At 62.7% G+C, this 257,006-nt stretch overlaps 16 protein-coding genes across 61 annotated transcripts; 9 read left to right on the top strand and 7 right to left on the bottom strand.

Moving 5' to 3' along the window:
* Nucleotides 1–1,190: 1,190 nt before the first annotated feature.
* On the top strand, nt 1,191–17,313 carry EPS8L2 (EPS8 signaling adaptor L2). Its single transcript, XM_081154198.1, has 21 exons — nt 1,191–1,268; nt 3,816–3,930; nt 4,031–4,086; nt 4,771–4,835; nt 10,232–10,393; nt 10,916–11,065; nt 11,131–11,210; nt 11,290–11,432; nt 11,516–11,589; nt 11,727–11,853; nt 11,985–12,073; nt 12,206–12,280; nt 12,489–12,637; nt 12,758–12,890; nt 13,040–13,152; nt 14,479–14,584; nt 15,217–15,336; nt 15,623–15,695; nt 15,781–15,961; nt 16,110–16,242; nt 16,328–17,313. Exons 2-21 carry the CDS (start codon nt 3,887–3,889, stop codon nt 16,397–16,399), a joined length of 2,145 nt encoding a protein of 714 aa, XP_081010324.1. The 5' UTR covers nt 1,191–1,268; nt 3,816–3,886; the 3' UTR covers nt 16,400–17,313.
* A 6,971-nt stretch (nt 17,314–24,284) lies between these two features.
* Nucleotides 24,285–30,926, top strand: TALDO1 (transaldolase 1). The gene is made up of 8 exons (XM_081152891.1): nt 24,285–24,418; nt 27,010–27,133; nt 28,239–28,346; nt 28,545–28,676; nt 29,760–29,935; nt 30,026–30,223; nt 30,435–30,580; nt 30,741–30,926. Exons 1-8 carry the CDS (start codon nt 24,322–24,324, stop codon nt 30,771–30,773), a joined length of 1,014 nt encoding a protein of 337 aa, XP_081009017.1. The 5' UTR covers nt 24,285–24,321; the 3' UTR covers nt 30,774–30,926.
* A 1,942-nt stretch (nt 30,927–32,868) lies between these two features.
* GATD1 (glutamine amidotransferase class 1 domain containing 1) lies at nt 32,869–38,483 on the bottom strand (the record flags this gene model as incomplete). 5 transcript variants are annotated; one of them, XM_081152892.1, is made up of 8 exons in its annotated part: nt 38,339–38,483; nt 37,111–37,187; nt 36,486–36,591; nt 36,059–36,166; nt 34,911–35,002; nt 34,096–34,189; nt 33,763–33,874; nt 32,869–33,638 (listed from the first exon to the last, which is right to left on the bottom strand). In XM_081152892.1, exons 1-8 carry the CDS (start codon nt 38,472–38,474, stop codon nt 33,632–33,634), a joined length of 732 nt encoding a protein of 243 aa, XP_081009018.1. In that variant the 5' UTR covers nt 38,475–38,483. The 5 variants fall into 5 exon arrangements, with proteins under 5 accessions (XP_081009018.1, XP_081009020.1, XP_081009021.1 ...); XM_081152894.1 differs by lacking the exon at nt 34,096–34,189 and having other exon boundaries at nt 38,339–38,433; XM_081152895.1 differs by lacking the exon at nt 36,059–36,166 and having other exon boundaries at nt 38,339–38,429.
* A 2,727-nt stretch (nt 38,484–41,210) lies between these two features.
* On the bottom strand, nt 41,211–44,265 carry CEND1 (cell cycle exit and neuronal differentiation 1). 4 transcript variants are annotated; one of them, XM_081154417.1, is made up of 3 exons: nt 44,076–44,164; nt 43,496–43,551; nt 41,217–42,795 (listed from the first exon to the last, which is right to left on the bottom strand). In XM_081154417.1, exon 3 carries the CDS (start codon nt 42,696–42,698, stop codon nt 42,252–42,254), a length of 447 nt encoding a protein of 148 aa, XP_081010543.1. In that variant the 5' UTR covers nt 42,699–42,795; nt 43,496–43,551; nt 44,076–44,164; the 3' UTR covers nt 41,217–42,251. The 4 variants fall into 4 exon arrangements, with proteins under 4 accessions (XP_081010542.1, XP_081010543.1, XP_081010545.1 ...); XM_081154416.1 differs by lacking the exon at nt 43,496–43,551 and having other exon boundaries at nt 41,211–42,795; nt 44,076–44,265; XM_081154419.1 differs by lacking the exon at nt 43,496–43,551 and having other exon boundaries at nt 44,104–44,191.
* Nucleotides 44,266–44,520: 255 nt separating this feature from the next.
* Nucleotides 44,521–52,098, bottom strand: SLC25A22 (solute carrier family 25 member 22). 17 transcript variants are annotated; one of them, XM_081154336.1, is made up of 12 exons: nt 52,007–52,081; nt 50,015–50,191; nt 49,312–49,383; nt 48,920–49,069; nt 48,692–48,817; nt 48,418–48,473; nt 47,581–47,671; nt 46,892–47,010; nt 46,600–46,774; nt 46,341–46,495; nt 46,168–46,243; nt 44,521–46,093 (listed from the first exon to the last, which is right to left on the bottom strand). In XM_081154336.1, the coding sequence occupies exons 4-12, from the start codon at nt 48,937–48,939 to the stop codon at nt 45,940–45,942; spliced, it is 972 nt and encodes a 323-aa protein (XP_081010462.1). In that variant the 5' UTR covers nt 48,940–49,069; nt 49,312–49,383; nt 50,015–50,191; nt 52,007–52,081; the 3' UTR covers nt 44,521–45,939. The 17 variants fall into 17 exon arrangements, with proteins under 17 accessions (XP_081010462.1, XP_081010463.1, XP_081010464.1 ...); XM_081154337.1 differs by lacking the exon at nt 52,007–52,081 and adding an exon at nt 49,630–49,808 and having other exon boundaries at nt 50,027–50,050; XM_081154338.1 differs by lacking the exon at nt 50,015–50,191 and having other exon boundaries at nt 49,300–49,383; nt 52,007–52,097.
* Nucleotides 52,099–52,995: 897 nt separating this feature from the next.
* On the bottom strand, nt 52,996–58,738 carry PIDD1 (p53-induced death domain protein 1). Of its 2 annotated transcripts, none has more exons than XR_013999998.1 (15): nt 57,735–58,738; nt 56,916–57,329; nt 56,351–56,560; nt 56,212–56,266; nt 55,839–56,040; nt 55,635–55,760; nt 55,364–55,543; nt 55,138–55,285; nt 54,891–55,026; nt 54,654–54,804; nt 54,452–54,575; nt 54,308–54,377; nt 54,069–54,182; nt 53,769–53,974; nt 52,996–53,513 (listed from the first exon to the last, which is right to left on the bottom strand). XR_013999998.1 is itself a non-coding variant. In XM_081153673.1 (15 exons), the coding sequence occupies exons 1-15, from the start codon at nt 58,036–58,038 to the stop codon at nt 53,255–53,257; spliced, it is 2,748 nt and encodes a 915-aa protein (XP_081009799.1). In that variant the 5' UTR covers nt 58,039–58,737; the 3' UTR covers nt 52,996–53,254. The 2 variants fall into 2 exon arrangements, 1 of the variants encoding a protein (XP_081009799.1); XM_081153673.1 differs by having other exon boundaries at nt 54,259–54,377; nt 57,735–58,737.
* Nucleotides 58,739–61,002: 2,264 nt separating this feature from the next.
* Nucleotides 61,003–63,618, top strand: RPLP2 (ribosomal protein lateral stalk subunit P2). Of its 2 annotated transcripts, none has more exons than XM_081155259.1 (5): nt 61,003–61,390; nt 61,584–61,707; nt 62,483–62,531; nt 63,303–63,401; nt 63,505–63,618. In XM_081155259.1, the coding sequence occupies exons 2-5, from the start codon at nt 61,585–61,587 to the stop codon at nt 63,579–63,581; spliced, it is 348 nt and encodes a 115-aa protein (XP_081011385.1). In that variant the 5' UTR covers nt 61,003–61,390; nt 61,584; the 3' UTR covers nt 63,582–63,618. The 2 variants fall into 2 exon arrangements, with proteins under 2 accessions (XP_081011385.1, XP_081011386.1); XM_081155260.1 differs by having other exon boundaries at nt 61,053–61,390; nt 63,508–63,618.
* A 2,447-nt stretch (nt 63,619–66,065) lies between these two features.
* Nucleotides 66,066–73,743, top strand: PNPLA2 (patatin like domain 2, triacylglycerol lipase). 3 transcript variants are annotated; one of them, XM_081155254.1, is made up of 11 exons: nt 66,066–66,131; nt 66,729–66,997; nt 69,293–69,525; nt 69,607–69,672; nt 70,018–70,227; nt 70,556–70,616; nt 70,701–70,847; nt 71,546–71,678; nt 71,877–71,999; nt 73,041–73,300; nt 73,582–73,743. In XM_081155254.1, exons 2-11 carry the CDS (start codon nt 66,793–66,795, stop codon nt 73,725–73,727), a joined length of 1,584 nt encoding a protein of 527 aa, XP_081011380.1. In that variant the 5' UTR covers nt 66,066–66,131; nt 66,729–66,792; the 3' UTR covers nt 73,728–73,743. The 3 variants fall into 3 exon arrangements, with proteins under 3 accessions (XP_081011380.1, XP_081011381.1, XP_081011382.1); XM_081155255.1 differs by lacking the exon at nt 66,066–66,131 and having other exon boundaries at nt 66,716–66,997; nt 73,041–73,293; nt 73,608–73,743; XM_081155256.1 differs by lacking the exon at nt 66,066–66,131 and having other exon boundaries at nt 66,716–66,997; nt 73,041–73,328.
* Nucleotides 73,744–74,693: 950 nt separating this feature from the next.
* On the top strand, nt 74,694–79,926 carry CRACR2B (calcium release activated channel regulator 2B). Of its 6 annotated transcripts, none has more exons than XM_081153571.1 (11): nt 74,694–74,786; nt 76,311–76,401; nt 76,736–76,911; nt 76,989–77,100; nt 77,490–77,664; nt 78,091–78,237; nt 78,315–78,411; nt 78,557–78,649; nt 78,839–79,005; nt 79,215–79,286; nt 79,516–79,926. In XM_081153571.1, exons 3-11 carry the CDS (start codon nt 76,762–76,764, stop codon nt 79,700–79,702), a joined length of 1,200 nt encoding a protein of 399 aa, XP_081009697.1. In that variant the 5' UTR covers nt 74,694–74,786; nt 76,311–76,401; nt 76,736–76,761; the 3' UTR covers nt 79,703–79,926. The 6 variants fall into 6 exon arrangements, with proteins under 6 accessions (XP_081009697.1, XP_081009699.1, XP_081009696.1 ...); XM_081153570.1 differs by lacking the exon at nt 74,694–74,786 and adding an exon at nt 75,389–75,516; XM_081153569.1 differs by lacking the exon at nt 74,694–74,786 and adding an exon at nt 75,689–75,900.
* Nucleotides 79,927–80,945: 1,019 nt separating this feature from the next.
* Nucleotides 80,946–85,509, top strand: CD151 (CD151 molecule (Raph blood group)). 8 transcript variants are annotated; one of them, XM_081154164.1, is made up of 10 exons: nt 80,946–81,080; nt 82,054–82,112; nt 82,216–82,299; nt 82,845–82,972; nt 83,096–83,287; nt 83,645–83,719; nt 84,041–84,145; nt 84,243–84,401; nt 84,480–84,566; nt 84,658–85,509. In XM_081154164.1, exons 4-10 carry the CDS (start codon nt 82,892–82,894, stop codon nt 84,715–84,717), a joined length of 759 nt encoding a protein of 252 aa, XP_081010290.1. In that variant the 5' UTR covers nt 80,946–81,080; nt 82,054–82,112; nt 82,216–82,299; nt 82,845–82,891; the 3' UTR covers nt 84,718–85,509. The 8 variants fall into 8 exon arrangements, with proteins under 8 accessions (XP_081010290.1, XP_081010291.1, XP_081010287.1 ...); XM_081154165.1 differs by having other exon boundaries at nt 80,960–81,080; nt 82,841–82,972; XM_081154161.1 differs by having other exon boundaries at nt 80,962–81,080; nt 82,820–82,972.
* Nucleotides 85,510–86,500: 991 nt separating this feature from the next.
* Nucleotides 86,501–88,024, bottom strand: POLR2L (RNA polymerase II, I and III subunit L). The gene is made up of 2 exons (XM_081153817.1): nt 87,866–88,024; nt 86,501–86,754 (listed from the first exon to the last, which is right to left on the bottom strand). Exons 1-2 carry the CDS (start codon nt 87,958–87,960, stop codon nt 86,646–86,648), a joined length of 204 nt encoding a protein of 67 aa, XP_081009943.1. The 5' UTR covers nt 87,961–88,024; the 3' UTR covers nt 86,501–86,645.
* A 238-nt stretch (nt 88,025–88,262) lies between these two features.
* Nucleotides 88,263–105,839, top strand: TSPAN4 (tetraspanin 4; the record flags this gene model as incomplete). Of its 5 annotated transcripts, none has more annotated exons than XM_081153815.1 (9): nt 88,263–88,342; nt 93,166–93,277; nt 94,952–95,031; nt 101,127–101,318; nt 101,854–101,928; nt 103,305–103,406; nt 103,816–103,947; nt 104,035–104,118; nt 104,878–105,837. In XM_081153815.1, 7 exons carry the CDS (start codon nt 94,969–94,971, stop codon nt 104,944–104,946), a joined length of 717 nt encoding a protein of 238 aa, XP_081009941.1. In that variant the 3' UTR covers nt 104,947–105,837. The 5 variants fall into 5 exon arrangements, with proteins under 5 accessions (XP_081009941.1, XP_081009939.1, XP_081009940.1 ...); XM_081153813.1 differs by lacking the exon at nt 88,263–88,342 and adding an exon at nt 89,498–89,605 and having other exon boundaries at nt 104,878–105,839; XM_081153814.1 differs by lacking the exon at nt 88,263–88,342 and adding an exon at nt 89,744–90,039.
* A 1,162-nt stretch (nt 105,840–107,001) lies between these two features.
* On the bottom strand, nt 107,002–120,810 carry CHID1 (chitinase domain containing 1). 2 transcript variants are annotated; one of them, XM_081153373.1, is made up of 14 exons: nt 120,735–120,810; nt 120,118–120,392; nt 117,232–117,383; nt 116,678–116,827; nt 116,313–116,445; nt 115,453–115,497; nt 114,619–114,725; nt 114,278–114,339; nt 113,538–113,630; nt 111,181–111,282; nt 110,511–110,666; nt 107,668–107,748; nt 107,396–107,438; nt 107,002–107,170 (listed from the first exon to the last, which is right to left on the bottom strand). In XM_081153373.1, the coding sequence occupies exons 3-14, from the start codon at nt 117,340–117,342 to the stop codon at nt 107,072–107,074; spliced, it is 1,182 nt and encodes a 393-aa protein (XP_081009499.1). In that variant the 5' UTR covers nt 117,343–117,383; nt 120,118–120,392; nt 120,735–120,810; the 3' UTR covers nt 107,002–107,071. The 2 variants fall into 2 exon arrangements, with proteins under 2 accessions (XP_081009499.1, XP_081009498.1); XM_081153372.1 differs by lacking the exon at nt 120,118–120,392.
* Nucleotides 120,811–130,066: 9,256 nt separating this feature from the next.
* On the top strand, nt 130,067–177,796 carry AP2A2 (adaptor related protein complex 2 subunit alpha 2). 2 transcript variants are annotated; one of them, XM_081154579.1, is made up of 22 exons: nt 130,067–130,279; nt 147,988–148,056; nt 153,485–153,627; nt 154,968–155,161; nt 156,927–157,056; nt 159,092–159,193; nt 160,290–160,398; nt 162,120–162,267; nt 163,214–163,382; nt 164,449–164,586; nt 165,205–165,387; nt 165,815–165,912; nt 166,211–166,442; nt 166,513–166,680; nt 169,080–169,240; nt 172,355–172,437; nt 174,043–174,132; nt 174,830–174,953; nt 176,021–176,137; nt 176,226–176,295; nt 176,389–176,523; nt 177,152–177,796. In XM_081154579.1, exons 1-22 carry the CDS (start codon nt 130,213–130,215, stop codon nt 177,227–177,229), a joined length of 2,808 nt encoding a protein of 935 aa, XP_081010705.1. In that variant the 5' UTR covers nt 130,067–130,212; the 3' UTR covers nt 177,230–177,796. The 2 variants fall into 2 exon arrangements, with proteins under 2 accessions (XP_081010705.1, XP_081010704.1); XM_081154578.1 differs by having other exon boundaries at nt 130,072–130,279; nt 162,117–162,267.
* A 12,802-nt stretch (nt 177,797–190,598) lies between these two features.
* Nucleotides 190,599–203,656, bottom strand: MUC6 (mucin 6, oligomeric mucus/gel-forming; the record flags this gene model as incomplete). The annotated part of the gene is made up of 30 exons (XM_081154923.1): nt 190,599–190,830; nt 191,309–191,528; nt 191,957–191,992; nt 192,470–192,532; nt 192,822–192,965; nt 193,143–193,299; nt 193,410–193,649; nt 193,731–193,916; nt 194,234–194,344; nt 194,491–194,632; nt 194,774–194,925; nt 195,376–195,485; nt 195,575–195,627; nt 195,712–195,961; nt 196,078–196,210; nt 196,310–196,404; nt 196,492–196,653; nt 196,906–197,043; nt 197,122–197,194; nt 197,350–197,454; nt 197,632–197,770; nt 197,947–198,067; nt 198,494–198,616; nt 198,759–198,966; nt 199,098–199,207; nt 199,314–199,404; nt 199,763–199,889; nt 199,972–200,215; nt 200,547–200,609; nt 203,599–203,656. The coding sequence occupies 30 exons, from the start codon at nt 203,654–203,656 to the stop codon at nt 190,599–190,601; spliced, it is 4,086 nt and encodes a 1,361-aa protein (XP_081011049.1).
* A 23,277-nt stretch (nt 203,657–226,933) lies between these two features.
* Nucleotides 226,934–253,938, top strand: MUC2 (mucin 2, oligomeric mucus/gel-forming; the record flags this gene model as incomplete). Its single annotated transcript, XM_081154922.1, has 52 exons — nt 226,934–227,009; nt 227,609–227,879; nt 228,206–228,320; nt 228,664–228,754; nt 228,837–228,946; nt 229,143–229,353; nt 229,568–229,693; nt 230,178–230,295; nt 230,373–230,511; nt 230,594–230,704; nt 230,788–230,857; nt 231,029–231,166; nt 231,283–231,447; nt 231,899–231,993; nt 232,168–232,294; nt 232,677–232,932; nt 233,139–233,197; nt 233,292–233,392; nt 233,724–233,875; nt 234,196–234,334; nt 234,641–234,751; nt 234,834–235,013; nt 235,102–235,341; nt 235,849–236,005; nt 236,143–236,274; nt 236,740–236,887; nt 237,178–237,221; nt 237,577–237,762; nt 239,037–242,497; nt 242,570–243,090; nt 243,172–243,287; nt 243,423–243,667; nt 243,740–244,229; nt 244,856–245,140; nt 245,326–245,549; nt 245,904–246,078; nt 246,528–246,775; nt 247,347–247,530; nt 247,794–248,019; nt 248,563–248,741; nt 249,112–249,181; nt 249,316–249,413; nt 249,515–249,546; nt 250,724–250,901; nt 251,162–251,266; nt 251,404–251,444; nt 251,548–251,670; nt 251,793–251,891; nt 252,805–252,933; nt 253,127–253,166; nt 253,360–253,486; nt 253,566–253,938. The coding sequence occupies 52 exons, from the start codon at nt 226,934–226,936 to the stop codon at nt 253,801–253,803; spliced, it is 11,502 nt and encodes a 3,833-aa protein (XP_081011048.1). The 3' UTR covers nt 253,804–253,938.
* Nucleotides 253,939–257,006: the final 3,068 nt, after the last annotated feature.

Here is a 257,006-nt window from a genome sequence, read left to right as displayed (position 1 = left end):
CAGGGACACTGTGGCTCCAAATGGCCAAAAACCAGGCTGACTCCAGACTCCTGACACCTACCAGCCAGTGTTGCTAATCTGAGGACAAGGCCACAGGTCTCAGAAGCTGCTCCCTTCAGGCTTGTTTCCCCCTTTGCCACACAGGCTCAGCCTCCAGGAAGGGTGAGGGCAGTCGAGTGCCTTCCCATCTGGGTGCTCAGCAGTAGGGAGACAACCAGGAAGCCAGGAGGGCTGGGCCCGAGGACGAAGGCCACTTCCTGTGCCCATTCACAGGCACACCTGTGATGCCTCGAGACCCGTCCCTGGGGTCCTGGCACCAGGAAAGTGCGGTGTGGCTGACCCTCCAGGTTGGGCGTGCCTCCCTGTCCTGGGGCTTCCCCTAGGAAGTGCTCTGTGCCAGCTGAGAGCGAACACACACCAACTGCCCTGCCCTCCTGGGATCAGGCCCTGAGACCCTCTGGTACGCTCTTCCACTCCTCCACCCCAGGAAAAATAGCTGGAGCTTTGGGGTCCCTGCCCATGGCTTGTGGTGCCCACCTCCGCCTGGGCCTGCCCTCTGCCCCTTCTCTACTTCCTTCTTGCTCAGCTGGGTGGACGGGGGCTCCTGGAGCCAGTTCAGGAGGAAGGACACCTGCCCCACGTGGGTGCAGGAGGGAGGCGCTGTCCCCAGCACTGGCCAGCGGTCCTCTGCCCTGGCACTCAGCGCAGCCCAGGCCCCACACCCCCAATCTTCCACCGACACCCCATCCCTCAGACGCCCGGGCCGGGCTGGGTGTCACAGAACAGAGCCTGGTCCTGGGTTGAGAAGGGCGCCCCCAGCCTTAGCCGCCCGCTCGGCCTGCAGCGCGGCCCGGGCTGGGGAAGAGGGGACCCTGCCCCCGCCGGCACCTGAGGCTGAGCCGCCGGAGCTGCCACCTCCCGGGCACCAGCCCTGCGCACGGGGCGCAGCCCAGGGAGGTCAGCCTCAGCCTGCGGGCCGCGGTGGGGGCCGAGCGGGCCCGCGTGGGTGTTAGGGACCCCCCGCAGGGAGCCCCGCGGGGCGGGCCCGAGCAGGGGCAGGGCGGCGGCGCCCCCGCCACGCCCCCGCCCGCGCGGGGCTCTAACCTGCCGCTCAGGTTCCTCCCGGCGGCTCCGCCCCGCGCCCGGCCCGGCCCCGCCGCGCGTCCTCCCGCGCGGGCCCCAGCGCGGACAGACGGGCGGACGGACGGGCGGACGGACGGGCGCGCGGACAGGGCACCAGCGGCGGCGCCGGGAGCCGCGAGCGGCGGGTGAGCGCCCCGGGGGTCCCGGGCCCGCGCCCCGCGGGCCTCAGCTTCCCGGGCGGCGGGTCTGCGGGCGGGCGGGGGCCAGAGCCGGCCCGGGGGCCAGGAGCCGGCCGTCCGCTCCCGGGCGCCGCCGGGCGCGGGGCTGGTTTGGGAGGCGCCTGAGTCCGGGCCCGGGGGCGGCGGGGGACCCCGGTCCTCCGTGGGAAGGGCGGCGAGGGGGTTCTCCCTGCCCCCCAAGTCCGCGCACCCCGTTCCCGGGCAGGCTGGGCCTCCGCTGGGACGAGGCCATCGCGGGGAGCCGCCCGTGGTCAGACGCCAGGAGGCATTTCCTGGGTGTCAGCGAGGAGGAAACCGGGGCCGGGGATCACCCACGGGGGTCAGGCCCTCGGTCACGGCGGGTGTGGGAGCCTCGGGGGGCGGAGGCCGGAGGCAGGCGCAGGTCCGCGGGCGCTGGCAGGGGCAGGGGGCAAACCCCTGGCGCACCCACATTCTCCCTCCCTGGGCCAGGCTGGCGGGCAGCCCCTGCGCGGGGTGCGCCTGGGGGCGCGGGGGGCAGGCTTCCCGGGGGACCACCTCTGCCCCGCCCGGGTGTGGGCTCCCAGGCAGGCCTGGCGGTGGCCCCTCCCCGACGGCGCGCACGCACACGCACACGCACACGCACTCACGCGCACACGCACTCACATACATACACGCACACACTCACATACGTGCACACACACACACACTCACACATTCACATACACACACACATACACACCCACCCACATGCAGGCACACACACACACATTCACATACACATACACACATACACACACATACATATTCACATACACTCACACACACACACACCCACATGCAGGCACACACACATACACACACTCACACACACATACACTCACACACACACACACACACACACACACACATGCAGGCACACACACATACACACACTCACACACACATACACACACACACATACACACACACACATATTCACATACACGCACACACATACACACTCACATACACGCACACGCACACACACAAGCACACACTCACCCTCTCCCAGCGCCCTGCCCAGGCCCTGCGGGTCCCAGCCCAGTGCCCCGCCTCAATGGCTCAGAGCGCCCGCTGGCCCGGCTGCGTCAGCCCACATGCCTCCATCGCCCAAGTGCACCCTGAGCATCTGCCGCCTCCCAATCCACCCTCCCTCCCACCAGGACGGGCCCTTTCCTCGCCCGCAGCTCCCAGACCTGGGCACAGCCAGAGCCTGACAGGGTCTCCCCATTTCAGGGCCCCACCTGGCTCCCCCTGGGCCTTATGCTGACTCCTCCCCAAGGTCACTGGACTACAGGGCTGGAATTTGAACCTGGAGCCGGTCCCTCCACCCTCCCTGCCCTGCCCGGGCCTCCTCCCCCTCCACTGTGTGACCAGGCACCACGTTTGGCTCTCCCTTTGCACCCGGAAAATGACCGCAGTAAAACCAAAGTGCAGACTGGACCTGGGGGCCCCTGGGGTTACAGGGCACCCCTGCCCCAGTCAGCTGAAGGAGCCTCCACTTCCCTCACTGGACCCCACGTGCTCCCCCACCCAGACGCCAGTGCCCAGACCCACCTCCCTGCTGGTGCTGATGCTCCCCACCCTGGCCCCAAGGAGCCGAAGGCCACTGGTTCCCAGCCCAGGCTCCCCAAGGGGAGGGGCCCGTGTCTCAGCCTGTGCGTGTCTGCGTGTGCCCGCAGGCCTGGGTTTCACCCAGGTGTGTGTGTACCTGGACACATGTGCCCAGTGCCCTTGGATCAGCCCGCCAGGAATCCCATTAAACAAATACTCGGGCTCACCCACTGAGGTCATGAGCATTCCGGACATTCTCGAGGCACTGATGGATGGAGGAATCTGGCCAAGCCCCCCACCCCACCCCCACCCCAGAGAGCCAGGACTCTGTGGCAGGTGGGAGTCCTCCTCCCTGCAGGTAGGACCTGGCCAGACCAGAAAGTCCTGGGCTGCCCCCTGCCCTAGATGCCAGCACCCCTGGTTTGTGACCGCTGACCGTGGCAGACCCTGACACTGAAACTACTTGCCAGTGACCTTTGACGGGAGAAGAATGTGGGCCCAGAGATCCCCACGGGGCACAGACCCAGGGGCGCCAGGCACTGCTCATGTGGGGGGGGCCCTCTGGACTTTACCAGGTCTCTGGGTCCCCAGGGCCCCCTGGCTCCAGCCTCATCCTGGTCTGCCTTTCTCCCTCCTCCCGTCTCAGGGCCTTGACAACACCATTCCCTCTGCTTAAAAGTGCTTCCTCCCCCCACCCCCCTTCAGAGCCCCCAGGACACCCTTCTCGCAGCCCCACCCCAGACAGCGTTTGGGGTGGGACTCCTCTGCTGGTCTGTCCTGGGGTCCCTGCTGGGAAGTGGGGCGGGAGTAGGTGGTCCTGGGAATCTGGACAGGAGGCCAGGGCTCCAGTCCCTGGATCTGGGGTGGGGGGAGGAGGAGACCCATGAGGCCCCCCGCCAGGCCCCCAGGAGGTGTCAGCACTGTTCTCCATCCACTCAGGTGTGAGCCAGGCACCAGGCCCTGGACTCAGGCCACCCTGAGATCCACTGCTGGCCACCCCTGAGGACGTCATGAGCCAGTCGGGGTCTATGAGCTGCTGCCCAGGTGCTGCCAAGTGAGTCCCCACCTACCCAGCTCACCCCCCCCACCCCACCACAAGCAGTCCCAGGAAGGGGTGCAGTCCGGCCCCACCCTCACCAGCCTCTCCCCTGCAGTGGCAGCCTGGGCCGGTCTGACAGTGTGGCCAAGATGAGTGCCAAGGACCTGTTTGGTGAGTGAGGTTTGAGGACGGGAGGGTCTCGCCCCTACCCCCCACCCGTAAGGCTGTGCTGGGCCCCATCAGGGAAGGTACAGGTCAGCACCGGGCACCCAAGGAGGCTCCTGGACCCCAATCAACCAGCCACTGAGGTCCCTCAGCAAAGCTCCAGGCCCCAGGAGCCCTCCCCAACCTCACGTAAGGGGAGAGGCCTTTACTAATAATTCAGGGCCATCAATATTGATTCGCCAAGCTCCTGGCTGCAACCTGATCTGATAGGAGGGGGGCTGAGTGCCAGGTGTCCGCTCCAGGAGGGTGGCCTGGCCAGCCCCCTCCCTCAGGCACACCCCAGCCCTGCCCCAGACTACCAGCTCATTTATGCCTATGGACAGGGTGCCCAGTCTGGAAAGCCAGGAGTCCAGAGAGGGCAGGGAGATGTTAGCCGGCAACCAGGGCCTGGGGATGCCCTGGCCCAACCCCTCCCCCAGGAAGGTGGGGGACAGTCGTCCTGGAGATGGAGGGAGGCCCGCCTTCTGCCAGGACCTCGAGTCCTTCCTGGTGGCCACGAGGGGCCCACAGAGCGGTATCCCTCTCCTCCACTCTGCCCTCCCTGTGGCTGGGGCCCAGGGGTCCAGTCCACTCGGACAGGAGACCCCAGGGCCTGCCCCTGGGGCGAGTGACTGGCGTCTCCCTGTTCAGAACAGAGGAAGAAGTACTCCAACTCCAACGTGATCATGCACGAGACCTCCCAGTACCATGTCCAGGTGAGGCAGCCCCCGGGGAGCACCCTACCCCTCATAGCACCCACCCTCCGTGCTCCAGCCAGGGTCCCCACTCTGGGGGAAACAGGCCCAGGGAGAAGTGGTCAGCCCAGGTTTTCTGACACCGGCAGCAGGTGACCAGAGCCAGGGATGTCCCCACACCTGTCCTGGCTCAGCCACAGTGGGGGGGCTTCCCTCCAGTTCTGGGGAGCTCATAGTCTGGGGGTCTCAGGGAGCCCTGGATCTGTGTTGGAGGAGAGAAGGTGCTGGTGGGCAACGCAGCACAGGTGAGGCCAAGCCCTGGGAGCTGTCTGGCAGCCCTCCAACGGGAAGACCCGGCGTGAAGGAAATTGTCACCTTGGCCCCAAAACAAGGAACTGAACTCGAGGGAGACGGTGGAACAGAGACGCCCTGTGTCGGGCTCCCGCAGGGAAGGCCTGACTGACCAGCTGTTCAAGGAGAGTCGAGCCTGGTTAACCACTCCCCAGGCCAGCTGCCAGCGCAGGAGGGTTTCCTCCTGGGTCAGTTCTAATTCACACTTGGGACTCAGGAAACATGTTTTTTAAATGACCTTCCTGGTCCTGGCAGCTGGCCACATTCCTGGTTCCTGGTCACTGTCCAAGTCTGCAGGACAACAGCCCTAGGAAAGGCTGAGGAGAGAGAAAGGTGGGGGGACTTTGATCAGGATGATGGGGGGCCCTAGCCTGGGAAGGTAAGTACTTCCCTCTCCATAGCACCCTCGCTGCCCACAGAGGTCAGGCAAGTAAGTCACTGCTTTCTGAGCCTCAGTTTTCTCGTCTATACAATGGGTCCTCAGAGACACTGGGAGTTCCTCGGGCTCCTGCACTGGGCCGTGTTGAGTGACCAGGCCTCCCCACCAGCCTGCGCAGGCCGGTGACAGCCGCTGACTCAGTGTCCGAGGTCAGGGCGTGAGGGTGGGCGGCTCTGCTCGGTCCCTCTCCTTCTCAGGCAGCTGTGCCACCTCTGGGGACAGGGGGACTTTGCCCTCTTTGGGAAGGAACCACCAGGGCCTCCCAGCCCATCTCCTGGACTTTGGTCCAAGCTGGCCTATGGAAGGACCCCAGCCCGGGGGGCCCCCCTCTTCTGCCCTCCCTGCCGCCAGCAAGGCTGGGGCATGGGCGCCGTTTGCCCGCTCCTCCCACATGAGGAAACTGAGGCACGGAGAGAGGGTGAGAGGTGGTGGCCAGATCAGATCCACCCTGGCAGCGAGGGGCCACTGCAACCAGGTGGGCCTTTTGGTGGTGGTTTTTCAAACTTTTCTCTAAATTAGCATCAGAAAAGTTGACATTGAGGGTGTGGGGGTGCAGTTCTGGGGTAGACGTGTGTGGCCACCACGGGGAATGGACTGTCCTGGGCACAGAGAGCTCCATCCCCCCGACACGCCTGGTGCTGACCCGGGGGGTGGCAGCCTTCCCCCCCCACCGGCGGCGGCCCCGTCACCACTGTCCTTCTGAGAATCCCCCATAAATGAAATCCTACAGCGCAGAGCTACCCTTATTTTGCTTCGTGAACTTATTTGAAGAAAACAGGAAGGCAGGGGGTGGGCAGGACTCCTTAGGGCCCAGGCCGCAGGGCTGCTTCGCGGGCCCACTTCTGCCCGCGGGCACAGGCACGCACCCCTCGCCGAAGGCAGGGTCCTGTCCACACACGGGGCGTTCGGCCGGTCGAGCGAGTCCTGCGCATCGCTGTCTCTGGATGAGCGGAGATGTTTAATTTTGATGACATCCAATCACAGCCATCTTTTTCGTTTATAGTGGTTTTTCTGTTGTTATCGCTTGGCCCGAGGCTCCGGAGATTTCTTCCCGTGTTTTCTAGATGCTTCCTACTTTAGGCTTTTACATTTAGGCCTACGAGCCGTTTTATTATTTTTTAAATATGTTTTTAGTGATTTTCTAGAGAGAGAAGAAGGGAGATGGAGAGATTAAAAACACCGATGTGACAGAGAGACACCGACCGGCTGCCTCCTGCACGCACCCCACTGGGGATCGAGCCTGAAACCCGGGCACGGGCCCTGACCGGGACTCGAACCCGTGACCTCCTGGTTCATCAGAGGTCGTTCAGCCTGCGCAGCCACACCTGCCAGGGCTGAGGGCCATGAGTCATTTTTTTTTTTCCTTCTTTTTACCTTTTTATTGATTTCAGAGAGTTCAGAAGGGAGAGGGAGAGAGAGAAACGTCGGTGATGAGAGTCCTTGACCGTCTGCAGGGCCCCTGCTGGGGATGGAGCCGGGAACTGAACCTGCGACTTCCTGGTCTATAGGTCGATGCTCAACCTCTGAGCCACGCCGGCCGGGCCGGGCTATGAGTCATTTTAACTCCACTTTCGAGGACGGTGTGAACTGCAGGTTCATTTGTGGTATGGGGCTCGAGGCCGATTCTTCCCCCTTAGTAAGATGCAATTACGCTAAGACGCTCTTTCCCCCATTGGATTGCGTTGGCGCCTTTGTCACAAACCGATGAAGGGACCCTGGCCAGGCCCCTATCCCTGGGTCCCCGTGACAGTTTCTCACTCTCTGTCCTTTCATCCGTCTTGAAATCGGGCAGCCGGAGCCCATCTCGGTTCCTTTTCTTCGAGAGTCTCCTGACGGTTCCCAGTTCTTTGGACTTGCGTTTATGTTGTAGAATCAAGTTGTCTAGTTCTGCCCCCCCCCCCCAAAAAAAGTCTGGCAGGATTCTGGTGGGCACTGAGCCAGCTCTGTGGATCGATTTCGGGAGCGTTGGCATCCTAGTGGCATTGGGGCCCTCGGGTTTCTCTCCGCGGCGCCCTGGCTTTCACGGCCGAGTGCTTGCATTTCTTTGGTTAGAATACTCCCTGGGTATTTGGGTTTTGTGTGCTGTTATAAATGGAATCCTTTTTTAAAATTTCATTTTCCGACTGTCTGTCACCAGCCTGTAGAAAAACAACTGAATTTCTGGGACGTAACCGAGTGCCCCGAGTCCTGGCTGGATTCCTTGGTTTTGTTTCCGGGGTTTTGCTTGTGGACTCCTTGGGTTTTCTGTGTACGCATCCATGGCGTCTGAGAATAAAGACGGAGCTTAATTTCTTACCGTAGACACTTAAATTTTCTTACTTGATCGCCCTGGCCAGGAACCCCCCGGACAACGCTTAACAGAACCCCGGCCCCGCGTCCGGCCTCGGCGTTTCCCGCGATGCGCGATGCGGGTTTTCACCGCTGCCCTTTGTGGACGCAGTTTCCTTCCCTTTCTCGGTGCGCTGAGACGTTGTGTCGTGATAGGTGGTTGGATTTTATCAAATGCTTTTTCTGAATCACACCGATTAGCTTTTGTAAAATATTGAACCCGCCTTGCATTTCTGGGGTACACGCCGTTCTCCCCCCACGGGTGTGCATCTCCCGAGCGCGGGGGCCCCCGGGAGACTTGCAGCCCGGGGAGCAGTGGGCAGTGGCTGCTCGTCCCAGGCTCACCGCCCGGGCCTGCCCCCAGGATCCCCGTCCTCTGCTTTTCCAGTGAACCAAAGCAGCCCCACCCGGGCGCGTTTCTTTCCTGTGACGTTTCCCGAGAGCCAGGGCGGCCCCACCTAGGCGCTCCCCCGGTGCTGCTTCTGACCCGGCCCCTTCCTTGTTTCACTGTCCCCGGCTTTCGTAAACGTCCTCTCCAAACAAATAAATAAATGAGTGGGACGTGGTCCCGCCTCTGCCTTCAGAAAGAGGTGATGAAAGATTGGTGTGACTTCCTCCTCAAATAGCTGTCGGGGTAACGGGGAGGCCCTCTGAGCACAGGGCTTTCTCTGCGGGACGGTCTCGGTTAGGAGTTTCCTTTCCTGCCTGTGAGGTCTGCGGTGATGTCCCCTCTGTCCTCATGGTCACTGATCATTTCTTTTCTTTTTTAAAAATACGTTATTGATTTCAGAGAGAGGAAGGGAGAGGGAGGGAGAGATGGAAACATCAATGATGAGAGTCATTGATCGGCTGCCCCCTGCATGCCCCCCGCTGGGGATCGAGCCCCAAACCCGGCACGTGCCCTGACCCAGAATCGAACCGCGACCTCCTGGCTCCTAGGTCGACGCTCCACCACTGAGCCAGGCCGACCGGGCTCCTGAAGATTTTCTTAATAACATTTGTTTCTCTAGCTGACTTTATTGTAGGAACACGATATAATATATATATATGTGTGTGTGTGTAACATACAAAATATGTGCTAACAGGCTGCTTGTGTTAATCAGTAAGGCTTCCAGTCAGCAGCAGGCTGTTAGTAGTGAAGTTTTGGGGGAGTCAACAGTAATACGCAGATTTTCGAGTGACCGTGTTGTTCAAGGGTCACCTGTCCTTCCGAATGCTCGTCGTGGCTTCTTTGACCCGTGGGTTATTTAGAAGAGTCTTGTTTCATTTCCAGTTGTTCGGGGGTCTTCCAGTTGCCTTTTTGTTGCTCATTTCTAATTTAATTCCGTGACGGTCAGAGAACACATCCATTTGAAATGCACCGACTGTCTTTGGGCCCAGCGGCCTGGTTGGTTTGGTTTGTTTGGTGATGCTGCGTGTTGCTAACAGAGCGGCGGCCTTATATCCCCGTGTGCGCTTCTGCCCACGTACCTCTCTCCCCGCCGACGGACACGGAGGTCGGTCCGGCCTCGGCCGTCACTGGCGGGTCTGCAGTGAGCGGCTCCTCTGCAGCGGGTCTGGCGCGTGTGCAGGCGCCGAAGCAGGACCGTGCGAGTTGGGCGGCTCTGCCCGCGCCCGACCGCTCCCCAGCGGGCTCCCCTGTCCCCACGGCTCAGCCCACAAGGGTCTGTCAGAACCAGTCCTTAAAGGAGGTAAAACACTCAGCGGTGAGCCCTGGCCAGTGTTGCTCCGTCGCTGAAGTGTCGGCCAGTGCACCCCAAGGTTGCAGGTTCGATTCCCGGTCCAGGGCACATACCTGGGCTGCAGGTGTGATCCCCGCCCTGGTCAAGGTGCGTGCAGGAGGCAACCAGTCGAAGCTTCTCGCCCTCCTTCCCTTCCAGTCTCTCTAGAAATTAATGGAAAAAATATCCTCAGGTGTGGATTTATTAAAAAAATATATTAAATAAGATAGAAGGCCGGTCAGGGGTGTGGTGACGGTGATGCCGTAGCTGGGGAGGGCCTGTCTCAGAGCTGGGGAGGGCCCGGGAGGTGGGGGGACGGAGCGGAGGCCCCGCGGTGAGCCGCCAGGAGGTGGGTGGGTGGGTGGGGATGGTTTGTGTGGGGCAGCGAAGGCTCCATCAGAGCCCGGCGTGCCCTAGACATCCACAGGGTGCAGAGAGATGCCCCAAGGGGGTCTGTGTCTCTGCAGACCCCCGGGGCAGGTGTTCCTCCCCAGACCCCTGGGCACAGCCCCTCGGCCCTGACTCTCGGCACGAGGAGGGCTCTGCCCAGAGTGACCCCCCGCCCCCCCGCCCCCCAGCACTTGGCCACATTCATCATGGACAAGAGCGAGGCCATTGTGTCTGTGGACGACGCCATCCGGAAGCTGGTGCAGCTGAGCTCCAAGGAGAAGATCTGGACCCAGGAGATGCTGCTGCAGGTCAACGACAAGTCGCTGCGGCTGCTGGACATGGAGTCGCAGGTGGGGCAGCCGCAGGGCCAGGGAGGGTTCCACCTGTCCCTCCGCCGGCAGGGGGACCAGCCGGATGTACAGCTGGGCCTCCCTGTGGGGCGGGATCAGGACGAAGGTGAAGGGCAGGCTGGCAGGGAGCTCTGCCCGGGCGGAGAGTCGCACAGGGCGGCCTCCGCCTCCACCGGGGCCTGCACGCCCGCGGTGCCGGGGGGGCCTGGCTGGGTCCGGGGGCCTGTGCGAAACATCCGCGGCCACTGCCCCTTGGGGTCCATGTCTGTGTTCACCTCTGGGCCACGTCCCTTTCCTGTGCCTGCGAGTTATGCTTGTGCCTGTCTCCGCGGCACGGGTTCCCTGTGCCGGGCCCGTAAGTCACGCCCATGCCCGAGGCGCTCTGTGTTCCTTGGGTCCAGCCCACATCCGTGGCAGGGGGCCCACGTCCGTGTCCGGGCCTGTGTTCGACGCACGTCTGGGACGCGCGCCTGCGCTGCGTGGCTGAGCTGTGCGAGCCGCGTCCAAGCCCCTGTCCCGCAGGAGGAGCTGGAGAACTTCCCGCTGCCCACGGTGCGGCACAGCCAGACGGTGCTGAACCAGCTGCGCTACCCGTCGGTGCTGCTGCTCGTGTGCCAGGACTCGGATCAGAACAAGCCCGACATCCACTTCTTCAACTGCGATGAGGTGGAGGTGAGCAGGGGCTGCCGGCGGGGCGGGCGCCCGCCCAGAGCCCGCCTGACGCCCGGTGCCCGCAGGCGGAGCTGGTGCACGAGGACATCGAGAGCGCCCTGGCCGACTGCCGCCTGGGAAAGAAGATGCGGCCCCAGACCCTGAAGTAGGCGCCGCCGGGCGGGGGCAGGGAGGGGCCGCCCCAGGAGGGCCTGGCGGGCTGAGTGGCTCTGTCCCGCCTCCAGGGGCCACCAGGAGAAGCTCCGGCAGCGGCAGTCGGTGCTGCCCCCCCGCCAGGGCCCGGCCCCCGTGCCCTTCCAGCCCTACGCCCAGAACTCCTCGCCCCCCAAGAACCGAGTAGGCCTGCCGGTGCCGCCCAGCGAGCCAGGTGGGCCGAGGGGCTGGGCTGGGGCTGCCGGGGCCGTGTGGCCCGTGGGGCCCAGTCAGCAGCAGCTCTGCTCCCCCGCCCAGGGTTCCGCTCTCAGGGGTCGCTGGATGAGGAGGCCCCGCGTGCCGTGCTGGCGCAGAAGATAGAGAAAGAGACGGTGGGTCTCGGGCCTGAGGGCGCCCCCTCCGGCCTACACCCGCCTCTCCCCCAGGCCGGGGCCGGGAGGCAGGGAGCGTGGCTGTCCCTGCCGCGGGGGTGGCGCCTGGCTGACCCCTGCCCCGGCTCTGACCGCAGCAAATCCTCAACTGCGCCCTGGACGACATTGAATGGTTCGTGGCCCGGCTGCAGAAGGCGGCTGAGGCGTTCAAGCAGCTGAACCAGCGCAAGAAGGGGAAGAGGAAGGGAAAGAAGGGGCCGGCAGGTGCTGGGGCCTGGGGCCGGGGGAGACGCGGGGGACGCGGAGGCCGTGGACTGCCCCAGACTCTGGGGAGACCCACGGGGCGCAGCGACCCACTGGGCCCGCCAGGCTCACGCCCCCGCCCCTCGTTGCAGAGGGTGTCCTCACGCTGCGGGCACGGCCCCCGTCCGAGGCCGAGTTTGTTGACTGTTTCCAGAAAATCAAGCTGGCCATCAACCTGCTTGTGAGTCCAGCAGCCCGCCCTCTGGGCTGATATTGAGGGTGGAGGGCCCCCGGTCAGTGCCCCCATTTGTCCCCAGCACGGTCCTCCGGCCGGTGTATCGGCCATTTGCTCACTGGCATCCCCCCCACCCAGGCCAAGCTGCAGAAGCACATCCAGAACCCCAGCGCGGCCGAGCTCGTGCATTTCCTCTTCGGGCCTCTGGAGCTGGTGCCTGGGGCAGGGCGGGGTGGGCAGGCGCTGGGCGGGCAGGCACGGGGTGGGCAGCTGCCAGGCAGGCCCCTGGCTGAGGGTGGGGGACGCAAGTGCCCTCTGAGCGGTGGGCGCAGTGGGCTGGCCTGTGGTGCTCCAGGGTGGGGTGGGGTGGGCGGGGCGGGGTCCGCAGGCTGTGATGCCCCTGAACTGGGTTGTGCCCCAGATCGTCAGCACCTGTGGTGGCCCGGACATCGCACGTTCCGCCATCACTCCCCTGCTCTCCCGAGACGCCGTGGGCTTCCTGCGGGGCCACCTAGTCCCCAAGGAGATGGCACTGTGGGATTTGCTGGGGGAGACCTGGACACGCCCCCGGTACGTACGGGGCAGGGAGGAGCAGGGGAGGGGGCGCAGACCAGGGTGGGTCTGGAGGTTCTGGGTGGTGCCGGTTCTGGTGGGTGGGCATGGCTCACCCCCGATCGCCCCCTCCCTCAGCTCCGAGTGGCCTCGGGAGCCACAGATGCTCCTCTATGTGCCCAAGTTCCACAGTGGCTGGGAGCCACCCCTGGACGTGCTGCAGGAGGCTCCCTGGGAAGTGGAGGGACTGGCCTCCGCCCCTGGTGACGAGGTCAGAGCCCCACCCTGTGGGACGTTGGCGGCCCCCTCGCCTCCTCAGCCCACCCCCACCCGCTACCCTCAGGGCGGCAGCTGTCCTCCCCACCCTCCGGGCCTGACCCCCTTCCCACACCAAGCCCAGGTGGCCCGTTTTCCCCGCAGCCGACCCCAGCAAACCGGCCATCCTTTCGAAACTCCCCGAGGCACAGCGTCGCGTCTGAGCCCCCGCCCCCTGGGGACGTCCTCCCCCCAGTCAGCTCCCCGCAGGCTCACAGGTAAGCCCCCCGTGAGGAGCCTCAGTCTCGAAAACAGGCTCTGGGGACGCTGCCACCAGGTGGCGGCAAACACCTGGCTGGGGGTTCAGACGCTTCCCACCTGGAACGGGGTTTCCATGCTGACCTGATGACACACAGTTTAAGGGAAAATGGCAAAAGCACCGTCTCTTCTTCGGTCTCCACGTGTGTGCTTCAGAGCCGCGGGTAGAAATCTGCCGAACCCCTGAGCTCAAGTGGTTTTACCAAAGCCCGTCACCCTGTTGGGACTGATTGAGGCCCAGTCTCAGGGCCGGAGGAGATGGAGGGTCTGGCTGGGACAGGCTCTCTCCTCCATACCCCCCCAAAAAACACACACACACCCCTCCAAAAACCACATCCCACAGACCCAGGGCCTCTTCTCACTCCTGGCCCAGGACAGGCCTGGGGAGCTTGCTACCCGGCCAGGCCCCAGGATTCGGTTTCAGGAAGGGAGGGGCCCCAAATCCGTGTTGTAACAAGTGTGCCCTCCCTTTGCCCCGCATCACCAGCCTGGTACCCATGTTCCCTGGCCCAGGCCCCCCTTTAAGAAACATTTTCATCCGTTGACCTGGTGGGTCCACCCTGGCTGATCCTAACAGCCCCTCCTCGCCCCCAAGGCTCCAAGGGGCCCTCCAGCCTCAGACCCCTCCCCTCCCTGGCGTCCTGAGGCCTGCACCTGCATGAGGCAGGGACCCTGATGGTCAGAGGCCAAGATGGACCAGGAGGGGTGGGCTGGGCTGGGCGACAGCCACAGGCCTGCTCAGTGCTGAGGTCAGGACACATCCAGCCAGAGCGCCCTCCCACCCCCGACCCACCCCACCCACCCCATGACCCTGCAGCCGCCAGGCAGTCCACCTGGTGCTCAGGCCCTGTCTGTCCTGCTCAGAGGGGCCACGGCTCTGAACATGCCCAGCCCTCCCTCCTTGGTCAGCAGCTTTCCAGGGATTGCTGTGACCTTGTCATCTCTTGGGTACATGCCTGGCTCTGGTTTTCCTAAGGGGCTGGGCCTGGAGACCCCTGAGGTGGCTTGGGCTGGGGCTGGCCTTGGGCCGGCCCAAGGCACCCGGGTCCCGCCAGCCTCCACTGCCTCCCCCTCGCCCCCACCTCTGTGTAGGGGCCCCGGCCGCTCTGGGGCTGTCACAGTTTCCATTCCCAGCTGACACGCTGAAGCTCTCTCCCTGCAACCTCAGAGAGCAGAACAGGAGGCAGCCACGCACCGGGAAGCTGCTTCCCTGCTCCCCGCATCCCAGCCCCAGGCCCAGGACACCCGGCCAAGCCCTGGGCCTCAGCCCCTCCTGTTCCACGCAGGGGCTACGAACCCACACCAGCCATGGCCAAGTACGTCAAGGTCCTCTACGACTTCACAGCCCGAAATGCCAATGAGCTGTCCGTGCTCAAGGATGAAGTCCTGGAGGTGAGTGAGGACCTGCGGGAGGGGACTGCCCAGGGGGGCAGGGGCAGGGGGAGTGGGGGGGCAGGTTCATAGCCCTGGGACCTGGCTTGTCTGCCAACCCTTTCCCCAGGGCCCTAACCCTGGGCTCTAATCTGGATCCATAGCCAGCCTGCCCCCCCCAGCAAATATTGAATGAGGGACCCCCTCCCTTGGAGGTCTCAGAGGGGGACCCTCCAAGTCAGCAGGGGCTTGTCATTCATGCTGACCCCTGGAGCCCTCTGAAGGCACCATCTGGGTTTGGTGCCAACCCCAAATCTAGGTCACCCACTTGGGGGGAAAGTGGAGCGAGCTGAGGTGGGTGATCTATATCTACAGCCAGGCTGGAGGCACCTTGCTCAGGATGCAGCTGGGGGATGGGGGTGGCCCCTGTAGGTGGGATGGAAGGTCACACAGGGCCCGGGCACCTGGAGGGGGTTGTGACGGTCCCCATAGGCCTTGGGGGGGGGCTCAGGGAGAGATGCCAGAGCTGTCTCTGGACCATCTGTACAGAGGGGCTGATGCAGTGGTCCCAGCACTCCTCTCAGGTGCCTGTGGCCAGAGGACAGGTGGGCACTTGTTGGGGGGGGGTGACCATGGGGGTGTGACATCTACAGGTGCTGGAAGATGGCCACCAGTGGTGGAAGCTTCGGAGCCGCAGCGGCCAGGCTGGCTACGTGCCCCACAACATCCTGGATGAGATCAGGCCTGAGGACGTGGGCGCCCCCCACGAGCAGGTGAGGGGAGTGAGCAGGTGAAGGGGGGCGAGGGCTCTGCTCTGTCCCACTACAGGCTGGGCGGAGCGGCAGGTGCCCCTGGTCGCAGGGAAAAACCCACCCTGAGCCTGGAGGCCTCGCTGCAGGGGCTCCCAGGCTCTGGCCCCCGGGCCAGTCGGGGGCCTGGGCAGGTCGTGGGGAGGAAATGGGGGAGGGGTCCCTCACACGCCCCCTGCGCCAGCCCTGGTGGAAGGGAAGGTGAGTGACCCTGATGGGCTGCACCCCCCGCCCCTTCCCCCACCCGCAGGCCGGCCTGAAATACTGGGGTCCTGCCAGCCCGACCCACAAGCTGCTGCCGAGCTTCGCTGGAAACAAAGACGGTGAGAGGGGAAGGGGCTGGGGGTCAGCGCCGCCTGGGGCAGGGGAGGGGAGCCGGGGCCCGGGGCTGAGCCGCTGGCCCCGCAGAGATGATCCACCACATGGACGAGGTCAACGACGAGCTCATCAAGAAGATCAGCCACATCAAGGCACAGCCGCAGCGCCACTTCCGCGTGGAGCGCAGCCAGCCCGTGAGCCTGCCGCTCACCTACGAGTCGGGCCCCCTCGAGGTCCGCGCCTGGCTGGAAGCCAAGGCCTTCAGCGCGCGGTGAGCGGCGGGCAGGGGGCCGCAGGCGTGGGCAGGCGTGGGCAGGCGTGGGCAGGTGGCCACAGGTGTGGGCAGGTGTGGGCGAGGCCGCCACGGCCCGGCCACGCCCGCCTTCACGCCCGCCCCGTCCCCACCGCCCGTCCCGCAGGATCGTGGACAACCTGGGCATCCTGACGGGCCCCCAGCTCTTCTCCCTGAACAAAGAGGAGCTGAAGAAGGTGTGCGGGGAGGAGGGCATCCGCGTGTACAGCCAGCTCACCGTGCAGAAGGCCTTCCTGGAGGTGAGCCCGCGCCCTGGGCGCCCCGCCTGCTTCCCCCACGACCTGCGGGGTCCCTAGCCTGAGGCCGCCCCGTTCCCGCCCCTAGAAGCAGCAAGGCGGGTCGGAGCTGGAGGAGCTCATGAGCAAGTTCCAGAGGCGGATGGAAGATGACAGCTAGACCCGGCTGTGCGGGCGCCGGGCACGCTGCTGGGCAGAGCACTGCGGGCGGCCCGCCCCAGGGCACGGAGTATTATTTTTGTATGTGTATGTATTTTGTACCATGGACGCGGAGGGAGTGTGGTGCTGGCCGCCGGCCCTGCACCCGGCCGGGGGCAGCTCACCTGCCTCATGGCACGTGGCCCGTCCTCAGGCTGAGCGAGGCCCCGACCCACACTCGCCCGCCCGCCCCGAGGCCCACCTCAGCCAAACTTGCCGCCTGGAGGTGCCAGCCCCTCACCCACCTGCCCCCTGAGGCCAGAGCGGAAGGACCCAGCCCAACCCCCTTCCCAGCTCCCCCCACACCTCCCCAGGCCACAGAAAGCCCCTTTCCTCTGGCCTCCTCCCCCCACACGGGGGTCCCTGCACTTGCGACTCTGCCCCTGCCCCACCCTGATGACTGCTCACCTCCACGTGCACCGGTGCCCCTCTGTAACCCCCACCCCCGGCTGGCTGTGGGCCAGAAGGGCAGCGCCCCCCCCCACCCCCCCCCGCCCAGCAACCCTGGGCTCTAAGCCGACCAGGCTGGGGAGCCTTGCCCCAGATAGTGCCCGCAGCACCCACCCTGTGCACTGCTCCCCAGGGGTGGGGTGGGGGTGCTGTACTCCCTGCACCTTTTCAAGGAGCAAGTGTGGACTGGACTCACCCAAGCACTGGCCTTGGACACCCCACCCCACCCCCACTGCCCCCCACCCCACCCCATCCCTGAAGCGGAGACGGAGACAGGAAATTTCTCTGGCCAAGTCTTGGACCAGCCTCGCCCTGCATGCTGTACAGAGGGCCTGGGGAGCCTTGGAGCCCTGCACTCTGTGGGTCACACCCCAGAGCTGAGAGGTCGCCAAGCTCAGAGGCCCTGACATTAAACCAATTGTTTCCAGCCCCGAGTCTGTCTCCCTGGGGGCGGGGATGGGGTCACTGTGGGTCCTGCGAAGCTGCACCTGTAAGAGGGAGGGGGCAGGGGCAGGCTGTGGCCAGGCCGGGCAGTGGAGGTCCCCAAATAAGGTTGCTCACCTCTGGGCCAGGCTGGGGGGCATAGGAAACCCTCCCCTTCACACCTGTCCCAGAGGGCACACAGGGACTTTCCTGGGAGGCGAGGGGCTAAGAGGGCCCTGCCCAGGCGGCCCCAAGACTGTCACCCAAGACGAATGGGAGTGGCGAGGAGCCAGGTGGGTGGGGAGGGGCCGTGAGTCAGAGAAATGAGGCCAGAACCCCATTAGGAGAGGAGGGGCAGGGGCAGGGGCAGGGAGGGGCCGGCAAGGGGGTGTGGGGCTGGCTGGACGGGCTCAGGGTCAGCTGGGGTGGCCTCGGAGCAGCAGCGGGTGTCCCTGAGCCCGCAGAGGGCTGCGCTCTGCACCTTGAGGCCCTGACCACCGGCCAGGGCCCCACCCCAGGAGGAGGCCGCTGACGCCCTCTGCTGACGACTCCATGCTTCTGCGCGTCGCTGCCCCGGGGGCGCCCCAGCACCTGTCTGGTTCCCGCGCGTCTTGACCTGCGTGGTCCCAAAGGAGCCAGTGGACCAACCCTGGGTCAGGGTGTCCAAAGCTCCCAGTCTTGGGGCCTCTGCCTGATGGGCAAGGTGACCGCAGGGAACTCGGATGCGAAGGGCAGGTTGGGCCTGGCAGGGCTGAGCTGGGAGGGCTGTCCCTTGGCTGGTGGATCATCAAGACAGGACCAGTCCCCAGGTCTGGACAGGCCACACTGGACCAAGTCTGTCCAGCAGGGCTCGGTCAAGGGGAGCTGGGGCTGTCTGGTGCCATCTGGAACTTGACCACCACAGCCCCATCTCCCCAGGAAAGAAAGGAGCCCCCCCACCACCTCCAGGCCAGAAAAAAAGTTCTGCCCTTCCTGGCCTGGGCAGGACCCTGCGGACAGGGAGATGGGCCCCCAGAGGAGAAGGGGAGGGTGGGGCAGTGTTCCTCCCCCTGGAAACCCACGGGGCCCACTAGTCCAGAACCACCAGCGGTTACAGGTGCCCCAAGCGGACCACCCCACCCGCCCTACTAGGCTGAGCTCCTCCCTCGGAGCGGGGATGGGCAGCCCTGGCTCCCCCTGCTCCCAGTGGGGCCTCTGCTGCCCAGGGATGCCCAAACTAGAACGGGAGGTTGGGGGCACGGCCCCAGTCCAGCCTCCCACCCAGCGGTACGCAGCAGGGCTCCCCGTCACCAGCATGGTCTGGGCTTTGGGGACACTGCCTCTGGCCTGGGTTGCTCAGCTCTCCCGAGCCTTAGGACCTACACCTGCCTCCCGGGTTCAGGTGCAGTTTGGCCTGATTCGCGTTCCTGCCACCCACCTCCCTGCCTCCCAGTGTGGACCGGTCGGCAGAGAAGAGGGAAGGTCCGGCGGTGCCAGCCCCAGTGGGGGCGGGGCTGCAGAGGGGCTGACCCTGGGCAGATGGGGTCCGCACCCCGGGTGAGGGTGGAGCTGCCCATCCAGTACCCACTCTGTGCCTAGCTGTGCTCAGCAAATGCCCCGGGAACAAGGCCCGTCTCTGTCTCGGGGACAGGCGTGTCTTTGTGGCCCCCACCGGCCTGGCTCTAATGCCTCCCCTCCCCTCCCCCACGGTGGCCTCGGCCCCCCGCCCACTCCGGCTGGCCCAGAGGCAACAGGGGCTGCCCACGCTGTTCAGGAAGACCTTTCCTTTTCTTCTTTTTAAAAACATTTTTCAGCCCGGCCGGGCGTGGCTCAGCGGTTGAGGGTCGAGTTTTGATTCCCGGTCAGAGCACATGCCGGGGTTCGGGGGCGCGCAGGAGGCAGCCAATCAATGACTCTCATCATTGATGTTTCTCTCTTTCTCTCCCTTCCTCTCTCCGAAATCAATAAAAACATATTTTTAAAAAAGAGAGAAACATGCTCTTTATGTGTGGAATGCTGGTCTCCAAAATGCCACCAGTGACTTGCTGCTCAAGCTACGTGGGCTCACCTCCCTTGAGGGTCTTAGAGGGGCCCGAGGGGTGGGCAGGCAAGGCTGGGTGTGCAGGGCTTTGGCGTCTGGACTCAGCAGGTCTTTGGGAGGCTGGAGTAGAGCTGGGCCAATTCCAGACAATTTGCTCAGGCTGGTGGGCACCTCAGGGTCGGAAGTGAGTTTAGTCACTGGGCCGGTTGAGCTCTCTACCCACAGGCCTTGGGCCACTTTGAGGACGGTCCGGAAACCAGAGGGCATTGGCAACCCTTCTTCCTGGAGTGTTTCCTGGTCCGTGGTCAGCGGCCAGTGGCCCGCTGTGGCGTAGGTGGCTTTGTGCAATGGCCTGTCACCGTTCTTGTAAAAGGAATGAGTGAATGTGTTTAAATGTTTGCTTTTGCACCCGGCTGGTGTGGCCCAGTGGTGGAGCGTCCACCTAGGACCCAGGAGGAGGTGACGGGTTCAATTCCCGGTCAGGGCACAGGCCTGGGTCGCAGGCTCGATCCCCAATGGGGGCATGCAGGAGGCAATGACTCTCTCATCATTGCTGTTTGTCTCCCCCTCTCTCTGAAATCTATAAAACATATTTTATAAGCAATATCAAATATTAGGAACAACATACATTCTACAAGAACTTGTGCACACGAAAGCCTTTGAGGAGTCATTTAGGTGAAGGGAAAGGATCCCAAAGGGGGTGAATAGCTAAGTCAGGAAGGGGAGAGAAGGAAATGGGTCAGGACAGGTCTGTAAACAACTGAACACTCACCCTCCAACCTATGAAACCGAGCTCCGGGACTCCTGCCCACTCCCCAAAAGCACCTGCTGCTCCGAATTTGGGGTTTATCCTTCCGACGAGCCCATTCACGTTTTACAACCTGTGTGTTTCTCCCCAGGTGCTACTCCCAGCTGCCATGTGTGTCTCTAAACAGGACGTTTTATTTCTTTATTTATGTTTAATCCCCACCGGAGGATATTGTTTCCGTTGCTTTTCAAAGAGAGTGGAAGGGAGAGAGAGAGAGAGAAACATCGATGTGAGAGAGACACATCAGTTGCTTGCCTCCCGCACGTGCCTGTCCAGGGGCTGGGGATCGAGCCCACAGCCGAGGTACCTGCCCTTGCCTGGATTCGAACACAGGACCCTTCAGTCCTTGGGCTGGTGCTCTAACCACTGGGCCACACGGGCCAGGGCTGTCCTTCCTTTCTAAGGCTGAGTGAGACTCTATTGTGTGGGCCACAACTCTGCGCCCCATTTCAATGTGTGTGGGTCTCCCCCACACCGAGTAATTCTGTGACGCCAGCTGGGTTTCCTACAATCCACCTCAACTCTGACACTGTCGGCCGACCGCGAAACAGCATCGGATCCCGCAGGTTAGGGGCCTGGTACCCGATACTGCCCCCCACCCCCACCCCCAGATGCCAATCGCAAGCCCAGGTTGTGATTGTGCTTCTGACCAACCAGCTATAAATCGGAGGTTCCCGTGACCCCCTCCTCAGTTGGATTAATTTGCTAGAACAGCTCACGGAACTCGGGAAACCAGTCTACTTACTAGATGACTGATTTGTTATTATTTACTGGAAAGGACACCTCCAACCCCGGCTGGTTTGTCTCAGTGGTTAGAGCACCGGTCAGAGGACAGAAGGGTCCCAGGTGTGATTTTGGCCAAGGGCATGTACCTCGGTTGCAGGGTCGATCCCTGGCCCCCGGTTGGGGCCTGTTCGGGAGGCAGCCAATCAATGTCTCTCACTCACATCGATGTTTCTCCCTCTCTCCTTCCCTTCCACTCTCTCTGAAAAGCAATGGAAACAATACCCTAGGGTGGGCATTAAAAAATAAACAAAAAGAAAGGCCACCTCCAAACAGACTCTCTCTGGCCCGCTGGAAGGGCCCCGCCAGGTTCTGTGGACGTGCCATGTGCTGCTGAACCCCAGGGAGCAGACTCTAGGATGTTCGTGTCACACCCCAGGAGGGCACCAAACCCCCCTGGGAGCTGCACGTGGTCTGGTGACCTGAATCTACAGCTGTCCACAGATGCAGGCGGCAGCTTTCCCAAAATGACCAGGCCAGGCCTGTATGGCCTTTTTCTTTACTATTTTTTTTGTTTTAAAACATTACAGATGTCCCTTTTTCTCCCCAGTTACCCGTTCCACCCCGTCCCATCCGCCTCCCCAGTCCCTCTCCCCACCATTGTCGTGTCCTGGGTTGTGCATCTCTGCATATTAGTTCTTTGGTTACTCTCTCCCCCTCCACCCACCCGCCCTCCTCCCTCCCTCTGACATTCGTTGAATCTATTCTGTTCATCAGCTTATTAAGTTCTTCATATTCCACGTATAAGCGAGATCATGTGATGTTTGTCTTCCTCTGCCTGGCTTATCTCACTCCGCATAATGTTCTCCAGGTCCCTCCATGCTGTCCCAAAGGGCACGAGATCCTCCTTTACAGCTGCGTAGTGTCCATGGTGTGAATGTCCCACAGCTTTTCATCCACTCATCTGCTGATGGGCACTTGGCTGTTTCCAGATCTCAGCTACTGTAAACTGTGCTGCTATGAACATATATTCTTTCTGATTACTGTTTCAGGATTTTAGGATACATTCCTAGGAGTGGGATCTCTGGGTCAAAAGGCAGCTCCATTTTTAATTTTTTGAGGACCCTCCACACTGTTTCCCACAGCGGCTGCCCCAGTCTGCATTCCCACCAGCAGTGCCCCAGGGCTCCCCTTTCCCCACACCCTCGCCAGCACATGGCGTTTGTTGATTTGTTGATGGAGCCATTCTGACAGGTGTGGGGTGAGACCTCACTGTGGTTTTAATTTGCATCTCTGATGATTAGCGACTCTGAGCATTTTCTCATGTGTCTCTTGGCCATCCGTATGTCCTCTTTGGAGAAGTGTCTATTCAGGCCCTTTGCCCGTTTCTTAACTGGGTGGTTTGTCTTCCTCTTGCTGAGTGCTATGAGTTCTTTGTACACTTTGGAAATTAGCCCCTTATCAGATGCATCCTTGGCAAATATGTTTTCCCAGACCGTGGGGTTCCTTTGTATTTTGAGGCTGTTAATATGTCTTTACTGATTTCAGAGAGAGGAAGGGAGAGGGAGAGAAACATCAATGATGAGTCACTGATCGCCTGCCTCCTGCACGCGAGACGGGATGGAGCCTGCAACCCGGGCCTGCGCCCCGACCTGGGATTGAACCAGTGACCTTTTGGTGCCCGGGGTGACGCTCAACCAGCTGAACCACACCAGCAGGGCCTGACGGAGCCTTTAAACCCACATGGTCTGTGGGCGGAGCGCAGGCTGTGGGTGGGGTTCCCACACTGGGCCCTTGGAGACCTTTGTCCTGTGCTTGTCCGCCTGACTCAACCACCCCACCCAGCACCTTCCCCAGGCGTGCTGCCCGGGCCCAGCTCCGCTCCCTGCCTCAGCTGGTGGCCTCTGTCCCGGCACCTGCCGGGGCCCAAACCCCATCACCCTTCCCACACCGGCCAGAGGAGCAGGAGGAACAGGTGGCTAAACCCACAGGCCACACCCAGTTCGGCCGAATCTCACTGGCCCTCCCCGGCCCTCCCCTGGGTGCTGGCCTCACACCCTGTCCCTCCTGCCCCCCAGTCCTCCCCTCTCAGCTCCTGGACTTGCTTCCTCAGACACCCTGAAAAAGGGGAGCGGCCAGCAGGGCCTCTGTGCCAGTCTGCCCTCCTGCCCCGTCTGTGCCCAGGTCAGCCGCTCGTCCCTGACATACTGACATCCTGGCGGGTGACAAAGGCCACCCTTGGGAGAGTGCCCTGGGCCCCAGCCCCCGTCCACCAGGGCCGGGCTGAGCCGGCCCCTCTCCTGCTGCGAGCCACAAACACTGGTCATTTCTCCCCACACCACGGCCCTGCTCCCCTCACAGTGAACCCCCAAAGTGCGGAGAAGCCTGCGCAGTCTCCCCCTCTGCCCCCCAGCTGCCCGGGGAGGCGGGCGCCGGGGTCCCACAGGCCAGCCCCAGGCCCGCGAGCCCCCCCCCTGCCCCTCCCTCGGCTCCCCGCTGACCGGGGTCAGCGGCCCCCCCACCCCCCACCCCCGGGAACGTTCTCGCCAGACGCGGACCCGGGCCCGGTGCTGCTCAGAGGGTGGGGCCCAGCACCCAGGGCGGGGGGTCCCCGTGGCTCTGGGTCCGCAGGTGACCCCGAAACCACAGGCCTGGTCTCCCGCCGCCCCGCCTTCGGGAAGTGGGGGCACGTCTGGGCCCAGGGGGCGGCCAGGCGGAGGGGAGCAGGGCGCGGGGCCCCGAGGGCGGCTCCCCCAGGGGCGGGAAGCGGGGCCCCGAGGGCGGCGGGAGACTGCGCCGGGCCGGCCGCCCGCTCTTCTCCCGGCGTCGTGCGCGCGTCTCACCCACGACCGCGCGGGGCCGGGACCCCGACCCCGAGCCGACCCCGAGCCGACCCCGAGCCGACCCCGACCCGACCCCGAGCCGACCCCGAGCCGACCCGACCCGACCCCGACCCGACCCCGACCCCGAGCCGACCCCGAGCCGACCCCGACCCCGAGCCGACCCCGAGCCGACCCGACCCGACCCGACCCCGACCCCGACCCGACCCCGAGCCGACCCCGAGCCGACCCCGACCCCGAGCCGACCCCGAGCCGACCCGACCCGACCCGACCCCGACCCCGACCCGACCCCGAGCCGACCCCGACCCCGACCCGACCCCGACCCGACCCCGAGCCGACCCCGAGCCGACCCCGACCCGACCCCGACCCGACCCCGAGCCGACCCGACCCCGACCCCGAGCCGACCCCGACCCCGAGCCCACCCCGACCCCGATCCGACCCGACCCCGAGCCGACCCCGACCCCGACCGGACCCCGCAGCAGGGCCGCCGGGCGGGGCGGGGCCTCCGGACGGGGCGGGGCTTCTCGGGGGCGTGGCCTCGCCCTCTCGGATTGGCCGGCGGCGGGGGGCGGGGCCTGCGCCCGGGGCATTGTGGGCCTCGCCGCCGCAGCCGCCGCGCCATGTCGGGCTCCCCGGTGAAGCGGCAGAGGATGGAGAGCGCGCTGGACCAGCTCAAGCGGGTCACCACCGTGGTGGCCGACACGGGCGACTTCCACGGTGCGGCGCGGGCGCGGGCGCGGGCGGGGCCGTGCGGGGCGCGGGCGCCGAGGGGGAGCCCCGCTGCCGAGCTCCGGGCCCCGCCGTCCGGCTGCCCCGCTCCCGGGGGGACACGGGGGGGACACGGGGGGGACACGGGGGCCCGGGGCGGCCGGGCCGGAGGGCGGGAGGGCGGCCGGGCGGCGGCCGGGAGCGGGGCGCAGAGCGCGAGCCCCGCCCGCCCCGAGGGCGCCCCCGCCGCCCGTGCGCGCCGCCCGCCGGTCGGGCCCTGAGGGCTCCAGGGCGGGGAGGGTCCGAGGCGGACCCGCAGCCGGTCCCGCGGCCGAGGCTGCACCGGGCGGTTCTGTCCAGCGAGTGCTGACCGCTGAGCAGGACGCGACTTGGGGCCGGGCCCAGAACGACCCGAACCCGCTCTGACGCCGCCTGTCGCGCGCCCGGCGCCCTGAGCCCTGCCCGGGGGTGGGGGTGGGGTGGGGGTGAGGGTGCGGGTGGGGGTGCGGGTGGCGGCCGCGAGACCGCCCGGGGCGGGGGCGGGGCGGGGGGCTGCGAGGCCGGAGCCGGGCGCTGACGGGGAGGCGGAGGGTCGGGGTGACGCCCCCGCTCCTGGTCCGAACCGCTCGTCGCGAGGACGGGCTCGGGGCCCGCGGTGCACCCTCAGCCCCGCCCCCGCGGGGAGAGCGGGGTTCGCGGGGGACGCCCCGCCCTTGTGCTGTCTCATGGTGACTTGAGAAACGGGCGTCGTCCTCGTTGCTGGCCGTGAGTAAGCGCGTTTGGGGAGCAGTTCGTGGCCGGCAGAGCCCTGCGGGCCGAGTAAGGCGCCTGCCCGCCCCCTGGGGGCCGGCCCGAGGCTCGCCCGGGGGGACGGCACCCCCGACGGCCGGGGCGTCCCGGCGGCGCCTGCCCCCCGCGGAGTCGGGGTCTCCTCCGCACCCCGCCCCGCAGACCTCGAGCCCCGCCTCTCCCGGGTCTGGGCTGCCTCCCGCCGCCTGGTCTGTTCCTCCGCCTGGGGAATGCTTGCCTCCCCCCACTTCCTTTTTTCTTTAGAAATATCTAAACCCAAACACTGACATTTTTTACTTTTCAATGAATATTAACTCTATAAGAATACATTAGGTGGTACTGTATACCCATAAATGCTGGTAGGCAGTTGTGGGCCTTCGGTTTTGTGGTTATTTTACTTTTATTTTTTTAGAGAGAGAGGGAGAGAGAGAAACATCGATGAGAGAGCAACATGGATTGGCGGCCTCCTGCGCAGGCCCCCAGGGATCCAGCCCGCACCCCAGGCAAGTGCCCTGCGGGGAGCTGAGCCTCCGATTTCGGTGCTGGGGAGGACGCTAACCCCTGAGCCACACCAGCCAGACTCGTCTTTTGATGAAGTGAAGGTCCTTACCTTTGGGGGGGTTGTAGGCCTCTGCAAATATAATCAAAGCCTTGGACACTCTGCCTAGAGCAGGGCCCCTCCCAATTTTGCATTTACTTTGAGGGTCCCTGGACCTGAAGCCCATCTGTTGAATCCCAGATGGGTCTTTTAATTTTGCTAAACGTCAGCTCCATCGGGGCACAACTAGGAGGAAAGGCACTGTCCCCGGTGCCTCGGCTGAGGGTGTTTGCACCTGCACAGCACCACTCCAGAGCACTTCTTCTTAACCTGCTGCTTTGAAACAGACAGGAAGTTGCAAAACCAGCCCCTTGAGCCCCGTGAGTCCTTGGCCAGCTCCCCGCAGTGGTCACATCCTAGGTGGCTGGGGTGTGATAGCAGAACCAGGAACTTGGCGCCAGCACCATAGGGTTATGTGTTCACCAGACAGTTAGGACACAGCTGCCCGTCTCCTGAGCCGCTCCTGCCTGTTCCCGCCAGCCCCTACTCTGTCCATCTCCATAGTTTTGTCATTAAGGACTCTCTGAAAATAATAATTTGCCCTCTGGCTGCTCTGCACTCCTCTGTGCTCCTTAGACGGCCCGTCAGCAAGACCCCGGGTTAAGCCCCATGGTCTCCTGGGATTCCTAGCTTGGCTACCTAGCAAGAACTTGTGTGTTGGGTAGAGAGTGGTTTAGAGACAGAAAGCATTCTTCGATCACCGTGTCCAGCCCCTGCCGCTGGCGCCGTGTGGAAGCAAGGTGCACACACCCTCTGCTGAACTCTGCCAGCTGCCTCCCTCCCACCCAACACTGGAAGTCAGCCTTCACAGGGCACCTGTCTCTGGGGCACCCTCCGTCTCTGGCACTAGGGTTTTTTTAAAAATCCTCACCCGAGGATATTTTTTCCAGTGCTTTTCAAAGAGAGAGACACATCGTGCCATTGGCCAGAATTGAACCTGGGACCCTTCAGTCCGTGGCTGACGCTCTAACCACAGAGCCAAACCAGCTAGGGCTCCGGTGTTAGTCTTGTTGGTGATTTTATCTTTGTGCAAACAGCTGCCCCGTGGCCAGCCTTCCAGGGTGGGGAGGGACGTGTGTGGGAAGTGTGGCTGTACCTCGACTCGGAAAACACTGGACTCTGCGTGTTTAGGGCTTAGAGGGGATGGGTCACAGATTTCAGGGTGGAGGCAAGCCTCCACTTACTTTCCTGCTTTCCAAAATTACCTCTCTAGCCATCGATGAGTACAAGCCACAGGATGCCACCACCAACCCCTCCCTGATCCTGGCAGCTGCGCAGATGCCCGCCTACCAGGAGCTGGTGGAGGAGGCGATCGCCTACGGCCAGAAGCTGGGCGGGTGAGTGCTGCTGGGGACACAAGGTACAGCTGCGGGCTGCAGGCTGAGGGGCATCCGTGGGCCCAGGCGAGTCCATGCGTCTCCCTCACTGAGTTAGTTCTCAGCTGTCTTGCGCTCAAGAGACATGCCTTTTAAATGTGTTTTCATCAGCTTTGCCAAAGTGGTGTTTCCACGAAGCCAGTGTGCAGCTCAGAGCCTGTGCACAGAAGCAGTCGGGGTGCAGAGCACCTGCAGCATCGAAGCTCCCCTTCCCTGCCAGGGGCCCAGCCCTGGCAGCCACTGACCTGCTTTCTGTCATTAGATGTCTTTTTTGTTGATGTCCTGTAACAGCTTTCTTGGAGTAAAAGTCATTGTCTTAGTTGCACAGTCCAGTTTCTTGGGGAGGTTTATGCTGTGGCATAGCCATTGCTGCCATCCAGTCCCAGGATGTTCCCTGCTGCCCCTGTGGTCAGTCCCTGCCCCCTCCTCCAGGCCACCACGCTGAGGCAGTCTTCATAAATTTGCCTTTCCTAGGTGTCATTTCACATTTTCAGCAGGGTCGTCATGCACAGCTGAGAACGGTGTTTTCAGGGAACTGTGGCCCCTGCTGGGACACTCGGGTGGTGTGTGGGAGTCTGCCCCGCCTTCCACCGTGCACACCCCCCCCCCCCCGTGTATCAGTGAGGCCTCGGTGCTCCTGGAGTTGGGGGTGCCTTCAGCACTCACAGGACCTCCGCCCTGGTCCAACTGCCTCACTGTTGACCATGACATGCTGGCCTGAGACCCTTCTGTGTGCACTTTACTCGTCTGCCCAGGCAGCTCCAAAGAGATGATTTTCTCACCTGCCCAAAGATGGAGGGATTGAGTTGGGGAAGGTGGCAGTTCTGGAGGGGGAGGTGGTGACGGCTGCACCGCGCTGTGAGCCAACGTGCTTAGTGCTCTGAGCTATGCAGTTAGAGGTGGTTCAGGTGGTCCATTTTCTGCTCTGTATACTTTACCATGATAAAAAACATTTTTAAGAAAGATGGAGTGAAAGGATCCTCACAAAGGAACAACAGAATTTGTTTCGTCGAGCCCTGTGCACTAACCTAACAAGTACTGACCCATTTTCCCCCTTGAATTTCAGGTCACAAGAGGAACAGATTCAAAATGCTATTGACAAACTTTATGTGCTGTTTGGAGCAGAAATACTAAAGAAGATTCCAGGCCGTGTGTCCACAGAAGTAGATGCGAGGTAAGGGTGGGGTGGGGGCGGGGCTGCTGGGCCCGCAGTCCTGGGTGAGTGCTCCTTGCTCCCTGCGTTGCAGTCTGCTCCGGCTGGGCTCAGTGAGCCCCAGGAAGGAAGGCGATCTGAGGTGGGGCTCTATGTTGCTCCAAGCCAGGGCACCCGCTGCTGGCTTGTCCCCTCACTGCAGCCCCCTGGCTCTTACAGGCTCTCCTTTGACAAGGACGCCATGGTGGCCCGAGCCAAGCACCTCATCGAGCTCTACAAGGCTGTCGGGGTCAGCAAGGACCGGATTCTGATAAAGCTGTCGTCCACCTGGGAAGGAATTCAGGCTGGAAAGTAAGTGTCTCCCCATTTCAGGGCGTGGGGCCCGTGGTCCAGGTGAACCAGCTGACAGCCACGTGTCCAGGGCCGGATCCCAAGGTCCTGCTCAGTGACCCTCAGAAACAAGTGACCCATGAGACCCACAGGCATGTCACCCGCCTGTCCTTATCAGGCATGCTCACACCCATGGGTTGTAGACAGATCATTTTATGCCAACATGCGCCCCATGTGGGAGAGCTGTGAGGACTGGAATCGGCCCTCTGTGGTCTCACCAGCAGCCCAGAGGGAACAGCTGTGTCTAGGAACCTTGTGTCTGCTCCACTCCCACCCGGTGACCACCCTCCAGTCTGTTTCTGCATGTCACTTTCTGGAAGACACAATCCAGGCGGAGCCCTACAACATGTGGCCTCCTCTCTTGGCATGTTGTCAGGGCTGCCTTCCTTTCAAGGCAAATGTTCCATTGTCCACACACTGCATTTTCTGTGTCTGTGTCCCTTCACCCTGGGTGGACACGTGACTGTCCCCACCTCTGGGGCTCTTGGGTGACGCAGTTGTGATGCTCAGGTACAAGTTTTGGTGTGGACGTTGTGTCATTTCTCATGGGCACATATCTGGGTCATCTGTTACCCACTTTGATGTGCCTTCTGCCAATGCCCAGTGTGAGTGTGGGCTCTTGACCACCCCCACATGGCCACACAATGGAGGTCCTTCTGAAACTGTCCCGTGGTGGTAATTTGTGGCAGGAGGGACCTGAGCAGAGGTTCAGCTGTCACAGCCCATGCCCCGGCCACGTGACAGGATGGCCATTGCCCTGTCAGGATTCAGCCCCAGTATGTCATGGTGGAGATGGGGCTGTTGCAGGGTGGCCTGGGAAGGGTGAGAGTGGGCAGGAGGCTGTGGCTCTAGGTGAGACAGTAGGACAGCGCTGTGGTCAGAGAGATGGCTCCGTGGTGTCCAACCCCAGGCAGTCCTGTGCTGAGGTGAGGGACTGGGGTCCCCAGTGCTGGTGTTGGCTGGAGACAAGCACTGTGTCTTGTCTCTGGGGACCGCTCTTGCCTCTGTTTGGAAATGTGGGTTTGATAAAAAAAATCTCCACAGGGAGCTAGAGGAGCGACACGGCATCCACTGCAACATGACGCTGCTCTTCTCCTTCGCCCAGGCGGTGGCCTGCGCCGAGGCGGGCGTGACACTCATCTCCCCATTTGTGGGGCGCATCCTCGACTGGCATGTGGCCAACACGGACAAGAAATCCTACGAGCCTCAGGAGGACCCTGGTGAGTAGCCCTTTGAGACACGGGGCAGGTCTGGGTGGGCAGAACAGTGGGTGGTGGGCGCCCAGTAACTGCCTGGGTCATGGCCTCCAGGAGTGAAGAGTGTCACCAAGATCTACAACTATTATAAGAAGTTTGGCTACAAGACCATTGTCATGGGCGCCTCCTTCCGCAACACGGGCGAGATTAAGGCACTGGCCGGCTGTGACTTCCTCACCATCTCACCCAAGCTCCTGGGGGAGCTGCTCAAGGACAACAGCAAGCTGGTGCCTACACTCTCAGCCAAGGCTGGTAAGGCCCCAGCGCCTGCACCTAGGTCACCAGAGGTGTGGGTGATTGGGAGGGGGGGCAGCTGCAGGGCTGAGCCAGGCTGCAGGGGCCCACCTGCACCAGGAGCCATGCGGATACAAGGGCTGGGAGGGCACAAGGCAGCTCAGTCTGGGCCTTGGGTGGGATCACGGGTGCGGGCAGATGTGGAGGGCCCTGCTACCTGTACCCCCAGCCCAGGCCAGTGACCTGGAGAAGATCCACCTGGACGAGAAGGCCTTCCGCTGGCTGCACAATGAGGACCAGATGGCCGTGGAGAAGCTTTCGGATGGGATCCGGAAGTTTGCTGCCGATGCCGTGAAGCTGGAGCGGATGCTGGCGGTGAGTGCCCTGGGGCAAGGTTGGAAGAGTGGGCACTTTCTGTGGGACCCTGGGTGTGCTGCCCCGAGAGATCCTAGGGCCCACTGAGGGCCTTGTCAGTGGCATGGACCTGCAGAGGGTAACCTGACACACCTTCCCTGGCCCCTCTGTCCATTTCTAGGACCGAATGTTCAGCACAGAGAATGGAAAATAGCCCAAGGCCGGGCCACAGATGAGTGTTGGCTTTGAATTTGGGTCTGATTACACATCTGGTGACTAATCATTTTTTACCGCTGGGAGCAGGGACAGATCATAGATTTCTGATTTTATGTAACTTTGCCTAATGCATTAAAGCAGTCATGTTTTCTCTGCTGTGCTTCATTTCTAGACTCCACCCCCTACCCCCTTGGCATCAGCTGCCCCCTCCATCTACAGCAACCTGGGCCCAGCCTAGACAGGGCTGGGTCGACCCCCAGAAGGGCCCCAGGCGGGCAACACAGGCATCTACAGCCCCACATACCCTGGCATGAGCAACATTGCCTGCCCACTGCTGGGTGGGGACCCACTTGCACTCTTCCTGTGCCCAGATCCTGTGATGGCCCCCAGACCCCTGGGCTGTGCCAGGGGTTTGGGGGTGGGGTCCTGGGCTGTGCACATGCTGCCCTGTGTGGCTACTGGGGCTGAGGCACTGGCCAGGAAGACCAGGCTCCTGTGCAGGCCAGTATCGCCACCTGGTGGGCACAGCACAGTAGCACTGGCCCATTAAACCCAGATGTCCACACCCCTGAAACCTGGAGTGGGCGTGGCACAACTTTGTGAAGACACTTAGGGCACCGCTTAGACTTTGCAGCACCACAGGCTGCTGTACTGGGAGGAGCTTGGGGTGGTGACAGGTGGACTGATGAGGTGACCCCTCCCTCCTGAATGGCCAGCCTCTGTTCCTAGAACGCAGCAGGGCAGGGTGAGAGTGCAGTGCCCAGGGAGCAGGATGAGGGGCCACATGTGTCCCACCTGCCCGTTCCAAGCCTGTGTGGGCAGAAACGTGTGTCCAGACTCACCTGTTGAGACACTGTGCTGGCTACACCTGAGGGTCAGCAGGGAACCTTGTCCTCCCCACCTGGGAGGCTTTCTCTGATAATTCATCTGGCCACCTTTTCTCCAGAGCTTCCCACAGGGACACCAGGCCCCAGCCACTGGAGGTAGGCAGGGCTGCATCCCCATTTACTCCAGTCAAAGCAGCAGGGTCCTGGTACTTCTGGAGTGGCCACCACCCTTTTCAAGGGCTCCAGGGACAGGCCCCACTGTGGGCTGTGCCACCTTGAGTGCCCTGGCTGGGCCTGGCCCAGCCCATCCAGGATGTTAAGAGGGCTACTGTGAAGCAAAGGGGTCCAGCTGGGTGTCCAAGAGTGGTGGGTGGGGGCTATGACCCCACCTCTGCTGGGTGCCTCCCAGCCCTAGGGACTACATATACGCCTGACAAGACAGTGTTAGTGCTCGGGGTGTGTGGCAACCAGCATCCAGCTTTAGAAGTCCCCCCAAGGAGACACGTCCACGGCCCCGCTCCCACCACAAACAAACCATTGGACTTTCTAGATATGCCACATAACTGGCCACACACACGGCCCTTTGGTTTTTCTCACTCAGCATGTTCTCAAGGTCTGCCTATGTGGCAGGGTGTGGCAGGACTTTGTGCTTTTATGGCCAAATGTCCACCATGTGGCAGTAATGCTGCCCGTTGACAGGATTCATTCATGGGACTGCAGTCGTGTCCACCCACTCCCGTGAACAGCGCTGCTGTGAACGTCCCTGCACTGTTGCCTGGGGTGGACGTTGGGGTCTGTTTTAAACACCCCTGGGCATGTGGGGAAATCCCAAAAGACACGGGCAGGGGAAACCAGGCTCCAAACCCACCCCTGCCTACTCCTTGGGCTTTCTCTCTCCTCCAAGCCTCCTGAGTGACCCCCAGCCCCTCACCCAGGATCGGGGACTAAACTGCAGGGAGCAGAGCCTTGACCCAGAGGCTGCCCAGGAAACAGGCTCCTAATCTGAGCATAGAGTAGCTGTGGCCAATGAGAAGCCTTTGGGAAGCCCAGGCATGAGGCTCAGTGGTTGAGTGTGGACCTATAAACCAGGAGGTCACTGGTTCGATTCCGAGTCAGGGCACAGGCCTGGGTTGCAGGCTTGATCTCCAGTAGGGGACGTGCAGGAGGCAGCTGATGAATGATTCTCTCTCATCAATGATGTTTCTATCTCCCTCGCTCTCTCTGAAATCAATAAAAACGTATTTACAAAAAAAAGCCTTCAGCAGGTGTTCTCAACTCTTTATGGGTAATACAGACACTACCCCTAAGGTGGATCTTGAGCTTCTGTGCAGCCAGCCATCACCATGTGGTGAAACCAGCAGACGGCTGATGGCCAGGCCAACATGCTTACCCGCAGGCAGGGGTTGAAACTGGGGCAAGTCTGGGGGCCCTGGAGCTGTGACCACAATAAGACGCATTCTCCTTCACCTCTGACCCAAGTCAAAAGTGCTGACAAGCTCCAGCCAGCTGGCATTCTCCACAAAGCCAACCAACACTGGAAGGGCTGGGGGACAGCAGACCAGCCTGGGCACAGCCCTCACCCCGGCCTGTCACTGCCCAGCCAGCACAATCATCCTGGCTCCCAGGGATGTTTGGCCTCTGCTCCCTGAGGTGGGTGTACAGGACAGGCAGAGGGAGACCCCCAGTGCTGGTGCAGGAAAACCAGAGGGGCCACGACTCCACCCTGGCACACCCACAGCTGATTCACTGGGTACCAGCTCTCCATGGACTGCTCAACGTGGAATCTGAGCCCCACCTGGTGGCCAGTTCAGCACCCTCAGCCTCCAACCCCGGCAAGACCTGACATCCCTCAGGGCTGACTCCTGGAGGCTTCCACACTCCCAACAGGCATGGTCGGGGTACGAAGTCACTCTCAGGAGCTGTCACAGAGGCAGGGTCCTTGGAGGCCTGAGTCCAGCTGCCTCTGGGGACACCTGGGCCGTCTGGAGGCGGGGCTTCCACTGGCAGGCTGGCTCAGTGGGGGAGCGAGTCACTTCCTGCAGGACAAGACCAGGTCAAGGCCCGGGCACCAGCACCAGCCATCACAGGAAACATGGCCCAGCAAACGGACTGACCACAAGTCAGAAGCCCGCCTAACACCCATGGCCCATGGCCCCTCACCGGCTGCCGCAGAGAAAGAGCAGGTTCTGCACAGCAGGGATGGTGGAGCTCGTGTTCTGGCCCGTGACAAGGTGGCGGTCCAGCACGACATGCACAGCGTCAGGCTCACTGGCTGCAGGAGACCCAAGAGCACAGGCTTCAGGCAGCGACACAGGCGGTCATGCCCAGACCCACCCCACCCACTCTCTTGGGGCTGTGAGCGCCAGGTGGACTGTGGTCAGCCTGCCCAGGTTTCAGAGCAGCCAGCCACCGAGGTCCACTGGGTGCTCAGCTCTAGGAGACTGTCTAGCCAATGTGGCCCCCACCCATCACCTGTAAGGCCCCCAAGCTCACCACTAAAGTTGGCGCCTGCATCCTTCACAAAGTCCTCCACAATGAGAGGCAGGTGGGCAAAGCCAGGTGCCCTGACAAGCTCATACACAGAGGGCTGTAGGGAAAGGGGGTACCACCTCGGGGTCAGGCAGGCACAAGCCCTGTGGGGCTGGGGGTGTACATCACTGCTCTATGACTTAAACCCCAGGGGAAGGCCCTTCTACTGTGGGGCTTCCAGGGGTGACCAGCCTGCAGTGGGGGGAGGGCTGTCACCCCCTCCCCCAGCATCAGGGCACATGGGTGCCCAGCACGAGCAAAGCCCTGCAGTGATGGAAAGGCCTGGAGGAGAACACAGAGCCAGCTGGCCTGTGGGGTGGGGGTCATGGCTGCCCACGCTCCTCTCCTTTCCAGTCCTCACCTGGACCTGGACCTGGGACCAGGCCAGTCGCAGCTCCCAGCCTGTGAATGCCCACCAGCCAGGCCCCTCCCTAAGTCCAGGCCCTCCACCCAGTGGAGCCCTTCCTTCCAGTCAGGCACAAAAGCAAACTGGCCCCGCACCCCGCTCTTCCCACAGCCACAGCCGGTTCAGCAAACCCAGGCTGCGAGGGTTGGGTGAGGCAGAATCTGTCCCTCACCCACAGCCTGACCAGGGCCCTCCAGAATATCAGCAGAGAGGGGAGTGAGAGAACAGCAGACAACAGACAAATGCAAGCCTGGTGCCTTCTGGACAAGTGACTCACCCCTGACAGAGGGACCGTGGACCCCCACAGGGACCCAGATGTCCCTGTGCTTCCAGGCCTGACCACTGCCTGGGACCCACCCCATGCTGCACTCACCCCGGTCAGGCTGTAGCCTTGGAACACCCAGGATCTGTCCTCGGTGGCACAGCACAGGGCGGCGACGCCGTGGCCAACAGCACAGATGGGCTCTGAAAGCAGCAGGTGAAGTAGGGCCTGAGGTCCTGGACCCAGCCTGGCCCCTCTCCCAGCACCCCCCACAGAAGAACTCCTGGAGGCCGCTGCCCCCACCTTCCCTGCCGGAAACATGGCAAGCTGCTTCACAAACAGGCTGTTTCCAGCTCAAATCTCAATTTCTGGCGCCTGAGAAACAAGTACATGAGGAGTCACGAGGGCACCGTAGGTCTACTTGCCAACCCAGGAACACTGCTCCCACTGCCCCCTGCCCCTCTCAGAACAGCCTGTCCTGCTCCAGGCCCGGACTCGACCTCTGACAGCAAACATCTCACGGCACCACCATCACTGGATGCCACCACCGTCACAGAGCGGCAGCCCACCTGGAAACGTCCCTCCTCCCAACACAGTGGGAAGGGGGCTGAGCCCTCCTTCTGTCCCCTGGCCTCCAGGGGCAGTGCCCCCGCCCTGCTGAGCGCTTGCCTTGGCTCTGGGCCTCCCACCCAGAGGCTGCCTGGCACAAGTGCGTTCCCACGGCTGAGGTGGCCAGGAACAATCACTGCCTGTCCGGTGAGGACAGGAGGCCCCGTTCTCACCGACAAAGGACACTGTGTGGAGCCTGGGTTTTTGTCTGCTGGTCCCCAATGAGCGTCCCACCCCCACCCAGCAGACATGCGCACCACAGCCCAAGGCAGACCAAGGCAGCAGGCCAGGTCTCCACAGAGCGGCCTTTCTCCCAGCCCCTGCTGGCCACAGCCCCAAGCCTGGACGCCAAGCTTTCCCACCAGGAACAAAGCCAGCATCCTGCCCGCTCACTCCCAAGGGGGCCAGGCAGAGGGCCCGCAGGGGTGCCAAACAGAGGTGGGGGAAGAGTGCCCACCCTCATGTGAGACAGCTGAGTAAACTTGACCCTCATTTGTCAGGATCACTGGGCTCTCCACATCTAAAGCGATCTGCTGTTTCCAGCTCTAAGACCTGAACCCGGCACCCCACAGCAGCTGCCACCCACACTGAGCTTCCCCTCCCTATTTGTGAAGCCCCTCCCCACACACCCAGGCCCAGGGGTCACCTACTGCTCTCCAAGCGGAAGTGCTGCAGGATGCGGGCCAGGGACCCACTGCTGGCCAGGTCAACCAGGGCCCCGGGACAGCTGGGAATCAGGAGGGCGTGGTACCGGGCACCTGGGGGAGACCACGGGCCAGTCAGTCCCCTCTGCTCCTGCCACCAGACGCCAATCTTTTCACTTTCCCTACACCACATAAGGCTCCCAAAGCTCACACACCATTCCTGCCTCCCATATCTCCAAGTGCCCACCACCTCACCCCTGGGGGAGCTGGGGAACTCTGGGCCCAGGAGGCGGGACAGGAGATAGCCATGGACAGTCACAGCACTTGGCAGCAAGGCCTGGGAGCTCCAGGAGCAGAGTGAGAGAGCATAGTGAGGGCTACAAACCCTCCTAGAACCCCACATGCCCAAACCTCCAAGGTCTTGGGCCCTCACCATCAATGGACTCGAGCTTGGCGGGGTTGGCGTAGGCCTTGAGGCGGAAGTCCTGTACCCAGCGTGCATTGCTCTCGTTCACGTCCACAAAGTCTATGGTCTTCCCCTGTCAGAGCCCCAAGGCCAAAGAGGTCAGCGCAGGACATCCCCTGCTGGCTCACAGAGATGCTCAGAAACACTGATGGGGGCTGGGAACCAATGGCAGTCCCTCGGGGACAAAGGTACGCAACAGCCCAGTCCCCTCACCAGAGCTCAACACACTCCGAGCTCCATTTCAACCCCACCCGCCCTTGCTGGTCCTGTCTCCTGCTTACAAAGCAGCTAAAGACCCACCCACCTCAGGGTGACACTGGAAACGTGCAGTGATAAACACTTATCATGTCACTGCTGGACCCGAGTCCCCTGCCGTCAAGAGTTGCAAGCCCTCCTGGCAGAAGGTCTGCACCGTCCTTGCTCTCGTGTGCAGACCTTCACCCATAATGACAATGGGGTTCTGGCCCCTCAGCCTGAGCCAGATCCCTCCGGGGTCACAGCAGCCTTGGGCTCACCACTTCTCCCAGGAGCAACAGCACTCCCCGGGCCTCCCCCAAGAAAGAGAGGTGGGAGAGGGGGTGGTTGGACTTACCCCAGGGGTGGCCACCTGCAGGTTGAAGGCCGCACTGGCCAGTGTGAAGCAGTGGAGGAAGGACTGGGCTGACACACCTGCAAGAAGGACATGCAGGGTGAGCCCTGGGCAAGACAGCCCCTCCCGCCCAAGGAGGCTGCCTAGACACCTCAGGGCTTCTCCTGGTCCCAGACCCACCCTGAGGAGCAGCCCCTTCCCCACCTCACCCCACTGCCCCGCTGGCCCCTCATCTCCGACGGTGGGCTCTCTCCCCAGCCTGGTCCTAGAGGCCCTTCCAGAAGGCAAATGCAAGTGTGTGGTTCCCGTACACTCAGCTCACCCGCTGACTAAACCAACAGGGACGGTTCCCCTGAGTTAGGGCGGGGGGGGGGGGGACACACGACTGAGCCCCACTCCCAGGGAGCAAAGGTCCTGTTCATGGAGGGGGGGCTATGGTTCCAGTCACAGGAAGGCGGGTGGAGAGGGACTGTCCAGGTGGGCGGGAGACAGATGTTCAGGCCCATCTGTGCAGCTACAGAAGTTGAGCAGACCAGGCTCCAAGACCCACCCCAGGCCCCAAGCCCGGTCCTCCCCCTGCGGCGCTATGACCTTGGGCTCATCACTCCCCCCGGTGACAGGGGGAGACAGGTGAGGCCCTGGGAAGCACTGAGGACAGTATCAGTGTCCTTACCTGCTCACTTCCACCCTGCCGGCCCTGAGTGAGCGCGCGGGCAACGCCGCACCCAGGAGCCCCACGCCGGCCTCTCCCGGCACCTCCACCGCTCGGCAGGGCGCGGGGTCCTCTGTCCCCGAGCATCTCCCGCCCCACCCGCCTGGACAGCCCCTCCCCAACGCCGCCTGGCCCCCGGTGTGCGCCAAGGGGCCGGACGCGGCGCGGGGACCGGAGAGCACGGGCCGGGCCCGCCCAGGAGGCCCATCCTCCCTCAGCCGCGGCCGCCGACCCAGGCCCGTGGGAGCCGCCGCGGCCTGGGAACGCCCGTGCCCCTCCCAGGCCCTGGACCCCGCCGTCCCGGGGGCAGGGACCCCAGGTTCCGGGCGCTGGGAGCCACCCGGAATCCCCCCGCCCGGCAGCCGCCCGAGGACAGCTCCGCGCGGCGCGTCCAGGGCAGGGCTCGGCTCCCCGAGTGGGCGGGCCTCCCGCCAGCGCGCGCTGCACGCGGCCCCTCCGCGCGGCCCCCGGCCCCCGGCGCCCGCCGCGCCCCGCCCCGCCGCGCCCGCGGAGCCTCACCCTCGGCGGCGCCGCTGGCCACGAGGAGGCAGGCGGGCCGGCTCGGCAGCCGCTCGGACGCCATGGGCTCGGCGCCGGCGGTCGGATCACGGACTGCGCGTGCGCGGAGCGTGCGTGCTGGCGAGCGTGCGTGCATGCGTGCGTGCGCGCCTGACTACGCAAACGCGGGTCACGTGCCGCGCCGGCCTGGGGGCGGGGCCGGGAGCGGCGCCGGGCGCACGCGCCGTCCTCCAGCCCCGCCCCCGCCCCGCCCGCCTCTCCTCCGTCCACGGTCCCTCCCCAGGGACGCGAACCGGGAGCCGAGACGCCTGCCCCGCGGACGAGGGTCCCTCCCTGTGGATTCAGGCATCCGACTCGCGATCCCGGAGCGCCCCCGGTGCGGCCCCAGTTTGCCCGCGGCCCCTGCGGAGCTGCAGGTGCAGGTCCTCCCGGGGGCCGCTCGGAGCCCAGCTCCTCCCCCGGGCTCGCGAAGCCGCGTCCTTTCCGCCGTCTCTGCAGCGGGACGGAGGCGGCAGCCCGGCCTGCAGCGTCCCCGCGGGGACCCAGTGCCTGCGCTCGCGGGGGGACCCTCCTGGACGCCCGGGCTCTGGCAGGGTGCCCGGCGGGTGGGCTCCCGCGTTCCTGCGTGGGCATCACCTTTGGTCTGTCTCCTGCGTGCACATGCCCCTGCCCAGGTCGGCGCGTCTGAGGGTGCCCCCGGCTCCCAGTGAGGGCGCGGTCCCACGTGGCATTCTGAGTGCTGGAGGACCTCCAGCCTCCCGGGCACCCCTGCTCCCTTCCTCGGTGATGCCCGCCTTTCCGGAGCACACCTGGGCCAAGGGATGTCCAGGTGCACCACCACCGGTCACTGGGGTGCGGGGTGCCTCTGTCTGCCCGGCCCTGGGATCAGGTGTGAGATGGGGGGGGGGTGCTGAAGACCCGGGAGTGAGAGAGGTCTGGCCTGGTAGTCAGGGTGAGGGTTAGGAGTAATGAGTCACCTGCCACCTCTGCCTCATGGAGGAAGAGGGGTTCTGAAACCACCCCCAGCCCATGCCCATATCTGGAGGAGGGTGGGATCTAAAGGCATCGGCCAGCCCTAACCCCCAGGCATACCAAGAATGCATTCGTGCGTGGGGTCCCCAACGGTGTTGCACACTCCTGGGGGTGGGAGGGGTGCTCCAGAGGAAAACAGAAAGTGGCCCCCACACATGCACCTTCTTCATCCCTGTATATGCCTGTGTCCTGTGGAGCCCACCTGTGCCGTGGTGCATCAACATGGGCACGGGGAAACCTAAGATGCTGGTGCTTGGAACGCAAAGGCTGAGAGCGGAGGTCCCCGGGGAGTCCACCTGGAGCCCTGGTGGGAGCAGGGCTGCCCTTGGACAGCGTTCCTGGAGCTGGTGCTGCCCACCTGAGCTCCCATTTCCCAGATTTCTCTGTCAGTCTGATTTGTATTTATAGTGTGCACTTTTTAGACCCTGAATCCTTTTTGTGTCTGGAATTTTGTTGACTTTAAAAGTAGCTCTGTAGTGCTCTAACCAGTTTGGGTCAGTGGTTAGAGCGTGGGCCCACAGACTGAAGGGTCCTGGGTTCGATTTCGGCCAAGGGCACATACCTCGATTGCAGGCTCAATCCCTGGCGCCAATCTGTGGCCCTGGTCACACACAAGCGGGAGGCAACCAATTGATGTGTCTCTCTCATATCGATGTTTCTCTCTCTCTCCCCCTTCCACTCTCTGAAAAGCAATGGAAAAAATATCCTCAGGTTAGGATTAAAATAATAATAATAAAGTTGCAAAAAATTTGAAACAACCTCAACACCCCGTCATAGGGAATCCTTAAACAGAAGGAAGCAGCATGGGGGTGGAATGTCACAGTGTCCAAAGGACCAACCAGACAAGATGACAGAGCCCAGCCTCCGCCACCTCAGCTCCCCACCAGGTGACATTCTAAAATGTCAGAAGGGTTGGTTGGTTTGTTTTTACGGTGCCAGCCACAGAATAGAGAATGGGAGAGGGGCCTGGACTGCAGGTGGTGCCTGGGGGGGGGGCAGCTGGAAACGAGTGGGGGTGGGCAATGCCAGGCCCCTGTGGTCAGGCTCAGGCCAGCTGGCTCAGGGTAGCAGAAGCGGGTGAGCACAGTGGTGGTCAGGAGGAGGCTGCTGCTTGGGCATGGAGTGGACCTAGGCGAGTGTGTCTGGTCTGTTTTGGACATTCACCAGGAACTTATCTGGGCCTGAGATGTGGGTGCTCTGACAGGGTATGCCGCTCTGGGAGGGCGGGTACAGGGAGGACCAGAAGGGAAAGATGTGTTCCCCAGTCACATCCTCTCAAAGAAGGCTGGGGGGAGAGGGCCAGGGTGACAAAGCCCCCACAGCAGTGTTCCTGGCACCCAGTGGGCCTTGCTCCCCCAGCCCATGTCCTGACAGCCTGTCTGCAGCTGGGGTACCAGGCAGGGGGAGTGGGCACAGGGAGCTGAGGATGGGAGGTGAAGAGAGGAGGAAATCCCCTACCTCCAGCAGCTTCCTCTGTGCCCCCCAAGGGATGGGGAGCTCACTGCAAAGAGGGGTGTAGAAAAAGGGGACCCCTGGCCGGAGAGGCCAGCCTGAGGAACAAGGCCCCCTTCCCTACCCCATGTCCTCGTTCCGCCCTGTGCAGTGTGGCCAGCAGCCCCTGGGTGTCCGTCATGGGTCAGGGCAGCAGGAAGGCCTGGCTGTGGCTGCCTGGGGTGGGGCAGGCCCAGAGGGGCTGTGAGCAGAGCCCGCCAGGATCGAAGCAATGGAAAAAAGCATGAAGGTGGTGGGGAGGGCTGGTGAGAACCTTCTCTGGAAAGCCGGGTGGTGTGGATGTGTCCCTCGACTCGCCCAGCCACGTGCAGGTGAGGACACCAGCCCAGCCTTTGGACAATAGTTTATTGTAGACTCAGCCTCCAGTCAGGCCCAGGGTTCCAGTGGCCAGCTGGCCAGGGAAGGGCTCGTCAGATTCCCACAGTGCCCACCGCCACCCTCCAGAGCCTGCCCAATGTCATGGCACCATGGGCCAAGCTGGGACCAGATGCACTAGAGAGGGGGGCCGCGCAGCATGGTGTCCCTGCAGGCACAATGGGGCAGTGGACATGGGTGACAGTCACCCACCAAGTGGTTCTACTCTACCTGTGTTATTGCATTTATACGCTTGTTAGACTCAAAGGACGCCAAGTGAGGCAAGGCAGGAGGGGCCGTCTCCAGGGGCATCTTTGGGAGCCAGGCAGACACAGCTGCAGGGCAGGTCCTTGATATCCACCCCCTCCCTGCCTGGCTCTCAGCTGCCCCCAGGATGGTCTGTCTACCCAGCTAGGGCGTAGGCGACAGGCAGAGGTGGCAGGGAAGCCTCAGGTCAGTCCCAGTGCAGTGGCCCACCCAGACAGACACCCCACCCCTCCAGCTGCAAGCAAAGAGCAGAAGAGGGGAAAGTGAAACAGCCACACCCTTTAATGTCCCCACACGGCTGGGCCCACGTCAGAGCCCATCCTGGACCCCTGTCGGCCTTGGGGCTCCCTCCTACCCTGGGGGCTCATCAGGAAGCTGCTGTCGGGAAACCCAGAGGAATACTGGGGCCCCTTGGGACAGGCTGGCACACTCAGGGTCCACCCAGTCCGTGCCCTGGCCCTGAGCCCTCTGCCCGATGTCACAGCTCCATCCCGTGCTGCTCAGTAACCCTGGAGCCTAGGCTCCTTCTGCCCGGGAGGTTGGGAGGGGGAAGAGCTGGAGGCCAGCTAAGGGGGGGTTGGCTTCCACTGCCCAGGGCCTGTCCATCTCTCCCTCTGTGTGTCTGTGGGGGTGCTTGTATATATGTTTCCTATGTATGTATGGATAGATAGCTGTGTGTGAATTCGCATGCACAAGATCCCCAAGGTCTGTACAGGGAGTGGCTGGTCCCCAACCTGGGTACCAGCCATCATTTTTTCCGGGCCAGGAAGACCACACCAAGAATCAGGGCTGCGGCTGCCACAGCCGCCCCCCCAGCCAGCAGCAGGGGGGTCAAGTTCTCGAAGGGGCAGGGACCTCGGCCCCCTGGGCCCCCACTGGGGGCCTGGTCCTCCTCAGCCCCATCTCCAGGGCCCTTGGGCTCAGGGGTTGCATTGGGGCTGCTGGGGGCTGGGGGGGATGGCTTCAGGTTGCTGTGGTTGTTGAGAAGGGCAGGGTCTGCTTTGGGGGTCTTCTTGGCAGGCGGTGGAGTGGGGGCCACCGGTGGCTCCTGCTTCTCCACTTGGGCTTCCTTCTTCCCAGGCTTGGCTGAGGGGGCTTTCCCGTCTGCAGCCGGGGGTGCTCTGACTTCAGCACCAGCCTGGGGCACCTTGGTGTCGGGCTTGGGGCTGCTGGCCGACTTCCCTCTGGACTCCATGATGACGGTGCTGGCTGGCTGTGTGGGGCGTGTGTGGACAGGCAGGTGGCTGGACCACAGCGGCTCAAGACAGCTCACCCCTGGGCATTACGTGGGCCTGGAGGGAGACACAATGAGGCCCTCCTCTCCAGCCCCCACCGCCTTGTCATAGACACACTGCTCAGTCCTCTGGACCCCCCAAAAGCCCCAGCTCAGAATCCTCCTCTTCCAGGGCCCGACCTCCACTTGTCCCCAGCCACTCCCTGAAAAACCCTCCAACCACACAGGCAGGGGCTATGGGCCCCGTATGGGCCGGGAGGAAGGGGGATGAGACCAGCCAGAGGCCACAGTTCCCTTGTCTATAAAATGATCTTGTCTGCACTCCTGCTGTGTCCATGACACTGGTCCAGGACAGGGAGGCCCTGATGGGAGTGAGAGCCCACCCAGCCCGGAGAAGGGTATGCGGTCAGGGTGGGTCTGGGCAGAATCAATCATGTATCCTTCTCAGAGAGGGACTGGGGGGGCAGGGCAGGGTGGGAACCTGGAACTGGGCTCTCTGGTGCCGGCAGGGCAGGAATAGGTCCAAGGCAACCAGGATCTGGGTGCGAAAAACCTGAGGTGTCTCCCAGGAGGCTGGAGAAGCCAGAACGGCAGTGACAGGCCATCTGCCCTGGCGCCCACCCCCAACACCAGCCTCACCTGCTCCAGCTCAAGGACAGGGTGTCCTTCCTGAGCCAGAGGCTGCACCTGCCTCCAGGGGCAGAGGAGTTCCCCAGAGTTAGCCTGGGGTGGGCACATGCCCTGTCAATCAGCCTCACCGTCTGGGCCAGGCAGAGGATGGGAGTCTGGGCTGTGGGAAAGGTCTGGTCCCATCCTTAATGCACAGGGAGAGGTGAAGGGGGTCGGGCTGGGCGCCTAGCTACCTGGGGCCTGAGTGCTCCCTCCCTGCATACCTCGAGGCCACCTGTCTGCCTCTCCGCTGGGAGGTTGAGAAACTGCCACCCCCAGGGAGAGGGGGCCATGGCAGCCCAGGTTCCTCCCCGAGGCCAGGGACACTAACCACAGGGAAGGTCGCCTGAAGGTCACAGCATGATGGGGGTGTCCCAGCTGCTGCTCCACTTTCCAGGGAGCCCCAGCAGCCCCTCACCCCCTGCCGTTCTGGAGGGGCACCCAGCTGCTGGGAGTCACGTTTGCAAAGGGCAGGTGGTCTGCTTCCCCCACCTACCCCCGGTTATTTTTAGCTCACACTGACGTCACCCTGCTGCCCCCCCTCCCCCTCCCTGGGGCTGCCGTGCCCGGGAGAGTGATGACCTTCAAGGCAGGGAACGGCCAGTTCGCCCCGGGACCGCCAGCGCCCCCTCCCGCCCCGGCCCCGGCCGCGGACCCCCCTCCGCACACCTTACGCTGCGGCTCCCGGCTCTCCCACCTCGGCGCTGGGCGCTCTCCGCGGGCCACGGCGGGCTGCGGGCGGCAGCTGCGGATGCGAGGACCGGGAGTTTCCCACAATGCAGTGCTCCGGCGCAGGAAGTGAGGGCGGGGCGCACCAGCACAGGCCCCGCCTCCCCTGCGGCCCGCGGCGCCAGGGGCCGCAGGGCACCCTGGGACCCGAACCCGGCTCTGCTTTTAATCCCAAGGGCGGTTTAGGGTCGGGCAGCGAGGGACTCAGGCTGCCCTTCCGCACCCCGAACCCAGACAGCGTGGGAGTCAGGAGGCGGTTGCCCGCAGGACCCCTCCAGGCCAATGTGCCCATCAGTGGGTGGGCACGGGGACCCGGGTCTGCAGGGGGAGCCAAATATGAGAAGAGGGGCCGACCACCGCATCCCCAAACAGTCTCAGAGAGGCATCTACTTAGAATATTTATTTATCTTCTCACATGACAAGACACAAAATGTCACTTCTTAAAACTCCTCAAAAGAAAAAAATATAAATCTGTAAGCAGCAGCAGCAGCTTCCAAGGTACAGATGTGATGGGTACAACCGTGAACTGGGGGCCAGGCCTCAGCCCCAGGTAGTGTCGCTGGGAAGGGGCCTCCTCAGAGGGGGCCTGGGTTGTAGGGGACACAGCACCAGCACATCAGGACCAATCACCAACACGATCACATGGCAGGGGGGGATAGCAGGAGCCTGCCTCAATTCACAAGGTGGACGGGTCTGGATGGACGGGTCTGGACATCAGGAGGGCAGAGCAGTAGAGGGTGGTCAGGGGCTTTATGCAGAGGCCTAGAGAGCAGGGTGGGCCCTGAAGGGGCAGCTCCTGGCCCTGACCCCTGCAAGCAGAGTAGGTGCCCCCAGGCTCCATACTGGTCATGCTTGCCCTTCCTACTGGCCAAAGTCAGACCTGGGTGCAGGTCACAGAAGAGGGGTCAGCTGCAGGTGCAGCAAGAGAGGCCAAACTGGAGGAATAATTTCTGGACAGGATCAGTGGGGGCGTAGGGTGTACACAGTATGGCGCGCGCGCACACACACACACACACACACACACACACACACACACACACACTGCCTGGCCATGTATGAAGGGCAGCGCCCCCCCCCCCCCCAAGGGGCCAGGCCAGCTGAGGGCACAACCAGTTTCTCACAGCATCCCCATGTGCACACAGACCTTACTTGCTCTGGGCCCCTAGCCTGGGGTGGGACAGAGGGGCACAGGAGGATTGCTGGGTCCCACATTTGGGGGGTGTTCCCTGGGAGTCAGAACTCGGTGTGACCCCCCCGCCTGGGATTCCTGGCTTAATGTGGGGGGGCAGGAGACCCTGATTCTCCTGCAAGGCTGGCCGAGGTGAGAGGAGCAGCAGCTGGGAGGCTGGACCGATGGACGGAGGGCTGGACAGAGCCACTTGTGCTCAGCTAGTTAATAAATAGGTTTGTGCAGGGTCCCCTTTGTGGGCTAGGGGCTGCGCCTCAGGGACAGGCTGGTAGCCTGGAGAGTAGGGCCCATCTTGCCCAGCACACACCTGGGAGCCCCCAGCTGAGAGACCAGCTCTGTCCCTGGGGGTGTTTAGGCCAGGTTGGAGCTGGGGCAGGGCTGGCTCCAGGAATGTAAATATTTCTGTGATTTCTACGTAAATAACGCATTGATCCCAGTGGTTGTGCAGGCAGGACCCCTTAGGGCCCATGTGTGTGGACCCTGCACCCCCTTCCTCTGCCTCCCCCATCCACATGGGGAGGAGCAGGAGACTTTCCCTTGCTCGGTCCTGGGCAGGCCGCCCAGCCCCAGTCCCACTCTAGTCCTGTTTGGTGTGGGCGTGGGGGGGTCCCAGGCTCAGGGCTGGGGTTGCTGCAGCAGCCCCAGCAGGGTCTCCGCGATGCCCAGGAAGTAGACCACCTGAGCGATGCCAAACAGCGGGGCAATGACCAGGGCGCGGCAGTAAGCACCCTTCAGGAAGGCTGAGGGACCCTCGTTCTGCAAGATCTTCCTGTGGAGAGAGGGGGGCTGTCAGAGCTGGTGCTGGCCTCCCACGCACCCCACCTCCTGAGGGGCCTCACCCACCTGGCGCAGTCCAGGAACCCTGAATAGGTGTCTTCATTGACCCCGCGCTGGAGTGACTGGAGCCGGGTCTTCACCACTGCAGGGAGGCGTGCACGTCAGGGAGGTCTGCTCACCTCCATCTCCACCCCCTTAGCCCCCAACCCCCAGCCTGAGGCCCAGGCCCTCATACTGACCATCACAGGGGTTGACAGCCACAGCGGCCGTACTCCCAGCCACACAGCCAGCCAGGAAGGACACGTAGAAGGGAGATTTCTCCCCGGATGCGGACTGGCCCAGTTGGTTCAGGTTGGCAAAGAGGGGAAAGTAGACGATGGAGAATGGGACGTCCCTGCAGGGGAGTGGTGGTGACTGCGAGGTGTGGGGTGGGCAGGCCTCCCTCCTCCCTCCTTCCTCCTCCCTCCTCCCTTCTCCTGCTCTCACAGACCCTCCCACCTGAGCAGTGTGGCCCCTAGGCCCTTGTAGAGGCCGGCAATGCCATGGCTCCGGAGCAGGTCACGGGTAAGCTGGGTGGCTGTGGGCCGGGGGACGGCCGGAGCCTCCACTGAGGGCTGGGCACCCCCCTGTGTTGAGAGCTGGGCCTGGGCAGCCAGTATCTTTTTCTGGGCAGCTGGGGAGAGAGAGGACGGGGGGGCTGGCTCTCCCTCCAAGTGCCAGGTGAGGGCAGGGGACTGGAGTCAGGCTCTTGCCCCCACCCTAGTTCTCCATCCCTCCCCCACACCCTCACCAATGCGTCCTGCATCCTGAAGCTGGATCTTCAGCATCTCCATGGGGGTGGTCACAATGACTTGGCAGGTGCCAGCCCCACAACCTGCCAGCATCTCCTTAAACAAGGTCAACTTCTGCCTGTAGTGAAGGAAATAAGGGCAGGGTAGAGTCAGAGGCCCCTGCCGCCCAGGCAGCTGCCCACTGCGCCTGGGTGTGAAGGCAGATGAGAGCAGTGGAGGCAGATGCCGCCCTGAGGGGGTACAGCACCCCCCCGCCTCAGACACCCCTCCAGACCCTCCAGCAAGGGCATGGAGTCTGACAAACAGATGGCCCCACAGCAGGAACTGGAAAGGGTAGCAGAGCCATTCTCAAGCAAAGACAAATGGAGAAGCTGGGGTTCTCAAGGGCCTCAAGGGGTTACCTCTGGGGACAGAGGAAAGCTGGTCAGTGCCCCCAAATCCCAGCCTACAAGGGGTGGCAGGCCGTGGCCCAGGGCCAAGGAACCCTGGTGGCTGGAGCGCCAGGCTCAGCGTCTGCTTCACTCCTCCCAGTGCAGGGGTGGGGAGGGGGGCCGAGAGGACAGAGGGCAGAGGACAGGACAGCAGAGGAGCAGCAGCAGGAAAGAGAGACCCTGCACGGTCAAGGTAAGGGGCAGCAGGAGGGCAAGCCCTTGTCCTTGGTCTGGAGGCACAGACCCCTCCCCCTCACCCGTCCTTGGAGAACTGATATCGGAAGAAGTCGTTGGCTGCCAGCTTAATGGCCTTCTCGGGGGTGACAAGGGTCAAGTTCACGGCGGCTCCTGTGGGACACGCAGCGTTGGGGAGGCTCTCAGCCAGCACTTGCTTCCCAGCTGGCAGAGCCCTGCCCCAGTCAATCCTTGGCCTCCTCCTCCTGCCCTCTCACCCACATTGGTGCCAGGCGGGACAGGGACCAGGCAGGGATAGGGGCAGTGCCTCCTACTCCAGGCCCTCTGCTCACTCTCCCCCAAACGACCCCCCTATTCCAGCCAGGTGGGCCTCCCCAAGGAACAAGCCCCCAGCGGACAGAAGGTGCTCACGATGGCGGGGGCCCTGGGTGAGTGGGCACAGGTGCACATGGCTGTGTCTAGTCTGCTGGGCAATGGCAAGCCCCTCCTGGCGGTCAGGGCTCAGGGCTGCCCAGCATCTGGGGAAATCCAGGCTTGGGGATTACCTAAGCTGCTTTGCAGGACTGCTCTACCCCCCTCCCAGTTTCCCAGCTCAGACAGGGTCCTGCCTGTCTCAGGAGGCTGCAGCCACTGTGGTAGAGACACAGTGCCCCCCCCAATGACAGTAAGTGGGGGATGGGGGGATACCCAGGAAGGGTGGGGTGCCGAGAACTGCCACTGTCCAGAGATCCCACCCGTCATTCAACTCTCCCAACTCCAGCACCCAGGGCCCGGCTGATGGCCCCCAGTGGAGGTACAGCCAGCCCCCCACAGGACGTGTCCACACTTCCACACCAAGCCAGGCCTGCTGCCCAGCCCCACCTTCCCCCCTGCCAGGCCTGCCCTGTCCAGAGCCTCACCACGGTACATGCCGAAGTAGCCCTCTGAGCGGATGGTCTTGATGAGGCAGTCAGACCTGCAGCCAAGGGACGGGGTGAGCTGGGGGAGAGCCTGGAGCCCGGCGATGGCTCCAGCCCTGCCCCAGGTAGAAGCTCCCCCAGGCCTGTCCTCTCTGCAGTTCCCCCTTTTTGTTAAACAGGGTGGGGGGGCCACGAGAGCGGAGCTCAGGAGCCCGAGCCTCACCCTGCCCCCACACACATGGCTCCAGGCCCGGTGCCCACAGGGTACACTCACATGCTGGTGTACATGCGCTGGCCATTCTGCTGGTTCTGCAGCCTCGTCTTGGCCAGGTCGATGGGGAACACACAGGTGACCCCAATCAGCCCGGCGATGCCGCCATTGATGAGCTTGGCTGGCAGGCTGTGCGGGCAGAGGGAGTGTCAGGACCTATCGGCCTCCTTGGCCACAGGGCAGGGGGCAAGGGTAGGGTAGGGCTAAGAGGAAGGCAGGTGGCATTCGGACCTGATCTGCTTATCGGCCATTTAACTGGAGGGCACCCAGGGAGGAGGAGAGGTGAAGACCAGCCGGGGGAGGTGATGCGGAGGAGGGTGGGTAGGAAGAGTGCGCAGGGTGGGCCGCCGCTTGCTGGGAACTTAAAAACCACCTTCTGTCCTAGAAGGAAGAGGGTGCTGGAATCAGCAGGGGGGGACAGACCACTCAGTCACCGCAGAGGAGAAGCTCCCCCGAGCCCCCCCACGTCTCATGAGGGGCACCAAGCACCTCCCCACCACCCAGGCTGGGACATCAACGTGTCCTGGGGGCACAGGGCTGCGGGAGGTGCTGGGCAGCAGGTTCCCCTCAAGGCCCCCCCAGCGGTGTCCTCCCAGCACCTCCTCGCTCACGCTCACGCTCACGTGCACACAGAGTGCCGTCTTTAAAGGGCCAGGCGCCGGGGTGGGGAGGGGGGAGGCAGGCAGCAGCAGAGGCTGGAAGGAAGGGGACAGTTAGCCAGCGGGGTCAGTCACCTCAACCCAGGACTGGGCTGCAGCTACCCGGCCCCCCACCCTTGAGCAGAGAAAGAGGCTGGAGTCGCCTCACAGGCTCCTACACAAGGGAACCCCAGACATCCCTTCCCCCAGAAGCACGACTCTCACCCACACTCGGCCCTGCCCCCACTCCTCTCCCCCCCTCGCCGGAACTTCAGTCCCAGGCAGACACACACAAGAACCCACCGGCCAGGACCTCTGGAAGCTTCAGGAGTGTGTGGGCAAAGGGGAGGGGCAGCTGGGAGGTGGACTGCTGACCTCCTGAGGCTCCGGATGGTTAGTCCCCACATCCACTCCGCAACGGGGGCAGAAGGGGCCCCTCTCGCTAGGGGCAGGGCTCAGGAGCCAGAGCCAGCCCCAGGGGCCTCCGGGGGGGGGGGGGGGCACAACCAACAAAACTGAGTTGTGCACCCACAGGGCTGCCACCCAGACTCACCCACCTGGCTCACACCCAGGGTCCCTCCAAGGACTGGTGACCTTCACCTTAGCTTTCCCAGGCCAGGCTGTCCCTGCCCACCCTGCAGGGCCTCCACCCCCCCACCCCCCAATCCGGTCCGCTCGGCCCGCTCACCGCTCAGCTCACCGGAGGTGCAGAACTCTCTCCTCTGAGACTACAGCCTCCGGGCTCATAGAGATCTAGCGGCTGAGGGAGGTGCCGGCCACAGGGATTGGACTCGGGGCGGGGAGGGGCAGGAAAGGGGGGCGGGGACTTTCTCTTTCATTTTGGGCACGCTGAGGTTCCCTGCAGCTGTGGGAGAAGGTATGACAGCTTCTGGAAGGCAGGGCCACGCCTCAGTGCTGCCTCAGCCCGCAGGGCGGTGGGTCTGACTTAGGCTCACCAGGCCAGGCCAGGCCAGCCGCCCACAGGGCTGCCAGCCCCCGGACACTGCACCCCAGCTGCCCTGTGGGTTCCTGTCTGCGGCTTGCAGGCTCTGTCTAGACCCTGGTTCCCTGAGGATGACTCTCTGAGCCCAGGTCCTCTGTGGGCCTCTGCTGGGGAGTGCGTGCCGTGGGGTGGAGATGGGTCTGAGCCAACTCGTGTTTGTGGGACCTGTGTGCCCACTGGGAAAGGTGGATTTCAGGGAAACCTGGCACTGGGGCACAGGGAGACACTCCTGTCCACTGGAAAGGCCAGGAAAGGAGTGGCGGGGTCTCAGAGGCCACTGGCGGGCACCCACAGGCCTGCTCACCTGGTAGGTCCAGAGGTCATGAGAACTGGCACTCCCAGAGCCCTCTGCCCTGCCAAGCCACCCCCCACTGCCAGCATACACACCCATGGCCTCAGTGCCTGGGACCTGCTTCTCTGTGCCCCAGCCCTCTGAACTTCAACCTGACCTCTCCCCATCCACCCCACCCTACCCCACCCTCCAGGTGTACACTGGCCACAGCCAGCTCTCTCTGCTGCCCCCAAACCTAGGGGGACAGGGACTGCATCCAGCTCCCAGGTCTAGCCCTGCCCTCTGGTGACTGAGTGAGCCCTGCCTCCTTAGCATCACCAGACCCTACCTACTATCTGAGCTTAGGGGCACCTAGATGATGGGGGTCCTGGAAGTCAGACAGGCTACCTAAGGTGGGGAGAGGTGGCCCCAAGGCCCAGAGGCCCCAAGCCTGAGAAGACAGCCCTGGGGTTCCATGTCACAAGCTGCAGGGTGGAGGGGGAAGAACGGTGAGAGCGGGTGGGCTCTGTCTGGGGAAAACTGGAAAGGGGTCCTCTGGACCCTGAGCCCCCCCTTTTCTGTTCTCTGTGGTTCCCAACCATTGCTTATGCTTACAAGGCAGATGTGGAAGGCCCTGCCCTATACCCCACGTTGCCATAGAAACCGGGCAGCCCCAGCCTCAAGGCCCAGGACCAGCGACCTGGACTATTCGCCTCAGTGTCCACAGCCAGGGACACTGACCAGGGCGGGCAAGCAGACCGTCCTTCTGTTTCCAGACCCCCCAGGTGGAATCTCCCACAAATGAACCCGCTGAACTCCCCCACCCCCAAGAAAAGCGACGGGGGGGGGGATCAGAGCCTGCACCGGCCACTCGTTCCCCTTCCACCTCCCGCAGTCCCTCCTCCCCGAGGAGGCGATCTCAGTCCTGCGGCTGGAGCGGCCCCACGCCGCGGACAGAGGCGGCGCGGGCCGGGGCTCGGGCTCCGCTCGGGGGCGTCTCAGCCACGGGTCCCGCTGGACAGGTCCCTCCCGGGCCCCACACGGCCGCGCTGCACCCCGCCAGGCGATGGCGACTCCAGCCACGCACGTGTCCACACACGTCCGCCGGACGCCCACGTGTGCCCCACCGCCAACCACCACGGCGCGGCCCCTGCGCCCCGGGCTGCGGTCCCAGGCAACCACCCGCGGGGACACGTGTGCGCGGGGAGCGCGCCCGTCGCCGCCCGGGGCCGAGCACGGCCTCCCACACCCGGCGGCAGCAGATCCGAGCATCCGCGGGGCAGAGCCCACCGGGGCCGCCCTGCCTGGGCAGCTGGCACCTCCCCGCGGCAACCCGGGCGCCCCCCGCCCCCGCAGCCGGGCCGCACGCGCGCGGGCTCCGCGCGGGGCGCGCGGGCGGGACTCACCGCGCTCGGCCGCCGCCGCGCTCACCTCCCCGCCGTGCGCCGCGCCCGCCCGCAGAAGTGCGTCCGCTCGGCGCCGCGCGCGCTCCGCCCCCGGCCCTCGCCGCACGCGGGCTCCGGCTCCCCCTCCCGGCCGGCGCGGCCACTGCTCCGGGTGGGCGCCAGCCCGGACCAGCGCTCACCCGGCCCACGCGTCTCCTCACCTGGCGCCCCTGCGTGGGCGGGACCCGGGAATTAGCCCGGTCCGGCCGGCGGGCGGCGGCCAGCGCTGGGACCAGGGTGCCCTGCGGAGGAGCGATCGGGGCACGCGCACACACACACACACACACACACACACGCACGCACACACATACACACACCCGTACACACACCCGTACACACATGCACACACATGCACACACATATACACACACATACACACACACACCCGTACACACATACACACACACACCCGTACACACATACACACACACATGCACACACACACATGCACACACATACACACACCCGTACACACACCCGTACACACATGCACACACATATACACATATACACATACACGCATACACACATACACACACAGTACACACACCCGTACGCACATACATACACACACATACACACACATATACACATACACACACATATACACATACACACACAGTACACACACCCGTACACACATACATACACACACATACACACACACACAGTACACACACCCGTACACACACACATACACACACATACACACACGTACACACACGTACACACACCCGTACACACATACACATACATACACACACCTGTACACACATACACACACATGCACACACGTACACACACACACACATACACACACACGGTGCTGTGTGGGGACTGGGCTGTATCAGCCAACAAGTCGGATGCACGACCCCTCACAGGGGTGACTTTGTATCCCAGGTGCTGCAGCCGTTACTTTGTAGCCGCGCCTCGTCTCCCTCCCAGAAGATCAGGACCAACAGGAGGTGCTGGGCACAGGCAAGGGGGCAGGAGCAAGGGCACGGGAGGGGCTTCTCCCCCTCCCACAGGGGCCAGGCCTCTGATCTCCATCCAACAAACAAACCAAGCTCTGAGAAAGCGGCCAGAACAGTGCACGTTTGTTACACACCAGAGGTCACTGTCCTCATACACAGGGAAGACTGGAAATCGGGGGCCTCTGAGCACTGGCCAAAGCACACATGGGGCCAGCCCAGAGTCCACAGGGTCTGCCTAGGCCTGGGCAGGCTCTGGGGACTGTGATGCGGAAGGCCCAGGGGGGGCAAGGTCCCTGGGGGCCAGGCTTGTGCGACGGATGCCGTCCTGATACTTGTGGCGGCCAAGCTCCAAGATGGCCTGCACCTCTTCGGCCACATCCCGCCGGTCACTCTGCTCCAGGGCCTGTACTAGGAGCCCCACAGCCCCCGGCTGTCCAGCCTGGCGCTCAGCCCAAGAGAATAGCATGTGACGGATCTGCCCGTCCAGGTCATCCCTGGGGACAAAGAGGCTCAGTGACTGATGGGTCCAGCCAGGACCACCCGCCACACCCAGGGGCCAGCTCACCCTCCCAAGGTGGGTTTTCTGCTCCCTGGGCCAGGTGTGGCCACACCATCCCTTTCCTGCCTGTTTGCCCTGCCGCACCTGCCCTGGAGGGAACTTCAGCCAGCCTTAGTGGGGCCCTCCAGGCAGCAGGGGCCCAGGCCTGAGGCTGGCTCAAAGCGGCAGCCAGAGGCCCAAAGGAACGCACCGGAACTCGTGCCGGATGCGCTGCAGCTCCTGGTAGGACAGACCCAGGTGCAGGGCCACAGTTGGCCAGTCAGGGCCCAGGCGCCCGGCCAGATTCAGCAGGTTGCTCTGGGTCAGGAAACCGGTCTCAGCATCACCCAGGTTCAGAGGTGCCAGGGAAAGGCCAGCACCCTGCCCCGGGCGCAGCCCCTCAGGCCTCCGCAGTCTCTGCGGGGAGAAGTGGGTGCGGTGAGCCCCAGTCTCTGCGCCCAGGCTCCACCCCTGCCCCTTCACCCTCCCATCCCCCCACCCCAGGCCACACCGGCAGCTTGATGGGCAGAGTGGCCATCCACAGGGTGTCCTTGCCCTTCCTCTGCCTGGCAGCCTCTGCCTCCTCGGGCACCTCCTCAGGCACGGCTCCCCGATAAAAGGACACCTGGGGCAGGATGAGACAGGGTTCAACGCCCCGGCCTTGGCCCAGGCAGCCTGGGGGCCCTGCCCCGTGGGCCCACCTGGCCCCTCACGGCCTGAGCCTGCCGGTCCAGCGTGGTGGTCACGTACAGCTCCTTCACGTTCTTCAGGCGCGAGTAGAACACGAAGCACACTCTGCCCTGCACGCAGTCCGGGCGGTCTGGGGGTGGGGGGGGCTCAGCAGGGAGTCTGGGGCCAGACCCCAGGGCCCGCCTCTGGGGGCAAGGGGCATACCAGCATCCACGTCGATGCCTCTCTCAAAGGCAGCAAAGAATTTCTCGCCTTCGAACATCTCCACCGTGTCTGAGGGCTCCGGGCCGCGATACCGCTCCAGTAGCCGCCGCAGGGTGGCATCCACCTGGGGGGCGCTCATCGGCTCAGAACCCAACACTCAGCACCTCCCCGCACCCCCGGCTCTCCTGGCCCAGGGCCCCACCTTGTTGTGGGGCAGGCACTGCAGCAGGACCTGCTCGGGGTCCCTGCGCCTCTGCAGCGCTATGAGGTTCACCCGGTGCAGCCGGAGCCGCTCCCAGGCCTTCCGTGCCAGGCCCCCCACGCAGGTCTTGGTGGTGTACCAGAGCCAGTACCTGGGAGGGCTGGGGTGAGGTGGGGCTGTACACACACGGGGGGGGGGGGCTGGGGAGGGGCTGAGGAAGCTGGAGGGCACACTGACCAGGAGAAGTGTGTGACCTGGAAGCGAGCATACACGTGGGTGAGCTCCAGGGCCACCTGAGCCGTGATGTCATCCCAGGCGGCTGCCGGAGGGGCCCGGTGCAGCAGGTGCAGGCGGGAGCGGTCCACGCTCAGGCCTGGGGGAGGGCGGGGGCCGCAGGCTGAGGCCTCCCCACAGGGGCTCCGTTCTGACAGCTGCTCCCACCCTCTGACCAAAAGTCCAGGTATGCCACGTGGCCGCCTCTCACCTGTGATGCCAGGGGGCAGAGGCAACTGCACCGTGACCGGCCGGAGGAAGCCGGAGGGGCCGCTCTGGGAGAGGCACAGCAGGGGACTCACGGCCGCCTCGGGCTCTTCCAGCAGGGCCCAAAGCTCCCTGCCTGCCATGCGCACCACCTGGGCAGACGGGCCGCCTGAGCACTCACCTGTGTGCTGAGGCACCGCCCGCCACCCTGGGCACCGTCCTATCCGTACCTGCATTCGGACTTGACGGGGCTCCTCGGTGGCTCCAGGGGGGAACGTGACCTTGACCCCAGGATGCCCCGAGGACCACAGCAATGTCCCCTCTGGCGGCACCAGGCAGGCGTTGGATGCAGGGCGTGAAACCACAAGGAACCACGAGAAGTGGGGGACCTGGCAGTGAGCCCAGAGCCGCTGGGCATGCGGATGGGGTCAGAGGGAACAAGGTCAGAGGGGTGTTGGGGTCAGGGGCGGACAGGGTCAGGCAGACGGAAACAGCCCTCACCTTGGGGGCTGCTTCTTCCAGGCGGGTCTCCAGGTCGCTCCAGCTGTCGTCACTCAGGGTCCTCACCACCACCTCACGGCAACGGCGGGCCCGTGGGGGCACACAGAGCAGCCACAGGTCCACCTCCTGCCAGGCAAGGGTGGTGTGAGCAGTAAGGCCACACCTGGGCCCTCCTCACCTGCCCCAGCCCCACTCTGGCCATGCCTGCTGGAAGGCCACCCCGTGGGGCTGCAGCTCCAGGACACCGCTGAGCAGGGAGTCATGGGGACCCAGGGGGACGAGGCGCGGCTCCGGCAGCCACAGGCGGTAGCGGATGGTGACAGAGGTAGTAGTGGCCCCGGCGGGGAACTGCAGGCGGACACCACAGGCCAGGGTCACAGAGCAGCCTTGGGGGGTCACGAGGAAGCTGAGCAAGGACAGGGCAGGCATCAGGTCAAAGGAAGAAGGGCCTGACTGTCTAAGCCTGGCACCCTGGGGGACTCTAGGAGACCCGGGAGCATGGGTAAGGCGTCCGGCATGGACAGGGTGGCAAGGTGGGCAGCTGTTCCTCTAGTCCCACCCTCTCCCACCTGCACACCTGTCCAGATCTGAAGTCAGGAACAGTCTGGGCATTTCCAGGACCACAGGTGTCCCTGTGGAAGGGCAGGCAGGCTGTTAGGATGGTGACTGTTCCTGTGTCCTGTCTGCGGCCTGCCCCTCTCCAGCATCAAGCCTACCTGGGGGACTGGGGGAGTCTGGCGGGGCCTCGCCCAAGGGATTCCCCTGCAGGCACACAAAGGGGGCGTCTAGCAGCTCGGGGGGCACTTCCCGGAGCTGGTTGTCCCTCAGGTCCAGCCGGGTGAGGAGCGGGAGGCGGGCCAGGCCGGCGGGCACCGAGGCCAGGAGGTTGCTGTGCAGGACAAGGAGCCGCAAGGAAGGCAGCTCCGCTGTGGGCAGGTGTCCGCTTAGATGAGCAGAGGACCCCTCAGGGCCACCCTGCCCTGGAGCACCAAGCCAGGCTGGGACGCCCCTGCGAGGGCCTCCTGAGAAGCCTTTTCAGTCACTGCCCCGTGGCTGCCATCGGACAGGCTGGGCAAGCGTGAGCAGGGAGCCTCGGAGGCCAGGGAAGTGGAGGCCAACAAGGGCTGCCTCGGAGGACTGCAGGCTCAAAGGCAGGCCAAGCCTCTGTGTGCAGGGTCCCGGCAGAGGACAAGAGGGGTCCGCAAGCGTGGAAGCTGGGCAGTGGCTGAGGGCACTCCCCAGAAGCTCCCGTGAGCCAAGGAGGGCATGGCTGGTACTCACCGAGGGAGGGCGGGAGGCTCTGCAGCCGGTTGGAGGCCAGATTGAGCTCCTCGAGGCTGCTCAGGCCTCTGATCTCAGGGGGCAGGGTGTCCAGGAGATTCTCAGAGAGATCAAGACGCTGCAGGGTGGACAGGGCTCCCAGCGCTGTGGGCAGCGTTTGTAGGTGGTTGTGGGTCACAGAAAGGAAGGTGAGGGCAGAGAGGGCCCCCAGAGCCTCAGGTAGCTCTGAGAGGTGGTTGTGAGAGAGCAGGAGGGCAGCCAGGCCACACATCTGCGGGATGCAGGCTGGCAGTGTCTCCAGGCTGTTGAAGCTGAGATCCAGGTGGACCAAGTGGGCCAGGCCACTCAGGCTGGCGGGCAGCGTGGTGAGAGAGCCCCGGAGACAGGCACCCAGTGCATCCCAGTGTTGCCCACCTGGGAAAGTGAAAGGCAGTTGTGGTCCTCAGTCCTAGGTCCCAGCTCGGGCCTGCCTGCCAGGGAAGATGCTACATGCAGGGAGGCAGACCTCCAGTTCTGCGCCACCGGGAAAAGGGCAGACAAGTGGAGATGCTGGGGAGACACCAGCAGATGGGGGGAGGCAGAGGCTGAGATTGAAGGCTCATCTTAGCTGAGAGCCGTCACCCACGACCTGGCCCAGGAAAAACATGCACAATGGAGTAGGCAGGGAGACCCCACCAGGCAGCTCCAGGGTCCAGAGGAAGAGGGCTGGGTACAGCTGTGCAGAGAATAGTGATGGAGGCTGGGACTGGTGTTCGCCTTTGAGGACCAAGAAGCAGAGGCGGGAGCTAGGGATGGGGGTGGGACAGGGCTGGGACTCACCTTTGAGGACCAGCGAGCGGAGGTTCGGCAGGCTCCTCGGCACCTGAGCCAGGGTGGTCTCCAGCAGCCGAGGGTCTTCGTGGCCACTCAGCTGCAGGAACTGCACCTCCAGCAGCTGAGGGGTCTGCCCGGCACACAGGTGCAGCAGCCGGTGGCAGCCCCCAGGGTACAGGTCCAAGCTTAGCCGATTCCCCGCCAGGAGAAGGGGTGCCCCGGGACCCGCATCCACAGTATCTGCAGCTTCTCCTGCAGCATCTTCTGCAGCGGCCACCTGGGGCTCCAGCTCCTCCTTCACGCCAGCCATCGCCCACCGGCAGGCCTCGGGGGCCAGACATGTCCCAGCTTGCCAAGCAGGCCTGCTCAGGCAGGGCCCAGAGAGGCTGCAGAGTCAGGGTGAGGAGAGGGGAGGAGTGGGGCTGGACCCTCCTTTCAGTCAGAGGAACAGGGATTCTGGCTCTGGGGAGTCCCCAGGCCAGGCCAGCTGGCCCGCAGATCCCAGAGCCTCGGCTGGACGGATCATACATGGAACGGGTCTGGAGAACGGGACCCCGGGGCTGGGAGGGCAGCAAGCAGTGTGGGCCCTGTGTGCAGAGCCTGGGAATCTGCTTGGCGCGGAGGAGGGGGGTGGGAAGTTTCCCATCCTGATTCTGGAAATTTGGACAAGGGACTCTAGAGCTGTCAGGTCATCCTGGCTGTTCCCTCTCATCTCCCAGGATGAGTCCTGGGTCCAGCCCCACCTCCAACCTTGACGCTCAACAGCGTTGACAGGAGATCCCTGACCCTCTTCTACCACGCGGGGGCGGTGTCCCAGGCAATGGGTGCTCGTGCCCAGGTATGCCAGAGAAACGAGAGGCCGGGGGTCGGGGCTCCTGCGCCCCGCTTCCTGGCCGCTGGAGGGCTCTTTCCGCCCCGTCCAGTTCATACCGTCAGCGGCGCAGAGCGGTGCAGGGCGCACTGGGGCTCAGGCAGCCTCAGGCCCGGCCCCGGCGGGGAGGGCGCCTGCCCCCCCCCCGTCCCCGCGGCGCTTACCTGCCCCCCTCCCCGCCGGCTCCGTGCGCTCCGCGCGCCCCGCTCCCGCCGGCGCGTTTCCGGGCGGGCTGGGGCTCCGGGCGCCGCCCCCTCGGGCCCCGCCCCTGGGGTCTGCGGCCGCCTCCGAGTCCCGCCCCGCCCCGCCCGCCCGCGGCGCCCCGCGGCCCCGGAGGCGCGGCCCCGGCCCAGCTGCCTCCGGCTTCCTTAGTGCGCGTCGGGATGCGCCGTCCAGCTTCCCCCACAGGGCAGCCGGCGTTGCGCGCCGCGAAACCCGCCCTTCCAGAGGGCTCGGCCCCAGGCTCGCTCTGCTCCGGGCTGTGCGGTCCAGTCCCACGGGTAAAGGCGCTGGTGCAGTCTCTGGCGGCCGGGGGCTTCGGGGACTGACCACATCTCTGCCTGACACCCACCCCTTGCTAGACGCCAGCTCAGAGTGTGTCTGTCCTTCCCCAGCCAGCCCAACCGTGTGCTCTCGGCCCTGCAGGGCGCGGGCTCCAGCTCCAGCGATCCTACTTCACGGGGACCGACCGCTCTGGACCAGGAGCCCCGGCAGCAGGCTTCCCCGCGCGCCGCCTCCCTCGGCCCCTCTCTGCATCTCACACGGGAGGAAAGTGACTCCAAGAGCTGTTTGCCCAAGGCCACCAGGCCAGGACCCTCGAACCAGAAAGCCTCCCCACCTGTGCTCATTCACCCCCACTTCTTTCACCCGAGAGTGGGTGCTCTGTGGCAGGGCAGATGAACACATCAGCTGTGCCTGGCCTGCCTCAAGTCACATTATGTGCACCCTCTTTCCTCCACCTCCCGAGCTACCAACATCCCTCCCACCAGGGTGAGCAGTTCCTGCCAGATCTACAGTGTTTCCCCCCAGCTGCCAGAAAAACCTTTTTAAAAACCAATCACACCAATATTCAGCCTTAAAAGAAGCGTGGGTAAACCTTGAGGACATTACGCTGAAATAAGACAAGCACAGAGAGACGAATGTCATTCCACTCGCATGAGGTCCCTAGAGGAGTCGGGCTCCAACAGCTGGGGGTCGAGGAAACGGAGAGTTATTGTTTAATAGGGTTCAGTTTGCGAAGATGAAAATGTTCGGGAGATGATGGTGGCGACGATTTCACAACAACGTGAATGTGCTAAATACCACTGAATTGTGTAATTAAAATGGTAAACTTCATGTATTATTTTCCACTTCAAAGAATCAATCCCGCCCTGGCCAGTTTTGCTCAGTGGTTCGAGTGTCAGCCGCGGACTGAAGGGTTCCGGGTTCAACTCTGGCCACGGGCACACAGGTCGGCTGCAGGCTCCATCCCTGGCCCTGGCAGGGGTGTGTGTGCGAGGCTACCCATCTATGTGTTTCTCACATCGATGTTTCTCTCTCTTTCACCCCCTCCTCCTCTCTCTGAAAAGCAATGGAAACAACGTCCTCCGGTGAAGATTAAAAAAAAGAAAAACCAGTCCCATCATGCCACTTTCTGTTGATGGTAACGAAGTGCCACCCTTGCCAGGATGGTTTCCCCGCTTTGCGCCAGCTGTGTGACTTTGAGCAAGAAAACCCTTCTGTGCCCGACCTCGTCTATGAAATGGGACAACGACAGCGGGGCCGCCTGGGGCGACGGTGTGGTGAGCGTGCACACACCGGCGCCTGGCGCGCTGGGCCCGTCCTCATGGGCTGGCTGCAGCCCCGCGTCCACCTCCGCGCCCCACTGCCTGGGGCTCGGCGCGGACGCGAGCGAGGCCGGCTCCTCCCCGGCTCCCAGCCCAACGTCACGGCCTCCGCCCGCAGGGTCTGGGTCGGCCGGGGCTCCTCGGTCATGCACTTGGCGCAGGCGCGGGTGGCGGCCGTCCCAGGACCCGGCCCGCCGCGGGCAGTGAACGAGCGGCACGTGCTCACGGCCGCGTGCGCACCGGCCCGTGTTGAGCGCGCACAGTCAGGGCACAGGAGCAGCCGCCGCCGCGCCCGGGCAGCTCGATGCCGCGGCGTGCGTGCGACGAGCGGCTCGTCCACCTCACTGGGTCCGGCTGGGCAAGGGCGCCACGGGCACCCCCGGGACGTAAGGCCTCGGACCCTGCGGCCGGGATCCAGCGGGAGCCGGAAGCGCAGCGGCCCAACCTGCGCAGCCTCCGTGGGACCCACGTGGGGAACCGGCAGGAAGCTGCTGACCCGCACTTCCGGTAGTAGCGGTGCATCATGGGGCTTGTAGTTTGCCGGCCGCGGTCGCCGCTTTCGCGGAGGGATGCGTCCGGGGCGTGGCGGCCGCGCTGCATGTTGGGAGTGTGTAGGCCCCGCGTGGCACTCAGGGAGCCTAGAAGGGAGAAACTCTCCAATCGGACTCGCGCCCGCGCCGCGTTCCACGGATCTCGGGGAACATGCGCCCCACGCTGCCTAAGGCGGCGGCCCCGGAACTGCCCTTCGCCTTCGCTGGGGCGGCTGCGTGACGGCGCGTTGGCTCCTCCGGCGTCCTCATTGACCGAGCGCCTCGTGACGTCACTCGGAGGCGCCCGCACGTCCCGACGCCTCGGTCGCGGAGGCTGCCGGGTAGCGGCTTACCCTCGCCCCGTGCGCCTGCGCCTTCCTCTCCCTCCCTGACGTCGCCGAGGTCGCACGCGCGAGGCCTGTCCGCCGCCGCCGAGTGAGTGTGGCGGCCGCGCCGGGCCGCTGGCGGGCGGGGGGCGGCCGGGGCAGCTGCGGGGTGGGCGGGACGCGGGGCGAGGCGCGGGGCGGCCTCGGTGGGGGCCCCGGGCCGGTCCACGCGCCGCAGCGCTCGGGCCGGGCAGGGGCGGGAGGCCTCCGGCTGACGCCACGGTTCCCTCCTCGCTGCTCAGGATGCGCTACGTCGCCTCCTACCTGCTGGCCGCCCTCGGGGGCAATGCCTCCCCCAGCGCCAAGGACATCAAGAAGATCCTGGACAGCGTGGGCATCGAGGCGGACGACGACCGGCTCAACAAGGTAGCCGGCCCGGCCCACGCGATGCTCTGCACAGAGGGGCCCCTCTCCTACCCGACCCGCGTTTTCTTCGGGAGAGTGTGGTTTGGGGGGGAGTCCTTTCCCTTTTGGGGGGCTTCTGATACAGCCCAAGGAAGCAAAAGCCGGGGTGAAGCAAAGCCCGGACCAGCATGGTTTAGAAAAAGCAAAATGCGAGCCTCGTGTAACTTAAAATTCTTTAGTGACGTCCTTATTATAAGAAATGAAATGGGGAAAGTGGTTTTTTTGGTTGTCGTTGTCTTTAAAATCTTTATTGGTCTCACAAAGGGAGAGGCAAAGATACAAACCTCTATGATGAGAGTCGCTGATAGCCGCCTCCTGCACGCCCCCTACTGGGGATGGAGCCCACAACCTGGGCATGTGCCCCGACGGGAATCCAGCCGGGATCTCCTGGATCATGGGGCGATGCTCAACCACTGAGCCAAGCCAGCTGGGCAAGGGGAAAGTGTTTTAAAGCTATTTTTTCACCCAAATTACTCACCGTGTTATTTTGAGCCGTGTTGGGTATATACACTTAGATCTTTTGCATCTCTGTGTCAGCAGTAATTTTTAGGAATGTTTAAGTGCCCATTTGTAGCGAGTCTCAGTTCAGATATCCCACGTGTGGGCAATAAGTAGTGTGCTGGACCTCAGGGCCTGGGTGTTTCCTCCTGTCCTGCTCCCAAGGCCTAGCCCTGCCCTGGCTGCAGAAGGTTCAGGTAGGGTCTCTGGTAACTGCTCGTTTTGGTTTCTACTCTAGGTCATCAGTGAGCTGAACGGAAAGAACATCGAAGATGTCATCGCCCAGGGTGAGACTGCAGGGGTCTTTCATTTCCGCGGTCCATCCTAATCCCTGTTGGTCAGCCTGTGGCCTGCCAGGGTTCGCTTGTGGACCAGAGCACCCTAGAAGCCTTGCCCGATGGAGTGAGCAGAGCTTCAATGAGCTCAAACCAGGAGCACTTCTAGACACTCTGAGGGACAGGCGCTAGGGGGCGCCCATGCTCTCCCTGGGCCTGGCTGCCCTGTCCAGTGTTTGGGAAACTGGGCCTTTGTAAACAAGTTTCTCCACATGCTGTCTGTAATGGGGTTGTTGTCAGTGGTGACCACAGGCCCCCCACTCCCTTTTGCCTGGTGGATTGTTTTCCTGTGACATCAGGCTGGGGATGATGGGACTTGTTTGGAAGTTGAGCTGTTGGGGCAACTGTTCCTGTACCTGGACATGTGACTTGCCAGGGACAGAGCCAGCTCAGCAAAAAGCCTCATCTGAGTGCACTGCTGGGAACAAGTATCTGGACACTGGGGCAGCAGACTAGGTCCCTGCCTGGTTATAAACATGTTTGTCCAACTTGACGCCAGGCCTACCTTCTTGTGGACTAATTCCTGGAAGCCAAGTTCCCAGATAGGAAGTTTGGGGGGAGGGGTGTGGCAGATCTCCTTGCCTGGGAGAGCAGGGGAGCCAGTTTCACTGGCACTTGGTGACAGGCCCCAGTACATTCACTGGGCAGGCTGTCTCCACTCCTCTGAAGTAGCCTTTAGGCTGAGCGGCTGTCTTGGTCTAACCTCCCTTTCCTGGCTTCTAGGTATTGGCAAGCTGGCCAGCGTTCCCGCTGGCGGGGCTGTGGCCGTCTCCGCCGCCCCAGGATCTGCAGCTCCTGCTGCTGGTTCTGCCCCAGTTGCAGGTAAGTGGAGGCTTGGGCGGCTGTCATGGGTGCATGGGCTATAGGGAGCCTGGCCTGCCCTGGTTGCCTCCCTAACCATGCCCCCCCCCCCCCCCCCCAACAGCAGAGGAGAAGAAAGACGAGAAGAAGGAGGAGTCTGAGGAGTCCGATGACGACATGGGATTTGGCTTGTTTGATTAGAGCCCCGTCACTCTGCAAATAAAGTCCTTTTTATGTATCTCTTGAGGGGCCTGTGTTTGTTAGAGCTTGGCCTCTGCACTCTCGCCTCAGTGGAGCATGGCTGTGGGGCTCCCAGGGAGGAGAAGCTGCTGCCCCAAGAGCTGGTGTGGAGGGTGCCGACAAGGACTGGGTCCGGTGTAAAAGAGCACCTGCAGCAGGGGGCTCTTCCTGTGGGCCTTGGGTGTTTCCAAGTCCTGGGCAGGCCCAGGAAGGGACGCAACCCTCCTTGAGTATGTTCCTGGCTCCTAAGGGTTTCACAGGGAGTGATGCCTTCAGGGACACCCTGGAAACCTTCAAAAGTAATGGCAGGGCAGCCCTGGCCGGTAGTTCAGTTAGAACAACATTCTGATACCCCAAGATTCCTGACTTGATCCCTGGCTAGGGCACATAAAAGAGTCAACCAGTGAATGTTGGTTGGGGGGGCTTCCCTCCCCTTCTTCTCTAAAATCAATTTTTAAAAAGCAACAGTGGGTGGTCTCCATTGCTCTGTGAGGTGGGCAGAGGCCAACAGTTCCCCCAAGATTGGCAGTGTTCTTGTTACACAAAGGAGACCTGGGTGTGTGGTCCCTGGGTTTCCCTGTAGGGACAGGGTCCAGTTTTTGTTCTAAGTCAGTGCCCCTGCTCCACATTCACCCTTGAGCAATTTGGGCAGTTTCTCAGCCTCAGTTTCCCCTGTCTGATGAGCCATCACCTGCTTTGCTGGGCAGATGTGGAAGTGCTTGTGAGTATACACTCTCTGAGTCCTGGGGTGGGCCCACTACCCACGGAGGGCCTGTCCTGGGCCTTCAGCCTCTGCCCACCAATACCAGGTCCTTCGGTAAACACTCTGCTTCCCCCTCAAGAGGCGATGGGTCAGCAACTGCCTGGGGTGTGTGCACAGCTGTGTGGAGGAAGGATCCTCCCCTGTGGGCTGCAGTTCTGTGGGAGAGGTAATGAGTAGAACTTAGGACAGATGGGGCCTCCCTCAGGCAGGGAGCCAAGACCTGAAGAGGCCCCAGGGCAGGAGTGAGCAAGGTGTGTGAGGGAAGGGAGGCCAGAGGAGCAGGGACTAGGGTGGGATCTGGGCCTTAGAGGGGGATGTAGAAGCCACACTTCTGGGTGGGAAGTGGGGCCAAGAGAAGTGAGGGCTGCAGAGGTCCTAGCAGCATGTGCTGTGAGGGGGCAAGTTGCATGTGGGATGGGGCCCCCTGTCTCAGGCTAGGGTAGAAGGCCCCACAGAGAAGTGGGTCTAGGGCAGAGCTCACAAGGCTACCCTCAAACCCTGAGAAGGGCCCTGTGGGCCAGAGGACACCGTGGGAGGGGGGGTGACACCCGCCTGGCACAATCATCGCACAACAGGCACCAGGGGTTCCTCCCGCCCCAGCCAGGATTCCAGGAAGGGCCGCCCTGTTCCTGGCTCCAGAGCTGATGGTCCCAGAGGCCTGGAGGGAGGGACATGTACTCAAAACAGTTCAACCCTGGTGTGGAAATGGGGGCAGAGGTATCAGCACTGGGGCAGTGCCACCCCCCAAGGCCTCACGGTCCCATAGAAGCAGGCAGGGCTAGGACCCCAGCCTCTCCTTGGAGCTGGTTGGGGGAGGACTTATTTCAGTCCCTTGCTCAGCCCGGGAGTACCCAGCTCCCCTCTTGGTCACCCTGGTGAACCCCTGAACTTCCCAGGCTGGCCTTATCTCCACTGTGCCACACCCTTTGCCTCCAGCAGCATCCCCAGGGACTCAGTCACCAGGGGCCCTGATCATCCTGACCAGGCCACACCTGCACTGTACCTGCATTCGAGGCATTGGGGGGTGGGTCCCCTCTGCGGAGAGGACCAGTCTCAGTCAGATTCATTCTGTGAGATCCCTGCTGCTCTCTCTCCCAGTGCCCAGGCTCCGGCTCTCCTCACCCCCCCCCCCCAGGGCCTTTGTACATCCTGTTGGGCAGCCTGGGCCGGTGGCCCTGTGCCCTGTCTGAGTTAACTGTACCAGCACACCCTGTCACCTCGTTTCCTCCACATTTTGAGTTTATGTAAACAGCATCTGTCCCCCCTTCCTTCCCCGGCAGGGCTGGGGCTGGCTTGACTGTTCACCGCTCTGCCCTGTGCTGGTCCCCCTGCCAGGCACGCTGTGGGTGCTGAGTGTGGGTGCCTGGGAGCAGTGGCTGAGGACTGGATAGCATGACCCCAGGTGGCCGTGTCCTGGGGAGGCCCTGCTCTGGCTTCTGGGCCTGACCCTCGGATGGCCAGGGCTGCAGCCCTGGCCCCAGCTGGGTCCTGAGCCAAGCTCCTGCCTGGGGAGCCTGTTCCCGGGGAGACTCGCACACGGCAGGGGAGGCGCGGGGTGGCTCGGGATCCCCACCAGGCGGGCCCGACGCTCGCACAGTCCAGGAGAAAAATGCGGAACCGGGGCGGGGGAGCGTGACATCACCCGGAGCTCGACCTGCCGGGCCGGATGCCGGGGCGGGGCGGGGTCCGAGCCGTCCCGTGGAGCCGGCGCAGCCTAGGAGCTGGGGTCGGACGCAGGCGGAGCGCAGGTCAGTGCCGGGGCGGAGGGGCCGCGCGGGCGGGCCGGGCGGGCGGAGGGGCGGCCCCGCGCTCCCCTGAGCTCTCCAGGTTGTTTGTGGTTGGCATCCGGCCCGGTGTTTATGGGTCAGTCTGTGGATGAGCCGTGGGCCCTGGGGGGCCCTGGCTGGGGGAGTGGGTGCCGCAGACGGACCACGAGGGAGGAGGAGGGGGCTGCCCGGGCACCAAGGCGCGCCCCTCGCGAGTGTCCGGCTCCGCGAGGCCCCCAGGCCCCCGGCCGCCGGGCGAGCGCACTGTCCCCCCCCCAGGCCCGGGCGTCCCCTCGCGCCGCCCACGCCGGGGGCAGGGGCCTGGCCGCCGACTCCGGCCGGCCGCAGGGGTGGGCAGCGCCGGGCGCCGGGGACCCCGCGGCCGCCGAGCCGGGAGGTGTTTGGGGGCCGGGGGTTGGGCTGCGGGCGGGGCGGGGCCCCAGGTCTCCCGAGGGCGCGGCCGTTCCCCGCGCGCCCCGATTGGGCCGCGTGCGCCGGCCCCGCCCCGCGCCGGCCCCGCCCACCAACCCCTAAAAACACCGACTCTGGGCCGCGAGCTCAGCGTCGCCGCCTCTACAGGCGGAGACCCGAGGACAGCGGCCGCGGCGGCGAGCAGCGCACCGGGCCCGGCCCGGCCGCCGCGATGTTCCCCAAGGAGGCGACGTTTCCCCGCGAGACGACGTGGAACATCTCGTTCGCGGGCTGCGGCTTCCTCGGCGTCTACCACATCGGCGTGGCCTCCTGCCTGCGCGAGCACGCGCCCTTCCTGGTGGCCAACGCCACCCACATCTACGGCGCCTCGGCCGGGGCGCTGACGGCCACGGCGCTGGTCACCGGGGCCTGCCTGGGTGAGCGCGGCGGGCCGCGGGGCTGGTTGCCCCGAGGGCGCGGGCCCGAGCCCGCCCGGGCGCAGCGGCGGGGGGCGGGCAGGTGCGGCGGAAGCTGTTCCATTGGGACGGGCGGCGCGCGTGGGCGGGACCCTGAGCGCGGGGCGGGGCCGAGGCTGCCGGGCCGCGGGCCAGGCGCCGGCGCGAGGTGCTAGCGGTCACCGTGTCCTGGGGCTGTGACTTTCCCGGGCCTGGCCCGGGGGCGGCCCTGGAAAGCGGCCTGGGCCCCGGGGCCCCTGAGGCTCTCCCGGGCCCCTGCTCCTGGCGCAGCTCCCGCGCGGGCCTGGGTCCCCCGCTGTGGCCCCTCGCTTGCGCCCCTTCCAGGGGGCGGCCGGTCTTCTGGGTCCCCCGCGTGGTCGGGGGCGCAGAGGGCCGAGTGTGCGGGGAAGGGCGCCTCCGCTCCCGCGCGCTCCCCGTGGGCCGGCCAGTGGTGTTTACAGCGCGCGCTTCGGAGCCCCGGGAATGCTGCCCAGCCCCCAGGGTCCCCGGGCCGCCAAGGTGACAGAGGGGACACCCAAGCCCCGCCCAGCAGGAGCCGGGCGGACGCGGGCCTCCTTCCTATGACCTTTGCCCTGAGGGGGAGGAGCCGCCTCTGCATTCTTGGGAAGGGGGACCCACCCTGGGGCCCCTCCTCCTCCCCCTCCTGGAGGCCTTCAGACCAGTGTCCTCAGTCCCCAGGTGGCCGTGCTGGCCTCAGGACCTACCTGGGTCCCTGGTACCCAACTGAGGCCGGGGCTCCACAGCCCCTCCCCACCCCACTCCCAAGAAGACTATTTCTATGTTGTTTTTATAATGAGAGATTATCAACCATAACCTTTCTCTTATTTATTTACTTATTTATTTACTTATTTATTTATTTATTTATTTTAAACGTACCTTTATTGATTTCAGAGAGAGGAAAGGAGAGGGAGCAAGAGAGATAGAAACATCAATGCTGAGAGTCATTCATCGGCTGCCTAGCCCGCAACCCGGGCCTGTGCCCTGACCGGGAATCGAACCCCAATCTCCTGGATCCTAGGTCCATGCTCAACCACTGAGCCACAGCCGGCCGGGCTCTCTCTCTTTTTTAAAATCCTCACCTGGCCCGGCCGGGCATGGCTCAGAGGTTGAGCATCGACCTGGGATCCAGGAGATCGGGGTTCGATTCCCAGTCAGGGCACAGGCCCGGATTGCGGGCTTGATCCCCAGTCGGGGGTGTGGGGGAGGCAGCCGATCAATGACTTTCCCATCCGTGATGTTTCTCTCTCTCTCTCCCTCTCCCTTCCTCTCTCTGAAATCAATAAAGATATATTTTTAAAAATAAATAAAAATAAATAAATAAATAAAACCCTCACCCGAGGGTATATTTTTATTGATTTTAGAGCAAAAGGGAGGGAGAGAAAACATCGATGTGAAAGAAACATCAATCAGTTGCCTCCTGTATGCGCCCCTACCTGGGACCGAACCCGAAACCTAGGTATGTGCCCTGATCAGGAACTGAACTCAAAACCTTTGATGTCCAGGGTGATGCTCCAACCAACTGAGCCACCTGACCAGGGCGAGAAGCCTCTTTCTCACTTGTGGTCTCGGGCAGCTGGAGCCCCCACAGTGTGGCAGGTGCCGGCCCCACGCTGCTCACTCCTGACCTGGGTGGGGGTCCTGGAGGAGGGCGTGGTCTTCAGCTCCTCAGCAAGGCATTCCTGCCCTCTGACCACTCCCGGGCCTGCTCCCACTCTGGCTCTGTCCTCACCGGCTCTCATGGCCCCCAAGAGGAGTGCGGGGGTGCTGCAGCAGGACACAGTCGTGCTTTCCAGGAGTGGTGGAACCCCACCCACTATTTCCAACCTTGTTGGTGCCACAAGGCCTGTGCGACTCCTGGGCTGCACTGGGCTTTGTGAGTCTGGGTCTGGCCAAGTGTGTAAAAGCTGAAGCTGGTCAGAGTTGAGCCTCAGCCTAACCGCTTCCCAGGCTGAGTGCCACACGAGGCCAGGCCTGGTGACTCATGGATCAAGGCGGGCTGTTGAGAAACACCGGGCAGAGGGCAGGCCCAGCCCCAGCTGGCCAGCCCCACTGTCTGTCCCCCAGGGGGGCGGGGGGAGCAGCCTGCCTCTCTCTCTTCAGGAGCAGGTGTTAAAAGTCCCAACTGTGGGCCAGGCCCCCTAGTGGGCACTGGGATTCCTCCAGGGTGGTGGGGTGCCATCAGTTGGGGTGCCCTGAGACACTGGGCATGGAGCCATAGGGGTGTGCTGCCCCCTGACCCTTGGCCTGCTGCCCCAGGTGAGGCTGGTGCCAACATCATCGAGGTGTCTAAGGAGGCCCGGAAGCGGTTCCTGGGCCCGCTGCACCCCTCCTTCAACCTAGTGAAGACCATCCGAGGCTGCCTGATGAAGACCCTGCCTGCTGACTGCCATGAGCGCGCCAGTGGGCGCCTGGGCATCTCCCTGACCCGCGTCTCGGACGGCGAGAATGTCATTATATACCACTTCAACTCCAAAGATGAGCTTATCCAGGTGGGCCCTGGCGGGGTCGCACCAGGGGCACAGTTGGACCCTGAAGCCTCCGCTTACCTCCCCTCCCTGTTTTCCACACAGGCCAATGTCTGCAGCACCTTCATCCCCGTGTACTGTGGTCTCATCCCACCCACCCTCCAGGGTGTGGTAAGTACCCCCTGGGCGCCTTTCCTGGGTGACGAGACCATCACTGTGGGCCGCGGGACAAGGGTGGAGGAGGAAGCCATCAGTGTCCCCCTCACTCCTGCGGCTGCCTGTTGCCTCACTTCCCCAAGTTACTCAAGAGCCAGGCCAGCCCCAGGCCAGGCACACTTCCTGTAGCTACCCTCCCCCTCCCATGTCTGGCTATTGCTGGGCACCCGGGAGGGCTTGTGGGCTTGTGGCCAGTGCCTAGCGGGTGAAAGGCCCAAATGAAACAGCTGTGGGGGGAGCGGCCAGCTCACTCTGCAGGCCCCTCGTCACCTCAGTGACCACGTGTCCCTCCCACCTCAGCGCTATGTGGATGGTGGCATCTCAGACAACCTGCCGCTCTACGAGCTCAAGAATACAATCACAGTGTCCCCCTTCTCGGGCGAGAGTGATATCTGCCCGCAGGACAGCTCCACCAACATCCACGAGCTCCGGGTGACCAACACTAGCATCCAGTTCAACCTGCGCAACCTTTACCGCCTCTCCAAGGCCCTGTTCCCTCCCGAGCCCATGGTGAGCGTCGTGCTGGGGCGGCCGGCCGGGGTCACACAGCCTCTCCTCGCCTGGTCCTGGGGGGGAAAGCTGCCCCTGTCACCTTTCCTGAGTGACAAGGGCAGGGTGGGGACCTGGACAACCTCTTCTGAGGCTGGGGAAGAAGTCTGTGGCCTGCACAATCTCTCCACTGGGGGGCAGCCTCTCCAGCCTCCGTCCAGCCTGACTCTTGTCCTGGGTCCTGGTTCCCGTAGCTTAGTAGTGGGGAGGGTGGGGGTTGCAGGGACACCAGGGACTAGGGGCAGAACTGGGCGTGTCTGACTCCCCTGCTCCAACTGCCCACCCTCAGGTGCTGCGGGAGATGTGTAAGCAGGGCTACAGGGATGGCCTGCGCTTCCTGCGAAGGAATGGTGCGTGGGCCCGGGCCTGTGCGGGGTGGGGTGGGGGCGGGGCCCTGCTCATGGTTGACCCTGGGTTTGGTCTTCCCCACCCAGGCCTCCTGGACAAGCCCAACCCCCTGCTGGCACTGCCCTCTGCCAAGCCCCCTACCCACCAGGAAGAGGAGGAAGCTGTGATGGCTGTGGAGAGGGCTCGAGTGGAAGATCACATCCTGGAGCATCTGCCTGCTCGGCTCAATGAGGGTGCGTGGGGTGCGGGGCTCAGTGAGGGTGCATGGGGTGCGGGGCTCAGGGTGCGGGGCTCAGTGAGGGTACATGGGGGTGCGGGGCTCAGTGAGGGTGCATATGGGGTGCGGGGCTCAGTGAGGGTGCATATGGGGTGCGAGGCTCAGTGAGGGTGCGTGGGGTGCAGGGCTCAGTGAGGATACATGGGGGTGCGGGGCTCAGTGATGGTGCATGTGGGGTGTGGGGCTCAGTGAGGGTGCGTGAGGTGTGGGGGCTCAGTGAGGGTGCATGGGGGTGTGCAGTTCAGTGAGGGTGCATGTGGGGTGTGGGGCTCAGTGAGGGTGCATGTGGGGTGCGGGGCTCAGTGAGGGTGCATGGGGGTGTGCAGTTCAGTGAGGGTGCATGTGGGGTGCGGGGCTCAGTGAGGGTGCGTGAGGTGTGGGGGCTCAGTGAGGGTGCATGGGGGTGTGCAGTTCAGTGAGGGTGCATGTGGGGTGCGGGGCTCAGTGAGGGTGCATTGGGGGTGTGCAGCTCAGTGAGGGTGCATGTGGGGTGCGGGGCTCAGTGAGGGTGCATGGGGGTGCATGGCTGAATGAGTGTGTGTGGGGTGCACAGTTCTATGAGGGTGGAGGGCCATGTGGGGGGGGTGGAGCAGAGCAGGGCTGGCCCTACCTCCCCCACGGGCAGTCAACCTCCCGCCTGTGCCCCACCCACAGCCCTGCTGGAGGCCTGTGTGGAGCCCAAGGACCTGCTGACCACACTGTCCAACATGCTGCCGGTGCGGCTGGCCACGGCTATGATGATGCCCTACACTCTGCCCCTGGAGAGCGCCGTGTCCTTCACTATCCGGTACGGGGGGGGGGCAGGAGAGGAGCCTGGACCACACTTTGGGATCATCCCTGAGTGGTGGTCAGCCCAGGGAAGAGGCAGCTGGTCGGGGGAAGGCTGTCTCCCGAGAGGTGTCAGGGCACCGGCTGGGCCACGGGCGGGGGTGTGGGCATGGGGACCGGCCCGCCACAGCCCCTGAGGCTGCCTCCCGCCCCCCAGCTTGCTGGAGTGGCTGCCCGACGTCCCCGAGGACATCCGGTGGATGAAGGAGCAGACGGGCAGCATCTGCCAGTACCTGGTGATGCGCGCCAAGAGGAAGCTGGGCAGCCACCTGCCCTCCAGGTGAGCCCTGACTGCGGCGCCCGCCTGGGGCCCAGCCTCGCCCCGACGCCCCACGAAGGGCCCCGGCGCCCGCCTGGGGCCCAGCCTCGCCCGACGCCCCACTAAGGGCCCGGGCGCCCGCCTGGGGCACAGCCTCGCCCCGACGCCCCACGAAGGGCCCGGGCGCCCGCCTGGGGCCCAGCCTCGCCCGACGCCCCACGAAGGGCCCGGGCGCCCGCCTGGGGCACAGCCTCGCCCCGACGCCCCACGAAGGGCCCCGGCGCCCGCCTGGGGCCCAGCCTCGCCCGACGCCCCACTAAGGGCCCCGGCGCCCGCCTGGGGCCCAGCCTCGCCCGACGCCCCACGAAGGGCCCCGGCGCCCGCCTGGGGCCCAGCCTCGCCCGACGCCCCACGAAGGGCCCGGGCGCCCGCCTGGGGCCCAGCCTCGCCCGACGCCCCACGAAGGGCCCGGGCGCCCGCCTGGGGCCCAGCCTCGCCCGACGCCCCACTAAGGGCCCCGGCGCCCGCCTGGGGCCCAGCCTCGCCCGACGCCCCACGAAGGGCCCGGGCGCCCGCCTGGGGCCCAGCCTCGCCCCGACGCCCCACTAAGGGCCCCGGCGCCCGCCTGGGGCCCAGCCTCGCCCGACGCCCCACTAAGGGCCCCGGCGCCCGCCTGGGGCACAGCCTCGCCCCGACACCCCACGAAGGGCCCCGGCGCCCGCCTGGGGCCCAGCCTCGCCCGACGCCCCACTAAGGGCCCGGGCGCCCGCCTGGGGCACAGCCTCGCCCCGACGCCCCACGAAGGGCCCGGGCGCCCGCCTGGGGCCCAGCCTCGCCCGACGCCCCACTAAGGGCCCCGGCGCCCGCCTGGGGCCCAGCCTCGCCCGACGCCCCACGAAGGGCCCCGGCGCCCGCCTGGGGCCCAGCCTCGCCCGACGCCCCACTAAGGGCCCGGGCGCCCGCCTGGGGCACAGCCTTGCCCCGACGCCCCACTAAGGGCCCGGGTGCCCGCCTGGGGCCCAGCCTCGCCCGACGCCGCACTCAGGCCCGTCCCGCCCGCAGGCTGGCGGAGCCGGCGGAGCTGCGCCGCGCCCAGTCGCTGCCCTCGGTGCCGCTGTCCTATGCCGCCTACTGCGAGGCCGCGCTGCCCGGCTGGATGCGCAACAACCTCTCGCTGGCGGACGCGCTGGCCAAGTGGGAGGAGTGCCAGCGCCAGCTGCTGCTGGGCCTCTTCTGCACCAACGTGGCCTTCCCGCCCGACGCCCTGCGCATGCGCGCCCCCGCCGCCCCGCACCCCGCCGCCCCGCACCCCGCGGCCCCGCGCCCGCCCGGCCTGCCCCCCTGCTGAGCGCCGCCTGCCCAGCCCCGGGCGCCCCGCGGAGGGCTGGGCCCCGCTTCCCCGCCCCGTGAGGCGGGCCCTGGGGCCGCTGCGACCCCCGCCCGCCTCCCCGGTCCCGGGGGGCGCGGAGATGGGGCCCCGCAGCTGGGAGCAGGGGCTTTGCTGTCGCCCCCGCAAACCACTCACTTGCCGCACTGAGCAGGCGGGTGTGGGTACCCCTCCCCAAGCCCGGGGGGCCTGCGTGTGCCTTGATCTCCCCTCCAGGCCGCCCTGGGGCAGGCGGGGCCCAGGCAGGGGTGGGTGCGGCCTTACCCCCCAGGAACTCGGCACCTCCCCTTCCCTCTGCATTTTTCACGTTCTGCTGGAGAATGTGTGTGGAGAATTATTTATTTTCGCTGAAGCAGATGTAATAAAGGCCACAGCTCAGCCCCTGTGTCTTCCTCGTATGTGACCCTCTCGCCGACCCTGTGGGTCCAGCTTCAGGTCGGGGCTCCCAGGGCCCCCTCTCCTCACGCCCTGCGTTCAGGCCAGGGGTCGCCTCTAGAGGCACCTGTGGGCCCCCGGGGCGGCACCCCACTGACCTGGCTGGGACACACACTCACCCCCGCTTTGCTCTGAGGCCCGCCGGCTGACCCTTGGGTACAGCTTTCCACAGGCCAGCGGAAGTATCTGAGACCGAGATCCCCGCTGAGTAAAATACAAAGAAATGTTTACAAAAGGTGGTGTCCCCGGCTCCGCTCCGCGGTGACACGGGGCGGGGGCTGCTCTCTGGGCCCTGGAGGGTAGGGTGAGGTTCCCGGGGAGCACGGGGCCTGCTCCACGAAGGGCATTTGGCCCAAGGTTTGTGTGAGGCGCTGGGCCTCCCCGAGGCATCACAAGCCTCCTAGCCAGGTGCACAGGTGTTCTTGTCCCTCTGTCCGGTCTCACCCCCAGGGCACCCAGTGTCCTGCCAATACATGAGGATGTATACAGGAGAATATTGGGGTGAGGTCTGCGCCAAAGGGGCCGGACCTTGTTCTGGGAGAGACATGGTTTCCTGAAAAGTGTCCTCTGCCCTGAGCTGTTGGAGGGAATGCAGCCGGCCCTCCTTGGTGACCAAAAGGGCCCAGGGGGTGAAGGGTGCTGGAACAGAGCCTGGCATTTGGCTAGCTTTCCAGGGCCCTTCATCCTGCCGGGTTCAGCCCCACCTGCCTCCCCCCCCCAAGACGGGCGGCTGTGTGGGCGGCTGTGGTGGCGGTGGGAGCCCCCAGCCAACAATAACGGTTGGTAGTGGGACTGCAGGACTGGGCGAGCCGGCTGGGCAGGTCCCCGGTGCTCCTGTGTGCCAGGGGCCGCCCCCCTCTCGGTCTCAAGGTCCTGTCCTATCGGCCCAACCTGTTCTAGTTCAGCAGGATCCCAGGCCCCTGGAGAGGCAGAGGCCTCCAGCCCCCAGCTCTGCCAGGGCCCCACCGTGAGGCCAGGCCCTCCAGGTGGGTGCAGGGGCCAGGCCGGGGCTGGTGGGGGTATGTGGGGAAGAGGGTGGGGTTTTCTCCCCCAGCAGGTAGGTCACCACAGGCTCCACCCAGCTCCTCCCAGCCCTGCCCCAAATCAAACCCAAGTTTTGGCTGTGCCCCAACAGTAGTGCTGGGCGCGGAGGCCTGCTGAGAGGAGGACCTCCAGCGCCCACCGGTTGCTCACCTCGCACATGCACGGGCATTTGTGCTGCTGATTTAAATGTCATTGTCTAGTATGTTAGGTGTGTATCGTTTGAAAATGGGAAAAACCGAATTGGGAAAGCTTAGGGGAGAAGGGAGAGGGCCATTGAGAATATCTGGGTGTACTTCCTGCCTCGCGTTTTCCTATAAACCCTTGTTGGCGCCTTAAATCGGGATCCTCAGGACAGTGCCCGGCTCCCCACTTCGGCCCTGCTCAGGAAGGGTCCCCAGGTGCCTGGGTCGTCCCCGCCCCACGGTGCGCGGGGTCTCGGCCGGGACAGGGACGCGGCTGGCGCGTGGGGGGGGCGAGGCGAGAGTCGGGCTGCGCCCGGAGGCGGGGACAGGGCGACAGCAGCGGCGGCGCCCCGCCCGGGGCCGGCCCACGCCGGGGTCTCGGTGCCCGCAGAGCCGCAGGAGCCGCCCCGTCCCGGGCGCCCCGCGGTGCCCGCCTTTCCGGGAGGAGAGGCCAGGTGCGCGGCAGGTGCGGCGTCGGCGCAGCTCGCAGGTAGGCGCCCCGCGGGTCCGCCGCCCCCCGCCCCTCCCGGTCCCCGCGGGGCGCGCCGACCCCCGCGCGTGGCGGTCGGGGACTCCGGGCCCCCACGGGGCGGGGCGCGGGCGGCCCTTCCTCCCTGCGCCGGGAGTCCGGCCGCAACGCAGCTTCCGCTGGACGGACCTCTGGTCCGGGGGAGCCGGCCACCCGCCCGTGGGGGGGCGCACGGCCCGCGCGAGGCGACGGCGAAGGGTGGCAGCTGCCTCCGGCCCCCGGCGCCCCCGTCGCCCTCCGTCAGACCCGCCCTCTTTGGAGATCGCGCCCCTCAGTCCCCAGGAACACGGGTGGGCGGAGAGTCACTGTCCTGAGCTGACCGGAGGGGAAGGACGTCAGACCCAGGTGTGGGGTCGCCGCGCTGGGGTCGGCGTGGGGAAACCCGGGGCGCGGCTGTGGGGAGACAGGTGGCTCTGATTAGGGGGCGAGGCGCCCCTGGGGGAGGGAGGCCCGCGGAGGCTCGAGCCATAGAGAGGGCGAGTCTGCAGGGGGCAGAGCCTCGCGCCGGGGAGGGTCTGTGAAGCCTAGGGCCGTGGCAGGCACCGGGTCCCAGGCCAGGACCCTGCACCTGCACCCCAGGGGGCCTGGCGCCCGGTGGGTGGGAGGGGCTGCGGCAGGGCGGGAGGAGCTTACCCAGCCTGCCAGCTGGCTGGAGGGCAGGGCTGCTGAGGCCCAGGCTGGATGCGGGGCGCTAGGCTGGATGGGCGGGTGCTCCCCGGGCTCCCTCAGCCCTGTCTCCGTGTCCCCAACTCCAGGATCTGTTCGGCTCCTCCCCATGACCACTCCCGCGCCCAAGCTCTCTGCCCTCAGCTGCCAGAAGCTCCCCTCCTCACTGTCCATCACAAGGTCTTCTGTGTGACCCCCTTCCCACCGGGACGGCCCCTCTCCCCAGCCAGTCCTCCCCTGGGCTCCCTCTTGGGCCGGCTGCCTCTAGCTCCCTCGCAGTCCTCACAGGCCCCGAGCCTGCAGCACCACCCTCTGGTGGCCCGGACCTCCTCCCCGGCTGCCCCTCCTCTGGACCGGCACCATGCCTTCCCCCAGTTCCTCTGCTCAACCCTGGGTCCCAGTGGCTCCAGCTTAGCCTCAGCCACCGGGCACTTCTCCCTCTCGCTGCCTCCCCTCCTCCCCCCTCGTTTCTTATGAGCTCTGCTGGGCCCCTGACTCCTCCTTGGCCTTCCAGCATCCAACGGCCAGGAGCCCACTTTCATGGCCAGCCCTGGGGAGGTGCAGGAGGAGGAAGGGGAGACAGAGGGGGGCCCCGTGGGGCCATGGGCAGCCATGCTGGCGCAGGCCCAGGAGCTGTTTCTGCTGTGTGACAAGGAGGCCAAGGGTTTCATCACCCGGCACGACCTGCAGGTGAGTCTCCAGTCCCAAGGGGCTGCCCAGCCCGGGGCTGACCTTGGCTGCTCAGCCCTGCATCTTTGTCTGGCCAGGGCCTGCAGAATGAACTGCTCCTCACGCCAGAACAGCTAGAGGCTGTGTTTGAAAGTCTGGACCAGGCCCGCACGGGTTTCCTCACTGCCCGAGAGTTCTGCCTGGGCCTGGGTGAGCCCTTCCCTTGCCCCCCCACCCTGACGCCCACCCAGTGAGCCTCCCCTGGCACGTGTGGGGACTCTGTGGAGCCCACAGGTCACATAGGCTGAAGCTTGTGCTCCACAGACAGGCCCCCCGGCTGCTGTGGCATGTGTGGAGCTGACCCCTGCTCCCCACCCTCTCCCCGGTGCCAAACCCAGGTGGGGCTGGGAGCCAGCTGTCCATTCTGGCCTGAGCCCAGCTGTCACCTCCCATTCCCAGGCCAAGAATCAATCCAAAATAAGGAAGAAAAACAGGAAACTGGGCTCAGAGGAAGGGCAGGATATGTGTGTGTGGGGGGGTGGGGGCTGAGCCAGGGTGGGACCCACAGTCCTGGTAATCTTTCCCTCCCATGCCCACAGGGAAGTTTGTGGGCGTGGAGTCGTCCCAGGGCACACTGCCCTCCCGGGCTTCTGAGGAAACCTTTGAGTCGGGCTGGTCCGAGGTGCAAGGCACGGGGGGCTCCCTGGAGGAGGCGGAGGAGGAGAGATTCACCGCTGCGCTGGAGCAGCTGGGGGTGGCCCAGGCCCTGAGCCAGTGAGTGCGCCGGTCCCACTCCCGGTCCCCTCGGCTGCGTGCTGCCCGTCTGTCTCTCCCGTGTCTGTCTGCTCTGGGCAGGGTCCCCAGGCTGGGCCTGGCCCCGCGGTTCTCTCTCAGCCGCCCCCGGGAGGGGCTGGGCGTGATTTCTCGCAGAATTTGCATTTTAGGAGGCGGCAGAAGCGGCTGCTGGGAGGGGCGGCGCCCGGCACGGGGCCTCTGACACCTGGGCCCAGCCCGGCGTAGACGTGACCCCTCGCCGGCCGCGCGCACGCACTGACCCCCCGCAGGGGTGAAAGCACCCCCCCCCAGGAGGGAGGCCCTGAATGTGGGAAATGCGCCGGCTTGTGCGGGGCTGCAGAGGTCACCTTGGGGAGGGTGCGGAGCCCCCACTTCGGCTTCAGCCCCGGTCCGCGCCTCCTCCAGGCAGCGCGCGGTGCGAAGGCTCTGGGTCCGGCTGCAGCGCGAGCGGCCCGAGCTGCTGGGATACTTCGAGGACGTCCTGATGCGTGCGTCGGCCTGCCTGGAGGAGGCGGCCCGAGAGCGAGATGGCCTGGAGCAGGCGCTGCGGCGGTGAGGGCTCGGGGCGGGCGGGGGTCCCCGAGGCGGCAGGGGCGGGCTGCAGCTGTCTCACCCCCGGCCCCCCGAAGGCGGGAGAGCGAGCACGAGAGGGAGGTGCGGTGCCTTTACGAGGAGACGGAGCAGCAGCTGCGAGAGCAGCGCCAGCGCCAGCGCCTGCGGAGCCAGGTGCGCCCGCGGCCCCGCCCCGCCCCCGCCCCGCCCAATCCCAGGCCCGCGCGTCTCCCTGGCTCCGCCTTCCCGGAATTGGTCCCGCCCCCGGCCCCTGACCCTCCACGGCCCGAGGAGGCTCAGGTGCCCCCGCGCGTCCCAGGACCTCCCCCGGGAGGAGCAGAGAGGCCGCCTGGAGCTGGAGCTACAGAGCCGCGAGCAGGAGCTGGAGCGCGCGAGCCTGCGGCTGCGGGAGGTGAGGGCCCCGCGCGCGGCGGGGGCAGGTGCAGGCCCCCCCGCCCAGGCGCCGCGCACGCCCTGGCACCCTTGAGGTCCCCTGTGCCTCAGTGTCCCCAGCTTTGGAACTGTCGGGAGTCAGAGGCACCCCAGCACCCCGGGGAAGAGGGGGTTCCTCTCCAGCCGCGATTCCCCCGCAACCCCGCAGCTGGAACGGCAGCTGCAGACCCGCGCGGCGGAGCAGCTGGAGGCGCAGGCGCAGAACGCCCAGCTGTGGCTGGCCAACGAGGCCCTGCGGACGCAGCTGGAGGCGGCGCAGGAGCAGCTGCGCCGGCTGGAGAGCGACGTGCTGGGCCGCCAGGAGCAAACCCTACGGTGCCCGGGGCGCGGGGCGCGGGCGGGCCCTCCGCGGGGGGACCGGCGGGCGCGGGGAAGCGGGGGCCAGGCTTGGGGCTCGGGCCTGGGCCGCTTCCACCCGCGTCCCGAGTCTCAGCCTGGCTCCCAGGGTCTGCCTGGCGCAGGGTCCGCGGGGCGGGGTGGCGCGGGGAGCCTCCCGCACCCCGGTCACCACCTCCCGCCCGCAGAGACGTGGTCGCTGTCTCAAGGAACATGCAGAAAGAGAAGCTCAGCCTCCTGCGGCAGCTGGAGCTACTCAGGTTCGGTCCGGCTCCGGCCGCGAGAGGGAAGGGGCTGCAAGCTCCCAACACCCCTGACCACTGCCCGGCTTACTACAAGGAAGTCCTTCCTTGCGTCTGCCCTGCCTCCCTCACGCTGCGGCCCCGGCCGGGCAGCTCTCTCCTGGTCTGAGGGGGCCGCAGGGCCCACACTCCCCGCCCTAAAGCGCTGCCTCCTGAGACCTCTGAGTCCTTGGGCTCCCTTCCCCAGGGAACTGAACACGAGGCTGCGAGACGAAAGGGACGCCTGTGAGACCAAGCAGCTGGTCAGTGGCTCCAGGAAGGCTCTGGCCTCGGCCCACCTGCCAGGGCCCACCTGCCACTGCTGCTGCTGCTGCTGCAGCAACTGGGCTCCACCCCACAGACACGGGTCAGGCCACCTTCCCAGTGCCCGATGACCGGCCCCAAGTGACTCGCTGGGCGTCACCTGGAGAAACGGCCCTTTGAAAGGGACTCGTGGGCCGCCTGGCCTGCCTGCCTACGAACATGAGGGAGCTAACGCCGGGCTGGTCAGGCTCCCCTCTGCCCCTCTTCCGGCCCTCGTCCCGTCCCATCCCGTCAAACCCATCTCTGTCCAGCAGAAAACCCCTCTCCTCCAAATAAACTCCACTGACTGCACTGCAGCCTCCTGGACCTCCTGTGTGGGGGAGCCACAGGCATCAGGTGTCCGGGGTACATGTGGGCACAGGTGCTGGGGCTGTGGGTCCTTGTTTGTGCTGTGGGCGTCCCTGCATCTCTGGGAGGACCCCAAACCCTCACAGCCCATAAAAGCTTGACGACCCATGGGCCTCTCGGTAGGAACAAGGAGACTGATGCCCGGCCACTGTCCCTCTGTCTGTCTCATCATGGAGCACCGGGCGGGGTGTCCTCCCAACCCGGACCCCACTGCCCATCTCTTTCCCCATGCCAGTACTCACACAGCTCTGGGTAACCCCCCGGAACCAGGCCAGTCCTGCCTGGAGCCTCCTGGAGCAGGCCTGGGCCACCCCCATGCCCAGGGGACCTGCCTAGGGAGCGGGGAGCTGCCAGCTCAGCCACGGGCAGGCTGGGAGGGGTGCTGCCCCGTCTGACTGTGTAGACTCAGACTCCGCCTGGGGCTGGGGCTGCGCCTGGTGGGTGGGGCGGGAGTCTCCCCTCCTTACTCCCACTCTCAGCTTCCCAGTCTAGTGGGTCAGCAGGACTTTCTCCCTCAAGCCTTCCGGCCCCTGCCAGGAGTACCTCTCACAGGGACTCTAGGCCTCCCCGCCAGGCCAGCATCTGCTGACCCCTGCAGCCTCTGGGTGTCCCTGGGTTGGGAGGAGAGAGAGGAGTTGGGTTCTGGAGGACAGTGGGGTCTTGGACAGAGTCCGGGGCCTTGCCTGGGCTGGCCGCCTCCCCCATCTCGCCCGCCCCTGGCCCAGTTCCTCCGTCTCCCGAGGGTGTGTGCCCTGGCTGGGCTCTTGGGGCCCGCAGGCTGCGGCTCGTCCGGCCCGCACAGCCCGGGTAGGGGCCTTCGGCGCGGGCACTGTTGGTGTCCCGCCCCCCCGCGCAGCCCGCGTTCAGACCTGTCGGGAGTGGGCGGGGTCTGCAGCCTGTGGGCGGGGCCGGGCCCAAGTTTTTCGACCATGGGCGGGGCCTGCGGTCAGGGGCGGGGCCTGCGGTCAGGGGCGGGGCCTGTAGCAGGGGCGGGGCTGGCCTGGGCCGGGCGGTCCGTTGCGCCTCCCCCGCAGACCTCCGGCTGGCGGCGCGTTCTCCGCGCTCGGAGCCGTGGACCCCGCCCGACTCGGACGCGCGGCGGTGAGTGCGCCGCCCGGGCTGGCCGGCCGCGGGGGCCGAGAGTCCGAAGGTCCCGCGCGGCGTGGACTCGGAAGCCCGGCCGCAGGCTTGGGAGGCCCTTTCCGGAGGGAGCCGGACGCCGGGCGGCTGGGCGGGCGGAGGGAGACGCGGGGCGGGGGCGGGGCGCCTCCCGGGTCCGCGGACGGGCCCGGCGGTCCCCTCGGGCCAGGGCCCCTCCTGCGCATCCCGCTCATTGTTCCCGGGCGCCGGTCCCCTTCCCTGCGCCTGGGGCCCGCCCACCACCCGGTGCGAGTGGGCGGGCGGGCGGCGGCGGTGACCTCAGCGGGTGACGCGGGATCCCTCGCGGGGCCGGCTGGCGCCGAGTCCCGGGTCCCCCTCGCGGGCGCGGGCCGCCGAGGGCCCGGCGGCGTTGCAGGGCCGCGGGGTGGGGCAGCCCCGCTCCCGGCCGCAGGAGCTATTTCTGGCCGGCTTTCCCTGGGGCTCACATCCGCCAGACTCCCCCGGAAAGGGGGGCCCTCCCCACGCGCGGCCCGTGTGCAGCCGCGGGGGCTGGATCTGTGTCCGGAGTCAGCGTCCCCAGAAGGCCGGGGACGTCGGGGCTGCCCCGGGCGGCTCCGCGTGGGGGGTCAGCTCCGCGTGGGGGTCAGCTCCGCGTGGGGGGTCTGCGCCTCTTTTCCTTCCCAGGCTCAGCCACTGCTGCTTCGTGCGGGAGGAGCCGCGGCGGGTCTGGCGCTAAGGCTTAGGGGCGCTTGGAGGAGGCGTGGGGTTCCTCCCAGGATCGGACTGTCCAGAAATGTCCTCTGCCCTCCCCCTCCCTGGCTCAGACCAAAATACCGCCGGCCGCTCCCTGAGCCGGGGCTGCGAGTGACGCTGCGGGCTCTGGTCCGCCGTGTGGGGCCCGCAGCCGCCGGGAGGGGGCAGGGTCCTGTCCAGTGGCCTGGAGTCTGACCTGTGACCTGTCCCCGCCCTCTAGTGGAGCCTCCCGGGGAAGTCCCGTCCACCTGCCTTTCAGGGAGCCCGGCCTGCGGCCAGGTGAGTGCCGGGTGGGGCTGCCGGAGTCCGCCTGTGGGCGTTGCAGTGTCTGGAAAAGTGGCCCCGGGCGCTGACATCAGTGTCCCGCCTGTGCCCTCCCCAGGGTAGTCATCTCGCGGCCGAGCCGGCTGGCTGTTCCCGCCCGCGGCGCCTCTGAGGACGGCCTGTAGCGGTGCTTCTTGCTGGGGTTAGTGTCACTGTCCCTCTCCGGGAATCAGGAAGCCCCAGGTCTGGGGGTGCCTGTGCCCTCCACGGTGCCCGCTCTTGCCGGGAGGAAGGCAGGTCTGCCCTTTAACAGAAGCCTGAGTGGCTTCCCTAAGGCCACTTGGCTAGTAAGGGGCAGGCCAGCCTGGCGGAGGGTAGGTTCCTGCCAGCCAGTGACTTGGGGCCTGGGGAATGCTGGGGTGGGGGGTGGGGCCTGCATGAGCTCATCACCGGTGTCTGCTGGGGCTTCCTGCCCGGCTGCCAGTGGGGGTGAGGCAGCCAGTGATGGTTAGGGGTCCTCTGTGCCCCCTGGGCCCTGGGGTCTGGTCAGGGCAGCCAGGCCCTCCTGCCTTCCAGGGCTGCATCTGCCCTGGCTGCAGTGGGGTGGGGGCTCCTGAGCTGCCCGCCTAGGAAGTGTCCTGGTTCCCATGGACGCTCTCCCAGGGCCTTGACCCAGGGCCAGTGGTTGCCTGGGCACCAGTATCCCCTCCTTTTTTCCTCAGTAGTGTCTGGCCTCCTCCCAGCCAGGTCCTGGTGCTGTGGGCTCTCCGACCACCCCTGCTCCCAGCCCCAGGATGGGCGAGTTCAACGAGAAGTCAACATGCGGCACCGTCTGCCTCAAGTACCTGCTCTTCACTTTCACCTGCTGCTTCTGGGTGAGGAGTCGGCGCCTGCCGCCCCCGACCCACCTCCTCCGCTTGTCCTCCCATCCCTGGTCCTTGAAGGGAGTCCTGGTCTGGGGCTCACATGTGGTAACCGAACCGGTGCACTGCCCACAGCTGGCTGGTCTGGCCATCATGGCCGTAGGCATCTGGACGCTGGCCCTGAAGAGTGACTACATCAGCCTGCTGGCCTCGGGCATCTACCTGGCCACAGCCTACATCCTAGTGGTGGCTGGCGTTGTTGTCATGGTGACCGGTCTCCTGGGCTGCTGTGCCACCTTCAAGGAGCGGCGGAACCTGCTGCGCCTGGTCAGCGGGGCATGGCTGGCACTGGGGGTGGGGGTGCCTGGTGGGGGGCTCCCTGTCTGGCTGTCTGGGGCTGGAGGAAGGGACCGACAGGGGTCACGTGTAACACTGCAGTGTAGCCTCTGCTGTGTTCACCTGGCAGGGGGTGTCCCTTCCACCTGCCCAGCCCTCCTGGGAACCCCCAGTGGGGGAAGACACCATCTCCGAGAGGAAGCCCTCACCTGCAGTCTGGAGCCCTCACTCTGGCCACTTGGGAGCGGAGGGTGGGGACTCTGTCGAGCCGACACTGGGAATTGCTGAGGGATAGGGTGTGTGTGCCCCTTTCCTGTCCCTGCTCACCCCCCCACCTCTCTGCCCCAGTACTTCTTCCTGCTCTTCTTCATCTTCCTGCTGGAGATCGTTGCTGGTACCCTCGCCTACGTCTACCACCAGCAGGTAGGGAGCCTGGACAGGCCACATGGAGACACGTACACGCAGACCCCCCCAAGCACCAGAGCTGACCACTGTTCCATCAGGCCCTAGAGACGGGGGCTGGGTCACTGGGGGTAGGGTGCACTGTAGGGGTTCATGGGGGAAGGCAGGTGTTCCTAGTACCTGGAGCTCTCTCCCCGCCCCCGCCCCTCCCCATGGCCACCTGGGTGACTCCCAGCCCACCTGACCCCTTTCCCTCGGAGCCCTCCCCACACCCCTCCCAGCATCTGCCCCACCTTGGAGGGTCTTAGATCATGGCTGAAGTTACCACCATCTTGCCTCCAGCTGAACGTGGAGCTCAAGGAGAACCTGAAGGACACCATGACCAAGCGGTACCACCAGCCAGGCCACGAGGGCGTGACCAGCGCAGTGGACAAGCTGCAGCAGGAGGTTGGTGGGTGGCTCAGGGAGGGGCCTTTCTGGGACCTCTGCAGGAGTCCGGCAGGGTGGGTGGGGCAGGGACTCAGCCCTGGCCGACTCCCCGCAGTTCCACTGCTGTGGCAGCAACAACTCCCAGGACTGGCAGGACAGTGAGTGGATCCGCTCTGGGGAGGCAGGTGGCCGCCTGGTCCCTGACAGCTGCTGCAAGACCGTGGTGGCTCACTGTGGTCAGCGGGACCACGCCTCCAACATCTACAAAGTGGAGGTAGGTGGGCGGGCCTGGGCTCCCTGAGGGGTGCTGGAGGACTTGCCTACCTTCAGCGCCTCACCCCTACCCTCCCAGGGCGGCTGCATCACCAAGCTGGAGACCTTCATCCAGGAGCACCTGAGGATCATCGGGGCAGTGGGCATTGGCATCGCCTGTGTGCAGGTGCGGGCCTGGGGGCAGGGTGGGCCCTGGTGGGTGCAGGGACGCAGGTGGCTGGTGGCCATGGCCCGCTCACGCCGGCTCCGTGCCACAGGTGTTCGGCATGATCTTCACGTGCTGCCTGTACAAGAGCCTGAAGCTGGAGCACTACTGACCCTGCCCACGCTGGCCGTGTGCGCCTGTGCACTGCAGCTTCTCGCGGAGACTACTGAGCTGATACTACTGACAGCCAGGGAACTGGGGTCCCTGGGTGCCTCTCCCTCCCCTCCCCCTGTGCCATCCTCCACTACCATGCCATCATCATGCCCTCTGGGGACCCCCACCCCAGACGGAGCTTCAAGTGCCTTTAGCTGCACACCAAAGTCCTGAGGCAGGGTCCCCTCCTGCAGTGGGGGAGGGGCAGCACTGCTGCCAATGGGGGGGTCCTGGTCTTGCTGGTGTGGGGGGACTGGGTTCTGACAATAAAGTGCCCCCCTCCCACAGGCCACCTCCCTTGGGGGAGTTATGACACCTCAGGGTACTCCCTGATGCCTGTGCTTAGTTGGAAACAGAGATGGGCTGGGTTGGCCCACCCTAGGGTGCTCCTAGCCCCTTGGACACACCCCACATGGTGTGGGGCAGAACTTGGAGGGGTGTTGCTGTGTGGGGTAGGTGGAGGAGGATGTTGATCAGCTGCAGGTGAGGAGCTCCACGTGCTTGCCACCAGGTCAGTGCCACCCATGTCCCCAGGGTCCCACACCTCTGCCGATCCCCCTGGTCCCAGCCACCTGCTCTGCTGAGCCTGCTTTGTCTCCCACTGCTGTCACCATCATCAAAATGGCCACAATGTTCACTGCTGTTTCCCCTTGCCCGGGGGCAGGGTCTGGGGGCTTATTCACTGCTGTATTACAGATGCCTAAAACTGCCCCAGCACATAGTAGGTGCTCAATAAATATCTGTGGGTTCACAGGTGGACTTACTGCATCATTGAGACGGTTCTGGTCCTCAGAGCCCTCACGTCTAGCAGGGTGGACAGACCCAGCTACCCACGGTCATGACTAAGGAGGGCAGGGAGCCAGGAGGGCAAATCCTAGGGGTCCAGGGCAACCAGGTGTGAGCTGAGAGCTGACAAGACTCGAGGGGGCACTGAGCAAAGGCCTTGAAGCAGAACTTCACACATTCTGGGAAGATGGTGGTGTGGCTGTGAGCCAGCTGGGAGAGGTGTGAGGCCTGGGGTCTGGCAGGATGTGTGCTGTTAATGGGAGCCAGGGCTCAGCCACTGTTCCTCTCCGCCCTGGTGGCTGCCTCCCTTCCTCTGAACTTTTCTGCACCCTGTTGGTCAGAAGGCACCAGGGCCCCCCTGACCCTTCCCAGGGTGCCAGCTCTTCTGGCTGGCCCACAGGATTAAATGCTAGTGCCCAGGGCGCTGGGAGCTCAGCCAGACCTGACAACCAGCAGAGCCTCCTCAGGGCCACCTGTGACCTGCTGTGGGGATCTTGGGGGTAGTTGTGGAGGCCAGGTGCTGCCTCTCCCTTCTGCAGGAACTTGGGCAAGGGAAGGGGCCTACTGAGCTTGGGTGGAGCCTGGAAGCTTCTGGCAGCAGAACCCTCAGAATGGGCAGCTGTGACCACAGCTGGCACTCTACTCAGAGCCCAGATCTGGTTCTTTAAGTCCTGGGAGAGAGGATGTGTAGACCTCTGTACTCAACCTAAAGAGCATCCAGAACACAGGGGTGGGGATGCCAGTGCTCCAGTACTCTCTGCCTGTGTCTTTGGGGGTCTGTAACCCCCCTCCATAGGGAGACACCTCAGGCTGAGCAACTGCCATGGGGATGACTCTCCCTCCTCCCGGGCAGTAAGGGCCCCACATTCACCCCCATGAGACCTCAGGCATGAGGCAGAACACAAGTACATGGGTGGCGGGGGTCCCATAGAACCAGACCAACTGTTAGGACCTCCTTACGGTTCTGCAAAGACCTTTACTAGATGGTTCCTTCCAGAGCAGAGAGGACAAACGTCCACACAGCTGTGGGCAGGCATTGCTTCCAGCTACCCACACCTCAGTGAAAGGAGCTCTGGCCAGATGCTGCCAGGGTCTGCACGGTCACTTCTCCAGGGGTGCATAGTTGAGTAGCTTCTCAATCAGGTCCACGTGGGCCAGCAGCATGCGGCGGCAGCAGTAGCGCTTTAGGCCCAGTGCATCCAGGGCATCCCTGCAGGCAGGAGAGAGCAGGCTGTGGTCTGTTCATCTCAGCCTCAGTTGGCTGCTGTGGGATCTCCCCTCCAGGAAGCCACCCTGCCCATTCCCCAAGCCAACAAGAGCCCCCAGTTTCCCTGCGACCCAGTCCATTCACCCTCGAGGCCTCCAGAAAATTCTCACACTGTTGGCCCCAATGTGCAGAGGTGGCGGTTGGGAAAGGGGAGACCAGGCGGGGAGGTCCTGTGCAGCCTACCAGCTGCTCCCTCACTCTGGTCACCCTAGCAGCCTCCTCAGGGTCCTAGTGCAAGCATTCAGCCCACCCATGGCTTCCCTGTTCATCCCACACCTGCACAGAGAGCCTATGGCATGCCGGCAGGCCCCACGCCCCAGGGGTTCAAATGTGACCAGGACATGGGCTGTCCACAAAGTGGCCAAGGGTAAGATGAATGCAGAAGAGACTCAGGCAGGCACGGTGGCAACCGCCTGCTAAGGGGCAAGCACAGAGAACAGACACTGCAAACGCCTCATGATGACAGCTGTGTGGTCAGGAAGCTGTCAAGTGGGGGGCTTGCAGGACATGTTGTGGCCCCAATAGCAGAGAAAAGAGGTTAGGGAGCAGGTGGACAGGGAGGAGGCTGAGGGCTTAACTGGTGGAGAGGTCAGGGGATGCCTAGAAGCCCCCAACACCAGTGGCTTGATGCCCAACTCTCCTCTTTTCCCCAAACTGGGGGGGGGGTAGGGGTGGGGGAGAGGGCAACACTCTCCAGAGAGCAAGGCTGGAAGGGACTCTGGGGCTGAACGTCTATGCAGGGTGACCTGGAATTGGGTGTGAATGCAGTGGACCGCCCTGCCTGCCGGGCAACCTGGACCACGACCCCACCTCCCCTGCCCTCCGACCTTGCCCGCAGGCCCGGACCCCTCCCCCGCCCCAACCCTGCTCCCTAGGCCGGGACCCCTCCCCCGCCCCGCCCCCTTCTCCCTAGGCCGGGACCCCTGCCCCGCCCCGACCCCTGCTCCCTAGCCCGGGATCCCTGCTCCCGAGGCCGGGACCCCTTCCCCGGCCCCAGGACGCGGCCCCACCGCACGGGAGGCCCCCGCCCGCCCCGCCCCGCCCGGTGCCTCACCCCTCGGTGTACTCGGCCTGCAGCAGCCCCAGGTAGGCCTCCCACTTGTTGCCGACGATCTTGCCGCACGTGAAGCAGCGCACGGGGATGATCATGGCGACAGCGGCTCAGCAAAGGCGCCCCCGGGTCCCGGCCGCGCTCAGGCTCCAGCGGCGCCCCGCCCCGCGCCGGGCGCACCCACGTGCGGGGGTGTCCGGCCCGCCCCACCCCGCCGCCCCCAGCCTGCCCGGCCAGCCCCCGGCGCCTCTGCGTTCCGTCCCATGGCCCGAGCTGCCCCCCGAGCGCGCGTGTGTGCGCGTGTGCGTGCGTGTGGGGGGCACGCGCGGCCGCGGCAAACCTGTCGGCGCCCCCCTCGCCCACAGCCTTGGTACGTCCCGGGCTACGGCGTCCGAGCGGGGCCGCAAGAGCTCCGCGGCGCGGTTCGCGTTTCTCGTGTACGCGTGACTGACAGCTGCGCGGCGGGCGGACGGCGCCCAGGTACAGCCCCTGCCCGCGGGGATGCGGCGGGAGTCCCGCCCGCGGCGCCGGAGCCGGACCCGAGCCAGGCCGGGCCCGAGAGCACCCGCGTGGAGTCCGCGCCCCGAGCCGAGCCGCAGCAACAAGTGGCGGGGCGACCCCGCGGCGGGCGCAGGGGGCTTCCCGCCGTCCCTCCCGGCCCCGCCCGGAACGGGGTCCCCGGCCCGAGCCCCTGCCCGCGGTGCCCGGGGGTCCCTGCGGCTGAGCTCGGGGGCCGCCCGCCCGCTCGCCCGGCCAGGTACTTACCTGCAGCCGACAGCGGAGGGCGCGGTGGGAGCGGCCGGGCGGCGGCGTTCGGCCGTCGGCTCCTCCCGCCAACTCAGGTCCACGCGCGGCGCCCGCGTCCTGCCTCCCCTCCTCCCAGGGAGGGCCGGGGCGGGGGCCGGAAGGGGTCTGCAGGCGCCCCGGGACAGGCTGTGCTGGCCCCCGCGACCCCAGGGCGTCGCAGCTCGCCGCGGAGGACGGGCGCGGGCAGAGAGGGTGGTCAAGGAGGGCGTCGTGGAAGAGGCGCCTTTTGGGTGGGACCTTGTTGAACGCGGGATTTCACTAGGGGCGCACCTGAGAGTGTGTGAACGGGGCGGAGCCTGGCAAAGGGACCCCTTGGGCCGAGGCCAGGTTTGGGCTAGGGCCAGGGTAGGTGGTGGAGCCAGAGGCGATGGGGCGGGGCCGTGGAGGATTTAAAGGGCGTGGAGGCCGCGTGTCTGGAAACGGGGTGGGCCTGGGGCTGGGGGAGGGCTTTGGGCAGGGAAGGCTCCTGCAGGAGGTGGGCTTTGGGCTGTGGGGGCTGGATGTGTGCCGAGTGGCACCTGTGACAGGGCGCCTGCCCGCTCTGGGCAGGCTCGCTGGCCTGGGACATCTGGATCTCTGGTTGGGTCCCAGGTGTTAGCTTTTTGTTCTCTGAGACTTTAGTTGGGGGGCAGGGAGGTTTTGAGGGTCCTCTGGGTCCTGGGTAGAGCTGTCCAGAGCCGCTGTCCGCCTGGAGTTTGTGCCTCCACCTTTGCCTGGGCCGGGACGCTTCCCCAATGGCATTTGCCATCCCCCACCCTGCCACGTGCAGAGCCACGAGCCAAAGCCACTTCCCTTCCCTGACACCCCTCAACCCCCCTCCCACTGACTGGACGCACATCCTGTCTCTGGCCAGATGGGCAGGATAGGGGGCCTTGAGTCACAGTGGCCTGGGGTCAGACCCAGGCTCAGCTACAGAGGCTGTCAGAGGCTGTGGAGGTGAGCGGGAGACCAGGCGGGCATCGGGGATGTCAGCTGGGTGGACCTTCGGGAATGGGTGGGGGCAGAAGGCTTCCCGGAGGAGGGCCTGTCCCACCCGGGCCTTTGCCACCAGTGCTCCTGCCCGAGCTGTTGTTTACTCGGGAGGGTGAGGGGAGCGAGCCTCCCGCCCGGTGCTGACCGGAGCCAAGTTGACATTCCTGGAATACTGAGCTGTATGTAGATTTGGGGGCGGGGGCAGCATCCTCTTGGAGAGCTCCTCCCTCCAGCTCCCAGATTTCCCAGGAGAGGCCATGGGGAGCAGAGCCGCTGCCCCGTCCCAGCCCGTGTGCACTGGCCCCAGCACACGTGTGCGCAGAGGCCCCTTGGGGCACTCGGTCCTCCCAGCTCAACTCTGCCCAGGCTGGACCACAGGACTCCGGGGGAAGCCTCAGGTCAGCCTTGCCGCCGGCCCCCTACCTGGGCCCTGAGTGGCCGTGTGTGTGTGTGTGTGTGTGTGTGTGTGTGTGTGTGTGTGTATGAGAGGGGTGGGGGGAGCAAGTTGAGGCAAAAGCCAGGCTCTCTTCCGGATGGCCCAGGGCAGGAGGGAGCCATGGAGGGGGCTCTGGTGGGGCTAGGGCTCTGCCTGCCTGCTGGGGTAGGTGAGGGCCCTTGCTTACCCTCTCGGTGTGGGGTGTCAGCACAGATGTGTCCCAGGCACAGGTTTTCCAAGAATGGGTGTCCTGCTCCCAGTAAGGGGGGGGTGCGGGCACGAGGCGGGAGAGCTGTGTGCACACGTGGTTTGGAACTCGTGAGCCATGTTTCCTGCTAGAAAGGGTCACTTGAGGGCAAGCAGGGGACCAGGGGAAATCAGAGATTGAAGTTTTAGCTTCTGGGACCTGGCCCTGAGCGTTGTCCTGGAGATAGGCCCCGCCCACTGGCCCTGCATCACAGCCTCAGTTTCCCCATGGATGGAACCAGGGTCCTGATCCTGGCTGTGCGGACATGGGGCCCAGGCTTGGCCCTTAGCTCCGCTTGCTTTGGGTAGATGTGAGCTCACACAGGATGCGCAGGGTGGGGCGGGTCCGTGAACACAAGTGCTTAGACTTCTCCCCAGAGTCAGACGGGGTCACCCATCTGCTGCACCCACACTCACCCCCTGGGCCCCGGGGACTGGGGAGTCCTCAGTAGTGGTGTTTATAGGTGTGCTTGAGCCTGAACTGCTCCTAACCTAATCACCTTCTGGGAACACCTGGGCCCATGGCAGTGACATTTGGGAACGTCACTGTCTGCCAGCCCAGCCTGGCTGATGTGGGCTTCCTGAGGGTACTTCTCAGTAGGGGTCCAGGTGGCACAGGGCATTCACTGACATAGGGTGGGCATACACTGGGCATCTGAGGCAGGGTGCTCCCAGGGCCTTGGTAGGTGGGAAGGCACCGCTCCCCCCAGGATCCTAATTGTGTCCCCTCCACCTCTACCTCTCCGTGGCCTCCAGCAGAGGAATACCTGAGGGGGAGGAATGGGGGTGGGGTGGGGGGTGGGGAGGGCCCTGAGCTTGGGTTGGCCTGGGTGGGCCCAGGAGGAGAATGGAGGCCCTTGGTGGTCTCTTCCAGGGGGACCCCTCCCTTGTAGCGGATGTCTCCCAGCCCTTGAGGCTCTGGTTTGGGTCCCAGAGATGGCCCTGTCTGGACCCTGCCTGGGCCCTGCATGTGGAGGGGGTGCCAGCCTGGTGTTTGCCTGCCCCTCCCCCAGGCCGGGGGCCTGGGTGGGCCCTGGGCCTACAGGGTTGAAGCAGCAGCAGGAAGGCCACACCGCAGGCCTGTTTGTGTTGGCCCGGCCCTCCCATCTCCTCCAAGCCGCCTCAGAGCTGCCTGGCCTTCCCTCCACCCAGAGCAGCCCTTGCTGGGCTGTGTGCTCGGGCGGCTCCCTCCGCTGCTGGGGCTCAGGGCTGGGGCTCAGGGCGGGCCAGACAATCAGTTGTCATTCTGTCCGCCCCAGGCCTCCAAGTCCATGGTGGGCATGCTCTGTTTCTGCATTTGCGCAGGTCCCTTTTGAGTGGGCCTTGGGATAGCCAGGTAGGTGCCCATGGCCTCTGTGTGGCTCACACTGCCTGGGGAGCCCCTACCTGCCCCCCACTATGGGGCTGAGCCCTGTCCCTGTTGCCTGCCATGTGTGCTGTTCTGGGGGACACGGGCCCATTGGTCCCTTCGCTTCAAGGAAGCCCAGAGTGGGGAGTAGGGCAGGGGGGCTTCCTGGAGGAGGAGGGTGGGCCTGGAGGGAGGGAGCCAGCCCTGGTCTTGTCCTGGACCTGCCCCCGTGCCCTGATGGCAGGGTTGTATCTGGGCTGCTCAGGGTGGGAGTGAGGGCTGGGAGGGCTTGAGTGGGGGCTGGGAGTGTGGGGCAGTCATCCTGTGTCGGCCACGGTCTTGATATCTGTGGGTCTAGGAGGGTTGTGGGGCCATGAAGGGTGCTGGTGGGGCCATCCTTTAGGGCCTGCCCAGGTGGCGCCCCCATGACCAGGTCTGGGGGGTGGTGACATGCAGGCCAACCTCAGGCCTGTGTGGGTAGCAGGTGTGACGCATGGTTTTTAGCTTCTGAAATGTTGCTGTGGGCTTTGGGCCCTGTGGCCCTGGGGAGGGGGTTCATAAAAAAAAGTGGGAAGGGCAGGTCCCCCATTGTCTTTGATACTTTACTGGGCCCTGAAACCCTTCCATGGTGAGTTCATCCTCAGGTGCAGCAATTGTGGAGGTGCAGGGGGGGTCCCATGACCCTTGGCCCAAGCACATCCTCTCCCCACTGTGGTGGGTGCTGTTCATAACCCTTAACTGAGGTTGGGGGTCAGCCTCAGGTTGCTCGCAGGGAGGAGCTTGGACTGACCCTCCAAGTGGCCTATGTACCCCAGAGGTGACTGGACAGTGGGCACCTGCCACGGTGTCATGTCGGGCCTTTCAGTCCCTTGTGCCCTGGGGCTGCGGGGAAGACCACCTGCACTAGTCCCCAGGCTGACGGAGCCCCTGTTCTGAAGGGGAGGTGTGGAGGGTGTGGCTAGGATGCCCGCTCCCCACAGTCCCTGGCTGGTGGGGAGGACAGGCCCCCCTGTAAGTGCTGAGGGCAGATGAAGGGCCTCATGAGTCATCACCGGCTGGCTCTGCGGAGAGTTTGAGATGAGTTTGGTGGTGTCTGGAGCCGAGAAGGGGGCAGAGTGCAGGACACCTGGGGGTAGCGGACCACATAGGCTGGTCTCACGGGTCTGGGACCTCAGAGGTGACACATGGCTAGGAGCTGAGTCTGTGTGTGAGCCCATGCATCTGAACACGCGTGTTCTCTGTGTGTGTGTGTCTCCACATGTACTCTGTGTCTGTGTGTGCAAGCCTGCCTTCCTGCCTGGGTGTCTCAGAAGGCTGAGTGACCAGAGGTTGGGGACGTAGCGCCCCTGTGCCCCAGCTCTCCTCCTCCCCTGTAGGGACCTAGTCCTGAGTGGAGGGCTTTTCCCTGTCCCGTTGGGGCCTGCCTGGGCTCTGAGAGCCCCGATGGGGTGGGAATTAGGGGCAGCCTCCATTCTGCCTGTCTTCCCTCCGCAGAGCTCCTGCCTGCCTTGGCTGTGTTGACCGCTCGCCTGCCCACTAGCCCACCCGCTGGGCCACCTTCAGGGGCACTGCCCGCCGCCTGACTTCCTTCCCGTGGCAAGCCCAGGTACGTCACCACCTTGCTGGGCAGTGGGGAGCAGGTCTGGCTGCCCCCTGGGTTCATCTACGCCTAGCCCAGGTCCTCGCAGGCTGGACACTCTCCTGGGCTTGGGGCAGGCCGGGGCTAGCCGAGACACTGCCACCTGAATGTGTTCTGCTCAGGCCCCACCTGCTGGAGGAAGGGGACTCTTGTGGGGGAGGGGCTGGACTTTGGGAACAGGGTCACTGGGAAGCCCCCCACTCCCCACAATCCTGATGCACCTGTGTCCACACTGCAGGTGACCCTAGTGTGCTGGGTTGCGTTTTCCAGTTTCATCTCAGCCAGACTCACCTGCTCACCTGGAGTGATGGGCACAGAGTTTTGTAGATGGGCGTGGGAGTGGCAGGACTTTTGGGGGACGCTGGGACGGCACTGGCTGAGTGAGATGGAGCTGAGGGCATCCTGGGTGCTGGGCCCAGTGTGGGAACCCAAGCCAACCCCCCACTGTCCGTTTCCCTTCCGATTGCCCTCGCTCACCCTGGCTCCTCTTGGGGCTTGTCTTACATCCAAGCTCTGCCTCCCTCCAGCCTCCCATTGGGTGCCCCAGGCTGACCCCACAGGTGCCCCTCCCACTCAGGCTGTCAGCTGCAGGAGCTCTGCTGGGGAGTGCCCACCCGGGAGTGCTGGGCTTGCTGGGCGCCACGCTGTACCTCGCCCTGGTCCAGAGGCTTGGGCCCCAGACCAAAGCCAGGGCCACCCCAAGTCGCCCCCAGGCAGCCACTGGGTCACTTCATTTGCATAGCGCGTCCCACATCGGGTGCGGCTGGGTCTCCAAGCCCCGCAGGCCCCGGGAAAGGCCGGGGGGCGTCGTTCCGCGGCCCAGAGCTGCCCGGGACTGGCCCCCAGCTCCCTGCGCCCAGCGCCCTGCACTGCTCCCCGGCCCCCCGCGAGCGCCGTCCCCCCCTGGCGAGCCGCGGAGGGGAGCCCGAGGGGCGCCGGCGCGGGCGGAGGGGCCGGGTGGGGCGGGGGCGTCGCCCCGCGGCGGGGATTGGCCGGCGGGCCCGGCGGCGGATTTGCCCGGCGGCGGCCGGGAGGGGAGGGGTCCGCGGGGCGGGGCGGGCGCAGATTGGCGGTGGGCGCGGGCGGGGCGGGGCTGCGGCGCTGGGGCTGCGGCGCGCGGCGGGCAGGTGTCCGGGACCCGCGCCGGGTCTGCGCCGGCGGCTCGCGGGGCTGCTGCCGCGGGGGGCGCGGGGCGGGGGGCGCGCGGGGCTGCGGCCGCGGGGGGCGCGGGGCGGGGGGCGCGCGGGGCTGCGGCCGCGGGGGGCGTGGGGCGGGGGGCGCGCGGGGCTGCCGCCGCGGGGGCCGGGGGGCGCGGGGGGCGGGATGCGGCGCGCGGGGCCGGAGGGCGCGGGGCGCTGAGCCGCGGGCACCCCGCCATGCGCCGCTCCAGCACGGACGAGTCCACCTACCGGCGCAGCCCGTCGCCGGAGGGCAAGGAGCCGGGCTTCGCGCGCGGCGGCCCCTTCCGGCGCTACAGCAGCCTCTACGGGCGCGGGGACAGCGGGGACGCGGGCGGCGCCTTCTTCGGGCTGCGCGCCGGCCCCGGGCCCGGCCCCAAGGCGGCCCGCGCGCGCTACACGTCGCCCAAGGGCACCAAGTACGTGGTCTTCTACCTGGACCTGTCCTTCATCTTCCTGCTAGAGCTGAAGCGGTGCGGCATGGCGCGCGGCTGCCTGCAGGGCGTCAAGTACCTGATGTTCGCCTTCAACCTGCTCTTCTGGGTGAGTGCGGCGCGCCGGGCCGGGGCGCGGGGGGCGCGCGGGGCGCGCGCTCTCGGGGCGCCGCTGCCGCTGGAGTGGGGGCGGGGGGGGGGGCCGGGGGCCGGGGCTGGCCGGCCAATGGGGAGGGGCTCCGGCGGGGTGCAGGGGGGGAGTCCGCCGGCCCCGCCCCGCTCCCCGGGAGGAGTCCTGCCCTCACCTGCGTGCCCGACGGGGCTGCCCGGGGCACGGAGCGGCACCTGCCCGGCGTCCAGCCCTGGTCTGTGTGCCGGGGCTGGGGCCTCCCCTCTGTCCGCTTCCCTCCCTGCCTGCACCCCGAATTCTTTCTTTACCACCCCCCCCTAAATGGACCGGTGACCTACCAGGCCCAGGGACCCTGGGCTCCAGAGGGGCTGCGGGGAGGGGCGGGCGCGCACCGAGGGCTCGGGCTGGGTGCGCCACCCTGAGTGTGCGCGGGGTGCCTCTCCAGCAGGCTGTGCGGGGCTCCCATAACTTTTGCTGAGTGGGTTGGGTTTGCTCAGACAGGACGTGCCTGTGTCCAGGTCAGAGGTGCTGGTACTTCTTCGTGGCCTCTTCCCCCAGGACGGGGACAGCTGCCACCCAGTCCCGCGCTGCGGGGAGGGCGGTGCGTTGTGGCCGAGGCAGGTGCCACACCTGACAGGTTGGAGGAAGCCGGGCCAGACCTAGGCTCCAGTGGCTGGGCAGGGGGACGCCAAGGTCACTCCTGTGCCATCACTAATTCCCGAGCCAACCTCCCTTCCACAACCGGGAGTGAGGGGGCGTGGCCTGGGCTGTGGACTCCAGAAGGAGGCTCATTTGCATGCTCATTTGCATGTGATCCAGGGAAGGCCGGATGCCTAGAAACCCAGGTCTACCTTTCTGCACCTCCCTTCCATCCTGGGCCCTGGCTTTTCTCCCCCCCCCCCATTTTGTGGGGGAGTCAGGGGTCACTGGGAGGGGCAGCTGGCCTGGGGCCAAGTGGGGGAGTGAGAGCCAAGGAGGCTCCTGCCCCAGATGCCTGCTTCCAGAGAGGGTCACCCCACGGGTTTGTGCTCTGCAAGGGGCTTCTGGGAGGGGAGGCCCAGGCCCAGAGCGGAGGTGAACTCTGGAGGCCAGGACCCCTCAGAGAGGTGGGTGCAGGTGGAGCTCTGGACAGGCACGGGAAGAGGTGGGGGCATGGACCAGCTGCAGTGGGCACCAGCGTGGTTGGCACTGATGGCTGCAGATGACAGTGTGACCGGAGCTGGCGACCGTAGATGTTGCTGTGGTGGGTAGTGTAGGTTGTGGATTGATTGCTCGGGGGGGGGGGGGGGGGGGGGGGGGGGGGGGGGGGGGAGGCAGTGGGTGTGGTGGGACAGTCCTGGGCCCCAGCTGCATCTCCCACCCTTGGCCATGGTTCCCGTCTCCAGCCTGCGGAACAGCACCGGGTTTGGTGTTTCCTCCATGGCTGCCCCGAGGATTAAGCCAGTGAGGTGCTGCCCTTTGGGGCCCTGCCTGGTGGCCGCCCCTCACTCTCCACTCCCAGGCAGCCCTGCTGTGGTCCTTGTCTCTCCCCTGCATTCCCCCCCCCCCCCCCCGGGTACTGGCCTCAGGGGGTCCTTGGTTAGTGGGGCCATTTCTAGGATGGGCCAGGGCTGTGTATGCTCATCTCTGAGCCTTGGGGTTACCTGGGGGGCTCCTAGGGTTAGGGGTGAGAGAACAGCACCAATGAGGACTTGGGGGCTCATGGTGACTAAGAAGATTAATTCCAGCCAATTGTGTAGATTTTAAGTGAACAGCGTGGAGTTGTGACCCCGGTAAAAACATTCGGCCAAGGTGGGGAAGCCCTGGCCCCTTTACCCAGTCCACCCGACCCCACTTTGGGCAGCCACAGACCTGATTTCTGACACAGCGGACAAATTCTTGAACTATGTGTAGATGGTGATCTCCACCATGCCCAGCCCCCACCCTGAGGCTGTGCCGGCTGCCAGGTGAGGGGCTTCTGGGCACAGGCTTGGCCCCTGTGGGCACCCAGCCCTCCACCCCATTCCAAGGACATGGCCTACTGCCCAGCCATCTGCCACTTTGAGCCGTGTGGCCAGAGGGGCATCGGCAGAGGGCCTGCTGGCACCTGCCCCGCATGGGCCTGGAGGTGATGGCATCACCAACCATGCCCGAGGCCAACCTGAAAAATCCACAGACAAGAAAGCTACAGCAGGAAGGGGGGTTGTAGCTGGGGATAGGTGAGGGCACGTGCTCAGGGTGCATGGGAGAGAGACAGGGAGGCTTCAGTTGATGGCAGGGCTGGGGTGGAGGACCCTCCTCTCCCAGGCTGTCCTTGGGTCAGGGCCTGCTCTTGGGTCCACCTGGGCTTCTCTCTGGCTGGGGAGTGGGTCCAGTGCCTCAGGCAGTGAGCAAGGGGCTGGGGAGGTGCAGGGTGGGACATTGGTAAGCTTGGGCGGGGTCCTGGATCCCCAGCTTTGCTGTCTTGGCCCACCTGACCTGGGAGGGGGGGACTAGAGCTCCTGGCCCCTGGGGACTTAGCTGCATTTATCCTGCGTGAGATGTTCTGTGGGTGTAACGGGGCCCATTTCCTCCTGCACTCGGAGGCTGTAATTTTCCTGCCAAAATGTTTTAAAAGCTGCACACGCAGAAACATTTCAAAATTACAGGTGATTTTATTAAGCACGGGTGTGCACTCTGTCAGTGGGCGTGTCTGTGAGAGTTTTGGTGGCTGTTCCCTGCAAATGTACTTGAACATGGAGGGACCTGGGCCCGGTGGAGGTGACGGGGCACAGGGCAGTGTGTCTGTGGCCTGTGAGGGTGTGTACGTTGTCGCAAGTGACACTGTGATGGTGAGGCATCTGTGACAACGTGGGCCCTTGACTGTGTCACAGGGTGTGTGATGGCATGTGTCTGGGTGGCAGCCAGCGGGGGTCTCTCCTGCCATCTCAGGGTGGAGGCCAGGGCATTTCTCTAAGTGTTAATTAAGGAGAGATGTGTCCACCAGGACTGGCAGTGGGGTCCACGCCTCCTGGGCCCCCCGGAACCTGGACTGCCCCTTCTTGTCATCTCTTTATTGTCCCCTATGGCCGCTCTGCCCGGCAGCATCCCTCTGCTCCCTTCCCCAAGTCCCCCCACCAGGCAGCGTGGTCTCGTTTTTCCTGCAGACAGGAGCCATCCACCTCCCTTGAAGGCAGAGCACAGGCGGTTTGGGTTTTAAAGAACAGCCCAGCACCTTCCTCTGCTCAGGGACCTGCCCCAAGAGGCAGCCCCACCCAATTGTGACCCTCTGATACCCAGAGCTATGAACCAGTTAGGGGCCAGGGGTCAGCTGACCCCAGTGGGTCACAGCCAGAGAGGGCCTGACTTCCAGCTCCCTCCACAGAGGGGTGGCTCACCCTCCCCCCTGGGTCTCTCCCCTGCCCCAGTGCGGGTCTGCATGGTGTTGTTTCTGAACACAGTGCCCCAGTGGGTGCCCCCAGCCTCAGCCTCCCTCCCGGGGTCCTTGCAGATCCCACGAGTTCCGTGGGGATGAGGTGCTGGGTGTCCCGATGGGCATGGGGACAAGGAGGGGTGCAGCCAGGCAGGCAGGTGGGAGGATTGAGTCAGTGCTCATCCCTGCTCCCTCTGTGCCCCATGATGTCACTAGCAGCCCCTCCCAGAGGCAGGCTCAGGGTGCCCAGAGGTGCTGGTGGCCCAGTCTAGCTCCCTGACCCTGGCCCTGCCTGAGGTCAGCACCATGGATAGCACCACCCCTGGCTGCTGGTGGGGGGGCCAGCCTCCATCCATCCTGCAGGTGGGGGGCACACACATCTCCCTACAGCCAGCACACCCGCCCCACCCTGGGGCTGTGCCCAAACCCGGCTCTGAGGTGTGTGTTCGCCTGGGGTGCCTGTGCCTGGGTGTGTGCTGGGGCGTGAGCGACCAGCTGCCAAGTGTGTGTGTGGGGGGGGCGCAGACACCAGGTGACGTGTCCAGTTAGAGGGTCCTGGATCTCCCATCCCGGCAGCCTCCCTGGCCTCCTGCTCCCCTGGCCTTTGGAGCCTAATCACAGCCCTGAGCTTGATCAGGAGACATGCTGAGCGGGACATGTGCCAGGCTCTAATCCTGGCCAGGGTAGAGACGCTTGTCACACATGGTGGCCCTTCTGGGAACCTCCAGGGCCAGTCAGTCAGTGCTGGGGCCGGTCAGCCTCTGTCCCAGGGGCCCTCCAACCTGGTACCTAGAAGCACAGGGCCTAGGCACTTCCTTCCCCCATCCTGCTCTGGGAGGGGTGCAGCCAGGCTCTGTGACCCCAAACCAGGGATGGAGGAGCCCCGTCTGGGGGTACCCAACACCAGGTGGCCATTCAGTAGAGCTTCCGAGGCTCTATCCTGAGCCAACAGCATCAGAAAAGGTGTTTTTTTGGTTGTCTTTTTAGAAAAGGTGTTGTTTGTAATTTTCAAACAGTCCTTGTTTTTTGGGGAAGGTGTTGGCCTTGGGCTGACTGGCCCCCCCCACTGGCGGGTGGACATTCCACTGGGGGCTTTCCTTCTGCTCAGCCTGGGCAAGGTCCAGAGGGACTCCAGACGCTGTAGGAGGCCTGGGCTGAGCTGCACCCCCACCCCGTGTAATTGTGGTCTCCTGCCAGCCAGCCGGGCTTAATGCACCATGTGCACTCCCGGGTGAGCTATGGAGACCAGCGGCACCTGCCACCCCCACCGCTGTGGCCAGGCTGACTGTGGTGGGGGAGAGGCTCAGGGCCCACAGGGCCTGCCTGAGTTGCGGGGTCCCTGTCGGGGTCGACGCCCCAGGCCTGGGGAGTGGGGTGGGGATGTGTGGCCAGCTCCTCAGGGTTGGCTGGGTGGGCGGCTCATCTCCCAGTCTCGGTTTGCTTGTCTGGGAAATGGTGTGTGAGTCTGGCTGTTGAGGCTGGGGAGGCTTTTGTGGGGTGATGTGGGGCTCTTGGGTGAGTAACACTGTGTCCTCTGGAGTCTGGTGGCCCCGCTATCCTGGGTGTGCAAGGTGAACACTCTGGGGGGCAGGACTTGTGCCCAGACTGCCCATTGGCCAAGCACATGGGGACCGAGGCCAGACTGCCAGGACGCTCCCGGGCCCTCATGGGGGCACAGGGTCCCACATCTCTGTCCAGTCCTAGAGTGGGGCAGGGCCCCCAGGGCTGCCTAGCCTTCCCCAGAGCCGTTGGCCATCGGTCCCCAGGTGCTGGTCAGCATTTGTGGGGGGGAGGGCCCCCAGCCCGCTCCCTGGAACATCCCCCGTTTCACCCTGAGCCAACCCAGAGCCCAAGGCCTCAGTGTCTGAGGGTGGGGGCTGGAGCCTCAGCCCCCTCAGCCAGTCGCGGTTGCTCCTGCTTCCCCGAGGCCGGGCGTCCCCATCACTGGACAAGGCTAAGAGCCCTCTTTGGGTTCATCACTGCCCTGCCTCTCCCGCTTCTTCCTCTTGTTTTAATTGATTTTTGTAATAATGAGCAGTTATGAAATCCAATAAGGGCTCCAGTGGTTGTGGGAGGAGGCAGCGAGGGCAGGGGGCGGGCGCTCTGCTCCACCCCTGCCCGAACTCTTAGAAGGCCCACCGGTGCTTTGGGGCTTGTGCTTACTAGGGGACAGCTGGGGACACTCAGAGGGGCCCACAAGGCGGCGGCCACGTGGGATCTGGTGTTTGGAGTCTTCGGGCCACCCGCTGGGAAGCCAGATTTTTAGGAAGAGTGAGCGTTTAGGGTCCTGCTGAGGCCTCGAAGGTGGGGTCTCCCTGGGCTGCTCAGGTCCAGAGCGGCTGTGGGGCTGGACCCATGGAGCAGGCAGCATGGATGGGCGAGGTGCAGGCCATGTTCTGGGGCAGAGGGGGACGCTTCTTGGAGGGGTAGCATTCGGGGGTGCCCTGGGGCCCCCTGCCCAGGCTGCCTCAACAGGGTGCCCCATTCATGATAGCAGATACCAAGCACCACCGCCTCCCTCCAGCCACAGCATGACCAGGTCCCAGGCGTGGGGCCCTGCCGTCTGGTTGCTGTGGCTGTGGATTGGGGGTGTTGGGAGGCCAGCAGGCGGGTGGGGGTGCATGTGGGCTTGCCCTGGACACCTGGGCTGCGGCCTCACTGCCCCTCTCCCCCCCCGTCCCAGCTGGGAGGCTGTGGCATCCTTGGCGTCGGCATCTGGCTGGCCGCCACACAGGGCAACTTCGCCACGCTGTCCTCCTCTTTCCCGTCCCTGTCGGCCGCCAACCTGCTCATTGTCACCGGCACCTTTGTCATGGCCATCGGCTTCGTGGGCTGCGTCGGGGCCATCAAGGAGAACAAGTGCCTCCTGCTCACCGTGAGGGCGGGGCGGGGCGGCGGGGCGGACGCGGGGTGGGCGCAGCGGGGTGGGCGCCCGGCTCCCACCCACAGCTCCACCCCCGGGCAGTGGGTGTCGGGGGCTGGGGCTGCTCTCAGAGGCAGTGCCGGAGCTTGGTGGGGGCCTCCCGAGACAGGACAGGGACACGTGTGCACGCGTGCCTACGGTCCTATGTGTGCACACGCGCGACAGGCAGGGCCCCTCCGGCCTGCACTGGGCCTGTTTCCCCGAGACTGCCCCTTTTGGGACCCTTCCCCAGCCCCTGTCCCCAGCCTTTTGGCCCTGGGACCCTTTGTTGAGCTGCTGCTAGCCTGGCCTTGGCCTTGGTGTGGATTCAGAGGCAGGATGTCCTCGGGATGCTCTCAGCCTTGTCCTCGGAATGTTGACCACAGACACTTCAGAAGGGAGTGGCCGGGCCCTTGGAAGGTGGAAGGCTCCAGGGTTGGGGTGGCTGACCCCTGGGGGTTGGGCAGGGTTGCTGAGGCCTGTGTCTGTCTGCCCCCCGCCCCCCCAGTTCTTCGTGCTGCTGCTGCTGGTGTTCCTGCTGGAGGCCACTGTCGCCATACTTTTCTTTGCCTACACGGACAAGGTACAGCCACCTCTGCCCGCAGCTTCGGGTGTGGGGGCTCCATCCCAGCAAGGGGCCACGGCAGGGCGGGTGTGCGGCCAACGGCCGGCTGTCGGAGACCCCGCACTCGGCTTGGGTGACAGCGGCCCCGTCGTCTGATCCATGGCACCTGGCCTGGGGTTTGGTTTTAACCACAGCCCCCGGGGTCCAGGCCTGGAGGGGACACCGGGCCAGAGGCTCCGGGAGGCTTCTGGGCTGCTCAGGTGAGCTCCGGCTCCTGCTGAAAAACACTCCGATCTCCCGCTTGTTTATTTAATTGTTTATTTCCCTCAGTAAGGGCTTCACCTGTGCTCTGTTCCTTGGGTTATCACCCAAGACTTATTTTTTGCTTATCTGTTCTACTTTGCCATGGGAGCTCTTTCAGCTGGCTCCTGGCTCCTGGGCTTGGCCCCCAAGCACTTTTTGGGGAACACTTTTTTTTTAAATCCTCACCTGAGAAGATATATATATATATTTAAATATATCTTTATTGACTTCAGAGAGAGGAGGGAAGAGGGAGAGAGAGATAGAAACATTAACAATGAGAGTCATTGATCAGCTGCCTCCTGCATGCCTCCTACTGGGGATCGAACCCACAACCCGGGCCTGTGCCCTCACCAGGAATCGAACCAAGATCTCCTGAATCCTAGGTTGGTGCTCAACTGCTGAGCCACGCTGGCCGGGCCCAAGGATATTTTTTCCATTGTTTTCAAAGAGAGTGGCAGGGAGAGAGAAGCATCGATGAGAGAGAGACACATGGATTGGTTGCCTCCTGCACGCACCCTCACCGGGGCTGGGGTCGAGCCCGCAACTGGGGTTGTGCCCTTGACCGGGACTGAACCCAGGAGCTGTCAGCCTGCAGGCCGATGCTGTAACCACTGGGCCAGACCGGCCAGGGCAGCACTTCCTTTTTGCCTTCTGATGCCAGAAGACTCTCCAGGCCCATCTCGGGTATTTTGTGCCCAGCGGGAACCAGCCATTTCTCCCGGCGCCGTGGCCGTTTAGAGGAAGGTCTTAGGCCTGAGCCCTGGGCGCTGGTGGGCTCCTCGTTCTGGGTGTCAGAGCTGCGAGCCCCTGGGCGGGCGGCACGGCCGTGTGTGTGCTGACCCGTGTGCATGGACACAGCCGGAGCGCTGTGCGCCTGTCCCTCTGGGTCTGTCTGTACGTTGGGCCGGGTCGGTGCCGCTGTGTCTGACCCTAACCCCGTGCGCAGGCACAGGTGGGCCGGGGCCTGGGAGCTGGGCGGGCGCCTGGGAAGAGGCGACCCCAGGGCGGGGAACGGAGGGCGGGGGTGCGGGGTCTGGACGGCGAGGCCCAGCCGCCAGGGAGAGGTCCCGCTGACCGCGCTGCGCCCGCAGATCGACAGGTATGCGCAGCGAGACCTGAAGAAGGGCCTGCACCTGTACGGCACCCCCGGCAACGTGGGGCTCACCAACGCCTGGAGCATCATCCAGACAGACGTGAGGGGCGGGGCCGCGGCTGGGGGCGGGGCTGACCTCCAGGGGGCGGGGCCTCACCTCCAGGGGGCGCGGCTGGGGCGGGATTCTGGGGGCGGGGCCACTGTTGGGGGCGGGGCTGATCTCCGGGGCGGGGCCTTACCTGGGGGGCGGCTGGGGCGGGGGTGCTGGGGCGGGGCCGCGGCTGGGGGCGGGGCTGACCTCCAGGGGGCGGGGCCTCACCTCCAGGGGGCGCGGCTGGGGCGGGATTCTGGGGGCGGAGCCGCGGCTGGGGGCGGGGCTGACCTCCAGGGGGCGGGGGCGGGGCCTCACCTCCAGGGGCGGGGCCGCGACTGGGGGCGGGGCCGCGGCTGGACCTCCGCGACGCGAGGCGGGGGCGCCCCAGCGAGGTCCCAGCCGCGTGTCCCCGCAGTTCCGCTGCTGCGGCGTCTCCAACTACACCGACTGGTTCGAGGTCTACAACGCCACGCGCGTGCCCGACTCCTGCTGCCTGGAGTTCAGCGAGAGCTGCGGGCTGCACGCCCCCGGCACCTGGTGGAAGGCGGTGAGCCCGCGCCCCGGATTCGGCCCCGGGCCCGGGGGTCGGCCTTGCGCCCGGGGCCCGCCCCAGTGACACCCGCTCTCCCTCCAGCCGTGTTACGAGACGGTGAAGATGTGGCTCCAGGAGAACCTGCTGGCGGTGGGCGTCTTCGGGCTGTGCACAGCGCTGGTGCAGGTATGGGGGCCGGGGCACCCCGCGTGGAGCCCACCGCCCCAGGCAGAGGTGGGGTTGTGGCAGTGGTCAGGGACACCTCCATGGAGGAACTGCCTTTGACACCCCAGCGGTAGATGGGCTGCCCTGGGCTCCTGAGAGGCGGGCGGAGGCACAGCCTGGACGCCTCTGTGCTGAGGACCCTGTGCCCCCGGCCAGCCCTGTTCTTGCAGCTCGAGCCCCAGCCCACGGGACTGCCCAGTGTGGTGAGGGTGGGCAACCCCAGCCCTGATAGGCAGGTCCAGCTGGGCCCTGCCCCCCTACCCCCTGGTCCCCTGGGGAGCTGAGCCAGGTCAGTAAACCTGGTCATCAGGGCAGCCGCCCTTCCTGAGGTTCACAGACAGATGGGAGGTGGAAGCCAGGCCAGATGGACACTCATAAGTGACGATCACAGTTGGATGAATGGGCAAGGGGCAGGATGCTGGGGCTTCGGGGCAGGTGGGGAGGGGGCAGGTGGCCCAAGACCCAGCCTGGAGCTAATGGGCCCTGAAACAGTCCCTGAAGCCATGGGCAGAGCCCAGGTGGCCATGCCAGAGGGAAAGGTGGGCCTGGGTCTGAGCCCAAGGAACCTCTCGAGCTGATGGATCTGAATTGCCAAGGGTGGGGGAAACATCCCCACAGGAGGGGCCAGGCCATCGGGACCTGTGGGGCAGGGTCCAGGCCTCTGTAGGCAGGACCTGGTTCCATGGAGTGGTTCTGCCCGGCCCCCTCATGTCCCTGCAGATCTTGGGCCTGACCTTTGCGATGACCATGTACTGCCAGGTGGTGAAGGCCGACACCTACTGTGCGTAGGCTGCCCACTGCCCGCCACCCTGCTCCGCTGCCAAAGGACGCCGCCTACCCGGGAGATGGCCTCGTCCTGCTGCAGGCCTCTGCCAGCCTGTACATGGGGGAGGGAAGGCAGCGTCCCCAGGACCTTGGCCAGGCCTCTGAGCACCATGCCAGAGGGGGCAGCTGAGCACTGGCCACATGGGGGCCTGGGAGGGCTTCTGGCATCTTAACTTCTTCATCCATGTATCTCCAGAGCAGTGTTTCCCCTGAGACCCTGTGCAGGGCAGGAGGTTGGGGCCACACACGGGCTGGGGTGGGGGCAAGGGGCCTCCTGCTGACCCTGGTGCTTGGGCAGGGCCGGAGCCCTGACATCCACATTCCACATGGGGCCTGGGCAGGCTCCCGGTGCATCTTAATAAAGCGTGTGGGCAGCAGCCCCCAGCCGTGTTTGTCGCTGCCCTGACCCCCCACGGGGGGTACCATGTCTAGGCACACCTGTGCCCATGGACCCCCCACCAATATGGGACAGGTGCCTGGAGTGGGGTTCCAGGACATACACAGGCCCAGGTGAGCTGCCCAGGCCAGGCAGAGAGGGACTTGTGTACCTCAGGACAGCCACCAAAACCTCCATTAAATTAGCTCCAAGAAATGGTGCAGAGGCCCCAGGAACTGCTGAGTCTCCCTGACCTATCCACTTGCCCCTCCCCTGACATGGGGTGGCCTCTTACCCAGGCCGGGGCCTGCCCCCCCCCCCTGCCCTGGTGTCCTCAGTGAGTGGAGTCCAGCCCCTTGCTCCCTGTTACTGATTTCTGTTTTGTTCCTGGGAACTGTGCCCCTAAGTGTTACTCTGTACAACTTGGCAAATAAAGTGGGCTGTGGGGTCCAAGCAGCGTCACGGGGCCCAGGATCAGCAGTGGGGTCTGAGCAGCGTCATGGGGCCCAGGATCAGCAGTGGGGTCTGAGCAGCATCACGGGGCCCAGGATCAGCAGTGGTCCAGCTGCATCATGCACCTCAGAGGGTGGGGCTTGCGGTGAACAGGAATGATGGCACTGAGGGGCCTGGGTCTGGCGTCCAGGTTGGGGGATGGGCTGCTCTCAGGAGCCTCATGGGCTGTGGGGCATCACCACCAAACCCCACCCATAACCTATTTCCAGCCCCCATTCCTGTCTGCTCTGCAGCCCAGCCTTGGTCACCACCTGTGTCATTGTTCTGTGGCAGGCCCACCTGGTGACACCTGCCACAGGCATGCCCCAGACCACCAGGGCGTGCAGCCCCGCCCCAATTCCTGTCTTGCCCCTATGCCCTCCTCCTGAACTAACGTGGAGGTTACATTCTGGGGACACGGTTACCACATTGACACCTTCTTACCAGCCGCAAACGAAGTGAGAACAGTCACACGTCTGCAAAGCTGTCTAACCCACTGTACCCACAGCCCTATGCCCAGCCCCCTTCAGTGCTTCTCCCCAACTACTGCATGGCTGGCCCTGGGGGTAGTTGGCTGGGCCCTGGGATCTGTCCCTGGGGCCAGGGGGCCCACTGAGATAACTTTTGGGCAGTGGGGTGGGGAGCCTCCTGCCAAGTCCTTCGGCTCCTCGCAATCCAAGTGTTTCCCATATTTCATCCCAGTCTCATCCTGAGACTGACCACAAAGCCCACGGCACCAACGGGCTCCCAGGGGTCCTGCTGCCAGCAGAGTCCAGGCCTAGTTCTCTGGAGGCAGGTCCAGCATTTCTGAGCCGTTTTTTGCAGTGGCCCCATACCCTTGCCACAGAGGGGCTTGGCAGGCTTGTTGGTAGCTTGGGGTAGCAGGTAGGCAAGTCAGTGTGGGCAGTGGGAGGCCCAGGGTGGCATGGTGGAGCCACCCCTGCCAGGTGTCCAGGTCTGGGAAAGCTGGATTGTTCTGAAGCCTCCAAACCCATTTGGAACCATGGAACAGCTGGTTTCCTGACACCCTGTGGGCGGGGACTGTTCTCAAGTGTCCCCAGGCCAGAGCTGTCTCTCCTCTTGTCACTGACAAAGGATGGGGGTCCCGGGACGCGTCTGTCCCCACCCAAGGATTGCACCGACACAGCCAGGAAGAGAGAGGAGTCTGTATTTCACAAGTCGCTCCATTGCTTAGAAAGCATGTCTGCTCTGGAGCTGGGTCTAGAGCAGGTCATAGAAGTAGTCCAGGCCCTGGCCCAGCTCCCAGATGGACAGCCCGACGCCCAGCTCCCTGGCCAGCTCCAGCCGCACCTGCAAGGACTGCAGGCAGAGGGGAACATCAGCCTCCACCTCTCGTCCCCAGGGCAGCCCTGGTGGCCCACCCACTCTGAAACACACCCAGACCTGAGCCCCTTGTCCCAGAGGGAAGCAGAACAGACCCTGCACTGACCCTTTGCCCACCTCGGCCTTACTGAGGGCAAGGGTCACTGTGGGGAGGGCTGTGCCTGCTGCCCCCAGTGCAGCATTGAGGCTGGGCCTACGTACCTTCAGCGTCGGGTAGAAGATGGTGTGCTTCCCACCTCGGCTTCTGCAAAGGATAGTAGGACCATCTGTTCCTGCCTCTGGCTCTCCCGGGCCCTCCCCTGGAAGGGGGTGCTGCCCCCCATCCTCCCTCTGGCCCAGGTATGAGGTCTGGTTGGAAAGCCCCTCAATGGGACCTCTTCCTTGGGCCAGGCCCATCTCTGGGCAGAGGTGGGGCTCGTGGCCAGGGACCCACCAGCCAGCCCTTCGGCCCAGGGCTGGTCCTGAACACTCACTTCTTGTACTCAAAGAAGTGCTCAGCTGCCTGGCTGTCCCACACGATCCGGGGCCTGTGCTCCTTCAGAGTCTGGATGTACCTGGGGAAGTCAGGGTGTGGGTGCGAGCACTCTCCCACACCCGCCCGACACCCCAGCCCACCAGGAGGCCTCGCCCACAACACCTGACACCTGGGCAGGGTGGCGGTGGCTGTGGCTGTCACAGAAGGGGGGGAGGCCGACCAAAGAAGGGAGGGACAAAGGCAAAGGGAAGAAGGGCAAGGTCCCTCCGTGGACGCATAAAGCCTATGAGAGGAGCCTGGGCCCTCAAGGCCCTGCAGCCTGAGATCACTGGGGAAGCCCGGGGTAAGAAGAGGGTCTGGGGGGACCACCCAAACCAGCACCCTCCCTAGAGGCAGATGTGACCCAGCCTGTACCGAAAGCCTCGAGCTGACCCTGCCTGCCTATCACAGGCCTGTTCTGTCCACAGGAGTCCCCTCAGCCCCGCCCCTGCAGGACCCCCAATCGCCCTTGAGACGAGTGAGCAGCCGCCTGTCAGCACTTGGCCTGCTCTGGCGGGTTATTTATTCTGGCCCCAAGGGAGGCTCTGCTGGGCCAGATGCATCTGCTCCTGCCGAGGTGAGGTGAGGCTGGGGGGGCAGCACCGGGTAGGGCTGTTCATCACTGACATGCGGCCTAGCCACACCCCTGGGCCCTGGGACCCATTCTCCACCCACCTGCTTCCCTCAGACCTGATGAAGCTGGGTGCACGCCGGCCTCCCTCCCTTGTCTATGAGGGGCACGTACGGGAGGAGACGGGAGGGGAAGTCGGCAGGGGCTGTGGCCCGGATGGGATACAGCCTTCTATCCAGGACTGGGGGGCAGCTAGAACCCCAATGCATCGGAGGGCAGCCGGTGTGCATGTGCGAACAGGTGCACACCCCCTACACGCAGGCACGTGTGCACACGCACAGATACCTTCACCATCAGGATTCCTTTCCGCAGCCCCCGGTCCCTCTTCAGAACAGCTGGGGCTGGTGGCCACTGGGGCCACACGGTGCCTTTTGTCATCTGACCCACACAAGCTGGTTAGGGCTCCAAAAACTGCACTGCAGGAGCTACTGCTGGGCCACGCTTAGTGAGTGAATTATAACTCTTCCCCTCAGACGGGGTTAGAGGTGAACTGTCCCCAAATTCCTAAGTTAGAGTCTGAGCCCCAGTCTAACATTCTGAAATGTGACTGAAGTGATTAAGGTAAAATGAGGTCACTGGAGTGGCCCTAATCCAATGCGACTGCCATCCCCAAAAGAAGAGGAGACGAGGACACAGACACGCACAGGGGGACGGCCATGTGGGGTCACGGGGAGAAGATGGCCCTCTACATGCCCAGGAGAGAGGCCTCAGGAGGAGCCAGCCCTGCTGATATCTGGATCTCAGCCTCCAGCCTCCAGGGCAGGGAGAGTAAATGTCTGTGGTTCAAGCCACCACCTGTGGTATCTGTGCAGTGGCCAGAGCTAAGGGTGGTCCCTCAAGGCCAACACCCCTTGCAGGCCAGGGATGTGGGGACAGCAGGAGTGGGGGAGAGGGGACCTTGCAGGAAGGGCTGCAATGGGGGAGGGGCAGTGCACAGGAGCACACAGCCGCCGACCAGGGTGGATGGGCAGAAATGGGCTCTGACCACGGACGTCCCCCTGTGGACAAGGACGGAGCTGCAGCAGTGTGCGCCTGGACTGCGGTCTCTGGACACTCTCCACTGACAGGAGCGGGTCCTGAGAAAAGCTGTGGCTCACATGGTTTCCTGGGAACAGGTGGGCACCTGAAACCCAGGTCGGGCACCGCCCAATGCGGCAAATGCACACCTGGCACCCAACCCAGGGCACAGGCCTGCAAAGGGCCCGTGACAGGCCCACAGAAAGGAGCCACCACCAATGGGACCCAGAAGCAACTGATGTACGTGCAGAGTCTACGAGGGACACGGAAGGTGAGAGGAGACCCCAAGCCAGCCACTGGGCCAGCGGATCAACCGCAGGAGACATGGCAGGGAACGGCCAGTGAATGTGAAGATGCGACAAACACTGAAAAGAGCACGGAAAGAAAGAGTCCCCAAAAGTACCACAAGCGTCGGGGGCTGGGACAAACCCGCCAACCTGACAGACATGCACCTGAGGGCCTGGAGGTGAGGAGAGAAAGGGAGGGGCCGGAAAATATTTGGAGAAACTGGCCAACATTTTTCTATCCCTGGTAAGAAGTGAGAACCCACAGATCCAAGCAGCTCGATGCAAACCAAGTGCAGGAAGAAAGCCGCACACAGGCCCCTCCCGATCACTGTGGCAGGTGCCGGGGCAGCCACACAGAGGGGCAGCACCACCCCACGAACCCCACTGGACACACACAGCAGGAAGGTGACAAAGCAACAACTGGAAAAACTGGGAAAAAGACGACAACCAGAATTCTACACCCAGCAAAGATCTTGCAAAAAAGAAAATAAAGCCAAACAGAACTCAACACCAGCAGAGAGGCACAGAGACCAAAAGGCGAGCAGAGGTCTGGGTCCACGTGACAAGAACCTCCAGAGAGGAGGTTTGTGGGGTCCTGCCTGAGCCGGCCCCACAGGCCACTTGAATCATGAAGGTTGTCCACCCACCTGCTGAGGGGGAAACACTATGGGTGTCCCAGCTTGGGCGGGGCTGACACAGCCCCCCATCCTGAGACTGTCTGCAGGTGCCTGGCAAGTGGTCAGATCCTCCCAGGGCTTCTCCCCTGCTCAGCCCACCACCTCTGGGAGATGTGCAGACCCCATGGAACAAAGGCCTCGAGAGGGACAGCAAAGGAGGCCACTGGGCATGACAGGGAGCCCCACTCACCTGGCCCCAATGACAGGCTCGCGGGCATCCCTGGAAGCTGAATAGTCCATGCCGTAGAAGTTGAGACCCAGGAGGATCTTGCTCCGCCACTTGGACTTGGGGTCCAGGACCTGGACACAGGCTCGCACCCAGGACAGTGGTGCGTTGGGGCCAGGCCTACAAGGCAAGGGAAGGGTGGGTTTCAGTGGCAGGCAGGGCTCTGTGTACGTGGTGGGGAGGGGGGGCAGCAGACGGTGGGACTCCCATGGCGCCTTCCTACTGGACACTCCTGTCTGCATCTGCTCCACCTGGGCCCCCGACGGGGGCAGAATGGCCCAGGTCATGGCCCAATGTGGACAGAGGCAGCAGGAGGCAGCGGTGTGACACCATCTCCTTGGCAACATGGCAGGCCCAGGGCCAGCGGCCACCACTCCCCGGAGGTGTGGCTGGACACCCAGGATGCCCACTGCCATCGGTCACACGACCCCAACATGGAATGGCTGCCTGACACATGGCCAGTTCTGGGCTTTGAAGACTACGCCAGGTCTCCACGCCCCTGGAACCCGAGGTGACCGCAGTGTGGTCCTGACAGGCCAGTGGGGAGCCAGGCCTCGCCTTTCCGAACATCCAGCCCGCAGGCGGTGAGCGCTGTGCACCCAGCCAGGGCTCGCAGGCCGGCACCCATACTCACTGCTGTGCGGTGGGGTAATCATAGGTCATGAGGCTGAATCCATCCAGCACGGGGCCCAGCTGCTCCAGCTCTTTGTGTGTGAACATGCCCAGCTGGTCGGTCCTGCACGAGACAAGTACAGCCACCAAGGCCCATCACCAGCCTGCCGGCCCCTCAGCCTTGCCCCGTCCCCCTCCACTCCAGGACCTCACACTCCCGGGAAATAACTCCGCACTCGATTATAGGGGACAGCCTGCCGTGTGCTCAGGGACACATTCCAGGAGCAAGGGTGGGGCTGCGAGGTCCACTGGGTCACCTCTAGGGCCTTGTCCACCCCCAAGACCTCCAACCCTCTACCCCTAACTGGTGACAGGTGGAAGGCAGGCCCATTATTGGGGGCCCACATCTGTTCCCCACATGCCCAGTCACCCAGGCCCCTACCAGCTGTCACCTGCCCCTCTCTGCTGCTACGCTCAGCATGAGCCCACCTGTCCCACAAGGGTCAGAGAGATCTTTGACCTGCAGGCCCCTCAGCCCTCCAGCCTGGACCTCTACCTCCCACCATACCTCCCACGTCTGTCCCACATCCACAGGTGACCTGTGCCCCCCGCCCTGGTGAGTGGGACTGGGTTTCTGTGCCAAGGGGTACCCCAGAAGAACCTTCCTGACCATGGGGTGACCGCCTGTCAGAAACCGCAGGACACCCAGGAGTGGCTAGAGATGGGGGGAGGGGAGCAGCCCACATCAAGATGGACATCTGCCCGCGGGACAGCGAGTGGGGCTGGGCTCAGCAGGGCCTGTGTTGGGGGTCAGCTCCCTGAGGCTGAGCTAGAGGAGCCATCAGGGGCCCTGGAGCTGCAGCCGCTGAAGACGAGGCTGGGCCAGCCCGTGAGGACGCCAAGCTCTAATCACACCAGTTCATTGTGCTGCGCACTGGCGTCTCCAGTGGTGCGTGAAGCTGAGCAAAGCCTCCATCCCCCCCACTCCGGAGACGGGTGGCTCCATGGGGGTGGGCTGTGACCTTGGGAGCAGGGCTCAAGGTCAGCACTGTTGGGAGGGCCCCAGACAGAGCACAGCAAAGGCGCCTCCCACACTCTGCACGCAGACCTCTCCCGGAGCACAGACTGGGAGGTGGATCCTGCTGTGGAAACGCTGGGAGAGGCGCCCGCCTCAGGAGAATGGGCATCAGTGAGGAGCCAGCTCCCAGGGCACCGCCAGCCAGGCCCGCCACACACGTAGACCCGCCAGCAAACACACCTGGCTGTCGGGCTGGCCCAGGGGACCCTGCCCATAGCCCCAGCCATAGTGACCACGTCCCCTCCCTCCGGCATCCCCAGCCCACCACACCGAGGGAGCTTTCTCCTTTGGTGGCTGTAGAGTAAGGGGCCGGTGACACCAGCTCACACACACATCCACTTCCTCCCTAGGGGCCAGGAGCTGGGCATGCAAGTTCCTGGGCAGAGAGGATGCCAGCTGGAAAGGGCCCTGCCATGCCCAGAGGTCAGTCCCTCCAGGGATATTCCCCCACTCCCCCACCTCTGTACATCTATTGTGAGTCTGCTCCCTGCACCCACCAGAAGCTGCAAGGCTCAGTGTGAGTGGACAGCCCGTGCCAGGAAAAGGGCTGCAGGGAGGGTCCCTGGCTCTAGTCATAGCACTGGAGCTGCCCCCAGAACAACCCAAAAAAGCAGAAGACTCAGGAAATGGGTACTGTGGGGTATAAGGCCTGAGTGCAGGGCAGGCAGGCAGGCAGACACGCTGTCCCCAGAGAGCAGTGCCTGCTTTAAGGAGCGTCTGCCTCTGATGCCTGAGTGCCTGCAGGCTCCACGTGAGCCTCACTGGGTCTTTCCTATGAGTCTATCAACCTGAAAATGTCCCCAGTGGACATCAAGAGCCCAAGGGTCACTTAAACTGGTTCCCCCAGGAGCTCAGGGTTGCAGTCCCGGCTCCTGCCCACCCCTGCCCCCACTTTGAGACTGCTGTTCTACAACCCGAAGGACAGGGAGAAGGAGCCCCGGGCAGTGTGGCTGTCATGTCCACCCTGCCCAGGGCACAACGTCACGGCCAAGGGCAGACCAGGGACGGGCCAAGGCCTGGGGGCTCTGCCCAGCCTACAGTTCCTTGGGCTGGTGATGTCCATTGGGGACATTCGCAGGTGTAGATTTGGCCATGGAGCTTCAGGGCCTTGCCCCAGAGCGAGTGGAATGTGTCTGAAAGACTCTGTCCCTCATACGCGTGTGGGGGCTGGGACGCGGCCTTCACCAAACCCGACTCAGGCCCCCAGCCCGTTTCCACCCGTGTGTGCGCGGCCTGTGTGTGAGGGGGCTGTAGCATCTACCTGGACGGGGCTCCCCAGCCCAGGTGGGGGCAGCACTCACCCAGGGGTGACGGACGGTGGGATGACCAGGATGACCAGCAGCCGGGCCTGGTGCAGCGCCTCAGCCATGTGGGTGAGCATGTGGATGAGGCCCCTGAGAGGAAACGTGAGGTCAGACTGGGAGACTCAACAGAGACTCTGGTTGGTCTGTCCGGCAGGCACCCTGGAGGCACAGGATGCCCCAGCCCCCTAGGCACCAGCCACTCAGCAGTTCACACGCTGCCATGGTGCCCCTCCCACGCGTCCCAGGACCTCTCATGCAGGCACAGTGGGGCCAGGCAGAGTGGACGGAGTGCGGGACGTCTGGAACCTGGATGCACAGCAGCACAGTTCTCGCTGTCTCCAGCCATCCTCTCCCTACTGGGCATCACCCGACCAGGGCAGGAGCGGAGAAGGAGCCTTTCAGAGGCAATGGCTGGTGCGGGGTCTGAGCACAGGGAGGCGGGGACCTCTGTCCCCTGCGCCCACCCCACCCAGGGCAGAGGGCCAGCCTCTCCTCAGGTCCTGCTCTGTCGTGCTCAGCAGCACCTCCTGCTGGTGGGCAAGCCTGACTCTGCCCGCTCGGCCTGGGCATCCTCCTGGGGAGGCTCCTCCTGCTCCTTTCACCACCACGCAGGGCAGGCGTCAGGGCCAAGGAAGCCGCGGCTGTGGGACGAAGGCTTCCTCCCAAGTGGGGTCCTCCTGTCCCTCCTCCAGCCTCCACTGAGCCCCCTGGGGCCAGAGCCAACCGAGCCCACTCACACATGTTTCTGGCTCAGCAGCTGGCTCCAGACCTCCACCACGAAGCCGTCAAAATGCTGACTCTGAAAGGATGGGGCAGGTGAGGATGGTGCAGTGACCAGGAGGATGGGAGGCAGACATGGAGCCAGCCACCGGCGCCCACCCAGAAAGGTCACGGCCGGGGCTCGTGCCACAGGCATAGAAGTGCCTCTCTGAGGGGGGCCACAGGAGTCAAAGACAGAGCAACCAGGGCTCTCGTGTGTGCTGTCCACTCATTCCCTCCTCAACCCAACCCCTGGGGGCCCCTGTGGTCAGGAGGCAGCCCCGGGCAGCCTGTGTGGCCCGAGGAGCGCAGGCCTCACCCTGGCTATCTGGACCATGGTCTTGCTGAGCTCTTCTATCTCGTCCTCGCTGTCCCAGACGTTCCGGAAGTCCTCGTGCGTCCAGTCCTCAAACAGGAGCCGCGGCACTGGGGGGACAGGCCGTGCAGGCACCGTGACCCTCCTGTGCCAGCTCCACCCACGGGGTGGTCATCAGCCTCCAGAGGAGAATGACCACACAGCCGGGCACCCAGCACGGTCATCCCAGCAAATCCCTGCCTGGCAAGGGAGGGGTCTGGGGGTCGGGGGAAGGATGGAGACGCTGACCAGTGCACCCTCAGGCACTGTCCTGGCGGCCCAGACCCCACTCTCTGGCTCTTCACTGACTGGCTTCCGCGGGACCATCTTCCACCCCGACCTGATCCTAAGGGTCCCCAACGCCAGCTGCACATCTCCTCGAGGGCCCCTCACGGCTCCTCTGGCTCCGGCCTGCTCCCCACTCACCAGGCCCCACTGATCCCACTGCATGTTGGGACACTGTCCCTCCCTGCCAGCTGGGGACCCCAGGACAGGGTGGGGTTGGCATCACTCTCGGTCCTCAATAAATGCTGGCTGGGTGAGTGAAGAAACTGATGCAGGAGGCACTGGCCGTGGTGGGCTGAGGCCAGGTGGGCGAAAGGGCCACAGGACCCTGGCTGGACTGAGGGATGTGAAAGCCGGCTGGGGGCTGGCCACGTTTCTGAGCAGTCAGCAGAGTGACCAATGCACTGGGTCACCCTGGGGCCCACTCATCCACTCACGGAGGTCACACCAGCCAGGCCTCCATCCCTTAGCCTGTGGCCGGCTGCCCTGACCCCCCACACGCCCTGGACTCACCTATACGTAGGCCCTTGGCCTGCTTCCTGACCGCACGCATCCACCCTGTGGGATGTGAAGAGGACAGTCAATTTAGAGACACAGGCTTCGCCCACCCGAGGAGGAAAACGCTCGGCCACACACAGGAAAGCGGAGGGGAGGCCGATGGAGAGCATCCGGGCCCCCTCCCCCTGCGGAGCCGCCGGGCCGGCAGCTCAGACTCTGGGGCTACTCTTGTAGCTGAGGGTGTCTGAGGGCCAGACTCCAGTGCTGCCCCCTGGCATCGGGGAGCTGCTCTGGGCCTCAGAACTCTGCAACTGGTTGACATGTGTCCTTTCTGGACCCACAAATGTGCTGTCAGGACTCTGCGCCCTCACTGACCCCGGACCCGCCTCGAGTTCTGTGATGTCCGTGTGGTGAGCGAGTCAGACAGCGCCCGGGAGGCAGGACGCGTCTTCAGGGACTGTCAGCTCCTGGGGAGGGCCCCTCCCTGCGTGTCCTGGTCAACGGCACTGAGATGACCCAGCACAGCCCCTGGCTGCGTGGCCAGGACGCTCTGCCCGGGGTTCTGCCTCTGCCTGAGGATGGCTGTCGCTGACAGCTTCCTTTCCTTTCCTTCCCCTTCCCCTCCCCTCCCCTCCCCTCCCCTCTCCTCTTTCCTTTCCTTTTGTTTCGTTTAGTTTCAGACTCAGTTTTCAGAGAAGCTGAACACCCCTCCCAAACACCCCGCCTGGACTTCATGTGCAAACCGCCAAGGGTGGGGGGTGCAGGCCAATCCTGGGCAGTCATCGCTCAGACACGCAGACTCACACAGGCACATCCTGAAACACACAGTCTCTCTCTCTCACAGCCACTGGGCCGGGGATGAGCCAGGTGAGAACCTTGGTCCACGTCGTGGAGGCCCGTGACCTCGAACATCTCGCGGCCACGCCTCTTCAGCTGCAGCCACACGGGCGAGATCTGTGTGAACTTGCCCCCGAAGACCTTGGCGACATCGTAGCCATGGCTGTTCCACTGGCAAAGGACAGAGGCCGGGTGAGCCCACCTGCAGCCGAAGCCAGAGGGCTCGGGAGCTGCCTCCAGATGGGGCACCACAGGCCCAGCTGTGCCAGGAGGACAAGCCCCCCGAGGACCCCGCGGGATTCCCGCTGCACCGACGGCAACAGGGGCCTGGGGAGGGGAGAAGGCAGACCCCAGTCACCGCCTCGCCTCCAGACCACCCTGTCCACACCAGGGCCCAGCTTACCGGAGTGACGTAGCCCAGGACGTCCCCGGCAAAGTGCCTCTCCCGGGCCTTCGCCGGGCAGTAGCTGCGATGCTCGAGGACCACATCCTCAGCTCGGGGGTCTGTCACCACCAGACCCCGATCTTGGACGGGCTTCTCCGAAAACTGAGTCTGAAATGAAAGGAAAGGAAGCTGTCAGCGCCAGCCATCCTCAGGCAGAGGCAGAACCCCGGGCAGAGCGTCCTGGCCGCGCAGCCAGGGGCTGTGCTGGGTCATCTCAGTGCCGTTGACCAGGACACGCAGGGAGGGGCCCTCCCCAGGAGCTCAGTCCCTGAAGACGCGTCCTGCCTCCCGGGCGCTGTCTGACTCGCTCACCACATGGACGTCACAGACAAGGCGGGAGGAGTGCCAGTGTTGAAAGCCGCAGAAATTGGGTGAAGGCAGAAATTTGGACATCACAGCAGACAGGGACAGGCACGCCCCCAGCCTCCCAGGCCACGTGGGCACAGGGCCCCATTGGGAAGAGAGAAGACGCAATGGGTCAGTTCTCCAGCCAGTCTCCAGACCACCCTTACCTTCTCCACCAGTGTCTTGGTGGAGGCCTTTTTGGCATCTGACTTGGACAGGGTAGTGTGAACAGAGCCGCAGGCTAGAGCAAGCCAGAGCACCTGGAGGGGCACCTTCATGGCAGGCAGTCACGGGGGGTCCCACCTTGGGGTCCAGGGGGCTGCGGAGAGAGCAGAGCACATGGAAACCCCCAGAAGCATGGGGCATCTCCTCTGATGACCTGGGTCCTCATGGCACTGGGCTGGGCATTGCTGGCCCCAGGACACAGCCCTGCCCTGGACCAGCCCCAACGGCCGGAGTCCAGCTTCCAGCACTGTGGGGTGCCTGGTTTCCCTCACGGCCAGCCAGAAGGGGCTTCCCTGCCTCGCTGACCACTGCCAGCCATGGAGGAGAACCATGGCTCTTCCTCCCCATGAAACCCAGAGAAGTCCCGGCCAGAGGGCCTCACTGGGACTGACAGAGCCACGGAAGCAGAAGACCCGGGCGCCTGCTGGGGTCCACTCAGAGTGCGGAGGCCTTTCCGGCTCTGTGAGTGACCACGGAGGTAACGGAAGAAAACGCCGAAAGGGCTGACTGCACGAGAACACGAAACTTTCCTTCAGGAAATAGAAAAGCAAATGCGAAGAAACAATAAATGGGGAAAAAGTTCTCAGAACACACTGGGCAGCGAATTCCTACCCACTGTGTGTGCATCACACTCAGACTCTCACAACTCGGAAGATGCTCCAGTAAAAACACGCCCACTGCACTGACTTAGGGACGCGAAGAGGAGCAACAGGCACCCGGAGCCGGGCGGCACCGCGGCCTCCCGGGAACCAGGGAATGGGCACCTGATGCAGACTCCAGGCCCGGACAGCACCTCCCCAGAGCCGTTTCTGGGAGTTCAAGCTGGAGAAACCTTTCTGGGCGACAACCTTCCTGTGAATGTTCTACTTTCCAACACGTTTCCTTTCGTCACAAACTCCTTTGGAAACATCCCCTCCCACGTGGAAGACACAGGAGGAGGTCTGTGGTGGAGGGCAGCCTGCAGCGCCTCCCGCAGGCAGGGACAGGCCCTCGGATGGGGGACAGCTCGCACAGATGTCAGGAAGTGCGAGCACGCAGCCCGGTTCAGCTTTATTTAAAACTCCTGAGCGGGAGGGGGCGCTAATGGCTGTCTGACCTTCGGGTCCTGCTGGGTCCTCCTTGGCTTGACCCGCGTCTCTGTCTTCCTGCGCTGGGCTTTCACTCCCTGTGCAGTCATTTCAGCCCTCGCCCCCGGCCCACCCCCCAGATCCCACCTCCCTCTCGTCCTTCACTCAAGGCAGCTGGGCAACAAGCAGCCGGCCTGGCTGTCACCCTTGACGAGGCTGAGATGCACAGGGGTAGCTGTCGGGTGGGTGTCATCCTATGCAATGAAAGGTTGTAGGTTTGATCTCCAGTCAGGGGACACCCCCCAGTTGTGGGCTGGACCCTCAGCTGGGGTGCGTGCAAGAGGCAGCTGATCTACGTTTCACTCTCACGTTGATGTTTCTCTTTCCCCCTAAAATTAGTAAAAACCATATCCTCAGGTAAAGGTGAAAAAAAAAACATGCAGGTGTAAGGAGCACACGGCCAAGTCAGCCCTGGCACGTGTCCCCTCTGGCCCAGCCCCCTGACCAGCAGGTAGGCACATGCATTCCTGGCCAGGCAGGGTGTGCCCGGTCAGGAGTGGGCAGAGCCAGGCCCTCCGAAACCCTCCTCTCGACCTGCTTCCCTCCGGAGCAGCATAGGCCGCCCTATTCTGGGATGTCACTCCTCTGGGTTAGATGGGAGCCCTGGTGCAGACTCAGGGGGGCATGAGCTGCTCCCCCACCTGCCTGACCCTTGACCTGTGATTTCGTACCAGGGGAAGGGTAAAAGAAGAGAGGGTGGAGATGGGCCGATCTGGAGGAAGACAGGCCCTGTTGGCTTCTGTGCCAGGAGGGGCAACAGGGCAACGGAAAGAGGACCGGACTGAGCATGAGGCCTGGGCGGGCACTGTGGCTGACCACCTGGGCCGGGGGAGGGAGGTGCAGCATGAGGAAGAGGAAGGACACCAGGGAGAAACACATGGAGTGCTGGGCTGCTCCCTGACGGGCAGGGAGTTTTCCAGACCGACTACTTGGCACTTGGTGGTGAGGACTCAACGTGTGAACTGTGTGGTGTGCGGGATGCTCCTGCTGGATGAGGCCCTCTCTGGGCACCTCCCACGGGTCCCCACTGTGCACTGCGGGGGGGGGGGGGGGGGGAGATGCCCACTGGGCGACTGTGCTCAAGGCACCATGCTCCTGCCAGAGCCGACTGCTGGGCTCACGCAGCCTGTTCTCAGGTCAGACGTGTTTTGCCCCCACACGCCAATGACTACCTTTGTGTGCGACGGCCCTGGCAAGGGAGTGTGGTGACCGCTGCACGCCTGTGGTCACCCAGAGAAAGTGTTACAGACCCAAACCAGGGGGCTGCTGGAGGCGGGGTCTCGGACCCGCTGAGCCCTTCGCCTGCAGCCCACCGCCGGGGGCTCCAAGCTCCCGGGAGGACTATCTCAGCCTGTGACCAAAGGACAGTGAGTCCCTGCAGTGACATTCAAGTGTTTTTCACTGAAAATTACAAGGGTGTTGGCCACAGCCCGGTTCACGTGTGTTGTGCGTGGACACGCTGTACGTGTACAAGGAAGGCGATGACCAGAGCCCCCGATCCGAGATGCCCTCCGATCGTGTCTCCTCCACGATGCTTTCAAGACACCGGTTTTCCCCCGGCCGAGGAGCTGGTCTCGCTGTGCGGGGATGTGCGGGTTGAGAAATGCCGAAGGAGGTGCCCTGGGCGCCTGTCCCTGGCGCCGGGCTGGACCCTGCGCCGACTTTGTCCTCCGCAGAATGGCTAGTGCGGCGGTCACTCACCCCAGCTCTGGCCTTTGGGCCCGAATGCTGGAGCCAACCGAGTCCCTGCAGGAGGGGCGAGCGCTCGCGGGACTGACGGCGGCTGGAAGCAGGGCCGCAGCCGGTGCCAGGCACGGGCCGCGCTCCGTCGGCGGCCGCGGGTTCCCGCAGCCCGGGCTCCTCCGCCGTCTTCCTCCGGGCGGGTGGGCGCGGGACTGGGCAGGGGAACGAGGCCGCAGGGCGCCGGTCCTGCACCAGCGCCTGCCCCTGACCGCTCCGGGCGCCGCTCTGCCGACCTGGGGAGCGAGGGGCGGCGAGTCGTCCGCGGCGGCGAGGGGTCCCGGGGCGCGGCCGGGCGCCCCCCCAGCAGGGTCGCCTGGGCCTCGGGACGGGGCGGCCGCCGCGCCGGCTCGCGCCACCTGTCGCACGGGCCGGGCTCCCCCGCTCGGGACCTCGCTCCCGCGCGCGCGCCCCGCCCACGCGCCCACGCGCCGCACGCGCCCAGCCGCCCCGACACCGCTCCGTCCGCGCCCGCTCACAGCCCCCGCTCCCGCCACGCGCGCCCACGTCGCGCAGGGGAGCTGGCTGAGGCCGCGCGGGGCGCGGGCGCCTCCCCGGCCGGCCGCCGAGGGGCTCACCTGCATGTCCCGGAGGCCGGCCGGACCCCGCTCGCACACGGCCGGAAGACGCTCTCCAGCGCCGCCGGAAGTCCCGCCCCGGGGCGCCCGCGCGCGCCACGCCAGTTTCGCGCCGCCGCTTCCACGCGCTGGGGCGGGGCCTAGGGACGCTCCGAGGGGCGGAGCCTGAGTCGGGGCGGGCCCGGCATTGGGCAGCGGGGCGGGACGAAGGGAGGAGCCGGGGCGAGGGGCGGGGCCTGGGGCGGGCAGGGGCGGGGCTAAGGGCAGGAGCCGGAATTGGGGCGGGGCCGGGTTCCAGGCGCGGGGCGCGCCGAAGGGGAGGAGCCGGGAAGGGGCGGGGCCTGCTGGGGGCAAGGGGCGGGGCTGAGGCGCGCGGAGAGTCGCGGGGCCCGCGGGCGCCCGACAGCCTTGCCACGCGCGGTGGGGGTTCTGGGGGCGGGTCGCGGTCCTCTCGTGGGCTACGCGTCCCTGCCCGGGCGGCGGTCCCCTTGCGCTCCCTGGGACCTGCGCGCCTTGTGCGACGTCAGCGCTGCAGCCGCGTGTGACCGCCAGGGAGCGCCTGGGGTTCCAAGATCCTCGGCCGCGCGTGGGTGCGTGGGCGCGTGGGCGCGGGGACCGGCCTCCCCGGCTCCCCCGTCTCCTCTCTGGGACGCGGGAGTCGCCTCGCCAGGCTTTCCTCCCACCCCTCTGGGGCCTCCCCAGCCTCGCCCCCCTGCGCCACCCCCACATCTCCCCCGGGCCTCGGCCACCACCCGCGGGCTAGCGGTGCCCACGCGCTGTCTGCAGCAGGGACACGGAACCCCGTGTGCCCGAGACCCACGGCTGCCTCTGTGCTCGCCTCCGGGAACGGGCACCTCTTGCAGGTTCCGACGGAGCCTCTGCACCGCAGCGCCAGCCGGAGGAGTGGGGCCTGGGGATGGTCCCAGCGCATACGTGGCCAGCAGCCTTTGTTGTTATTTAAAAAAATTTTTTTAACCCTCACCGAGGATATTTTTTCCATTGCTTTTCTGAGAGAGAGGAACATGGATGTGGCCAGCAGTTTTCATCCCCCGACACCAGCGGGCAGAGCTTGCCACCCATCCCTAGCCGTTCCCAGCAGTTTTGTGCAGAAAACCGCTCAGCAGCTGGTCCCCATCCTGCCCCTGCCCCTGGCCCTGGCCCTGGCCCTGGCCCTGCACCTGCCCCAGCAGCCTCTGCTCAGCTGTTTTCCTCTTTCTGCGGCTCAGAGGCTTCTCCTTGACCTTGAATTTGGTTCTTTCTTCCTGCCCATGTATTTTCTTTCTCTTTCCCACATTTGCCGCCAGGCTTCCCAGAGCGCGGTTGGGGCTCGTGTGTGTGCCGGTCGACGCATGTCATGTACCAACTGTCGGGTGTCCCCGGGCAGCTCTGTGTCCTGGGCACCCGGCTGGGCCCTGAGGCCTGACCTTTGGGGTATGGATCCCAAGTTAGGCAGAGCTCTGGAGAGGGCCCCGATATTGTGCCAGATGTCCTGAGAGTTGTGCAGCCCCAGAAAAGCCAAGGAGACCACAGCAAGACCACAAGTCTCTCATTGAGAAGGGCATCTAGTCACCTTAGAATCCCATTGACTTCAGGGGTCTTTGGAACTAAAGAACTGAAAAATCCCCTCAGGGCTCACTCTGGGCCAGCACAGCAGACCCCAAGAGTGGGGGGAAGGAAGGGCAGGGAGCCCAGCGCCGGCCCCCTCTGCAGAGCTCCCACTGGGCAGAATTCTGGGGGTCCTGACAAAGCTGTCAGCCTCCCAGCTGCCATGGCCGGTGCCAAGGGGCCCCAAATTGAAAGCTGGCTTCTTTAAGTGGGTACACATTTTTCAGCCTCAGGTAGATTTAATTTTTTTAAATACGTTTTTTGTTTTTTTTTGTTTTTTTTTTTTTAGAGAGAGCGGGAGGGAGAGGGAGAGGGAGAGATAGAAACATCAATAATGAGAGAGTCATTGATCAGCTGCCTCCTGCACGCCTCCTACTGGGGATCCAGCCTGAAACCCAGGCATGTGCCCTCATGGGGAATCAAGCCAGTGACCTCTGAATGCATGAGACAATGTCCAACAAGCCAGTGCAGCCACAGGTAGATCTAGAATGAGGCATGGAAAGGTTGAAGAGAATCAGAACCAAAGTGTCAGCATTTGCTGAATGAAGTGAAACCTGAACACATTGGTATTTCATGTTTCTGGAACATTTAAGACAACTCGGGGTTTGCCACACTTAAAAGTTTAATCTACCGAGTGTGTGAATTCTTCAAGCGCCGAGATTTTGTGGTCAGTTTCGGCAAGCCGAAGTACTTTAGGAGGAAGTAAAAGGTACCTAATTTATAAATGCAGTTCGAAATGTTGAAAATGCTTAACTTATTGCATTTTTTAGATGGGGCCAAATATTATGCAGAGGCCCCTTAAAAATGACTTTAGCCCTGCTGGTGTGTCTCAGTGGTCGAGGGCCAACCTATGAACCAGGAGGTCGTGGTTTTATCTCGGGTCAGGGCACATGGCAGGGTTGCAGGCTTGATCTCCAGTAGGGGGCGTGCAGGAGACAGCCGGTCAGTGTTTCTCTGCGCTCGTCTATGTTTCTCTCTCCCTCTCCCTTTCTCTCTCTGAAATCAATAAAAACATATTTTTGAAAATGACTTTGAAATCTGCTAGGCTTTTAAAGGGAATAATACAGGGTTCATAAAATTGAACTTAACAGGTGAAAAAATTAGGCTTTGAATTTATAACATCAATAAATCCTAATTATTTAAATTTAACTTAAATCTGACTACAGGCCCCTTGTCCAGACCCTCTTGCTTATGGAGCAGCCCACCCTGCCAAGGGTCGTGCCCAGGCAGAGGTCCAGGCTCTGAGCTTTGAGTCGTGGTCTGGCCCACCCCACACTGTTTTTCTTTTCCCTGTCTGTCTGCAGAGGGCACTAGAGGACATAAGAGGGCAGGGACTGCCCGGTGGAGTGAGGAGGCCTGCAGAGACAAGCCCTCCTGCTGCCAACTGGACGCTCCTTGGTCTGGGGACACCTGCAGGGCTGGAGCGCCCCACCCCAGGTGCACCTCGCCAGGCCAGGGTCCCCAGCCTGAGATTGCCTCTCCAGGATGGCCCCTACGGTGTCCCTGAATTACTATGGGGAGCCCATTATGTGCCTGCCCCACAAGAGCACTCTACACCTTGTGGCTGTGGGGCTTCTGGGGGCTGGACTTGTGTCTTCCCCCAGCTGGTCAGTGTTCCTGGCATGGGGCGACCGTGGGGTCCCCGGCCTCGCAGACAGCCCTGGGCCCTTCCTCATTTGCTGAGTCAGTGTGAGGTAAGGCCCTTCCAGTCAGAGGTAACCATGACTTGTTCTGTTCTAACAGGGAGCCTTGGCTAGGGGTTACCCCAAAGGCAGGGCCCAGGCCGCTATCACTGGCCGTGTCTTGTCACGACCGGGCCCTGAAACATTCCGGCTTTGAGGCCGGAAGCCCAGGAAGAGAAACGCACACATCAGGATTTCCTGCTGCTGAGCACCGCCCGCCCCCGCTGCCCCCCCCCCCCCCCCCCCCCCCCCCCCCCCCCCGGTGGAGGGAGACATCCTCCCAGGGTGCTGGGATAAGCAAAGTCCAGAGCGAGAAGGGAGAGGCAGCGGGCACATTCACACTCAGCGGAAGCTTCCAGATAGAGCTCCGGAGCCAGCACAGCAGATTTTCTGTGTGTCACACGTGTGGGCCCCCAGCGGCCTATCTGGCCTGTGTGCTGTAAGTGTCCGGTCAGCAGCCGGCAGCCGCTGGGCCCCAAGGTGAACGTCTGTGACGGGCGGGTGGCCCTGCAGAGGGCCGTGTGTGTCATGGTATCAGTTCTGGGTCTCAGCTTCCCATCATTTCACAACCAACCTTAAAATGCCCTGTCACAGGGGGGAGGGGCGGTATGTGTGTCCATGGGGCCAAACGGACAGCATTTCTTGGTGGCTGTTTGGGGCGAATGGTGGACCCCAAATGGTTGTCCATGTCCCGAACCCCCAGTGTTGTAGGAGGCGGGAACAGCACCAGGTGTCTGACCGGTGGGGTCAGACCGGGTCTGGGTTCAGCAACCTCAGTACTTGACTTCTGGTTAAGAAAAAAATTCAGAGCCAAGACTCCAGCCCACTAGAGAAGATTTATTAGGGAAGGAAAAGAGAAGAGAAATTTTGAGTGGGTGGCTCAAAGAGCTGCCCTGGGGAGTGGGCTAGGGCTCCTTTTAACCCCTGGGAGGGGGGTTAACTGCTTTCTTCTTAAGCTGATCTATGGGGGTCTGTCTGGTCATCTGTCCTTGTGTGGAGATTAGATGGGGCTTTCCTCCAGCCCCCTTACTCTCCTCTAAGGGGGGTCTATCTACTACATGACTAACCAACTACCTGCCAGGGGAGAAAAGGTCAGGAGAACCTGATCTGCATGACCAAAAACGTTCTAGGGTGGAGAGGGTGTCTTAGGGGCGAGGTCCTGACTAACAATACTTATCTCCAATACTCGCTCTACCAGTGTTTTTTCCCCATTGCTAGGCGACCCGGACATTCTGCGCTGGTGACCTTCTGTACCTGGCCCATCGGCCTTGCTCTGTTCATGTCTGTCTAACTGCCCACCACACGTCCTATGCAGGGTGCCTTATTTGGCAATAGGGTCTCTGCAGATGTCCTTAGGGTTCCTGGGAGGAGGTCACCTTGCATTTAGGGGGAGCTCTGAATCCAGCGACTGGGATCTTTGTAAGAGAAAAGAGATGGAGAGCTTCAGCACACAGACATGACGGGGGGGGGCACACCTGGGGTCCCGCAGCCACCAGAAGCTAGAAGAGAGGCGAGGAACAGTCTCCCTCAGAGCCTCTGGGGAGCCAGCCCTGGCAACACCTCGATCTTGGATTTCTGGCCTCCACAATGGGGAGAGAATCGATTTCCGTTGTTGTTAAGCCACGGGTTCGTGGTCATTGTTATGACGGCCTCAGGAAACTACTACGGTGGTGCTGAAGGGTCTGATCTGATGTTCTTAGGCTGTTTTCTCTCCTAAAGCAGTTTTTCCTCAGGCTAGTCTTAAAACTGCACACGTTCCACCCTGGCTGGGTGGCTTGGTTGGTTGGAGTGTAATTCTGTAAGTCAGAATGTTTTGGGTTTGATCCCCAGTTGGGGCACGAGTGGGAGGCAACTGATCGTTGTTTCACATCAATGTTTCTCTCTCTCTCTCTCAATCTCCTCTATCTAAAAAATCAATAAAAACATATCCCCCTGGGAGAAGAAAAAAAAAGGGGAGCTCAGCTGATGTGACTCAGTGGTTGAGTGTCGTCCTGGGCACCAAGAGCTCACCAGTTCAATTCCTGGTCAGGGCACATGCCTGGGTTGTGGGCTCGATCCCCAGTAGGGGGCGAGAAGGAGGCAGCCAATCAATGTTCTCTCCTATCGATGTTTCTATCTCTCCCTTTCTCTCCCTCTCCCTTTAAAAATCAATAAAAACATATATTTTTAAAAAAGGCATACATTCCATCAGCTGACCCTGGGGAGCCCTCAGAGGGCGGGGCTGTGGTGGGTGGGTGTTGGCCTGTGGTGGAAGTTGTTGCCAGAAAACACCCCAAACCACCCGGCCCTTTTGGCAATGGCCTGCTTGCCCGGCTGCCAGCATGGCTGGTCTGGCCTTTAAAATCAAGGGGTGTATTTTTCAACAGGTAACTTAGGGAGACTGGAAGTCCTGGTCCCTACCCTGAGGGTGAAGGGGACACCTGATCTGGTCCATCCTGGGGGGCGGCAGGACTTTCATAGCTGCCTTTGCACCTCTCCCCTGGCTGGTGTCACCAGCTGCACTGTCCTGTGGCAGTTTACGGTTGATTGACAGTGTTTGCTAAGCCCCTTGGACCCCCATCCCCAGGTGGGTGGTTGTGAAGTGGTCCACCCACAGGGCAGTAAGGGGGCATCCAGACGTGCCCCAAACCCCTAGAGCCCCAGGCACTTCCATGACACAGCACCCCTGGGTATGGTGATAGGTACTGATTAGGACCTAGGTTGGCAGAGTGACACAGAGCCCCCAGCCACGGTGGCATAAACACGGTCACATAACCATGGGTGGCTTGAGGGCTGGCATGGTGGAAGTGGAACCCTGTCTCAAGTAAGTAGAATGGGAGGGGGAGGCACTCAAACTCATGTCCCTAAATGTGCTCACGTCATCATGACGTTAGGGGTTGAAACGTGTCCCCTAAAAGTTCATGTGTTGAAGTCCTTGCCCCCAGTACCTCAGAATATGTCCTTATTTGGAAGCAGGGTAACTGCAGCTTGAATTAAGATGTGTTCACACTGGGGTGGGGCGGGCCCCTGATCTAATGTGACTCGTGTCCTTAGAGAAAGGGGAAATTGGGACAGAGAGATGAGCACAGAGGGAAGACGTTGGTCTCCGAGCTGAGGAGAGGCCAGGCCAGGTCCTCGCTCACAGCCTAGACGGGCCAGCCCTGCCGAAAACCTGACCGCAGACTTCCAGTCTCTGGGACATAGTAAATCTTGGAGTTCCTGTCTCTGCATTATGTCCAGGAATTTCTGGCATCTCAACCCAGTTTCAACCCGGGCCACCCTGACTCCGGCCTCTGGGCGGTTGGCTTGGCTGCCCGAGCTGGCTCAGCTGCCCCAGGTGGTTGGCTCGGAGGCCTGTTCCCTGGGAACTCATCCCACACACGCTCTGCAGGGTGTAAAATCTACTTCCTGCAGTCACGGGGGCTCGGCCTTGCCTGTCTGGGTGCAACTTTGTGTTGGGGCTTGACTCTCTCAGGTGTCACAGGATGGGGTTGGCATCCAGGGGCCTTTGGCATCCAGGGGCCTTTGAGAGCAACTGAGTTTTTTCTTACAAAGTGACCCCTTCAGCCTGGCCGGCGGACCTCAGTGGTTGAATATCAACCCATGAACCAGGAGATCACGGCTCGATTCCCACTCAGGGCACATTCTGGGGTTGCAGGCTTGATCCCCGGTAGGGGGTGTGCAGGAGGCAGCCGATCAGTGACTCTCTCATCATTGATGTTTCTCTCCCTCTCCCTTCCTCTCTCTGAAATCAATTTAAAAAAACATAAAAAAAATTATTTAACCCCCCCCCCAATACAACAACAAAGTAACCCCTTCACTGGATGTCATTACGGGGTCTTCAGCTCCGGGGACAACTTTACCCAATGAGGGGAGGCTGGCGGGGGGCTCTTGGGAAGTAGGGGTTGGGGCCTTCCCCCGGGGACCCTCAAGTTACGCCATTTAAGGCACTGCAGTTCTCTGGGCCCCACTCATGCCCCACGGGCTCGTCAGCTTTCCCGTAAGACGTAGGGAAGCCGCAGGCTCCATTTCTGTGGCTATTTTGCAACAGTCTGAATCCAGCTGGGTGTGGCTTTGGGCTCAGTTCTGTGGCTGCGTGATGACATCTGTAGTCACAGGTGGCTCCTGCCACCGTCGGGTGAGCAGTTAGGGACCTGAGCTCTTCACTCTCCTTCTCCAGCTCCGCTGGAAGCACCCACCTCCCACAGAATTTGTACATTTCTCCTGCTGCACACAGTCCATGGCCTGTATGTGCTCGGTCCCCAGAGATTGGCCTTCCCCAAGCATGTCATTCCTGGTGACCACAGGTAGCCACTGGGTGCCAAGGACTGCCACCTCCCTGCCCCTGAATAGGCATGGGTGCTCAGGGCCTCCAGCCATGCCTGGACCAGGCTGCCAATCCCAATTTTCTGGAAGGGTTACTGTCTGAAACCCATTTCAGAGGTTGTGGGAAGGAAGCTGGGTCACTCACAGACCCCACAGGAGGAGGCCTGAGCGGTCTCAGGTCTTGATAGGAGCTGAGACACATCCAGCTAACGCCGCAGGACGCTCCTGGGCCCCTTGGCTATGCTGCAGGCTCTGGGGTCCCCGGCTTTCCTTTCCTCCTTCATGCAATTGTTGGGCATGCATCTGTGGGGGCCCCACCTCCCAGTGGAAAGAGATTTTGGCTCCACCCCTGCCCTTGGGAACCTGTGCTGTGACTACAAATGGCCAAAATGTAGCCGATGTCCAGTTTATACAATTTAAGAAATGGAACTCTTTCCAAGCACTGCACAGTGCCGAAGGTGGCCTGTGCCTCGCTGAGCAGTGTCTGTGGTCTGGGAGGGCCTCCTGGACTGAGGCCCGCAGCTGCATGGTAATAAGTGGTCTGAAGGGCTTCCTTATGGCCACCTGTGTGTCTCCTCAGGCCCTGAGACCCCCGACACACACACACACACACACTTCCCAGGAGGCTTGGGAAGCACAGAGTCACCACTGAGAGGAGGTGGATGCCTCCCCAGCCCTAGCCCCTCCTCCGAGGAGCCCTCCACCTCAGGCTGGGCAGGCACTCTGTCCATGCTCCTTGTGGGCCCCTGGCTGCTGGGGGTGGGTGGGGGTCTGTGTGTTGAATACTCTGGCCTGGCCTCCTACTATGGGTTTGCAGGGCCTGGGGCCTTCCCCTCCTCCAGGAAGCCCTCCACTGGCCAGGCTCTTTGGAAGGGGGTGGAATTGCTGTGATATAAGGAGTGGGTCTCCACAGATTCCGGTTTCCCCCAGGGGTCCTGGAGGGCCAGAGTCTGGGTGGGGTGCCTGGTCTGTGGAAGGGGCCTGCCCCTTCCTCCTCCTGACCGGGGTCCACCCAGGCCTGACCTCTCACCGGGAACTGAGGAAGTGAACCAGGGCGGAGGTCTCCCTGGTGGGCTTGGGCCACTTCCAGGTGTGGGGCCCAGATAAGTCCTGATGAGGAGGGAGCTTCCTCTTCAAAGTCATCCGGCTTCACAAAGGAGGGCTCAGCAGGGCCACCTGCTCTCCACACAGACTCCCCGGTGTCCATGCGGGCCAAGGCCCCTGCAGTGCGTCAGGACCTTGGGCCCCTGCACAGCTGGGGAGATGGACATGCACCAGGACCTGGGGCATCTGCACAGCTGGGGAGACGGTCGTGCACCAGGACCTCGGGCCCCTGCACAGCTGGGGGGACGGACATGCACCAGGACCTTGGGCCCCTGCACAGCTGGGGAGATGGACATGCACCAGGACCTCGGGCATCTGCACAGCTGGGGGGACGGACATGCACCGGGACCTCGGGCCCCTGCACGCATGCCGACCCTCCAGGCGGGCAGCAAGCGGCCGCAGAACCCGGGCTGGGCAGGGGCACAGGGCCAGGGCTGGGCAGGCGCCCCCCCTCCCCCGCAGCAGCGCAACGGGGAGTCCGGGAACCGAACCCGGGGCTCGCGGAGCGGCCGGGCCCGCGGCGTCGGCCGGCAGAGGGCGCCCCCGCGCCGACCGGGCGCGCCGGCCCTCGACGTGCTCGCCCCCGCGCCGCGTGCCCGTGACGTGCGCGTGCGCGCCGAGCGTGCGTGCGTGCGCGCGGCGGCGGCGCCCTGAGAGCGGCGCTGGGCGCCTGAGGTGGCTCGGCTGAGGCGGCTCCCGGGCGGCGCGCCCCGCTCCCCGCCGCGCCCGCGCCCCGCTGCTCCTCGGCCCCGCCGGCCCAGGCCGCGCCCCGGGGCCCGAAGATGCCGGCCGTGTCCAAGGGGGACGGGATGCGGGGCCTGGCCGTCTTCATCTCCGACATCCGCAACTGTGAGCGCCGCGCCGGGGACCCGGCCTGGGGGGTGCGCACCAGAGGGCGGCTCCTGGGTCCGGGGGCGGACGTGGAGGGGGGTCCGGGGTCTGCGGGTGCCGACGCAGAGGGGGGGCCCGGGATCTAGGGGTGCGGATCTAGAGGAGGGGGGTCCGGGGTCTGGGGGTGCCGACGTAGAGGAGGGGGGTCCGGGGTCTGCGGGTGCCGACGCAGAGGGGGGGTCCGGGATCTAGGGGTGCGGATGTAGAGGAGGGGGGTCCGGGGTCTGGGGATGCCGACGTAGAGGGGGGGGTCCGGGGGTGCGGACGTAGAGGAGGGGGGTCTGGGGGTGCCGACGTAGAGGAGGGGGTCCGGGGGTGCGGACGTAGAGGGGGGGGTCCGGGGGTGCGGACGTAGAGGAGGGGGTCCGGGGTCTGGGGGTGCCGACGTAGAGGAGGGCTGTCCGGGGTCTGGGGGTGCCGACGTAGAGGAGGGGGTTCTGGGGTCTGGGGGTGCGGATGTAGAGGAGGGGGGTCCGGGGAGCGCAGGTGCGGGGTCCGGGGTGCAGACCCGGAGGGTGGGGTCCGGGGGGCGCAGGTCTGGGGCTGGGGTTCGGGGGTGTCGACCTAGGGGGCGGGGTCCGGGGCGCCAGGGGCAGGGTTGGGGGCTGGGGCGGGGGTGCGGGTTGGGGAGCTGGGTGGGGACCCGCAGCGGGGCGGGGGTGGGGCTGCGGCCCCTCCGGGGCTCCCGCGAAGGCGCCCCCGCAGGACGTCGCCCCGAGCGGCTCGCTCTGTCCGCTGGGGCGCAGGACACCCCGCCTCCCCCCCTCCCCCGTGGGCGCGGAGCGGCGGGACCAGCCCTGCGACCCCTCGGGCTCCCGGCTCAGGGCCCCGACTGAGGTGCCTCCCTTCCCGGGGTCCCCGCGGACCCCCTGGGGTGGGGCGAGGCCGCCCTGGGGAGCCTGCCCTGCCCGCCGCCGGCCTGGGAGCCGGCCCCTCGGGGCAGAAAAGCCACAGCCACGGGTGGGCGGCGGGGAGCCCGGGGGCCTGAGACCGTGTGGGTGCCCTTAGGGGCCCCTCTCACTTAACAGAAGCACACAGGCCTTTCTGCCCCGGCGGGCCCCGCGCCCCACGTCTAAGGTGGGCTTGTTCCACCTCACACCTCCCGGGACCCAGACTGTGGGCGCTCAGACCCGGCCCCCTGTCCTGCCCCGGGCCTGGGAGACACCCTGCCTGCTTTTGCGGGGGGCAGTCTGCACCCTCCCTTTCTCTTTCCGGGGGAACCGGGTTCCCAAGACAGCAGCAGTCTACTCCCAGGCATCTTGTGAAGCTCAGTGTGCCTGTGCCTCTCCTTTGGGGGACCCCCAGAGGCGCAGCAGCCGTCAGGGAGCTGTGACGGCCGTCCTCATGTTGGAAGAAAGTAGCGTGGGGCAGGGCCTGCAGGTGGAAACCCACTCGCTCCCACGCTCACCGGCCACAGGCCCCCGCTCTGCAGGGGTCTGCCTTTGTCTAGAGGGTGCCTGCACCTCGTGGGGATGCCCCGGTGCTCGTTGGCTGACTCAGATGGACCAGACTTTCTCCACCGCTCTGCTGTGGACAGATGGGCCCATCCTTGGCGGTGTCCTGGGGGTAGCAGCATCCCTGCCTCTACACCAGATGCCTCCCCAAGTGCTCAGGGCAGCGTCGCCCTGGTGGAGAGCCACTGGTGTAGACCAGTGAGGAAGACATGTAAGAAGGGGCGCCTAGTCCCTCGAGGGGGCCAGGGCTGTGTCCCTGAGAAGCTCCTGTCTGATGGTGCTGTCCGGTCACCCTCTGGTCACTCACAGCACTGTGCTGCTCCCTCAGAGCAGTGACGGTCAGCTTCTGGTGCTGGGCCCCACCCACGGAGCTCCACAGGTGGGGACCACGGCTGTCTCGCGCATCACTCCTCCCCTGCTCACACGGCGTCTGGCAGGAGACGCGTGCTGAGTAGGTGAACGGACAGTGAGCCAGGGAAGGTTTCACCGAGGAGATGACTCTAAGGGGCAGGCGGAGGGCCAAGATGTGCAGGGGCAGCAGGGGATTCGCGTCTAAACAAGTATGGGCCGGTGGCCCGGGGTGGGATTGGAAAGCGAACCTCTGTCAGAGCTGGTCTGAGCTTGACCCCTGTGTGGCGGGGAGAGGGTCCCTGCCTCCCATCCCCCTGCCCAGCTCTGATTCGGTGCTTACTGTGTTCCTGGGAGGGGGACCAGAGTGGCCAGGCTCTGGAGAGGGCGCCCAGTTGGCAGCAAGGGGCAGGGCTCCGACTGCCTCTCACCAGCTCCCTGACCCGCAGCTACTGGCCACTGAGCCTCAGTTTCCTCAGCGGACAAAGGGGGTGGGTGCTGAACTAAGGCCTGTTTCAGCTCTAAAATCTCAACTCCCTCTGTCTTTCTGAACTGGTTTCTAAACCTTCCCGTTGGCAGACCTTTCAGAGCCACCCTCCCGTTGTGGTCTGCTTCTGTCCAGCTGGCTGGGGGCAGCACACCTCCCAGCATGGGCAGCGGTGACTGGGCCCTGGATTTTGTGGCACAGGGAGCGGACCAATTCAGTGCCTCCACATTAACTGTGAGCTCAGTGTGTGGGAATTAGTGACCCGTTTCTCTTTTCAAATTGGCATTAAAAAACTCTGCTCCTGTTATTTAATCCCCATTTTTAAGTAATTCTTTTTTAAATATGTTTTTGATTTTAGAGAGAAAGGAAAGAAGAGGGAGAGAGAGAGAAACATTGATGATAGTGAAATATTGATCGGGTGCCTCCTGCACATCACCTCCTGGGGATCTAGCCCGCAATCCAGGCATGTGCCCTGACTAGGAATGGAACTGGTGACCTCTTGGTTCATGGGTTGACGCTCAACCACTGAGCCAGACCGGCCGGGCAATAATTCTTTATTTTGAGACAAATATAGATTCATAGGATGTTGCACAGAAACAGGGAGATCCCTTCGTTCAGCCTCCTCTAGGGTAGATGTCTCACATAACAGGACAGTTTCAACACCAGGACACTGACACTGGTACAATCCCCCCGGGCATATCCACACTTTACCAGTGTTACTGCACTGATGTGTGCTTGTGCATGTGTGAGTGTGTAGGTCCACACGCTTTATCACGTGTAGCTTCGTGTAACCCCCACCCCATCAAAGCCACCTGTGCTCCCCTGTGTAGCCAGACCTCCCCCCAGCCACCCACCTGTTCTCCATCCCTGCATCCCATCCCAAGGGTCTGTGTGAGTGGGTTGTGTAGTGTAGGTCCTGTTGAGACGGGCTTTTCTCACGCAGCACCGTGCCCTTGAGGGCCATCCTGGCTGTGCACTGATTGGCATTCTACTCAGGCAGCCTCAGAGAAAATGAAAGAACTGCTGAAGGTGGGGAGTAATAGTTATTTGCTGTTTATTCATTATTTTGGAACTGTTGTTTGCTTTTACCCGTGGGACATACCAGTGAAGGAGAGCCATATACAGTTGACCCTTGAACAGCGCAGGGGTTAGGGGCGCCCACTCCCGTGCAGCTGAAAATCTGCGTATAACTTTTGATTCCCCAGAAACTTAACTACAACTGCCCCTCATTATCCGAGGGGGATTGGTTCCAGGACCCGTGGATACCAAAATCTGCGGATGCTCAGGTGTCTTATGTAAAACGGTGTAGGTCAGTGTGTAGTTCGCCCTCCACATCCGTGGATTCCCAGCTTTGGATATGGAACCCAGGAGCACAAGAGCCGACCGTATACGTATTGAAAAAAGCCCGTGAAAACGTGGACCTGCGCAGCTCAGCCCGTGTTGTTTGGGGGCAGCGGTGTAATTTAATTAATACGTATCTTTATGCGCTGCCACTGCCACATCCATGCCAGGATATTGTTGAAGATACAGAACACCACCAGAAATGTTGCCAGACCCAGAACCGCCTGCAGAATCATCCAGCCTGCAGTGACGGGGGAGGTGTGATGGGTCTTTATTTTCGTGAGACCAGTCACAGTGCCAGTGGGCAGGAAATTGCCATTTATTCCCTGGGGCTGGGCTGCGCAGACGCATCCACGCTTGGAGGCCTTTTACTTAATCCCTCTAGGCATTCACGCAGATGAAGGGAAACAAGTGGAGAGATGCAATTAGCCATTTCGCAAAAACCTGAATTTCCCAGTCCTCTGGGAAAGCCTATGATTTCTCTGCAGGCGCCCTGATGAACTGGTGGAGGGATCCTCAGTGCTCTGCTCCTCGCACTCCTCACAAAACGCGGTCCTTTTCTCGTTTGTCAGCCCTGTTGGAATTTGGCAACTCTTTGCATTGTATTTTAGCATGACTAAAGTTTAAAAAATGTTATTTGTCCATAAAATCCACTTTTTGTGAGTCAGAAATTGGACATGGAGAAACCGAACAAAAATTTAAATTCAGCGTAAACTTCCTTGTACAAATTAAAGTCGGTACTTGATTTTCCTGAGTAGTCATAAAGATCAGAATCAGAGTTTGTCAGCCTGCTGTGTAACTTTTGAAGTTAAAAAAAAAAAAGGCTCATTTTAGTCTCGACAGTACAGTTTAAAAACGCTGACTTTTTGAAAAAGAATGCTCCTCTGGCATATTTTCTTTTGCACTCTCATGCATAATCTGTGTTTCTTAGAAACTGATTAAGGAAGTCTGTGACGGAGGGTGAGGGCGGGACAGGCCACCAGGCAGGGAAGGAAGGAAGGGTTTGGTCCAGGTTGATTTTTTCTGCCAAGGCTGGTAGTTGCCCCTTCTAGGAGCTGTCCATGTGTCCCTCTGGCTCCTCTGGAGGGAGAAGCACCCTTTAGTGACAAGTTGACATGTCCTGGGGATAAGTGTATTCTCATGCCGGATCCCTAGGATTGCTTTTCTTTTCTCTTTTTTAAAAATATGTTTTTATTGATTTCAGAAAGAGGAAGGGAGAGGGAGAGACAGAGAAACACCGATGAGAAACATCAGTCGGCTGCCTCCTGCATGCCCTCTACTGGGGACTGAGCCCGAAACCTGGCCATGTGCCCTGATTGGGAATCCAACCAGTGACCTTCTGGTGCAGGGGACCCTGGTCAACCACTGAGCCACACACTGGCCAGGCCAGAATTGCTTTTCTTTCCTCTTACAATGATTGTCACTCTGGGTTTGGGGCAGCAGTAAGTGTCAAGATTTTGTAGTCCCAGAGTTTTTGGAAAGACTGTCTCTGTGAAATTCAGTGACATTTCCTTGGCTTTGAAAATATTGGATAGAGTCAGATCAGAGGGGAGGATTCGAGGGGCTTGCACCAACGCAGTGGGAGCTTACTCTGGTGTAAGCTCCTGGGTGGGATGGGCTCTGAGCTCCTCGAGATCTTACTTGATCGTTTCTGCAGGTTCTTGGGATGAGGCCGTTCTCCCGTAGCTCAGATTTCAAATCTTAGAAGGCTGGCACTAAACATCGTTTTTTTGTGAGCCTCAGGTCAACTTGTTTGGCCAACATGCTGACCCTGCGCTGCCCTGCAGCTCTGGTGGCCTCCCTGCTGTGGGGATGTTCCGGAGGGTGTTCTTTCTTCCAGGACGCGCTGTGGGGTTAACCATGATTGCCATGCACTGCACGCCCTCCCAGAGTCTGAGCGGGCCTGAGTTCTGGGACAGATGGGACTTAGGTTTTGGACCCAGATGCACCTGGGCCTGTTATGTGACCTACTGTGTGGGGTTCAGAGAAAGGGTGCCTAAGAAGCCCAGACATGTGCACTCACCTTGATGGAGCACCTCTTGTACTCGGGACTTCCGAATACACACAGGGACTAAGGACATCAGGTGGCTGCTGTGGGCTCTGGCCCCGAGGGGCTTTCTGACTGGGAGGTGGGCAGGTCCTAGAGGGAGGGCAGAGGGAGTGAGAGAGGCAGTTCCAAGTCAGACCTTGGGGTGCTTCCTGTCTGCCTCTGGTCTTGTTGCACGTTCTGTCCCTCCCCCCCATCCAGTGCATACGGCCCTTGGTGTATTGGGCCGATGCTCCAACCAACTGAGCGGGGGGCCAGGGCCTTGCTGCCCTTAGATCTGCAGCACCCAGCCCCACAGAAGACGCAGTAGGTGAAGCCATGACAGCTTCCTCAAACTCAGTCACTTCCTTCTGTCCATTGGCTGCTTCAGACTTCAGTGGCCCCATTATGGAACTGCCATTCCAGTTGTCCTTGGTTTGAGCAGCACCTCCAGCCTCCCAGGCACCGAGAGCGTGGGCTGGGGGGGGAGGGGGGGCGGCTCATGGAGATCGTCTGAGGGCCCTTTGGTGCCCAGCTGTGCGGTTGCCGAGGCCGGGCCTTTCTGAGGTTGTGGTCCATGGGGTGGGTCTGGGTCCCTGTGTGGGTGCAGGGGATGGATCCACGCTTCTGCTGGTGCTCACGTGAGTCTCATGTGCATTTCTGCAGGTCGGAGCTAAGGCTGTTCTTAGTGAGTAGACCAGAGAACACAGTCGTTCACATTATGCTCTTAACGTTTGCTGTAGTTTTGGTACAACCCAGGAGCGCCCAGTGTTTGGAAGGTGTATGTCAGAGCTTACGTTTGCTGTCCTGGTGTGTGCTCAGTTGTAGCAGACAGTTTCTGACAGGCGTGCAGCTCGTTTGTTTGAGGGGTCTGTCGGGTGCCTGCTGTGTGCCTGGTTATTCCTGGCTCTGGAGGGTCAGTGGTTGACCAGATGGACAAGATCCCTGTGCTTTCAGAGCTGAGTTCTTGTGAGAACATACACAGTAAGTGAGAGGAACTGCACTCGCCCTTCTGCTGTGCAGAAGATAAAGTAGGGAGGAGGGTGGGGAGGGCCCCCGGCTTCACAGAAGGGGTCAGGTGAGGTAGCCTGGGGAAAGTATATTTTGGGAAGCTTGGGGAGGCGTGGCAGTGGCCCTGGGAGCATCAGGAGAAGGTTCAGCAGGTGGAGGTGCAGGCCCTCCGGAGGCAGAGTGAGCGGGGCTGTGGGCGTGGAGGGCTCCTTGCACATTTTCAGCTCAGGAGTGGCTGTTCTGGCTTCCGTATTGACAGCAAACAGCAGGCCACGGCTTGGCACAGAGGGTCTGTTAAGCTGCTTGTCCTATTGAGCCCTGGAAGACGCTGCTGCTTGGATCCCGTGGAGATGGTGTGGAGCTGTCCACTCTGTGCTTTGTTCCCGGATGACCAAGGTGCTGCTCTGGGTCTCAGGCTCCCGTTTTCTCCAGACGGGTCTGCTGCCGTGCTCGTCTGTCTGTCTGTCTGCAGGCCAGGGGGCTCTTCCTCTGACTGCTGTTGACATCTTTCCTTGTAACTGGCATCCGTTTTATTTATTATGCTTCTTGTAACTTTCTTCAGGTTTCTTGTGCATGGGGTTTGACTTTTTGAGATCAGTGGGTTTATAGTTTTCATCGAATTTGAAACTTTTTCAGATATTTTTCTGTCCCTCCCCACCACTGGGGCTCCAATGGCAGCCTGTGCGGTGCCCACACCCACAGCTGCCTGAGGCTCTGCGTGTTTCATGTTGGACAGCTGCTGGCTGTGTCTGCAGTGTCCCGTCTCCTTTTAACCCCTCTATGCATTTTTCACCTTAGACCGTGTGTTTCTCATCCCTTGAACTTCTTCTGTTGTCTGTGTCCTAACAGGCTCCTTGTCTCCTCTGCCTTCATGAGGCTGTGGGATATAGTCACAGTGACTGCTCATCAGTGCCGTTCCCTTCTGACTCTTATCCGTGTCATTTTTGGGCCTGTGTCTATTGATTTATTACTCACTGTGGGTTGTATTTTCCTGTTTCTTCATGTACCTGGTAATTTTTTACTGGGTGCCGGATGCTGTGAATTTTACCTCGTCAGAGAGAGAGATGGAAACATCAATGCTGAGAGTCATTGATCGGCTGCCTCCTGCATGCCCCTGACTGGGGATCGAGGAGCCCACAACCCGGGCATGTGCCCTGACCGGGAATCGAACCACGATCTCCTGGATCCTAGGTCGAGGCTCAGCCGCTGAGCCACGCCAGCCAGGCAGACCTGAATATTTTTGTATTTGTTTAAACATTCCTGAGCGTCTTTCTGGGATGAAACAGTTTGATCCTAATGAGGAGGGACCAGACCAGCCTTCAGTCAGGGCTCATTTGACCCCATTCTTGAGGGCAGCGCTCATCCTCAGAACTCTGTTTCACACCTTGTGGTAGGAGGCTTCCCTTTGGGTTTGGTTTTCTCTCTGCTCCTTTCTGGTTCAGCCCTTCCCACTGTGCGTGTGGGCAGGTTGTGGCCCACACAGATGCCAGTCCCTCCGCACCTTCCTGGCGTTCTGCCCCCCAGCAGCAGGCCCCACTCCCCACTCTGCCCTGTACATTCTGCCTCCTGGGCCTGTCTTCTCGCTTCAGGGAGACCTTGGGATGTTGAGGTGCCCTCTTTGGGTCATAAGGCTCACCTTGTTTCTCTCCTGTCTGTCAGTGACCACTGTCTTCCATGGTCAGTTGTCCAGTGTCAGAAAACCACTGTTTCACTTAGTGTGTCCAGGTTTGTCATTGCCTGAGATGGGAGGGTGAGTCCTGCGGGCAGGGAGCCATGACGGGCCTTCCGAGGAGAGTCTGGGCTGGAGAGAGAACATGGGCATTGTTAGTAGCTGGTGTGTAAATCCCGGAGTTGGGGTCACCGTGGGTGGGAGTGCAGGCCACTACAAAATGATCTCACCTCCACAGGTTTCCTGTGTGTGGGCAGGTATGCTCCGAGCATGGGCCTTCATGTACCTGTCAGATCTGCATGGGGATACTTGACATTAGTATTGTGACTCTGCTCTTTACAAGCCAACTGCCCAACACCAGAGAGCTGGTCTATTTGCTGCAGTGGCCACAGAGCGCCACACCCTCTGTCCTCAGCAGTAGCGGCTCCTTTCTTTCCTCTTTACAGCAAAATTCAGAGTTGAGACTCAGTTTCCCAATCAATCATGCTCCCTTAACCCACTGCGTCAGGCTTCCCCTCTCAGTCCTCTCCCCGCACACCCGGCTCTGCAGGGCCCTGCCTGCAGTCTCACCAGCTGTTTGCAGAGCTGGGTCCCCCTGGAGACTGGGGTGCAGCTGCTCCCGCTCAGTCCTGCTCCCTGCCTCAGCCTCAGCTCCCAGGGCAGCCTCAGCTCCTAGGGCCGCCTGCTTACATTCCTCCTTAGGCTCCAGAGGCTCCTTCAGTGAATCCCTTTCAAGATTTGGATTTCTGACTTGTCACCGCATCCCCTGTTTCCGGGCAGAGCCTTATCTGAGGTAAAGGGCTCATCTGATTAGCCCGGGCCCACCTATGGGACCAGGGTGACGCCTCTGTTTTAGTCACATCTGCAGGGTTCCTTTAGCCCTGGCAGGTGACTCATAGGATCCTCGTGTTAAGATGAATTCATTTGTTCAACAAATTTACCGAGCGCTTATTTTACCAAGTGAGCAGAACAAATAAAAACACCCTCCTGCGTCTTACATTCTAGGGAGGTAAGTAAAGTAAATAAGTATAACATAGCCTGGCTGGTGTGGCTCTGTGGTTGAGCATCGCCCCATGAACCAGGAGGTCACGGTTTGATTCTTGCTCAGGGCATGTGCCTGGGTTGTGGGCTCGATGCCCAGGCGTGCAGGAGGCAGCCGATCAATGACTCCGTCATTGATGTTTCTAGTTTCTATCTCTCTCTCCCTCCCCCTCTCCCTCTCCCTCCCCCTTCCTCTCTCTGAAATCAATAAAAACATATTTAAAAAGTATAACCTAGAGGACCTTACAAACTACACTAAGGGGAAAATAGAGCGGGAAAATAAGTTGCAGTTAGATGGCGTAGTTGGGCTCAGGTGTGCTGAGCCCGAGCATGCTGGCCAGTGGATGGGGAACCCAGTGTGGCTGGAGCAGGAGTTGGGGGAGAGTCTGGGATCTCAGAGCTGGGTGGAGGGGGAGAGGCAGGTGGCAGGAGCTTGTAGGGCTTTCCTCCCTCGGCTGTGGAGCCAGTGGAGGGTGAGCAGAAGGGACTTACCTCCTGGAAGGGTTCCTCTGACGGCTGTGTGGAGGGGAGGGGAGGGGAGGGGAGGCAAGAGGCCACTCAGGAGGCTCTGAACCAGGTGAGAAAGGTGAGGACTCCTGGGGGTGGGGGAGTAGAGCATGTGTGCAGGTTGATGGGGGAGAAGGGCCAGGGAAGACGTGGAGTGGCAGAGAGGCAGAGGGCAGATGGAGGTGCTGGAGGAGGGAGCAGCTCCCCGGCTGCCAGTGAGGGGCGAGGTGCTGGGGGTGCAGGAGAAGCAGGGGGAGAGCTGGTGGGCCTCCCTGGGCTCCCTGTGTGAGGCAGCTCAGCACTTGGGCGTGTGGCTTCAGCAGGTACCTTCGCCATCTAGGCTCCGTCCAGGCTCAGGAGAAGGGTCAGGGCTTGGTTATGTGCTGGGATTGATGATGGCTGAGGGGGATAAGGACAGGAAGGGGGAGACAGTGGGTTGTAGGTCCTGGGAGCAGTGGGTGTTCAGTTTGCCTACCTGGTGGGGCAAGCTGAGAGGTGGGGGCTGGTGGGATGCCTGCACTGGAGCATGGGGAGGGTGACTGTTGGAGGGATGGCTGTGGTAGGGACCACATCACCAGAGAGCCCAGGTCAGGCCCTGGGTGGTGGTCGGGTGGGGTGGGGGGGTGGTCATGTCCTGGAATATTTACCACGAACAGTGGTGATCCTAGCCGGGTGGGAGGGGGTGCTGTAGTAGTAACTGGGCAGGTCTTCCCAGTTGCATGCATTTATTGTTCTAGTCTTGTCCCTAATTAAGTGTTTGAAAAATTTATAGTCAAGAATGTAGTTTAAGTAGTTGATTGTAAAACACATGACCCCTCTTCATCCATTCCTAAACCTCAGAGTCAGTTATTTTAATTTTATAGACATTTCCTCTCATATTTACTTTAAAAATGGGGTTACTGCCCAGCCAGCATGGCTCAGTGGTTTGAGTGTCGACCTAGGATCCAGGAGATCGGGGTTCGATTCCCGGTCAGGGCACATGCCCAGGTTGTGGGCTCGATCCCTAGTCGGGGGCCTGCAAGAGGCAGCGGATCAATGACTCTCATCATTGATGTTTCTCTCTCTCTCTCCCTTCCTCTCTCTGAGATCAATAAAAATGTATTAAAAAAATATAAAAAATTGGATTACTTACTACTCTAAGTCACATGTGCGCACAGCGTGCGGGTGTTTTCCCTGTTAGTCATTATTTAGCGACCTCTTGCTGGGGAGGTGAGGACGTGACTTGCCTGAGCGCTCCTCCTCCCCGTCTCTGGTACGTCGCAGCGTTCAGTCTCACTTATGTGCAGCATCTAATTCATGTCTGAAAACATTCCTCTTAGCCCAGAAGAAGGCTCAACTTCTAATTTCTTTGGAGTTAGCTATTGCTTTGGCTTTATTACTTTTGACGCACCTGTTGCTCTTCAGTCCCAGCTTTGGGATGTGACTGAGAGCCACTCTGGGGGGGGACAGCACAGCAGCCTCAGTCCCCGCCCCGTTGAGAGGGCCCCTCCCGGGGTGGGCCGGGCTTGGATTTCCTGCCAGCACCCAAGGGTCTGGCCTCTGGCTGGACCTGTTCTTTGCAGATAGAGTGTCTGTGCTCTGGGCCTGTGCTCGTTTGCTCTTGGTTTGGGGGTGCACATCTTCTGTGCAGCTGAGAAAGACTGTGTAGGAGGTAACATTGTTTGAGATTTTGCATTTTTGGAAAAAAAAATGTATTTTTTACTTCACACTTAATTGAGAACCTGGCTTGGGTAGAAGTCTCGGCTGGAAGCAGTGCTTCCACCGTTCTGAGGAGCCTGGCTCTGCCTTTAGTACCCAGTGGTCTGAGGTGTTAGGATGCTGTGCCCAGGTGTGGCGGTGGGTGGGGCGCCCGTCCTCACTCTGGAAACTTGTGGCCTTCATGTTTGGGGAGATATTTTTTTTTTGGTTATTTAAAAAATTAAAAAAAAATCCTCGCCCGAGGATATTTTTTCCATTGCTTTTCAGAGAGAGTGTGGGGGGGAGACATTGATGTGAAAGACACATCGATTGGTTGCCCCCCACACGTGCCCCGACCGAGGTTGGGGATCAAGCCTGCAACCAAAATATGTGCCTTTGGCGGAAATGGAACCCGGGACCCTTCAGTCTGCAGGCAGCGGCCAGGGCTGTTCCTGTTTTTTTGATAATTTCCTTTCACCTTCTCTTTTTCAGTAACCAGATAATAGTTGAAACCGGGTCTCTTGCCTTATGTTTTCTTAACTTTTCGTCCCTCATTTTCCATTTCTTTGTGCTGTTTTATTTCCTGAGGCACTCAACTTGGCCCTCTGGCCCTGGTTTTGGATTTGGATTTCTGCTCTCACTTTTATAATTTGGGGCTTTTTTACTGTCTGAGTGCCCCTTCTTTGGCGGGATCTGGTCCTTAGAGCTGTTTTCCCTCTTATTTATGTGAGAATACTTGCTGTTTCCGAGTTGCCTTCTCTGCACAGCCTCTGTGCTTGAATTCCTTTTCTGTAGGTGTGTTTTGGTCTCTGGCTCATGCTGTGGGCCCTTCTGGATGCCTGATGGTATATCCAGTAACACATGCCAGCCTTGGTCAGTGTGGGCAGGGCTGGCGGAAGCCTCACTGCCTGGTGACAGAGAGGGTCTCTTGCACTGGGGGGGCAGACCCATCAGCTATCTTTCCAGCCTTCCTGAGTGGCCCTCCAGTCTCTCCTGACTCCCAGGTAGATGGTGTTGTACCCCTGCTGCTGCTGTTCTGGAGCAGGTGTCTCACCATCGGTGAGCCCTCCACGCAGTGTGCTTTCCGCAGTGCGCTGCCTCACCCAGCACCCAGTGTTCCTGCTGGGATCAGGGCGAGGTACCTGGCTGCAGGGTCTGTGGTGGGGCCTGCTCCTCCTTTCATGGACTTCCAGCCCGTGCTCCTGACTTGCACCTGCTCAGGCACCAGCACATTCAGTTCCTGAGCCTTTCATTTCTCTGCCGAGGAGGTTTGCTTTTCACTGATCCCCTTCCGCCCTCCTGCAGGCAGCTGGGTCCCCGTTGCTCTCTTAGGCTGAGACAGTTATCACAGGGCCATCTCTGTCCAGTGTCCAAAGTTGTGATGCAGCCTTCTCCTGTTAATACGTTTGTGACTAACATTATATATTACACGCCTGCATGGCCACATGGCCATTATTTATACTTTGGATTAATCACTGGTTGGGGAAGAGTAACTTGTAGTACTTCTACTTTTTAACTTTTAAGTGAATTAACAGTTCCTTCTATTATTGAACCTGGTTTGGACAGGTAGCTCTCACTGGAGAGCTTCTGTGTTTCTTGAGGCATTTTAAAGAGAACCTGTGATTCTGTGGTGTTCTTTCCGGTTCTCACCTGAAGCGAGCAGCAGAGAGGGCCCTGTTTTCCACTGTGCAGTACGGGGTGTATTTTGCACTCCTGTTTCCACGGGTTTAGTGGGCAGTGCTCTGAAGCCCAGGAATCAAAGCACGGGAGGTGGGCGTCTGGTAGGGTTTCTCTCCGGATGCCTCTGGTTGGTGGGCAGTTCTCTCTGGTAATGGAACATGCAAATGAAACTTCTCCATGGTTAAGCCAGTATCGATTAACCATTATTGTTGGTAGTGAGTCAACCCAGACAGTTACTTTAAACTCTCAACTCCAACCTTTAAAAATAGAAATGTCTTTTAGAACATCCTTCATCATGGATGGGGGCGAAGGGTGTTCATAGGAGGCCTCCCTGAAGGAGTGCCACGGGAGCTGGGTCCTGCGGCTCTCCGGGACCTGCCTTCTGAGGGGGATATTTGGGGTGGTGAAGAGCAGGTTCTGCCGCAGGACGGGGGGACCAGTGCAGTTGGAGCATAGAGGTTGGGGGGGTGTAGCGGGAATGAAGTCAGGTTGCTGGGCTCTGGGTGCTCAGGGCTGGCAGCGAGCCTTTGTTTCTCTGAGTGGCAGATAGGATGCTGCTGGGGAAACTGAGTGAGTGACAGGCTGAGTATATCCAAAAGGCTGCTGGCTTCTGTGGGGAATAGGCTGGAGGAGGCCCGAGTGGAAGGGCAAGTTGTTAGTCTAGATGAGAGATGTGGTGGTGTGGAGGCGGTGGGAACGCAGCATTCACTAGGAGAACGGGTGGAGGGTGAGGCTCCCGTCCTGACAGGTGGGTGAGGGGCGCACGCTGGCTCTTAGGAAGCTGTGTGGTGGAGAGGGGGCATCACCTGCGCTGGTGGAGAGGCCAGTGTTCAGTCGGTGTCAGGTGTCTCCGGCTCCACCGCTTCAGGTGGAGGATGTTTGGACAGAGGGAACAGCAAGTACAAAGGCCTTCCTGGGGGAAGATAACCAGTATATGGAGGAAGCAGCAGGAGCCCAGGTGGCTGCTGCTGAGCGAGCCAAGAGGAAGGCGGTAGGAGGTTAGGTCAGAGGGGAAGGGAGACAGGAGGGTTGGGCCCTGTGTAGAGCATTGTAAAGGCTGCATACTAAATGCTGAGGATCATGAGACGTGGCCCCTGTCCTCACAGTAGCTTGGGCTCTCATACTGCAGAGTGGTAAGTGGTGCAAGAGGAACAGTGAAAATGGTGACCAGCTTAGGAGAGGGTGGGAGGCCTGATAATACGGGGAATGCTCAGGTCAGGTCTTGCCCAGCTGGCAGGTGCAGGGGGTGACCCAGGGAAGAGGACACCGTGTATCACACTGCAGAGAGGCACGAGGGTCGGCAGGACCGCTCTCAGAGCTGTGGGTGGTGGGGGTGGCAGGAGAAGGTGAGGCAGAACCAGATCACGGGGGCCCTTCGCCGTAGGATGTGGACCATAGACACTTTATTTTTTTAAATATATCTTTATTGATTTCAGAGAGAGGAAAGGAAAGGGAGAGAGACAGAAACATCAATGATGAGGGAGTCATTGATCAAGCCAACAACCCGGGCATGTGCCCTGACCGGTGATCAAACCCCAATCGCCTGGATCCCAGGTCGATGCTCAACCATTGAGCCACGCCCGGCCGGGCAACCATAGACACTTTAAACGGGAGAGCTACACTATGCAATTTGTTTTTTATTAGTAGATTAGGCATTTTGAATGCAGAGCGTGGGTTTTAGAGCAGGCTCAGAGGCAGGAAATCCGGTAGGGAGAGATTGATCGCTCTGGTCTGGTGGAGCTGGCAAGGGTCCAAATCAAGGCAGGGGGTAGAAAGGCGAGGGTGGATTTTGGAGGTTCAGGAATCAGGATTGACAGGAGGCATGGAGGTCAAGCTCTCTTTACTCACAGTGGCTCTGACTCTATAGCAGAAATGCCTTCAGGCAGAGTAGCGACATGAGGACCTCCATACGTTCACCCTCCATAAAAGCAAATTGAAACCACAGTGAGACCCCACTTCATAGCCACCTGGGTGGCTGTGATGAAATGACGGTAGTAACAGGTGCTGGCAAAGTGGTGAAGCCGGACATGCCCTCTTTCCTGGTGGTGATGGAGAGTGGTCCTGCCCGTGGGGACAGCTTGTCACCCACAGAACATGAGGCACAGAGTGACCGTGGGCCCAGCAGGTCTGCTCGTAGGTGTCACACAAGCTGGTACATGAACATCCGTAGCAGCATTATTCATAATAGCCAAAGAGCAGAAACAGCCCCAAATCCATCCAGTGGTGACGGGTAACAACGTGTGATGTGTCCACATAATGTGATGCCATTCAGCAGTAGGAGGGATGGCGACTGATTCTTGCTGCCCTGAAACAGCGAGTGGGTGGAGCCCATTGGCAGAGACCATGTCAATCTATTTCTGTGAAGGGTTCAGGGGAGGCCATTGTGAGGAGGGAGGGGCTGCCAAGCGACTGCTGATGGGGCCGGGTCTTTCTGGGGCGAGGAGCATTGTGCGGAACTGGGTCATGGTGGTGGGTGCGCAGCTCTGAATACACCAGGGCCAGTGAGTCATGTGCTTTATATTGTGAATCGTGTGATGTGAGTTATTTCCCAGCAAAGCCGATGAAAGCGCCCCGGTGGGTGTCGTCAGAGTCCAGGTGGCTTTACCTTCTGTGCATGCTGACCTCTATCCTCTGAGACCTGTTGTCCCAGTTGAGAGGAGTCTGCCCTGAGGCCCCTTCCTCTAGCACTTTAACAAGGAGGAAAGGGAGTGGCCCTGACAATGCTCAGCACCACCTGTGGCCACACTGCTTTGCTTCGTGCATGCTTGTCATGCTTGTCGCTCATTCTGGTGCCCTCATGGCCACCAATGGAGAAGCTGAGGTGGGAGGTGCCACCGATGGCCCAGGGCCAGTGCAGCTTGTGAGACCTGGACTGGCAGCTGTGTCCGGGCCTGACTTCAGAGTTTGCTCTGCTGACCACTGTGCTGACCAACTTTAGTATAATTTTAGCAGTGATATCTCCCTTCAGAAATAGGCTTTTTGGTCAGTTTTGGGCTTTTGACTTAACTCAGTGAACTCACTTTGTACACAGACTAGAAATCTTTATTTAGACCAAATTTTACTGTAAATTTCAGTTACTATCTAAACATTTGGGTGATAGCCTCCTGTACTCTCTGCTTCCCGGTCAGGGGCAAGTACCTGGGGTGCAGGTTTGAACCCGGCCCAAGCTGGGGCTCATGCAGGAGGTAGCCTATTGATGTGTCTCTCACATCGTTGTTTCTCTCTCTCCCCTCCTCCCCTCCCTCCTGCTCTCTCTAAAAAGCAATGGGAAAATATCCTCGGGTGGGGATAAATAAAGGCTGTCCGTTGGTTAGTTCAGCTCACCGCAAACCAGGAGAAGTGGTTGACCAGCACTCTATTCTGGAACACGGACGGGTGGGGTTCTGAAAGCCCTGGAGCTTGTGGCAGAGCCTGTGCCCAGGTGCCTGCTTCGCTGCTCTCTGGGCGCACGTGTGGCCTGTTTTGGGGCAGAGGTTGTGGAGGTTGAGGGCTAGTCCAGGTTACTCATTAGCCAGCAGAGCCCTAAGTCCATTGTGGGGATGCCTGTTATGGCTCCGTGTCTTCAGTGGCCAACAGACCTGCCACATTTGAGATAGAGAGGGCGTGGGGTGGGACAGAGGTCAGACTGCGAGCCTGGTGAGGCTTGTCGTGCATCAGCGACTCCTGCTGACACAACCCTGCTCAGGTTGGTTCCCGAGGTCAGCGTAGGGCAGTAAACCCCATCCCTCCCCAGAGCGAATTCTTTATCTGAAAAGATAAAATTTCTGCTAGAACTGCTCCCGCAGTGTGGGGTTGTGGGTGTGGCCCTCTGCCTGGGAGGAGTGCAGCTGGAGTGGGCCTGAGCTGCTGTCCCAGAAGCCCGCGGGCCCAGCGCAGGCTGCCCTCGCTGCATGGGATGGTGGCTTGGCGGTGCGCAGCAGGAAAGGCCCGTAACCCTGTGATTCGATGTGGATCTGTGTGGATTACTGGTCACCACCGCCATGCCTGACTTCCTTTAAGCCTCCCTTGGACTGGCGCCTGTGACCCAGTGTAGCACTTTGCTCCTTCGGAATTCCCCTGGGGCGTTTGTGGGTTTGACACTGGGAGGCAGCCTTGCTCCGCGGAATAAAATCAGAACAACCGTCCAGTTATGGGCAGTGCTTGTGGGCTTGTGCTCCTGATCCTCATGCTGGGGCTGCTGCTGTGGGAAGAAGGCTTCCAGGTGGCCGCCCAGTGAGAGGACGTACCCAAGGGGCCCAGGATCTGTCTGTGCCCCTGTGAGGAGCGCTCATGAAAGCACACGCAGACACAGCCGTGCACAGGCCTGGCCCCAGCCCCTGGCCCCCGGCCCCTGGGCACTCTCAGCCGTGGTTGGAGGCAGCCCCCCTGGTCCCTCAGGCCTGTGCCAGGGGGGCGTGCGGGATGGTGAGAGACGCTCTTTTCCAGGCAAGAGCAAGGAGGCGGAGGAGAAGCGGATCAACAAGGAGCTGGCCAACATCCGCTCCAAGTTCAGAGGTGAGCCCCCCCCCCTCCCCGGGGCCGCATGGAACCAGACCCCGGGCTCTTGGCCGTGAGCTCCTCAGGGAGGCGCCCGGGATGCCCATTGCATTGAACTTTTTAGTTTACATTTTCTCGTGAAGACTTTATTTTTAAAGAGGTTTTATGCTCACAGCAAAATCAAGAGGAAGGAACAGAGATGCCCATGTACGCCCGCCTCCCCCACGGCCTCCCACTGTGGGCGTCCCCGCCAGACGGTGACTTGTTACAGGCAGTGAGCCCGCATGACCTTTGTCACCCGGAGTCCACAGTCCACGTCAGGGCTCCTACTGCGGGTGTACATTCTGTGGGCTTGGGCAGACGTACAGTGAGTGTGTCCACCCTTGTAGCACCACTGCCCTGAAAGCCCCGTGTCCACCCTACCCCGGCAGCCATGGGTCTTTTCATGCCCCCACAGTTCTGCTTTTCCAGAGGGCCACTGCATTGGAACCACAGCACGTGGCCTTCTCCAGCAGTTTCTTCACCCAGGAATATGTAGTAAAGCTTCCTCCCTGCCTCTTTGTGACCCGACAGCACACCCCTCTTTATCACTGAGTAATATTCCACTGTCCGGATGGGCCACAGTTTATTTATTCACCCCCTGAAGGGCATCCAGGTTGCTTCTGAGTCTTAGTGATTATGAATAAAGCTGCTAGAAACATCCATGTACAGGTTTTTCTGGGCATGTTTTCAGCTCCTTCGGGTAAACACCCAGGAGCACAAGTGCTGGATCCTATGGTGAGAGTATGTTTGGTTTTCTGAGAAACCACCAAACTGCCTTGCAAGGCGACCGCACCCCCCATGTCCCCACCAGCAGTGAGTGAGGTTCCTGCGGCTCTGCATCCTCTGGGCACTGGGTGTCGTCAGCACCTGGATTCTGCCCATTCTGGTGGGTGCGCAGAGGTGTCTCGTTTTAATTTGCATGTCCCTGACACATGTCCCTGTGCAGCATCTTTGTGCTCACTGGCCACCTATGCATCTTCTCTGTGGGGGTCGATGGCTTTTACTGCTTCCTGAAGGGAGGGACTGTCACGTGGTGGAGAAGGTCCCTGCTCCGAGGCTTAGGAGCTGTGTCACCTTGTCAAGTCCCTTAACCCTCCTGTGCCTCATTTCTTAGCTGTACATTGGGGCATTGATGGTCTCTGGCGGGGTTGTCCATGAAGCAGACCCTGAGGTGGGATCCGAGGATGAGGTGCAGTAGGATCACTTGGGTCTGCCAGAGTCAGCACCAGCTGACAGGGCACCTTGGAGTGCAGACTAGCCTGTTGGAGGAGTCTGGCGTTGGGTGGGAAAGTGGGAACAGTGGGGCCCTTGACCATGCCATCATTTAGCTGTGGCTGAACAGCCCAGGAAGGCGGGCCCTGACAGCGGCCCCCTCAGCTCATCGCTGAAGGGAGATCAGTATCTGCATGGATTGTGTCTGCGTGTGGAGATGCATGTAGACTCCTGGATAGAATGTGAGTCCTGATACACATTAATCATGTTGTCGTTATGAAAAGTTCACATCCTACAGATGGTAACCCTTCCAGCTGTCTGTACTGATGCCCTGGGACAGCGCAATTGTGCTGTTCCCTCGTCAGGCCTGTCTAAACTGTGGCGCCCTGCATGCATAGGGAGAGGTTGCCTCCTGTCTCTTAACCCATTGGCATTAACTGAGCGTACACCCTGAACAGCAGCAAACATGAGAAAGCCCAGCCCTGTCTGCAGCATGTGCTCTGGGGACTTCCACCTCCTTACAGTAGACTAGAGGGTTTAGATCCGTGCCTCCCTACAAATGCCGTGCAGGTCACATGCAGGCAGGCAGTTCCAAATGTCCAGTACTCACGTTAAAGACGGGAAAGGAGGCGAATGGGGTGAATTTCCACACGTTTTATCTAACCCAGTGCACCTAAAATACCACTGCAGCGTGCAGCCAATGACAGAACATGAGGTTTCTCTTCACACCGAGGCTTCTGCACCTGGAGTGTGTTTGCACTTGAGCCTTCCCCAGCTCCCCCTGCAGCAGCCACATTCCAGGTGCTCGGGAGCCATGGGCTGAGGCCACTAAGTTGGACCCTGCAGACTTAGGCCAGCCTTTAACTGAAAGTGTGAAAAGGTCCTGAAAGCTTCATGGAGGAACAGGAACAGAGCTTCACTGGGCCTGGTCCGAGGGGAGGGCCGGGTGGCCCAGGAAGCACTGCCCTCGGCTGTTTGTGCCTTGAGAGTGTTCGCTGACCCCAGAGACAGCCAGGAAACAGAGCCGTGCTTCTGCCGACGCTGAGAGTCTCCAGGGTAGTTATCACCAGGTGACTTTGCCCTCCAGGGGCACCTGGCACAGTCTGGAGACATTTTGGTTGTGACATCTGGGACGGGAGGATGCTACTGCCATCTGGTGGGGGGAGGCCAGGGATGCTGCTGAACACCTTCCATGGCACAGGACAGTCCCCAGCATGAGCAGCCCTGGCTAGACGGGAAAAGTCAAAGCCCGGAGCCCACTCACAGTGGAGGCCCCTTCTACTGTCAGCTGAGACCCCAGAACCAGTGCGCTCGGGCAGCAGTGACCTGGAAGTGAGCCGCCCTGGCACCGGGCAGCCGGGCCTCAAACACCTGGATGCCCCACAGAACCTCGTCTTACACTTGGGTGACGGTGAGAGACACAGTCCCATCTGGGGGAGATGCTTTATCAGGGCTGCAGAGGGTTCCTGCAGAGAGTCTTCCGAGCATGATGCCCAGTGTGGAGTATGGACAGTCAGGCCCATGAACTCTGGACCGCATGACCAGGAGCAGCAGAGGCAGCAGAGCAGCCACTAGGACCCTGGAGCCCGAGCTCGGGCATGATGGAGAACAGGCTCCCTGCTTTTTTTTTTTAAGCCTCACCTGAGGATATTTTTTCCATTGCTTTTCAGAAAGAGTGGAAGGGAGAGACAGAGAGAGAGAGAAACATAGATGGGTTGCCTCCCACATGCACCCTGACCCAGGCCAGGGATGAAGCCTGCAACCGAGGTACGTGCCCTTGGCCAGAATCGAATCCAGGACCCTTCAGTCTGTGGGCCGACACTCTAACCACTGAGAAACACTGGCCATGCAAGGCTCCGTGCTTTAAAGCAATAATTGACAGACCTGAAAATCTCTGCGGACTCGGGAGGTGTAAACGATGCCAGCATATTGGAAATAAGGCCAAATGGAAACTGTAGAACTGAGACCCGCAGTAACCCCTACAAAGAACTCCATGGATGGTGTCCCCACAGACATAGCTGGAGAGAGACCCAGCGTTCAGAGAGGCAGGTGAGGAAGGCCTGTCCTGGCTCCGCCTCTGCTGTCCCTTCTCATGCCACCAGCCTGTGTTGTGGGCTCACCTTGTCCAGGTGCTGCCCTGCCCTGCCGTGTCCCGCTTCTGCAGCGGCCGCCGAGGAACAGGCCTCAGACAAGGGGACAGACCCGACACAGACGGTGCCTCTGTGGTTTGTTGCCAGCTGTCCCTCCTGCTCTTTGCTTTGATCCTCATGGCTGTCACTGTCATCGTCCCCGCTTACAGCTCAGGAAACCTCAACTCGACAATTAGAATTGCTGGAGTCAAAGCACAATTCCATCCTAATACTGAAACTAACATTTCAAGGACTGTCAGCCTGGCCCCTTTAGGAAAGACCTCCCCGTGGGCCGCAGGGACATTTATTGTGAAGAACATGGAGCAGCTCTAATAGGGGACAGTAATACAGGGCTGAGGGAGAAGCCTCAGCATAGACCAGGAGGCCTCTCCATGGGGCACAGGGATAGCTCAGCCTGCCGGAGAGCAGTGGAGGGGGCTGGTTTGGCCAGGCCAGGACACAGGCCGTGGGGGGCATGCGGAGCGTAGGGCCGGCCTCCTGTGGGCAGCCGAGTTGCTAGTGTGAACCGGAGCCCACCTGGGCACGGGGGTTGTGTTGAAAGGTCTGTGGGAAGGTTATGGCCAGGGTGGGGTTGAGGGGTCACTGTGGGACCACAGAGCCCCTGCCCTCATCCCCAGCTGCATGAGAGCTCCTTCCTCTGCTGTCTTTCCAGTGCTACCTAGCGGGACTGAAGGAGAGGAGCACAGGGGATTCTGCCCTGGGTCTGCGCATCCAGGGTGCTTTTGGAGCTGAGCAGTAGCACCCCGACCTGACCCCAACCCTGTGTCCTGATGATGAGTTTGCAGTTGGGAGTGGACTTGGGCTCCTGTAGAATGAAGAGCCAGGCCCAGTGGTGCCCTGTGGCAGCCTCCAGGATGCTGGGCTCCCGCACACTGCAGTCTGCGCCTCGCTCCTGAGGCGGGCAGGGTCGGGCAGGGGCAGGTGCTGGGAGTGTCTGGGGGGATGCTGGTGGAGGGAGTGCACACACTTTCTTGATGGAGATGGACCTGTGGGCTGTGTGGTGAGCAGAGCGTTTGTCCCCAGGCCTGTTTCTGGGAGCAGTGAACAAAGCCCCTGGTGTCTAAGAACAAGTGCGCAGTACCCAGGCAGGTTGTGTTCATGTCGCTCTCGAGCTCAGAGGTGACCCTGCCCCTTGGTCCATAGCCTTTGGGGAGGCTGCTGGACGCCAGGTTTGGGAGCGCTCATGGTTCAAACTTTCTGGGAAAGCCCTGGGGTCACTGTGGACCTGACACAAAAAGGGCAGCCTGCAGCCAGCACTTAGCCGACCAAGCCCAAGCTCTGTGGCCCCAGCCTCGCCCCAACACACATCCGGGCAGCGCATGGAGCCGCCCCGCAGGCCTCAGTGCCAAAGCTACCACTTCTCGACCAGCCAGAGGGAGGGCTGGGGCTGGGGCTGCACTGGGTACCACGGATGGAGAGGAAAGGCTTCCTAAGACCACCAGCTCTCCTGGTCATCACCTCTGCAGTCTACTTACAGTGGGCTCTCAGCAACATTTACACTTCCAAAGGGACACTAGAGCTTTTGGTATTCATGATGGCAATGCTGAGGGGACCTTTAAAGGGGCATTTTCTCTTCCTGCCAGCAACACAGGGTTGCCTCAGCCATGATATCTAGTGAGGATCAGTGGGCTGTGATTGGGTGGAGACATGGATCCCTTCTGGTCCTTCTGTGTGGTTTGTGGGGGTGATTGTCCTGAAGCTGGGACAAGATGGAAGACTAGGGAGACTTTGTTCATCTGCTTAAGTTTCTGAACTTATTTAGGATATTAATGTGCTGGTTTAAGGCAGAGCTGGCTTCAGGAGTCCTGGGGGATGGTGGCAGGTCAGAGACTGTCCCCGGTGGTGCCTGCCCAGGGTTGCCCAGTCCCTGAAGCCCACAGCTCCTGCTGCAATTCTCTGGTTCCTGCTTTTAGGGATCCAAACATTTGGATTCTGGTGCACACTTCCCAGTGCCCAGGTGCCAGGGCCACTGCCCGTGTTGCAGGCCTCTCCTCTGCTGCCTGCCTTGCTCCTCTTGTTGAGCTGTCGGCTTCTCCTCCTAGGCGACAAGGCTCTCGATGGCTACAGTAAAAAGAAGTATGTCTGCAAGTTGCTCTTCATCTTTCTCCTGGGCCATGATATTGACTTTGGGCACATGGAGGCTGTGAACCTGCTGAGCTCCAACAGATACACGGAGAAGCAGATCGTGAGTGGGGCTGGGGGCGGGTGTGGGCAGGATGGTATCGCAGAGGGGCTCCAGGTGCTGACACCTCTGACCAGCTTCGCTCACAGGCCCCAGGAGTTCCGTGGAAGGGTCTCTCTTTCCATCTGAGGGTCTTCTGATGAGGGGGCTGCTGCTTTACCTCCACTCAGTCTGCGAAGTTCCCATGGCTCAGACGGGGTGCTGCATGGGCAGCTTCCACATGACTGCCCCCGTGGGCCCGCTGCAGGGGGCAGTGAAGGGTATCTCTTTCCCACTGCGCAGCAGCCCCTTATTCAACTCTGAAACAGAGGCGGCTCCCAGCTCCCGCACCTTCCAGATGGCCTGGCTGCTTCTCAGAGTAACATTGTTTCTGTCTGTCTGTTCTAGTGCTACAAAGTAACATTTCCCTCTGTTTGTCCCAAGCCTTAACTTACAGAAAGTAAGAAATACCCTAGATGCCCCAGGAATTTTGTTAAGTATTGGTATTGACTCAACAAAAATTTATTGAGCTTTTGCCTTGGAGCAATCAGTGTGCTAGGGAGACCCTGGGGACACAGTGACCAAAAGCAGATGTGGGCCTAGTGGGGAGATGGCATCAGATAGCTCCACAAATAGAGAATTACAGCTCTGGCTGGAACCCAGTGAAGGTTTTCAGGAGGCCCTAGAACCCTGAGAGAGGGGTTTCCCTGGGGAGGGCACCCTGAGCTGAGACCAAAGGATGAGGAGCTGACTGGGGGATGAGAGTGGGTCGAGCAGGGAGCACTGGCCCAGGGACATGCCTGTTGGGTATGCAGAGCTGGGACGGTGGCAGCAACTCACAGCCTTCCTCCTGCATGGGGAGTGGGTGGACTTGGAGTGACACAGGCTGGAGTTTGGCCTGGGTGGAGAGGGGAAGCTGGGGGCACAGGAACAGATTCAAGAGAGGGGGAGACAGCAGTCAGCCGGGAGTCTGGAAATCTCCGTAGTGTTTTAGTTACAGTCCAGGCAGGCCCTTCCCTCCTGGTCAGGACAGCGGTGAGTCTGGGTGACTCACACGTCATGATGGAGAAGTGAGTGAGGCTAGGGAGAGGGTCAGGTGCCTGATTCCTGTGGGGACATCTGACTGCCTCTCAGGTTCATCCTGCAGGACTTCTGGCAGAATTGGAAGAAGAGCCTTAGCTTCTGTAACGGAAGTGGGTTCACCCTAATGCCCGTGAGTCCTTCCTAGAGTGACCTACAGCCCAGCAGGCCGGTAGTGATCGTGCTGGGGGCTGGCCATGTCTGTGTGGGTCTGCTGGGTGCCTTGGGGCCCACGTGGACCCAGGTGGTCCTGAGCTTTCTGCTCTCTTGTCTTCCTGACGCAGGGGTATCTCTTCATCTCTGTGCTGGTGAACTCCAACAGCGAGCTGATCCGCCTGATCAACAATGCCATCAAGAACGACCTGGCCAGCCGGAACCCCACCTTCATGGGCCTGGCCCTGCACTGCATCGCCAACGTGGGCAGCCGGGAGATGGCTGAGGCCTTTGCTGGGGAGATCCCCAAAATCCTCGTAGCTGGGTGTGTGTTGTGATTTGTTGAAAAATGTCTCTCTCACGTTAAATAGGTCAACTGTGTAACTACTTTAGAGAACTTATAGGGAGAGTTAATCTCCGCATTTTATGTAGTGGAGACTCTGGGACTAGGTCCTCTAGGACACTGGCCGCAAGGTGTGGAGAAGACCCTCGGATGGCACTGTGGGGAGGGTAGTGGATTTCAGAATGTGACTCACGTGACATCAGAGCGAGTGGGCCTAGACCTGTGGTCCTCAAAGGCTGGTGTCCTGGGGACCTTGGGCAGTCTCAGCACGTTTGGCTGTCACAGCAGAGGGCGTTCTACTGGTATCTGCTGGGTGGAGCCCGGGACGCTGCTGTACTTCCACATGCACCGACCGACAGGCTGAGGAAAGGAGATCTGGCCCCACATGTGCCATGGTGGATGCCCAGAGGCGGAGCTGAGAGGGGGCGGGGCAGAGGAGGAATATTGTTTAACGTAGTTACTGGGCTCTGTGCCTGCAGCTCTGGCAGGACTGCTGCCAGGTGGGCAGTGGTTCCCTGGGTCCCCCTGGATGTCGACGCTGTACTTTCCTTGAATGTTCTTGCTGAGAGCATGGCTGCTGCATGAGGGTGTTGGGTAGTGTGGAAGCTGGGCAGGTGGCCCCTGTGCCAGTCAGGGCTCAGGGCTGGGAGCATGTAAAGAAAGGGCCATTCTAGGCCAAACCATGCTCTGCGTTCACTGGGGGCATGGACAGCAGACACCCCAACTCATTGTCAGCCACTGCAGGACAGAAGCTAGGTGGGCAGGTGTGGTTCTGCCACTCCTGGTGAGGATGGTGCCGGCCAGGGAGAAGGACAGGCACCTACTCCTGCTTCCAGGCTGTTTGCACCCCATAGAGAATTTTTTTCTAATGTAGTTTTTCTTTGGAAAAGAATAGGGCGTGGTTTGGGGATTTCTCATGTTGGTATAGACTCATTTAGGAATAAAAAAGCCAAAAGGGAGGTAAATGGTAAAGGCAGCCCTTAGACCTTCTCTCCTGCAGACGGACCAGAGCCCCCAGTGCTTTGCCAGTGCTGACTTCCGTTCTGACAGCCTGCTTGGAGCCCTCTGTGGTGGGCCTGGAGCATTATTGGGCTGGGTGTGGGGGCAGGAGGATAAATGGCAGTGGGTACATTCTGTGTTCTCAGTCAATATCCCAGCCAAGACAGAAACCCCTCCTGGGTGTCTGCAGGGGTCCCCACCTAGCCTCCTGGTGCTACCCAGCCCTAAGCGATGCTTTTCACAGCCTGCACTGTGAGGGGCACAGGCTCTGAGAGGCGCAGGCATTGGAGCTGCTGCCCCACTTTCTCAGTGCTGAGGGCAGGCGGGGCAGGTGGACCGGTGCTGGGAGGGCGCCTGGTGGTGGTTTTGGAGATGAGAGGAAATCTCCAGGTTGACCAAAAAATGTGGTTCAAACAGTGAAAGAGGAGTGTTCCATGAACATACCTGCCAGAGTCCCCTTCAGCAGCTGAAGAGGCAGAGCTGAACCTTTTGGAGAGGGGCAGGGTGGTAGGGAGAGGCTCTCTCCCATGGCTGTGTTGATGTGAAGTCCTGGAGGAGGCTTTTTAGAGCAGACTCCTCACGCAGGTGGCGTGGGTTTGGTTACCCTGAGAGGCCAAAGCATCCTCACTCTGTCTATCCAGCCTGCCCACTTGCACCTCGACCTGGTTCCTCTGGGGGAGGAGGTGTTCCCGCATGGCTCTGGGCCGTGCTGTCCTGCTGTCGAGTGACTGCTGCGTCTGTCTTTCAGAGACACCATGGATAGTGCAAAGCAGAGTGCTGCCCTGTGCCTGCTGCGTCTGTACCGGACATCTCCCCACCTGGTCCCCACGGGCGATTGGGCGTCCCGCGTGGTGCACCTCCTCAACGACCAGCACCTGGTAAGTGCCTCTGACCAGCCCCTCCCCTGGGTAACGTTTGCAGGAAGAGCGGCTGTGATAGAGCCCCACGTGGCTGCTCGTGGTGTCTGGGCCATGCTCACAGTGCCACCCATCCTCCTGTGATCCCCTTCCCTGGGCTGATGAGTCAGTCATGGTCTCTGGCTCACCTGGAAGTCGGCGTTGGGGGACCTCCTGTGGGCCAGGTGCCCAGGCAGCAAGAAGAGGTCAGCGTCTCCCAAGAAACACCCTGTTCCAAGAGAGCGTTCCCAGCCTCGTGGACCAGGACAGGGAGGGATAGAGCGATGCAGGGGCTGTGGTTAGACCTCCACACTAGAGGACATGCGGGGATGTGGCCCTGGGAGGCGAGGCAAGTGCCTCAGGTGCTGGACAGAGTGGCCTCACCCTGCCTGGATTCTGGTGCACGAAAGAATCAACCTTCAAGGTAGACAGGAGACCTCCCTGTTGAGCGGAGTGCGTGGTGTGTCAGTTGGGCTACTACAGTTTTTCCCACAAGGAAACCTACTTTAAGTATAAAATTAAAAATAAATGGTCATTACGTGAAGATTCAGAGGTGAGAGCTGGCTGTGGTGTGGCAGCCCCTCGAGCCATCCCTACGCCAGTTCCCAAGCTCACTGGGAAGGTTGGTGTCTGGACAGAGGCAGCCCTCAGAATGGAGCTGGGCATCTGCTGCAGGAGGTCTGGGAACCCGGCTTCCTGTGCCAGCCACGCGTGCTGGGTTTCATCAGGTCATGGGTCACACTGGGTCACACAGGGTCAGACTCCGCCCATGGATTCTGAAGCAGTACTGGAGGCCCGGAGGCTCAGGTCACACAAGTCGCCCCTCAGGTGCACCCCATGAGTCAGTGGGACTTTTCCCAGTTTTGGTCAACCAGGCCAGGCCCCAGACACTTGGAAACCATGGTGAGCAGCTCTCTGCCCTGGTGGGACCTTCGTGTTACTGTACTGAGCTGGTCAAGCTCTCTGGCCAGCCCGGGAAGGACAGCCAGGCCAGTTAGAGCCCCTCACTCCCCAGAAAGCAGAAGCCAGCACAGCGAGGCTCCTATGGGGCCTTGGGGGCACTGACTCCTCCAGAGTTGTTGTTGGTTTTTTTTTTTAATCTTTATTGATTTCAGAGAGAGGAAAGGAGGGGGAGAGAGAGAGATAGAAACATCAATGATGAGAGAGTCACTGATCGGCTGCCTAGCCCGCAACCCGGGCATGTGCCCTGACCGGGAACCGAACCCCGATCTCCTGGATCCTAGGTCGATGCTCAACCACTGAGCCACGCCTGGCCATGCTGAGTTTGTTTCCAGAGTCGGGGTGGGGGCAGGGGGAGCACCTGACCCCGGGAGAGCTTCCTGAGCTGTTGGCATCTGCACTGTGAAGAATTCCCTTTGTGTTTGTGAGAAAATGTCTGCACTTAACCAGCATCTTCTTGCAAGAGCCAGAGAGTTGTGCTAGGGCTCAGCAAAGCTCCCTGTGCTGCCTGGAAGGTCCCAGCAAGGGAGCGAGAGGGAGACAGACACATCTGGGCCTGGTGGTGCTCTAGGGGCCGACCTGGTGGCAGAGACATGGCCTGGGCCACTTTCAGAAAGGGGCAGAATGGGCTTTTCCAGTCGCTTTTCCATACCTCACTTTTGGGTTGTGAAGATTTAAGTGAGTCTGCAGATAATGTCTCGCTGCTCACATGGCCGTCTGTGGGCCAGGCAGGCAGCCGGGTGGACAAGGGCGACGGGCGGGTGGGGACTGGGAGTGGGGCTGCGCTGTCCTCCCTGCCTTTGCCGCCGTGGTGGGCTGGCTACAGTGTGCGGATTGCACGGTTTGCCAGAGAAGCTGCGTAAAGACCACTACCTGTGGGTGCCGTCTCCATCTTCAGAAACACTGTGGGCCTTGTGAGTCGGCCTGAGTGGGCCGTGGGCTGCCAATTTGTTGCTCTAGTTTAGTTTTATTTGAAGAATGGGTTTAACACGAGAAGCCAGCTTCAGGTGTTTTGACTGGAATCGGAATACATACCGTGTGTGCATTTTCCTTTCAGGGTGTGGTCACTGCTGCCACGAGTCTCATCAGCACCTTAGCCCAGAAGAACCCAGAAGAGTTTAGAACCTCCGTTTCCCTGGCTGTCTCCAGGTTAAGCAGAGTAAGCCTGTGTGCGGGGGATGGCGCCCAGGGCGGGTTTGGTCTCAGTTATCTTATGCAATTAGTATATTAGCTTACTTTTTATTAGAACGCAGGTTATTTGGCACACTTTGCAAATTCAAGAGTGAAAATCTGGTAGTCATCGGTTAGCCCTCCTTTGAACTTTGAGTCAGTTGAGAAGTGTCCTGTTTGTGTGGGATGGTGCCCACAGCAGAGCATTCCAGCTCTTGGCTCTCACTGCGGGCAGGGTGGGGTGTGCGGGTGCCCTCAGGATGCTCTAGGTTCCTCCCTGCGGCAGGAAGCCCTGTCCTTGCTGCTGTGTGTGTTTTGAATTTTTGTAAATGGGTCATGCAGCCTGTGTTCTTTTGTGCTCGACTTGTTCTGGTCAACCTTGTGGAACAATCATGCTTGTTTTCTGTGCTTTTCATTCACTTTTGACACTGGGTAGGGTTTGCGTGAATGCTCTACAGCTACCTTTCTTTATGACAGTGTGGGGCGAGGCTTCCCTGACCTCCCAACGCGGGAGTGGGGTGTGGTGGTGGGAATGCAATGTCTTGGGGACAGTCATATGTTGGGAAGGTCGATGGAGCGTCTGCCCTGCTGGGGCTGTGCTGCAAACCACCAGTGAGAGGAGCGTGCCCTCTGCCCTCGGTGAGCTCGTGGCAGGGTGTGCGCTTGGGGGCTGTGGGGTGGGGTCAGGGCATCAGCCTCTCCCTTTGGAGCGGCCAGAGGTCTCCATGTTATGTCTCGTTCACATCCTGGTCCACAAAGGAAAGACTGAGTTCCATATAGAATTTTGTGCCCAGTCAGCAGCGTCACAGGTGTGTGTCCCCAGATGGGATCTCTGTCACACAGCAGCAGCACGCCGCTGCCCCAGTGATGATGGGCAGCTCTGGGTGTGACCCTGGAACAGCTTTGCTCTTCCCCTCTGAAGTACAGAGAGCACATTAAACATTCTCAGCACATGAACAAAACCAGGTTTTCCGTTAGTATGTGACCTGTGGAGCCAGAACCAGTGTGGCTCTGTGTGGGTCCCCGCAGTGGGCGCTCCTCCTGGGACACCTGCCACAGAGTTTCACACTTGCGTTGTTTTACAGATTGTGACTTCCGCATCCACAGACCTGCAGGATTACACTTACTATTTTGTCCCGGCTCCCTGGCTGTCAGTCAAACTTCTGAGGCTGCTGCAGTGCTACCCACCGCCAGGTATGGCCAGATGCACAGACCTCTCGGGCAGGGCCACCTCAGCCCCTTGGGGTTAGGTCTCTTGTTTGTTCTCTTAAAAGTCCTTTCCTGACGCTGGTTCTTGTCCTGTGGATCCCTCTGTGAGGTGGCCAGCATCCTGGCTTTCCCGGAGCAGCTGGTGGAGAACTCATAGTGTTGTTATGGTCTGGGATTTTCTCTGCTTCTATACAGTATCAGATCTGTGCAGGATTTGAAACAGTCTTATAAAATAAAACTTGAAACCATTAGAAACTTTGTATCCTAAGTTGTTAATAATCCCTGAACTTCAAAAAAAAAAAAATATATTTTTATTGATTCAGAGAGAGGAAGAGAGAGGGAGGGAGACAGAAACATCAATGATGAGAGAGTCCTTGATCGGCTGCCTCCTGCACGCCCCCTGCTGGGGGTCAAGCCCATAACCCGGGCATGTGCCCTGATGGTGCATTGAACTGTGACCTCCTGGAACCTAGGTTGATGCTCAAGCCCTGAGCCACGTTGGCCGGGCAGTCCCTGAACTTTAATATGCACACGGAGGACAGGTCTGTGCTCATGTTTCATTCTAAAAGGTGGTTGATTCCATCAGCACCCTAGGTATCTAGAGACAGAAACCTTGGTTGAAGAACGAACATGAAAATGTCAGATACGCCCAGTTTCTCCTACAAAGATTGCTTTGTTGTAGTTTGTTTGTATACAGGGTATTTGTTAATTTCAGTAATGGCTGCACTGAGTCTCTTTTATAGCACGGATGACGCAGCAGCCTGGGTGTGGGAGGGCCCAGCCTCCCAGTGCCCCTCCCTCTCCTTAGCCCAGTAGATGCCCCCTGAGACCTGGGGCGTAGGCTCAGACCCCTGCTGCCCCGGGTGTGAGTGGCACGGTCCCCATCCTCCTTTCTGGCCGGAGGTCCCAGCGTTCTCTCGCTGGTCTCACGTAGTGTGCGACCCCTCCCCGTGCCCCTAGGGTCAGGGCTCTCGGGGCTTCTGGGGCCCTGCTCTGGTCCAGCTGCACGGGGCTCGCGGCGCTGTCCTCTCTTGCTCGGCCCGTGTTCCAGCCCCGGGGCACTGTTCTGTGCAGTGTCCACAAGGAGTTCCTGGGGGTCTGCTGTGCGCTGCTCTCTTGCTCATTTCGGTTCACTGTTTCTTCTGGTTTGAATAGAAACTTAAAACTTTCTTCTCTTTGTGTTGTTTCTATACCGTGTTCTTTGTTTCTGTTGGTAATAGCACAAGGAGAAAGTATTTTGCCCTTTCTCCCTAAAACTTAGAAAAAAATTTATTGATTGATTATAGAGAGAGAGAGAGGAAGGGAGGGAGAGAGAAACATCTGTGTGTTGCCCCATGAGTTTATGCATTTATTGGTTGATGCCTGTATGAGCCCTGACTGGGGCTGGAACCTGTAACTTTGGGGTATGGGGACGGTGCTCTATCCAGTTGAACTACCTGGCCAGGGCCCCTAAAACTTTTATATATCACGTGTGTTGTCTATGAGCCTGAGATTTTATTTTCTCTTGATTTCATGTTATTTCATTAAAACGTATGTGTAGTTACCCTGGCTGTTAAGTTGTCCTATGTTAAATGGAGGTACAGTTTGAATAGCCAGCCCTTCTTCCCGGTCTGAGATGACTTGAGAGTCAGGCCCTGAGGTGTGCAGCTGGGAGGGCAGGGTGGGCTGTGGGGAGCTGCCCGATGGCTGTCTGTCCTGCCCAGAAGACCCTGCTGTGCGAGGCCGCCTGACCGAGTGCCTGGAGACAATTCTGAACAAGGCCCAGGAGCCGCCCAAGTCCAAGAAGGTGCAGCACTCCAACGCCAAGAACGCCGTGCTCTTCGAGGCCATTAGCCTCATCATCCATCATGACAGGTGAGCCGTCTGCCCGCCCCCCCCCCCAGCAGGTTTGAGAACCTGGTCCTCTCAGACGCAGGCATGTGTGCGCTGTTCCTCGTCGACCTCAGGTCTAGTGGGTGGCCTAGTGTCCGTCCACCCTGTGGGCACTGGTGTATGGCCTCTCCCTCTTCCCCAGCAGCATCTGCCCCTGCCCAGCCCCTCTTCTCCATCTTCCGACCCTCAGAACTGCCACACCTCCCCGCGAGGGCCCCTGCTGTTTCCCTGAGCGCCCCACTGCCCGCATGTGGCCCTGTGCCTGGTGCGTGTTCTGGCACTCCCGTGAGAGCGACAGCCTGGCCCCATGCAGCTCTCAGGGCCCCCTGTGGGCTGCGCAGACCTGCTCCCAGCATCTTCCACTCCACCCCTCCACACACATGTACTTTCCTGTGAGCAAACGCAGCCTGAGTTACACCCCAAACAAATTTCCCGAATGAGCGGAAGTCCTTGTGTCATGAAAGGCATTTAAAGAGAAACAGCATCCTGAGGACAAAGCAGGGAGTGAGCAGAGGTCTAGCCCACTTTATGGTAATGGGTGCTCAAGTATTCAACAGCCTCTTTTACACCTTTGTCTACATATTTGCCCTCAGAGCCCTCCATTGCCAGGGCTCTTGTTCAGGTTTCCTCAAGCTGGTGACCTGGCTGACGGCAGCCCCAAAGTGGCCGCCATGCACTCAGGACAGGGTGCAGGAGGTGCCTCTGTTGTCAGTGGCTCTTTGGAGTTGGTGGAATTCTGCAGATGTGCTTGGAGAATCTCCAGTGGGTCTCTCACTGTGGGCTCTACAGAGGGATGTAAAACTGATGTTGGGGCTTATAGTTAAGGCTTTTGTGTCCTGGGAGGTCCCCATGGTGACTGTGAGCAGGACGCAGCATTGCACCTGCCATGCTGATGTGCACACAGCCCCTTCACCATATCTCCCCTCAGTGAGCCAAACCTGCTCGTGCGCGCCTGCAACCAGCTGGGCCAGTTCCTGCAGCACCGGGAGACCAATCTGCGCTACTTGGCCCTGGAGAGCATGTGCACACTGGCCAGCTCCGAGTTTTCCCATGAGGCTGTGAAGACACACATCGAGACCGTCATCAACGCGTTGAAGGCAAGCGTGCTGCACTTGGGGTGTCATCACCCGGGGGGGCAGTCTGAGCGGGGCAGTGCTGGGGTTGCTCCTGTCACCTGTGTTACTTGCAGTGGGCATGGGAGTGGGATGGGTGTGGGAGGCAGCTGCTGGGTCAGCCGTGCTGCTGCTGCGGGGCCACTCCTCACCCCTGCGTAGCTGCGCTGTGGTTGGCACTACTGTCCTCTGCCTGCGAGGCTACCACAATAACTATGTGCTGCATCTAACGGGTGCTGTGCATGTGCCAGAGTCACAGCAAACATGTCAACCAATAGAAACAGCTCTTTTAGGTAGAAAGATAAACTGTTTTCTTCGTCTCCAAGAAAACTCACTCTTTGCAAAAGAAAGTGAACTTTTTCAAGGAATTAAAATTCCAAACTTGGAGGAGCCTAGTTGAGGCTGGCTCTCCTGTCGTCAGACACACCAGCGTCCACGGTGTTCCCTGCTGTTAGCCAGTGCATTAGAGAGCTGGAGTGGGGAGCTGCCTAGCCGCTGTGCTGGCCCCAGCTTAAATTAAGAACAGGCCTGACTCTGTTGCTTCTGTTTGCACTAATTTAGCAGACATTGTTGGTTTGTGATTTGACCAGGAGGCCCACAGGGTTTGGAGTGAGCCTAGTGCTGCCCTGGGTCCCTCTGGGCCTGGCTCAGGTGTGTTCTCAGTCCCTCCTGGGAGCACAGGCTTGTCTTTACTTTTACATGTCACCTGGCCCTGAACCTGCACTCCCAGGCCGTCCTGTGCTGAGAAACTGATGTGCAGGCGGGGGTGGGGCTGAGAGCCAGCACTGTGAAAAGCTCCCAGGCAACATGGAAGGTTCCGGCCTGTGACCACACAGTAGATAGACCTCTGACATCCCCTTGGGGACAGAGCTTGATTCTCGGCCATGCAGGGACGAGAGGGGCAGTGAGTTGGTGTGAGGGGCTCTGCTGACCAGAGCCTGGGGGGGTCCCTGCGTTCGGATGGTGAGTGAGGAGAGCTAGGAGTGAGTGTCGGGTCGCAGTGGAGGCCCGTCCAGCCTCCCGGCTTTTCATTCTGCGCCTCGTTCCCCAGACCGAGCGGGACGTGAGTGTGCGGCAGCGAGCTGTGGACCTCCTCTATGCCATGTGTGATCGCAGCAATGCCCAGCAGATCGTGGCTGAGATGCTGAGCTACTTGGAGACGGCTGACTACTCCATTCGGGAAGAGATTGTGAGTTCTGACTGCCTTTGTGTTGTCACTGGCTACAGGCGCTTGTGACTCTCAGCTGAAGGTCTTCCTTAGTGGTTCTGGTTCTGTTTCTGGTCCACAGACTTTGCTGAGAATTTGCTAGATGCTTTAGCTCCTTAATCAGCATTTCCAATAGAGTCTTCAGTCTTTTTTTTAAAATCCTCACCGAAGGATATTTTTTCCATTGCTTTTCAGAGAGAGTGGAAGGCGGGGGAGAGAGAGAAACATCGATGTGAGAGACACATTGATTAGTTGCCTCCCACCCTCGCCCCGACCAGGGCAGGGGATGGCACCTGCAACGAGGGTGGAGGGGAGACTGAGAGAAAGGCAGGCTGGAGAGGAGACCCGAGGAGTGTGGCTGCCCTGTGTGTGGGTGCAGGAGGAGCGCCTAGGCCTGGCTCGGCTGTGGTCAGTTTGGACCTTGTGCACTCCTGCAGCCGTGACCTCTGTCCTGTGGTCCTAGACGCATCCTGTTGTGTCTGTTGCTGAAGGGTGGTGTGGCTTCCCTCAGTAAACCTGTGAATCTTACACTGCCTGGGCTTGTGGGTGCCCTGCTGTCGAGGGGCCACGGGCACCTACCCTGAGTGGCCACCCCTGCAGGTGCTGAAGGTCGCCATCCTGGCAGAGAAGTATGCCGTGGACTACACGTGGTATGTGGACACCATCCTAAACCTGATCCGGGTTGCTGGCGACTACGTGAGCGAGGAGGTGTGGTACCGTGTCATCCAGATCGTCATCAACCGCGACGACGTGCAGGGCTACGCCGCCAAGACGGTGTTTGAGGTACTCCGGCGGCCCTGGGGGTGTGGTCCCGGGGAACACTGGCCTCCCTTCCATCTCCTGCTGACCCCTTGGAGGGTCCAGCTCCTGTCCTGCTGACCCTCTGCCAGACTCTCACTCCTCCTCACCGACCATGGGTGGGATGCTCTAGGCTCTTGAGAGGCCACAGTGCCCAGGGCTGGAGCCTTGGGCTTGCTTCCCTGTGTGTGAGAGCCCAAGAGGCTCTGGGAGGATGCATGGGGCTTGGACGTTAACTTTGGGGAGTGTGGCTCTGGTTTTGGATGGGATTGGCCACGCCTCTGCCTCTGGGGAGCATCTGTTGCTTGGTGGGAGGATGGGAGGGCAGGACTGACGGGAGGAGGGCTTCCTGCTCTGGTACCCCCACCCCATGCCCGGCTCCCTCCTTGACCATCCCACTGCTGTCTCCCAGTCGCTGCAGGCCCCTGCATGCCACGAGAACCTGGTCAAAGTCGGCGGCTACATCCTGGGCGAGTTTGGGAACCTGATAGCTGGGGACCCAAGATCCAGGTAAGAAGATAGCCCTAGGGGATCAGAGAGCATCTCTTCCTGAGGCTGGGCTGTGCCTGCCGATACTCATACTGGGGGTCTGATATAGTGAGGGACAGCCCAGAGCAAGACCACCCGCACTCTGGCCCGATGGCTCTGTCTTGCGAGCTGACAAAGCAGGGTCCTGGTTGAAAATGCGATGTGGGCGTGTGGTCCCTGTCCCCAGAGGAAGTGTAGTCGCTGGCAGTGCCTCTGTGCCTCTTGGGGGAAAGGAACCTCGGTCTCAGGCTTTGCCCATCTGCTCTCCTTCCCCTCACAGCCCGCTGGTCCAGTTCAACCTGCTGCACTCCAAGTTCCACCTGTGTAGCGTCCCCACCCGGGCCCTGCTGCTGTCCACCTACATCAAGTTTGTGAACCTGTTCCCGGAGGTGAAGCCCACCATCCAGGACGTGTTGCGCAGCGACAGCCAGCTGAAGAATGCCGACGTGGAGCTGCAGCAGCGGGCCGTGGAGTACCTGCGGCTGAGCACCGTTGCCAGCACCGACATCCTGGTGGGTAGGCCTGGGTGCACCGGCTCTGCCCGCAGCTGAGCTACCCAGCTGACTGGCTCCTCCCCCACAGGCCACTGTCCTGGAGGAGATGCCCCCCTTCCCGGAGCGCGAGTCATCCATCCTGGCCAAGCTCAAGAAGAAGAAGGGCCCAGGCACGGTGATGGGCCTGGAGGAGGGCAAGCGTGAGCGAGGCACCGATGTCAACGGGGGCCCGGAGCCGGTCCTGGCCAGCACCACGGTGGGTCCCTCCCTGACGCCAGAGCCCTGCCCCAGCTCCCGTGTGGCCCGGCCCTGAGATTCGGGGCCAGCAGAACATTTGGGGAAGTTTCTGTTAAATATAAAAGTGTGTGCTGAGAACCAGGTGGTGGCCCTGAGCCTGAGGCCCTCACCTGTCCCACACCTGGGACCCCAGATGCTGTTCTCACCCAAACATGCCGTGACTGCCTTCTAGCCCCTGTCTCAGGCCTGCTCTGCTCCTAGTGCTCCCTGTCTTGACTCCCGGTTCAGAAAACATGGTCATAGGCCTCTCGTGCAGGATTGCCTGTGTGGAGGCTGTTGGCTGGGTGGAGACATCATGTTGAGAGTTGTAGTTTCCTTGCTGTCCCCAATGGGACTGGGCACTCCTGGAGAACAGGTACACTGGCCTGGCCCCATAGCAGCCCCTTAGTGGTGCCTGGCCCCCCAGGATGATGCTCTAATGAGCTTAGCCACCCGACGGGCCATAGGGCTGCTATTTTTAAATTTCACCCAAGGATATTTTTTCCATCGCTTTTCAGAGAGAGTGGAAGGGGGAGAGAGAGAGACATCGATGTGAGAGAGACACAGCCAGGGCTGGGGATCGAGCCTGCAACCAAAGTATGTACCCTTCACCAGGATCGAACCTGGGACCCTTCAATTCTCAGGCTGATGCTCTAACCACTGAGCAAAACCGGCCAGGACCATAGGGCTGCTCTTATTGTTGTAATTCCAGTGCCAGGTGGGCTCTCCGGGGAGGTCTCCCTAGTCCCGAAAGGAGGCAGTGGCGAAGAGGCAGTGGTTCTTCCACACAGCAGTCTTGCTTACATCTGTGGAGAATTTAGGGTATGTTTGGCTTAATTGGACAGAGGGGTTTCCTACTTTGAAAAGCGCTTGCACAGTTTAGAGGAACTGTAGGTAAAACCTTGCAGCAGTTGGCAGAGGAGAGAGGACCCCAGTCCGTGTGCAGGCAGGTCTGCACAGGTGCCTTTCCTGCGTGGTCTGTAGCACAGTGCCAGGCGGCCAAGATCAGCTCCCAGCCTCCTCCACCCTGTCACCTCCTGATGGGAACAGTGCTGGTGGGAGAGCTGTCCCAGGAGCAGTGAGGGTGAGGAGCCACCGCCAGTTTCCTCCAGACCTTACCTGCACTGCAGACATCTCTCTCACTCCTCTTGACAGCTCCTGCAAGGCCCCCCCTTAGCGAGGAGTCCAGTCTGTCTGCAGCCCGGGAGCCTTCACACCCAGAGCTGCCCTGCTGCTCAAGGGAGACAGGGCTGCCATCTGGCGGGGCTCTGGCTTGCGCACACCCGCACACGCTCTGCAGGACATGTGTTTTTTAATGCTTTCTTTATCTCCAAATAGAATTCATATGTAGTATCACCTGCCCACACAGGTAATTCTTTAAAAGTCCCATGCATGGCTCTAACTTAATGTGAAACAGAAATGAGCAGTTATTTACGTGAACATCAGTTTCCCTGTGTACGTGCCAAGTGTGGTTCTGCCCAGAGGCAGGCGGCAGGTGAGGCCAACACGCTGCAGAAGGAAAGGGCTCCATTCTCCTGCAGCTCACGGGGCCCCCATGCTCCTGGAAGAATGAGTGTGTTTTAGACCCGAGCTGAGCATTCATAGCAAACAGCGGGAATGGCACCGGGATGCGGTTCATAAAATCATTACGAACTGATTTTGCCTCTGTGGGTGTCCAGCGGGGTGTTCTAGCCATGCAAGATGAGGGTTCAGGACAGTGGCTAACACCCCCGGTTCCTGCCTGTGACATGGTCCTGGTGACCGTCTGAACCCCACGTTTGGCGGGCGGACACCCAGGGGTGCAGGGTGGGGCCTGAGTTCCCCACAGGTGTGAGCATGGGGAGATCCTTGTTGTCCTGTCCCTTGTCAGTGTGAGACTGAGCTCAGAGCTGCTTTATTCTTTCTTTTCCAAGGTTCAAAAGTAATTTTTTAAAGGTTTGCTCTGTAGGCATTTAATTTACCTCTTCTTCACGAGGCCACGAGCAGTAGCAGAGGCTGCACCGGGCTTCCCCGTGGCCACGGCTCCCTCGCTGCCTCAGCTGACAGCAGTGTGCACAGCCTTATTTCCTAGAGCAGATGCTTCTTTTTGGCCTCTCTCATGACAACATTTTTCAGAAGTTGTTTTCACTCTGATAACACTTGTGAGGAAAGGTGGGTTCCTTGTCCAGTCTTGTGAGACGCAATTCACCTTCTCCATGGGCTGGTCTTCAGGCCTGACTCTGGTGCAGCTGCGTCCCAGAAACGGCCCGTCCCTCACCTGCCTACCTGCAGACACACCTGCAGCCCAGTGGCTGCAGTGGGAGGGTGCAGCAATGCCCCCGGTCGGCCTCTGTGTGCCCTGAAGGCTTCACACCAACCACCACTTTCCTTGTTTTCCAGTCCACACCGTCTCCGTCGGCAGATCTCCTGGGTCTGGGGGCCGCGCCCCCTGCGCCCGCAGGCCCCCCACCCTCCTCTGGCGGGCTGCTCGTGGACGTGTTCTCGGACTCGCCCTCTGCAGTCGCACCTCTCGCTCCCGGCTCCGAAGACAACTTTGCCAGGTAGTTGATCTGCTTCCTGAAAACAGGGACCCTGTCTGCCCCTGGGCCCCGGTCAGCTGGGCAGAGTGGGCAGAAGTCCTTCCTCCCAGTTCCCTGCAGTTAAAGTGGGCCTGTGGCACTGGTGGGTTTGCTCTGCAGCCTCATCCTCCGCGGTCTGCCTGTTTGCACAGCAAGTGGCCCCCAGTCAGGACCAGAAGGGTGTCAGGTGGAGCAGCGACAGGGCTGGCTGCCAGGCGTGCTGGCTGGCGTTCACCGCGTGCTCGGCCCTGGTGCCTAGAGCGCCACTTCCCATGCAGCTCCGTTCTCACCCTCGTGCCCCTTCCCGCTCCGACTTGGCCCTTCTCTGTGTCTGCTTCTGGGTGCCCAGCCTTTTACTAGGTAATGTTCTTCAGCTGCACAACTGCTGCTTCGCCCCATAAAGCGTGTGTCCGAGGCTGCCTCCTGAAACCAGCTCTGTCCTCCCCACTTTCTGTGACTTTCATCGAGGTGTTTGTGCCCTGATTCTGCGCCAGACTGCGGCCTTGCCCTTCCTAGCTCTGTTCTTTCCCATTTTGTTTGGTGTGTGGACCTTGTACCTTTTCCCCCAAATGCTTCCTCCAGGGAGCAGGTGTGAGACTGTTCTCTACAGAGGTGTGAGTCTTCAAGGAATGGCTCCTTGCCCCTGTTGTGATGGACAAGAGCAGAGCCCAGTGGGTCGCAGTCTGTTTCTTTTTTCTTATTTTTTATGCCTTTATTGATTTCAGAGAGAGGAAGGGAGGGGGGGGGAGAGAGAGAGAGAGAGAGAGATAAACATCAATGATGAGAGAGTCATTCATCGGCTGCCTCCTGCATGCCCCCCACTGGCGATTGAGCCCACAACCCGGGCATGTGCCCTGACCGGGAATTGAACCTTGACCTCCTGGTTCATAGGTTGATGCCCAACCACTGAGCTGTGCCAGCTGGGTGGTTTGCAGTCTGTTCCTTCTCTGTGTTCCTGCTGCATGTAATTCTGCTCCCTGTTCCTGTTGGTGGTGTGAGGCGCTGTCTCCAGCTGAAACAGGCTTTCAGAGCTGGTGGGTTTGCGACTGACAGGCACCTCAGACCCCTGGTCGCAAGGCCCTTCGTGCTGGAGCTGCGTGTCCTCGGGGCAGTGCTGGGCTCCAAGCTGGATGCCCAGTCTGGGCAGTGTTCCCGGGCAGGGGCTCACCCTGCGCTCTTGCCTTGCTGTGTCTGCAGGCCTTCAGGAGCTTTGCGGTCACTGGGCTCAGGCAGGAGCTGCTGAAGCTCTTCAGGCAACTTGAGTGTACTGTTGGGGGCGGAAGGCGAGGGTGATGCCCACACTGACCTGAGGCCGTGCTCTGTCTCCCAGATGGTCTGCCCGGCTCCAGGTGCTTCAGCAGCCATGTGGGAGTTGGGCTGTCTGGGCCTTTGTGTGGCTGCACAGAGACAGGGTGTCAGGTGTGAATTTGGGTGTGCTGAGTACTTGGGGCATGCACCACTCACGCCCCTACAGCTCCTGGCGTGGGGAGGTCTGCATCCCCTAGGCCCTGTACAATGCTCTGCATGAGCCCAAAATTCTATTCCACAGCGTCTCCTCCTGGTTGTGATGACCCTTTAAAAGAACCAGGCAGGGACTGCTGGGCTACTTCTGTCACTTAGTCACTCAGTGGATGCCTTTCCCATCTCCTTGAGAAATGTTACTTCCAGGTGGCTTAGTCCCACCAGCTGCCACCTGTGCTGCCTGGCCCTGTGTCTACACCTGGGCATAGTGGGCAGCCCTGCTGTCACTGAGTCGGGTATGAGCGTAGCAGTGGCCGTGGCTGTGTGCTTCAGAGCTCTGCGTCATCAGTCACTTCTCCTCTGTCCCATGGGAGTCTTGGGAGCACCTGGGTCCCCTGGGGCTGGTCCTGGGGCCATGGTTGCACATGCCCTTGGGTGTGTTGAAGATGGCTTTGTGCACTGAGTGGACTATGTGACTGTGTGGAGCTTTGCATGCATCTTGAGGTGGGTGGGGAGAACTGGACCCTCATCGTGTGACTGGGGGGAGAGTGGACACAGAGGGTGGGGCCAGGCTCACCTGTCTCCACATCTCTGCTGCTGCTGCCCCCTATGCCTTCCTTCTGTGCTGCTTGGATTGGCCCTGGCTTGGCGTCCACTGAGAGGCTGGCTGGGATGCGCATTGCTGACGGGCCACCACCTCTGAAGTGGGCACGCAGGACAGGGCAGAGCTCTCTGGTCTGAGCTGCGCTAGGCCGGCACATGACTGCATCTGGAAGCTGGGGGATGGGGTGGGGGGGCTGCCGCCACGGGCTCTATCTCTCGGGAGCCGTGAAGGGTGTACGTGGAGTGCTGTCCAGTCCCGTGGGCTCTGCCTGCTGGCCCCACCGCTCCTTGAACTGCACCTGCTGATCCGGGTGCAGGGAGGAAAGGCTGGCTTCTGCTGTGTTCTCACTGATTGTGTAGGACCTGCCCAGCTGCCTCTTCCCCTTTCTTTTGGTCCTGGCCCACTGTATAAGTATGATTTATGTTAGAGGAGGCCGGATACTTTAATCTCCTCTGAGAGGAGTATAAGTAAAAACCAACACACACGGCATTTTATTTCCCCCTAATTCTGTGTAGTGTAGACACCACGTAATGAGCAAAACCCTGGACCCCTGTGCAGTGCAAAGTGACCCTGTGTGAAGGGGGTGGGGAGGGGAGAAGGGGGAGGAGAGGGCGGGCCACACTGGAGTGGGGTACCGCCCAAGTGTTTGCGCAGCCTGGGATGCTGATGGTCATCCCTGATTGAGGTTGGTGCCAGCTGTCTGGCTGGAGAATCTGTGGTCCAGCCTGCAGTGTGTGTGTGTGCCTGGGCGCCTGGGATGTGCCATGGTTGGAGCAGCTGGGGATTGCAGACCAGCATGAAGCAGAGGACCTGTCTCCTGGGATCATCTTGCTGCTGGATCCTGCTTTCTGTTCACTTCCTGTCTCTAGGGGGTGCTCTTCATGGTGTTCTTGGGGACATGTCCTACTCTTCCCTCCCTCCTATCCCTCGGAGTTCTTTCTGGCCTTCGTGTTCACCAAACCCTTTTTCAGAGCAAATCTTTGTTTGGTCAGTGGGCATCTTTGATTCACATACTGTCCCTCTTCCCCTAGGTTTGTCTGTAAAAATAACGGTGTGTTGTTTGAAAACCAGCTGCTTCAAATTGGACTTAAATCTGAATTTCGGCAGAATTTAGGTATGTGTCCTAATTATATAATGAAAACGCCTCTTGGAAATTATGGGGAGAAAATATTTCCAAGTCACATACCTGATAAGGGTTTAGGTTCCAGAATATACAGAGTACTTCAGCTCAACAGCAGCAAAACGGGCAGCCTCGTTAAAGATGGGCAGAGGGCTTGGCATTTCTCTAAGGAAGACACGCAGACGGCCCAGAGCACTGGAGAAGATGCTAGCATCATAGTCAGCAGAGAGACGCGCGTTAAAACCACAGTGGGACACAAGCTCACGCCTGTCAGAGTGGCTGCTGCCACATAAGCAAAAAACAAGTACTGGCGAGGACGGAAGAAACGAGCCCCGTGAGCTGCTGCTGGGAACGTTAGCCGCTGCAGCCTCTGGGGGAGCTGTGTTGCAGGTCCTCGGAATGAAACAATCGCCTCAGCCCGCACGGCTCGGCCGGTTGGAGCGTCGTCCTGTACACCAAAAAAAGGTTCCGGGTTTGATTCTCAGTCAGGGCACAGACCTAGGTGGCAGGTTCCATCCCCAGCTGGGCACGTACGGGAGGCAACCGATAGACGTTTCTTTCTCACTTCGATGTTTCTCTCTCCCCCATTCCTCGCTCTCTAAAATCAGTAAACATACCTTCAGGTGAGGATTGAAAAAAGGAAGAAAAAAATCGAACAGAGTTACCATGTGACCCAGCAGTTCCACTTGTGGGCACATCCCAAAAGGCTTGAAAGCAGGGTCTTGGAAAGATATTTGTACCCCATGCTCACAGCAGCATCAGTCACAGTGGCTGAAACACGGGAGCAGCCCGGGTGTCCGTGGACATGGACGGGTACACAGAATGCCGTCCATCCACACAGTGGTATCTCACTCAGCCTTAAAGAGGAAGGAAATCCTGCCACCTGCCACAGGGACAGACCCTGAGGACACTGCCGAGTGAATGAGCCAGACACAGAAGGACACATACTGTGTGACCCACTCACAGGAGGTCCCGAGAGGAGTTAGATCCATACCAGGAGGTGTCAGAAAGTAGATGGTGGTGCCAGGGCCTGGGGGAGGGGGTTACTGTTCAATGGGGACAGAGCGTCCTTTTGGGAAGACGGGAAGTTGTGGAGATGACGGTGGGGACGGCTGCATGACAGCGTGAATGTGCTTCATGCCCTGAGCTGTGCACGCAGATGGTCAAGGTGGGGAGATGAGCGAAAGTGTGAAGACAAGGAGGGACCCGCGTCTGCCCCCCATGGGCCCTGGGGGCTCCCCAGGGTTTGGGTTGTTGATTTTTAAGTTGTGGGAAGAGTGAAGCTGAGTTGCTGTTTTTCAGGGTGTTTGGGGGTCACTTCATTCTGAACAAAAGCTATAAAAATGTGCGCAGAGGTCTGTGTAAGATCTCTGCCCTGATGTGGATAACTGGGGACGCTGCAGCACCCTAAATGTCTGCCTCACGAGTCCACAGGCTCTGCCACGGGGCAAGGACCCCTGCTGGAGCGGTGCCCAGGGTCCTGCAGGGCGGGGAAGGCTCTGGCTGTGGGACAGACTCAGCTGGGGGGGGGTTCTTGGCCTTCCCGTTGCTCCTTGGGGTTTGTGTGAAGCGTGTGTGAGACAGACGGTTTCCTTCCAGGTCGCATGCTCATATTTTACGGGAATAAGACCTCCACACAGTTCTTAAACTTCACACCGATGCTCATCTGCTCCGATGACCTTCAGGCCAATATCCTTGGTTCCGTCTGCCCCACGCCCCTGACAGTGGTCCTGTGGGGTTTAGAGGAGGGTTCTGAGGAAGGTTTTAAAGCAATCAGAGGAGCCAGGTATTCCAGGTGCCGGTCACCTCAGGTGATGTTACTTCACAGACTGTGACACTGTTAGTCCCTTTGAGCTCTGGTGTCCTTCTCTGAGGTTCCTCCCTGGAGCTGCCGCTGCCAGAAGCAGAGGGCCCACCAGCAGCTGGGTCAGCTGGTGTCTGCACTGTGACTGTGCCCATGGAGGCCGTCGCTAATAAATGTCAGCCATATGATGAGAACACCCGAGCCAGTGTCACCTTGGTGTCCACAGTTCTTCCCATCCAGGTTGGGCTGGCCAAATAAAGTGCTGGTGAGCAGGGCCCCGGCTTGACCAGAGGAGGGCACTGCCTGCCCTGAAAAGCCTCCTCCCGCAGGCCACACCCACTTTTATCTTGAGACAAGTATGTTTTAAACATAGCCTGTTTCAGAATAGTTAAAAACATTTGTAGGTAGGATCAGCTGTATTTGAGGTTTTGTGTAAGATCAGCAGTGTGAGTGTCACTCTTCTGAGCCCCTCCCTTCTAGAGGGACTCTCACTCCCGGGCTCCCTGGGCATGGGGGACCACAGGGCCAGCTTGGCCCAGACCTCTCTTCCCTACGTTGAAGTGGCCTCCTTGACACGTACACATCTGAGCCTGCAGACCAAGCCCGTGGACCCGACGGTGGATGGGGGCGCACAGGTGCAGCAGGTTGTCAACATTGAGTGCGTGTCGGATTTCACCGAGGCGCCAGTCCTCAACATCCAGTTCAGGTGAGCCTGGGTGCTGGCCCCCCTGGCTGGTGGGGTGTCCCAGCCTCCAGCCCTGGCCTGGAGCTTGAGGGGCTGGAGCTGGACCTGCATGCAGCTTTGTCCCAGGAGCCGTCTTTCCTCGCTAAGCAGCAACACCAGCTGCAGAGCATGGAGGTAGGAGGAGAACGAGCCCAGACTCTTTGAGGCCAGCTCGGTCCAACCTGAGGTTCCCGCTGGCGGGTCACCTCTTCAAGGCCCAGTACTTTCTAGCTGAGATAAGGAGGGGCCTACCCATGGGTGGGGTCCGCAGGTCCCGCATGTGCTGCCTGCCTGCTGCTGTGGAATCTACCCGCAGACCTTGTCTGCTGCCTGCCCTGCCCTCTTGCAGTTGCACTCTGAGCAGACATGCCCGCTGTCTTGTTTGTTTTTAAAATTATTTTTCGTATTGCTGCTGGTTCATTACTGTTATTTTCCAGTGGCTACAATGGAGTGTATGTGGTCCATCAGTTAGTTCCCCATCAGGTGTTTGTAAGGTTGCATTTTTGGAAAAGCATGTTTTCAAACACTAAATCCACAGAGATCTGAAGGTCGTTTACTTTGTAGACTTTAGGGAAATAGGCAAATTTTTATTGCATTCTATAGACAAACTCTTTTATTCAGTTTTTTCATGAAAAGAAAAAAAACCTCTGACACAATTTAAATTAATTTGGAGTAGTTGGACATGGACGGATGGGGAGGTACAGTGAGGGGAGTGGACGTCCTGGAGTGTGATCACCCACAGCGCTCGGCCAGAGGAGTGTGTCCACTGACAGGTGCCCAGGAGCAGGCATGTGCCGGTCAGTGTGTGGTCCTCTCGTGATGGTGCACACGAGACAGACCCAGCTACCCTTCCAGAACACTCCGTTGCCCTGTGGACAGGACGGCCTCTCTGGCAGGCAGCTGGATCGATGAGCTGATGAGGCAGGAATTCCCCACCTTGGACCCGGCCCTTCCGTGCCCTGAGATTTGCAGGCAGGGGCATGGCTCCCAGCTGAGTTCCAGGTTCTCTGCCATCCACGGGTCTCCTCAGCACTCTCTGTTCCTTGCAGGTATGGGGGAACCTTTCAGAATGTGTCCGTCAAGCTGCCCATCACACTCAACAAGTTTTTCCAGCCCACAGAAATGGCCTCTCAAGATTTCTTCCAGCGTTGGAAGCAGCTGAGCAAGTGAGCAGCGCCTTAGGCAGTGGGTGTGGGGGGCTGGGCCTTGTGGTCAGACTAGGCTGAGGGTCTGACGTTGATCTTTGTCTTGCAGTCCCCAGCAGGAAGTGCAGAACATTTTCAAGGCAAAGCACCCAATGGACACAGAAATCACCAAAGCCAAGGTGACGGCCTTCTTGGTGGTGTTCCCGAGTTGTGACCCTGAGGACCCACCCTTGCTGCCACCAGGATCCCAACTCTCTGTTTCCTTTGTGCAGATTATTGGGTTTGGCTCTGCTCTCCTTGAAGAGGTTGATCCCAATCCTGCCAACTTTGTGGGAGCCGGTATCATCCACACCAGGACCACCCAGATCGGGTGCTTGCTGCGCTTGGAGCCCAACCTGCAGGCCCAGGTTAGGCTCTTGAGGAAGTGGTTGCACACACCAAGTTGTTTTGTTGTGTGATTGCCACAGTGAGACATGGATACTAGTGTGGGGTCGTGAGTTCTGGCAGATGTGTGCCCCCCAGGTAACTCAGCATCCTGCACACGACATTCCCTTCGCCCTCGCTGTCAGCTCTGCCTCCCCTCGAGGCAGCCCGGCGTCAGTCCCATTGCTCTGGCGGCCTGGGGGCACTCCTGCTGACCCCATCCTCCTGCTGGCAGACTCCTGGGCGGTCTGGGTGGGGCCTTGTGGGAAGAGCTGCTGCAGGTGCTTGACTGGCCTTTGTGCAGATGTCTGTTTCACTGGGTGGACGCAATGTGGAGCCACGGCTCATGGCCCAGGTACTGTTAGCTTTATGAGCAGCTGCCCCATTGCCCTCCAGGGGCTGGGGTTTGTCCACCACCAGCAGCAGCTCCACGTGCACACGGGCTCATGCCCTTATCAGACTTCACTCAGCTGTGGCAGCGTGGGCGATGCCCCTGGCTCTTAGAGCAGTGGGCACCTCAGGAAGGGCTGCGTGGGGAGAGTGAGGCTGGTGCCCGAGCTGTGCTGAGGGCCTGTCTGCCCTGGTCGCTCTTACCTGTGCTCTCTGTTGCAGATGTACAGGCTCACGCTGCGGACGAGCAAGGAGACCGTCTCCCAGAGACTGTGCGCGCTGCTGTCGGAGCAGTTCTAGTCCTAGCATCTCCGCCTGGGCCACCGTCTGCACGCTGTGCTGCCCACGAGCCCCACGTGCGTGCGTAGTGCACGCGCTTCCAGACTGCCTGCACTGCGTCCCCTGGGTGGACGGGACCACATGTACGCAGTGTGAGGAGAAAGGCTAAGCCTGGACTGCAGCCGGCCTGTCAGGTCAGGAGGGAGCACGATCTTGGGATCCGTTTTTATAGAAATCAAGACAGTTCTGTGGTTAAACCTACAAATTAAAGGGAAACTAGAAGTTTGGATGAAAATGGACAGTTTCTGGAACTTTATCAAAACACCACTACTGTGCTCATCTTGGCAACATTCTGTTGTGGGGGCTTCATCTCAACCAGGCCATGTGGCTGTTTTGGGGGAGCCGCCCGGGCAGGAGGTACGTGATAAGGTCCTCCTCTGTCGCCCGCCCTATGCTCAGGGCCCTGGTGCATGAGCCCAGAGCACACGGGCTGCAGTGCTGAGCGTGGCTGTCCCGGGGCGGGGTTCTCGGTCTAGACATTGGGACATCTGTGCTTTTCTTGCCCCTATACACTGTGCGTCCCTGCTGGTTCAGTTGTCTCCTTCCGGCACGTGTTCTTAAGGAGTGTTTGCAGTGCTGCTGGTGAGGGCGCAGCATGGTGAGGGCTGGCTGGTGGTTCTAGAGGGCGTGTAGCTGACCTCACTCATCTTTGGGTTTCACTGTAGTGGCCAGGGGCTGGTTCCCATTTGTGACTGGAGGGTTAAACATGGCCAGCAGAGAAGATTCTGGAAGGCGAGCTGGTCTCTTCCCTGTTGGTGGCCTTAAGCTATCCGTGCAGTTGTCCCTGGGGTCACAGTTGCAGTCAGTGCTACAGACCCTGGCCGGCATGGACGCAAGAGGGAGGTTAGCAGGCAGAGAGCTTGCTGAGGGTAAGCTGGAGCTTGTCCTCTGCACACTGCTCTCATTGCTCGACTCTCATGACTGTTGCCCCACCCTAGCCACCAGGCTGCACATCTGCACTCTGAGCTGGCCAGCCCAGGAGCTGAGCTGAGCTGGGGCCTCTCTTCTTCGAGTCAGCAGGTGCACAGAGGGCAATGACTCAGGCTGGCAGGTGGGTCTGCTTTTGGCACTCGAGGGCCTAGAGGAGCCAGGGCTCTGTTGGTTCCCCTGTTTCCCAGCAGGCACTGGGCACCCAGAGATGTCCCTCAGACCCACATGGACCTGTGCTGTGGGGCAGTCCCTGGGGAGGCAGATGCAGGAAGGTGCCCTCTGGGTGCTGGGGTCCAGCCACACTGAGACCCCCCCAGGTTCCCACAACCAGTGTCACTGTAGCCCCTGTGGTGCATGCTCTGTGATCCACTGTGACCTGAGTCACCAGTGCCTCTGTGTCCACCTCCGTGTCTGTAGGGTCCTCAGCGGGACACCTGTGGCCAGCAGCACTGGGTGTACAGTGAACATCGGTGGAGGCTGGCCACAGAAGTGAGCTCCTGGTGTTTCTGTTAAAGCTCCTGACAGTGTGCGTGCTCGGGCTCGTCCATGTGGGCTGCCTGCTTGGCGGGGTCTCCCCTATCCATCCCCACCCTCCCTGGAACGACACCTAGAGCGAGTCCCATTCTAGGTGTGAGTCATCGTAAAGGATGTTCCTTTCCAAGGAAAAGTCAATGCTGGGATGGTGATGGGAGTGTATGTGTCGTCCCCAGAGGGATGGGACAGTGATGGGAGCATGTGTGTTGTCGTTGGGTGGACGGAATGGTGATGGGAGTGTGCGTGTCGTCCCCAGAGGGAAAGCAGCCTGCATGCAGCTGGAAGTCCCGTCCTGGAGGCGTGTTAGCTGTTGACCCCAAGGACACAGCTCGGTGCCTGGGTGGGCTGTCCTCCAGAATGTGGCTGCCTGGCCTCAGGTGGAAGCTTAGGTGCATTGGAGGTGATGTGCCTTTTGCTCTGCACTGGGTTTAGGGTGTGTGGTTGAGCCTGTGGGGTCATCCCGCTAGGGCCCCACCGGGTCCCCTCCACTGCACAGGGCGTGGGGGGTGGTCGGTCTGTGGAGGTCGTGGGTCTAAGAGACAAATGGGACCAGGGTTCCTCCTGGGGAATAAGCCCGCAGAGCTCATGGGAGGGTGACCCCACCACAGACTGGGAGCAGGATCCCACAGGATGGAGGTTTCTCAGAAGAGTCCTAAGTAAGGGAGGGACCTGGAGGTTGGTCTGAGGAGGGCAAGAGGGCCTGCAGCGGGGAGGGTCCTAGCCTGACACCAGCCTAGCCTCCTGGGGCAGGCGGGCTTGGAGGCACAAGTGCCGAGGGGCAGGGGACACAACAAGCAGACCTCACAACAGCCTTGTGCGTTGACCAGTGGCAGTTTATTTGTCATCTGTTCACAGGGGTTTATTGAGCATGGCACTCTGATGCCCCTCCCCAGGGTGAGCTTGGTTGGTGGGCAGGAGCCCATGTTGGCTGGTGCCTGCGTCCACCTTCCTCTTGCCCTCATTTCCCTTCCCTGACTACTCGGCCCCTCTCCTTGCTGCCTTTTCCCTAACCATCCTTGCTTCAGTGCCACCCTCTCCTCAGGCACCACTCTGGAGCAGGTTTCCTTGGGTGTCCCCAGGGTGTGGTTCGGCAGGGCTGGGCAGCTGCCTTCCAAGGCTGGGAGGCTGTGTGGATGATGGTGGGCGTGGCCTGAAAGACTTGTATGGACTGGAGGCCAGCAGTTCAGGACAGCCTGTTGGGCTGGGCCAGGTCTGCGGGACCCGCTCCTTATAGACCCTTCCCTGAGCTGTGCCCAGGGTTGTTTGAGGCCATGCCTGGAAAGGGGCTGCTGGGCACAGCAAGCAGGGGCTGGGGAGCAGGGAGCGGTGCTTCCTCTTCTCACCCGGGGGGGCTGTGCCCTAGTCTCTGCAGGTCCAGGGGCCACACACGCAGCGTCGGAACACTTGCAGTGTGAGCACCAACTGTTGGCCCGGCGCCCTAGGGTCTGGGCAGGGCAGTGCCACCTGCTTCTGGTAGGAGCCAAGGGGGTGGCAGCAGCTGCAAAGAGTGTCCACTTGCTCGGTGTTTGGGTTGAAGCTGAAAAGAATCCACCGCAGTGTGTATGGGTTAGGGTTGCAGCCTTGGGGGGGGCGGTCCCACCCCTCCCCAGCCACTCCAGAGAAGGGCAGACCAAGGGGGGGTCCTCAGGGTACATCCTCTGTTGCTGACCTCCCGGCTCTCAGGGGGTCAGCTACAGGCATAGCTGAGGCAGGGCATGAGCTCATGGCTGGACCTGAGGACTCCAACTGGGAGCCTCTGCTGGGCATGGCAGTCTCCAAGCTTGGAGCCCAACAGTGGGTAGAGGCTTCCTGGGTCCCACGCTCACCTCGTTACAGAGGCGCAGACGCCCTCACAGCGGGTCACTGTCACGTTGGCCGTGCACCCCTCATAAGTGACCTCCTCCTCAAGTTCCCTCACACGGCAGACCTCTGGGAGCCGAGAGACAGGCAGTGAGATGCTGCACCAGGGTAAGGTGGTGGCAGGTGCAGGGTAGGACTTGTGTATCCTCGGGGCTTGGGGCCTCAGGCTCCTCAAGCCCCTTCTGTGTGGGATGGGGAGTAATGCTGGCCCAGGGAGCCGGGGGAAGCAGAATACCAACCGCACAACCACTTAGATGAGACTGGGTCCCATGGGGGGCCTGTTGGATCCCACCCAGGCTGTCTCCTCTTGTCTGAGCCCCACTGATCTCAGACCTCACACCGGGCACAAAGCCTGCTGGTCTCCCCTGAGGTCAAGGGCTTCTTAGAAGACGAGGCAGATTCCCACGCTGGTCCCCAGCCTCCCCTCCCAGCTGATACCTACCTGTGGGCATAGGTGTGTCTGGTTGGCTGGGCCTAGAACCTGCAGGAGGGGTAAGGGGGGGATGTCAGTGTTCTCAGATGGGAGCTGCCTGCAGGAGTCTGTGGTCCCCAAGTGGACCTGTGAGCTTTGGCCTGTGTCCAACCCAGTGGACAACCTACACCCAGTGCTTTTCCTACAGGAGATATGTGTCACTGTGAACAGTCCTACCTGGGGCTTGTGAGGGGAGCCCAGTCCAGGCAACAGATGCCATGGAGGGCACACCCAAAAGGGAGGGGAGTGCTGTCCCTGGAGGACAAGGTGGGTTAAGGCAGGCCTGGGTGCAGGAGGGCAGAGTGGAAGCTGGAGGGCTGAAGCTTGGGCAAGACCAACAGTGGGACATGGGGGCCCTGCTGCTAGTCCCAGCTCAGCCCCTAGTGGTCACCTGGGGTGAGGCATGGCCTACCAGTCTGCTTGCCTTTCTGCAGCCTGGGGGAAGGTGGGAATAGTTGCACTCTGGATGCCTGCCAGCCCTAACCTCCTCTGAACCCCACACTGCGCAGCGGTGGAAGGCTGCTGAGTAGTGGGGTCCCCTCCAAGGATAACCAGGACTGTAGGTGGGACCATGAGGGTGAGAGGTGGGGTATGAGTGAGCCAGGTCCAGGACTGGAGGTGGGAAAGGGGACCAATGGGGGAGGCCAGTGCTCATTCCAGCCAGACAGGTTTGCTGGAGAGGTTCCTGGGGAGGAGAGAGGGAGGAGTTGGTGACCCTACAAGGAGGGTTGAGAACAGGCCCCAAGGGAGGGAAAACGTGGCAGAGGACAGGCCAGAGAAAGCAGAGGCCTGGGAAGCAGGTGAGCTGGTGAGGATGCAGACACCCTGAGTGCACAGCTGAGTACACCCTATAGCTGGGCCGACCCAAGGCAGGCTCTACAACCAAGACTGTGCTCAGCTCCCTGTGCTACCCGGCTATCCTCAGAAGTGAAGGCTTCAGGGGAAGGAAAGGAGACATACCAACCATGAAAACAGCAGTATGTCAGGTGTGATGTGAGTACAGAATGGGGGACAGACAAGTTGGCAATGGAAGAGCCCTGGTGGCATCAGGCAGTGTGAAGGGACAAGAGAAAGGAGGGACACTGTGGGAATGATCCACTGTGCTGCTGAGTACAGAGGCAAGGCTGGGAGGAAGCAGTGCCCCAGGGTCACTAGGTGGGCTGTAGAGACATCACTTACTGGAGTAGCTGGGCCGGGATGTGAGGAGAGATGAGGCGGAGGACCCCGCAGTGGGGGAGGAGGAGCTTCTTTGCGTAGTGATGGAGCTGGTCAGGATTATAGTGGTCAGCAGTCCAGTGGTACTAGGATGCCTGGTGGTGAGGTTCGTGGCAGGAGAACTGGGGATGGATGTCACCCCCAGAGTGGATGACATGAGGCTAGACATGGGAACTCGGGTGGTGAGAAGAGTGGACTGTGAAGTAGTGGACACAGAAACCATGGGGGAAGAGTGAATGGTGAAAGGAGTGTGTGGCCTGCTGGGCGTGGCCGTGGCAGTGTGTGCCCCTGGGGTCCCTGTGCCTCTGCTGGTGGTCTTGGGGGAGACGGTGGTGCGTGGAGGGGACGTGGTCCCAGAGTGTGCCGGGGCGGAGGGGTGTGACACGAGGGAGGTGGAGGTCTTGGCTGTGCTGACAGAGTGAGGGGCCAGGGTGGTTCCCGTTGTGGTCATGGTCCCTGGCGGAGCGGTGGGTGAGGGCCCTGTGCCTGTGACCGGGACGTGTGTGGATGGCGGAGAGGAGCCTGTTGGCCTTGCAGTAGAGGGGTAAGGAGAGTGGCTGTCTGGTTGCGTTGGGGTGACCACTCGGTGCGAAGTGGGAGTGACAGAGGAGGTGGCAGAGTTTGGAACGGGAGTGGACTGCGTGGTCTTGGATGGAGATGCTGTTGGGAAGGTGGTGGTGGTCCGGAATGATGTTCCTGTGGGCGGGCCTGTCAGGTGTGCGGTGGTGGACACTGACCCCGTGTTGGGGGACTGAGTGGTGAATGGAGTGTGTGGCCTGCTGGGCGTGGCCGTGGCAGTGTGTGCCCCTGGGGTCCCTGTGCCTCTGCTGGTGGTCTTGGGGGAGACGGTGGTGCGTGGAGGGGACGTGGTCCCAGAGTGTGCCGGGGCGGAGGGGTGTGACACGTGGGAGGTGGAGGTCTTGGCTGTGCTGACAGAGTGAGGGGCCTGGGTGGTTCCCGTTGTGGTCATGGTCCCTGGCGGAGCGGTGGGTGAGGGCCCTGTGCCTGTGACCGGGACGTGTGTGGATGGCGGAGAGGAGCCTGTTGGCCTTGCAGTAGAGGGGTAAGGAGAGTGGGTGTCTGGTTGCGTTGGGGTGACCACTCGGTGCGAAGTGGGAGTGACAGAGGAGGTGGCAGAGTTTGGAACGGGAGTGGACTGCGTGGTCTTGGATGGAGATGCTGTTGGGTAGGTGGTGGTGGTCCGGAATGATGTTCCTGTGGGCGGGCCTGTCAGGTGTGCGGTGGTGGACACTGACCCCGTGTTGGGGGACTGAGTGGTGAATGGAGTGTGTGGCCTGCTGGGCGTGGCCGTGGCAGTGTGTGCCCCTGGGGTCCCTGTGCCTCTGCTGGTGGTCTTGGGGGAGACGGTGGTGCGTGGAGGGGACGTGGTCCCAGAGTGTGCCGGGGCGGAGGGGTGTGACACGAGGGAGGTGGAGGTCTTGGCTGTGCTGACAGAGTGAGGGGCTTGGGTGGTTCCCGTTGTGGTCATGGTCCCTGGCGGAGCGGTGGGTGAGGGCCCTGTGCCTGTGACCGGGACGTGTGTGGATGGCGGAGAGGAGCCTGTTGGCCTTGCAGTAGAGGGGTAAGGAGAGTGGGTGTCTGGTTGCGTTGGGGTGACCACTCGGTGCGAAGTGGGAGTGACAGAGGAGGTGGCAGAGTTTGGAACGGGAGTGGACTGCGTGGTCTTGGATGGAGATGCTGTTGGGAAGGTGGTGGTGGTCCGGAATGATGTTCCTGTGGGCGGGCCTGTCAGGTGTGCGGTGGTGGACACTGACCCCGTGTTGGGGGACTGAGTGGTGAATGGAGTGTGTGGCCTGCTGGGCGTGGCCGTGGCAGTGTGTGCCCCTGGGGTCCCTGTGCCTCTGCTGGTGGTCTTGGGGGAGACGGTGGTGCGTGGAGGGGACGTGGTCCCAGAGTGTGCCGGGGCGGAGGGGTGTGACACGTGGGAGGTGGAGGTCTTGGCTGTGCTGACAGAGTGAGGGGCTTGGGTGGTTCCCGTTGTGGTCATGGTCCCTGGCGGAGCGGTGGGTGAGGGCCCTGTGCCTGTGACCGGGACGTGTGTGGATGGCGGAGAGGAGCCTGTTGGCCTTGCAGTAGAGGGGTAAGGAGAGTGGGTGTCTGGTTGCGTTGGGGTGACCACTCGGTGCGAAGTGGGAGTGACAGAGGAGGTGGCAGAGTTTGGAACGGGAGTGGACTGCGTGGTCTTGGATGGAGATGCTGTTGGGTAGGTGGTGGTGGTCCGGAATGATGTTCCTGTGGGCGGGCCTGTCAGGTGTGCGGTGGTGGACACTGACCCCGTGTTGGGGGACTGAGTGGTGAATGGAGTGTGTGGCCTGCTGGGCGTGGCCGTGGCAGTGTGTGCCCCTGGGGTCCCTGTGCCTCTGCTGGTGGTCTTGGGGGAGACGGTGGTGCGTGGAGGGGACGTGGTCCCAGAGTGTGCCGGGGCGGAGGGGTGTGACACGTGGGAGGTGGAGGTCTTGGCTGTGCTGACAGAGTGAGGGGCCTGGGTGGTTCCCGTTGTGGTCATGGTCCCTGGCGGAGCGGTGGGTGAGGGCCCTGTGCCTGTGACCGGGACGTGTGTGGATGGCGGAGAGGAGCCTGTTGGCCTTGCAGTAGAGGGGTAAGGAGAGTGGGTGTCTGGTTGCGTTGGGGTGACCACTCGGTGCGAAGTGGGAGTGACAGAGGAGGTGGCAGAGTTTGGAACGGGAGTGGACTGCGTGGTCTTGGATGGAGATGCTGTTGGGTAGGTGGTGGTGGTCCGGAATGATGTTCCTGTGGGCGGGCCTGTCAGGTGTGCGGTGGTGGACACTGACCCCGTGTTGGGGGACTGAGTGGTGAATGGAGTGTGTGGCCTGCTGGGCGTGGCCGTGGCAGTGTGTGCCCCTGGGGTCCCTGTGCCTCTGCTGGTGGTCTTGGGGGAGACGGTGGTGCGTGGAGGGGACGTGGTCCCAGAGTGTGCCGGGGCGGAGGGGTGTGACACGAGGGAGGTGGAGGTCTTGGCTGTGCTGACAGAGTGAGGGGCCTGGGTGGTTCCCGTTGTGGTCATGGTCCCTGGCGGAGCGGTGGGTGAGGGCCCTGTGCCTGTGACCGGGACGTGTGTGGATGGCGGAGAGGAGCCTGTTGGCCTTGCAGTAGAGGGGTAAGGAGAGTGGGTGTCTGGTTGCGTTGGGGTGACCACTCGGTGCGAAGTGGGAGTGACAGAGGAGGTGGCAGAGTTTGGAACGGGAGTGGACTGCGTGGTCTTGGATGGAGATGCTGTTGGGTAGGTGGTGGTGGTCCGGAATGATGTTCCTGTGGGCGGGCCTGTCAGGTGTGCGGTGGTGGACACTGACCCCGTGTTGGGGGACTGAGTGGTGAATGGAGTGTGTGGCCTGCTGGGCGTGGCCGTGGCAGTGTGTGCCCCTGGGGTCCCTGTGCCTCTGCTGGTGGTCTTGGGGGAGACGGTGGTGCGTGGAGGGGACGTGGTCCCAGAGTGTGCCGGGGCGGAGGGGTGTGACACGTGGGAGGTGGAGGTCTTGGCTGTGCTGACAGAGTGAGGGGCCTGGGTGGTTCCCGTTGTGGTCATGGTCCCTGGCGGAGCGGTGGGTGAGGGCCCTGTGCCTGTGACCGGGACGTGTGTGGATGGCGGAGAGGAGCCTGTTGGCCTTGCAGTAGAGGGGTAAGGAGAGTGGGTGTCTGGTTGCGTTGGGGTGACCACTCGGTGCGAAGTGGGAGTGACAGAGGAGGTGGCAGAGTTTGGAACGGGAGTGGACTGCGTGGTCTTGGATGGAGATGCTGTTGGGTAGGTGGTGGTGGTCCGGAATGATGTTCCTGTGGGCGGGCCTGTCAGGTGTGCGGTGGTGGACACTGACCCCGTGTTGGGGGACTGAGTGGTGAATGGAGTGTGTGGCCTGCTGGGCGTGGCCGTGGCAGTGTGTGCCCCTGGGGTCCCTGTGCCTCTGCTGGTGGTCTTGGGGGAGACGGTGGTGCGTGGAGGGGACGTGGTCCCAGAGTGTGCCGGGGCGGAGGGGTGTGACACGTGGGAGGTGGAGGTCTTGGCTGTGCTGACAGAGTGAGGGGCTTGGGTGGTTCCCGTTGTGGTCATGGTCCCTGGCGGAGCGGTGGGTGAGGGCCCTGTGCCTGTGACCGGGACGTGTGTGGATGGCGGAGAGGAGCCTGTTGGCCTTGCAGTAGAGGGGTAAGGAGAGTGGGTGTCTGGTTGCGTTGGGGTGACCACTCGGTGCGAAGTGGGAGTGACAGAGGAGGTGGCAGAGTTTGGAACGGGAGTGGACTGCGTGGTCTTGGATGGAGATGCTGTTGGGAAGGTGGTGGTGGTCCGGAATGATGTTCCTGTGGGCGGGCCTGTCAGGTGTGCGGTGGTGGACACTGACCCCGTGTTGGGGGACTGAGTGGTGAATGGAGTGTGTGGCCTGCTGGGCGTGGCCGTGGCAGTGTGTGCCCCTGGGGTCCCTGTGCCTCTGCTGGTGGTCTTGGGGGAGACGGTGGTGCGTGGAGGGGACGTGGTCCCAGAGTGTGCCGGGGCGGAGGGGTGTGACACGTGGGAGGTGGAGGTCTTGGCTGTGCTGACAGAGTGAGGGGCTTGGGTGGTTCCCGTTGTGGTCATGGTCCCTGGCGGAGCGGTGGGTGAGGGCCCTGTGCCTGTGACCGGGACGTGTGTGGATGGCGGAGAGGAGCCTGTTGGCCTTGCAGTAGAGGGGTAAGGAGAGTGGGTGTCTGGTTGCGTTGGGGTGACCACTCGGTGCGAAGTGGGAGTGACAGAGGAGGTGGCAGAGTTTGGAACGGGAGTGGACTGCGTGGTCTTGGATGGAGATGCTGTTGGGTAGGTGGTGGTGGTCCGGAATGATGTTCCTGTGGGCGGGCCTGTCAGGTGTGCGGTGGTGGACACTGACCCCGTGTTGGGGGACTGAGTGGTGAATGGAGTGTGTGGCCTGCTGGGCGTGGCCGTGGCAGTGTGTGCCCCTGGGGTCCCTGTGCCTCTGCTGGTGGTCTTGGGGGAGACGGTGGTGCGTGGAGGGGACGTGGTCCCAGAGTGTGCCGGGGCGGAGGGGTGTGACACGAGGGAGGTGGAGGTCTTGGCTGTGCTGACAGAGTGAGGGGCCTGGGTGGTTCCCGTTGTGGTCATGGTCCCTGGCGGAGCGGTGGGTGAGGGCCCTGTGCCTGTGACCGGGACGTGTGTGGATGGCGGAGAGGAGCCTGTTGGCCTTGCAGTAGAGGGGTAAGGAGAGTGGGTGTCTGGTTGCGTTGGGGTGACCACTCGGTGCGAAGTGGGAGTGACAGAGGAGGTGGCAGAGTTTGGAACGGGAGTGGACTGCGTGGTCTTGGATGGAGATGCTGTTGGGTAGGTGGTGGTGGTCCGGAATGATGTTCCTGTGGGCGGGCCTGTCAGGTGTGCGGTGGTGGACACTGACCCCGTGTTGGGGGACTGAGTGGTGAATGGAGTGTGTGGCCTGCTGGGCGTGGCCGTGGCAGTGTGTGCCCCTGGGGTCCCTGTGCCTCTGCTGGTGGTCTTGGGGGAGACGGTGGTGCGTGGAGGGGACGTGGTCCCAGAGTGTGCCGGGGCGGAGGGGTGTGACACGTGGGAGGTGGAGGTCTTGGCTGTGCTGACAGAGTGAGGGGCCTGGGTGGTTCCCGTTGTGGTCATGGTCCCTGGCGGAGCGGTGGGTGAGGGCCCTGTGCCTGTGACCGGGACGTGTGTGGATGGCGGAGAGGAGCCTGTTGGCCTTGCAGTAGAGGGGTAAGGAGAGTGGGTGTCTGGTTGCGTTGGGGTGACCACTCGGTGCGAAGTGGGAGTGACAGAGGAGGTGGCAGAGTTTGGAACGGGAGTGGACTGCGTGGTCTTGGATGGAGATGCTGTTGGGTAGGTGGTGGTGGTCCGGAATGATGTTCCTGTGGGCGGGCCTGTCAGGTGTGCGGTGGTGGACACTGACCCCGTGTTGGGGGACTGAGTGGTGAATGGAGTGTGTGGCCTGCTGGGCGTGGCCGTGGCAGTGTGTGCCCCTGGGGTCCCTGTGCCTCTGCTGGTGGTCTTGGGGGAGACGGTGGTGCGTGGAGGGGACGTGGTCCCAGAGTGTGCCGGGGCGGAGGGGTGTGACACGTGGGAGGTGGAGGTCTTGGCTGTGCTGACAGAGTGAGGGGCTTGGGTGGTTCCCGTTGTGGTCATGGTCCCTGGCGGAGCGGTGGGTGAGGGCCCTGTGCCTGTGACCGGGACGTGTGTGGATGGCGGAGAGGAGCCTGTTGGCCTTGCAGTAGAGGGGTAAGGAGAGTGGGTGTCTGGTTGCGTTGGGGTGACCACTCGGTGCGAAGTGGGAGTGACAGAGGAGGTGGCAGAGTTTGGAACGGGAGTGGACTGCGTGGTCTTGGATGGAGATGCTGTTGGGAAGGTGGTGGTGGTCCGGAATGATGTTCCTGTGGGCGGGCCTGTCAGGTGTGCGGTGGTGGACACTGACCCCGTGTTGGGGGACTGAGTGGTGAATGGAGTGTGTGGCCTGCTGGGCGTGGCCGTGGCAGTGTGTGCCCCTGGGGTCCCTGTGCCTCTGCTGGTGGTCTTGGGGGAGACGGTGGTGCGTGGAGGGGACGTGGTCCCAGAGTGTGCCGGGGCGGAGGGGTGTGACACGAGGGAGGTGGAGGTCTTGGCTGTGCTGACAGAGTGAGGGGCCTGGGTGGTTCCCGTTGTGGTCATGGTCCCTGGCGGAGCGGTGGGTGAGGGCCCTGTGCCTGTGACCGGGACGTGTGTGGATGGCGGAGAGGAGCCTGTTGGCCTTGCAGTAGAGGGGTAAGGAGAGTGGGTGTCTGGTTGCGTTGGGGTGACCACTCGGTGCGAAGTGGGAGTGACAGAGGAGGTGGCAGAGTTTGGAACGGGAGTGGACTGCGTGGTCTTGGATGGAGATGCTGTTGGGTAGGTGGTGGTGGTCCGGAATGATGTTCCTGTGGGCGGGCCTGTCAGGTGTGCGGTGGTGGACACTGACCCCGTGTTGGGGGACTGAGTGGTGAATGGAGTGTGTGGCCTGCTGGGCGTGGCCGTGGCAGTGTGTGCCCCTGGGGTCCCTGTGCCTCTGCTGGTGGTCTTGGGGGAGACGGTGGTGCGTGGAGGGGACATGGTCCCAGAGTGTGCCGGGGTGGAGGGGTGTGACACGTGGGAGGTGGAGGTCTTGGCTGTGCTGACAGAGTGAGGGGCCTGGGTGGTTCCCGTTGTGGTCATGGTCCCTGGCGGAGCGGTGGGTGAGGGCCCTGTGCCTGTGACCGGGACGTGTGTGGATGGCGGAGAGGAGCCTGTTGGCCTTGCAGTAGAGGGGTAAGGAGAGTGGGTGTCTGGTTGCGTTGGGGTGACCACTCGGTGCGAAGTGGGAGTGACAGAGGAGGTGGCAGAGTTTGGAACGGGAGTGGACTGCGTGGTCTTGGATGGAGATGCTGTTGGGTAGGTGGTGGTGGTCCGGAATGATGTTCCTGTGGGCGGGCCTGTCAGGTGTGCGGTGGTGGACACTGACCCCGTGTTGGGGGACTGAGTGGTGAATGGAGTGTGTGGCCTGCTGGGCGTGGCCGTGGCAGTGTGTGCCCCTGGGGTCCCTGTGCCTCTGCTGGTGGTCTTGGGGGAGACGGTGGTGCGTGGAGGGGATGTGGCCATTGTTGACCTTGTTCCTGGGCTTGTGTTTTTGGTGGTCTGGCCTGTGGTGCTGTGGGGTGATCGTGTGGTGGTTCCTTCAGGCTGGTGTTGGGTTGAGTTCTCTGTGAAAAACATAAAGGGTCTATTTGTTATATTTCATATTTGTTTGTCACGTGTCTTCTGCTGTCTTGTCTCCCTCCTCCTTCTGCGTTTTCCTTCCTCTGTGCACCTGTGGTCTGTCCTTATAGTGCCTGTCTGAGTCACTTCTCATTTTGGTTATTTTGTTTGTGTTTCTCCCCTGTAGGCCTACTGGGCACCCAGTGCATTGCACTCTCAGGGTTGTTGTAATGGGTTCAGGCCAGCCCTTTTGTCTTTCTAGTAGGGTTTCTTCAGGGACTTGGAGTTGTGTCCCTGATTTAAGACCTGCTCACTATAACTTAGATCCAGTGCCTTTGCTACCTCTGGTGTCCCCATACGCCTGGGCTCACCTGGTGTTGGGGTGGCCGTGGTGGCCGGGCGGGCAGGTGCTGTGGGGAAGAGAAGTGCAGAGAGCATGTTGTTAGCTCTTGGCTCAGTCAGGCTGTCCCCCTTTGGGGTTGGATGTGTCCCCTCCTGGGGGTTGGAAGCTGAGCTTTCATATCCATCTCCACTCAGCTTGGGCTTGGTGTTGGATCACCTGTGGTACATCCCCTCTGTGGGGACAGCTGGGTGGGGTACCCTTACTTTTGGGGAGCTCTGTCGGTGTATCTTGGGTGGGTGGTGTTGGCCGTGCCACTGTGGTGCGCACTGTGGATCGAGCTGTGGATTGGGTGGCTGTGCTGATGGGGAGTGCTGAGGGCTGCGTCGTGGCCTGTGTCACAGTGGGTGCAGTGGCCGTTGATCTGGGGGTGGCTGTGGGGGCCAGCACTGATGTGGCTCTCATGGTGACAGCGGTGGTCGTTCGAGGTGACCCTGCAGAGAACAGGGCCCAGAATATCCCTCCTGATCATCTGCCCTCGCCCCCTTTTCCTGTCCCACCTGTGCTGCAGGATCCTGGCCAGCTGGGTGCACTCGACCCCCTTGACTGGGGCATGTTTCATCCCAGAGCTTACACTCATCCAGCCTTGACTTGGGGCCTCAGTGGCTTTTCCAGTGACCACAGGTCATTGGGCCACTGGCTGTCGCTTCAGCTGCCCTTGCTGGTAGGACCCATGTCTGTCCCCTCATGGTCCCTGGACAGTAGGCAGGGGTGCTGCTATGTGGGGCGGGTGGGCTCACGGAGGGCTGGCCTATGCCCCCTGGGCCCGCAGGTGCCACATACTTTTTAGTGACAGTGTCCAACAGCAAGGAACGGCACAGCCTGTGAGCAACTTACCCTTCAGACCCCCTCTTCTGTGCTGGAGCTCCGGCCCACACCCCACGTGCATCCGCTCCTGCACGTCCTCTTTACCCCGCAGTCTCCTCACCTCCTGAGGGGGCTGTTGGTTCTGTCCCGGTGATCGGGGCTGTCCCTGCCTGTGTGGAGGAGGGGGCCGGGGCCGAGGCCGTGGGTGTAGGTGTGGCATGGGAGCTTGGTGAGGGTGCAGTGGAGCTGAGAGTGCCAGTGGTTCTGGGGGTGGCCGTGGTGTTGGGGTTGGCAGAGGTGGGCCTGGCTTCTGTGGTGGGCGGGCCTGAGTGAGGAAGAAAGGCTGTTACTGTGGGTACCACCTTGGGAGGAGCCCCCTCTCTTGCCTGCTGAGCCTCTGAATCATGCAGCCCCCCACCCCCAGTGGGCTGGACAGGAGGCAAAGGGACAGGCTGGCCTGTGGCCTCTGAGGACAACATCAGGTCCCTTCAGTCTTCCCGTGACAGTGGTGTGCAGGGGGCAGTGTTGGCTGGCCAGGAGGTGAGCTTTACACGTCCCTCCCCTCTGCTGTTCTGGTCAGCACTGGTCGCCCCCAGTGTGGGGTAGCCCAAGACTGCCCGGGTGCGTCCCAGCCCTGCTCCACCAGGCAGCCAGTGCCTGCAGAGATGGACACAGGCTGGGCTGACAGGTGACCAGGGACGAGCCTGGGGAGAGCGCCTGCTTCACCTTGGCACCTAGCACGTGCGCAATCACCTGTGGTGGGCGGCAGCGGAGTGGTGGGCAGCAGCACTGCAAGAAGAAGGGCAGTCAGCACTGTCCCCAGGTGCCGCCAAGCCTAGCCCCACCCTCCAGGGTGTCCCCAGCGCCTGAGGCAGGTGCTCCCCAGAGACAGAGATGGGACCCTGCTCCTCCACCCTCCTACCCCCATCTTCTCTCTCCCAGTACCACTCCCCAACAATGGTGATGGCCTGGCAGCCGGGACGCTGTCCAATGCCCCCGTAAGGCAGCTCTCCAGGCGGGCTGTCACCCACACACCCAGCAGCCTGGCCGAGCCTGGGTCTGGGTCTGCCCTGCCCCTGGGGGCTGGGAGTGGGTAAGTCAGTGTTGGGGAGGGGAGGCACAACCATTCTCCCTGTGTGTCTGCTGTCTGGGGGCATGGGGATATTGGCGCCCCAGGGGCACAGCCTGGGGAGTAGGGTGCCGAGCTGGCCAGAGGTTTGTGCAGGGGCTGGGGGCTGCACTGTGGGGCCTCCGGACTGAGCTTACTGCAGGGCATGCATGTCCTCTTGTCCTGGTCGAAGTACTCATCCTGGGAGCAGTTGTAGCAGCCTAAGGGTGGAGCCGAGAACAGCCAGACCTCAGTGCCGGAGCCGGAGAGCCTCTTCAACAGGCTCTGGCTCCTGCCCTCTGTTCACAGCCACTCTTGGCCTCTCCCCTGAACTGCCCAGACAGGTACCCCCTTGACCCCCACCCCAGTCACCATGCACTGTGCCTGCTGCAGTCCCCATGGCTCCTGGCTGCCCTCCCATCCCAGTCCTTCCCCAGCCCTCAGCCCTCTCCACCCTGCCCAGGAGGCCATCAGTCCTCTGGGCCCACCTCTCCCTCTCCATGCCCGCACCTTCGATGTTGGTGCCCGGGAGGCTCTGCAGCTGCTGGGGGCAGAGGCACGGCTGGTAGTGCCATGTGCAGTTGGCCTCCTGGGTGTACTGGAACTGGCCGTCGTTCACCCGCGTGTGGGAGTTGTAGAAGCCGCAGTAGATGGCTGGGAGGATGGGCGCCTGTTAGGCAGCCCTGAGCCCACCGCAGAAGCCCCTTGGCAAGGGCCTGGGAGGCTCAAGGTCCTGCTGCAGGGTCCCTTTGCAGGGCATAGCCTGCTGCTGCCTGCCCCAGAGAGGTGCTGCGCCATGATCACCCACCGGTGGGGGGACAGGGTACTCACGGCAGAAGTCAGGGGCCCTCCAGTCCACGCACACGCCCTTGTCCAGGCAGGCCTTGGCATAGGCGGCTACAGCGTCGCATAGGCACTCACAGTCCCCACCAGTGTCACAGCCACACGTGTCACGCACACAGGCCTCGTAGTAAGGCAGGCGGTACACCTATGGGAACCAGCCCTCAGCGTCTGCTGCTCGCCCTCCTGTCAGGCCCGGGGCCTGAGTTTTTGTCGTTGTGGGAGCCTGGAGCCCGGCTCCTGAGGCGTGTGGCTCACCTGGCTGTGGCAGGCGGCGAAGGTCTGGCTGTTGATGATGCTGCACTTGCGCTCGGCCCAGGCGCGGCGGAAGGCATTGAGGCTGCAGGGGTCCAGTGCGAAGCTGGCGTCCCCACACAGTGGGCTCTCCTTCCATGAATTCACGAATTCCAGCTCGCTGGACGCCACGTACTTGCTGCGTGTTTCAAAGTCGTCCTTCATGTTCCCGTTGTAGTTACCGCATAGGCCGCACAGGGCGTCCTGCGGAGGCCAGTGTCAGATGGGCAGGTGGACGGATGGGCGCTGCCCCACTCTGATGGCCTGGGCAGTGGCGCATGGTACCTGTGAGGCACGCGAGATCTTGATGGAGACGGTCATGTGCTTGTTCCAGATGACGGTCAGGTTGTAGCTGCTGCCGATGGTGATGTCCAGCAGCAGGTGCAGGGAGCCGGCCTTGACCCGGAAGTGCACCTGGGGGTCTGCCCCGCTGACTGTGTAGTTCCTGTCGGCCAGCACGATGGACAGGCCCTGTGGGGCAGGGCCGTCACTCGGCTGCCCAGTGCCGCCAGTTCTGCTGCCCCGCCCGTGCTCTCTGAGGCGGAGTGTCCGTTACGGACATGGGCCGGTCAGCACCTGCTGAGGGCCAGCTCTGGGGGCAGGAGGTTCCAGAGCGTCATGGACACTGTGCCAAGGGCTGAGTCAGACTCTGGGAGAACCGTGCCCCCCCCCACGCCCATGCTATCCAGATCCAAGGGGTACTGCTGCCCATCGTGGACGAGTAGGCACAGAGAGGCCAGGACCTGGGGCTTGGTGGCTGCCATGGGATACCCATGCAGCCTGCTCACCCCCAGGGATATCCTGATGGCCCGGGAGCAGGTGACACCCGATTTTCCACACACGACATTCTCTGTCAGGATCTTGAAGGTGGGCTGCGAATCATTGGTGCCGCAGCCGTCCTGTGGGGAGGGGGCACTGAGGAGCCTGCCAGGAGCCCTGTGTGGTCCCCCCAGGCCATCCTCTTGGCCCCCCTATGGCCTCCCACTTCCCCCAGGGTCTCCTTGTGGCCCCCCCATGACCCCCTCCCCTTCTCCCAGGGCCTCACCGTGGCCAGGATGTACTCGCAGTTGCCCTCAAACACGAAGCGCTGCCCGTCAAAGGTGACCACGTGACCCTCCCCATAGAGGGTGCAGGTGGACGAGCAGTGGGCGCTCTGTTGGCACGTCCACTTTCCCCTGGAGCAGGTACTGCGGGGAAGCAGGGTGCTCTGGGATTCTGAGAGACGTGGGCCACACGCACCCCAGAAGGATGCCGACCCCTGCCAGTCCCAGAGGACCCCGAGGATGGCCCTGGTCTACTGGGGTCTCCAGGGTGGGACTGTGGCTCACCAGGTCTTACAGTCGGTGTGGAGCTTGGCACCCCGGGGGTAGGAGGCTCCTGCAAACTCGCATGGACACTCCTCAGGGGGCACACACTGCCCGCTGGCATTCTCGTAGAGCCCCTTGGCACAGACGCAGCCTGGCTCACACTTGGTGGGCACCTGCAGGGAGGAGGGTCAGAGCCCTGGGCGAGTGGCCCAGCCTTGGGGCCCCTGCACTCCTCTCATGACACTCTGCCTGCCTCCACCCTGCTCTGGCTTTTCTCTTAGCAAAACCTCCCCTTCCTCAGGGAAGGTTCGGGACCTCTGTGCCTCTGGCTGGGCTGTGGTACTCCCTCCTTCCCCCCTAAGGTGGGGGGCCCTGTGCTCAGGGAACCCTACAGACTGAGCACACAGCCCTCCAGCTGCCCGGCATCCCAGCCCCACGGGTCAGGCTTCTCTGGGAGGACTGGGAGGAGGGAAAGAGCCCGCTCCTCTCCTGAGGACTTTGCACTTCCTTCCAGCCCAGCCAGGCTCTGAGGTTGCGGCCGCAGGAGGGTCAGCACAGGTCGTCCCCTGGGGCGGTCTCGGGAGAGGGGGGAGTGCCCTGCCCTTCACCCACCCCAGCCTTACACAGGGGGTGCCGGTGGCCAACATTTGGCATGTGGGGGCACAGGCTGCCCCAAACTTGTTCACTGAGGACTGGCTGCAGGACTGGAATGTCTTGGGGGCTGAGCAGGATGCTGTGGGGAGGAGGGGCCAGGTGAGGCTGGTGAGGCGGAGGCCAGGGCACCTCTCTGTCCAGGTCAGCTGCCTCCGCTGTGCTACTTACCCAGGAGCGTCTGTGGCTGTCCAGGGCAGCTCAGCCGCCCTTTCATACAGTAGCTGCAAGAGAGGCTGTGTGAGTGGGTGGTCCTGGGGCAGGGGCTACAGGCGGGGCCGGGCCGCCCCCCAGGACCCCTCACACACCAGATGACGCCATCGACCACAGTGGACTGGCCAGCCAGGATGAGCTTGTGGTTGTCCAGGAGGCAGGGGCACTGGGCCTTACGCACACACTCAGCCTTATGGTTCAGATAGGTGCCCTCGGGGCAGTTGCAGCCCTCCACGGGGACAGCGCTGGGGTGGCACTCGGCTGTGTGGTCCGACAGTGAGAGGCAAGTGCGGCCGCAGGCCTGGCTGTCATAGCTGTATGTCTGGTTACCCTTGCAGGGGATGGCTGCAGGGAGTCTGGGCGTCAGTCCCTTTGGAAGGTGGACCCTGGACCCTCATCATGACCCCAGCCCCCCACATGATCCCTGTCTCCCTGCCGCCCCCGCCGTGCCCAGCACGCACTGCAGTTGTCCACGCTGCTTCTCCAGCCCCAGAGCAGAATTCCCCGCGAGGCACACGCCTGGGCGTAGTTCCCCAGGGCCGCGCAGATGTGTGGAAAGGTTTCCTCGTAGTTACAGGCCTGGTACACGCATCTCTGCGGGCAGACAGCGGCGTGGGCGCCCGCCCTCCCACCACCCAGAGTCCCCCAGGTGCCCCAGCCCACAGCCCTCCTGGCTGCCTGCAGGCCCCCTACCTTGTAGAAGGGCTTGGGATTCACCACGGCGTGGCACTTCTCGAACACCGTGCCTGTGTTCACCAGCACCGAGCAGTGGGTCTCCGCGCATACCTCTGTGGGCACAGGCCCCGTGGGTGTCCCGTGTGCCCAGCGTGGGTCTCCCACCCACCCTGCAGCCGTCCTGGGGGCTGAGCACTCACTGTTGAGCTGGCTCATGGAGCAGGGGTCAGTCTCCCGTTCCAGGGCAGTCGGGCAGTTCCCTGCTCGCCAGGAGTCCACAAAGAGCGAGGCTGTGCCCTCAGGGATGCCCATGCTGGTCGTGAAGTCATCTGTCGTATCCCCGTTGAAGTTGCCGCAGAGCCCTGAGAGGGCCGGGTGGTGAGGGTGTGTCCTTCGTCCCTGTCCTGGCCCACATCCCCCTAACTGTGCCCTGGGCAGAAGGCCATCACGGGCTGCACCCCTGGGAGGGCTGGCCGCCAGGAGGGGGTGGCCCAGGGCCATGGGCACTGGACCTGCTGGGTCTGAGGGAAGTACTGTTGGGCCCCTTTGCCTCTGTTGAGGTCAGGCTGGCAGGAACAAGGCAGCTGCTGATCCTGGGCTGATGGGGGGCTCACCTCGGGTCTGGCCTCTGAACTGGGGCCCGACTGTGACGTAGGCCTGGAACACGGGCTGCAACTGGATCACCAGCTCCAGCCCGAAGGTGGTAGCCATCTGCAGGTGGGTGGATGTCTGCTTGAAGACCGTGATGTTGCCTGTGGGGACAGGGGCTCAGCGGGTGGCCTGCTTCAGGACCCTGGCCCCCTGGGGCACCTGGGAAGGCTGGACCATACCCGTCTTATACGGCAGCCACTTGGTGTCTCCGTTGTTGGTGATCACCTCGTCTTGGGAGATCACGATTTTGTCCTGGAGGGAGGGTGGCCGAGTCACTGGGGACCAGGAATGTGGGGTGGTGTTCCCTTCTGCGGGCCAAGTGGGGAGCAGTGGGAGCTGGGACTGGCAGAGGCGCCTCTGCTCAGGGTCCTGGGTGGGCACAACGGCTGCGGAGAAGGTGGCCTTACCTGGCTGGACAGGTAGATGAGGGCGACCAGGGAGGTCTCCGAGTGCGAGTATCCAGACTTGTCGTATGCAGCCATGAGGGAGCCCCCATCGGGGAGCTGGGGGCTCTGAGAGGAGAGCAGTAAGCACACGGTGGGGGGCTTGTGGTGACCCCTCCTGACGGGACCCCTTGTGATGTCCCCGTGTGGTGACCCCTCTTGGTGGGACCCCTTGTGATGACCCCTGCCCTGGGATGACCCCTCCTGGCATGCCCCTAGTGGGTCCCCGGGCGGGGGCTGTCCCACCTGGAGGAGGGTGTAGGTGCAGGTGCCGTGGAAGCGGTAGGGCCTGGCATCGAATGTGGTCACAAAGGAGCCGCCTTCCAGGGCGCAGCGCCGGGGGCAGGGCTTCTCCTTGCATTTCCAGCGTCCCATGGCACATTGGCTGTGGGTGGGGAGGGTGACCCAGAGTGGTGGGCGAAGCTGCTGGGGCCAGATGGCACCCCAGGGTGTTCTGGATCCGCAGAGCTGGCTGCCTCCAGGGCTGAGGCTACCCCCTGACCCACATGTCCCCCACATCCCCTCCTGTCCTTGTGCCCTCCCGGGATGCCCTACACTCACCAGGTGCGGCAGGTGTCTGCAGTGACCTCCCCGGGGGCATAGGTCACGCCGCCGAATGTGCAGGGGCACTGGGCTACTGGCACGCAGGTGAGGTTTTTGGAAACGTCATCAAGAACCGTACCTGCAGGAAGGGGCTCTCTGGGACTGTGTGGAGACACCCTCCGCCCTCCTGGCAGCCCTTCCCCAGCCGGTCCCCCAGGAGACCCTTGTCTCTGCGTCACACCTCCTTGGCTTGGCTGTGACCCTCACCTCCAGTCCCATCTGCACTCAGCGTTCTGCCCCCTCACACCAAATGCCCAGGCACAGGGCTGCTCCTGGTGAGCGGCAGGCCCTGTCCCTTGCCTGGCTCTGCCCACCTCCTCCCAGTTATCTCTCAGACATGCCCTCCCCATTGGACACCACCTCTCTGTCCTGTGGACTTGCACATGTGGCCGTGAGCACACTTTGGGGGTGGCAGGTGGGGCCTGGTTCCAATGTGCCAGGTGGGGCCATGTGCTGGGTGGGGTGGGGGCTTGTCTGAGGGGTCCCGCAGGGAGCGGCCCCTCACCTTCTGGGCAGAAGCAGCCGAAGGTGCACACGCCGGTGCAGCTGTGCTGCGGGTGGGAGCAGGTCCTGACACAGGCCTCGCCACACTCCTGGTACACCTGGTTGGCCGGGCACTGGCCTAGGGCTGCAGGGACGCGGGGGCTCAGGTGAGAGGGCAGGGGCACCCCAGGGCCCTGCTCCTCACCCAGCCCCTCCTCCACCACCTAGTCTTGTGGATGAGGTGGAATTGGGGTCTGGCCCTCCCCGCCGTCCGCCCGGGGACTCACAGCAGAGGCTGGGGCCCCGCCAGCGGCGGACGGGCTGGCCAGCCAGGCTGCAGTGGCGCGAGAATTCGGACAGTGTAGCACAGGCGCAGCTCTGCTGGCCCGGCTGGGCACATGAGGCCAAGTCCGCCTGGCAGCTCCGCAGGTACGGCTCCTTGGACACGTTGCACTCAGGGGCCACCAGGGTCAGCAGCCGGGTGCAGGTCTGGGCCTGGGCAGAGGGCCGCTCGGTCATGGGGTGAAGGCTATGTCCCACACCCACCGTTCGGACTTGGAAGGCTGTGGCTGGCCCCACCCTGGCTGGAGGACTTCCGGCCCCGGGTGGCCCCATCCCTCACATACGTGCTCTGCCTGCAGGACCTGGGGGCCGGGGATGGCCTCGTGGGTGCAGATCTCATTGGGGTCGTCCAGCTTCTGGAGGGCGGCATACTTGTGGGGCTCCAGGAGTGTGCCTGTGGCGGGGGTAGGTTCAGCACCATGGCTGGCCACAGGGGGACCTGGGGGGACAGGGTCAGCACCATGGCTGGCCACAGGGGACCTGGGCCCGCCCCCACCTACCATCCTCGCTCAGAAACTCGTTGGTCTTCTCGCCGTCGAAGTTCCCGCAGAGCCCACACATTTTGCCCATGTGCCTGTCTTCCACCAGGACCTGTGGGAGGGCGGGCGGGGCCACGAGGGGTAAACAGGGAGGGGCGGGGCCTCTCGGAGCCCCAGGACCCCTTGCCCAGATGCAGAGGCTGCTCACGCCTGCTCCAGGGGCCCAGGGCACCCTCACCCTGTAGGTTGTGACCGCCCTCCATCCCCTCCCCGGGAATCTCTTTTCTCACTGGATGGTCCTCATTTTCAAGTGGGGAGGCTGAGCCTCCAGCAGAGCCCAGGCCCGTCCAGGCTCCTGGCCAGAGTCAGCACCAAGTCGGGACCTCCACCCTGAGGAGGGCAGCCCCCAGCTCCACCCCCCAACCTGCCGGCCTCCAGGCGCAGCTGCCCCCCCCCACTGGCGTCCTCACCATGAGGTGGCCCCCCGGGCCCCACACAACCACCAACTCCAGCTCCATCTGTTTGGCCACCAGCCGCACGCTCTGGCCAAAGGGGGTGATCTGCAGCCCGTTGCTGGTGTAGGGCAGGCTGATGGCTCTGTGGGGAGAAGAGTGGTCAGCGGCAGCCCCCTCATCCCTGGCCACTCCCTCGGCCCCTGACACCTGGCCACGTGGCCTACCCCACGTCTTTGATGGAGATGACCTCCTGGTTCACCGTGACCACGGAGGCCCCCAGCTCCACAATGACCCGGGAGATGTCGCCGCCGGGCCCTCGCCGTAGCTGGACGCTGAAGGTGGGCGAGGAGGCCTCTTTGCAGATGGCCGCAAAGACATAGTTGCAGGTCCCCTCGAAGTCATACGAGTGGCCGTCAAAGGTGGAGAAGTGGCCGGCCCCCCACGTGGAGCACCAGCCTCTGCCCGGAGCTGTGGAGGGAGCCAGTGGGGCCTTGGAATTCTGTAGCCCCTGGGGAGCCCACGCTCGTGCCCATGCTCCAGGCCCTCCTGGGGAGGGTGGGAAAGAGCCCCCGTCCCCACACCCAGAGCTGGGGGCTGGTCCCGCTGAGCCTTACAGGAGAGCCAGCTGCTGCTGTGTGGGTGTGTCATCAGCCCTGGGGGCTGCAGGACACGAAGCTGCGGCTCAGCCCCTGCCCCACAGAACCCCAACCCCTGCCCCGCACACAAGGTGGCTGAGGCTCTCCAGTGGCTGGATGTCCCGTGTGGAAAGCCCCGACCATGGCCACCCTGTGGTCCTCACCTGTCTGTGGGGAGCCTTTCAGCCTCTGGGGGCCTGGGTGGGCAAAGGAGGTGTTGTCCAGACCTGCGTGGACAGGGCCCATGTCAGTGCTCGGGCCAGCCACCTCTGATCCAGCGCACAGCCCACCCCCGGCTGCTCAGAGCTTAGCTGTGGGCAGGGCCCAGGGCTGGGAAGGGACCACAGTGCTGGCACCAGGCCTGAGCATGCCCTGCTGTGCTCCTCACACCTTGGACTTCTGTTCACTCCCTCGCTCATTCACTCACTCCTTTATTCCGTCACATCTGCACCGCACCAGCACCTGGCGTGTGCCTGTCACCTGCTGGGTGCAGGAGACAGCGTGGGGACAAGGCCCCGAGAGCCCCTAAGGAAGGCGAGGCTCACGCACACGTGCACACACACACACACACACATGCACACGCAGTGACCAGGGCCAAGGGCTTGGAGATGACATCTCAGGTCCCGCTGGGAGGGTGGGGAGGTTGCTGCGGAGATTCGTGTGGCTGAGCGCCGCGCCCAGGGCAGGTGGGTCCGGACACTGGACACCAGCCCTCTCTGGTGCCCACTGGCCCTGGGGTGTCTGCTGGTCTGCCCACCAGGCTCCCATCCCTCTGGGGTGGCCGGGCAGCCGGGCTCCTGCATGGATCTCATTGGGGGTGGTTGTGGGGAGGCGAGGGCAAGCCCTGAGCTCAGAGGGGCTCGGCGGCCTGCAGGCAGGTGGGAAGCGGGAGAGCTGGAGAGGAGCTCAGGGCGGGGGCTCTGTGTGGTGGGACCCCTCTCTGTTCCCACCCTGCCCACCCTGTCTCCCTCTGGTGTCCGCCTGGCTCTGCAGACGCTCAGAGAGGCTGTGGCCCCACTGTGGGCTTCTCCCCCTGGGGCCTAAAAGTGGCTGAGTTCCTGCTTCCTGTGGTGGCCATTGCCGGAGAAACGCCCAGGGGCCATGGGTCACGGTGCCGGCAGGGGCAGGCAGCACTCTGGACAGAAAGGTGACCCAGTTCAAGGGACCTGGACCGGGGCCTCCCCTGTGGGCCCACCTCCCTTCTTACAGCCGCCTCCCGCCTCCCTGCGGCCCTCCCTGCCCCTGGTCCCCGTGGAGGTCGTTCTTGGGGCTCGGGTGGGCCCGAGGGGAGGTTTGAGTGCTGGCTGGCCTCCGGCTCCCATCCCGCCTGGGGCCTCGATTCTGCCGTGGCTCCCGCCCCACTCGGCGGCTGGAAGCAGCTCAGGGGCAGCTCCTGCCTGCTCCCGGTCCCCGCACCGGTCCCATCAGCCGTGTCTCTGGGCAACGCCTGCCCGGCAGCCGTGGGGTCCCAGCTGGGGTGGGCAGCACAGGGAGGCCCTGCTGATCCACCTTCCCGAGGGGGCGGTGACCCTGGGCATGGCCCTCCTGCCTCCAGGGCGTTGGTCTCAGCGCACGGCTGTGCCCGCAGAGGGTTACTTCCAGTCCCTGCGTCACCTGACGCCAACCCTCGCCAAGCCCTGTCTCATCTCCTGTCCGTCACTCTGCTCGGTCCCCACCCGGCCCAGTGGCCTCGGGCTCTGTCTTGACAATGACGCCCCATCCCACCTTGGCTGCGGGGGCTCCTTTGAAGATGCTCAGGAGGCCGCTGTGCTTCCCACCACTGTCAGAGCAGGCACTGACCCCTGGCTGGACTCACGGAGCCCTAGGGCGGGCTGGTCCGTCAGCCCTCAGCCGCTGGACCAGCCATGCGGGGCCAGAGCACTTGCTGTCCTGCACACTTGGCCGTCCCGCTGCCCTGCCGCCCCTGCCTGTTCTGGCTCCCCTGTGGCCCACCTCCCTTCTTACGGCCACCTCCCCGGCCCTGCAGGGGCCTCCTTCCCTGTCCCACAGCCTCAGCCTCCCGGGACCCCGGTGTCAGACCTCATGCCTCTGGTCCATTAGGGCAGGGCCCATCTCTCCCTTCCTCCCAGGCTGGCACCAAGGTGGTACTTGGAGCATTTGCTGAGGTTCAGACAGACCCCCCCCCCCCGGCACACGCACAGCCTGGACCCCCTTGATCCCCAGACCTGCAGGCCCACCCCTCACCCTGCTGGCTCCAGGGCACCTCCCTCCTCCCCCAGGCTCCGGGTCTAGGCCTGGGAGTCCCCAGGGCCAGGGAGGGGCCCCGGAGGTGGCCTCAGCTGGGCAGGGGTCCTGGTGCTCAGAGCCGCCCTAGCGGGACAGGGGGGGCCTGGAGTTCTGGGGAGGGGCTTCGAGGGAAGGAAGGGTCGGGGCCGTCCCAGGGGAGACCCACTGGGCTGGTGTCTGCAGCCTGCCCCCTGCACCTGGGCCCACTCCCAGCTCCCCAGGGGCGGGTGGGGATGTGGGGCCACCAGGGGAGGGACAGCAGGCCGAGGACTGAGGAGAGAGAGTGAGACCCTCTGGGCTCAGCTGCCTGAGCTCTCAGGGAGGGAGAAGACACGGGGCCTGGTGCCGGTCAGTGAGGAGGGTTGTAACGTGGGCAGTGCCTGGTTGGCAGGGGCACAGGGATGAGGGTGGGGAGGAGGAGGGGACCCCTGCCCTGAGGGCTGATGGGCGAGACTGGGTAGGCTCGTGGCAGCCACACAGGGGTGATGGTGCCCCACTTTCGCAGTCAGGGAAACTGAGGCCCGAGCCGCCTGAGTGGTCATCGTTCGCAGCCAGGACCCACGGAGCTGGACCTCCATCTGGGCTTTCTGGCCCCAACACCCACAAGGCCCTACATCACTGTGGCCACCTCTGGGGACCCCATGACCTCTCAGGACCCCCTTACCCAGCGGGAGGGTAGGGTGCCCAGCGCAGGGCTGAGCCCCAGCCCTGCCCACCCAGCATGGGCTCTGGCACTTCAGCCTTTGTGGAGGACACTGCCCATCCCGTGGGACCCCCGCTCACCCAGGCCCAGAGCCCACCCTCCCTGGCGAGGGTGGCCCAGGCCTCGGCCAGCACGAGACGGTCAGAGCGAGGAGGGGCTGGCCAGCCCAGTTTTGGCCAAGTCAGAGCAGCCAGGGAGACTCTCCCCCTTGGGGGCCGCTGAGGGCACCTGGCCATCCCTGGTGCGTGGCTGTGGCCCCCACTCACCGGCGCCGAGCAGGGCTCCCCCGCAGGACAGGAGCAGCAGCAGCCGAGGCCCCAGCATGGTGCGAGAAGAGAGGTCTCCGCAGGACCCGGCCCCCCTCACCGCTAGACGCCAGGCAGGCTCGCTGCACCTGTGCACCCGGGCAGCCGGCCTCAGGCGCCTTATGTAGGGGCCACGGGCCCTGCCCTAGCCGCGCCCGCCCGCGCCCCACGCTCCGCGGCCCTCTAATTGCCACCGCGGCCGGGCGCAGCGGTGGCCAAACAGGATCTCGGGTGCTGCTTTATCAGGACTCTTGGAAAAATTCTTCAGCGGGCAGCGGCCCCATTATCACTCACTTCCGCACGGGGGGCTGGCACTCTTCCCATCTGCTCCATGCTGAGATTGCCAGGGGCCGTTGTTCTGGGGGACGGTTCTGGGGGTCAGCATGGGCACCGTCAGCCACAGCTCGGGAGCCGAGGTGGGGCTTGTCCAGGGCATGGGGGGAGATGCCAGGCACCCTCTGCCCCCGCAGAGAGCCCAAGGTGCCAGCACAGCTCCTGGGGTGAGGGACCCCCAAAGGGCACTAGCATGCTGGACCCCACTCCCCACCCTCAGAAGAAAGACCACCCAGTGGAAGGACCCTTCCAGAGGGGACACAGTCCAGACTGCCCTTTGGGTTGGGGTCCCAGGTGCAAGGCCATCATGGATGGGCAGCCGGCCTTGGGGCTCAGACAGAACAACTGCCCAGAGGCCTGGGGAGTTCCCAGGGCTGACACCCAGGCCCGGGTACAGGGGCTGCTCCTGGAGACCCCTCCTCAGCCAGCCTCCTGGGGCTTTGGGTCCCGGGCAGGGGTAGAGTGGCCATGCTACACCCCAGGGCCCCCAGTTACCTTTGCTGACCCCCACAGCTCTGAGGCGTCACCTCAGGCACAGGAGCAGGGGCAGGCGGCCTCGGGCTGCCCATTGGGGGTGTCTCCGTGGGGCTGTGCCAGCCTCAGGTGCAGATCCCACAGCCCCCCGGGAGGGCAACGTGACTCCTGGGGCAGCATCTCAGGGAGCAGGGGTGGTGGGGCCAGTGGGCCTTTGTCCGTGGGCTGGATATCTACCAGGGTCGTGAGGGGTCAAGGTCATGGTCAGGGTGAGGTGAGGGTCAGGTCACGGGTGTTTTGGACACTCTGTGGGTCCCTTACAGTGGGGGAGCAGGGCAGGTCTAGCTCTCCAGGCCAGCTTGGGTCTGAGTGGGGCCCCACATTGGAACTCGGGGTCTGGCTCAGGGGGCTTCCTCTCTCCAGAGGGTAGTTCTGGACCCACTAAGATGTGGGGTGTGGGGGAGCCCCAGCTCCCTCCACTGAGGACCTGCGTCTAGGCCGCCAGCCAACCCCAGGCCCGGGCTCCCTGTGTGGGGCTGACCACGGAGCCCGTGTGGCCTGGCTCGGGCCCCCTCCCACCCTGGAGGCCCAGCCGCTCAAGCCCGGAAGCTGCCACCTGTTTTCCTGAAAGAAACTCTAGTTTTAATAAAGTTGTTCTAACAGAAACCGCTCCCGGCAAGCTGCTGGCCCTCAGGCGCCAAGTCCCGGATGTCGCCCGTCCTGTCTCCGTAAGCTCGAGTGACCCCAGTACCCATGGCCCGGAGTGCACCCCACCCAGGCCACTGAGAGGCTGATGCAGTCACACAACTGGGTAAGGGGTCCGGGGTGCCCCCTGGGTTCCCTGCAGCGAGAGGCAGGGCCGAGAGGGGCCGTGGCCTGGGGTCTGCGGACAGTCTGTCCAGGCGTTGCCGCGGGGCCGCCCTGGGGGCTCTCCCTCCAAGAGCTCACGCAGTTGTGGGGTCCCCTGATGCTCCAAAGGTACAGGCAGAGCTGGGGTCCCACAGGGGTAAGGGTGGGCCTCCCTCAGGCCTCAGGCCTCAGGCCTGGCCCGGGTGCGGAAGGTGAGGGTGCCCGCGTGGGGCCCTGGGGAGTGATGTGTCAGGCCCAGGACAGGCGAGGAGGAGGGGAAGCCAGAGCCCTGGTGGGAAAGCACCCCGGCGCTGGAGCTGTGTTCTGGGGGGCCATCGGGGGTCATCCCCCACCACATAAAGCCACCAGGGCCTGGGTGCTACCCATCCCCTGCGAGCCCTGGGCCTCCAGCAGCTCCACCTGCCCCCCAAGGGACGTGCCGCCCACCCACAGGCCTGCCCGCCCCCCCAGCAAGCACCCAACCACGAGGCCCTGACACGGGTGCTCCCCCACACGGCCCCCAGATGTCCCTCAGCTCCCCCATCCCTGCTGACTGCCCTCCTGCGTCCCGTCTCCACTCAGTGCCCCATGTTGGCAGCTGTGGGGTCTCCCAGCAGTGCCTCACTCCGTGGGGGTCTGTCCGCCTGTTCTCCAGGTCCTGGCACCTGGAGGGCCCAGCAGGGGCAGGTGAAGCTGCAGTCACGGGACACTCCTGGGTCACTGGCCTGCAAGGCCTGGGGAGGCCCAGGGGCTTGTGGCAGACAGGGGGTCCCCAGTGTCACCCCCAGCAGCTTGAGGGACGAAGCTCGAGCATGTGTGTCTGGGTTGTGTGTGGAGACGTGTGTATGTACACGTGTGCATGCATGAGTGGGTCTGTGTGCATGTGCGAGATGCAGCTTGAGTTTCCTGGAAAAACCGTTCCAGGATCCGTGACCGCACGGCTGCTCGGCTTCCAGTGCTGGGGTTGGTGGACGGCTCCGTGGGTGGTGGCTCCAGGGCCGCAGGGGCCGGGGAGGGGGCATCACAGGGAATCCTGGAGAATGGCGTGTTTGTGGTGACCCGGAGGCGCTCAAACACGCTGAGCAAACAGCGGGGAGATAAGCGTGTGTGTGGCCATTGTTTCCAGCGGTCTCGGCGATAAGCGCAGTTCCCGCTGGCCGAACCGGGGAAGCGGAACCGGGTGGACAAGGGGCAATTGTGCGTCCTCAGGCCCCGCGGGGCTGAGGCCTCTGCCCTGCCCGCCCTCCCCGCGGGGGCCCTGAGCAGCACCGGGCGCCCTGGGGCCAGGTTGTGAGCAGGGAGCCCTGAGGCACTGAGGCCCGGCCTGGGAAACCCGTGTCCAGGGCAAGGGCCGCAGGCCGATTCCTGCTTCCTGGCTTAATGGGGAGGATGGGCCCTGACCTTGCGGCCGTGGCTCCTGGCAGCCCTGACCTGACCTTGGCTGGGAACTGAGGGACTGATGGAGACACTGGCGTTCACCCCGGCCGGGGCTTGCGGAAGGCTCTGGAACGGGCGCAGGCCTGGGTCCCGTCACAGGCAGAAGGCCCCTCCGGGTTTGCTGGACTCTGGTTTACAAGGTGCCGGAGCACATGCTGGTTGGCCCATCCCCTGGACCCCACCTGTCAGGTGTGATGTTCCCGGGGCGGGCGGGCAGGTGGGACATCACTGCCCCCAGGTGTGGCTGCACTAACCATGGTCACATCAAAGGGCTGAAAACTGTGCCTTTCAGGTGAGCTGGGTTAGGATTTTGACATGGGAGCAGAACTGGCCTTTGTGTGGTCGTGCCCAGGCCTGGACAGCTGCCCTCGCCTGTCCGAGGGGCCCGGGCCACGGTCCGGAGGCTGTGCTGACCGGCCAGCACTGGGCTGCGCAGTGGACGGGTGCCTCATTGCAGAGCCAGTGGGGACTCCCACTGACTCATGCTCAGTGGTCGGCCAGGCTGACCCTTGACCTGGCCTGGGAATTGGGCTCTCAGGTACCTGCTGCTTGGGGACATCGTAGGGACCAGGAGGTTTTGCCTCCCGAGCAGTGACCTGAAGCCCCTTCTCCCTGTAGTCCCGCCTCACCTGAGACCCTCACCCTGGAACCGCAGCCAGCTGGGCCCCAGGTTCTCAATTCCAGGCCCATCCGGAGCTGCTGGGTTGGACCAGCTGGGGACAACCAGAGCCAGCACCACAGGTGGGGGTGGGACCCAGGGAGGGTGCTGCAGGGTGTAGACCCCTCCCCTCCTCCCTGAGCCCCTCCTCCAGCAGAGGCCCCCAGCGCCTGACCCCCACCATTTGCACTTTCACCCTCTGTCCCTGGGCCTGGATTTGGGGTGGGCATTGCCCCCACCTCAGCCCCTGCCCTTCCTCCTGGGCTCGGCCTCCCCACAGGGCAGCCTCAGTGCTGCCCACTGCCCACGGCCCTGTGTGTGGCCCTCAGGGGAAGAGACCATCACATCTGTGGCTGTAGGAGGGGTCCTGGCGGCTGCGGCTCCTGTCCAGGGGGCAGGAAAGGGAGCCTGGAGCCAGGAAGCCGCTCTCCAAGGGCCTGGACAGGCCCGTGTGCTCACTGCCCACCGTCTCCAGGCCAGGCCTATGGGCCTTTCCATCCATTTTAAGTGCTGGGCCCTGTGCTGGCCCTGACGGGAGCACCACAGACCAGGAGTCAGTGACAGGAGGGGTGGGCCGGGCCCTCCAGGGAGTGGGTGCAGGCCCACCGGGTGGGTGGGCAGCTAAGGGGCAGCCTGAACCTGGGTGGGCTGGGAGAGCTGGCCCGGGGCTGGATGCCCGCCTGCAGGAGTGGGGCCTGGCCAGCCCCCCCCCCCCCAGGGAGGGCTCAGCGAGGGATGTGTGTGGGAAACTGCCCAGGAGGGGGGCCTGGCCCGAGGCTTTGGGCAGCGTCCAAGGGGCCCCCACCTGGCTGGTGCTTGGCACAGCTGCCCAGCATGGTTGTCACACCTGACCCCTTGATCCCACCCCCATCAGGGCACCTCTGACTCCACTGTGGCTGGAGTTGGCACCATCCAGCCAGCACCCCCACACACCTCCGACCCTGTAGGGGGAGCCCTGGCTGCCCCTGAGATGTTCACTGGCTCCATGTCCGTGTGTCTGGTGGGAACTCAGAGCCCTTAGCCCAGGCTTGTTCCCCCTGATCCCTGAGTGGAGGGTCCCAAAGGCTCCACTCCCAGGGTCCTGGTGTCCCATTCCAGCCCCCGGGCCTGAATATCTACTCCCCCCACAGCCACAGCCCTGACCTCGAGAGCCCCCCGACCCGGCCGAGACGACCCCCCAGTGGCCCCCCACTGGGTTCACGGTGATCTCCGGAGACACTGAGTGAGAAGCGGAGAGAGAAGGCGTGTCAGGTGGGAAGTGGGGCTGGGGCTGCGGCAGGCGGGCGTGTCCCAGGCCCGGAGGGGTTATCTGGGCCGCCTTTGCCTTCCAGGCACATAGGTGGCAGGTTTCGAGTGTTTCTTCTCTGCTGGTGACCTGTGGGGGGGCTTTGGGGAGGGTGGGGGACACTGGCCCCATCTGTGACCCTGGTTGCTGGCAGCCAGGTGGGGATGCCATTGAAGTAGGACTGGGGTGCACCTGGCCCCCCATGGAGTCTGACACTGGTGAAGGACATGTGGGGGTGACTCTGGCGGACACTCGTTGGGGTGTCTAGCTCAGGCAGCTGCAACAAAGCACCCGGATGGGTGGCTTTTCAAGGACACACAGTCGCCTCTCCCAGGCCTGGGGTCTGTGAGAGGTGCCGGCGGGTGCGGTTGGTGAGGCCCCTTCCTGGTTGCAGATGGCACCTTCTTGCTGTGTCTTCACATGGGGACAGATGGACAGGAAGGGAGCTCTGGGGTCTTCTTAGAAGGGCCCTGATCCCATCATGGGGGCCCCACCCTCAGGACCTCATCACTCCTGACTCCATCACCATGGGGTAGGGGCTTCCACATATGACTTTGGGGGGACACAAACATGCAGTTCATAGTGGGGAGACTGTTGTGGGGGACATTCAGGTTCCAGCAGAGGCACAGCCCCGTGGTCTCTGTGGGAAGATGCAGCTCAGAGCGGGGAGGGCCCGAGCAGCCTGGGATGGCTTCCTGGAGGAGGAGGGTTGGAGGAGGGGCAGCAGACTCTCGGGGCCCAGAGCTGGGCCGGGTTGGGGAGAGGCCCCGTCATGCCTGGAAGTGCCCAGACATCTGTGGGGACACTGGAGAGGGAGCAGAGGCCAGGCCAGAGGGTGTCCTGGGCCTACATGGGAGGAAATGGGTAAACTGAGGATGGAGCATCGGGGCAGGGAGGTGCTGTGCCAAGGAGTGAGGCTGGCAGGGGAGAGGGCAGGGTCACAGGGGACACTGGTGCCAACCCTTTGTGGCCTGTTCATGGCCAACGTTCTGAGCTCCTCAGGCTCTCAGTGGCCGGTTCCTCGTGGCCAACCAGTGAGGACACGGCACAGGCTACGTGGACCAGATGGATTTCCTGGGCCGCTCATGCCAGATGCCGGTCTGGGGACCTTGGGGCCCTGGTGTCACGGAGGCAGCTGCCAGGGGCCCCAGATTTCACAGGACTGGAGCACCAAGGCCCCACAGAAGCACTGGGGACAGGACAGGCGGCTTATGGAGGGGTCCTGCTTTCTTATGCAGTTGACAGTCCTCACCGGGGATGTTTCCCCCCCATTTAGAGTGGACGGGAGGGAGGGAGGGAGGGAAACATCGATGCGAGAGAGGCCCATCGACTAATTGCCTCCCGGGGCCGGGGATCGAACCTGCAACCCAGGTACGTGCCCTTGACCAGGAATTGAACCCGCCAACATGTGAACCCGGGGGGACACCGTTCAACACCCCCAAACTCTTCTGTGTTCAGTGCTTTCCACGTGGCCACAGTGCAGGGTGTCCTCTGCTCACTGGAGACTGTCATGGGGGCTACGCCACCCATCTTTGTCATCCCAGGGGGCGTGGGCGGCAGGCCTGTTCTTTCCAGGCCTCGGCTGTGTCCTCTGTCATGTGGACATGTGGCCCATGGTCACCGAAGGAAGAGCCATCTCGGACGGTGCTGCTGGTGTTGCTGGGCACCTCTGGGCTCCTCCTGTGGGTGCGCCCTCCAAGCCAGACCTTCGTCCCTCAGCCTCCCTTTCTGTGGCTCGCTCGCAGCCCCCCAAAGGACCACCCCAGGGTCACAGTCTCTCATCCCCCACTTTTTCCTGCCTCTTCCTGGGTCTTGGCGTCACCGGGATGAACATGGTGCTCCCAAGCTTGGGCCTTTCTGGCCTGAGTCGGCCCCCAGCCCTCTGGCCAGGTGCCTTGCGTGGTGCTCATCACCTCGGGGACATGGGTGGGCTCCCCGGTAATAATAAGGGCAACAGCAGTGACCACACGGCAGCCCTGCCCTCTGCTTGTCTGTGCCTCAGAGCCCTGACTGTCCCCCAGACAACTCTCAAGTAAGGAGGCCACCAGGACTTGGACTGGCCTTGGGTTTGACCAAATTGTAGGCGCATCCCCCAGCGTGGCTCCCTGCACAAGACCCAAGATGGCTCCCTCGGTGGCAGGGCCAGGCAGGGGGCCCAGGGTTGTGATAGAGCCGGGGTGGCTGAGCAACTGGGGCTGAGTCCCCACCGAGTGTGCCCCTTGGAACAAAAGGCTCCCTGTGTGTGGAGTGACCAGACACCTCCCGGCCATCCCTGTGCCAAGGGTCCTGCTTGTATTCGACACAGGGAGACACTGATTCTATCCCCAAGTACAGATGGGAAACCGAAGCACAGAGGGGCAAGTGGCCCACCCAAGGCCACCCAGGGAGGAAGCAGAGGGTCCAGCACCTCAGGCCCGGCCCTGAGCCCACCCCACAAGGCGATGCAGACTCATGTGTCCCTGCGGGTGGGTGTGCGGGGCCCCGGGGGGTGCCAGCAGGTGGCTGAGCCCCGGCCCAGAGGCAGACAGTGGGGAGAGACAGGTGGGGTCAGGTGACCACCGAGGTTGTCCCAGACCCTCAAGGGACAGGGTCCCCACGGTAGGGAGCCCCTGCCTTGGGGACCCTGTTGTGGGTATAGGCCCACGACGTGGCACCCACGTGTCTACAGGTCCACACACATGTGCCACGTCCACACACACGCGGGGCCTGGTGCACACGCTCGCTGCTCACACACTTGTGGGGTTCCACACCCACTCACCTGCCCACAGATCACACGTGGGCTCAGGTGCACACAGAGCCCTGTGCACAGGGCACAACCCTTGCGGGACGGAGTGCGGGCTCCGGGCGCCCCCTGCTGGTGGGCGCCAGCATTGCCGTGCCAGCCTCTGCCGCCTCTGGGCCCTGGGTCTGGCTGAAGCCGGCTCTGCCTGGGCAGGACTAGAGACCCTGCCCCATCCTGGGTGAGATCCCTGGACATCCGGCCGCAGGAGCCCCCTGAGCCTAGAGGAAACATTAAGGTGGGCAGAAGGTGAGGTGGCAGCGGGGCCTGGCAGGGTCTGTGTGAGACTCCAGGGAGAGGGGGCACTGGGGTGGACCTGACCCGAGAGACCCGGGGGGTCCCCTAGTTCTCCGTGGCTGTGCTGAGCCCTCCTGTCCTGTGAATGTTCATAAGGGGCCGGACTCAGGAGGCCAGCTCCCCTGCTGCTCACGAGGCCGGTGGTGAACTCTGTGCCACATGGCCTGGCCGAAGTCAGGGGAGTGTCCCCAGCATCCAGCCCCTGGGGGACCCCCCTCACCAAGGACTTGGAGGGGGCTTCCCCAGCAGGTCTGGGAAGTAAGAAGGTGTCCTGCCCCCTCACCTCTCCCTCCCCAACACCATCTCAACCCAAATCTGCTTCTCTTCACCTCGACACCCCTCCCTTGGGGCCCTACCCCCAACCTCAGGCCTGGTCATGACCCAGGGGGCTGTTGAGAGCGAGAGCATAGGGGCTGCCATGTCCTCTGGGCCCCAGGCCTGCCCTTGGGACTCAGGGTTTCTGCAGACGAGGTGCTGGGGCTGCTGATTCCCATTCAGATGCCAGGCCCGGGACCCTGTATATTTACCGAGTGCCTGACGGGCCTGGGGGTATCTGAGGGGCAGGTTCAGCAGGGTGGCAGGTGGTCCCGGTGGTGGAGGCTGGATCCTGCCCTCAGCTGACCCTCCTGACTTCTCAAGGGACACAGGGCCCCAAATCTGGGGTGCTGTGGTCACCCCCATGTGCAGCCCCTGTCCTGGGTGCACCCCCAGGGAGAGGACCCTCCTAAAAGGCCCCTTAGGCCAAGGCCCCGCTGGAGACTCCCCGCCAGCCCGTTCAGCTCACTGCAGTTGGAGAGCACATGAGGGAGGGGACCCCTCGTAGTGCCTGCCTTGTGCGGCCTCTCAGGCCCAGGGTCATCCTGATGGTCATCGTAGTTGGCACTGCTTTTGGGGCAGCTAAGGGACGGTGCCTGGCTCAAGGCCTCCATGCCCCCCAGCTGGGTGTGCACCCATCTCCCAGGCACCCCCTTTGTCACCCCCCCTCCTAAGGGCCTAGGTGGGGGCAGACAGGGTGCGTGGTTGAGCTGCTACAGGGATCTAGGGCGGAGGGGGAGGCAGTGAGCATGGACATTGCGCCTGAGCTGGGCCTGGAGGAAATGGCTTCCTGGGTGGCCTCACCTGTGACTGGGACCTGGGCTCCAGCAGAGGGCAGCCTGGCCACTCTCCCAGCCTCTCCTCTCAGACACCACCTGGGGCAGGGCCAGGGGGGGCGGCCTGGGCCCGGAGGACCCGCCCAGCTCTTGACGAGATGCCTGCTGGCTCCACCCAGGGGCTCTGGGCTGAGGGCACTGGTGCCTGGGCCCTGATGGGAGGGCGTGGTCTGCTGGGTGTGGCCACCGTTCGGTTGCCCGGGGAAGGATGCAGGGACCAGGAGGACCTCCTGCCCGGCCAGGGGTACACCCTGCAGAAAGCGGCCTCCCAGGGCAGCGTGTCTTGTCCAGTTTGGTGGCTGTCAGGATGCTCTCGAACGTGGCCCTGGGCTCCTGCCCTATCTCCCCACCCTCACCCCGGCCTGCCCCTGTCCTAAATTCCCGCCCCCCAGTCCCTGCTCAACCCCCTTGGCCCTGACACTCTAGCCCTCAGACCCAGCCCTGCACCCCACACCCTAACTCCTAACCCCTAACCCTACCCTAGTCTCCCTCCCTGAAGCCCCCTGACCCAGCACTGTGAGGGCTGACCCCCTAAATCTCCCACCTGCAACCATGTACCCCTCCCCCAACCCGAGCTGATGTAATACATGGAGCTCAGGAGAGGCAGGTGGGTCCCCACCGGGCTGCACCCTGAGTGTGTGGCCATTGGACACACAGGCACGGGACCCCTGCCCTCTCTGGCCACATCCAGGACACCCACTGGGCAGGTCCTCTTGGGGCCAGAGGGCAGCCTGGACTCAGGGTGCCGTGCGGGGAGGGGTTGGGGGAGCCCTACCCTCCTCTGCTCGCTGGGCTGCTGCCCCGATTCTGTGACCTGGATGAAGGGACAGTCCCCCGGTTCCTTTGTCTCTGGGAAGTGAGAAGCAAGCGCCACTCCTGCCCGCCTGGCGTCCTGGCCCCTGGGATGCTGGTTTCTCCAGCCCTGGCCAATTCCTGGAAGATGCCAGAAGGGTGGTGGTGCTGGACCTGAGCCCGCAACAGGACCTGGCCATAAACCGGGCGGGGTGGGGGATGCGGTGTGGACAGTTGACCCTCCCTGGTGGACTTTCCTCCCAGCCTGGCCCCCAGCTGTCAGCCCTTCCCAGGAACTGGCACCTTTGTTTGTTCCTTGAAGGAGCTGGTGGCATTGCCCGGCCGAGCCCTGGCAGGCTCCTCTGCGGGCCCTGGAGGTGGATAGGTGGAGGCCAGGCTCCTCGGGGGGCTCTGAGGCCGCCACCCCGAGCCCTGGCCCCGGGGGCTGTCGGCACAGCCCCCACCCCACCCAACAGTGGGACAAAAGCCCGGACAGGCCACCGGTGACCAGGCAGGGAAACCGAGTCCCAGAAAGGTCAGGGCACACGTGACGTCCACTCGGCCCTCCGCTGGCCCCGAGCTGGGACCAAGGCCCTGGTGGCCAGTTTCCTCCAGGGCCCAGCCTGGTCCTGGGTGGAGAAGGAGAGTGGTCTGTGGAGGCAGAAGCGAGCCGGCCACTCATTTCAGGCTCGAAAGGGGCCGCGTGGGGCGGTTCGCAGTGTTTCGTCCAGGCCCTGCTGGCTGCCCAGGTCCCCACCCAGGCGTCCGCTTCCACCTGCGTATCCTGTCATGTTCTTCTTTGTCTTTTATTTTTTAAATTTTCGCCTGAGGATATTTTTTCCATTGATTTTTAGAGAGAGTGGGAGGGAGGGAGGGAGAGGGGGAGAGACCTGGATGTGAGGAGACACATCGATCGGTTGCCTCCTGCATGAGGTTCACCCGCCTTGTCCCGCTGGGGGCGCCTTCCTTGCCAAGTGGGCCCCCTCACACCTTCAGGGGGAGACCCTGACCTTGGGGAGTGGTACCGACCCGTCCAGAGCTCCCCATCAACAGACCTGCCCCTCGGTCACCTCCCCCGGGTCACAGCTGGGGCAGCCGCCCCGACCTGCGTTTATTTACTTGTCACTTAAATGTTGTCTCTCTTTAAAAAAATTTTTTTAAATTGTGGTAAAATACACACGACATAAAAGTTCCCGTCTTAACCGTTTCAGGTGCTCAGCTCAGGGCATGAAGCACATTCACACTGTCATGCAGCTGTCCCCACTGTCATCCCCAGGCCTTCCCGTCTTCCCAAAGTGACGCTCTGTCCCCACTGAACACTGACCCCTCCCCTCCCCCAGGCCCCAGCCCCCACCGTCCCAGCTCCTCTCTGTGGATCTGACTCCTCGCGGGACCTCCTGTGAGTGGGTCACACAGTGTGTGTCCCTCTGTGTCCGGCTCATTCACTCGGCAGTGTCCTCAGGGTCCGTCCCTGTGGCAGGTGGCAGGTGGCAGGGTTTCCTTCCTCTTTAAGGCCGAGTGAGATGCCACCGTGTGGACGGACCCCAATGTGTGTATCTGTCCACAGACACGGACACCAGGCTGCTCCCACCTTTTGGCCGCTGGGACTAGTGCTGCTGTGGACGTGGGTGTGTACGTGTCTCTTTGAGACCTGCTTTCACTTTTTGGGGGTCTATACCCAGAGTGAAATTGCTGGGTCACATGGAAATTCTATTTTAAAATTGTCGAGGCCCCTCCATCCGCCCCACAGGGCCTGCAGCGGCTCCGGTTCCCATCAGCAGCTCACAGGGGCCCGGTTTCTCCGCGTGTCAGCACCTGCAGCTGTGAGCCGCGGGCCTGGTGGGTGTGAGGCCGGCCTCCGGCTGAGGCCCCTTCTTGGAGGCTCAGGGGTTTGGCCTCCAGGCCCCTCTGTTGCCCCCCCGCCCTGGCTCTAGTGTCCTCCCCGGGGAGCCCCTGTCCCTGCCTCCCGTCCGGTCAGGCTAAAGGGACCCTGCCAGGCCCGGCGTGTCCTGAGTTCTCCTGTCCCTGGCAGGCACCCAGGGGGACTGTATGTCTTGGCAGGATACAGGCCCAGGCCCCTGTCCTGCCAGATCCAAGGGCCCAGACCCCAGCCCCGCGGGCGGACACCACCTGGGACCCAGGCCTGGCGGTAGCCGGGGCCGTCTTTATGGGGTTTATTGTTCCGGGTAATTGTGTGAAGATGTGGCTGAGGTGCAGGAAGCAGGAGTTTATGGCCCCGGCCGAGCCTGAGCGAGGCCTGACCTTTTGCATCTTTACTTTGTGAATGTGCCCACGTCAGCAAGGCCACCCAACGATGCTCAGGGAGACGCCGTTCACGTGGCAGGACTCTGGAGAGACGTCAAACAGGGACTGTTCCCGGGGCAGCCCCGAGGGTCCCCACTGAGGCCAGAGATGTGGCCGGTCCCCGCGGCCTCTCATGTTCCCTGCCGAGTCTCCCGAGTCTCCCGAGCAGCTCTGGTCCTGTTTTAGTTCTTGACCACCTTGGGGACAACTGGTTCCCGATTCTCTTCATTAAATAACATTAACTCCCCTGAGAACAAAGCGACTCCGTGTGCCAGAGGAGGGCGTGAGGGGCAGAGGTGCGAGGAGAAGGCTCCTGTGGCTCCTGGGAGCGGGAGGGAGACGGGGTTGGTCCCGAGGGGGCCCCGGCCTCCCCGCATCCAGGGCCCGGGCCTGTGAAGCTGCTGCAGGCGGTCGGAGAGTGACCGAGGATGTGGCTCTGTGTTCACATGATTCAGGTGGGACCTTTGCTCCTGGGCTTACACAGGTCGTGGGCGGGTTCCGTGGGCTCCGGTCTCTCACTCCCAGGAGAGCCATGGCCCTGCTGCCCACCGGTCACCATGCCGCCTTGCCTTTGGCGGCGGAGCATCCCCGCGTGGCCCTGCCACCCCAGGCCCCATCATTCCCATTTGCTCAGGGCCCCACAGTGAGGTGTGGCCACAGAGCAGGGAGGCCACGGAGAATGGGGCCCACATTTACCCTTCCTGGCGGGGGGCAGGTCTCGTGTGACAAGCCCGTCCTGACATCCTACCCCCCCTCTGGGCCCCTGACAGAGACCAAGGCAGAGGTGGCACTCGGACGGCCTTCTGTGTGGCCTTCGGGTCTGTGTTCCAGTTAACCCACCTGGGAGGGAGAGCCTGCCGCCCTTCGCACAGGGCGAGCCCTGGCCATGCCCCCGGCCCAGGCACATCCCCTCCGCCCTGTCCCTGTGCCGATGTCCCTGTCCCCATGCACTCTGTCCAGCCTCGGTCTGTGGCAGCTGGGACAGCCACGCGGTGCCGGGGGAGGGGGTGGCCTCCTCGGTCACCTTGTGTCCGATGTGGACCAGAGCCCAGCCCCCCGGGGACCAGCGGGGCCGGTTCCCACGCTGTGCACAGGGCTGCGGTCGGGGAGGCGGGGAGCCCCCCGCGTTTCCTCTCCCAACTCCGTCCTCCGGCTCCGCTTAGAAAGCCGTTGGCACGAGCACCTGCTTTCTCCCGACTGTTTGACAGTCCCGCCTTGTTTCCTGACTTTAACCTGACAAGCATTTCTCATGTCACCAGAGAGTCTATCAAAACGTGGTTTAAAATGTAAAGTTATTACCTGGCCGGCGTGGCCCAGCGGTTGAGCGTCGACCTAGGATCCAGGAGGTCGTGGTTCGATTCCCAGTCGGGGCACAGGCCCGGGGTGCGGGCTCGATCGCAGGGGCGGGTAGGGGGCAGCTGGTCAGTGACTCTCTCATCGTGGATGTTTCTCTCTCTCTCTCTTCGTCTCTCTGAAATCAATAAAGACATATTTAAACAAAACAAAATAAAAAATAAAAAAGTTATATCATTTGTTTTTGATAAGCAAACAGTGCAGCGTGCAAACGACCTCCCTCTTGCCCTCGCAGCCCCCGTCCCCCCGCTGAGAGGACCCTGCACCCCCACGGGCTCTGCACACACGGGCACTGGGGGGAGGCGGGAGAGGAGACAAGGGGTTTCCTTTCCTTTTCCAGCTTCCTTCCGAGTTCCCAAAGCCACTCCCTGGCCCCCTCAGGGGCCCCTCCTGCCTGCCCCGGGGTCTGGAGAGCCCCCCCATCCCCCCGTGTTTCTCTGGCCCTAGGGGTGGGGGCCGCTCCCCGCTGCTCCTGCCTCGGGTGCCTGAGGAAGCCCTTTGGCCCCTGGAGCCTCCACGCCCGCCGGCCGGCTCCGTGCCGAGTCCCTTCCGTCTGAACTACGGGGTGGGTCCCGTTTCCGGTCACAGGCACGTGCCTAGGTTGCAGGTTCCATCCCGGCCCCGGCCGGGTGTGTGCGGGAGGCAGCTAATCCCTGTGTCTCTCTCACACTGATGTTTCTCTCTCTCTCCCTCTCCCTCCCGCCTTCCCTTTCACTCTCTCTAAAAAAAAAAAAAAAAATCAATGGAAAAAATATCCTCAGGTAAGGATTATAAAAAACGTTAACAGGCTAGTTTACAGGCTGCAGGGACCACAAGATCGAGCTATAAAAATCAGTTGTAGTTTTATGTACTAGGAACAATCAGAAGTTGAAATGAGACATGCCCTTTACGATAGCCTAAACCACGCAACGCTTAGGGAAAAATAGGACAGAAATCGTGAAAGATCCACACAGCGAAAGCTGCAGATGCTGCTGAGAGAAACCAAAGCCCTAACCAAGGGGGGGTGGGGAACCCTGGTCTGTGGCTTGGAAGACTCAGCGCTGCCGGGATTTCATTCTCCCCAGACCGGCCTGTACGGTCAGCGCAGCCTCAGCCGCGAATCCGCAGGCTGGTTTGTAGAGCTGATGCGTCGATGCTAAAATGCAGACAGAAATGCAGAGGACAGACAACGGCCAAAAGCAACCCCCAAAAAGAACAAGGCCAGAGGGTGAACATTGGCCGACGCTGGAAATATGAAGAAGCTAGAGATCAGAACAGCGTGGAATCAGCATGAAGACAGACAGGCAAACGGGTCACTGTAACAAGAGAGTCCAGAAATAAACACGCACGTATATAGACCACTAATTATTTTTATTTTTATTTTTTTACAAAGTAGCAAAGGACCCTGAAGAAAGGACAGCTTGTCGGCCGAAGGTGCAGGGACTCGGGCTACCCTCGGGCAATGCAATAGACTTCAAGCCATACCTCACACCACGTGCAAGAATTAGCTCAGAGTGGGTCACGTAAGAGCGAAAAGTATAAAATCTCCAGGAGAAAATGTAGGAGAAAACACTTGCGGCGTATATCTTACGCCAGAGACACAGCCCGTAAAAGAGCAAGCGGATAAATTGGACTTCACCAAAATAAAAAACTACCCTTCAAAAGACACTGTTAAGAGCCCTGGCCGGTGTGGCTCAGTGGTTGGAGCGTCGGCCCCTGGACCCGGGTTTGATTCTGGCCAAGGGCACTCACCTCGGTTGCAGGCTCGATCCCTGGCCCCGCTCGGGGTGCGTGGGGGAGGCAACCCGTCCATGTGTCGCTCTCACGTCTGTGTTTCTCTCTCTCCCTTCCACTCTCTCTGAAAAGCGACGGAAAGAACTGTCCTTAGGTGAGAATTAGGATTAAAAAAAGAGAGAAGAGAGAAAATGAGAAGACAAGCCACACAGAGGGAGACAGGTATTTGCAAAGAATGTCTCTAAGAAAGGTCGGGTGTCTAAATGTGTAAATAACCCTCAGGGCTCGGTGAGAAAACCCCACCCAAATACCCCAATAAAGGGCAGGCAAAGACCCGAGTGGACGCTGCACCAGGGAGGACCCGGAGACGGCAGGGAGGCGCCCGAAGAGGCGCTTGCCACCGCTGGCCACCGCTGGCCACCGCTGGCCACCGGGCAGTGCAGACGGAGCTGCCCCACGTGCCTGGCAGAACCGACCGTCGTAAGTGTTGACGGGGCTCTGGAGCGGGGGGTGGGGGGGTGGGACGGACTCTCCCACGGCTGGTGGGACTGTCACGCGCCCCACTCCGGGAAGCAGTTTGCCAGTTTCTGAAAAGAGCTGAACGTGCAGCTGCCGTGTGACCCAGACGCCCCATCCTGCGCCCGCGCTGTGTCGGGGCAGCTTTCTCTGTGAAAGCCTCTGACCGGAAACGACCCAACAGCCTACCAGCGCTGGTCGAATGGATACAGTGTTTCAGTTCCACACCAACCGCTGGTGGAATGGATACAGTGTTTCAGTTCCACACCAATGCTGGTCGAATGGATACAGTGTTTCAGTTCCACACCAATGCTGGTCGAATGGATACAGTGTTTCAGTTCCACACGAAGGAGAGCGACTCAGTAACGAGAGGGAATGAAACACTGATACGGGCAACAATGTGGACGAATCTCAGAATAACCAGGCTGAGTAAGAGGCAGCAAATGGGCAGTGGAGAGGGTCCCTTTTCACAAACCCCAGAAAATGCGGAGCATGTCCAGGGACAGGAAACTGGTCAGCGTTACCTCGTGGGAGGGCGGGGGCACCAGGAGGGTGCACAGGGCCCACTGTCCTGAGTGTGGCACGTGCCAGGGGCATGTTTGTGTTGGAACCGAGCAAACTCACACTGAACTGCAGTGGACGGTGCATCGGCTACACTGGTGTGAAGCTGTTTTAAATTATTGAAACAAAACTTTGCTCTGCACTTTTCATACCAGTAAATCGTGCTTCCTTGCGGCACCGTAAAATCAGAGCCAGGATTTATAATGGCTGCGTTATATTCTAGAATTATTTTAGCAACTACAGATCTGAAATTAATCACAAAAATATATTTAATCCCAGCGACAGCGGTGGTAGGAGAGATGGGTGGTGGGAAAGGTTTTGAGGGAGGGTGAATGGTGGGGTGGGGGGTGGTTAATGGAGAATACACGACTCTATTCGTTTGTCAAAACCCACAGAACTTTGTGGCACAAAGAGTGAACCTTAATATATGCAAAATGAAGTTGATTAGGAGGTTGGGGGACCCCAGGATGGAAGCAGGAATGTGTGAAACACCCTCGCTGTGGGACGGGGAGGTGAAAGCTCTGTCCTGGAGGCACCACCGGGAAGGAAGGAGATAGATTCCTCCCCTGGGGCCACAACACCACCCAGGAACCTCTGATTTTCTGTTACTCATACTGAGTTTCTCCAAAGAGCGACAGTCAACCCTCAGTGAAAAATGGCCACACCGCCGTCGAGTGGCAGATAGCGTGCCCTCGGGCCCAGAGGACTCACTGGGACCCCTGTCCGGCTCTGCCTTCTCTGGGTGGGCTTGTTCAGGGAGCTCTTTCCTTCTCTGATCCTGGGTTCCTCATCCCTGGAATGTGGTAATGTGAGCACCTGCCTCCCAGGGCTGTGGAGGATTGTGATGAGGTTGGGGACAGAGCCCTCGGTCATCCCTTAGACACAGTGAGCTCTGGAGACATGGGAGCTCCTTGGAGCTGCTGTACAAGGCACACTCCATCCCCCTGAGAGATTCTATTTGTTCAAACACCTACCCACTTTCCCACCCATTCATCCATCAACTTATCCATCCACCCATCCACCTACCCACCCACCCATCCACCTACCCACCCACCCATCCACCCACCCACCCATCCACCCACCCACCCATCCACCCACCCACCCGTCCATCCACCCATCCACCCACCCGTCCATCCACCCACCCACCCATCCATCCATCCACCCGTCCACCCATCCACCCACCCGTCCACCCATCCACCCACCCGTCCATCCATCCACCCGTCCACCCATCCACCCACCCGTCCACCCACCCGTCCACCCACCCACCCGTCCACCCACCCGTCCACCCACCCACCCACCCGTCCATCCACCCACCCACCCGTCCATCCATCCATCCACCCACCCGTCCACCCATCCACCCACCCGTTCATCCACCCACCCACCCGTCCATCCATCCACCCACCCATCCATCCACCCACCCATCCACCCACCCACCCATCCACCCACCCATCCACCCATCCACCCACCCATCCATCCACCCACCCGTCCACCCATCCACCCACCCGTCCATCCACCCACCCACCCGTCCATCCATCCACCCACCCGTCCATCCATCCACCCATCCACACGGAAGCAAAGTTACCAAGCACATCTACCGTGAAGTTGGCCCATGGAGAAGCCCACAGAGGCAGCTGCCCCGGGCACTCAAGCAGCAAGGCCAGCAGTGGCTATACCATGGGGCCAGGGTGCTGAGGGTGGTCAGGATAAGGGCATGACACTTGGGCCTGGTCTTGATGTGAGGTGACTGCCAAAGGTGGCTGATCTCCTGAAGCTCAGTGAGGAGCCTGGACCAAGATGTCCAGCCTGCCTCCCACTGGCTCGGCCCACTCTCCCCCGGAACAGACACCTGTGTGCCAACCTTCCCAACCCTTCACATCCGTGGTGAAGGGTTCGATGTCCTACCTGTAGAAACCTTGTGGGCAGAGGGAGGAGATGGGACCTGGGCCTGCACCCCCCCAGGTCTGTCAGAATCTTTGAAGGTGCAGGAGGGGGACATGCTGCCCTGTCTGATATCTCGAGGAGGTCTTGCGAGAAGGTGGGCATGCTTGCTGGTTTGTTTGCCCACCGGGGTCCCCAGGTGCTTACCTGCCTAGGATCCTGTCCCCAAGCTGGCTGGGGCTGGGGTCTCTCTTTGGTGTACAGAGGGGTGCACCCTCCATCTGCCCACCAAAGCCAGGCCAGGCCAGAGCTATGGATCTGGGGTTGGGCCCAGGGTCTGAGAAAGGCATTTATATAGATGAGAGCGAGAGAGAGTGAGAGAGCGAGAGAGAGAGAGAGAGAGAGAGAGAGAGAGCGAGAGAGCGAGAGAGCGAGAGAGCGAGAGAGAGAGAGGGAGGGAGAGGGCAGTCATGTGACTGTAGGTCCTGCAGGCTGGGCCCCAGGGAGAGTCAGTGTTGCGCCTGAGTCTGAAGACCAGCTGGAGGCCTAATTCCTCCCCACCTCAGTCTCCTCTTAGGGCCTTCAACGGATTGGATGAGGCCCACCCACACTATGGAGGGAGATCTGCTCACAACTAAAAAATACCTTCACAGAAACGTCTAGACTGGTGTTTGACCAAAAACTGGGTACCACGGCCTGGCCAACGTGGCCGAGGTGACCCAGGAAATGAACCATCACACGCAGTGAACCAGCACGGGCAGGGCTGGGGATGCAGCTGCTGGGCCCCTTTCTCCCCTCTCCCCCCAACCTTTCTTTCTTCTTTCCCCTCCCCTGCTCCCCCGCTCCCCCTGCTCCCCCTGCTCCCTGCTCCCCCTGCTCCCTGCTCCCCCTGCTCCCTGCTCCCCCTGCTCCCCCTGCTCCCTGCTCCCCCTGCTCCCTGCTCCCCCTGCTCCCCTGCTCCCTGCTCCCCCTGCTCCCTGCTCCCCCTGCTCCCCCTGCTCCCTGCTCCCCCTGCTCCCCCTGCTCCCCCTGCTCCCCCTGCTCCCCCTGCTCCCCTGCTCCCTGCTCCCCCTGCTCCCTGCTCCCCCTGCTCCCCCTGCTCCCTGCTCCCCCTGCTCCCTGCTCCCCCTGCTCCCCTGCTCCCTGCTCCCCCTGCTCCCTGCTCCCCCTGCTCCCCTGCTCCCTGCTCCCCCTGCTCCCTGCTCCCCCTGCTCCCCCTGCTCCCTGCTCCCCCTGCTCCCCCTGCTCCCTGCTCCCCCTGCTCCCCCTGCTCCCTGCTCCCCCTGCTCCCTGCTCCCCCTGCTCCCCTGCTCCCTGCTCCCCCTGCTCCCCCTGCTCCCCTGCTCCCTGCTCCCCCTGCTCCCCCTGCTCCCTGCTCCCCCTGCTCCCTGCTCCCCCTGCTCCCCTGCTCCCTGCTCCCCCTGCTCCCTGCTCCCCCTGCTCCCCCTGCTCCCTGCTCCCCCTGCTCCCTGCTCCCCCTGCTCCCCTGCTCCCTGCTCCCCCTGCTCCCCCTGCTCCCTGCTCCCCCTGCTCCCCCTGCTCCCTGCTCCCCCTGCTCCCCTGCTCCCTGCTCCCCCTGCTCCCTGCTCCCCCTGCTCCCCCTGCTCCCTGCTCCCCCTGCTCCCCCTGCTCCCTGCTCCCCCTGCTCCCCCTGCTCCCCCTGCTCCCCCTGCTCCCTGTTCCCTGCTCCCCCTGCTCCCTGCTCCCCCTGTTCCCTGCTCCCTGCTCCCCCTGCTCCCTGCTCCCTGCTCCCCCTGCTCCCTGCTCCCCTGCTCCCCCTGCTCCCCCTGCTCCCCCTGCTCCCCCTGCTCCCTGTTCCCTGCTCCCCCTGCTCCCCTGCTCCCCCTGCTCCCCCTGCTCCCCCTGCTCCCTGTTCCCTGCTCCCCCTGCTCCCTGCTCCCCCTGTTCCCTGCTCCCTGCTCCCCCTGCTCCCTGCTCCCTGCTCCCCCTGCTCCCTGCTCCCCTGCTCCCCCTGCTCCCCCTGCTCCCCCTGCTCCCCCTGCTCCCCCTGCTCCCTGTTCCCTGCTCCCCCTGCTCCCCTGCTCCCCCTGCTCCCCCTGCTCCCCCTGCTCCCCCTGCTCCCTGTTCCCTGCTCCCCCTGCTCCCTGCTCCCCCTGCTCCCCCTGCTCCCTGTTCCCTGCTCCCCCTGCTCCCTGCTCCCCCTGCTCCCTGCTCCCCTGCTCCCCCTGCTCCCCCTGCTCCCCCTGCTCCCCCTGCTCCCTGTTCCCTGCTCCCCCTGCTCCCCTGCTCCCCCTGCTCCCCCTGCTCCCCCTGCTCCCTGTTCCCTGCTCCCCCTGCTCCCTGCTCCCCCTGTTCCCTGCTCCCTGCTCCCCCTGCTCCCTGCTCCCTGCTCCCCCTGCTCCCTGCTCCCCTGCTCCCCCTGCTCCCCCTGCTCCCCCTGCTCCCCCTGCTCCCCCTGCTCCCTGTTCCCTGCTCCCCCTGCTCCCCTGCTCCCCCTGCTCCCCCTGCTCCCCCTGCTCCCCCTGCTCCCCCTGTTCCCTGCTCCCTGCTCCCCCTGCTCCCTGCTCCCTGCTCCCCCTGCTCCCCCTGCTCCCTGCTCCCCCTGCTCCCTGCTCCCTGCTCCCCCTGCTCCCTGCTCCCCCTGCTCCCCTGCTCCCTGCTCCCCCTGCTCCCCCTGCTCCCTGCTCCCCCTGCTCCCCCTGCTCCCTGCTCCCCCTGCTCCCCTGCTCCCCCTGCTCCCCCTGCTCCCTGCTCCCCTGCTCCCCCTGCTCCCTGCTCCCCTGCTCCCTGCTCCCCCTGCTCCCCCTGCTCCCTGCTCCCCTGCTCCCTGCTCCCCCTGCTCCCCTGCTCCCTGCTCCCCCTGCTCCCCCTGCTCCCTGCTCCCCCTGCTCCCCCTGCTCCCTGCTCCCCTGCTTCCTGTTCCCTGCTCCCTGCGCCCTTTCCTCTCTGCTCCTCTCTTTTTCGGCCCTCCCCTCCCCTCCCCACCCCTCCCCTCCCTTCTTGCTCCCCCCCCCCACTTCCTGATGAGTCAGGGTTTGTGGACAGAGAGCCATGGAACAGTCATTTTAGGCTGTTTCGTGACGTCTTTGTGGCCTCCTCCCTGTGGTCAGTGTCAGGGCAAACACTGCTGGGCGTGGGGCCTGGCGGGGGGGGGGGGGGGGGACGTGCCTGGGGCTATGGGCCCTGGGTAGCCCCTGGGCAGGCGCCAGCTGTGGCTGAGCAGACGTCCTGGGGGTCCCTGGGCATCACCCCCTTGTCCGGAGAGAGGTCTCAGCTGGCAGTTTCCTCGACTGTCTCCCTGCACCGCGGCCAGGACAGTCCCCGTGGGGAACAGGGAAGCCCAGCGCGGGGAGGGGAGGCGTTGTCGGGCCCACAGTCCCCAGTTCGCGGGAGCAGCGGCAGGTGTCTGTGCCTAAGGGCACCCGGGGCCCAACACCTCCAGACACGTCCTAGTTTGCTTCTGTCCCCCTATGTCATGGAGCCTGCACCCCGCGGCCTCACCTGTGAGGGGCCCCATGACGCCCACTTTGAGGGCCGACGTCCAGAGGCCATGAAGACTGACCAGGGGTCTGATGGTGGCGCTGAGCCTGGGAAAAGGGTGGGGGCGGTGGACCCTGGTCACCTGGCCTGACGGAGCCTCACCGCCGCCTTCCCAGCCGCTGTTCTGCCTACCCCAGCGGAGGCCTGGTCTCTGCACACTGGGGCCCCACCTGGGACCTGAGACTGGGCCAGGGGCCAGGAGGGGTGTTAGGGTCAAATCCCCAGGCCTCCGGTCACCACCTCTGCCCCATCCAGAGGGGCCGTGGGGCTGACCTCCTCAGACCCAGAGACCCCCAGCTGCTCAATCCCAGGGAGCCTCACTTCTAGACGGGGGTCAGGAGGGGCTGCGCTGTGCATCCTGTCCCTGGAGCCGAGGAGGGGCTTGTCCTTGGGTTTCCCAGGGCTCGGAGCCAGCCTTGCAGGCCCCACGGAAAAGTGGTACAATGGCCCGCCGGGCCCCCTGCTCTGGTTTCTAATCCCCGCTGCTCCCGGCTCCGGCCGCACACTCCGAGTCCCCCGCATGCCCGGGCCCCTGGGTCCCTGCAGGGAGGACGGTCCCTGGGCCTGCCTGGGCCTGGGGCTGGGGTGCAGTGGGATGGGGCAAGGGGCTTCATCCCAGGCCCCCAGGGAGTGGCGGGCCCAGGGCCCTCGGCTCCTGGTCACCCTAACTGATGCACGGGGACTTGCCCCTTAGTGTCCTTGCCCTGTGAGGACCCCTGGGAATTGTCAGGTACTGTGAGCATCTCTTGGTCCTGAGAGCTGTCTCTGGGCAGGAAGTTCAGGGCTCCCCGAGTTCCAATTACCTGGACCCCCACTGATGGGATCAGTCTGGGGATTAGAGGGAGGGATGGCTTGGGGCCTGGGCGGGAGCAGAGCCCCTATCTGTGGGCAGCACCCCCCTAGGAGCCCATACTCTTGCTGCCGCTGGGGACTTGGTGGGGGACACTGGGGCAGGGCCTAGAGGGAGAGGAGTGAACTGGGGACAGAGGTCTGTCTGGGGAAGCACCTCAGGGAAGCACCTCACTGGGCCCAGCAGGTTCTGCCCCGGCCCTGGGCAGGTGGGGCCGTGGGGAGCCTGCAGGACATACTTCCGGCAGGACATCCCGCCCGCCTGGTCCGCATGTGGCTGGAAGGGACCGAGGTCCACTGGGTGTGTTGGAACGGGGGTAATTGGAAAGGAGGGGAGATTTACCCAGGGAGATAAATAAATAAAAAGATAAATCTCAGATAACTGAATCAACATTCGCCACAGTGGCCCACGGGAGCCCCCACAGCTGTTTTCTAGATCATTTAGTAAATGCCCCACCCACCCCTTCCCCCCTCCCGCCCGCTCCGCCCTCCGACGGCCCTGCTGGGCCATATAAGGCCCAGACCCCTGCCCTGGTCGCTCTCCCACAGTGCCCTGACCAGCCACCATGGGGCAGCCACTAGCCTGCCTGGTGGCCCTGTGCCTGGCCCTGACTTCGGCTGGGGGCTCAGAGCTACAGAGAGGTGAGGGGGTGGCGGGGGAGCGTCCTGGGGGTCAGGAAGGCTGGCAGCCTGAGCAGACACCCTGCCTGGGAGTGGAAGGTGGTCCTCTCTGCCCAGACTTCGGGGTGGCTGGCCTGGTGGGGCGTCCTGCAGCCCCAGCCCTGCTGACTTTGGGTGGAAAGAAGGAAGGAAGGAAGGACAGGTGGTCTTGGGTTCCCACCGGCCCTGTGAAGGTGACGACCTGGCTGGGTGTGCGTTAGGGGCTGGAGCTGGTAGAAACACCCCAACTGGGCCACTGTCTGTGAGCGCGAGGGAGGCAGGGTGGCCAGGAGGGGCCTGGCTGGGGGACCTCAGTCCCAGGTATTGGGACCCTTGGAGGGGCAAGGCCAGGTATTTGGCCACTTCAGTTAGAGAAGACTGGGAACCTAGGACGGAGACATCTCTGTCCCAGCAGGGCCGGGTGACCAGGTCCCGCAGAGGCCCCTCCTGCAGGGCCACCCTCCCTGGGCCCTGGGCTGAGACCCCACGGCTCTCAGCTGTAGTCCAGCACCTGCGGACCGCTGCTGGCCAGGCTTGGGGTGTCCGCCGGGGCTGCTCACCCTTGGTCTCCCCGCTCCCAGAGGGCAGAGCCCGAAACCATGGCGACAACGTCTGCAGCACCTGGGGCGACTTCCACTACAAGACCTTCGATGGCGATGTCTTCCGCTTCCCCGGCCTCTGCGACTACAACCTGGCCTCCGACTGCCGGGACTCCTACAAGGAGTTTGCCGTGCACATCAAGAGGGGCCCCGGCCGCAGTGGGGGCCACCCCCAGGTCGAGTACATCCTGCTGACCATCAAGGACGACACTGTCTACCTCACCGGCCAGCTGGTGGTGGTGAACGGGGCCCTGTGAGTAGGGGAGAGGGCCCGCCCCTCCCGCACCCGCATCCTAGAAGCAGGGCCCCCAGGGGTGCCAGGAGGCAGGAGAGCAGGCTCTGCCCAGGACGAGGCTTCAGAGAGAGACACGGGCAGGCAGGGAGTGGCCCCACTGAAGGAGCCAGCCCAGCCCAGGTGGACGGGGCCCTCGGGCGCCCGCAGCCTCTGCGGGCCATGGCCACACGGGGCCCCAGGGTGAGAGCTCTCCGCACAGCCTCAGTCCCCTCTGGGCGGCCGGACGGGGGAGGACCAGGTGGCGGCCGAGTGGGCTGGCCCCTGACTCCCCCGGTGTCCCGCAGGGTCAGCACCCCGCACTACCGCTCCGGGCTGCTCATCGAGAAGACAGACACCTACACCAAGGTCTTCTCCCGGGCCGGCCTCACCCTCATGTGGAACGGGGAGGATTCGCTCATGGTGGGTGCCGGGCCCCCGGGAGCACAGGGTGGTTGGTCCAGGGTGGGCTTGGAGAGCCCTGCAGCCTCTGTGCCCATGGGGGAGGCCGCAGGTTAGCGATGGGCAGAGGCGAGGCCGCAGAACCCACCTGGGGCGGGGACCCTCAGGCGGGGTGGGGGCTCCTCAGTGATACCAGGCCCCCCCGGCCCCCCCGGCTGACTCCAACCTCCTGATGAACCCGACACCCGTTCAGATGAGGTCCTGAGGTGCCTGGCTGTGGGGGGCTCTCCCGGCTGCCCCAGCTGCCCTGGACGGTGGTCCCAGGGGCCGGAGGCTGCTCACCTGCCCCCTCTTCCTCTGGCAGCTGGAGCTGGACAGTAGGTTCCGGAACCACACCTGCGGCCTCTGCGGCGACTACAACGGCCTGCAGACCTACTCAGAGTTCCTCCATGACGGTGAGGCCTCCGGGGGCTCGGTGGGCGGGTGTGTGTGTGCAGGCTCCTGGCACTCCTTTGACCGGCTGTGCCCACCCCCCAGGCGTGCCCTTCAGTGCCATCCAGTTCGGAAACATGCAGAAGATTAACAAGCCCGAGGCCGTGTGTGACGACCCAGAGGAGGTGGCGGCTGCCCAGTCCTGCTCTGAGCACGTGAGTTGCCAGGACCCCCACCCAGGACTCCACCCATGGCGGCAGCTGTTCCCAGGGTGGGGGCCCTGGGGTAGCAAAGCTGCCCATCTCCCCAGAGAGCCCCCCACCTGCTGCCCCCTGGCTCCCGCCCTGGCAGGGTGGAAGGGGGAGGGTGTGAACAGCCGGGCCCAGGGCCCACCATTGCTTCTGCCACCAGCGCGCCGAGTGCGAGAGGCTGCTGACGGCCAAGGCCTTCGAGGAGTGCCTGGGCCTGGTGCCGCTGGAGCCCTACGTGCAGGCCTGCGCCCAGGACCGCTGCCAGTGCCCGCCGGGTGCCTCCTGCGTGTGCAGCACCCTTGCCGAGTTCTCCCGCCAGTGCTCCCACGCCGGGGGGCGGCCCGGGAACTGGAGGACAGCCTCGCTCTGCCGTAAGCGCCGGGGGGTTGGGAGGACAGGGCCTTGGGTGCGAGGGGGTGGTCCGTGGGGAGGGTGTCCTGGTGTCCCGGTCTGGAGCCTTGTCCAAGGACCAAGGATGTGGCCTCTGTCTTGGGTGCCAGGGTCCTTCCCGGGAGCCCCCCTGCTCCGCCGGCCACGCTCCACCCCTTGGGCACGTCGCTCAGGGGCCTGTCGTTCCCATTTCAGCCAAGACCTGCCCTGGAAACATGGTTTACCTGGAGAGCGGCTCGCCCTGCATGGACACCTGCTCCCACCTGGAGGTCAGCAACCTGTGTGAGGAGCACCGCATGGACGGCTGCTTCTGCCCAGAAGGTGCGCACGGCGGCCCGCAGGGGCCCGCGGGTGGGAGGGGCACTGCCCTGGGTGCCCAGGACGAGTGGCCTCGTTGCCTCGGGCTTGGGTTCCCAGCTGCACCAAGGTGAGAGTGGGGGGCACATGGCACCTGGAGTGAGGCTTGCGGCCTGCCTCTCCCAAAAACTGGGGGGCAGGGTCCAGGTAGAGGGGACACAAATACCGAAGGCCCCTCCCCTACACACACAGTGGTGGCTTCTAGGTGTCTTGGGTGGGGGGACACGGTCCTGGCGATCACTCCGTGGACAGACCTCCTCCTACCCGACCCGTGGAACCTGGAGGTTCCCGGGAAGGGGCTGGACCCTCAGGTACAGGAAGGTCCCTGACCACGCACTCGGGACCACAGTGTCACTCAAAAGACCAGAGGTGGCTGCGGGTGGGAGGCCTGGCTGGCAGCCCCCTTGGGGATCCCGGCTGAGTGTGACGCCCCCCTGTGCTGTCCCAGGCACCGTGTACGATGACCTCAGGGGCAGCGGCTGTGTCCCCGTGAGCCAGTGCCACTGCAAGCTGAACGGTCACCTGTACGCACCTGGCCAGCAGGTCAGCAACGACTGCGAGCACTGGTGAGTCTGGGGCCCGAGGTCGGGCCTGGCGGGCCGGGGACAGCGCCGAGCCTGACCCCGTGCCCAACGCCCCACAGCACCTGCCACGCCGGCCGCTGGGTGTGCAAAGACCTGCCCTGTCCCGGGACCTGCGCCCTGGAGGGCGGCTCCCACATCACCACCTTCGACGGAAAGAAATACACCTTCCACGGGGCCTGCTACTACGTGCTGACCAAGGTAGCCGCCCCCAGCCCTGGTGAGCGTGGGGTGGACCTGGAGCCCAGCCCGTGTCCTCACCACGGCCCCTGCCCCCCCACAGGGCGACCACAACGACACCTACGCCCTCCTGGGAGAGCTGGCCCCCTGTGGCGCCACCGACAAGCAGACCTGCCTGAAGACAGTGGTGCTGCTGGCAGACAAGCAGAAGAACGTGGGTGCCCCCCCTTCCCCCGTGCCCTGTGCCCTGTCCCCGAGGCCCTTCCTAGCCCCACGGTCCCCCCGTCTTTCCCCCAGGTGGTGGTCTTCAGGTCCGACGGGAGCGTGCTGCTGAATGAGCTGCAGGTGAACCTGCCCCACGTGACAGGTGAGTCCCAGGCGGCTGAGCGTGGAGGGCAGGAGGGAGCCCTTGCGCCCCAACGCCCTGACGTCCCGACGCCCTGACGCCCCGACGCCCTGACGCCCCGACGCCCTGACGCCCCGACGCCCCGATGCCCTGACGCCCCGATGCCCTGACGCCCCCACCTCCACCTTGCAGCAAGCTTCTCCATCTTCCGACCATCCTCCTACCACCTGGTGGTGAGCACGGCCTTCGGCCTCCGGCTGCAGATCCAGCTGATGCCAGTCATGCAGCTGTTCCTGACCCTGGACCAGGCCGCCCAGGGCCGCGTGCAGGGTGAGTGGCGCCCCCAGGCTCCCCGCAGAGGCCACACTCAGGCCTGCCCCCTGCCCCCTGCCCCCTGCCCCCTGCCCTGCCCCCTGCCCTGCCTCAACCCTGTCCTCGCCCCTCAGGCCTCTGCGGGAACTTCAACGGCCAGGAAGGTGACGACTTCAAGACAGCAGGTGGGCTGGTGGAGGCCACCGGGGCCAGCTTCGCCAACACCTGGAAGGCCCAGTCGAGCTGCCAGGACAAGCTGGACTGGCTGGACGACCCTTGTTCCCTCAACATCGAGAGCGGTGAGCGAGGTCCCACCCGGAAGAGCTGGCCCGGGGCCGTTGTGGCCTCACCGGGCAGCTGCGGTTCACGGTGGACGCGGCGTGTGGGGGCGGGAGGGGACACGGTCGGCCCCGCGCAGGGCCACCCTGTCCGCCCGCTGCTTCCTGCCGTGTGGCTGTTTATGGTGCCCACGGCGGCAGCCCGCCAGTGACAGGGCAGGGGGGCCGGGCCTGCTGATTGCTGGGTGGTGGCCTTCTGCCAGGGCTGGCCTGGGGCAGGGGCGGTGAGCTCCCCCTCCCTCTGTGGCCCGGGAGGTTGAGAGGTGAGGGGTGGGCACCCTGCCTCGTTCTGGGCTGACCTGACCTGGAGGGAGGGGCTGGGCTTGGTCCACGAGGGGGATGGGTGGCCGGACAGCAGGGCTCAGGGGACCTGCTGCAGGGGCTGCCCCACTGAGCTTCTGACCCCCTCTAGCCAACTACGCTGAGCACTGGTGTTCCCTACTGAAGAGGAAGGGGACCCCCTTCAGCAGGTGCCACTCCGCTGTGGACCCGGCCGAGTATTACAAGGTGGGTGGGACCCGCAGGCTCTGTGCCCGCGGCTGAGCGTGGGTGTGAACACGGGTGTGCAGGGCGTGTCCGTGCGTCCGTGTGTCCGTGTGTGTGTGTGTGAGCGCTCGTGGGCGCTGGGAGCCTCCGCCCGGGTGCGCCCGTTCTCAGCCGCCTTTCCTCCGCGCCACCCAGAGGTGCAGATACGACACCTGCAACTGCCAGAACACGGAGGACTGCATGTGCGCCGCCCTGTCCTCCTACGCCCGCGCCTGTGCCGCCAAGGGCGTCACGCTGTGGGGCTGGCGAGAGCTCGTCTGCAGTGAGTGCCACCCGCCGGCGGCCCGGGCTCGGGGTCCTGCGTCCCAGGGCAGTGGGCCCTTGGCTCCCCCGCCATCCCCGCAGCAGATCCTCCTGAGGGTTGGGGTCCGGGGGGGGAGGGGGTCGGCGGGACACGGGGGCTCCCAGCCTCCTCTGCAGCGGGAGGCTCCCCGAGCCGTGGCCCCAGCCTGTTTGCCCAGCGGGGCGGCCTAAGGGGCGGGTGCGCTTGTGCCGCAGGGCTGGGGCGGTCCGTCCCAGGCGCTGCCCACGTTGGCACCTTCGCTGGGCAGGCGCCTGCCCAAGGTGGGGCTGGGGGACAGCCCGAGGGGGATGGCTAGCGCCCGGCGCTTCTCCCCCCGCTCACGAGGCCCCTCGCTCCGCAGACAAGGACGTGGGCTCCTGCCCCCAGTCGCAGATCTTCCTGTACAACCTGACCGCCTGCCAGCAGACCTGCCGCGCGCTCTCCGAGGCCGACGCCCACTGTCCCAAGGGCTTCGCGCCCGTGGACGGCTGCGGCTGCCCTGACCACACCTTCCTGGACGAGAAGGGCCGATGCGTGCCCCTGGCCAAGTGCTCCTGCTACCACCACGGCCTCTACGTGGAGGCGGGCAGTGTGGTCACCTGGCAGGAGCAGCTGTGGTGGGTGTCCTGGGGCCGGGGAGGGCGGGCTCGGGCGGGCGGTGGGTGTCCTGGGGCCGGGGAGGGCGGGCTCGGGCGGGCAGTGGGTGTCCTGGGGCCGGGGAGGGCGGGCTCAGGCGGGCAGTGGGTGTCCTGGGGCCGGGGAGGGCGGGCTCGGGCGGGCGGGGCCGGCTACCTGGGGACTCATTCCCGCCTCTTCCTCGTAGCGTCTGCCGCAACGGGAGGCTGCACTGCAACCAGGTCAGGGCCAGGCTGATTGGCCAGAGTAAGTGGACGCGGCCTCCGCGGGGCCTCCTCCCCTCGCCTGCCCTCCCCGCCCGCCGCCCGCCGCCAGCTAAGGCGGCCCCTCTGTCCCGCAGGCTGCTCGGCCCCGAAGATTCACATCGACTGCAGCAACCTGACCGCCCTGGCCATCCGGAAGCCCCGCCCCGTCAGCTGCCAGACGCTGGCCGCCGGCTCCGTGCGTGCTGGGCAGGGCCGCGGGGTGGGGTGGGGTGGGGGGGCAGGCTCTGTGCCGGCCCTGAGGCTCGGGGTGCCGGGCCTGTGGACACAGGGGCCCTTTTGGCCCTCCCTGTCCCTGTGGGCCCCTGCCCAGCCCCCCATGGGGGGCAGGGACCAGTGTAGGGGGCCCTGGCAGGCGGCCCTCATGTCTCCCTGCCCAGTGGTGGGCCCAGGGAGAGAGGTCCCGGGCGGGGTGGGGACGCGAGGGGTGCCCGCCGCGTCAGAGGGACAGCCAGGGGCAGGGCCAGCTGGTATTGAATCTGTGACCCCCACTGTCCGGCTGCCCCCAGTACCAGACGGAGTGCATCAGCGGGTGCGTGTGCCCCGAGGGGCAGATGGATGACGGCCGCGGGGGCTGTGTCACGGAGGATGAGTGTCCGTGTGTGCACAACCAGGACCTGTACAATCCCGGGGACAAGATCACAGTGGACTGCAACACCTGGTGAGTGGCCTGGTCTGGCTGACCCAGCCCCTAGCACTCGGGGGGAAGCTTGTCCTGGAAAACAGGCCCGGCCTGGGGCCCCCTCCCCTTGGGGCCAGCCTGGGTCTGCAGGGCTCTGTGCCCCCCACCCCCACCGGCTGGCAGGGCCCTGGCCAGAGTAGGGGTGCTGGGCGGCATTTTGGGGTTGACTGGGGCCTGTAGGTGACATGCCCGGTGAGCTGTCCACACAGCGCCTGGGAGCTTGGCAGGGCTGCCCCCGGAGCGGCGGCAGGAGGACCTGGGCCCTGCAGCCCCTCAGGCCCCTCTCCCACTCTCCTCAGCACCTGCCAGAAAGGGCGCTGGGCCTGCACCCACAACATGTGCCACGGCACCTGCACCGTCTACGGGAGCGGTCACTACATCACCTTCGACGGGAAGTTCTATGACTTCGATGGGCACTGCTCCTACGTTGCCGCTCAGGTGAGGCCGAGGGCACCTCCAGGACCTGCCCGGCTCCCTGTCCCCGCTCTGCTGGCCCTGGGGATGGCCGTGGGGGCTGTATCTGCCCAGGGAAGGGCCTGGTCGGTCAGGGCCGGCCCTTCCTCTTCCCGATCGTCCTGTGGCCCTCCCTGGGTGCACAGGGGTGTGTGGTGCACAGGGAAGGAGGGGCACGTGGGGGGCAGTTAGGGCACTTCTGGACAGAGGAGGGGCTGAGGCTCAGTGGGGGTGGCGGGTCTGGGCACCTCTGCCCAGCTGGCTCAGCTCACGTCCCCTGTGGGCCCCCAGGACTACTGCGGCCAAAACTCCTCACTGGGCTCCTTCAGCATCGTCACCGAGAACGTCCCCTGTGGGACCACAGGTGTCACCTGCTCTAAGGCCATCAAGATCTTCCTGGGGGTGAGTGCTGCTCACCCCGGGGGGCAGTGAGGTCTGGGAGAACCTGGATCCAGCCAGTGACCGGCGTCTCCCTTGGGCACAGAGGACGGAGCTGAAGCTGGAGGACAAGCACCACACAGTGATCCACCGCGACGTGGGCCACCACGTAGCCTACACCACGCGAGAGGTGGGCCAGTACCTGGTGGTGGAGACCAGCACCGGCATCATCGTCATCTGGGACAAGAGGACCACCATCTTCATCAAGCTGGCCCCCTCCTACAAGGTGCGTGGCTGCCCCTGCAGCCCGCCTGGCCCCGCCGGCCCCCCTCCTGGAGCGCCTCCGGGAAACCTTTGCGCGCCTGTATCCACAGGGCACCGTGTGCGGCCTGTGCGGGAACTTCGACCTGCGCTCCAGCAACGACTTCACCACGCGGGACCACATGGTGGTGGAAAGCGAGCTGGACTTCGGGAACAGCTGGAAGGAGGCCCCCACCTGCCCGGACGTGACCACCACCCCTGAGCCCTGCACCCAGAACCCGCACCGCCGCTCCTGGTCCGAGAAGCAGTGCAGCATCATCAAGAGCGACGTCTTTGCCGCCTGCCACAGCAGGGTGGGTGGAGCCACGAGCGTGGCAGGCGTGGCTGTGGCCGTGGCCACGAGCGTGGGGGAGGGCGTGGCCGGGCATCCTCTGCGCCCGCTCTGTGTGCGCTCCGGGGGGAGCTGTTCTGCGGAGTCACCATGAGGCACATGTCCTCCGGCTTCATCTCCGTCCTCTGTGTCCTTCGGCCGCGGGACCAGATGTGAAACCTTCCTTCTGAGACCCCTTGCTGGACCCCCAGCCTCCTGTACCTTCCAGGGAGGGGGGAAGGACACATAATCCCCTAACATCCAGACAGTGCTCAGTCCAGGCAGTGGCAAGGGCCGAGCAACAGGTGTGCACAGCCAGGGGTGCCCCTCCGTCTCTGGGCCGCCTCCGTCGGCCTCCCCGGAGCCCTGGGAGACCCGTGCCCGGTGGCGGGGCCTTGTTCCAGGAGCAGGGCTGGTGTGGGGGCCTGCGGGGGAAGGCCTGCCTCACGAGGCCCGTGTGGACCCAGGCACATGGCGGCTTCTCCCCCAGGTGGACCCCAAGCCCTTCTATGAGGCCTGCGTCCAGGACTCCTGCTCCTGCGACACGGGCGGGGACTGCGAGTGCTTCTGCTCTGCGGTGGCCTCCTATGCCCAGGAGTGCATCAAAGAGGGCGCCTGCGTGTTCTGGAGGACACCGGACCTGTGCCGTGAGTGCCCGCCTGGCCTGGCCTCCCCGTGCCCCTCCGCTCCCCCCTCGCCCGCCTCCCCGCCTGAGGCTCCAAGCCTATTCCTCAGGCCCCGTGGCCCCGTCCGCCCTGAGTCTGACCCCTCCCTGCCCCCCCAGCCATATTCTGCGACTACTACAACCCTCCTGACGAGTGTGAGTGGCACTACGAGCCTTGCGGGAACCGCAGCTTCGAGACCTGCAGGACCATTAACGGAATCCACTCCAACATCTCCATGTCCTACCTGGAGGGTGAGCCTGGGCTGCCCCCTGTGGTGCTGGGGGCCCTGAGTTCCAGGGCGGGCTGGGCTCTCCTTGCTGCAGAATTTGTTCATTGAATGGGGGGCTCGGAGCCGGAGCTAAGACCCGCCCTTGAGGGGACAGGCAGGGAAGGGACAGGGTCACACCCAACCCGTAAGGTCAGGAGGAAAGAGGAGCTGAACAGGCAGAGTAGGGTAGGGGCGTGTTTCCAAGGATGGGTCGGGGGGCCCTTGAGTTGAGAACCAGCAAACTTGAAGGGGTGAGAGATTCGCCGGGTCAGGGGTCAGATGGGTCACAGGCAGTGCTCCAGGCTCAGCTCGGGGATGGATCTGGGCCCCCGACTTTCCAACCCTGGTCTTCCCAGAGGAACATCCCGGAGAGAAGGACCTGCCGTGGCGGGAACGATGGGTGGGGCCTAATGGACATGGTTCAAGCCCAGTGCCCTGTGTCCACTAGGCTGCTACCCCCGGTGCCCTGGGGACAAGCCCATCTATAACGAGGACCTGAAGAAGTGTGTCAAGGAAGACCAATGTGGCTGCTATGTGGAGGGCACCCCCTACCCACCTGGAAAGCCCGTTCCCCCCAAGGATGACTGCCATTCCTGGTACATAAGCTCACATCGCGGGGGGCCCGGGGGAGGTCACCCATGCACACCCGTGGGCGCACAGACACACAGGCACACCACCCACACGTGTGCACCAGGGGGCCAGGCCCGGGACACCGGTCTCATCCTGGCCTCTCTGCCCATCCTTTGCCTGCCTTGCCGCACCCACACTCTGCCCACTGTTAGAGCCGGTGGGCGGGTCCCTTTGGGGCTATGCCCTGGGGCTCTGGGCTGCACTGGGCGGGACAGGCCGGTGCTCTCGAACCTGCAGCCTTGCACTTGCTTTGCAGCGAGTGCACCACCAACTCGTCAGTTGTCTGCCGGCCGGAGGAAGGTAAGCTGCCCTCTGTGGCCGCCCCCGAGAGCCTGCGGGCTGCCAGGCCCTGGACTCCTGGGGCTAGGCCTGGGTGGGTGGGTGGTTTCCTCCTGGGGGTCCTTCCCGCCCAGAGCCTGTCGGGTCTGCAGCGTCCCCAGGCGGCTTCCACCATGCGTTTCCCTGGGCGGGGAGCCTGTGACGCAGCTTCTGTGTTCTGATGGAGCCCCTTGGGGTTCTGGGGATGGGGCTCCCATGGGGCGTTGGTTTGCGCTGGCTGGTAGGAGCTGGGGGATGCCCTGCCTTTCCCTTCTTGGGACAGGCCAAGGGCTCCTGTTCCCTACGTGTTGATGTCGGTCCCCTCTCTGCCCCCCAGGGAAGATTCTCAATTACACCCAGGATGGCTCCTTCTGTTACTGGGAGATCTGCGGCCCCAACGGGACAGTGGAGAAGCACTTTAACATCTGTGTGATCACCACCACCCCTGTCTTGCCCCCCTCAACCACTACCACCACCGCCACCACCACCACCACCACCACCCCGACCCCGACGCCCAGCACAGGTGAGGCCCAGGGCCATGCACCCCTTTCCTCAGGGCCCTGGCCTTCCCCTGCACCCTGGGCGGGGCCAGCAGAAGTGGCTCTTCTAGGGGCAGGAGCATGGCTTGTGCAGCAGGTCTCACCTCTGCTCCCAGGCGGGAGGTGACACTGGCATGCCACTCGACTCAGGGAATGAATGTCCCCGGGGCTCCCAGCCTGGCCAGTGTCATGACTGCACCCCCAACCCCAGACCACGGTGAAGGCAACCGGGGGGCATTTTCTAAAACCAGCCAGAAAAATAACCCTTCGGGTTAGAGAATGCCGAGAAATGCCCTTCAGTTCCTCGGCGTTGGTTCTGGTCGAGATAGCAGCCCCCACGGAACACGCCAGCGGGGACAGGACAGACACGGGAAAAAGAAACCTGTGACAGTGGAAACGATAATCTGTGGGTCTTAAACTATATAATGAATGACGTGCTTTTCTTCCCACTTCCCTGCAGTGTCACCTCCCTCTTCGACAACGCCGAGTAAGTGTGTGGACGTGACTTCCGGGGGCAGCCGGGCAAGGAGAGAAGGTCCCACTGAACCCTGGCAGAGTGGCCCTCACACCCTGGCCACCTGCTTAGGGACCACAGATGGTCCGGGGACTGATGCAGGGGACTTGGTCAGCTCTGGGTGACAGCATTGGTGGTCAAGAGTTGAGACAAAGCCTCTTCCGGCATGCGTGCCTCCTCACTGGAATGGATGACCCTCCCTCTCTCCTTCCCCCCATCTCTTCCTTCCTTCATCCTCATGTGAGAATATTTTTTCCATTGATTTTTAGAGAGTGGAAGGGAGGGAGGGGGAGAGAGAGAGAGAAGAAAGCCTGGATGGGAGAGAGACCCATCCATCGGTTGCCTCCCGCACCTGCCCCGACCAAGGGCGGGGAGCAGACCTGCAACCCAGGTACGTGTGCTGGCCCAGGAGTCGAACCCGAGACCCTTCGGTGTGAGGGCCGACACTCTAACCACTGAGCCACACCGGCCAGGGCCATTTGTTTGGCATAAGAATTTGACCACAGCTGAGAAAGGGTCCCTGGGCTGGGCTCTGTGGCCTGGGTCTGTCACCCTGTGTGGCGCTGGGGGCTCCTCTCTCGCTGGGCCTCAGGGCGGGTGATGTGGTGTCCAGCCGCAAATGCTAGGAGCCTATAATCTCAGCTTTTGTCAAGGACGGGGTCAGCCGGTCATGGGGTCTCTGAGCTTTCTGGGTCCCAGTGACCTCTCGGGAAGGTGCTGCTCTGGGGCATAAATGACCAACAGTGGGTCTTGCTTCCCTAGAGCTGTGCTGCTTCTGGTCCGACTGGATCAACAACAATAAGCCGAGCCTCAGCCCTGACGGTGGTGAACAAGAGTCCTTTGACAGCGTCTGCCAGGCGCCCCAGGACATTCAGTGCAGGTCGGCCATGGAGCCACATCTCAGCTGGGAGGAGCTGGGCCAGAAGGCACAGTGTGACATCTCGGTTGGGTTCATGTGCAAAAACGAAGACCAGTTTGGAAATGGACCTTTTGGAATCTGCTATGACTACGAGATACGTGTCAACTGTTGTCTGCCAATGGATGAGTGTCCGACTTCGACCCCGCCACCCACCACCACCTCAACAGAGACACCAACTCCAGTGCCCCCCATCACCACCACCACCACGACCGAAACACCAACCCCAACACCCACCACCACGGTGACTCCAACCACAACTCCCACCACCACCACCACCTCAACAGAGACCCCAACACCAACCCCCACCACCACAGTGACTACCACCCCCACCACCTCACCAACCACCCCGCCTCCGGAACCAACCACAGTGACGACCACTACTACGACACCCACAACTCCACCAAAATCCAGCACGACTGTGACCACCAGCACGCCTCCGTCAAAATCAACCCCCATAGTGCCAACACAAACTACGTGTTTGGAGGACTGCAGATGGTCGGAGTGGCTGGATTCTGGGAAACCGAACACTAGCATACCAGGTGGAGATTTTGAGCCCATTGGGAACACCTGCGATCCGGGATGGGCAGCCAACATCTCCTGCAGAGCTCCTATGTATCCAAATACTCCCATTGAAGAACTTGGACAGGTTGTGGAGTGCGACCTCTCCAATGGGCTGGTGTGCAAAAACGAAAACCAGAAGCCAGGGGGACCCATCCCCATGCCCTTCTGCATCAACTATCAGATCAAAGTCTACTGCTGTGGGTACTGTACCCCCTCTGAAAGCACCCCCACTACAACTACGACCATCAGCACCACAGTGACTCGGACCACAACTCCCACCACCACTTCAACAGAGACACCAACTCCAGGCCCCACCACCACCACCACCACCACCACCACTGAGACACCAACTCCAACTCCCACCACCACGGCGACCCCACCCACAACTCCCACCACCACCTCAACAGAGACACCAACTCCAGGCCCCACCACCACCACCACCACCACCACCGAGATACCAACTCCAACACCTACCAGCACAATGACCCCATCCACAACACCCACCACCACCTCAACAGAGACACCAGTCCCACCCCCCTCCACCACCACTGAGACTCCAAAAACAACCAGCACAGTGATCCCACCCACAACTCCCACCACCACTTCAACAGAGACACCAACTTCAGGCCCTATCACCACCACCACCACCACTGAGACACCAACTCCAACACCTACCAGCACAATGACCCCATCCACAACACCCACCACCACCTCAACAGAGACACCAGTCCCACCCCCCTCCACCACCACTGAGACTCCAAAAACAACCAGCACAGTGACCCCACCCACAACTCCCACCACCACCTCAACAGAGACACCAGTCCCACCCCCCTCCACCACCACTGAGACTCCAACAACCACCAGCACAATGACCCCATCCACAACACCCACCACCACCTCAACAGAGACACCAGTCCCACCCCCCTCCACCACCACTGAGACTCCAAAAACAACCAGCACAGTGATCCCACCCACAACTCCCACCACCACTTCAACAGAGACACCAACTTCAGGCCCTATCACCACCACCACCACCACTGAGACACCAACTCCAACTCCCACCACCACGGTGACCCCACCCACAAAACCCACCACCACCTCAACAGAGACACCAGTCCCACCCCCCTCCACCACCACTGAGACTCCAAAAACCAGCAGCACAGTGACCCCACCCACAGCACCTACCACCACCTCAACAGAGACACCAGCCCCACCCCCCTCCACCACCACTGAGACTCCAACAACCACCAGCACAGTGATCCCACCCACAACACCCACCACCACCTCAACAGAGACACCAACTCCAGGCTCCACCACCACCACCACCACCACCACCACTGAGACACCAAAGCCAACACCCACCACCATCTCAACAGAGACACCAGCCCCACCCCCCTCCACCACCACTGAGACTCCAACAACCACCAGCACAGTGCCCCCACCCACAACACCCACCACCACCTCAACAGGGACACCAGCCCCACCCTCCTCCACCACCACTGAGACTCCAACAACCAGCAGCACAGTGACCCCACCCACAACACCCACCACCACCTCAACAGAGACACCAACTCCAGTGCCCCCCATCACCACCACCACCACGACCGAAACACCAACCCCAACACCCACCACTACGGTGACTCCAACCACAACTCCCACCACCACCACCACCTCAACAGAGACCCCAACACCAACCCCCACCACCACAGTGACTACCACCCCCACCACCTCACCAACCACCCCGCCTCCGGAACCAACCACAGTGACGACCACTACTACGACACCCACAACTCCACCAAAATCCAGCACGACTGTGACCACCAGCACGCCTCCGTCAAAATCAACCCCCATAGTGCCAACACAAACTACGTGTTTGGAGGACTGCAGATGGTCGGAGTGGCTGGATTCTGGGAAACCGAACACTAGCATACCAGGTGGAGATTTTGAGCCCATTGGGAACACCTGCGATCCGGGATGGGCAGCCAACATCTCCTGCAGAGCTCCTATGTATCCAAATACTCCCATTGAAGAACTTGGACAGGTTGTGGAGTGCGACCTCTCCAATGGGCTGGTGTGCAAAAACGAAAACCAGAAGCCAGGGGGACCCATCCCCATGCCCTTCTGCATCAACTATCAGATCAAAGTCTACTGCTGTGGGTACTGTACCCCCTCTGAAAGCACCCCCACTACAACTACGACCATCAGCACCACAGTGACTCGGACCACAACTCCCACCACCACTTCAACAGAGACACCAACTCCAGGCCCCACCACCACCACCACCACCACCACTGAGACACCAACTCCAACTCCCACCACCACGGCGACCCCACCCACAACTCCCACCACCACCTCAACAAAGACACCAGTCCCACCCCCCTCCACCACCACTGAGACTCCAAAAACAACCAGCACAGTGATCCCACCCACAACTCCCACCACCACCTCAACAGAGACACCTTCAGGCCCTATCACCACCACCACCACCACCACTGAGACACCAACTCCAACACCTACCAGCACAATGACCCCATCCACAACACCCACCACCACCTCAACAGAGACACCAGTCCCACCCCCCTCCACCACCACTGAGACTCCAAAAACAACCAGCACAGTGATCCCACCCACAACACCCACCACCACCTCAACAGAGACACCAACTCCAGGCCCCACCACCACCACCACCACCACTGAGACACCAACTCCAACAACCATGAGCACAGTGACCCCACCCACAACACCCACCACCACCTCAACAGAGACACCAGCCCCACCCCTCTCCACCACCACTGAGACTCCAAAAACCACCAGCACAGTGATCCCACCCACAACACCCACCACCACCTCAACAGAGACACCAACTCCAGGCCCCACCACCACCACCACCACCGTTGAGACACCAAAGCCAACAACCACCACCACCTCAACAGAGACACCAGTCCCACCCCCCTCCACCACCACTGAGACTCCAAAAACAACCAGCACAGTGATCCCACCCACAACACCCACCACCACCTCAACAGAGACACCAACTCCAGGCCCCACCACCACCACCACCACCACCACCACCACTGAGACACCAACTCCAACAACCACAAGCACAGTGACCCCACCCACAACACCCACCACCACCTCAACAGAGACACCAGCCCCACCCCCCTCCACCACCACTGAGACTCCAAAAACAACCAGCACAGTGCCCCCACCCACAACACCCACCACCACCTCAACAGAGACACCAACTCCAGGCCCCACCACCACCACCACCACCACCACTGAGACACCAACTCCAACAACCACAAGCACAGTGACCCCACCCACAACACCCACCACCACCTCAACAGAGACACCAGCCCCACCCCCCTCCACCACCACTGAGACTCCAAAAACAACCAGCACAGTGATCCCACCCACAACACCCACCACCACCTCAACAGAGACACCAACTCCAGGCCCCACCACCACCACCACCACCACCACCACCACTGAGACACCAACTCCAACAACCACAAGCACAGTGACCCCACCCACAACACCCACCACCACCTCAACAGAGACACCAGCCCCACCCCCCTCCACCACCACTGAGACTCCAAAAACAACCAGCACAATGATCCCACCCACAACACCCACCACCACCTCAACAGAGACACCAACTCCAGGCCCCACCACCACCACCACCACCGTTGAGACACCAAAGCCAACAACCACCACCACCTCAACAGAGACACCAGTCCCACCCCCCTCCACCACCACTGAGACTCCAAAAACAACCAGCACAGTGATCCCACCCACAACACCCACCACCACCTCAACAGAGACACCAACTCCAGGCCCCACCACCACCACCACCACCACCACTGAGACACCAACTCCAACAACCAGCAGCACAGTGACCCCACCCACAACACCCACCACCACCTCAACAGAGACACCAGCCCCACCCCCCTCCACCACCACTGAGACTCCAAAAACAACCAGCACAGTGATCCCACCCACAACACCCACCACCACCTCAACAGAGACACCAACTCCAGGCCCCACCACCACCACCACCACCATTGAGACACCAAAGCCAACAACCACCACCACCTCAACAGAGACACCAGCCCCACCCGCCTCCACCACCACTGAGACACCAACCACAACCCCCTACACTACCACCCCCCCCACCACCACAGAGACCCCAATACCGCCATCAAGCACCACCACCAGCACAGAGACCCCAGTCCCTACAAGCACAGTACCTGGTGAGATCACCACACCACAACCCCCGCCTGAGTCCTCCTGGCCTCCAATATCTCAGTCTACCTCCCCTTCTTCCACGGAATCAACCACACTTCTGACCACCCCTCCGACTACCACGAAGACAACCAGCCCGCCTTCACCACCCACGGAAACGAAGCCCACGGTCACTACCCCGGGAAGAAGCACCCCTGGTGGCACCACTACAGGTACGGACCCCATGGAGCCAGCGCGGCCTCTGGTGACTGGTTCTCGGTTCTTCCTCACCTCAGGGGAGCTTTGAAGCTCCTGGATCCAAGTCAGGGGCACCTGCTCTGTCCAATGAGAGTCTTCCCTGGGAGGTTCCAGGTGGGCTCGGCCAAGTCTAGCCAGTGCACATTCCGGGGGATGCTGGCCTCGGGCCTGTGGGTGGGCAGCAAAGCCACAGGTACCCACTTGCCTCACAGGATGTCTTTTCTCAGGCACAGTGCCTTCAGCTCACATCCTTCAGCCACAGCTGAGTGATGGGCAGCGTGGCCACGCCATCTGGAGGGGCACATGGGGCCAGGGCTGGGCGGGGAGCAGAGGCTGCCTGTCAGGTGTCCTGGGAGGCCCTCCCTCATTCTTGCTGTCCTGCCTGCCCGGGGTAGGTGGGCCTCCCCGTTGCACACAATTGGACCTCAGGCCGTCCTCACTCTGCCCTACCTTAAGATTGAAAGCTGGGACAGTGGGCGTGAGCCCTCCATGCCACGCACCACGCCTTGGGTGAGGTGTTTGGCTGCAGTAGCCACCAGGCCCCTGCTGCATCTAAAGCGAGTGACACCATCGGCCTCACTGGTAACCGCCATTCTTACAGGCACCCAGACTTCGGGTCCTACCTCTTCAAAGGCCACGTCTAGGCCCCCCTCGCCCTCCACGGAACCCCCGACCACATCTACACCCACTCCCACGACCGTGTCAACGACAACCACCAGGACACCTACCCCGCCAGGACACCCGTCAACCACGCCGCCCCCGTCGCAGACCACCACGGCTTCCACCAGCGTGCCCGTCCACTCGCAGACTCCGCTTTCGACCCCCAGCATCGTGACTACCCCCATCAAAATTTGCTGCGTTCTGAATGACACGTTCTATGGCCCAGGTACCGAGCTTTTCCCTTCTGACTTTCAGGCAACGGAGGCCGGTGGGACTTTGGTCTGCTTTTACCAGTGGTTAGGAGGCAGGTCTAAGGTCAGGGGTCCAACGGGGGTGGGGGCTCTCCTCTGGCAGCCCCGTGGAGGCCTGCCGGACGGATGGTGTAGGGTCTGGGGGTGTCTCCCCCCGCAGGCGAGTTGGTGTACAACGGCACTCATGGAGAAACCTGCTACTACGTGAACTGCTCGCTGAGCTGCCAGCTGGAGTTCTTCAACTGGTCCTGCCCGTCCACGCCCCCCTCCACACCCACACCCTCCAAGACGACACCCTCGTCAACACCCCGCCCACCCACGCCCACAACCACGCCGACCACCACCAAAACCCCTGGCTGCCCCAACTTCGACCCTCCCAGACAGGTCAGTGGGCGGTGGGCAGCTTTGGTCCCCTCAGCCCTGGACGCACTGTCTGGGTCTAAAGCCCCGGGGGCTGCCTTTCTGTCCCCTACATCCTGAGCACAGCCTTTGGGGCACAGGGTCTGCGGAGCTCTCCCACCCCCTCTCCCACTGGCCTCACCAGGATGGGGTGACGCTGTCTCCTGACCGGGCGCCCTCGGCTCCCAGCTCCCCTGTCCCCCCCGCGAGGGCTCCTAGGCTCTCCTGGGACCTCAGGAGTACAGTCTGCCCTGCCTGCTCCCCTGTGGGCAGAGGGGCCCTGCTGGCCCCGGCTAGTCCCTGCCAACCCCGGCTGACCCTCGCCCTCCCCGCCCGCAGGAGAATGAGACTTGGTGGCTGTGTAACTGCACCCAGGCCATCTGCAAACATGACAACACCGTGGAGATCGTGCAGGTGGAGTGCAAGCCCCCGCCCATGCCCACCTGCTCCAACAACCTCACGCCGGTGCGCGTCATGGACCCCGACGGCTGCTGCTGGCACTGGGAGTGTGACTGTGAGTAAGCCCAGGACGCCAAGGCACCCTCCCCCCTCCTGGGGGTGGAAGCTGCAGGGCCTGAGGACCCTGGGCGCAGAGCCCAGGTTGGACGTGGTGGCTGGGCGGCCAGGCACCTGTCCCAGGGACTTCTCACGGTCCCTGCTCATTCCTGTCTCCTCCGGCGGGTGGGGGGGGAGGACGGGGCGGGGGTGGGGCTTGGCTGGGGGAGCTCGGCCACCTCCGGGGAACGGGGCTGCTTCGGAAACCAGACCTGACTCCAAAGCCGGGCCGCATCCTGCGGAAGGAACCGGCCACTGTGGGCTGAATGGGGAGATGCCCTTTTGGGGGCCTGAGGCGGGACCAGACCCTCCCGGCTTGGGTGCCGGTGTGCTCCAGGGACCCTGCTTTCCTACGCCCGGTTCCTGCTGTCCCATCCCAGCCCCGGCTCACCCCGGTTCCCCCCGCAGGCTACTGCACTGGCTGGGGCGACCCCCACTACGTCACCTTCGACGGGCTGTACTACAGCTACCAGGGCAACTGCACCTACGTCCTGGTGGAGCAGATCACGCCCACCGTGGACAACTTCGGGGTCTACATCGACAACTACCACTGCGACGTCAACGACAAGGTGTCTTGCCCCCGCACGCTCATAGTGCGCCACGAGACCCAGGAGGTGCTGGTCAAGACCGTGCAGATGGCACCCATGAAGGTGCAGGTAAGACGGGGCAACTCGATGCCCATCCCGCCTGCTGGGAGGCTGTGCCGAGCTCCCCAGAGCTGGGCTGGCGGCGCTTGGGCGACACACTCAACCCCTGTCCCAGGCCCTGCGGGGGCGCGCAGGGACCCCTGGGTCACCCCATCAGTCACCTGCAACCCACCCTGGGCACAGGTCTCAGGGGCAGAGGCTGCCACCCCGAGGACAGGGACCGGCGGGCAGGGGCTGGGCCTATGCCCACATGAAGTTGTTGGTTCCCACGGCCTGTGGAGCCCTGCCCTTTCCCTGTGCCCCGAAGTCTCCGAGGGGCTCCGCGGGTCGCACGTTGCTACTTCACCCCGGGACCAGCGGGGCAGGGAGGAAGGGAAAGGGAACAGGACCGGGAGGGGCAGGCAGAGGTCCCCCCGCAGTGTGAGGGGTGGAGGGGCGGGGGCGCCGCTCTCCCGGCCCGGCCCGGCCCTGATGTGTAAGGCGCCCTGCGCAGAGGTGACCAGGCAGGGCAGGCTTCCGGCTGAGTGGCCACCAGCTCCTGGCCCCCGGCCGTCCCTGACCCCAGCCATGCCGGCCACAGGTGCTGATCAACAAGCAGGCCGTGGCACTGCCCTACAAGAAATACGGGCTGCAGGTGTACGAGTCGGGCATCAACTACATCGTGGACATCCCCCGGCTGGGCGCCCTGGTCTCCTACAACGGCCTGTCCTTCTCCGTCAAGCTGCCCTATAGCCTGTTTGGCAACAACACCAAGGGCCAGTGCGGTGAGCCTCGCCCCCAGGGCTCCCTGCGGCCCCTGGGCTCTGCCAGGGCAGGGGGAGGGGGCAGAGTCGGCCCGAGCACCCCCAGCCCAGCGGGGTTCTCCCGCTCCCGCGCCCGGGGAGCCTGTGGCTGTCGTCCTGGGCTTGGCCCCTGCGGGAAGCCACCTTGGCCCTGGCCAGCAGCTGGTCACCGGGGAGGCTGGGCTGCAGGAGCGGGGGGGGTCCCAGGGCTCGTGCCGGTTCGACTTGGGCCTTCTCGCCGACAGGCACCTGCACCAACAACACCGCGGACGACTGCATGCTGCCCAGCGGGGAGGTCATCGCTGACTGCGAGGTCGCAGCTGACCAGTGGGTGGTGAATGACCCGTCCAAGCCACACTGTCCCCACACCAGCTTCACCACCCGGCGCCCGGCCACCACGCCCTCGGGGGGCAGCGGCACCGGCCCACACAAGAACTGCTCGTCCCCTCTCTGCGAGCTCATCAAGGACAGGTGACTGCGTCCCCTCCACGTCAGGAGGAGAGGCAGGGTGCTGAGCGTAGGGCTGGGGGCCGGGGGGCAGGTGCCGGCCACAGAGGGGCCCCGGACTCAGGCTCCCGCTTTCTGTGGGGCTGAGCTGCCTGGTCAGACATCCCCGGGCCTTTTCCGACCTCCCCAATCTATCCTGCCCGTGGCTGGTGCGAGGTAGAGTGAGCGTGAAGCCTGGGGTAGACCAGTTGACCAGAGTCAGTGTTGCGGGTGCTTTCAGGGGCAGAGCTGGGTGTAGGAGGAGGGGGGCTCTCCCAGAGCTGGTGGGGAGTGAGTGCCTCGTCCCCAGAGGTGTGCAAGTGAAGGCCGGGTGGCCCTCTGCCAGGGTTGCTGGAGGGAGTGCTGCCGGCATGCACTTCATCCTTGGGCCACAGTGGGGGCCCCTTCCCTGAGCCCCCCTACCCAGGGCCTCTAGGTGAGCAGCGCAGTGGCAGGTGCTGGGTGGTGGGGACAGTGAGAGAGGTGGAGCCCCGTTGGCCGGAGCCTGACCCGTGTCCCTCCCCACAGCCTGTTTGCCCAGTGCCATGCCCTGGCCCCCCCCGAGCACTACTACGAGGCCTGTGTGTTCGACACCTGCACCATGCCCAACTCGGGCCTGGAGTGCATCAGCCTGCAGACCTACGCGGCCCTCTGTGCCCACGAGGGCATCTGCATCGACTGGCGGAACCACACCCATGGGGCCTGCCGTGAGTGCTTGCCCACCCCTGGGCCCGGGCTGGGGTCCCCCTGGGCTCAGCTGGGTGCTGTGCCCAGCCTGAAACCACACCGGAGTGGGGTAGCTGGGCGCACATGGAGACCGGACTCGGCCTTGGGGGGGGGGACAGAGGGCCAGCTGCAGGGGCTGGGAGGGCTGGGGTGCTGCCCACCTTGCTAGGCACGACTGGACACCTGTCACCCAGCTCAAGACAGAATGGGTGCTGAGCCGGGCAGTGCTGGGCAGCCTGCCACCCTTAGCCAATGTGGGAGGGAGGTCCTTTGGGGGAGGGGCTGGGCAGGGCTGTCACTTTTGGGGAACCCAGGCTCCTCCCTCCTGACTCTGCTGCCTCCCTCCTGCAGCGGTCCACTGCCCACCTCACAAGGAGTACCGGCCCTGTGGTCCTGCCAAGGAGCCCACCTGCAAGTCCAGGTCAGTCACGGAGATCCACGGGGTGGTGGGCTCCCCCGGGCGGGCGCTGAGGGCGCATGCCCGTGCATGGGTCTCCAGTGCGCCGTCCCCCAGCCGCCCGCACGCCCAGCTCACGATGCCTTCCTGCCCTCCAGCTCCACAGACAACAGCACCCTGCTGGTGGAAGGCTGCTTCTGCCCCGAGGGCACCATGAGCTACGCCCCCGGCTTTGACGTCTGCGTGGACGTGTGTGGTACGTCTCCAGTTTGCCTTCCCCTCTCCTGCCTCCACGGAGCCAGGCCCGGTCCCGCTGTCCCCGGACTCTGCTAACAGGATTTGTCTCCTCTCTCCTAGGCTGTGTGGGACCTGACAATGTGCCCAGAGAGGTAGGCCTGCTTCTCGGTGCTGGGGTGGGATTCTCCCACAGACCCCGAGTTTTGGGGGTGGGTGGGTTGGACATGAGAACCTGGGAGCTCAAAGCGTCGATAATGGGTCATCTAAGTCCTGCAAAGCTTAGCTAGCAGGACGTCCACCCATCCACCCATCTATGCTCCAGGAACCCCTTCTGCCCTCCTCCCACCACTCCCACATCCTTCCGTCCCTGAATCCCTCTGTCCCTCTGCACATCTATCCTTTTGCTCAACACTGATCCACCCACCCACCCATCAGTGCCTCCAACAAACCATCCATCCATCCATCCTATCATCCATCCATCCATCCATCCATCCATCCTATCATCCATCCATCCATCCACCCATCCATCCACCCATCCATCCATCCACCCATCCATCCATCCATCATCCATCCATCCATCCACCCATCCATCCACCCATCCATCCATCCACCCATCCATCCATCCATCATCCATCCATCCATCCATCCATCCATCCATCCATCCATCCATCCGTCCTATCATCCATCCGTCCTATCATCCATCCGTCCTATCATCCATCCATCCATCCATCCATCCATCCATCCATCCATCCATCCATCCATCCATCCTATCATCCATCCATCCATCCATCCATCCATCCATCCATCCATCCATCCTATCATCCATCCATCCATCCACCCATCCATCCACCCATCCATCCATCCACCCATCCATCCATCATCCATCCATCCATCCATCCATCCATCCATCCACCCACCCACCATCTGTCCGTCTGTCCACACATCCCTCCATCTGCCCGTCCACCGTCCACACCACTGGCCCAGCGGTCACACGATGCTCTGTCTTGGTCCCTGCGCTGCTGTGTCTCCCGCACGCAGTTGACCCGGTAGACACATGTGGTTTGTCTGCCACGGGCCTGGCCTACGTAGGGACACTCGGGCGAGCAGGTCACGGTTGTGTTATTAGTGGCCTGGCCCTGAGTGAAGGCCGCGGTCCTGGACCAGAACCACCCCGTGTGCTGAGAGGTGGGAGGGCGCAGGTGTTCCCACAGGGCCGTCGGCGAGCATCCAGCGCAGTGCCTGCTCCCTGCTGACCCGACGTGCCGCGGTGTGGCCCTGGCACGTGGGGGGCATGGCTCTCGTCCCGGCTCACCCCCTTCCTCCCTGCAGTATGGGGAGCACTTCGAGTTCGACTGCAAGGACTGCATCTGCCTGGAGGGCGGGAGCGGCATCGTCTGCCAACCCAAGAAATGCACCCAGAAGCCGCCCGTCCAGTGCAAAGAGGATGGCACGTACTTGGTCACGGAGGTCAACCCTGCCGACACCTGCTGCAACATCACCTCCTGCAGTAAGTCACCTGGGGCCTGGGCCTCTGTCTCCCCCTCACCGTGGCCCCCGGTGTCACTGAGCAAGCCCCGCCCCGTGCGTGTTTCCGCCTGTTCTGTGGACTCGGGAGCCCCCGACTCGGGGCTGCTGGAGGCTGGGGCCTTGGGGGTGTCTGCTGAGGGCAGGTGCTGGAGGGTGCTCAGGACCCTGCGCGGGGGAGGCCCCGGCCCTGCCTGCCGGAAGGGTCGCCGATATCCCTGTGTGTCCCCACTTTGCCCCCAGAGTGCAATGCCAGCCTGTGCAAGGAGCAGCCTCCCGACTGTCCTATGGGCTTCGACCTGAAGAGCGAGATGAAGCCCGGAAGGTGCTGCCCCTTCTACTCCTGTGGTAAGAGGGCCGTGGCCGCGGAGGGAGGGGGCTGTGGGGTGCAGCGGCTCCCTTCTGGGAGTCCCACCCATCCCGGGCCCTGGTGCCCATCCACGGGATGCATGTCCCACCCACCCTCCTATTCTTTCTCCCTCAAGTGCCCAAGGGCGTGTGTGTTGTTGGGAACGCTGAGTACCAGGTGAGCCAGGGGCTGCCCAGCGGGGAGGGAGCAGGGCGAGGGGCTGGGGTCCCGACCAGGCTCACGGGCTCACCCGCCTCACGTGTCCCTCCCTGTGCCCCAGCCCGGCTCCCCGGTGTACTCCTCCGGGTGCGAGACATGCGTCTGCACCAACGTCACGGACAGCTCCACGCAGCTCAACCAGGTGTCCTGCAGCCACGTGCCCTGCAACACCACCTGTAACCCTGTGAGTGCCCCTCCCCAGGAGTTCTGGGTCCCATCCCTGCCCCTCTGGGTCCCAGCACTGCCCTGAGCCTGGGCCCTGAGCCTGGGCCCTGAGCCTCCGCCCTGAGCCTGCCTCTCTCCTAGGGCTTCGGGCTGGTGACTGTCCCGGGTGAGTGTTGCCCGAAGTGTGAGCAGACCGACTGCATCATCAGCAGACCTGATGGCCTCCACCTCATCCTGAAGGTGCGCTGCGGGGAGGGGGCTCCTGCCTGGCAGGGGTGGGGGGTTGACTGAAGCCGGGGGCAAGGCCGGGAACACACCCACTGCCCTGCTGTGGCCCAGGGCCTGCCCTGAGGCACACGTGTCTGGCAGTCACAAGCGGCCACAGCTGGGGACGGGGCAGGGGGGGGATGCGGGGGACTGAGAACAGCAGGAAGGTGTTTCAGGTCTGTGCTCCTTCCAAAACTCGAGGAGGGGGCCTTTCCTGCCTCTTCCTCCTCTGGGGCTCCAGGAGTCCCTGGGCTGTGGCCAGGTCCCTCCAGTCTCTGTCCCCGTGATCACATGGTCCCTCCTCTCTCTGTCTCTTCTATCATCTCTTATAAGGACACCGGTCCCTGGATTTAGGGCCACCTGGTGATCCAGGAGGACCCCACCCCAAGATCTTTCGCTTAATCACACCTGCAAAGACCCTTTTACTTTTAAAAAATATGTTTTTATTGATTTTAGAGAGAGAGGAAGGGAGAGGGAGAGAGAGGAAACATCAGTGATGAGAGAGAAACATCACTGAGCAGCTGCCTCCTGCCCGCCTCCCACTGGAGGTCGAGCCCACGACCCCGGCCTGTGCCCCGACCAGGAGCCACACCGTGACCCCCTGGTTCCTGGGTCGAAGCTCAACCACTGAGCCACTCTGGCCGGGCCAAAGACCCTTTTCCTAAATAAGGTCACACCCGCAGGCTCCGGGTTAGGACGGGATTCGTGTATAGACTACAGGCTGGTGGCCGTCCCCGGGCCCCTCCTGCGTGTCACCTGCCTGGTGGCCCCGGGCCTGCAGGCAGGACGTCCTGTCTGAGAGGCTGCCCATGGCTGGGCAGGGCCTGCCAGGCGTTCCCATCTGCCTTCCTGGGCTGGCCCTCACCACACTGTCCTCCCCCCACAGCCCGGGGACATCAAGAGCGACCCCAAGAACAACTGCACCTTCTTTAGCTGCGTGAAGATCCACAATCAGCTCATCTCGTCCGTCTCCAACATCACCTGCCCCGACTTCGACCCCAGCTCCTGCCTCCCGGTGAGCAGCCGTCTCGGGTGGCTGCGTGTACTCTGCAGGGGTGGCGAGAGGTCCCCATGTTCCTGGGGGACTGGTCTCTGTGCTGGGACAGTGGCCCCTTCTGTAGGAACTGTCCCTTCTGACCCCGGCGGACCGTGGGGGCACTCCCGTCGGGGGAGGTCTGGGGTGCCAGGCTCACTCTCCTTCTTTCCAGGGCTCCATCACCTACATGCCCAACGGCTGCTGCAAGAAATGTGAGTACAGGCCTGGCGGGTGGGTTCCCTGGGCCCTTCGGGGAGGAAGGCACAGGGGATGGGCCCCGGGAGCCAATCAGAGGCAGATGGCGAGTGGGAGGACCTCACCCAGCTGCGTCAGGGCCGCGGGGGCGATGGGTGTCCTGGGAGGTGTGGACACCCCGCCCCAAGCCTCCACCTCGCTGTCTCCCAGGCATCCCTCGCAATGAGACCAGGGTCCCCTGCTCCACCATGTCCGAAACCAGGGAGATTTCAGAAGGCGGCTGCGCTGCGAAGGTCACCATGAATTACTGCTCCGGATCCTGTGGGACCTTTGCCATGTGAGTTTCGGGCTGAGGGTGGGGGCGGCAGAGGGGAGCTGCATGCCCGGGGGTGGCCCTCATGCTGGCGCTCCGGCAGGTACTCGGCTGAGGCGCAGGCCCTGGACCACAAGTGCTCCTGCTGCAAGGAGGAGCGCACCAGCCGGCGGGAGGTGCAGCTGCTCTGCCCCGACGGCAGCTCCCGGAAACACACCTACACCCACATCGAGAGCTGCTTGTGCCAGGACACCCTGTGCGAGCTCCCGCAGGCCCAGCGCAGGGCCCCCGGCCGCGCCCGCCGCTCTGGGCTCCCGGCCCTGCACCCGAGCAGGGGCTGAGGTGGGCGAACACCCACCCGCCTGCTAACCCTCTGAGCTCCCTCGCCTCCTAAACTGACTTCCTCTGTATGGATATTTATTTTCCAAGCTTTGGTTCAATTCTTCACTTTCCCAAATAAATGCAGATTGAAATGCTGTGTGGCTGTGCTCATGCTTCAGTTGGTGCCACGGGGTCTGGGTGGGTGCTCCTGGGGGGGCCATTGCATCCAGAAGGCCCATAGAGGGCCCCTCATCCCCCCGTGGGGCTGATCGCCAGGCTCTGCACACAGGACCCAGGGGACACCGTGCATATGCCTGGCTTGGCTTTGGCTAACTTCACGTACAAAATGGGGCCCCCCCCCCCGTGGCCACCGTCTCCAGGGCGGCCCTAGAAAGCCCTGTCTCGTCCTGTCCTGCTCTTGGGCCCTGGAGAGGCAGACGCCCCTTCCAGGAAGCCCTCCGGCCCCGAGGTGTGGGATGGACTCTCGGCTCATCTCTCAGCCATGTCTAGGGCTAGCGGCTCCGTGAGGCTTCTGTCCGCCCCCCAGCTGTGGGCAGGAGCACGTGTGCACACGTGTGTGTGAGCATGAGCGCCTGTGTGTGTGACTCGTGTGTGAGCACCCGTGTGTGTGTGTGTGATCCGTCGTGAGCGTGCACAGCAAAACAGACATCGTTAAGGTGGAAAACTTCTGCTGTTTGAAAACAAGTTACCAAAATGGCAGGCCGCAGTCCGGAAGAAAATTTTGCAAAATACGTGTCTGAAAAGGAGGTTGTATCCCGAATATAGAAGGGACGCCTGCAACTCAGTAATGATGCATTAAACAGCTCAAATAAAACTGGGCAGAGGCTCCCTCAACCCAGGCCAGCAAGCCCACGAAAGGGTGTCCCGAGTTACCCGTGATCTAACACACACACGCACACGCATGCACACATATGCACGCACACGCACGCACACACGCACACATACACACGCACACGCACACGGCAGGAGCAGCACCCAGTGTTGGCAAGAATGGGGACAACCGGACTCTCCGGCGCTGCTGGAGGGGACGCGAGCTCTGACGGCCTCTCCGGAAAACACAGTCTTATAAAATGAGATGTAACCTGACTGCATGGCCTGCAGCCCCACGCCGGAGGCAGGACAAAGGGACCCTGTCCCCACGGGAGGGCACGAGTGGGGGTGTTCAAAGCGGCCTCGCTCACCTTTCGGGGAACCAGCGGCCGTGCGGACATCCAGCCCTGAGCGGGATCCCCCCCGCAGTGAACGGCCGTGTCCTCGCGGCGAGGCCTCTGCTAGCCGACGGCAGTGAGAACGCAGACCAGAGGGTCCCGTCCCCCGGGCTCTGCAAACGGCCGGCCCGGGGGCCGGGGAGCGGAGCAGTGGTTCCCCGGGACAGGGACTGGGGCAGGGACCCACCGCAAACGGAAAGGACAGGCTCTGCGTTTCTCTCTCGGGGTCGAGGTCGCGCCCAATGGCTCACAGTTATCAGGCCGAACGCGGACAGTGGTGTGTCCCAGTGCGTGTGAGTAACAGTTTGATTAAAAGAATGAACGAGCAACGGTGCCTACACAGCGCGGTCGTTCGCTCGTGACCGCGGGTGGGCGGCCGGGCCGGCTGGTCCTGAGCCTGCCGTCTGCGCAGCGTCCGCAGGGCTGGCCGGGGCCGGAGCAGGGCGCACGCCTCCCCGGGTCCTCGCCTTCCCCAGAGCAGGCAGCCGTCCGCCGCGGGCAGATTGTTCCCGAGACTCATGTGACGTCCGCCGCTGTCCCCACAGGCACAGGAACCCACGCGCACGGCCTCGGGGGACAGGGCCCAGGGGTGCAACCGTCGGGGGCTCTGACCGCATCCCGGCACAGACTCTCAGACGGTGGGGAGGGCGGGAAAGCTCGGCCGTCCCACTTCTGAAACGGGGATACCTGCGGCCCCGGGGTCACTCAAGGGAAAGGAAACTAGACGTGTGTCGCTTGTTGACACAGGGCCGACACCCGAGGGAGGCACAGCCCCTTCGGAAGCAGAGAGAAAGCCACGGTGGGGTGTGAAGCCTGTCCCCATGGGGGGCTGGTCCCCTCCCGCCAACCCTCTCCCACCCCGGGGTGCAGGCACCCACGTAGAGGACCAGCCAGCTTTGAGGAAAGAAACAGGGACGAGTCACCCAGCTCCCCGTCCCTCCCCGGCCGACCTGTTCTGCTCACTTCTCCAAGGCGAGCAGCTTGGGGCCCGGGGCTGATGGTGGAGGGGACCTGCCTGACTCTGGGGGGGTCGCGGCAGAAGTGCCGGCCGGCGAGGCCCACAGCCTCCAGCCTCAACCTTATCGCTTTTAAAATGAGGTGTGGCCCGGCCAGGCATGGCTCAGGGGTTCGAGTCCCGGTCAGGGCACATGCCCAGGTTGTGGGCTCGATCAATGACTCTCTCATCATTGATGTTTCTGTCTCTCTCTCTCCCTCTCCTGTCCTCTCTCTGAAATCAATAAAGACATATTTTATATATCTTTATATATCTTAAATAATAATAAAAAAAATAAAATAAAATGAGGCGTGATCCTCGGGTGGGGAGGTGGTGCTGGTAGGAGGCCCCCCGCTAAGACCCCGACAGTCGGGGCCAGTGGGTTTATCCAGGAATTCAAGACAGTCCAACAACAGGATGGCGTCTCTGGGTGATAGTGACTGAGCCCCCAAATCTCGGTGGCTTCTAACTCGTTCACGCTTTGTGTTTGTCACCCCTCGGCGGGTGTCCTGTTCCACGCGCTCTCGCTCCAGGACCTGGGGTGATGGAGCATCGGTCACCTGAAAGACCACCATCTGTCCTGCGGGGAGGCTCCTGCGGGGTGTCTGTCGCCTGGCTCCCGGCCGCCCCGGGGTGGGGTGGGGGGTTGTTGGGGGAGTTGGGGGGGGTTTTGGGGGGTTGCAATACTGCGTGCGGCCAGGACGGGGCGCCAGGGTGCTTGCGAGCTGCAGGGCTGATTCAAGGAGGAAAAACCCTTCACAGGTGCGGAAAAAGCCCCCGGGAAACGTGCCCAGCTGTGTGTGTGCGTGCGTGTGCACACGCTTAAAGCACACCAAGGCGAAGGGAACATTCTTCACACGTTACGGGAGATTTGTAAGGAAAAAAGAATTCAGCCAACATCGGGCTCCGTCTGGGCCTGTAGCAGCCCGTGGGCCTGGGGTTCTGGCCAAAGGAGGAGAGCAGACGGGGAAGGAGGCAATGCCGTCCGGAGCCGGCCACA

The sequence above is a fragment of the Miniopterus schreibersii genome (genome assembly GCF_964146895.1).
Source record: "Miniopterus schreibersii genome assembly, chromosome: 12".
Taxonomy (NCBI): Eukaryota; Metazoa; Chordata; class Mammalia; order Chiroptera; family Miniopteridae; genus Miniopterus; species Miniopterus schreibersii.
This window is presented reverse-complemented; position numbering and strand designations above follow the sequence as displayed.

What these genes read in the sequence shown, in the direction of transcription:
- TALDO1 (XM_081152891.1), top strand. Translation starts at nt 24,322, where the DNA reads ATGTCGGGCTCCCCGGTGAAGCGGCAGAGGATGGAGAGCGCGCTGGAC. An exon ending in CGACACGGGCGACTTCCACG is followed by an intron (nt 24,419 to 27,009) that starts GTGCGGCGCGGG and finishes TTACCTCTCTAG; the next exon opens with CCATCGATGAGTACAAGCCA. An exon ending in TACACTCTCAGCCAAGGCTG is followed by an intron (nt 30,224 to 30,434) that starts GTAAGGCCCCAG and finishes CTGTACCCCCAG; the next exon opens with CCCAGGCCAGTGACCTGGAG.
- POLR2L (XM_081153817.1), bottom strand. Translation starts at nt 87,960, where the DNA reads ATGATCATCCCCGTGCGCTGCTTCACGTGCGGCAAGATCGTCGGCAAC. An exon ending in CAGGCCGAGTACACCGAGGG is followed by an intron (nt 86,755 to 87,865) that starts GTGAGGCACCGG and finishes TCCTGCCTGCAG; the next exon opens with GGATGCCCTGGATGCACTGG.
- RPLP2 (XM_081155259.1), top strand. Translation starts at nt 61,585, where the DNA reads ATGCGCTACGTCGCCTCCTACCTGCTGGCCGCCCTCGGGGGCAATGCC. An exon ending in ACGACGACCGGCTCAACAAG is followed by an intron (nt 61,708 to 62,482) that starts GTAGCCGGCCCG and finishes TTTCTACTCTAG; the next exon opens with GTCATCAGTGAGCTGAACGG. An exon ending in TGGTTCTGCCCCAGTTGCAG is followed by an intron (nt 63,402 to 63,504) that starts GTAAGTGGAGGC and finishes CCCCCCCAACAG; the next exon opens with CAGAGGAGAAGAAAGACGAG.
- CEND1 (XM_081154416.1), bottom strand. Translation starts at nt 42,698, where the DNA reads ATGGAGTCCAGAGGGAAGTCGGCCAGCAGCCCCAAGCCCGACACCAAG.
- CD151 (XM_081154164.1), top strand. Translation starts at nt 82,892, where the DNA reads ATGGGCGAGTTCAACGAGAAGTCAACATGCGGCACCGTCTGCCTCAAG. An exon ending in GGCGGAACCTGCTGCGCCTG is followed by an intron (nt 83,288 to 83,644) that starts GTCAGCGGGGCA and finishes TCTCTGCCCCAG; the next exon opens with TACTTCTTCCTGCTCTTCTT. An exon ending in CCTACGTCTACCACCAGCAG is followed by an intron (nt 83,720 to 84,040) that starts GTAGGGAGCCTG and finishes TCTTGCCTCCAG; the next exon opens with CTGAACGTGGAGCTCAAGGA.
- EPS8L2 (XM_081154198.1), top strand. Translation starts at nt 3,887, where the DNA reads ATGAGCCAGTCGGGGTCTATGAGCTGCTGCCCAGGTGCTGCCAA. An exon ending in TCTTCGGGCCTCTGGAGCTG is followed by an intron (nt 12,281 to 12,488) that starts GTGCCTGGGGCA and finishes GTTGTGCCCCAG; the next exon opens with ATCGTCAGCACCTGTGGTGG. An exon ending in GAGACCTGGACACGCCCCCG is followed by an intron (nt 12,638 to 12,757) that starts GTACGTACGGGG and finishes CCCCTCCCTCAG; the next exon opens with CTCCGAGTGGCCTCGGGAGC.
- PIDD1 (XM_081153673.1), bottom strand. Translation starts at nt 58,038, where the DNA reads ATGGCTGGCGTGAAGGAGGAGCTGGAGCCCCAGGTGGCCGCTGCAGAA. An exon ending in AGGCATCGACGTGGATGCTG is followed by an intron (nt 54,378 to 54,451) that starts GTATGCCCCTTG and finishes CCCCACCCCCAG; the next exon opens with ACCGCCCGGACTGCGTGCAG. An exon ending in CTCTGCCCATCAAGCTGCCG is followed by an intron (nt 53,975 to 54,068) that starts GTGTGGCCTGGG and finishes TTCTCCCCGCAG; the next exon opens with AGACTGCGGAGGCCTGAGGG.
- PNPLA2 (XM_081155254.1), top strand. Translation starts at nt 66,793, where the DNA reads ATGTTCCCCAAGGAGGCGACGTTTCCCCGCGAGACGACGTGGAACATC. An exon ending in GGCAGCCACCTGCCCTCCAG is followed by an intron (nt 72,000 to 73,040) that starts GTGAGCCCTGAC and finishes TCCCGCCCGCAG; the next exon opens with GCTGGCGGAGCCGGCGGAGC. An exon ending in CCCGCACCCCGCGGCCCCGC is followed by an intron (nt 73,301 to 73,581) that starts GCCCGCCCGGCC and finishes TCTCCCCTCCAG; the next exon opens with GCCGCCCTGGGGCAGGCGGG.
- SLC25A22 (XM_081154345.1), bottom strand. Translation starts at nt 48,939, where the DNA reads ATGGCCGATAAGCAGATCAG. An exon ending in CAGCGCATGTACACCAGCAT is followed by an intron (nt 48,474 to 48,691) that starts GTGAGTGTACCC and finishes CCTTGGCTGCAG; the next exon opens with GTCTGACTGCCTCATCAAGA. An exon ending in TATCAGTTCTCCAAGGACGG is followed by an intron (nt 47,011 to 47,580) that starts GTGAGGGGGAGG and finishes CCTTCACTACAG; the next exon opens with GCAGAAGTTGACCTTGTTTA.
- CRACR2B (XM_081153571.1), top strand. Translation starts at nt 76,762, where the DNA reads ATGGCCAGCCCTGGGGAGGTGCAGGAGGAGGAAGGGGAGACAGAGGGG. An exon ending in AGAGTTCTGCCTGGGCCTGG is followed by an intron (nt 77,101 to 77,489) that starts GTGAGCCCTTCC and finishes CCATGCCCACAG; the next exon opens with GGAAGTTTGTGGGCGTGGAG. An exon ending in CTGGAGCAGGCGCTGCGGCG is followed by an intron (nt 78,238 to 78,314) that starts GTGAGGGCTCGG and finishes GGCCCCCCGAAG; the next exon opens with GCGGGAGAGCGAGCACGAGA.
- CHID1 (XM_081153373.1), bottom strand. Translation starts at nt 117,342, where the DNA reads ATGAAGGTGCCCCTCCAGGTGCTCTGGCTTGCTCTAGCCTGCGGCTCT. An exon ending in GATTACCCCACCGCACAGCA is followed by an intron (nt 110,667 to 111,180) that starts GTGAGTATGGGT and finishes CTTGCCTTGTAG; the next exon opens with GCCTGGCCCCAACGCACCAC. An exon ending in GAGCCTGTCATTGGGGCCAG is followed by an intron (nt 107,749 to 110,510) that starts GTGAGTGGGGCT and finishes TGACTTCCCCAG; the next exon opens with GTACATCCAGACTCTGAAGG.
- AP2A2 (XM_081154578.1), top strand. Translation starts at nt 130,213, where the DNA reads ATGCCGGCCGTGTCCAAGGGGGACGGGATGCGGGGCCTGGCCGTCTTC. An exon ending in CTCATCATCCATCATGACAG is followed by an intron (nt 162,268 to 163,213) that starts GTGAGCCGTCTG and finishes ATCTCCCCTCAG; the next exon opens with TGAGCCAAACCTGCTCGTGC. An exon ending in TTGCCAGCACCGACATCCTG is followed by an intron (nt 166,443 to 166,512) that starts GTGGGTAGGCCT and finishes CCTCCCCCACAG; the next exon opens with GCCACTGTCCTGGAGGAGAT.